Consider the following 262337-nt stretch of genomic DNA (forward strand, 5'->3'; position numbering starts at 1 on the left):
AGAGAAGAAGTGCAAATATGTTGGAAGCTTGCTGGGGACCGAAGAAGATGAGCTCAGGAGAGAGTTACAACGGTATCAACGTATGCCCCAACCAAAATTACCATGTAAGTAATGTTTTTGCAAGCTGTCATAATGTTTTAATTTTTTTCTTTATTTTAATTAGCCTAGGCTAGGCCTACTTTGTTTTTTTTTTACTTATCCTGAAAAACTAAAAGACGTGCAATGTAAGATTAGAAGCTACATCATTCATTGGAAGGATCATGCATCACGGAAGGTCAAATTGATAATATATTGTTTCTGAAATTGTTTGGTCCAAATATGAACTGCAATTGCTCCATTGATATTGTGATGCATTAAGATAAACCTTCAATTTTGTTGTTCTGGTTACACGCATCATTTCAGCTGTGTCACCTCTTCTGTCTTAATATTGTTTTCTTTGATATATGGACATATTTTGACAGAATAAAGCTAGTTTTAACAAACATTTTCAATTTATGTCAAGAAGATTTCACAGAACCTTTGCTCTTTCCTTACAGCAGTCACTTGTGAGGAACTGCATTTCTTGAAATGCTTGACAGGTGCATTGGAATGCCAACAAGCCTTCTTTGGCAACAAGAAACAGGTTAGATTTTTGTAGTATTTTTTTAGAGGCATTTTTTAAAGGAGGATAGGTAGGTAGTTGAGAGATACACAACTTTCTGTACAGTTTCCCTTCAAATCAGCTATAAATATGCATCCTGCAAAGATTTCCCAAAAAACTGCCTCATCAGTAGCAATTTCAACCAGAAATTTCTTTAATCAGCAGAAAGAAACGGTTTGTGTTTGAAAGTCAACGTCCCAGTTTGAAGGAAATTCAAATATAAACCACTGTACAGAGAGTAATGTAAAATGTCATTATTGTTCATCTTTAAACTTAAAGTAGTAGAGGTGTTCGGGAAGTGATGTTGATATACCATGTAAATTGTACCATCTTTGCTTTGTTTCTTTTTTTGCTTTTGTTTTTATATGCTGCAAGGGCTTGAATCAGAACAATTGATAGAACTCTTTGAATAATACTCCCTCATTTTAAGGGAAGAATGACACTCCACAGCCATGCATCCATCATCTTTCCTCTAGGCCTGAGGTTGCTAATAACTATAATAAAAGTTTTTCATACTTTTTCTTACAGACAAGTTTTTCAGACCCAGAATTTTCATTTTTGGATGGCATTGCATTTGCACCATCAGAGACATCGGTTGATGAAGACAGTTTTGTCCAAGAATGCGAGAGTAGTGAAACTTGAGGTATGTCATATATAGTCATCCAATTATGCTGGCATTTTTGCCATTTGAAAAGGATTGTCCAGCCAAAAGTTATATCAAAGAGTACTATAATCTGAACATTCTGGTAAAACTTACATTCAAATCTAATGCTTCGTTCTCGAATATTGACATTTGAAGTTTTCAAATTTTGTACCAAGAATAGGCTTGAAGCATACAGGTGTGATATCATAGCCTAGGTGCACACTCAGGAATAAGTTTTTTGTTTACTTCACAAACAAATTTCTATGCCAAAATTTGAATCATTCATAATGTAAATGCATCACATGTATGAATTGGTATTTAATTCCCATCTCCATTGGGCAAACAATCAGGTTTGCTTCGATTTCAATTTGGTAGGCCCAATTCGACCAGGGTAGGATACATGACTAAGCTTCAGCTGAACTTACTCGTTTTAATATCCAAAGTACATACACAGGAAAAAATATCCTAGCAGTAAACCAAATTCCGTTGTGTCCCAACTCCAAATCCATGTTTCTCGTTCAATCCTGGGCGAAATACTACTGTGACTCTGTGTTATTCCATAGAGTTAGGCCTAGTTAGGCCAGTAACATCCACTACATACACAATCAGAAAAGACATGCAGTCACTAACAAAATATAAAAACGTCCGATCACTATAGTGTATATATATATATATATATATATATATATATATATATATATATATATATAAAATATTATTAGACAAAACCAGAGAACTACGATATGATTCATAATTGACAAATAGGGAGTAATGTTTTAGAAAATACTATTTCCTAAAACACTACTTATTTGTCAGTTATGAGTCATATCTTATTTCTCTGGTTTTCTCTAATAATATTTTTCTTTGGAGTAAAGGTGAATTTTCTCTATAATAAATATCTATGGCCTATATATATGTTTGTTTCTGTTCTTTTCAGATTTCTGTCATGGAATTGCCCCACGCCTTGATGCCTACAACAGTAGAATACCGGCTGTGAACAGCATGATTCATACTGTAGGGTCTGCAAGCAGCATGGGGTCACGTTTGTCAAGTGGTGTAGCGGGCGCATTTTCAGTGCAGACGGTACAATGCACCGAGAAATGTTTGCCATGTATGTACAAACTTTACAAAAAGTGTCAACTCTGATAATTGAGAAATACTGTAGCTTATAAACATAATATCTGACATATACTGCATGTGGGGCTTGGGGAAATGTATGATCCCTATTGTTTTGGGTCATATGAATATTTACAAAATATGCCTTAATCTTGATATGCCAATATCTTTGCAAGTGTAAATGTAGAGTTTAATTAATACGAACTTTGTTTGTATGTGAGTTATGTGAAGTAGATATTCCCTATTTGCCCTGGGAGAAGTTCACAGAAATTGATGAGTTGCATGTGCTGTAAAAATCTTGAAAAGCTAGTGTTTGGCTTATAGGTACCTGCTAGAAAGTTTTCTACTCTGTTCTTAATTTGCTATTCGGCTCCACAAATTACCAAGCCTATAGGAATAGAAGTCAGCAATGGACCAAGTTAGTAATTTGTTTTATGTTTTACACCAAATTTAATGCTTTTAGAATGTTCACATATTTTTGATGAAGCTTAACTATATTAATGTTGCTCATGTTTTCTTTTTGCCTTAATTTTATGACAAATATATATTCTATATATGTGCCTTATAGCATACAGAGTGGCCATTCTGTGATGCAACATTCTGTAAGCTTCCAATCCATTCTTTAATTGGATAAACATTGCCAAATTTTATGACTTGATCAGTGTTTTGAGTATCCAGATCTTATCTTTCAACATGATTCATTCATTACTACCTTTACAACAGTATACTTGTATACTATACTATAATACTATAACACTACACATCTATAGTGAGGAAAATGTAGTCACAATTAAGGGTGCCTCATGGGCATATGTAACGTTTTGATATACCATTTTTATTACACTTGTATAATTGCATTTAAGGTGCTTTCTTTCTTAGCTCATCTGCATTATATTTTTTATCAGCTGTATACCAGTTCATAATTATATCTACCGTTCATTATCTACATGTGACCAACTCCTTATTTTTCAGTTTTGCATATACTTTTTTTTAGCTTGCCGGGATAACTCTACTTTGCCTTTCTCACTACACTTGGTAGTATATGTTTTCAACATAAATAAAACTTTGATTTTCCATGTTCGGTGCTTTCAGTCCAGATTTTGCATTTCATAATTTGTTTCTTAAGAAGTCTAAATCTTCACATTTCTTGTAAGTAGTCTATTCTTAACCAGTATTTTATTTAATGTTACCTTATTTCTATAGCATTGCCTCATTTGCAAATACTTTCATGCATGTATTTTCATGGAATACATGCATGTATATTTCCTTTGCATTAGTGCATGCAATGGATTTAAAAACATGCTCCAAGCATGAATTGTTTCAAATCCGACGCAAAAAACATGCTTTAAGCATGTACATGTATGAAACATTTCAAATACATGCTTCACGCATGCCATAGTGCATGTGAGGGCATTTTCATACGTGTATTGTTTCAAACCCCGCGCAAAAAACATGCTTTAAGCATGTACATGTATAAAACATTGAGTAATACCTGCTTTAAGCATGTATTTGCTGGAGCATGTAATGTACCTCATTTACATGCATGTAATTTTTTCAAATACATGCTTCACGCATGCCATAGTGCATGTAAGGAGGGCATTTTCATACATGTATTGTTTCAATCCCCGCGCAAAAAACATGCTCAAGAAATACGCATGCATGTAAAGGGTACTAGAAATTTGTGTAAGGGTCCTCATTTCACACTACAACTTCCAGTCGAATCTGCAACCCTCATGTCTTGAGTTCAATCTCCACAAAATATGGTCATAGTGGTCAATGTAATCGTAGTAATGAGTGTGCATTGTAGTAGGCGGACACTAATTTCTAGGGAACACTTGCCCCTCCACTCAGAAACTAGTTTTTAACTAAGAACTGGGCTATAATCAGGACCATCCTTGTCTGCAAAATATAGCTTGCCCATAGTTGTTCCCTGAATTGTCCGCTGCTAGTAGCCTAGTACTATATTGTGTACAGCATATGCTGCAAGCAGGTCACGTGCTCCAAACCTAGATATAGACTACCTAGATGACACTATAGTGCTTCTTGTCCATTTATTACATAGTTAAAAATCATTGCAGGTTGTTATGAAACTTTATCAACAGTTTTTCCTTAAAAATTGAGTTTCTTCCATTTTGTCCGGAAGAAACTGGAAGAAACCTATTTCTTCCGAGTGGAATAAACCGCGGTTTATTCCGCGGTTTTTTCCACCCCCGGAAGAAACCTGCGAACCCTGTTCTACCCTGTATCCCCCATAACTGAAGATTTTACCTATATTTGCAAAGGAATTCAAAGACATGTTAACAGTTTCTCATGTGGGATATTTTGTCCCCCACATTTGGCCGACGCCCCAGATGGAAATGCGCCCTAGATCTATGCTAGGGGTCAGCCCAGAGCATGTTTCGTTTTACTGATAAAATCATTGTCTTAATGTGCATTATTTTTGCCTACTAAAGTAAATGGGGATATTCAGCTGCGTACCACTTTTTAGCTATATAATATTTTAATAAGTCAAGTCTTCACACTGCAAAGGGAAGTACAGAAACCCTGACTAATACTAAAAGGATAATTTGAAACACGTTTTTTATGTATTAGTTTGAACATAACAGTAGGTGGTATTTTGAGTGTGTTATAACATGGAAAATATTGGATATTCAGTTTGCTATGTTTTGAAGAATTTGTTTGATGAAGGTTCGAGCCGGCAAGTTCAAATGGCGAAACGGTTTCAGTCCAGGAAACTGGGCATGTATGTAGCATTTAACCCAACTGGGAGTTGGCAGTGTGCTATGGGCCACAGTAATTTTACTGCAAAAGTTTGAATAAAAGTTCAGATAATGACTTGGGAACTACGTTTGCAATTTAACCCACACTGTGAGTTCTGGTTGAAATAAGTTGTTTGTTGAAAGTGCACAGAACACAGTTGTAACACTATTTGTCTGAAGTACTGTTGAAAATGTGGTCATGTGACAAAGGTCAAGTCAGGATCTTGGTCATTCGTCTGGCTTAAGAAGCAATTGAACAACCTGAAGTTGCACAATAGATTGTCAGGTACCCAGATGTCAAACTGTACGTACTGTACAGTAGGCCCATTATTTATTGTACAGTAGGCCCATTAGTTACTGTACAGTAGACCCATTAGTTACTGTACAGTAGACCCATTAGTTACTGTACAGTAGGCCCATTAGTTACTGTGTCAACTCTGTTGTACTTCTCCCATCTACCTACCGCAGTCTGCTGGAATTGGTAACATGTACGTTCTAGTGCGATTTTAGCTGTCGACCCAACTTTCTGAGCTTGGGTCTATTTCCACTTAATATAATCTACTGTACAAGTTACAGCCGAAACAGCCATTTATACGACCTACTGTATGACTGCAGAGCAAATTTTAATGGTCATTCTGGAGTCTACCAAACTTCTGTTCAGACTGTAATTAACATCGGCTTTTTGAGGTAATCTGAAGCACAATTATAGTTATGTGGAACTTACAATATTTACATCAAATTCAGAAGATATCCCCAAATAGCTCAAATAATATTTTGGTTTTTCTGCAAAAGCTGACCAGTGTTCTATGCACTACACAGCTTACCAACAGTGGACATATGTACTGGTCAAAGTTTTTACCAACTTTTGTTTTCTGGGAACCTTATGTGCTGTTCACACTGTCACCACACACTAAGACCTGGTCAAGAAAACCAGAAAAAAAATCCTTTACTTACAAGTTTTTGTACTAGCGTTGTGCATGATACCAATAGTCAAGTGAATCCCGATATCCTGATCCCGATATTGACTAGTTCCGATCACAGTGCAATGTGTATACACTACCGAGAGTGGAAATACAACCAGTTATTTCATTCGTTTCGGTATCATTTCCTGGAATCCTGGACATAATAAAAATATCTACGTGTTACTACTTGAAATAGAGAAAAGAAAAACATGTTTATTTCTGACCAGTGTCTGTGTTCGTAGTTTGAATAACATACTGATCAATTTACGTACCAGTTGGCCTAGACCTATAAAATTGACCTATGAAGTTTCCCATACATCTCACATGTATTTCAACTCATTTGGATATAATAATTATAACAATTAAATCAATTTTGAAGTAAAACCGCAGGAGTGTATACAGCTTAAATCCATCTTCGCCCGGGACTATGTTATTATAGCCTGGGGTCCAGTACTGGTACACACAGTGCAGTACCGTACTTGAGAATTGATACTGTAATGGAATGGATTTGTTTACTATTGCGGGGGGGGGGGGGGGGTTCCACGATGTCATTTATAGAACTTATCTTGTTCCTTCCATTAGTACGCTGATGACACTGAATTGTCTCATTGTGGCTTGCCTAGGAAATTTTAGTGTACTAAGTTGTCTATTAAAAAATGTATAGGTGATATCTTGTGTTGGATGAATAGTAATAAGCTCATGCTTTTAACGCTGACTTACAGTAGCCAGAGGTATTGACTGTTGGCACTGCCTCTCTCGTAAAACAAGTGGACTGTGATACTATCAATATTCTGAATTCTAATATCTCATTTCAGAAATCTGTTAAGTATCTTGGTGTGAGGATCGATCAGACATTATCTATGTCTGATCACATCAGTGATGTATGTCGCTCCTCCTCTTTGGTTTCGATGATAAACGTAACCAATGCATTCATGATGGCGTATGTGTATGTGTGCATCCGTGTGTGGGAGACGACCAACTTGTAAACATGATATCTCAAGAAGAGAAGGTCAGACTATTATATTTATTGTGTAGAAGTACCACATTAAAGCAGCATTTTGCGTTGGGTCGCTTTTTTCCACCTTTTTAACATGTGCATCGATTTTTTTACATGTATCAATCATAAAACAGCAAACTAAGATACCATCCAAGTTTCACCCTGTCAAGAGCGTTAATTAGCGAGTAATTAACGATTTATATCGATAACGAGTAAAAGTATCCTCGACAAAGTTTTCATATCTCCAAATCCACTAGTTTGAATTCCACCAATCAGTGAATAGTATGTTTATTCATGAGCATTTTGCGTTTGGTCGCCGTTTTCTACTTTTTTGACATGTCCATCAAGTTTTTTACATACATCAAATCACAAAATAGCAAATTAAGATATTAGCCAAGTTTTTCCCTGCCAAAAACGTTAATTAGCGAGTATTCCACATACAAAATTAAATCGCATTCAGTTCCCAAACCCACTAGTTTGAATTCAACCAATCAGAGATGCAGGTTTAGTTATGAGCCGTTGCTAAAAATAGATTCAAGACTTTGCGTTGGTACAACTCCCTGGTACAACTGCCATATAGACTGTACACAAATCAAGCGTGGTGTTATATTACGTATCTGTCAATGACGTTCGTAGTGTTTAAATATTCATATTATGGGCGAGGTTTATTGGGTTCCCAACGGAAAATATCTTGGAGAACAACACAGTTGAAAGTTGCAATTTTTGGTTCCTTGCTTTTTGCAAAGCAAGGAACCTATGTATGGAACGCCGAAAGGGAAATGTATTATGCTTTTTACTTCTATGCTGTCTGTTATCATGTTGTTGTATCTTTTGATGTTGTTGTCTCATTTAATGCTGTTGTCTCCTGCAATGTTTTTGTCTCCTTTGGTGTTGTTGTCTCCTTTGATGCTGTTGTCTCCTTTGATGTTGTTGTCTACTTTGATGCCGGCGGCGCTGTTCACTTTTATGACGTCAAAATACGTATACAAATTCAAAGAATTTAGTGCTTCAGAACTAGCCAAAATGTCCGAGAGAGACCGACTAGCCCATCTTGTAGGGCTAGTTCTGCAGCACTAAATGCTTTGAATTTGTATACGTATTTTGACGTCATAAAAGTGAACAGCGCCGCCGGCATCAAAGGAGACAACAACATCAAAGGAGACAACAGCATCAAAGTAGATAACAACGTTGAAGGAGACAACAGCATTAAAGGAGTCAACAACACCAAAGGAGACAACAACATTGCAGGAGACAACAGCATTAAATGAGACAACAACATCGAAGGAGACAACAACATGATAACAGACAGCATAGAAGTAAACAACATAATACATTGCCCTTTCGGCGTTCAATACCTATGCGTTCAACTTGGCGTGTGTGTGTATGTGTGTGTGTGAGCGTGTGTGCGTGTGTGTGTGTGTGTGTGTGTCTGTGTGTGTGTGCATCTGTGACGCTTGCTTGGGTACGCTCTATCTCAATAAGGGAAAGTTGGATTGAGGCCAAACTTGGACTATAGATCCGCCATATGGAGAAGGTGTGCCCTATTGTTTTTGGTGCCCACAAAGGTCACCAAAGGTCAGTTATGGTCAAAAAACCGAAAATATTAAAACTGCAATAACTCCCAGTGCCAATGTGTGACAAGATTGATATTTTGGGACAAGTTGTGAACTGGTTAGGGGAGCATTTTCAAACTTAACGGTCATGTGATCCGAGGTCACCAAAGGTCAATTAATGATAAAAAACTAGTATTTTTGTGATAACTTGAAAACAAAATGTCCGTTAGGGTTGGGAGTTGCTTCAATGTTATCCTTTTGTTGACCCGCATCTGGGTGACCCTTGACCTCAATTTGACCTCTGGTGACCTTTACATGTTTTTGGGGATTTTTACAGTTTTGATGCTATTTTCAGATGTCAAAGGTACCTTCTGATCATAAATGTCATCAGGTTGACCCCGTGTGACCTTTATATGCGAAGTTATATGGGGTCAAAGTTTTTCGGTCGGAGTTAGGATGGTTGTACAGACTTTTCGTTTTGTTTTTTGGAATCAGGAGATTAAACTATACCTGAGACCAAGGTCAAAAGGTCAAAGGTCACATTAGAAAAAATGTGCTTATTTTGGGAGGAAACGAGCAAAAAAGAAAATGTTTGGTTTTGATGCTAGATTTGGATCTCAAAGGTACCTTCCGATCAAACATGTCAATTGGTTGACACCCGTGTGACCTTCGTGTGCGAAGTTATACGAGGTCAAAGTTAATTTTCAGACATTTAATGCAATAACTCCCAGTTCCAAGGTGTGACATGGTTGATATTTTTGGACAAGTTGCAAATGGTATAGGGGAATATTTTCAAACCTAACGGTCATGTGATACGAGGTCACCAAAGGTCAATTAATGTTAAAAAACTAGTATTTTGGGGATAGCAAATGGGCAAAGAAAAAAATGTTTGAATTTGTATAGTTTGATGCTCTAATTTAGGTCTCATCAATTAAAAATGTCAATAAGTTGACCCAAGGTGACCTTTGTATGTTAAGTTATATGAGGTCAAAGTTAATTTTCAGACATTTAGTGTAATAACTCCCAGTACCAAGGTGTTACACAGTTGATATTTTGAGACAAGTTGCAAATGGTATAGGGGAATATTTTCAAACTTAACGGTCATGTGATCCGAGGTCACCAAAGGTCAATTAATGATAAAAAACTAGTATTTTTGCGATAACTTGAAAACAAATTGTCCGTTAGGGTTGGGAGTTGCTTCAATGTAATCCAATTGTCAACCCGCATCTGGGTGACCCTTGACCTCAATTTGACCTCTGGTGACCTTTTCGTGTTTTGTGGATTTTTACAGTTTCGATGCTATTTTCAGATGTTAAAGGTACCTTTTGATCATAAATGTCAATGGGTTGACCCCCGTGTGACCTTCGTGTGCGAAGTTATATGAGGTCAAAGTTAATTTTCAGACATTTAATGCAATAACTCCCAGTTCCAGGGTGTGACAAGCTTGATATTTTTGGAGTAGTTGCAGATGGTATAGAGGAATATTTTTAAACTTAACGGTCATGTGATACAAGGTCACCAAAGGTCAATTTATGATAAAAAAACTAGTATTTTTGCGATAACTTGGGAACAAATTGTCCGTTAGGGTTGGGAGTTGCTTCAATGTAATCCATTTGTCAACTCGCATCTGGGTGACCCTTGACCTCAATTTGACCTCTGTGACCTTTTCGTGTTTTGTGGAATTTTACAGTTTCGATGCTATTTTCAGATGTTAAAGGTACCTTCTGATCATAAATGTCAATGGGTTGACCCCCGTGTGACCTTCGTGTGTGAAGTTATATGAGGTCAAAGTTAATTTTCAGACATTTAGTGCAATAACTCCCAGTTCCAAGGTGTGACAAGCTTGATATTTTTGGAGTAGTTGCAAATGGTATAGGGGAATATTTTCCAACGTAACGGTCAGGTGATACGAGGTCACCAAAGGTCAATTAATGATAAAAATAATAGTATTTTTGTGATAACTTGAGAACAAATTGTCTGTTAGGGTTGGGAGTTGCTTCAATGTAATCCATTTGTCGACCCGCATCTGGGTGACCCCTGACCTCAATTTGACCTCTGGTGACCTTTTCGTGTTTTGTGGAATTTTACAGTTTCGATGCTATTTTCAGATGTTAAAGGTACCTTTTGATCATAAATGTCAATGGGTTGACCCCCGTGTGACCTTCGTGTGCGAAGTTATATGAGGTCAAAGTTAATTTTCAGACATTTAATGCAATAACTCCCAGTTCCAGGGTGTGACAAGCTTGATATTTTTGGAGTAGTTGCAGATGGTATAGAGGAATATTTTTAAACTTAACGGTCATGTGATACAAGGTCACCAAAGGTCAATTTATGATAAAAAACTAGTATTTTTGCGATAACTTGGGAACAAATTGTCCGTTAGGGTTGGGAGTTGCTTCAATGTAATCCATTTGTCAACTCGCATCTGGGTGACCCTTGACCTCAATTTGACCTCTGTGACCTTTTCGTGTTTTGTGGAATTTTACAGTTTCGATGCTATTTTCAGATGTTAAAGGTACCTTCTGATCATAAATGTCAATGGGTTGACCCCCGTGTGACCTTCGTGTGTGAAGTTATATGAGGTCAAAGTTAATTTTCAGACATTTAGTGCAATAACTCCCAGTTCCAAGGTGTGACAAGCTTGATATTTTTGGAGTAGTTGCAAATGGTATAGGGGAATATTTTCCAACGTAACGGTCAGGTGATACGAGGTCACCAAAGGTCAATTAATGATAAAAAAAATAGTATTTTTGTGATAACTTGAGAACAAATTGTCTGTTAGGGTTGGGAGTTGCTTCAATGTAATCCATTTGTCGACCCGCATCTGGGTGACCCCTGACCTCAATTTGACCTCTGGTGACCTTTTCGTGTTTTGTGGAATTTTACAGTTTCGATGCTATTTTCAGATGTTAAAGGTACCTTCTGATCATAAATGTCAATGGGTTGACCCCCGTGTGACCTTCGTGTGCGAAGTTATATGAGGTCAAAGTCTATTTTCAGACATTTAATGCAATAACTCCCAGTGCCAAGGTGTTACAAGGTTGATTTTTTTGGACAAGTTGCAAATGGTGTAGGGGAATATTTTCAAACTTAACGGTCATGTGATACGAGGTCACCAAAGGTCAAATAATGTTAAAAAACTAGTATTTTGGGGATAGCAAATGGGCAAAGAAAAAAATGTTTGAATTTGTATAGTTTGATGCTCTAATTTAGGTCTCATCAATTAAAAATGTCAATAAGTTGACCCAAGGTGACCTTTGTATGTTAAGTTATATGAGGTCAAAGTTAATTTTCAGACATTTAGTGTAATAACTCCCAGTACCAAGGTGTTACACAGTTGATATTTTGAGACAAGTTGCAAATGGTATAGGGGAATATTTGCAAACTTAATGGTCATGTGATCCAACGTCACCAAAGGTCAGCTAATGTTAAAAAAGTAGTATTTTGGGGGGGGAGAAAATGGGCAAAGAAAAAATGTTTGAATTTTTACAGTCATGCTCTATTTAGGTCTCACCGATCAAAAATGTCAATTGGTTGACCTCCGGGTGACCTTTGTGTGTGAAGTTATGTATACAAGTTCAAAGTTAATTTTTTGACATTGAATGCAATTAAATCTCAATGCCAAGGTGTGAAATGGTTGATATTTTGGGACAAGTTGTGAATGGGGTGTTGGAACATTTTAAAACTTAAAGGTCATGTCATCTGAGGTCACCAATGTTATCATATCTGTTGACACGCTTGTAGGTCTCTTATATTTCTTACATTTTCGACGCCATATTTAGATCTCAAAAGTGTCTTTTGATCAAAAATCTGATCACATTTTGTGATCACAAAAGTGTTGTCTATAGTGTTGGTTACTTTATGGGAACATGTAGGACCACAATTACTTGGACTATTTGAGCCCAATCTTGCTTGATAATATTATGTGTATTGTCATATACCCCAAGCAAGGAACCACAGTGCCCTTGGGCTCTTGTTTTATTTAAATGTCATAAAGTCATTTAATTGCTTTTGGCCGGACAGTTTTGTATGGTAGCAACCTTATTTTCTGAAAATACTAGATACGGTCAAGTTGATCACGAACCTCGTAGAATTTTCAAACCAGTCCAGACATGTTTGGTTTCACCAAATCCTTCATACCATGCAACAAAAGTATATTTTTTGAATATTTATGTGGTAATACTTGAATTTTTCATTTTGTTCAAACATGTGTTTAAAGCATCATGTAACGTAGTTAAATACACATTCGCCCAAAATGCAATGATTAGGGGTAGACCCAGTATATTTTATGGGTTCCGGTGTGTCTACATTCCGACAATTGTTTTTGACTCTGAAGTTCTTTTGACCAATATTTTTGACCAATATGTTTTCGGACCAAATTTTTTTAAGACCCATATGTTTTTTAGACCAAAATATTTTGATGACACACATTGTTTTTACTCTAAAATTTTTGTTGACCAATTTTTTTCGGACAAGCACTATTTGGGTCATAAAAAACTTTGGACCCTTTTATTTTTTGTTTCGTAAAACAATTTTGCGCGTCCATAAAAAATGAGTCCTCCCAAACAAATCAGGTCAGGAAAATTGTGGGTCCAAAAAAGTTGATTCCACAAAAAAAAAAATTGGGTCCAAATAAAATTGAGTCCCCCCAAAAAAAATTAGGCCGGAAAAAGTCCCCCCCAAAAAATTGGGTCCGAAAAAAATTGATTCCCCCCTAATAAATAGTTAGTGAGACAAAATTTGGGTCTAACAAAATTGATTCCACAAAGAAAATTTGGGTCCAAAAAAATTGAGTCCCCCCAAAAAATAACTTAAGCCAGACAAAATTTTGGTAAAAAAAAAATGAGTCCCCCCAAAAATTGGGTCCGAAAAAATTGAATCCCCCCAAAAAATTAGTCAGACAGAATTTGGGTCTAACAAAATTGAGCCCCCCCCCCCAGAAAAAAATTGGGTTCAAAAAATTAGAGTCCAAAAAATTGTCGGAAATTAAAGAGACGTCGGAAAATAGAGACGTCGGAACATAGGGTATGTCACCCTTGTTAATACATTGAGAAATTACTAGTCAAAAATATTTTCTGAAGAAAAACCGTACGATAGATTTCACAAATATTGATGCTTAGATAAGTGCTTCCTCACAATCAACGAGCCGCCCCGAAATTCACTCCGCTTACCTAAAACTTCTATATATATAACACGTGGAAAAAGACAAGTTTTTACACACATAATTCCCATTGACATTGTTTAAAGAACATAAGTAGGTCGACGACATTCGAACTTGGCAACTTGCTCAAGTTCATTGCACCGTGGGAACGACACAACAAATTGTACATGATTGTACATTTTCCCGCCATCTGGACGCCCGAGTGTAACTTTTGATGTAATATGCAAATTATTAATGGTACTGTGCGGTTAAAACTTAACCTATTGCGACACATACAAATTTTGGGAAGTTGTTGTAGATGTTACTTTTGTATCAAATGTAAAGTACTGAATGGTACTATAATTTATAAAAGACGCTTTTCCTCAGGTGGTAGGGAAAAGGGGTGTTTCGGTGAACTCGATCTCTTCGTATAGTATTTGGATACTTAAAATGACCATGTACTGTACATGCAGTTTCAATTCTATTTATTAAGCTGTACTTCGCATTTTTATCCTTTGTGGATCTTTATTGGAATAAATACGAAATGTATTTTTTGACGCCAGTATTTAACGGTAAGCATTTTAAAATTGTCGACTGAGCTTCAAAATCCATTTTCTAAAAAAGTCGGTTTTCATGAAGGTTTTATAAAATATAGAGCTAGGGTAGGAAAATATTAATTAACCACATTAAAGAAAGTTTTTCTATTATCCAAATAAAATACATGTTTCTCGTACTGAGATCTGGAAAAAAAACAGGCTGACGTTTTTCTTCTTTTCATGCGCTAATACTAGTTTGGAATATGTGGCAACCTTAACAAAATAATTTTTAAGGGTAGTTAGATTTCTTGAATCCGAATAGAGACTCGGGAATCAGGAAGGGGGAGGCCCCTTGCGCGGACGATAAACATGTTTTGTTTTTAACCGGCCCTGCTTCAAAGTTGTTGGGTGGATTTTTTTTCCTTTTCATTCTGTTGGAACCAACGATAAATTATATAAAAACTTAACATAAGAAAGGCTTAGTAGTACTTTATTATTCTTCAAAATGTTGCCAACTATTCAAAGTAACGTGGAACATAAAATCTACAACTAACACTAGTAACAGAAAAGTCGCTATCCGTACGTAACGTTACTGTTGTTAAATAAAAAGTTAAACATGTAAAGTTGTGAGCTGACTTCAAAAAGTTTTCAAGGCGGAACTCCTGTAAAGATCGATTTTTGCACAGTAGAGTAGGAACTTCCTGATACACGATATTACGACTTAACGAAATAGCGTGAATAATAAAAATCCAAAGCCCAAACGAAGTTACGAATCGTGACGCACTCCGCTTGAAATCACGATCTCACGATATAACATGTTATCGTGAATGTAGCAGTCATGTTTGCTATCGTGAAGGCTTGGTATCACGATAAAGCGTGTGATCGTGGTATATCGTTGTAGCGTGTACAAAAAATTTACAGTGGTCAGGTTTCACGATAGAAAACCATAGAAAAAGATAAGGGCATCACGATACACGATGCCACGGCCGATTTAATCTAGGCGGTACTGTACATGTACAGTGTGTACTATATGTGTGTACATTGTTCATAAGAGTGTTATTTTACACCAAGCACTAAATAAATACACATTGTCTGGACATTCATGTACAGTACACACTGTACAGTACATGTACAGTATGTACTGGTCGTTCAATTCAATACTGTGCATATTTCAATGTCATATTAATATTTGCAAATAGTGTCTGCTTCTGCTATAATTCACTAAATTAAAAGACTTTTAATAATTTAAAAGGAATGTTTAACCAGTAAATACGTACAGTTTATAATGTATGATAGTGGACAGTGTGTATTCATTTCCAAGTGCTTGGTGTAAAATAACACTGTACTGTTCATATTTTTCACCTTTAAATGAATTGATTCACAATGGCTTTACACGGCGATAACAATCACTCAAAAACTCCTTTCAAAGAACTCCTTATGTCTTGTTTGTTTCTCACAGTCTTGTCAAATCTAGGTCAGCAAGTTATGTAAAGCTTTATACATTTTTATATTTTTTTATCTTTTGTTAGGACTTATTTTCACAGCACTAACTTATTGTAAATTCTTTGTATTATTCTGCCAATAAAAGCTTTTTAGGTATTATATAAGTCCTTTTTCTATAAAAGGAGACGTAATTTTCACATTGATTCAGTTTTTAGAGAGTTTGCCCAGAATAGTGAGACGTAGCCTTGTGCAGTACATCATTTCCATTAAAATAAACTGGTATCTGAAACGTTTTTATAATTTACAAATGTAGTTTGTTTTTTTAAAATTGATTAGAAACTTGATTATTGTTTCTTTCAAGATAAATTGGTGCTAGAAATATTGCTTTTAGTCAATAACCAAGGCTTGGACATTATAAAACAGACTCTATGTGACTCAAGTTACCATTCCAAGCCCATCGTTGAGAGAAATCAAATTCTTGGCTCTTGGAGTCCTGTATGTCACACTGCAATAAAACCACCACCTCTCCTACTCGTACATTGCCAGCTGTGCTGATATCCTATATTAATAATCATCCTATCTTTTAGTCAGCTTTACTTGTTTAGTAGCCAACTTCCTGTAATATCACCAAAAGTATCAAGCATCAAGAAAATATTAAATCCTAGCAAGATGCTGAATGGTACAACGCCATGAGTAACATTGTTTATAAATTCTTTATACAGGATATAATCAAAGCCTTACAAAGAAGGTCCTCTTTATCATATCAGATTAAATATTAATGATTATGCAAAATGTGATATCATACTGCAATAATTAGCGTCATTACTTATTACTTATATCCCGTGTTTGAATGAAATTAGAAAGATAAGAATTTTCTAACTTTATTCTTAACCAATAAACTTGTACATTTTACAACTCAGTCTCGGAAAATCATATATTTATTTACAAATATATTGAAGAATTACGTGACACACAGACACAAATATCAAAATAAATGACATTTATCAATTCTATAACCTCCTTTGCCTGTTACGCACGCCAATTGCGACTGCCTTGTACTTCTTTACGTCATCCTTAATTACACACACCCATGCCTCCAGTAAATTATAAGCAGCTTAACTTCCCTGACATTATTCACACAGTCTAACCATTCTTCTCGACTTTCTTTGATACTTTGTTATTTTCATCATCCTGGATTTGATATACTAAAATTGATGATAAACATAGTGTACATGTAGGTGGAAAAAAACAAAAAACAATTCCGGGCGAAGTAATCAGCAGAAAGTCCTGTGTGCAGAGAATAACTGAAACCGACAATGGTCTGGACCAACCACATGTTGCTTGATTGTTTGAAGTCGCAGAACTTGATAAAATAGAAGCTAGTTCTGGATTGTCATTGGCAGCAAATTGATGATCAACAGCTCCTACCTACTAAAAGTGTCGACCTACTGTACACTGCTACTTTACATAGAGTTTTAACTCCCCCCCCCCCCATCGGAACGTAGGCTGTTCCAAAATTATCGTGTGTAAATGTAACAAAAATGCTAAGCATATTACTCAGTTTGTAAAGTAGTTCTTTTATACAGGGTTCTTTAATTTTAATGCAAGTGAGTACAGTATGAATTACTTCAGTAGGCAGTGTGTACATGTGTGTGACACATTGTAAAAATAATAGGGAATATATTTGCAGATGTCACATTTTAAAAGCGGCTGCCCCGAGATGATGTTTCTTTATCATCTTCTAACTCAATCATTCTCATCACATAAAAATGAAGTAATGATTTAAATCTTTTCTTCTTCTATACAGAACATGGCACAGAGCAAGGTTAAATGGTGTATCGCCACTGTTCTTTTTCAATTTGTGAAATCAAGTAAGTACAGTACTGTACCTTTGTTTCAAAACATCCGGTATGGATGACATGAGCCCAGACGTCATTTCTAGAAGTATGTTCATGCTGAGATCTACTTTTTATGTCCAAGTTATTGAGGTTTAGTTATAAAAAGTCCAGAATTTTCTCTTAAGTTACTGTAGGGGTACTGTAAGACCTAGGGTGCATCGGTATAATTATACCAGTTATACCCAGTATTTCATTCATACCCACACCGGCCCTATTGAAATCTGTCATAAACAAGTATACCGAAAGTACTAGGTATATCCGAAGCAAACCTTATAAAACCACTGGTAAAAGTAATACCCCAAATGTTATAATATACAGACTCAGATTTTACATGCAAACTCAAAGAAATTCATGCTGCTACTGTTCCCATATCAACTCCCCCATACAGTAGTCCCCAACTGTAAACATTCTTGCTGCACAATTTTAGCCCTTGTATTACGCATGCTGCTTGTGCTGTACCGGACAAAAGGTCAAAGAAGGGACTTACTGATACTCTGATAGTGATATGATTCACCCTCCCACCTTCATCTTCATAAATGGTTTAAGCCTAATCGGACAATCACAAGAAGGATGGGTTACCAGGGGTCGAAATTTACGGTATTCCGCTATCCCGAGATAGTGAAATCATGGACGGAATACCAAGTTGCTTGGGTTCACTATTCCGTATGGATAATGCTAAAAGTGATAGCTAACAACAAACTTTGACAAATCCATCTAAATTTACTTGCCTGTCACTAGTCAGGCAACAATTTTAATTTTATTTGTTTCCCGGGCGTTAAAACTTGCCCAGAAATACAAAAGAAACTCACTTTACACGTGAGTTGCAGTTACGTACAGTACATACTGTACATGTTCCGTAGCCAACTGCACTTGCACAGTATAGCAAGCCTTACATTTTCCTCCGATTTATTGCACCTTACACGTTCCGTATACCATCGCGTATGTAGGGAAAATTATCACCTCGTGGGTAACAAGTAGTACAGTGTTGAAAATCCTTGTTCAATTTTCCGCGAACACACTAAAAACAACTGCCTATTTCCCGATTTGGTTATATTTTTTGGGCAAGTCGTTTCAGCCCCCAAATCAAATATGGCTCCTACGCCTATGCTTGTGGGTGTCCAGGGCCAAGGCCCCCGGAAAATATTGGTAATTTTGCGTGTCTGGCGATGAAAAATTAGCAATAAAATAATAACAAATTTTGGAATTTAAATTGTCACGAAACTGATGAAAATTTTAAAATGACAAGTTGGAGACTGTAGCAATATTATGTGATGAAAAGAGATTTAAATTGTCTTACAATCTTTAAAAAGTTCAACTTACAAAACTTCCGATATTATATTATATATGATATTATGAAACAAACAACGTTCGGCAAAGCCCCGTTTCTAGACTGCCATATTATAACAATGAATATACGTAAATCAGTTTACAACTGCAGTGTTTACCCCTACTTAAATACTACATTAGGCTACACATGTGCTGCGAATTTTCCCAAGTACCTTGCCAAACAACTGTGAGCTCATCCCCTGTCTAACACCTGTTTGTTTACATTTTTTGGCACGTTTTCCAAGAAACGATACATGGGGTTCAACTGTTTTGGCTCCATTTTAGAATTAATTAGGTCAGTCAGTAAAGGATCGGTAAAGTAATGCGAAATATTATCTAATAGGCGTTCAAGAAAAGTAGGTAAAATATCCCCGTAACATTTAGATAAGTAAAACACACCTCAAGCCAACCGACTCCTCCGCATGAACAAAACAATATATTCCCCATGATACACGAGGCACAGTCCATACTATACAAGCATCTGCACGATATCAAGGCCCCTATAGTTACCATCTTTATGAAAGTAACCCTTGTAATGACATGTATTAGGCGACTTGGCATGATTCACTAAATGCTTAATATTGTTTACATGTTCTTGTAGAAATCGTCAACTTCGCAAAATACAATAAGTTGTGTTTTGTAGTTACATGTGATCCGTAACTGACGAGGTGGTTAGGCTATTTGCTATACACTTAACTATGGTAGGATATTATTTTTGCGTATTTTTGGAAATTCTAGAAAATACTTTTTCTCCCGCTTAACACCAGATGTGGTCTTATGGTTTATTCATAAATGGGTGTACTAGAGCCTTGTTTACATGACATTAGTTGCATTTAGCACGATATGCCAGATTCGCATGAATTTTTCGAAAGTGTTTTGCTCGATCTTTTCGTAAAATTTGAAAGGTGTACCGACTTACTTTTTGTAGACAATTGGTATTTTCTCTACTGATTTTCGTTTTTTTCCCTCTATACAGTGAAGTGAATACTTTGTGCATTGAGTATATAAACTTAACGCGAATGCAAGAAAACGATGCGGGGACTTCCAGCAGACAAATGTATTCTTTGCGGGATTACTGAGTCAGTTGAAGGGAATCCCGCACATTAGAGGGAACGTTGAACTGAAGTCAAATTCATACGAAAGAAAACGTTTACTAACTAACATAAAAAAAATGTGGAATGGCTATATTGTTCAAAACATTTCCTGCGAGGCTGATTTATTACAGCAACCTTCCCGCACTGGGCCGTAGATGTCCGTGTGACCCGTATACCCTGAAGTGTGTGAAACTAGCTTTGACATTGCCCTTGTGAGTGGGTTTTACAACCTGCGTCCTGGGTTACATGCTCTCTTGCCTCAGTACACAAAACACTAATGATTATCAATAACCCAACAGAAGACTCAACATATAATTTTGATATGTTTTTTTTTTCTTTTTATTGATTCAAAGGAATAGTGGAAAATGAGATGGAATAGTGTACTGTATATTCAAATCCACTATTCCGCTGGAATAGTGGTAAATATTCTAAATTTCGACCCGTGGTTACATTTACACACGGGGGAGGGGGGGAGGGGGAGGGGGGTAGGTACAGAATACAGCACAGCACCTGCTGGAGGTTTGGAACATGTGCTTCGGTACACGGCGAAAAGCGATTAGATGGCATGTGTGCGTACATTAATAACAATACATGCATATTTGTCTAACAAGGAATCTGCAGTTTCCATGTAGTTCTAATTGATGGGATAATCTGGTCTCTATCTTACTGTACTTTCACAATGCTAAGAAGCTTATTGTGGTTTTAAGATGTCACTCTCTTTACATTTGAGAATACCATTTCAAAAATAGAATCCCAAAGTTCTTTATTACAAGACAAGTTAAATTCATTCCCCAGTCACGTTGAATAATTATACCCACACTCTGCTACGGCTAATTGCTTTATTAAAACTTCAGCATACTGTAGTTCTACTGTACTCGCAAGTACAGTTTCCTGCAGTTAACTCACAAGTACAGTACCTTTTCACGCCCGTAGTTTGTCAACCTGTGCTCTAACAAGTTTAATATTTTGGGAAGAAACCATATCTGCGCAATACGTATATTATACCTGTTTTGGGTTTTGATGATAATACTGTAGTTACCTTTGCATTCAAGATGGCGTATGCGTGTGGGTGCAAGTGTGGGTGCAAGTGTGTGTGCGTGGGTGCTTGTGCATTTGGGATGCCCAGCTTGTAAACACTATCTGAAGGAGGGATGGTTGGACCAATTTCATATATGGTGTGTAGAAGTACCACATTGAGTACAGGAAGGCTGTTGTTTTTCGTGAAAGTATGGTAAGGTCATTTGGGGTTACCAGGGGTCAAATTGTGAAAACCTGCATCTCAAGTCCGAGGTAAGCTTGGGCAGATCTCATATTTAATAGATATGTGAATCACATACAAGAAAGTATAGTCAGACTGTCTTTGGTGGAGGTCAAAGGTCATGTGGGGTCATCAGAGGTAAAATTGTGAAAACCTTGTAAATGAGATATTTCAAGGTGTATAACATTGAGTAAAAGAAGCCTCTTGAATTTTGGAGATGTCAAAGATCATTTGGGGACAACAGGGGGGTTTATGATGAATGTAGGGTATGTGTTAATATTCAGCAAGTGGCAGCTGCCCCGAAACAGCCTTGTACTGTAGCCTAAGTGCTCTTCCAAACCTAAACAGCTTGTCATAAGTTTGAATGAAATGAAAAAATAATGATATTAAAAAAGTACTGTACTTGGAGTGTTGCCACTGCATCCCCATTCAACTTCCAACTAATTGCATCAATTAGGTGGTGTCATGTGATCCATAGATATCAATATTATAATTGAAACTGGAGAGATCGATTAGTAGGAAACTGATCACTCAGCTCAGTACAGTAGCAACATACGCAATGAACCGCAGTTTAGTTAGTCTTCGGACCAGTTCTGTGGGCCCCAGTTGATAGCTGCGAGTGTGCCATCAAGAGCTCAAACACAATAATAAAATCAAGAAGGAACACAATGTTTCAATCAGAAACTTTGCAAAGAGCAGTTACAGTTAGTGTTAAGTTAAATTTACATCTGCAACATTGTAGTACTGTAAGCTACTGTACCATTACATGTACAGTATATACAGGGTATCCGGGTACCTGGCTACCCACCTGACGCTATACTACCTAGTTCCTAATTTATTACCCGAATCCTACACAAAGTGTGATATTTTTTTTTGGGCAAACCGATGGTTAGGCCAGATTTTCCCATTGACATAGTGTGGTGTTAGGCTACCATGTGGTCGAAAATAACAGCACTAATACAAGTATTCCATGGATATCTTATAACTGCGCCACAATTTCAGCGAATAAACAGATGGTTTTATAAGCTAGATTTCCTCATTGGCTTAGTGTGGTGTATGGCTACCATGTGTAAGAAATTGAAAAAATTCTCACAATTATTTTATTTTTCATTTGTTGATTTCATAGTTCAAGGAAAGACTGGCAAGGAAATTTATGATACTGTATGTTACTAATGCATGACGGGATAGTTAAAAAGTAATAATGGCAATTGTCTTTTTACTAAATGTTTATTCCAAATGCGATCAAATTGCGGGAATCACGCAATCCCGCTGCTAATGCGAACCCTGGGCCTGCACATACAGTAGATAGTATATACTTAGTAAAAACTGTTTAAGAGCTACTGTAAATTGGGTATTTATATGGTCTAATCCAATAGAGGTGGAGAGCAAACATAAGCAGCGGCAACAGTTCGATGTTAGTACTTGATATTAATTAAATATGAAAGTTATTACTGTAACAAGTTAATGAAAGAAACAAAAGCAAATAGAAATTATATATTGCGGAAAGTTTCAAATCAGCCAATTTTGAAGCAATGCAACTGAAATTTTCAGAATATGCGTGTTCCGAGCATACTATAATTGCAGAATTTTTAAAGAGGTCGAACTACACAACATACTCCAAAATGTGGTGATTTGATAGGGAATGGCCTATACTGTATGCTGACTAATACTTCTATTCTTCACTCCTTCTAGCTGAGTTTTGTGATCATAAGGACTTATACCTGAGACTGGGATCCAGGGGTCTGGTATCATGTGACTTTGGAACATTTCGAGTCGTTGGATGGCTTATAGGAGAGGATGTAGATGACAGAAGTCCTACTATTTTTGTGGAGGATTCTCAACCTAAAGGACCAGGTTATGAGAATGGAGAATATGACATGTTTCAAAATGGTTCCCTAATAATCAACAAAGTCACACTCCAACATGAACAACTGTTTACTGCTAGGATTGTAAGAGATACAGATGTGGAGCACTACACAATTGAAGTGAAAGTGTATGGTAAGAAAGAGTTTCAAATGGATTAATTTTGTTTTTAAGTTCCTCTTTGGTAACGTCTCAAGCGACACTTTCAGAAACTAAGTCTATCACTGATATATGCTTCAGCCAGAAAATCTATAGCCGTGAGCCTGCTCAGTATTTGTGTTATCAATTTCCAGAATGCTGTAGATACTATCCCCAGGGCTTTACTCAATCCACAGCTTTGTACACACAAAGGTGAACACAAAAACATGCAAACCTTTAACTGCAAAACTGATTGAAATTGCTGAACTTTGCCATATAGATTACAAAAAAAATATGTACAGTGAATTGCTGCATTACTTAGCATTAGAAAGCATACCCAATGATCATATGAGATATTCTGCATTTCTGATGATTGTGATGTACAGTAAACCATTTTGACTTTGCACTGTCACTGAGGGAAATATTGCTGCCCTAAAATGTCACAAGCATGGATTACTGCCAAACATTAGATAAGTGATCAAAGAAAGCATTTCATGAATGTGAGCAAAGGTTTTTGAAGAACCTAGCTGTTCTTTCACAATGTGAACCTTTAACTGTTTTATCTATATGATAATATTCCATTTTATTTGATATATACCTCTAGTCCTTCCTGTTCCTGTCTATCCTGTGGTCAATGGACTAACCAACCAGCAGCATGTTGTGATTAATGATTACAGCGGTGGTCTGTTGAACTGTACCATGGACAGAGTCAGACCTAACATCGAACTTGAACTAGTTTTTCTGGACCATGTCCCACAAGATGTTTCTTTGATCAGTATCCATTCCAGTGTAAATAACACAGATGGGACATACAATGTTTCCCTGGTAACTCATCTTACAGTTGGCAGCAATTTAATTGGAAGGCTTACACTACAATGCAGGGTTGCTGGTCAGATGGCAAACTATTTCCCATCAGTGACTCTTATTGATGTTCTTGTTTTAAGTAGTAAGTTGAATTGTTTTAAAGCTAAAATAAACGTTAAACATTGCATTTGATTAATCAGCTCTGTTTTACATAGCTTTGTCTTCATATGTAAACTATTTACACCCCATCTGCGACAAAACTCATATAAGTAGTTATTTGTGATGCAGATGCCAAATATAAGCTACACCAGTGGTGCAGTACTGATATTTAAGGATTAAAAAATGTAACTCATATTCTGTAAGTACATTAGCATGATAGATTGTGGATTACGACTCTTGAAAATCTCAAACTTTAAAGATTTTTCTTTCAAACTAGGCAAAATACCCTCCTGAAATTGTTTGCACACACAGGATAGTACTAGATTGCTTTAAAAAAATATTATTGGTTATTTTCAACCTCACACATTTTGACTTTTTAGCTGTCAAAGAAGACCTCTTTTGCACATCAGATCGACTTTACAGCCCCATATTAAACTTATCATGGAAAAAGCAATAACCCTAAAATTCACTATATAGCTACAGTAGAAGTCGAAAGATTCACAGCTACAGTATCACATGGTTACAGTATGTCGGCAACAAAAACCCTCCATTGTCCTGAAACACAGCATGAATTAGCAACTTTGGAGAACTTTGCATACAAACTTAGCTTCAAAGCAAATACAGGAAGTCATTGTAAACTTGTCTTTGTATGATCTGGGTAATACATAATGCGAAGCAATACTTTAGGAGCAATTAATCACCAAAATATGTCAAATCTATTGCTTGGTCTGGTATATATGTACCTTTAATGATGGCTGTAGAATTTCTCCTGCAGTCACTGCCATGACCACAACTCCCAACTGTAAACGGAAATGAAAACAGTGATTGATAGGCACCCACTGATCAGCACTATTTGGTTTCGATGATAATCACAACCTTTGCATTCATGATGGTATATGTATGGGTGTGTGTGTGCGTTTTGTGACGCCCAGCTTGTAAACACGATATCTCAAGAAGGGAAGATCAGACCAATTTAATATAAGTGTGTAGAAGTACCACATTGAGTACAAAAAGTCTTGTTTTTGGTGGAGGTCTAAGGTCATTTGGGGTCACCAGGGGTCAAACTGTGAAAACCTTGTAAACAGGATATCTCACAAAGGGAATCATGGGCAGACCTCATATTAAGTGTGTAGAAGTACCACATTTTGTAAAGAAGCCTATTGTTTTTGGTGGAGGTCAAAGGTCATTTGGGTTCACCAGGGGTCCAATTGTGAAAACCTTGTAATCACGATATCTCAATACTGGAAGCTCGGGCCGACTTCTTATTTAGTGTGTAGAAGTACCACATTACGTTAAAGAAGCCTATTTTTTTTTGGGTGGAGGTCATTTGGGGTCATCAGAGGTCAAATTGTGAAACCCTTGTAAACATATACACCCTCACCATACATTCTTCAGATTCATGTAGAAAACTGCTCATGTTATATCATTGAAACCACAATGCATTTTTGCTTTCTGGTTTAGAATTCCATACATTCCTTGATTAGAATTAATACTTCCTGATGGCAGGTAAATGGCAGGTAAATGAACAATGGGCATCCCAAGTGATAAAAAAAATTGACATTTCTCCATGAATAGAGACGAACTCTCACAGGTAATTTGTTCTTGACTAAGGCAAACTGACGTTGACAATCCATTGAGCTTCATGTCTAAACTCTACAGGCATGATATGTGTACAATCATGTACATGTATGTATTGATGTACCCTTGTGTGCATGTGTTCTGTATTACATTACTTGACTACTGTAAGCCATTGTCGTTAATTGTAAAATGTTACTATATAAAAAAAAAAAATCACATGTTTACTTCATGAAATTGTTGCCAAAATTGCTCAATAATGCAGCCATTCACTTGATTCATTGAATACTTAACCAAGTTTTGAATGTTCTTTCTTGTAGATGGACTTTGGAAAAGTTATCCTACAATTAATGGATTGACCAATCAGCAACATGTTGTCCTAGATATCAACAGAGAGGACAAACTGACTTGCTCTTGGAATGGAGTACCAAAATCTGGGTATCTGAAATGGGACATCATCAACCCCTCATCTGATCAGATCATCATGACTGATCATCACACTCACACAAGAGATAATGGTGATGGGACATATGACCTCTCACTTCACTCCACGCTGAGTGTCCACAATCCATCAGTTCTCCGTGTTACTCTCCATTGCAAGGTAGCAGCTCCAACAGATCACTGGTACCCAGAGATCACCACAGCAGAGCTGCTTCTCCCTGCAAACTGTAAGCCTCATGGAAATTATATCAAAGTAGACATAATCTGTTACTTAGAGTTAAACACAAAATAGCAGTATTTTCCATATGATATCTGTGTTCTACAGCCAATAGATTTAGGTTATATACAGTTTGATTTATCCTGTATTACCAATTATATATATGATGATATCAATGTAATGTAATCTCTGAGTCAATATTTCATCGTAAACCCAAGTGAAACATTTCACCCAAGGAATGTGTCCTCTGGTAGTAGGTGAAAATCTCTTCTGTTATAAGGAATATGTCACTTGTGCAGAGATAGGGGAAGATCATATAAGAAAAAAAAAGAAAAAAATCATCAATTTACAGATATATACACTGTACATAGTTAAAGGAAATCCATTTTTAATGGAAACACTGTCGCATGTGAAATGGTTGCACTGCGGCAGTGGTCCTCCTCTCTGCTCAGACATTTCTGGACACCTGATAAGTCTGACAGGACATCATTGTGAAAAGTCTGGCATCAATATAGAAAATGGTTAATGAGAATGGGCAGTGTCTCCTTTTGCTAGCTTTCTGAACCATAATATTTTCATATGTTACTGTATTTTAGTTCAGATACATGCAGAGGCAATGTACTTTAATTATTTAATATTTTTTTACATTGGACGGTATATTACAAAAATAGTGGCTTTGTGGCAGTCTTGCAGATCTATGTACCATCCCCTTTTGGTTGATTTAGTGTGAAGTATCAATAAGATTTAAGAGACATTACAAGACATTGTATTTGATAAGTTATTGAAGATAAATAAAATGGAATAATTTAACGACAGATAAACAGTATACTTGCATTTGCAGTTCTACTGTCATGTACTGGCTGTAATCACTTTTCACTTTCTTCAAGAATTGTTTTTATTGTCTTGTCCATGTAGTTGACTGCCTTCCAGCTTTCCCAGTGATAAATGGATTGACTTGTCACCAACATGTAGTGTTGGATGTACAGAGAACAGATGTACTGACTTGTTCCATGCATAGAGTCTCACAAGAAGTTTCCCTTCAATGGTTTATCATCACTCCTGACTCATCAGAAGATGTATCGCTGGATCATCAACTTTCCAGGAGCGATAACGAGGATGGAACTGTTAACATCACTCTCAACTCAACTGTTACAGTTACCAGTCTTTCAATTAACCGTGTGACTCTTCAATGTAAAGTATCCGGTCTTCCAGCTGACTCCCCTCAAGTGTCTTCAAGTCAAGTAGAACTTCTATTTCCTACAATCAGTAAGCAATATCTACTATTACTATATGTTTTTTTCTCATTCATCTGATATTGTAGTCAGGCTACATTTGATAGGCAGACATAATCTATTCAGCATTAATGGTGTGTATATATGCATGTATGTGATATCCTTGGCATGTAAACCATAAGGGACACAATGAGTACATGATGTATTTAGTGCCCACTCAATATGTGCATTCCTTGTTAAGGATTCAAGGTCCGTATTGGTTAACATAGGACTGAAAGGTTACACAAGGTTTCCAGGAGACAAATGTAAATAAGAAAAAAATCTTGTTTTGTAAAGACATTCTAAGTTAAGGTTGGGAAGTTTATATTTAATATGTGATCTGTCTTAGTCATTAACAGACCTTTTGTCTTTGTTGAGTAGAAAGGTCATCTGAGGTCTCTGGACACAATAAATTGAAAAGTTAAATTTAATCAACTTCATACTGGATCTGTGGGTCCAATTTTTAAGACAAATATGGTATTGATTGTTGTAGAGGTCATACAGTTAGTCATTTGAGTTCACCAGAAGTCTGAAAACCCTGTAAACATTTTTATTTCAAGTAAATCTTGAGTTTCATAGTTAATTTGGGTATCCACATTATTAGGTAAATAAATCCAAATTTTTTGTAACGATGAAGGTCATCTGAGGTCACCACACTGGTTATCTGAGGTCACCGTTGGTCGAAGTATGAAAACCTTGTAACCAGGACCACTTGAGTGCGAGAAACTTGCTGATCATGCGGATACAGCAATGACCGAAACTTGAAATCTTGTCAGTCATGTTGCATTAAATTCTCAATTTGGCAAGGCTTTAATCCTTGTTTTTGATTCCTTGTCGAAGGCAAAAGGAATCTACAGTACCGTTCACATTAAATCGGCCGTGGCATCGTGTAACGTGATGCCCTTATCTTTTTCTATCGCTTTCTATCGTGAAACCTGACTACTGTAAATTTTTTGTACACGCTACCACGATATAACGATATACCACGATCACACGCTATATCGTGATACCAAGCCTTCACGATAGCAAACATGACTGCTACATTCACGCTAACACGTTATATCGTGAGATCGTGATTTCAAGCTGAGCGCATCACAATTCGTAACTTCGTTTGGGCTTTGGGTTTTTATTATTCACGATATTTCGTTAAGTCGTAATATCGTGTATCATGAAGTTCCTACTCTACTGTGCGAAAATCGATCTTTACAGGAGTTCCGCCTTGAAAACTTTTTGATGTCAGTTCACAACTTTACACGTTTAACTTTTTATTTAACAACAGTAACATTACGTACGGATAGCGACTTTTCTGTTACTAGTAGTGTTAGTTGAAGATTTTATGTTCCACGTTACTTTGAATAGTTGGCAACATTTTGAAGAATAATAAAGTACTACTAAGCCTTTCTTGTGTTAAGTTTTTATATAATTTATCGTTGGTTCGAACAGAATGAAAAGGGAAAAAAATTCCACCCAACAACTTTGAAGCAGTGCCGGTTAAAAACAAAACATCTTCATCGTCCGCGCAAGGGGCCTCCCTTTTCCTGATTCCTGAGTCTCTATTCAGATTCAAGAAATCTAACTAACCTTAAAAATTATTTTGTTAAGGTTGCCACATATTCCAAACTAGTATTAGCGCATGAAAAGAAGAAAAACGTCAGCCTGTTTTTTTTTCAGATCTCAGTACGAGAAACATGTATTTTATTTGGATAATAGAAAAACTTTCTTTAATGTGGTTAATTAATATTTTCCTACCCTAGCTATATTTGATAAAACCTTCATTAAAACCGACTTTTTAGAAAATGGATTTTGAAGCTCAGTCAACAATTTAAAAAATGCTTACCTTTAAATACTGGCGTCAAAAAATACATTTCGTATTTATTCCAATAAAGATCCACAATGGATAAAAATGCGAAGAACAGCTTACTAAATAGAATTGAAACTGCATGTACAGTACATGGTCATTTTAAGTATCCAAATACTATACAAAGAGATCGAGTTCACCGAAATACCCCTTTTCCCTACCACCTGAGGAAAAGCGTCTTTTATTTATTATAGTACCATACAGTACTTTACATTTGATACAAAAGTAACATCTACAACAACTTCCCAAAATTTGTATGTGTCACAATAGGTTAAGTTTTAACCGCACAGTACCATTAATAATTTGCATATTACATCAAAAGTTACACTCGGGCGTCCAGATGGCGGGAAAATGTACAATCATGTACAATTTGTTGTGTCGTTCCCACGGTGCAATGAACTTGGGCAAGTTGCCAAGTTCGAATGTCGTTGACCTACTTATGTTCCGTAAACAATGTCAATGGGAATTATGTGTGTAAAAACTTGTGTTTTTCCACGTGTTATATATATATAGAAGTTTTACGTAAGCGGAGTGAATTTCGGGGCGGCTCGTTGATTGTGAGGAAGCACTTATCTAAGCATCAATATTTGTGAAATATATTGTACGGTTTTGCTTCACAAAATATTTTTGACTAGTAATTTCTCAATGTATTAAGAAGGGTGACATACCCTATGTTCCGACGTCTCTATGTTCCGACGTCTCTTTAAGTTCCGACAATTTTTTGAACCCAATTTTTTTGTTAGACCCAAATTCTGTCTGACTAATTTTTTGGGGGATTCAATTTTTTCGGACCCAATTTTTTTGGGGACTCATTTTTTTTTTACCCAAATTTTGTCTGGCTTAAGTTATTTTTTTTGGGGGGGACTCAATTTTTTTGGACCCAAATTTTCTTTGTGGAATCAATTTTGTTAGACCCAAATTTTGTCTCACTAACTATTTATTAGGGGGGGGACTCAATTTTTTCGGACCCGATTTTTTGGGGGGACTCTTTCTTTTTGGACCCAAATTTTTTCCGGCCTATTTTTTTGGGGGGGGGACTCAATTTTATTTGGACCCAATTTTTTTTTGTGGAATCAACTTTTTGGACCCACAATTTTTCTGACCTGATTTGTTTGGGGGGACTAATTTTTTTCGGACGCGCCAATTTTTATTTACGAAACAAAAAATAAAAGGGCCCAAAGTTTTTTATGACCTAAATAGTGCTTGTCCGAAAAAAAATTGGTCATAAAAAATTTTAGAGTAAAAACAATTTGTGTCATCAAAATATTTTGGTCCAAAAAATTATGGGTCTTAAAAAAAATTGGTCCGAAAACATATTGGTCAAAAATATTGGTCAAAAGAACTTCAGAGTCAAAAACAATTGTTGGAACGTAGACACGCCGGAACCCATAAAATATACTGGGACTACCCCTAATCATTGCATTTTGGGCGAATGTGTATTTAACTACGTTACATGATGCTTAAACACATGTTTGAACAAAATGAAAAATTCAAGTATTACCACATAAATATTCAAAAAATATACTTTTGTTGCATGGTATGAAGGATTTGGTGAAACCAAACATGTCTGGACTGGTTTGAAAATTCTACGAGGTTCGTGATCAACTTGACCGTCTAGTATTTTCAGAAAGTAAGGTTGCTACCATACAAAACTGTCCGGCCAAAAGCAATTAAATGACTTTATGACATTTAAATAAAAAAAAAGCTTCTAACAGAAGTTATGACCAATTTTGTATAATTTTTAATGTGCGCGTCAATACGGGTTGCCATCAGGATCATATCGATTGCTGATGCTATGCAAAAGAAACTGCTTATTTGAGCATATCATATGGTGCGGGAAAACATTCTTCAAGCAAACAATTTTCTCGAAAATCTTGCAAAATTCGATCGTGAAAACAATGTTCAAACATACTAAAGTATGCCACCCTATGCATCCCGGACGGTGAAAAAGCTACTGTAGGCCTATATTCAGCGTTACAATGCATATTAACCCTATCGTAACATTTGGGACGATTTGCTAGTACAATTAAAGCCTAGGCTGATATTCTTGCATACAAGAAGTTCAGAACGAATGTTTTGTTCGAACTGAAAATATTTTGCGACCGCTATTTTTTTTTAAAGAAGGGGTTTGTATGAAGGAGTTTGGATGAGTAGGCCTACAGTGTGTTCAATAGGCCTATCGTACTAGTTTTGCGATTATGAAACTTGTATGTCGATTGACACTTAATTTTGGTGACACACCGAACTTTTTGATCAGAATTTGCAATAAATCTATCGCACATTGCGTTGAATTGATGATTTCATCTACTGCGGGAAGAAGCCTACCCCAATTCTTTCAAATCACGATGAAACGATCGATCGTTCTGCAACGTGATTCATGCTATAACGATAACATTACGATAGTATACAGTGCCAGTGAAATGATGCACACACTATCACGATATTACGACCACGATGCGACGCACGATATCACGTTAGGTACTTGCTATAGGCGTAATGGAAACGATATCACGATAGACTCCTCGAGTCTCCTCATATTTTGTCACGATACACGATGCCACGGCCGATTTAATGTGGGCGGTACTGTATGTGATGGTGATGGCATATATTTGTTTGTGTGTGTGTGACTCCAAAATATAAATTTGTATGAATTCCATGTTAGGTATGTTGATCCACCTTAGTACAAAACTCCTATCCTTCTCTGTGAAGGTCCATGGTTATGTGAGATTGATAGAGGTCAAATCTGAAACCTATTAAGAAGCATCAGTTCATTAGCAAAGGTTTGGTGAGTCTCAGTGAGTATAAAAATACTACTTTTTTGGTAACAGTCAATTGGTTATATGAGGTCAACAGAGGTGAAGCAAGATAAAAAAGTACAGGTTTAATGAACTTCACACTTGGTATGTGGATCCACCTTAGTCAGGAAAAGAACCAGATTGTTTTCTGACGAGGTGAAAAACCATGTGAACAGGTGTCAAAGGTTGAAATCCTTGTAAACATGTGATAACTTTAAACTTGTATCAAATATCTTTCATAAATTATAAATATAGGGTCTGATTAAAGGTAAAACCATTTAATAGAAACATTTGCATTGGGGCACACTCCAATTTATATTTAGGCATGCTACCTTGCTAGACATGCAGTTCTTATAACTTATTACACAAACGTTTTTGAGCATATCATTTTCTTATATATGTAAATACCTTGTTTGGCAGAGAATGCTTTCTCTTTCCTTGGAAGTAGTACGCACCAATATTACTTAAGCATGAAGAAATGCTTTTACTATTAATATGCATTCTTATTTGTTTTAACTTGTAGTTATCTGCCATCACTTTGAGCCACCCTTTATCAGTATATGTCATGTTTCTCTCTGCAGGTGAAAATTGCATATCGTGGGTCTGGCTGATTGGTGAGTTAATTGCTAAATAGCATGGAACTGGTTGTGGTGGTGGGAATGCTTGATTTGGAAGTCAATATAGCATTAAAGCAGAGATTCCAAAGAAACAGTAAGATTGTTATCAGTGACTGCATGCTACACAAGGACATTTTTGAAGTGGGGGTGAGCATGTAATGAGTGGGCGTGTGGATTTATAAACTATACGTCTACAATGCATTTAAAAATGTAAAATGCTAAAGTTCACATGATCACATGGTCATGTTTATGGAAATTGAAACCTACAAAATATTGAAACTCAGCGAAGGATCTTCAAAAATTGCTTCAGAGAGGTACCTCACAGTTGTTTAACAACCAAGATGACGTTATAGCTGTGTATTACTTGATGTTGCAGTTGCTTGGAAAGTAGGCCAAATCCCACTTACCTCACATTGGCCAAACGGTTTTGAATACACATGTATAGTTGCACTAGTGTGATTATTTAATTGTTGCTAGGAACCACTTTTAATTCCTACGTTCAAGAATTAACCAAAAAATTACAGAAGGAGGGTTTTAGCAGACTATTCCATAAGGTCTGTTCCTCACGATCATAAATTAACTTAAGTGAAACCCTGATGACCATACCTTAGAGAAGTATGTTTTTCTTTTCTAGAAGTGTTACATGTATATATATTATTAGTGTTGTTTCCTCGCACTACTTGCTCTACTTGCTGGACATATGAGCTTCTTGAGAGATAAAGGAGTGACCCAAGGATTTACACACAGGAAGTTAGCTATCCTCAACTCCTTGATAAAAGTGAATCTGTGTTAGAATGATACTATATAAGCCGTATGCTGTGAAGGTATTGTACAGTTCAGCAGTATGTCATTATACTGTACAAGGTGGGTGGAGGGAAGGGAAAAGCTGACTATGTATTTCAATGTTCACTCCACTACAATATGAAACATTCATAACTACAGTACATTGAATGTTCATGATTGTTTCATGTTATTACTTACCCTTTTGTTTTGCATTTTACCTGTTCAGGTATCTGGATCTTCGTCATCATCATCCTCATCATGGTCAAGTGGATTAAACTAAGAAGAAACAGGTTTGAATCTTAACCATTTTTTGTCATCCCTTGTGTATGGATTCAAGTTCGTGTTTGAAACTGAAGATCATGACACTCACCCACTAAAATGCAAAATGTACAGACTTGAAGCTATTGTTTGCATTCTTGTACATGCAATACACCTCTTGTGTGACCAAGTTCAACATTGGTTTCTGTGCATTATGCTCTTGGCAAAATGTCCTCTAAAGCACACAGGAGACAAACAACACAATTGCTGACATAGAGCTAATTCATGAGAAGGATGAAAGGTCGCTGAAAGTTAAAACAGTTGAAAAATTACACAGAGCCATCCCTTAAAACCTCCTAATTGATGAAAATGTTCTAACTTCTTGAATGCATATCAGTGATATGTAATTTGCTATATGCCATAGATGTGGGATGAAACAGTATACTATGGGGAAATTGGGTACTAATTTTAGTAGATCTATAAGATAGCAAAACGTATGGACCAATGAATGTGTGTCTCAGGGATCATAGGAAGATGCGATTTCCAACTGTGTCTAAACTTAAACATAATAACATGCTAAGTACAAGTTTAGAGTAACATATTGATTTGAATATTAGTACAACGATGTGGCAATGCTAAGTGTACCCTGGATAGCTTTAATTATAAATACTCTTGCTTCATTGTCGTTGTTAATGTGACAATGTTGATCCTTATTTTCTTCTTGGTTGCTTACCTGATGAATCTATGCAATTGTGATGATGTAGTGCGTACAAGTGTGTTCATGACATTGGCTTGTAAACACAATAACTCAATATTTCAAGTTGACTTCACTTCATTCTTGGTATGTGGATCCATCTTATGGAGTACAAGAATCCTATTCAATTCTGTGAAGGTCAAAGGTCATTTAAGGGAAAACGAGGTCAAAAGTCTGAAAATTTTGTAAATAAGATTACTCAAAAAGTGCATCTTTGTTGAATTTCTATGTTGGTATACAGATCCGGCTTGGCGAGTACAAGAACCCTATCCAATTGATTTAGGTCAAAGGTCATTTGCCATCAACATTTAAATCAAAGTCTGAAATCTTATATGTAAACACAACAACAAGAAGCACATATTCCTAGAATGTCTTATGCGTAGTATGTAGATCTGCCTTGGTGAGTGCATGAATCCTCTTGAAATTGGTAGGGGTCAAAGGTCACATGAGATCATCAGGTGTAAACCATCTAAACATAACTCAAAACTGAAAGCAACAAATAATCTGTGAGTTCTCTGATGCTATGATTTCTGTTGGTGTACATAGTTAAGTATTGAAGGGGCTCTGTAAGTCTTCAGAACATAGTCATCTAGTTAATGAAATCTGCTTCTGAGTTATCTGCTTTAAATCCGCTCAAGTGTTATATGTCATATGTTTTCACCCTCTGAGCTCAAGGGATCAACAGGTTATCTCAAATGGTGCAATGATTGGCTCAAGGGATCTATAAATTATTTTAAAATTTGCTACATTCTCAGTGGTTTAAACTAGATGACTTTAGTAGTATGATGTGAAAATATTGCAGTGTACAATCAATGTCTTGAACTCTCATTCATTAATAACATTAATAACTATTAAAGCTTTTTATAGCTCAAAATAGTTAAAATAAAATGTCTATGTCTATGTGTGTATTTTTGCATAACAAGACTATTCTTTCTAGATATTAGAACATTTTGGAATACAAATTTTATTGTAAAAATCCTTACCAGAGAATTAAATGGTTAAAACCCACAAAGGAGAGCTGCAACAAAGAGCTGGACATTTCTGAAATTTTGAGGTTCTTACTGACTTTTTGGATGAATTTAACTTACTCTAGTTATGTGAAGTTTTATATCACAAGGTATTACCAAGCCAACTGGCTTTCTGGTTGATAAAAACATTTGTATGATCTAACAAAGACTAATTCTTGTGCCCTGTTAGCATCCATGAATCATATATTGAGATTTGTAAGTTTACAAATAGATGGATTTGGAAGCTGCATTTGCAAGAACTGTTTTAGATGGCGGCTGATAAAAATATTCCTGATCTACATTTTTTTCAAGGTGAACACATTAAAACCTAGATGAAATTACTACTTAGTATGCAGATCCACCTTATGGAGTTCAAGGAGGCCAGTATTTTCTGTGGAGGAAAGGTCATTTGAGGCCAACAGAGGTCAAAGTCTGACAATCTTGCTTTGCTTTGCATTAACTTAATACTTTGTATGGAGATCTACCATACTGAGAACAAGAATTACATCGCTTTCTGCTTCGTTCAAAGGTCATTTGAGTTCAACAATCAGGAAGACTTGTAAATTCTGTAACCCAAGAGTAAAGGTTGCATGAACTTAATACTTTGTATGTGGATGTACCATGTTGAACACTTGATCTGTTTTCTACTCTTTGGAAGTTAAAGGTCATTTGAGGCCAACAGAAGTTAGTAAAATGTAAACAGGATAACTTACAGGAAAGGGAGATGAACTTCATACTTGGTATGTAGATCCACCTAATTCAGTATGAAAATTGTCTGTGCACAGTTCACATTAAATGTTCTCATACACTGTAGAATGAGGCAAGGAATTACTAAGCATTTTGTTTCTGGTTTTCATTATATTAGGTACAAACTCAGAAGAAGGAATTAGGCTGTATAGTTAGGAGGACTGAAGAAACACTATGAAGAATGAAGTTACTTGGAGAGGTTTTCTATTTATACATTAACACATTAAACATGACTATTAGTATTTGGCTTCAATGTTGAGAATTTCAAGGAATTAGGAAAGTAAAGGTAAAGAAGGTGTCCTGTGCTTAAGATTCCTTTAAAGCTCGAGAGGTCTCTAGGGAATACTTTGACAGCGAATTTCTGTTGTGCATGGATGGTGTTGTAGTAATGTAGATAAACCATTCCAAGACATGAAAATCCACCACTTCATCTAACCTCTTTAAAAGAATGTATTTTGCTGTTAAATTTTCAGTTCTTTGTTATCGACAAGGTTAATATTAGTGCTATTGAAAAGAGACGCCCCCAAGGGGAGACGTGGAAGGGGTCCTAGCGGAAAGAAATACAACAGCACAATGTAGTACTGTCCAGTTTCATCAGTTTATTCACTCCACAAGTCAGAACAGGTTAAGAACAGCCTATGCAAACAAATAAGCATATCAATGACATAAAACATATTAACAAGAATACACCGTGAGGAAAATTGTTCTGTTATGGAAACTGGAGAATTAGAACACGAAGGATAATTATTAACGTATAGCAATCTGATCACTGAATTGTTACTGTTTACAACAAATGTAAATTTTCCTTCTATACACTGGAACAAAACAAAAATGGCAAGTTGTATACAGCTACTAAATAACAGGACACTTAGAGATGAAAACTCCTAGAGTACCAGCATAGCAGTTACATAATCATTTAAGAAAAATAAGAAAAAGAACAATTTAGTCAAATTACAAGAACAAACTGTCCCATTAACTTTCCTCTTTAAACTCTCTTACAACTCTCAGCTCACCAGCCCAGTATTAACTAAAGGTGATAGCCAGCATCCTTCAAGCCCTTGCAACATGGAGGCTGTGTCTATATTTTTCTACAGGGGTTTTACCAGACAACATGATAGTTTCAAAACTCATACCTGTATTTATGTTTGAAGAGAAGAATGTGTTCACTAACTATAGACCAGTTTTCTTGTTACCGCAGCTCTCCAAAATACAGAAAGTTACTTGCAAAAAGCTGGATAACTTTCTTGTCAAGCACCATCTCCTTCTGAGGGTCAGTATGGTTTCAGGCTTGACCATTGGCTATTACTTACAGAAGCTTGCCCACTACTGTATGTTGTTCACAATAGGATAGCTAGGTATTTGCCCAACAGAAAGCAGTATGTCCAAAACAGTGATTTAAAGTCAGAGTTTCTTTAATAATGTAGTACACTATAAGATGTTTCAATCTATTTATTTATCCTGTATATAAACGACATGCATAGTATCTTCGAATTATTAGATTTTGTACTTTTAGGTGTTGATACTTATATGATTGCTCCCATGATGACTTTGAGGTACTATCTGAAATTATAAGTTATGAATAGTTAAAGCTTCATGTATTGTTCGCTGTTAACAAGAACTCTCGCAAAACAAGTTACATGATATTTTCTGCTTTTCCATGCACTAGAGTTATAATAAGATAACAATATTGAGCTATACATGTATATCACTTGTAAATGTACACACTAGTCTCTGTTATTTTAATTCTGGTTAGGTTTCTGATTGGAATGAGTGAATTAATGGTAGATGAATGGGTTTTAGTTATGTCAATAATGCAAAGTTGTTGCTGAAAAGTAATGTCAATAATGAAAAGAAAATGGTATATTTGATTAAATATTGTACAGCAATTTTTACTGTTATAATATTTTATTGTTACAGTTATTGTAAGAATATGATGTAAAATGATGTGATAATAAAAGTGTAAATACAAGTGTAAATAAATACAAGTGTAAATATATACAATGTAAATAAAAGTTTCAGTACGAAATACAACTTTTCCTTTGTCTCTGTGTGTGTACATTCTGTTTTTACATTGAAATCATCATATATTATGAGGTTTACACTATCACCACATATATTACAGTAATTTTGCAACTTCAAAAGCTACATCAAATAAGAAACAAAGCATTGACAAATTATGACACGATGTCGTATGCAAGCGACAAGTGCAAATTCTCTAATGAGGGAATTTGATTGAGGCTCATAAAGAGTCCTCAAGAGTAGAGACAGTGCCAAAAAAAAGTGAAGACCTGTTACGTTAACTTTAACAACCATTATATGAGGTCCCTGGGGAAATTATTTACAAATCTGAATAACTAAAAAAATCCAGTCACTTTTGGCAATAGGAACCCAGGCCTGGTTGGAAAGGTATTGAAATGAGGTGTCCAAAAATGTCTTTGTTTTTCAGAATTGAACTAATTATGTATGCAAATGAGGTCTTTCTATAGAAACTGTATTTTGCTTTCCTATTTGAAATTATTTTTATAAAATCTTTTGGACTTTTGATGGTTTGATTAGTTCAAGACATGTTATTTAATAACTAAAACATAAGTTGACGTTTGAATGTGAGGGATATGACTGACTTTTTGACGTTTTGTTAAATTTTCATTTGCAAATAAATTATAATATTTAGGTTAGTTTTTTAGTATTTAGGTTAGTATTTAGTTAGGTTTTATATCAAAGTCATGTTCTCGATGCTGGTCAATGGCTCTTCTGGAGTGATAAGTAGAGGTTGTTATGCCTAACTATATATCATCTTTGACATCTCAGTTGTAGCTATAACTGGAACAAGCTTAGTGTCTCATAAAAGGCTAATTAGTATGTGCATAATTTAAAGCTTGTATAAACAATACACAAAATAATGATAAACAAAGTGCTTTTGAATTATTAAACTATTTATTAAAACCATCCCCCTCCCCTCAATGATATATGCTGCCAGGTTGTCACCCTCCCTAATACCCCTACCCCCTCCAACATGAATCCCTTCCTATAGCAACATCTATCTATGTAAAAGCATAAGCTTATGGAAAATAGATGTATAATCATTAGTCTCAATCAAGGTTACGACAGTAACGTAGGACACTATTGAACCAAATTCACCCCCCCCCCCCCCTTGTACTCTGCATTATACCATGTACTGCACAGTATTATCACTAGTCCCTCCGTCAAGGTTGTGACAGTCTCTTGTGGGTGATGGTTGATCTTCACCAGTGATGCCAACATCTGCTACGGGGGGGGGGGGGGGGTGGTGGAGGTAGGGCAGGTCTTACCGTTGTTCTACAGGGATATTCTGTAACCATGAAAAAATACCCCAAAAAAGGTAAGCTATAACACAACACATGTTTACTACAAATGGGGGGAAATGAGTTTGTTGAGGTATGGGCATCCTTTTTTATACAATTTCCATTTTGCTCATGAATCTATGCCATGTATATAAATTAGGAAGAGTATACAAGACCTATGGGGGTGAAGACCCTGCAGACTGCAGCACTAGTTCTTATTTTTATGCATTGGGTGGACTGAAACACCAATTGCTCTTTCCCTTCAGTTGCAACGTTTCGTTTATTCCAGTATAAATTGCATAAAATACAGTTCATAAATAGGAAAATGGTGAGTATAATCAGGCGCGTATCCAGGATTTTCTAACCCGGGGGGCGCGAATTACTATCTAAGCGGAGCGCCACCATCGGTTGGCGCGGAGCGTACAAGAAAATTTCTGGTTTTGATATACCACCCAGATCACCGGAAATGGTACTTCTCGGCCTTGAAAATGACCAACCAGATGTACACTTTTGGCCTGAGAACCAAGTATTTCCCAATAGTTTTTTTTTTTTCATCCATAACCTTTTTGCAGATTGTTACCAGTCACAAATCATGTTCGACCTCATCGCATGACCTGTGGATCATTGCTTTTGTAGGTGATTCTACATCGCAGCCCACAATATCCGTCTGCCTCCCCACTTTTCAAGGTTTTAAGCCCAGTATTTGTTCAGAATTTGAAAATTCACATTCTCGTGAATAAACTCACTTCAAAACATACCCGTAATGGCGCACAAAATTTCATCTATGGACAACCAATATAGAAAAACCTCCATCAACCCCTAACAGACCGGTCAAAATTGCACAGCTCCCAACTATTGAGAAGGCAAATGCTGGTCCATGCCACGAATCGCCGTCCTGGGGGAGGGGTGTAAGGGGAGGGGGTGTCCCCCTCCCCCTTTTGATATTTTTTTTGAATCCTGGTGATGCCTACATGTAAAATGGTGGAACTTAGAAAGGCTTTTGTCACCCAAAATTTTCTGAGAAATATGCATATTTTTGTGTGTAACAGCAATAAATTGAATTGTAGGTGATAAATCATTCTTTCCCGTGGCATGAAAATGTTCGCTGCTCGCCCCAATCAAAAGAAATATAGGCTAATTTGTGGTTCAAATGATGCTGTAAATGAGGTTTTATACTCTATTATGCTAATTGCTAAAGAAATGATTGTTGCAAAGTCCAAATTTAATGCAATTTTTTTCTATGTATACTTGACAATTACAATGTGGGTTTTTCGGAAGCTTACGCGGATCAGCGGGTTTGGGTGTTAGAATGCGGGTCCAACCCGCGAATTGCAGGTCAGTTGGGAGCTCTGAAATTGCATGAGTAGAGGGAAGTGTGATGAAGAATGATGGTCGGAAATTTTCGAAAATTCAGACACAGTTAATTTATTGGTGTAGAAATATTAAAACTTCTTATAACGGCTATTATAAAACTTGGTTGAAGGAAATGAAAAAATAGCAGATATTTCCGAAAGCGAACACTACACACATAGGCGTAGGAGACGGGGGGTGCAGTCCCTAATTCGCCATGACTAATGTAAAAGATAGTTTTGACATATTTGGACCTCCATGCTTTTTCTCTATCTACGTAAGACATTTGGTTGTTTACATTAGCATCCAGCGGTATACTGCGCAACTTTGACGGACCGTACGGTGTACGATGGCATGCGATGTAGGCCTAATAACCGATGCTTGCTTATGTGATGTTGATATTAACATGTTGAACGCGCGCGGAGCGCGCGAAAAATTTGGGTCTTTTTCGGGCAAATCGGACAGTTTTGAGGCTGTTCATCCTGGAACGCCATTTTCATGCTCACTGATATGATGTGATATCTGCTGTTTGCTTTACAAATTCGAACAGGCGCGCAGCGAGGAATTTGCCAAGGAAGAGGCGATGCCTGTAGGCAAAGTATCTACGCGTTGCGCCACCATAAGTTGGCGCGAAGCGTACAAGAAAAGTTTGGCAGAAAATCCCTACCAGAACGCTGGAAATGGCACTACCCAGGACCATTTTTTGGCGCGAAGCGTCCAAGCAAATTTTGGCCGAAAATGCCTCCCAGATCGCTGGAAATGACACTTCCCAGGCCTTGTAAGTTGCATCTGAGCACTTTCAATTTTGAAATTACTAGCAATATCATTACAAAAATATGCTGAAGGGGGGGGCGGTCGCCCCCTTCCCGAAATGCGTCATGTTCCCCGACGACACGGTGGAGTTCGAGACCAGCCACAGTTGGTTTCATAGCACAATTCTACAATTGTTTATGGCGTATATACACACACACGCGTTATGGTAGACCATATATAATATATATATATAGATCATGAGTGAGAGAGTAAAAATGGAAACGTCAAAAATGGAGTTGCCGGTGTAAGGGGTAGGGTGAGGCATACGCCCCTTCCGAAATCCTTGATCCGTCACTAGCTACCCTGTGTATATAATAGGGATCAGCGCTGTAATGATGTCACTGTTCCTCTTTCTCTTCCCGGTGTCTTGGCGTTTTCCTTTTCTCACTCTTTTTTCCTTTTTCTCTCCTTCTTTTTCTTTTCCCTTCCTTCCTCTCCTTCTCCTCTTTTTTCCCCTCTTTTTTTCTTTTCTCTTCTCTTTTTTTCTGTCTTTTTTTCTTACCCGGGGGGCGCGCGCCCCAACGCCCCCCCCCCTGGATACGCACCTGATAATAAATAAAATGTTATGAGCATTCATAAAATGTATAAAAGTTAGGAATCAGTAACCCTATTAGGGAATACAATTTGTGGAAACTATATAAGTTACATCAAATCAAGCTATTTAAAGTGTCATGTTGAATAAAAATAGATGCTCTGAATACAAACGAGTTTCTGAATACTTGCACTCTATATTTTGGTGTCAATGCACGATTCCAGAGATTATAGCTAGTGTGTCGACGCGGTAATTTCAGTTCTGCATAAAGCGGGTGATTTTCTTCTCTTTGAATATTCCTACTTAGTCCGATCAATTCACGCCTAGCTCCACCATTGACCTGGTCAACCATACTCTCATGATCCAACCTGAAAATCTTAGCACAATACTTCAAGAATGCTCTGATTCTTTGTTTATCACAGGCAAGTAGAAAATGATACCAAACAGGCACAGCATATATTATATGGGGCAGAATCGATGTTACAAATACTTTATGCCTCACGTCTAATTCGAAGAACGGAACGAGATATTTCAATGTGGATACAATGTAGTAGACTCGTCGTAGTATATTTGAAATATGATGGGTGAATGTTAGTTTGTTATCTATACGCACACCAAGATACATGGTATGAGACACACGTTCAACTTCAGAGTCCTCAATTACAAGTTTTTCGGATTTAGTTTGGATGAGACCTACATGCTTGATGTTAATATTTTCAAATACCATTTCTTTGGATTTGTTGGATTGAGGATAATATTCTTCTGTTGACATATATCAGTAATGTTGGAAATGAATGACTTATACAGACTATTATCTCTTTCGTGTGAGAGTTTCGAAATTTTACAAGAAATAGCAGTGTCGTCAGCGTACTTAATGACAGAACAATTGGAATTTGACTGTATTTCATTAGTAAACATTGTAAAGAGCACGCCGAGAGGGGACCACCTTGCGGAACACCAATTTTGATATTGGAGGTATCAGAGAGACCTTTGTCAATCTTGACTTGTCTGGACCACCCTTTTAGGAAGTTTGCAAGCCAGTGGGTTAGCCATGGTTCGATACCAAAATTCATTAGATCATTTATAAATGATTTGGTAAAACGGTGTTAAAAGCACTTGAAAAATCAAGGAATAAAACTTTGGCAACAGTAGTGTCTTTACAATTCAAACCTGAAACAATGTCATGGACAAGGGTTAAAATAGCGTCTGTACATGATACCCACTTCCTGTGGGCAAACTGGCAAATTGTCCCCGTACAGGCTATAAGAGCTTCAGTGACATATGATAATAAAGTTTTTGGCATGCAATTGAAACCAATGCTAGCAAGATCGATTGGCCTGTAGTCATTGACAGCAGTAGGTCTAGGTTTCTTGGGATTGGGTGCAGTTATTGCATGCTTCCAGGAATAGGCGATCATACTCTGGCGAATGCTTTCATTGAACATTTCAGTGAAGATACCAGCCAGTTCAACAGGGCCCCAACCCAATCAACTTGAAAATCCTAACATTTTCAAGTTTATTTATCTTATCAGTTATTCACTAAACTACTTGACCTACATGTAATACAATGGTTCGCGCCCTCTCGGATGATTTATCTATCTTTGAGAGAGCTACCGGGGTGGAGTTGAATCCGAACAAGACAAAGGGGCTTCGCCTTGGTAGCTGGAGATACAGAGACTCACCAATAAGTGCATCGTGGTCGGATCAGATTATCAAAATGAATGGAATATGGTTTGGCTACGATGAACCTTGTGATGTCATCTGGAACGAGAAGGCTGAGGTATTTGAGAGCAGGCTCGAAACCTTTGGCACCCGCTGGCTTTCGATCTTGTTATCAATCGTTTTGTTTCGCCCATCTTGTGGTACCCGGGCGCGGTGTACCCAATTCCGCGTCGCGGACTTGTTACGGTTGGAGCGAGCGATAATTGCATTCATTTGGTCAGGTGGTACAGATCTTTTCAAGAGGCGGTAATGTACCAAAAACTGGAGAAGGGGGGAGGGGGGTTAAGGATGGTTCATCCGTGAAGTAAATTGACCTTTTCGTTATTTAAGCAATTGTTTGTAGCGGTAACTGACCCAGGGTTGCCTTGTTCATATTTTGTACGTTTTTTTTTTTTTTTTTTTGGCCGGTTGCACTTGTGTCGATGGGTCCCGGCGCTGGTTAGCAACAGAGAACCGCATACTGGTACTCCAAGCAAAGTGGTGCGTGTCATTTTCTCCGCTCTAATTGAGTTGCCCCCTGTTGACCTGTCATGGCCGGCCCTCGTTCACAGTTCCTTGCGGGATATGGCCTTGAATGCAATTTGTGTACAGGGACGTCATTCTGCCGAAGTATGGCGTTCGTTGCGTTGAAGGCTGAATGGTTGCAGGCTCCGCGTTCTTGCATGGAGAATTGCACACGGTGCCTCGTTGACCAATTTGAAAAGGTATCATTGGCGATTGGGTGATGGACTGTGCCCAGGGACCGGCTGTGGCAGCTTTTGGCTAAGATCATGTGTAGTATCTGTTCCCTTTCGAGGGAATGGTGATGCACACCGGACTATGATCACACAGTCACAGTCCCGATGCAAGGGGACTGGGGTTGGAAGCGGATCAGTTTTTCGGTAGTTTTGTTTTCGTGCCCAGGCTCTTTCCTGGGTGACTTTTTTTTTAAATGTTGTACTGCCCATGTTTTTGAGCATTGTTCCATTGCTTGCGGCAGTGGTTTCAGACCTGGACCGACCGTTTAACGGGAGACCGTTCATGGTCGGTAGGACAGGGCTTTGTTTGATATGAGGTAAATCCTCCAGTTTTTTATGTTGCTGTGTTCACCGTGTTATTTGTGTTTGTTCTATTTTGAAAAACTTATTTGGCGGAATAGATGTAAAATAGTTTTTAGGGGGGAAATTTGCCAGTTGGCAGGCAGACCTGGAGGTGGTGAAGTGTGACATTCGCCTTCAGGTTGAAGGCGATTTTCGCCGTTTATGTAGGGCTGCCTTTTTTGGACGCTGGTGTGCTGGGGAGGGGTTTTTCGTTTCGTTGCGTGCTGTTAGTCTTTTTGTGTATTTTTTTCAATGTTTGAGTGGGGGGTTGGGGTTTGTCTCTGCAGGTCGGAGGGCGAACTTACTTGGGGGGGGGGGGGTCGCTTGACTTAAGGTTTTGTTGTTAGAGTGGGCTGGTTTGGTAGTGCCGTTTTGCACCCTTACTAACATTTATGAGGTAAACTGTCTACGAATATAATTGTCCTTCACTTTTCAGGAGTTCGTTAATTTGTACTCCTAAAAATATCATGTTTCTTAACAATTTCTGTGAATATCCGTCAATGCACACCCTCCTTTCTAGAAAGTCTACACAGAAAACAGAGAGAATGCGATTTTAGTACCACCCTATCCCACCTTACCATTCCTTTCCATCCACCCACCTTGCCACTACAACCTGTACTATTCCTCACTAAGCTTGCCCAAGCCCGTAGTACTATCACGTCAACCCACCTAACCTTTCCCCTTCATCCGCGCCACACCGTCATTCCTTCCACCCCCCCCCCCCCGTTTTACTATTTTATCCATCCACCCCTGCCTATCTATCTACTCCTTAAATAAACTAAGGGAAAAGTTGCGGATGATAGACTAATGGTGTACATATACATGAATGTACACACCGTAGTAACGAATGTGTGACAAATCAACACATTTTACTAGACAATGACATCACCATGACGAAATATCTTTACAGTGAGGTTCAAACCTGATGTGGAGCTTTTTGATCAGAAAGCTGTTTGGAATGATTCCCATATAAACTTCATTGTGTTTCCTTTTATAAATGTTAACTTTTCAGTAAATATGTAGTTTCTTTGGATACGAAACCAGGAATTCAAATTACTATAATCTTTAATGTGCGTTTTCTAAAATCTCCCCTTTTCACATATTATGCTTCTTGTTTTGCAATTAGTAAAGATTAACGGTTGAGTATTTTCAAGAATTTGACTACTAGATTTTCAAAATGACGCTTTCAATACTATTGTACATAGCTTCCAACTACCAAAACACAACATTCAATGTTTTACTTCATCACTTGAGAAACAAATATTAAGAGTCAAGTCAATGAATCATTCAGACAAAAACACAATGCCCCGATATAATTTGTTCAGTGTATTTTCATCGTGACAACTAAACGTACTTAAAAATAACACACGCGGATAATTGTGCTTATCGTAATGTCAATACAATTGCCAAGTAGGCAATGTTATTTTAACTTTATCTTCCTGTTTGCGATTACTATTGCTTTGTGAGTATAACCCGTCGTAGTTTTCACTTTCCATCTAGAACATCAGTTGCTTTTATTCTCAGATTTTTAGTACTGCCAGTTAAGCAATATGATTTTAATTTTCTCTTCTCTGTTTACCATTGTAATTGCTCTGTGAGTAACACATCGTAGTTTTCACTCTCCATCTAGAACATCAGTTGCTGTCATTCTCAGATATCAATACAACTCTCAGGTATGCAATATGATTTTCATTTTCTCTTCTCTGTTTGTCATTGTAATTGATATATAATTAACGCATTGCAGTTTTCATTTTCAATCAAGAACATCAGTTGCTTTCATTCTGAGATTTTCTCAATAACACTTTTATATTGCGCAATAGAACAGTCAGTAACATTTCGACAACGAAGGGAATCATAACTCTCCGTCTAGAAACATTGTAACAAACCATCAGAATACGGACACTTTCGTGGACGTAATAATCGAATCTTTAAGTATTCCTATCAGCCAATTGATTACTGGCAGACTATCTTCGTGGCTTACTGAGGAATGGACAAACATTACTCATATCACTGATATTAAACAAGGAAATGTTGCGTGTCGTGAAAAAGAGACGACACCTATCATAGTACAAAGATGGTTGTCTTTTCATTTCAGTGGTGGACATTTTTCTTCATTTGGGATGTTCATCACGTCATTGCGGATATAAATCTGGGAAAAACAATAACTACTAATATTCACGACGACCTGATTCTGAACTGTTCTACTGGAGAGGAGGTGGCGACTAGTTCACTAACATGGTTTCACAATGACGACACTCTATACGTGAAATCATATCCATTCGATCCAGGAAATAGTGAATTAATACCAACGAATTATTCATTACATATCAGAAACGTCTCTTTGTCGAACGAAGGGAACTATTCATGTGTGGACAGTATTTACCACCTAGTTGTGCAGTATCAGGTAGAAGTAAATGGTGAGTTTATGTTAGATGCATTCAGATTAGAAAATTATCTACAGCAACTCACTTGGTTGGCACTCTCTTTGGTCATCAATTACTCAATCAATTACTAATAATTATTACTATAATTTAATTTAATGTAAGAATAACAATCAATGTACTGTTGAAACATCAATTTAATCTATAATGTTATTTTGTATGTTAGAATTACGCATTTGTAATAGTTATACTCCTTCAACGTACGTAGACTAAGTTAAGGTTCATTCTAGATTATTCTACTAATTATTTGTCTATGCCTGTACAAAATAAAATATTTTGGACCTACCTATCATGTGATTTTAACATGAGAATACTATTCTCTCGTAACTAGCTGTTTCTTAATTTAAAGGCAATTATGGCCAACTCGTTTTTCACGTAAGCACAAGAACCGAGTTAATCCATGCAAAAATCTCGCGGGACAATAGAGGCATCGTTTTTCGCCAGAGCACCCGAGACGTTTATCTTAAAGCTTTTGGCTAATAAGCACCTGTGCATTGTCTGCTAATAAAATAGCCAAATAAATTGTCCAAATAAATAAATACAACGAAAATATTACTATTTATAACGGAAACATTAGACGCATAGAAAAGAACTAATGAACAAAACAGACACAGGTGTTTTGGCAATATATATATATATATATATATATATATATTTATATATATATATATATATATATATATATATATATATATATTTATATATATATATTTATATATATATATATATATATATATATATATATATATATATATATATATATATATATATATATATATATATATATATATATATATATATATACATATATCATTTTACCAATGCATATAAAGTCCTCCTATCGTTAAATGTATGGTTCGCCTTCAGATAACACACATTGTATCTTTATTGCCTACTTAGTCCCTCCAAGACTGTTTTATATTCAAGTTGGAAATGATAATTTATCTGGTGGAGATTATTTCCGTATCGAGACGAATGAGACGTTGAACGTGTCCTGCTCCATGTCATTGGCGTTAAGCCTGCCACTGATCTACATTGGTTGGTCAATAATCAAAGAATTCAGCCAAGCTACGTCGAAGATGTTTTCGAGGAAGTAGCCAATAATAAAATCTCTAACATCAACTCTACGCTTCGTTTCCATCCTGCAACCACAAATGGAACTTTATCATGTGTTCGATGTTCAGCTGTTTCCACTAATCGAGAGCACATAAGGGTTCGCTTCTTTGACTACAGTAAGCCTTTGTTGTTAACGATGCAGAAATCTTAATGGTAACCAAGACATGTCGTTAAAATATTCTCTTTTTTGGGGAGGGGGGGAGGGCAAAAATTAAAAGACTAAGCAATATCGACGGCTTTAATATTATTTTCAATATTCTGTAATTGCTGTGATTTTGACATGACAGTGACTACACATATTATCTTTTATCTTAGCATCAGTTAATTTGTACAACAAAATCTGACGCATGCACGCATAGTTTCACAGAGAGTAGTGAGATCAACATTAGCCTTAAAATTTTCGTAGTTGCTTCCATTTTTTGGTTATATAGCATTACTTTCTTATTCATTTCAATCGAAGGCGTGTATTAAAATAAACTTACAACTTGCGATGTAAGAACTGGCTTTTTACAGAAGTATATAAGGTAAGTGGGAAAAACAATACTGAGAACACTTCTGTTGATAGGGGTAAAAAAAATATTTGTTTAGTTTATAGTTTCGTCCGTATGTTTTATCCAATTTTATTGCACAGGTTGAAGTATAGATATAATTACAGTTTAAACATTGCAACAGACTACGGTAGTTAAAACATTGTGTTCTAAAGCGTCATTTTCATTTCTGTTGAAAGATTTCACACTAAAAGTTATGCCGCTAATCCTTTGTTACTTCATTCCATTGATATTCTAGTGACCATGTTTGCCTACTTACATACAATCCTACGTAGCTGAATATGTTATGTAACATATTTGTTAAATATCTTTACTGAGGTAAGGATCGCATTTTCTGTAGGACTTTTCCGTAAAACAAAATCTTATTTTAGATTTGACGTATTTTACCCGTTTTGTGATCAGTGCCTCCAAGATTATTTCAACTGATGGTTGATGGTATGAACGTCACCGATGGTGAACATTACTTTGTTGAAGAAGGCCAGATGTCAAATATCTCCTGCTATATCCTGGAATCAAGACCGTTGAATAATATTCACTGGAGGATTGAAAACAGAAAATTACCCACCGAGTGTAAAGTTCGACATGAAGAATGACTCTGCTAACAACATAGTTTACGATACACAGTCGACACTTCAATTGCATCCAACATCCGTTAATGGAACCATAACATGTATTCGAATCGTAGAGGGTATTTTAATTCAAGAAAACAATGGGATCCATCTTCATACTTTTGGTAAGCTTAAACCACTTATCCATTCGTTCGTTAACATTTGACGAAACTAATGAGAGGAATTTAATTCATATAACAACAACAAAAATGCCAAGACAAATGTCAGACTCTTTTTCTTTCTTTGCTATAATATAATTTAAATAATGCAATCTTAACAATCAGGCAAAAACAATTAAACGGTAAAGTTATTATAAATTTAAGAGACAATGTTAACTGCAAGACTGTTTATACGCTTTTACGTTTTGGTATCACTATAGGCCAGATACCAACTATAGGCTCACTGTACACATAACAGTATATACTTTATATACTTTACCATCAGCTGTCTTGTTATCAAGTATCCTAAGCAATAATAGAGAGAACATTTCAAACCAGTTACACTTAATAACATTAGTGCAAAATACTGAGTTTGTATGTGTATAATACTAATTCCAGTCAGTTTTTGTTTCCTTTTCAGTAAAAGATAAAACACAATTCTCATCTGTAGAAGTCTCAATTGTAGAAAGAACATTACTGATTGCAATCATTAGCACCATTTGTTTCATTTTCGCGTCAACTCTCGCGTGTGTACTTAAAAGGGGTAAGTTCATTACAACATCGGGTAAAAAACATAAAAAACAATTATATTTACAAAAGCTTAATCGAATATTTTACGTTCGTAGAGATATACAAGAAGGACGTAACTACTGTTACATCTACTGATAAACATTGTTCTTAATATTTTATCAAAAAGCTCTTTGTTCGAACGTGTTAATAAAGCTGCATAACATCTGCATTTTCATCGTAACGGCCATATTACCGAAGTTGAGCTATTATAAGCGTTTATTTGCTATAATCGATGATCAATGCAGGTATAATTTTCTATTTACAGCGTTCTTGAGGAGAAGAACTTTTGCAGTATCGTGAGTCTTTTTTACCATCTCATCATGTTTCAAACAGATTAATTTCAGATTTTGTTATGATACTTTCATCGACTAACTTCGATACTATCAATTACCTCCGATATCATTGCCAACCCTATTGAATAGAAGGAGTACATAGGAGCGATTTTAATGATGTGTCTTTTAAATATTGGATGTAGCTAGTTTAGCAATATTTAATTATAACAATTAATGTTATTAAATTTTGTAGAATGATGTAACTTTATTATTTTAGTACCTGCAATATATCCACAACTCGAAGAAACAGCTTAGGAAAATGACATACTGCTTTAAAAGAGGCGCATTTGTCTACAATTAACTAGAAATTCAATGATGGCGTTTTGTCATAGTAATAATCTCTTTTAGGTTTTCCCCTTTATGGTGGCTATTACTGTTGTGAGTGACAAACTGTTAAGATAATTTTTATCAATTTTAGCCACTGTAATGCTGAAAGTAAAAGAGATATTTGTACAGAGGTTAAACCAATTAACCACCCGAGTTTAAAAACGTATAACTATTAAGATGTGATACTTTCTTTTGTACTCACGACAATCGTCTTTACTTCTATTTACACAGATCAATGCGTGATGATGGCACGTCTCGTGGAAATGACATGGCTCTGAATTCACTAGGTGATCTAAGTTAATAGTTTTCTTGCAATCTTGATCATAGATATAAGAATTTCAATATGCCACTAACACGATTATATTCACAAGTATGTTGTCCAACAGCAAACGGACAAGATACCAAACGGACAGTACCAAATTAGGAAAATAAAGGAAATTATTTAGTTAAATTTATTTAACGTCAGGCACTAGAAATATGTTGTAACTGGTCTCATTTTATATTTTCTTCTAGCAAGAGATGACGATCATGAAGATCAAATTTGCGGGTAACATTTTCATTCTTCTCTGATGTTCTTTAACAACGTTTTATTATAAAACAAAATTAAGACAGTAATCTTTGCTAGCAAACATGTGTACACAGAGACACACAGTTAGTTAACATGTTATATATTTCTTACTTCTACAGTACTGCGGGTGCCTTACAAAGTGTCCCTCCTGGCTACTCAACCTACATTGTTGCAGATGATGAGGACGGTAAGAAAGCATTTACTGATTGTAAAGAAAAGTAACATTTTGAGGCGACTTTAAGCTACATGCATTTTGTGAGCTATTGTTATAGTTTCCTGCAATTCTGCGTAACCATTCATTGTTGAATGCCTCGAATCAAGGGGACTAGAGAGTACTAAATTAGTAAGAGTAGGTCTTTATGTGATAGTTCAGATTCCACTCTAATCGGGAATAAATCTTTCTTTCCTTCACAAGTTTCGTCCAGTTTCATTTTGTGGTTGTGTGTTTTTGTTTGGTTTAACCAATGTAGCAAAGAGTGTTATTAGTCCATGTATATATTATTATTTCATTCATTCGAAATCAATTAAACGTTTTAAGGGATCTATATTTTCCTTCAGGTCAGATGAGATAATATTTGTTCTTCTTCTTTTTACTATGACGTTCTTAATAATATTTCTATAGTATATCAACATTACTACATAACACTATATAAAGCCTACCACCGTAGATATAAATATAGTAGGTTTATATGTGATTTTATTCTTATTTGATTTATGTTTGCCAGAGGAGCTAAAGACAGTCGAAACCACACTCAGGTATAAATATTTTTTGTTTCTCATCATGACCCAAATTCGTAAAACTAATGCCTAATTTTTACAAATGCTCATGACGGTAACAAGCATGACCAAAATAAATACAAAGTTTCATGAGTATCACGGTTACTCTAATCATTTGAATTCCCTTAATCGATCAAGAGATGTATTAAGAAAAGCTCACCTATCGATGTTAGTCATTATTGTTAGGATAGACTCGATCATTTTCAAAAATTTAGAAGGGAAAAAAGAGAAACTGAAATAATTGAAGGAAAAATACACTCGACTTTAAGTTCTTTCGTTTAGCTGTTAAATCAAATAAGCGTCCTATGAAATGTTGTTGAAAAAACACAGTGGAAGAAAGCTAAACTCTAAGGCTGTAGTTAGTACTGTCAATAAAATGTTTTTATTGAATATTCGACAATAGCTTCGTGTGGGTTCGATTTAAATTGTACTTACAACTTAATCCGAATATGGATGATTTTTAAAGCTATGATTACTGACTTTACAATGATTTTAAAACAACACCACAGTTAATTATTTCTAGGGCATTTGAACAGGAGTATATATTAAACTTTAATTCAATCAATTTAGTCGCAGACTTCCAGAAATACCAAACCAAGATGGAGACGATGGCGAATACGGTCAGTGGTTATAAATACGATGTATTCTTTAAGTTTTACTTTTGGTCAAGTTTCCAATTTAATAATTTTATATGTTTTCCAGGAACCCTTTCCACTTTCGTTATGCTTTTTTTAAATCACAAATCCACAGTTCTCTCAACCGAAAGCAGAAACTCGGCTATCATCGTCATAATGAACATGTGCGGTATGAATATTTATGATAAACAAGTAACCTAAAGCCTAATAATTTCTTAAGGAGTCAGAGTATGTTTGATTTTTTATTATAATGTACAATGTGATGTAATATATTGCTTTCTTGCCTTAAACAAAATCATCATACAATATATCGTTAATGTAACTATGATTTTGCCAGATTGTAATTGAAAAACTATAGTTGGGCAATATAAAGTTATTACCATGTAACGGCATAGAGTACTTAGTAATCAATCGTAAGTAGCTTTATGATGTAATCAGTAATTCAAAGTGTCTGTGTTTTGTATGAAGGAATTATAATGAATACTATCCCACATCCCAAAGCTTAGTACTATCCCTTTGGGATCACCATAACCATAGTCAATATATTTTGGGTTAAGCATAGGATATGCAGCTTTGGTTCGCTAGTTGTTATATGTCTCGTTGTGCTGCCCTATTATGGTCGGTGTTTGAAATATTGATCGACACTTTCTCATTGCGATAGCATATTACTCGGAGACTAAGCCAATGGAATCAGGAAGGAGTGTTTATCAACTCCACGACGTCTGCGTTCTTATGAGCCTTAAGGTTGGGGAATTATACAAACGTTGGACAGGAATACTTAACTACGATAATAATCGAAGTAAATCCGTAGTTATCACTACAGCGTCAGGTGAAGCATATATACTTAACTATTGTGAATTAATTATTATTTACTAAGATCTACACTATATTCTTAATAACTACATTTTGTTGTCAAATCATGTGCTGCATTTCTTCGCATTCTGTAAATCATATTATATTTCAATCCTTAAGTATATTTCAATAACGGGTTGGATTACTCGGATTAGTAGTTCATTAAAGCAATGGTTACGTTCATCCTAGAAGAATTGTTCACAACTTCCATGATTTGTACACAGAAATCGACACGTCTAGTGCTCTCCATTGGAACTACCATGTACGACGCCTTCTAGAGCTCCCAGAAAATGCCGAGAACATTGTCAGGACGGAGGGTATATACATGGATGGAGGTATGGACGCTTTCAACGCTAATCCAGATGACGAATTAGTGAATTAATTATTTTAATCAGCCGTTATGTATGTTTACGTCTATGATAAAATTCACCGTGACAGACCAAGTACATATAACTTAGTCCAACAGTTAAATGAGGGCAGATACAGTACCTCTCTCTTGCAAGCTTTTTGTCAATTTAACGCTATTTTTGAAAATAACGCTATTTTTTACATTAAGTTACAGTAACTAGAGACAGGCAGACGAAGTCTAGAAAGGAATGTGGCTGATAGAAAAGAATGTTTCAAAAATTAGTGTGTAATTATAGAGTAAGAAAATACTTCAATAACTATTTAGTCTTGGAAAGCATGCATCGAACAAAAGTGGACATGGTGAAAACATGGTAAACACACACACACATAATAATATTCTTCCAATATATTTTCTTATACCGACAAATAACATGAACAAATATCCCTCTTAATTGCACAGAACAAGTAAAATCACTATAATTAATCACAATCTATAGAAACATGACCAACTCAGCACATGTATGTATAAAGAACATTCTCGTGTCTTAAGAAAACTATTCCTATCGGAAAATTTATTTAAAAATCAAATTCGCTTTCATAGGCGTCATGGAATACCTTAACATAGAAACCCTCCAAAAAATAAATAAAGAAATCAATATTTGTAAATATTATCAACATTAAATCCTTTTTATACCATGATCGTGTTGCCTTGTGAATTTATGGGTCAATAATTTATCATGCGGTACTTAGGTCAAATTTACTTGCTGCAAGAACACATGGTATGCCGAACCTTGCAAGATTTTATGGAAGACGGATGCCCAGGAATGAGTTGGACAGAATTGATGGCAAAGAACTCTGTCATGGATATCCTGAAAGGAATGGATTTAATTCATTCATACGGGGTAAAGTTACGTGCTACTTTTTTTTACGTTGTATTTCATATTTATCGACGAATGCAATGATCTTCATAACACATCTCCTGTTTAAAGTTGTCTATTTGTTTTGTTGGCGTAGAAGGAAATTCCTATCATGGCGTATATTCCTGCCCTATACTAATAAGGCACACGTCCAACCCGAACATATATGCCAGACAGACGGGTCCAAACATATTAGATACATCTTCTGATCAAGCTTCTGCTCCGCCTGGCCTAGCTAACTTGATCCGCCCTTTGTATTAGCGATTTTGCCGATTTCTGATCTCCCATCAGATATGACCCCGCGGGGTCATGCAATTCCATTGGAGTTCCCTGTACCGTACTGTAATGTATACAAAGTTTGCATACAAGAATAATACTAGCAGCGCGTCTGTACAGTATAAGCCTAGCTTACTCAGTACTAGTATCGCGAAAGGTTTTTTTACTCGACAGTTCTTAAAGTTCAATACAAAATGATGATACTGTGTTAGTTTCACAGTAATTTCTCATTCTTTCAATAATAAAGGAGGACTTTCAGCAAAGTATAAATATTCATCAAAGAGAGTGATAGTTCACTCACAAGTCGTTATTAACAAATTCCTGTTGTGATACTCCAAGGAACTTGAGTATGAAACGCCGAGATTATGCTGTTTGCTCTTGGAACTGACCTTACAAACACTGGATATATATATTTACTTAATTCCCGATATCGAATATTTGAATCCGGGCAGATTCCGGCAGAAACTGTCTGCTACCGCGAATAGAGAATATCAGAGATAAATATCCTACTGGCGTAGGAAGGTATTTTTGTCAAGGAGGGGGGGGGGGGGGAGGCTAATGCATGATGAATTGTGATCGCTGACCTGGGGGCGGGGTTTTAAAAATTTCCAAGGGGGAGGGGGCACTAACTCCCCGTTGGAAAATTTTGGAACAATTACAGGCCATCAGATGCTGTTTAGTGCCACAACTTTTTTTCACAATTCCTAATTTACTTTACTAATCTTGCGTGCAGTTGCCAGGCGTGTACGTGCTATACGTGATGTGCATGAACTACGGAGTAGCGGCGATGGTGTATGGTGTACTATGTCAATATGTATGCCTGACCTACCGTACATGAACAAAAAAACGGAGTTCTGTACACACTGTACCGTATAAGCTAGCACAACCTAAGCATGCAGCACGTTGGTCTGGACGAGGTTTGATCCTGACTTATTTTGACGGTATGCCCAAACGCTAGCTAATTTCCAGCGGAGATAGTGATTCCCAATAATCGCAGTACTGAACAGTCTGAACAATGGTGAAAGACTACGTTCTGAATTTCAGGAAAAAAAATCAAAAATGAAAGGGGTTCTTACCCTCGACGACTAGTTTTCAGGTGGGGGGTCGGATTAGCATAACCAACTTGTTAAAAAAAAATCGTGACTGAAAAACAGGAAATTCTTTAGTACCCTTTACCAAGTAATCGTCGATTAAAGTAGCAAGGAAAAATAATCAGTTTCACTTTTACTTAACCGCAGCTAATAATTTGATTAATAAAGCTATCTCCAGTAGCATATATTAGTTTGCATTTACCTGCAATGAAGGTGTACCGACTGTATTTAAATTTCATGTATACTGACTGTATGTACATTCACTACAAAGCATCAGGAGCCTGGGATGCCAGTTAGTTGCTTTTACCTCCATGGTTGTACCAGGTAGCTGCTACCGCGAGGAGGTTCTACAAGGAGAGCCGCCTAGATTGCACAAGCTTCACAATGTATTTACACTTTATTGATTACACACAATAGATCCAAGCATATCGAGCTGGAGATTTGATCTTGTAGTCAGCAGGGAGAAAATCAATAAATTAACTGTGACAATCTGCTACCAGATATGAGGGATATGATATGAGGGGTAGTGATGTCACTGAGCTTGGCTACCTCTTGCCCCAGATTTCATAGCGGCAAAGATTAGCATTATTACAATTATTTGGAATATACCATAATCTTTTCTGTTTGTTAATTGTTTTCAAGAGAAACAACCGATCTAATTACGAACTATTCGTATTTTAGCATCTACATCCAGGGTTGTCAAGACGTAAAATTCTGGTGAGTAGGGCAGGGATCTGCAAATTATACGATTTCTGTCTGTCTGAAGACGTAACAATCATCGTTCGTTTGATTATATCAATGGTAAGGATAAATGTCAGGCGCGTATCCAGGATTTTCTAACCCGGGGGCGCGAATTACTATCTAAGCGGAGCGCCACCATCGGTTGGCGCGGAGCGTACAAGAAAATTTCTGGTTTTGATACCCCCCAGATCACCGGAAATGGCACTTCTCGGGCTTGAAAATGACCAACCAGATGTACACTTTTGCCTGAGAACCGCAGTATTTCCCAAAAGTTTTTTTTTTTCCATCCATAACCTTTTTGAAGATTGTCACCAGTCACACATCATGTTCGACCTCATTGCATGTCCTATGGATCATTGCTTTTGTAGGTGATTCTACGTCACGGCCCACAATATCCGAAAGCCCCACTTTTCAAGGTTTTAAGCCCATTATTTGTTGAGAATTTGAAAATTCACATTTCTCGTGAATAAAATCATTTCAGAACATACCCATATTGTTGCACAAAATTCAATCTATGGACAACCAATATAGAAAAACCTCCTTCAACCCCTAACAGACAGGTCAAAATTGCACGAGTGGAGGAAAGTATGATGAAGAATGTTTGTGAGGAAATTTTCGAAAATTCCGACACAGTTAATTTATTGGTGCACAAATATTAAAACCTGTTATAATGGCTATTATAAAACTGTGTTGAAGGAAATGAAAAATAGCAGATATTTCCGATATCAGGTATATCGAAACCGAACACTACACACATAGGCGTAGGTCCCGTAGGAGGCGGGGCCTGCAGACCCCCCCCCCCCCCGCAACCAAATTTCCCCCATTTTTTCTGGCACCTATACTCTAAAAACTGTTGGGCAAAACTGGTTGAGCAAACAAAGCATTGCCCAATGTGAGTCAATATTAACCAACAACTGAGTAAAAGAAATTACACAACTGATATGGGTAAACTTTGTTGTGCAAAAATTAAGATGTAGTTTATTGTTACTTTCTGTTGGGCAAACAAGCTTGATTTGCCCAATGTTGTGCAAAAACCAGCATTTTTGCGCCATTACTATACTGGTACTCTGCGCGATGTGCATGCATCATGGGTAGATCGTATATAGTGAACGTGTTAAAACTTACACAATGGCTGACGAATTTGTTAGCGCAGTACTCAAGAGGTGGGAAATGCCAGAGTTATGTGCTACATTTGAAGGTGAGCGTAAAGAAAAACAATCCTCTGCTTGGTGTGTGCATCGAACACTGCGATCTCTACATATCAGTGGTATCAAATGATCGTTCGTTCTCTCGGTGCTACATGTAGGCTATACCAGGCATACGTAAAGGCTACTAATACTAATTGTATTTCCAGCATAGTTGTATTACGTTAGGCTAGCTTGTAGTGAAGCGATTGACAGGCGCCACAGGCGTGTAACTAGGCCTAAGTTACTCACATTGTATTAACGTTGCGAACGCCTGTGTAATGCAGATCCTTGTCAACTTACGGTAAGCTATGCGTAAGCACCAGGTCTCTCTAGCCTATATCTTGGCCAGACAAGGTTTCATTGTAGCGCATTTTCGTTGTAAATCATAAATTGTACTCCCTTTTTTTCTTTTAAGTTTTATACGGCAAATGACCACATGAACCCTTATTAGCTTAACGTTAGACCTAGCCTGTCATAACTTAGGCCTAATGTTAGACTTACAAGTACGTTGTTCATGCTAGAAGTAGTACGTACATACAGTAGTATAATAGTGGACCCTTCGAAGTTCGAACACTTTAGCACTAAAATGCTCCAGAATTGTATCTGTTCACACTTCTTTTAAAATGATACTATCGATGGCAGAAGAAACATTCTCGTTAGAAAAAAAGTCGCTTCATAGGTTTCGTCAAATTGATACTATTGTATTGTGCCATGGTGAAATTATGCATTCGTAAGGGGTGTCCGAACTTCGAGGGTTTTTCAAACTTCAAAGTAGCCTAAGTTAGGCCTGGCATTTAATGAGTTCTAGGCTATAATAATATTAGTATAGCATAGAACATCAGCGCTAGTAATGTTATAGGCCTATAATGCTGTTTGCATATTTTTCTCTTTCTTACAGGTAGAACAGCACTTCGAATTATTACAAAAACCAACTGCCAACAAATTATACAACAGAGTGGGATATTTGACAATGGACATTTTGTGCTATACAGGCGATCATCCCAAACTGGCCGAACTTTTTGCATTTAGAGAAGACGTTGGATGCACTGACTGATGGTAAGCCAAATTTATTGTATAGTCATGGCCTGTGAATTCATAGCTAGCTTCATTCAGAGCTAATGCCATGACAATATAGTTTCTCTTTCCAGTATGTCTGTAAAAGATGGGTCAATATTTGGATTAACCTTCAAAATATGTTTTTGGTGGTTTGTTACTTTTAAAAATCTATCAAAATCAACTGATCTGAAAGGACCAAATCAGCTGGTTAATGTCAAATGGTGGCTTCTGAACCTTTCTGCAAACTGTCTCCAAACATTGCACTCAATATGATTAATTGGCTACTATTTTATTTGTAGTCGCGTTCGGGTTTGTGTGTGGTTGAAGTGAGACCAAGCCCTGTTATAATATTAACTCAATGACAGTCACTTGGACATGTATCAGTGTTGTTTGTAGGTTCCACATAGGGTTTGAATAATTCCTGTTGATTTCTCAACAAGTGAAATGTTTTTTTGTCAGCAGGAGTAATGACTGAAAACCTCATTATTAGCCTTGTTTACTCATTAATGCTCAATTGAATATAATATTTGGATTAATTCTACTGTCGATAAGCACAAACTTGAAAATGGCCAATGAGATGGATTCCTTATGTGTATACTTTTCTAATGCTGAGGAAAAGAAATTAGCTTGTTGTGTTGTGTACTTTTCTCAAGATGTTTTATGAGCAGGAAGATTAAACATGTTAAAACGTCTAGAAGTTGATTTTTCCAAAAATCTTTGGACAATTGTATTCAGATTTTAGTACGACTGTGTCAATGAAAGGTTAGCACATACTATGGGCTTTTTCATTTTTTTCCTTCAAAATCTTATAAAATTTGGCTTGAAATTAGTGTGTAGGGTAGGTAATTAAGTCTTCTAATACAAATGTGTAGGTCCCCTATGAGTACACATGCCACATTAACTTTCATGTTGCTGTTATTAATGTGTATGAGCATAAAGTTGTGGAGCACATTTAGGGCGGTGTAGATCCCTTGAATTTTATCGTCAGTCCTTGAAGTTTTATATGGTCAGACTATAGTGTGCCTTATTAATGTTTTTGTCGTTTATACCTGCAAGCATTCTCATTTCTTGCCTTAATATCTTTTACAGATGAAAAGAAGAACTTAGCTTTCTTTCTGTTGCCATTGCTTTTTCGAGGACGGGCAAAGGAAAGCGGATCTACTACGGTGACTAGTTGCCTTCAAGCATTCATAGACGATCAGCCAGTAAGCAAAATCATTAATTATATATATATATATATTTTTTGGTATTATTTTGGTGGTGCACCTTTTGGTCCATACCAGCTCAGCTGAAAGTTCGTTTAACCTCATAAACTTGGTGTGTTGTTGTTTATCGTGAGCAGAAGAATGCTACTTATTGTGCTAGTGGTCAAAGGTCATTTGAGGTTAACAAGGGCCAAACACTTAAAACCTTGTAAATTAGATGAATCTCATATGTGATGCATATAGGTTTGCCAACACGAGTCCATGAATCCCATGGATTATAGTAGAGGTCAGAGGTCATTAGAAGCCACCAGGGCAATTTTTTCTAATTACACTAGTGATGAAATGGGGGAAGGTTCAATAAATTTCATCGTCGGTATGTAAACCCTGGTCATAATAATGAAGTGATCCGGTACTTGATAGTGCAAGGGAAAGGTCATTTGACATTAATGGGGTGGGCGTTACACTTTGAAAACCTTGTCAAGATGACTATGTTGACTTTCCTGACCTGTTTTTTTTAATTAATTATTCTGGTCCACAGTATCATAGCATTGTGCAGAAGTCTTAAAACTCTGTCTATCCACCTGTTTTTGTTACATTTTATTTGCAACTCAAGGAGTTTATTTTCTTTAATTTGCAGTCGGTGACAAGTGTTAGAGGACTACTGCAAGACAATATCGAAGGATGAGCGACCACAGCCATTCATTCTGTGCTCAGGAGAGAGCAAAGGTTCCCCTCAGCATTTTTTTTGTGATAATTGAGAGACATCCATTAATCAGTCCTCACTCCTACCGGCAGTAGACTATTTGTTTTAAAGTCATTATGTGTTGGACATCAACTTCCAAACTCAATGTAAGGGGGTTTGGGAGTTTTTCCATGCTGAGGTATATGAACTTGGTTTTATCAAAAGTCGTTCACTGAGTGCCTTTGGAGCCTTCGTAGCAAACAGAAGTGTTTAAGGGTTAAAATGTCTTGCAACAAACTTTTCAAATGGTTTCTCGGTATTAACCTGACATGTTTACATTTTAAGGTTGCTTTAGTTTCATATTTATTTACATATTAAAGGGAAATAGTAACTGTTTGAATTGTCAAACTGTACCTACAAAAAATCTGTATTTTTTTTTTTGGGGGGGGGGGGGGGTAGATTTGTTATTGTATACAGTTGTGAAAGGTTGAGGCAGGGTTGGTATATCAAACAAACATTTAATTTTGTGTGTTTAACAGATCAGGTGCCAGCAGTGTCCCTATGATCACTTATAATTTTGATCTTGAAGCTGCTTTTATTTCTAGTATGTAGAATCAATGTGAGATGTGTAACCATTTGGCTTTTGTTTGAAACGATGTTTAAATTTTACAGTTCATCAATCATCTAAGCACAATCAAAATGTTAGCAATATATGCCTTGGCTCCTTGTTAAAGCAATTGCAGATACAATGGTGTATCAATATTTTTCGGTTTGTGTGTCCTTGTTTAAAACATAAAATGGTTAGCTTCAATTGACTATATGTTGGAAATTATCAGTGATATTATATTCACTTATTTAGACCAGAGTTGCTTGAAAGAGACCAACATTAAGCTGTAATTGATTGTGTGTTGCACCTGTACCTTGTGTAGTTGAGTCAACATGCAGGAGGTCTTCTGTGGTCAACACATTTCAAGAACTGAATATAGTAAACAATGGCAAAATATGGATAGCTAATATTTTCAGCTTTAATATTGTTGATATGTGTTTATCCCCATTGTGAGTTTATGTAATTATTGCTTTGGATGGAAGTCACAGATCATTTAACTAGGTAAATAGAAGTCAAGCACTGAATGCTGTGAGAATTCATACTGGAGGAACAATCTGAAGTCGGTCCAAAATGAAGAAGATGTCATCAATGTAGCGCCACCAGATAAGGGGACGGCAGGGAGCCGTACTGAGCATGCGTTCTTCAAGGCTAGACATAAACAGACATGCAAAGGAAGGAGCCATCCTGGTTCCCATGGCAGTCCCGTGTCTTTGAAGGTAATGCTTGTCCATGAACGTGAAGTTGTTTTTGGTGAGAACCTGTTGCATGAGAGCTTTGATGTCAGAGATGGGTGGACAAGGGTGGACCTTCTTAGACATGGCTGCACACGTGGCTGCGATACCTTCAGCATGAGGGATGTTAGTGTACAGAGAAGTGACGTCGAAAGTACCGATGATGGCTGTACTGGGGATTTGGTTTTTGATATCTTCAAGTTTCCTGAGGAAATCTGGAGTGTCATGGATATAAGAATTAATCTGAGGAACAAGAGGTTTGATGAAGTGGTCCACAAACAAGGATATCTTCTCTGTGGGGGACCCATTGCCCGAAATGATAGGCCTACCAGGGTTACCAGGCTTGTGAATTTTGGGCAGGAGATAAAACCTGGCTGCCTTACAGTCTGTGGGAGAAAGGAAAGAAACAGCCTTCTTAGAGATCTGGTTCCGCTGGTACATATCAGTGATGGTCTGTTTTATCTGCTGGGAGAAAATATCTGTGGGATCAGAATCAAGAAGAGTGTAAATATCACTGTTGGAGAGATGACGCATGGCTTCCTTGATGTAATCCTGTTGATCCTGGATGACAACTGCAGAACCTTTGTCGGCTGGCTTGATGATAATGTCACTGCGAGACATCAGTGAGGAGAGTGCTGTACGCTCATCTCTTGATCTCACATTGATGACATCTTCTTCATTTGGACCAGTGATGAGGATAGCCTGCTCACCTTCATCAATCACGTCAATTCTTTCCACAGCACCATCAAATTCACCTCTGATTACTCTCACCAACAGGTTAACTTTCTCGATGTGACTGTTCGCAAGGAACACGGTTCTCTCTCTACAGATTTATACACCAAGCCCACAGACACACACCAGTATCTCCATTATTCAAGCTGCCATGCCCGTCACTGCAAGTCTGGAAATGCCTACAGTTAAGCACTTCGTCTTCGTCGCATTTGCTCTAACAATTCCTCTTTCATTCGCCATACAGATGCTTTGGAAAAACACCTTATTGCCAGGGGCCATAGTGCCAGAAGGGTGCGTGAAGCCATTCAGAGAGTCCGCTCCCTTTCCAGACCATCTACTTTGGCAGTGAAGGACAAAAGGGACGAGATTGCGACAACAAGCTGCCCCTGGTTGTTACTTTCCACCCAAATCTTCCTCCCCTTCAGAAAATCACCTCTAACAACCACAACATTCTCCTCACTTCAGATAGACTCCAACGAGCCGTCCCTGAAAAACCCATCATCGCCTACAGACGACCACGCAACCTACGAGACCTTCTTGTACGTGCTGCTGTTCCACCTCTAACTTCTAACCCCACACCCATTCAGCATGGTACCTTCAAATGTGATCGTACTTCGAGATGCATCGTCTGCAGCCACCACATTGTTGAATCCAATTCCATCACCAGCCACAGCATGCAACTCACACACAAGACTAAGGGTCACATCACTTGCACTACCACCAATGTCATTAATCTGATCTCTTGTAGAGTTTGCGGCATCCAGTATGTTGGCGAAACCAAAACCACCCTCAAGAAGCGATTCTATGGTCACAGATCCACAGTCAACACCATGAAGACTGAGACCCCAGTTGGAGAACATTTTAACCTTCCCAACCATACCATTAACGACATGTCCCTACAGGGGATTGAATCCTTAGGTAGCCGTCCTGACCTAGTACGAATCAGCAGAGAGAGGCTCTGGATGCAACGCCTTCGTACCATTCAACCTCATGGGCTGAACATTCAGGAAGGACATGACTAACTTTCCTCTGTCCCCCACTCCTTCTCCCCTTTCTCCCCCCCCCCCCTTTCAATCTTCTTCTCACAGCTCTCTTCCCCTCCTTTTTTCTCCACACCTTTCTGTCTTTGTCCCTCTCCAGTTTATTCCTTACCCTGTGCCTTTAATCCTCTCTTTGTCCCTCCACAGTTTATCTCATTCCTCTCCTCTTCTCCTGTTTCTTTCTACTTATAATGCCCTTTCATCCATCTCATTGTGTTCACCGTGCTCATTAACCTGTCTGTATTCTGTGCGTGTTTTTGTCCCCTCTGTTACTGTAACTTGTCATTTAGCCTCTGAAGAAGATCCTGCTAGGATCGAAACGTCAGGCCAACTTACTTTTACACATTTCACCTTTTAAGTTAGCATATTTACAAGGTTTTAAGTGTTTGGCCCTTGTTAACCTCAAATGACCTTTGACCACTAGCACAATAAGTAGCATTTTTCTGCTCACTATAAACAACAACACACCAAGTTTATAAGGTTAAACAAACTATCAGCTGAGCTGGTATGAACCAAAAGGTGTACCACCAAAAGAATTTTACTTAAAATATAATTAATGATTTTGCTACTTGCTGATCGTCTATGAATGCTTGAAGGCAACTAGTCACCGTAGTTGACCCGCTTTTCTTTGCCCGTCCTCGAAAAAGCAATGGCAACAGAAAGAAAGCTAAGTTCTTCTTTTCATCTGTAAAGAGATTAAGGCAAGAAATGAGAATGCTTGCAGGTATAAACGACAAAAAATTAATAAGGCACAATATAGTCTGACCATATAAAACTTCAAAGACTGACGATAAAATTCAAGGGATACATCGCCCTAAATTTGCTCCACAACTTAAGGCTCATACACATTAATAACAGCAACATGAAAGTTAATGTGACATGTGTACTCATAGGGGACCTACACATTTGTATTAGAAGACTTAATTACCTACCCTACACACTAATTTCAAGGCAAATTTTGTAAGATTTTGAAGGGAAAAAATGAAAAAGCCCATAGTGCTAACCTTTCATTGACACAGTTGTACTGAAATCTGAATACAATTGTCCAAAGATTTTTGAAAGAATTATTCAAACCCTATGTGGAACCTACAGACAACACTGATACATGTCCAAGTGACTGTCATTAAGTTAATATTATAACAGGGCTGGGTCTCACTTCAACCACACACAAACCCGAAAGCGGCTACAAAAAAAAAATAGTAGCCAATTAATCATATTGAGTGTAATGATTGGAGAAAGTTTGCAGAAAGGTTCAGAAGCCACTATTGACATTAACCTGATTTGGTCCATTCAGATCAGTTGATTTTGATAGATTTTTAAAAATTAACAATCCACCAAAAACATATTTTGATGGTATATCCAAATATTGACCCATCTTTACAGATATACTGGAAAGAGAAACTCTATTGTCATGGCATAAGCTCTGAATGAAGCTAGCAATGAATTCACAGGCCACGACTACATTAAATTAGGCTTACCATCAGTCAGTGCATCCAACGTCTTCTCTAAATGCAAAAAGTTCGGCCAGTTTAGGATGATCGCCTGTATAGCACAAGATGTCCATCGTCAAATATCCCACTATGTTGTATAATTTGTTGGCAGTTAATTGGTATTTGTAATAATTCGAAGTGCTGTTCTACCTGTAGGAAAGAGAAAAATATGCAAACAGCATTATAGGCCTATAACATTACGAGCACTGATGTTCTATGCTATACCAATATTATTATAGCCTAGAACTCATTAAATGCCAGGCCTAACTTAGGCTACTTCGAAGTTCGAAAAACCCTCGAAGTTCGGACATCCCTTACGAATGCATAATTTCACCATGGCACAAATACAATAGTATCAATTTGACGAAACCTATGAAGCGACTTTTTTTCTAACGAGAATGTTTCTTCTGCCATCGATAGTATCATTTTAAAAGAAGTGTGTACAAATACAATTCTGGAGCATTTTAGTGCTAAAGTGTTCGGACTTCGAAGGGTCCATTATGATACTACTGTATGTACGTACTACTACTAGCATTAACAACGTACTGTACGTGTCTAACATTAGGCCTAAGTTGTGACATGCTAGGTCTAACGTTATGCTAATAAGGGTTAATGTGGTCATTTAATGTGGTCAAACCTTAAAGAAAACAACGGAGTACGATTTATGATTTACAACGCAAATGTGCTAAAATGAAACCTTGTCTAGCCAAGATATAGGCTAGAGAGACCTGTTGCATACGCATAGCTTACCGTAAGTTGACGAGGATCTGCATCACACAGGCGTTCGCAACGTTAATACAATGTGAGTAATATAGACCTAGTACACACTTGCGGGCGCGCCTGTCAATCGCTTCACTACAAGCTAGCCTAACGTAATACAACTATGCTGGAAATACAATTAGTATTACTATCAGAAGACTTTACGTATGCCTGGTATAGCCTACATGTAGCACCGAGAGAACGAACGATCATTCGATACCACTATATGTAGAGATCGCAGTGTTCGATGCACACACCAAGCAGAGGATTGTTTTTCTTTACGCTCACATTCAAATGTAGCACATAACTATGGCATTTCCCACCTCTTGAGTATAGTGCTAACAAATTCGTCAGCCATTGTGTACTTTCACTATATACGATCTACTCATGATGCATGCACATCGCGCAGAATACCAGTACAGTAATGGCGCGAAAATGCTGGTTTTTGCACAACATTGGGCAAATCAAGCTTATTTGCCCAACAGAAAGTAACAATAAACTACATCTTAATTTTTGCACAACAAAGTTTACCCATATCAGTTGTGTAATTTCTTTTACTCAATTGTTGGTTAATATTGACTCATATTGGGCAATGCTTTGTTTGCTCAACCAGTTTTGCCCAACAGTTTTTAGAGTGTACTGAAAGAAAAATAAAAAAGCAATGAATAGCTTAAAAATGATCTCCTTGGTAATTAAAATAAAGTTCTAAGCTTGGCCGATATTACTACTGTAAAAGAGAGTTTTGACATAAATGGATCTGTATGGTTTTTCTCCATCTACATAAGACATTTGGTTGTTTACATTAGCATCCGGCGGTATACTGTGCAACTTTCACCGACCGTACGGTAAACGATGGCAAGCGATGTAATGACCGATGCTCGCTTACATGGGCGTCAACAGGTGGGGGACGGGGGGGACATGTCCCCCCCACTTTCAAAAGTGGAGGGGATATCATATCATTTGTCCCCCCCACTTTTCAGAGCAGTTATTAAAAAAATCACATGCATATGCGCGATTTTCTATCACAATTGCTGAGCTGATTCAAGTAGAATCTAGCTTAAGAATCATTATCAATAAATTGCACTGGAAATTAGAACAGTGCTTGGCCCTTTATCCCCCTTCCTCCGATATTCACCCTCCCCGTTTCGTCCGAGACCTCTGATAAAAGTTTGTGCGATGTTTGAACGATGTTTTAGAGTGTTTTGTGGAAGCACCCCTTCTCGCCAGAAATGGAATTCCCCTTGCCCTACACTGTGAATCAGAGAAAACGACGCATTTCAACTTGAAAACAAGTCGAAGACCCCACCAGGAAGGTAATATCATATATTTTAGGCCCTACAGACAGTATTCTGCCTGTATGCAGGGTATTATATGATACCAAACTACCGAAAATATTTCGTTTGAGATGGACGCTGTGTAATTCGTTTCCCTTGGTGTCAGAACGGCATCTTTCTACCAGTACTTTCTGTCGGAATTTAGTTTTGTGAGACAAAATTTCTCCTCACAGATCTGGTTCTGATGTAACTAAAAACGACTCAGGAAGGCCGTCTCCTGCGATCTAGGGGGTCTTATGTACCCAAAATTTTCTGGTACGCTACGCGCCAACCAATGGTGGCGCTCCGCTTAGATAGTATAGTGTCCCCCCCCCCCCCCACTTTCTGAAACCTGCTGACGCCCATGCTCGCTTACATGATATTGGCATCGATATGTTAAACGCGCGCTTAGCGAGCGAAAAATTTTGGCTTTTTTTCGGGCAAGTCATTACAGCCCCCAAATCCAATTGGGCTCCTACACCTTTGACTACACACATAGACAGTTTTTGGGGCTGTTCATCCTGGAACATGCATTTCAATTCTCACTGATATGATGTTATATCTGCTCTTTGCTTTACAAATTCGAAAAAGCGTGTAGCGAGTAATTGCCAAGGGAGGGGCGAAGCCTGTAGGCAATCTATCTAAGCGAAGCTCCACCATGAGTTGGCGCGAATTTTTGGCCGAAAATGCCTCCCAGATCGCTGGAAATGACACTTCCCAGGCCTTGTAAGTTGCATCTAAGCATTGTCTATTTTGAAATTACTAGCGATGTCATAAAGAAAATTTGCTCGGGAGGGGGGGGGGGGGCGGTCGCCCCTTCCCGAAATGCGTCATGTTACCCGACGACTCGGTTGGTTCCATATAGCACAATTGTACAATTGTTTAAGGCGTCCATACACACACACGCGTTATGATAGACCATATATAGTATTTATATAGATACATTAGTGAGAGGAAAAATGGAATCGTCAAAAATGGAGTTATCGGTGTAAGGGGTAGGGTAAGGTAATTTAAGGTTATATGGGAAAATAACTTCATCAGAATACGTAATGTACTTTCAATGTAACTAAAATGGGAACTTCGAGTTATATCATTGTGTATGAAGCATTTTAGTGTTCAGCGTCAGTTAAAAATATGCATTGAAAGGTGCATCTGCTTGATATTTCGAATTTTCTTGATGGTTACAACTTTATATTCCCAACAATGTTGCTGCCATTTATATATTTTGCAGGCTCCATACCCTTTCAGGGTAGAGGATGGGGGAAGAACAATGCAAGCTACGAAGCACATGATTGTCCACAAAATATTGCCGAAATATTAAGGTAAGCATCCTCGTGTATGCAGTTTCCTTTCTTTTGTTTTTGGAAAGTATTGTATAAATATTTTCTTTGCCTTGACCTAGACAGCTACCCCCTACTTTGAATGAAATGCTATACGGAAGTTATTAGAACCGCACTATGACAACATGATATATTGCATGAAAAGCATAATATGTTTAGAAAAATCAGATTGAAAAACAGCAGTAAGTTATATATAAGGTCAGGATATGGAAATACTTCATGAACCTATGATGTCAACATGAGGTAGACAATTAATGCCTTATCTATATATACTAAATCTAACTAGGATCACTTTTAGATTGCTTGTCAACAATCCATTAAACAGAAATATTTCCAATATCCTATCCTACAACTGTTACAAACTTAGAATATATTTCCTGTTTTGGCTCGCTTGACTTGTCAGAGTGGATTGTTTTTCAGAATGGATGGTTGGGTAGTGCCTTTTGGCCGTGACGTTTTGGATACCGCATGGCGGGTCACTTAAAAAGCACTCATTGTGCATGGGAGGCCTCATAAAGTGGGATGGGCAAAATGGGTTGAGGATATGTGCAGGCGTATAACTACCTTCGAGAAAATGTAAGGCGAGTTAAGGAAACATTATCTTTAATAATTATTTCCAATAGTTAGTCATACATTAACGTCAGTTGATAAAGTGCCAAAAATCATCTGTAAAGTTGAATTGCAGAATACTTATCCACTCACACGTGATATTAAATCACGGTGAAAATACAAAAGAAGAAGAAGTATAGATTCATTTTAAAGGTATAGTACATTAAAGCATAAGAAGAAGTGTCCATAGTAATAAGGCAGCAAATAATTAACACATAATTATGCTCATGAACAGTACAAATTAAATATAAAATACACACAATAACAAGAGTATATGAGTGAAGCTAGTGAACAACTTCAACTTACAAAGCGTTGAAGGGTAAACAAACACGACCTTGACTTCAGCATTACCCAGCGGCATACTGGGTCACGCTATAGTTTACACAGGCTTTCTTGGAAATGTTTAGAAATATGTAAGGAACCAATAGGAAAGGTGAACGTTATAACATTGCAAGTTGATCGGTGACGTACGTCGAACAAACGCAAATACATGCAATATGCAGATACCCACATAAAAGTCTGGCCACAAGTAAATCACTTTTATAATTCAGTGACACATTAAAACCTAATAAGCCTATCGGTTCACGGTGGTATGTTTATGCTTACATAGCCTTAATAAACTTAAGCAAAGCAATGTCATTTACATATGAAGAAAACATATCAGGAGAACACGTGAGCCTAGACTAACGGCCAACCGAAAAGTGATAAGCGTAAGCTCAGTTGTCGGCAAATATTCTAATTTACAAGGTTTGCATGCGTGCCACGCCTTACTCCCATTTGAACGAGTTCAGTTTTTGAGCCTCTATGGATCTCGGATCACTTAGTATGCAAATTGTGTAACACAAAGGAATGAAATGACATGTCAGTATCATTGGCTAGTGGATAGCATAGTCTCTGTATTATATAGTGGATCAACTACTTCCAAGAACATAGTAAGTAAATAACTGTAAATATTATGTTACGGTGACCTTCATGTATGCATTCCTCCTGATTGGTAGAATAATTTATCGCTCCGGACAACAATATTTGATACACATTTAATCCTGGAATTGACCCTCGGACAGTAGGTTCGCTGGAACACCATTGGTACGGTGAGGTGGGTGTTCACTGGCCCTAGGCCTATTGATTATCTCCTTCCGGGTATTTGATAGTTTATATATAAAACGGGTTCTCTGCAGATCCTTGGTCGGAATAATGGAGAATCTCAGATTTGCTGAAACTAAACCAGAGCAAAAAGCATCGGCAAATCTGTTGTGGATGAAATTATGGTAAACCTCCCAGTGACACTGGATGACACGTTCGTCTAGAAACAGCGCTCCTCGGTGGTTAATATCTTGAACGAACAAGGGAACTGTCTCGTCTGTTATTTAAATACCTCCTCTTTTAATATCGCACAGTTCATGGTCTGGGAACACGCGGGAAACAAATGAACAGGACTGGGACAGGTACACGCAGACACGTCACCACGTGGTGGTTGTGCAGCACAATAAACATAATTATCCGTCCGTTCATGCTATATTTGGCATTAAATTGTACGGTATGTTCGTAACGTTCTCGCCAGGTCAATTACCTAGGCTGCAGGATGTATTCAATTGGTAGCATGTGGGCACATGCTGCCTGGTGATGCAAAAATAAGTACATTGTACCTTTATAGGTATTAAATCTGATAAATGTAAGTCTTATGTCTATACATCTCATTTCTACGATCCCGTTATCGTGAGAGAATCAAGGTTTAAACTATCGTTCTGTCAACTATCGGTCGAACAACGACCATTTCTTGACCATGTTCGACGAAGCAAGTGTCATATCTAGCCTACCTAATAAATGTTCGTGCGAACTGGTCTCGAATACAGACAGTTAGGATGTTAGGAAATTGATCTATTTAGCATTGGCTATTGAGCCAGATATGAGACAATATTCCTCAGTTGTCAACACAGTGCACTGTTGCGGCAAGTTTAGTTGTCTAGTGCACCCTATTTACGTCATTCTTATGTTCATATCAGTGAACTAAGTCTATACCTTGTTTTTTCGCTCACAAATCGCCTGCGACGCTTCAGTGTATGTTAAAGTCACAATGTGTATTTGCCAAATTTTAACTTCGACTTTTCCAGCTTTCTGCTCTCAAAGCTCAGTGAAAATAACACCGTTATATGCAATTTTCATATTAATAATCATGATTGTTATTATTGAGTTACCTGTCGTTAAACATTTTGAGCATTCTACAAACTTCATGCAAAAATTGCAAGCCCCGTCTAATACATTATGTGCCAACCAAATCTCTCTGTTTTGTTTACGACCGGTAGGCTTGTGTGCGGCTCATTCTCTTGAATAGTATATATATGTATTTCGGTCCCTTATCCGCATTGTAGTTTGCGAAATTGTAATTTGCGAAATTGTAGTTTGCGAAATTATGTCATTTTCTTGCATTGCAAAGAATAAACAGTGTTTTCAGACGTTTCCTCCGTGAAATTTGGTAAAAAGGTGGACGATACGAGTATAACAGGATACATTTGTGTAAATGAACATGCTGATATGGGCGTTCGCAGTGATTTTACGGTAAATCGTTCGCGCCAGAAGGGCAACAGAAAATCAATTTTCGATTGCGACAGCTTTTTTCCAATAAACCCACTTGGTCAGAGTGCATTTAGAATAGGAAATATTGAATCTGCCTCGGAGGTTTGTTTACCCAAATTCATCAACAAACACAATTGAGTCAATCGTTTTGGTTTTGGTAGAGACGTTGGAAAGTTCATTTCCTTATAATCATCAGAGTGAGGAATTTTCAAAGTTGCGTTGGGGATTCAAAACGGAAGGGACAGAATTAAAGCCGAGTGCAGTTAGGATAGTTCCCACGAAGACATTTATATTGGTGCTTAGTCGAAGTTTAGACGTTCTTATCACAAGATAATCGCAATTTCCATTTGTGTCAAAATCTTTACATTTGATAGCGCCATTTGGACGTTCAACTCTGGGTTTTCCAAATCTAACAATTTTCCTCGGTGTTCGTATATATTACAAATATCGATAGTGCTGCCTTCTTTAAGTACGTTTCTTATGGGGATAGAATCTTTGAAGTGTGGCACAATCACCAGCATCTCCAAAGTCCCCAAACATCCCGATTTTCAAATAAGAGGGTGTGCTGCTCTGTGTTTGGTGAATTCAGCCGACTTAAATGTAGATGTTTAAAGACATCTTTATGTTTAAAGTTATCTATATAATTAGGTCTGCACGCAAGGATGTGCCAATGAACACTACCAACATTTTCAACGGATTAAAAAAAGAAGGGAGCGTACACCACCACCCCGGGATCAGTAACTGGATTTTGTTTAAACTATAGAGGTCCGCAGGGTATGTTGCGTTGCAAAGTTCACCAAAAAAATGCCGTCCATACATGCCTTGATAGAGCAAGTTCGGTTGATTGCTGTAGTGATTTTTTTCCAGAGGATGCTGCAATCTCATTCATATTAAACGAGGTTTAAATGTTACTTTGGACTTTTTAAGTGAATTTTGCCATAACTCCCAAATATCAAGGCAATCGCTGTCAAGTAATTATTACTCTTCAACTAGATATGTTAAAGCTGTATACAGTATGACTACACAGGTTATATCAGGATGAATGTTCAGTTCATCAAGATAAAGTAAAACCGAACTCATCAGGAATTCAACGATTTATCAAACATTTATATATATTAGGGATTCTTTTCCGTTTACTAATTCTAGACTTCTTTTTCTCTTAGATATGTAGTTTTACTATACGATGTTGGTCAACGGACATTTCCAATAGGACCTTCAATCTCTCAACTGAGAGCGGCTTTGAAAACTTAAGGTAACGAAAGGCTTTTGCTACAGGTAAAAGTAAATCGGTCCCAACTTAGTTTCCGTGTAATACTTGGCTTCTAAGGCTTCAATGTTACGCATCCATTATAGTCAGGAAAGAGAATCGAACGATTTCACCGATTCCTACCTTAGCATGTATAATCCTATCCCAATATAAGCTACTCAACACCATACAACACCAGTACACTCATCACCAGTAAGGTTAGGTTCCTGTTCAATCATAATCCTGAAATTAATCTTGAGTTATACACATGCAATAATCTTGGGGTTCTTGCTGACCTTTTTCTTCCCTAAACAACAACAATGGACCTTTATGTGGAAAAGTAGGCGACTTATAACCTCTTATCCATAAAACCGCATTGTTGTTGCTACATTCTAGAGACCAAGACTAGCAGAATGCAGTGGAACTTTATTCGCTAAATTTGAAATGATACAACCGTGTGTGTGTTTCGTAACATTGAAACATCATATTAATCTACTTTTAGTTTAGCATTTCGTTTTCAATTGTGACCTGAACTATTTGCCACAGGCACAAAAGTAAAAAACCAAACTGTACAAAAAAGAAAACGTACCTTTCTATAATTTAAAAAAAAGCTTGCAAGAATTACGGTATGTTTTCCCAGTATGATATTTTCTCTATTCCATTCTTTTTATCTTCCTAAATATATTCTATATATTATAAACATATTCTTAATCTACTATTTAGATCGTGTTTTGAACAGTGAAATCTTCCGAGATTTTTACTCCCATTACGCATTAGTGGTCATTTTTTGAACTGACTGCGTCATAATCAACTTTTTCCTTCACCTTCTTGAAGCACTCTTTAAATATCCTTTAAAGTTATCAAGCTTTTGGTTAGGCTGAAATAATTCGTACAAATGCCGGTTTCGCGATGCTTTCTGTTGCTATATTGCTGGCATTGTTGCTCCGTTAGGAGATGTGGCTTTATGCTGCCCGCCTATTTAACGGTGCTTATGTAGTATTGTATCTCCCATCCTGTTATTTGTAGACCTTTTTAACTCTGATGTGCCGTTAAAACCCTTTGTGGCCTTGTCTTTGCATGTTGTTGAACTATTACAGGCGTAAGCCTTAGACTCCGTGTCAGGCTGCGGGTTCCCGCGCATGAGGTTAGCCATTGCTCTTTCTGGTGGCTTTTTAAGCCTTCCGCGACCATTGACCATTGTCTGTTCGGGTTAAGGCCGTAGCGGTACCTCTTGTTGGTTCTTCGTTACTATCTTCAGTTTTCCCCTAGGCGTATCGGTCCCCTCTGTATCTGTTTTCTAGTTCGAGTGGCTACTGCTACCAGTTACGGTAGTACGCTAGTAGTGTGAAATATCCTTCATTGACCAGATAAAATATCTGGCAGGAATGTCTCGTATACATGTACCACATGTTCCATCTTCCGTCCGGGCCGGAATTGGGATAAACATGTGCAATGTTCAACATAAAGGTCGTACTCCAGACGCGATCCTTGTTCCGCATGTGTTATATTAGACCAGAAAAAAATGAAAGGCGATCAAGTCGTGGCTTTCGGCTAGACGAACGAAACTGCAGAAGCAGCCTGCTCAGTAACATTCTACCCTTGCGCCGACTGAAGTCCCGGAGACAGTGGAGAGGTCTATCTGACAAATACGGTAGCATCTAGCTAGGACTAGGGAAAAGGAAAGGCTATGAAACCTATTTGAGGTACTGCCTTGTGTTGGATTGGCTTCGCTACCATCCAGAAAAATGGTTGTTTATGGTCTGCGACTTTCCAGGGAGCATGAAAGGCGACCAGTACATAGTGGCAGAAGTAGAAGCAAGTGCAGGTCTCCAAGAGCTTGATCTCCATACATCGGCAACTTTACGAGCAGCAGATGGCCATCATCCGTCTCTAGAGAGCTAGCTACCGAAATGGTTTATATGAACGCGGTCGATCTCAGAGTTGCAATTTGAAGATAAACCTTTCCGTCTTTCAAGACAACAAGAAGGAGGAACTTTACGATAAAAGGCACTTCCCTCAATCCAGTGCCTATGGCAAAGGTCATTAGTATCTTCAAAAGAGCCTAGCATTTGACTCACCTTCGGCTCCTGAGGCAACGCAACGTATCACTCGTTGCGGATAACAAACGAATATTCGAAAGTTACAACTCTATACATCCCATTTCGACGGACTGCAAGCTATTCAAAATAAAATATAGTGGACTGCCGTCATTGCCAAGGAAGTTTGGTTACTCAAGGTGAACGATTACGGGGCCTTTAACGGCCAATGTGCGACAGCTGTAAAGGTGTACCCACTTACTAGATCAATTTCTCGAATCAGGAGCCGCAGGAACTCAAACTACAAAGTATTCCTCAATTTGATATCAAATTCACACACGGCACTTAAGACTTCAAGAAAAAGAATCAAAAGGTGCCTCAAGTTGAACTACGAGGGAGTAGAATACCATTCTATAGCACTCTCTCCGGTCTTCACACCTCGTCTAAAATTGCCTCAATTGATCAAACTTTTGCACCACATGTGCTTCCATTCATGCTCTTTAACATCACAACCACAAAAAAAGGTCGTCCCCGGACAAGTTTTTTGTTTCAGTTATGCGTTCTGTTGGTTTAAAGGTCCCTGGAGAAGTTGACGCGCATCAGCTTAAAACTCTCCGGGTATGAATGTTTGCGTCCGAGGCGTCCAGGTGTTGGAGGGATTTGAGGGACTGAAGGTCACACAGTATGACAGTTCGGTGTGGGTGACAGTCCTCCATCTCCCCCTGGACATGTCTGAACAGGTTTGTGTGCGGACACTGGGGCGTTTTGGGAAAGTGACCGGCTACGAGGAGCCAGTGGAGGCTTTGAACCCCCTTTCGTGTCCCACCACGTCCCTGAACGAAGTTGCCGCTCCGGCCGAGACTGTCAGCCTACCCACTGAGACGGAGCTGGACAAAACGGCGGAGATAAAACTAGCGGATCAGCATGCGGAGCAGGATGCCGTTTGTACTGATTCACCTGTAGCTGCGCCCGCTATCGGTGATACTAGTCGGGCCCCGAGTCAACTAGCCCAAGAGACAGATTCGGCCTAGATTCGGACTCTCCAATGGAGGACTGCACTACAGCCTTAGTAGCTAAGAAGTCCTCCGATTGGTTTAATGAGACAAATCAGGCCACTGATCTCATGGACGCGAGCGGCCCTTCCACCTTGCCCGCAGTCGCTTCCGCTATACCGGACACGATGGTCGCTAGTGGACCTCTTTTTCCTGACAGGGAGGTCAACTCGATCAATGTTGACGAGTGCTTTTTACGTGACCCGCCATGCGGGATCCAAAACGTATGTTGACGAGTAGCTAAGAACTCTGCTCTCTCGTAGGAAAAGGGGAACACTGCTAGGGGCCTGAAAACATCGCAGATAATGACACCAGACACCTTATCCCTCGTCACCCTTAATGTGAATAGGATGAGGGGTACCCCCAAAAGGTGGCAGATTTTACAGTTCTGCAAGATTCTCCAAGTGGATGTGGTCCTTTTGCAAGAGACCCACATATCTTGTAAGAGTGATGTTCATCTTTGGTCCTTGGAGTCGGGGTGGAGGGGGGGGGGGGGGGTCCTTATGCCTCCTTTGGATCAGGGGCATCTTGCGGGACTGTAATTTTTGTGTCCCAAAAATGTGTGTGGGAAAAGTGGAGAAAGACCATGAAGGTCGGGTGGTGTGCATACACTTAAGGCTCACGCGGGGTGAGTTTGTAGTGTGCAATTTTTATGCCCACAACCGGCCAGAATGTAGGAAAGATTTTTTCACGGTCTTGCCATCCTTTGAACCGGGCAGGGCAAATTGTATCCTTGGGGGGGGGGGGGGTTCAACTGTGTCCCTCACTCTACTTTAGATAGACGTTCGAGGAAAGAGTCCCCCAATTGTACCACCGGCATGACTGAGATAGGCTTGTTTGTCAAGCACCGAGATCTTGTGGATGTTTCCTCAGGTGGTTGCTTGTACCATAGACCAGATGGATCAGTTTCATCCAGACTCGACAGGTTTTATGCCCCGCGCAAGTTTCCTCGATCTCGGTGTTCGATTATTCCATGTCCTTTTCCTTTGTCTGATCATGACGCAGTTGTTTTGCGCTTGCAGCTGCCGGAGTCCTTTCATGTGGAAATGGGACTTTGGCGGATGAACACGGAAATTGTCAAAGAGCAAAATTTCAAGGAGCAATTTGTCGAGAAGTACAGAGGATGGCAATCCCTCAAGCCTGCTTTTACCAATACGTTAGTCTCGTGGGACGAGGTCAAGTCCCTCATCAAGCAGTTCGCAATCAGGTATTGTGTTGAGAGAGCTCACCAACGGAGATTCAAGTTCCATTCCCTGTGCAATAGAGCAAGGGATGGTTCTTCATCGTCTGATCTGCATGCACTTGGGGTGTTTCTCGATGAGAAATGCACGGAGCCCGGGTGCGTGTCAGAATCCAGTTTGTTGAAGCGGACGAGAAGCCCACTATTCGTTTTTACCGGGACGACACCAATTCTGTGGTTGACCGCAGAATAAGGGCAGTGCGTCATCCTGGTGGGGTCGTCGTGGAGAGCCCGCAGGCAGTCCTAGGAGTATTTGGGTCGTTCTTTTCGAACCTGTACTCCAGGGCTGCTGTTAGCGAGGATCTCCAGGAAGACTTGTTGTCTGGTATAGACAAGGCCCCCCTTCAGAGTAAAAACGATAGCTTGTTTTCGAATATCTCCGTTGGTGAGCTCTGGACAGCGGTAGCAGCGATGAAGAAGGGAAAGTCCCCCGGTCCCGATGGCCTCCCTGCTGAGTTCTATAGGACCTTCTGGTAGGTTCTCGGTGGGGATTTGAGAGACGTGTTCGCTACCGCTTTCCAGTTGAATTACATGAGCCAAACACAGCGGGTTGGCAATATTGTTCTCCTCCCAAAGTCGGGAGACCCTTTGGACCCCAAAAAATAGGCGTCCAATAACGCTGTTAAATTTAGACTACAAAATCCTGGCCAAAGCATTATGAAATCGCTTAGCAGATGTGATGCCGGATATTGTAGGTCCTCTTCAGACTTATGCTGTGCGAGGCAAATGTATTCAACATAACCTTTGGTTGATGAGAGACTTGATCGAGTTTGTTAAAGTTCGTGATTAGCCATGTGCACTGGTCTCTTTGTACCAGGAGAAGGCCTTTCACGTGGTAGATCACGCCTTTCTGTTCAGAACCTTAGAGTCCTTCGGATTGAACCCAGTGTTTATTCGTTGGGTCTCGTTACTTTATAAGGACGTCACGAGCATTGTCACTGTTAACGGATTAACTTCTGGTCCCTTCCCGGTTCGAATGGGAGTCCGTCAGGGTTGTCCCCTCTCCCCGTTGTTGTATGTTCTCTTCAGCGAAACGCTCAATACCTCGCTGGACAGATGCTTGGGTTTTCGACCCTTCAATGTACCGGGTGGGGCTTGAGTTAAGTGTGTGCAGTATGCCGATGACGTCACTTGTATTGTGTCGGACCTCGTCTCCTTCAAGCCTTTATCGAAGGTTTTGGCCACCTTCCAAGAGGCTAATGGTGCCAGACTAAACAAGTTCTAGACCAAAGGGCTGCGTTTAGGAGGTTGGTGCGGCCAGTCCCTCCCGTTCGATGCTACTTGGTCAGATGTCCTGATCAAGGTAAATGGCATCTGGCTAGGTTATGGTGCCCCGGAGGCCACCACTTGGGCCGAGAAGGCTGATCAGGTGGAGGCAAGGCTCGACACATTCAGTCAGAGGTGGCTCTCCCTCCCTGGGAAGGTTACAGTTGTTAATAGTTTTATTGTTCCTCTCCTTTGGTACCCTGGTACGGTGATCGCTGCACCGGATCATGTCTTGATGCGATTGGAGATTTGTATTTCATTTGGGGAAAGCGCAAACCAAACCTTGTCAAAAAGACCGTTCTGTATAAGTCCCCCTTGAGCGGTTGGCTTGGTTTGGTTCACCTACCATCTAAACTGCGCTTTCACTTTTTGAAAGGTGTTTTCGTTGCGTTTGAGAATCCTTCGTTTCCATCTGCCTTTTTTGTTAGGTTCTGGGGGGGGGGTTCTTTTTCGCCACCACTGGCCCGGATCCTTTTCCAATAACCGGCCAAAGGCGACACGCCCTTCTGGGGTGTATACTCAGATTGGTGACTCACTTCGTAGAATCAAAGAGGAGGATGGGCCAGATGTTCTGCTGAACGTAGTCCCCTCTGTGTTATACCCACCATTGTTTCGTTCAATGCTCGCGCCTGTGTGCCCGTCGGCTTGCCAAACCGCCATCTCTTCAGATGTGTGGCGGTCTGTGTGTTGCAAGTCACTAGATAGCCGTCTCCGGGACTTTGCGTGGAGGATTGCACATCACTCATCACCTCATCACTAACCATTTTCGCCTAGTCAGGTGGCGATTAGCTGTTAGGACTTGTCCCCGTGTGGGCTTTAAAGCCATCGAGACTATGCAACACCTTTTGCTGGAGTGTCCCTTTGTCCGGTTGGTGTGGGAATGGTTTCACGCCTTAGTCATTGGTGTTATTGGTTGCACACAGTAGGCCATTAGTAGTGATTTTGTTTTGTATTGTTTGATGCCCCCTGTGTGCCCATCCTGGGTTAGGGATCTGCTGTTGTTGTTCGCCGCTATCATTAGGAGACACATCTGGAACAGCACATGCAGCCTAGTTTTCGATGGGGACGTCTGGAGGGCCGAGGCTGTCGTCCGCCTCGTGCAAAGTGACATTAGGTTGCGCATGGAGGCGGACCATGCACGGCACCGACACTGCCTTTCGTATACGCTGGCGCAAGCCTGTCGTCTACTATCGGGACGGCGTTCCCAGGATGAAATTTGGAGTGAGTTAGTTGTTAGGTGTCGGGGGTTTGTGTGGTCGTTACATAATATGGGTTGGTGGGGGTTTTTCTGTTTGTGGTTTGGAGTTGGCTTTTGGGGGCTGGTTTGTAGTGATTTATTGTTTTGGTTCTGTTGGCCTTGGCCTGTTGTCCGTGTCCTTTTCACGTCACGTTAAACGCTACGTTATATACATATGTGGGTTAGTGAGAGATTTTTGTTTGTGGGTTTCGGTAGTTGTTATACAGACTGGGATTGTTTTTTGGGGTTCTGTTGACCTTTGGTCCGTGTCCGTTCTCTTTGCACGTACAAGGCACTCGTGGCCGAACCATATTCCATTAATTTTGATATTCTGATCCGACCACGATGCACCGAATGGTAAGTCTCTGTATCTCCAGCTACCAAGGTGAAGGCACTTTGTCTTTTCCGCATTCAACTTCCCCCGGTTGCTCTCTCAAAGATAGATAAATCCTGCGAGAGGGCACGAAAGGAGCCCAGACTCGAAACAACACATGTGACGTCATCTGCATATTGAACGCATTTCACTTTGGCACCCACTGGCACAACGAATGGAACAAGTCTCGAGTCCCTTTCCAAAAGACGAGAGAGGGACTCGCTAACATAACATAAAGTAGTGGAGACAGAGGGCACCCCTGGCGCACCCCCCCCCCCCTCTACGTTAAAAACCTCTGAACAAAACCCATTAACAATCACAGAACTGAAACTTTCCTGATACATAACAGGAATCCATTTACGAAAATTTAGGGTGCAACACGTCTCCAGTACATTCATTAAAAAACCGCGATCCACAATGACAAAGGCCTTCGGATGGTCAAAAGAGACCAATGCACATGGCAAATCACGCTCAATAACAAAGTCGGTCAAGTCGCGCATCAACCACAAGTTCTGCTGGATGCAATGACCCTTCACTGCACAAGTCTGAATATCACACAAAAGATGCGTCATAGCCAGCGCAAGGCGGTTGCACAAAGACTTAGCCAGCAACTTGTAGTCCACATTTAACAAAGTGATCGGACGCTTGTTATGAGGATCCAAGGGGTCCCCAGACTTGGTCAGCAAAGTGATCATGCCCAGACGTCTTCGAAGACGGCTCTGATGTCGGGTCCTATTATTGCCCAGAAGGTTCGGTAGAACACCCTCGGAGGCCCGTCCGAACCCAGTTCAACAGTGGTTATTCCGCCCCCCCCCCCCAAAAAAAAATATATCATTGACCTCGTGGGGAACAGTTTTTGAGATTCCCCTCAATAAATCGAACATTTCCACGCGTAAACAAACTCGAATAAAAATCTTTATATACGCGGACAATGCCGTGAATAATAATCTTTGTACACGCGGAAATGGCTGTGAGGGTCGCTAACCACGATCCCATCAGTAGCGCGCACAGATGTGACGCGTAACGGACTGGTAAAACCTCAGTGAAGGGCGGTCCTCAGCTTCCACCGCTTCGACACGGGCCTTGACGCGGGCATCGTGGTACTTTTCATCGAAATAAGTCTGCAAAGCGATGACAGCCGAGGGGTTGCCAAACTTCGAGAATTTTTCTCTCCGACGCCGTGCGCGGGTCACGCAATACTGAATTGCGTAGCGTTTGATGCGCAACTTGATATCATCCCACCATCGGGATGTAGAGGCAAAAGCCGGCTTCAATGTTTGCCATCCCTTTGTACCTGGTTTTGAAACCTTCGCGGAAGTATCTGACAGTTAAGCTTCCATAGGCCCCGCCCGATCGGGAAAATGGAAGGCAAAACAAATCTTGCTAAAACGGTGTCATGGACAGAGAGCGGACAGCTCAGTGTCACGCTACCCGGAAATTTAAAACTAACGGGCCCATACACTCGATCTATCCTGGAGGCATCTTCCCTGTTTGGCTTCACCCACGTGTACCCCGTACTACACGGGTGCATATGCCTTCAGACATCGGCTAAAAGGTGTGCCGAGGTGAGTTTGTCCAGTTCTGAGATCCCAGCGTCAGGAATAGCAGACACAGAAGCCCCGAGTCTTTCAAGACCCGAGTCTGGGACACAGTTAAAGACTCCGACCATGACACATGGTGCACTACCATGAACAAAGGAAGGCAGCGTGTTAAAAAATATCGTCTAGCAGAAGACCGATTGGGAGCATACACAGTACAAAGGGAGATATTACCCTGTGTATACTTGAATAATGCAAACCAATCGGCCCTCGTGGTCCGTCTCCACCTTAGTGGCACAACCCGCCTGACGAAGTGACAGAAGGATGGCAGTGCCACAGGATGTAGAGGAACCAAACGAAGCATGCAGCCCACCCCCCCCCCCCACTCATAAGCCCACAGATGGACATCTTCTTCCAAAATATGCGTTTCTTGCAGGCAAACGCAGTCGTCCTCCATTGACTTACAATATTGGAAAATGCGACTGCGCTTGCGATGATGCCTCATGCCATTCACGTTGAAAGTGGCGACTGAAAATGTATGGGCCATGAGAGGGCAATGAGGCAAAACTACGCCGACGACGATTCTGTAAGCTGCAAGCGCGCTCTAGACGACATATCGTCGTCCGAGTCGTCACTTGAGGCCGACCTTTTTAGAGAGGGTTCCTTCATCTCGTCGTTGCAGCTCGTCCCAGTGGCACGTTTCGGTTCGATGATCACCGAGTCTCCGGAGTTGCCGTCAGACAGAGCCTCCGGATCTGGCGATACCGGCGGCGGACTGGGGACGGAATTGGACGAGTTGATGGGGGAAGCTGGTGGAGACCCCGTGTCCGCTTCGCGGTGTGGTGGAGGCGGTGTGGGCACGGGGTTGGGGTCTGCAACGACGGGGGAGGGTGAACCAGGTGCGGAAGGTGAATCCTCACCTGGTTCCTCCTCCTTGCGTGAAGCTTCCTTCGAGGCAGAAGGTGCGTCAGAACTTGGCGCCTTTGCTTGACCCCCACTTTTTGACATAAAGACATAAGAGGAGGGACAAGCGCGAAAGACATGTCCCTCTTTCCCACAGAGTGAGCACACACCTTCGCTTGGGCAAGCAGAGGTATCATGCCCAAGACGATGGCAGCGCCCACACTTTTTGTTTGGGCAGCCCTTGGCTTCGTGCCCGGTCTCCCCACACCTGAAGCAGGTACGGGTCTGACCGGGGTAACGCACGTGAGCTTTATGCCCGGCAATAAAAAGGAAGGAGGGAATGTCCTGCTTCAGGTCGATCCGAACCTGTCGGTACCTGCTCAATACACCAGGGGCCTGTGCGTAGGAGCACATTTTGGTAGCCTTGACAGCCCCAAACCGACTTAAAACAGTTGCGACAAGTTCCTGACGCACCTCTAGTCCTACGTGGATGACAGTTACCCATACGGAACGTTCGTATGGAGTAACTGTCAAACCATCGACACAACTCAGCAACGTGACACCCTTCTGCCGAGTCACGTCACTGGTAAAACGTAGATCGTACGTATTACGACCCTGGAGAGTTTGCAAAGCATCAACCTCTCCAGGCACAACAACACCCTTACTTTTTAAAATACTAAAACTTACACCGGTGGAAGCACTTGTTCACCGGTGAAGGTCAACTTAAAAATTTTCGAATGACGGCGCGATGTCATGATACCGAAGGTGGCTAGGCCACAGAGGAGTAACAAAAAAACAAACTAAAGACCGGTTGGCTAAACTACAAACGATATACAAACTGACGCACACACAAACACAAGCTACCAAACCCGCCTGGCGGGAAGTATAGTACAGAACAGTACAGTACAGTGATAATAACAGCTGTAATAGATTTAGAGCGAGAGCGAACACGTCTGCACTCCACGAAAGCCAACTACCAACTAAGTTGTACCAAACTGAGTAAGTGGGAGTCATGTCAAGTTTCCCGCGAGACGGGCTAAGTAGCACCTTACTCAGTTAGTTGGAGTTGTCTAAAGTTTCCCGAAAGACATGCTCAGTAGCACCAAACTCAGTGTGCTTTTTACGTGCTAAGAAAACGGACACGGACCAAAGGTTAACAGAAACAAGAACAATCCCAGTCTGTAAAACAACAACTGAAACCCATCAATCTCTTACTAACGCAGCTTTTAACGTGACGCGAAAAGGACACGGACCCAAAGGCCAACAGAAGCAAAACAAATACAACACTACACACCGGCCCCAAAAAGCCAACCCCAAACCACAAACAGGAAAAATTAAAACGACCAATATTATATAACGACCACACAACCCCCACACCTACCAACTAACTCACTCCAAATTTCATCCGGGGAACGCCGTCCTGATAGTAGACGACAGGCTTGCACCAGCGTCTACGAAAGGCAGTGTCGGGAAGCCGTGCATGGTCCGCCTCCATGCGCAACCTGATGTCACTTTGCACGAGGGGGACAACATCCTCTGCCCTCCAGACGTCCCCATCGAAAACTAGGCGGCATCTGCTGTTCCAGATGTGTCTCCTGATGACAGGGGAAAACAACAACAGCATATCCCTAACCCAGGTTGGGCACACAGGAAGCAACAAACCATACAAAACAAAATCACTACTAATGGCCCACTGTGTGCAACCAATAACACCAAAAACGAAGGCGTGAAACCAATCCCACACCAACCGGACAAAGGGACACTCCAGCAAAAGGTGTTGCATAGTCTCGATGGCTTTACAGCCAACACGGGACATATCCCATCACCTAATCGCCACCTGACTAGGCGAAAATGGTTAGTGGTGAGGACCCCATGTGCAATCCTCCACGCCAAGTCCCGGAGACGGCTATCTAGTGACTTACAATACACGGACCGCCACACATCTGGGGAGATGGCGGTCCGGCAAGCCGACGGGCACAGTGGCGCGAGCATTGAACGAAACAATGGTGGGTATAACACAGAGGGGGCCACGTTCAGCAGAACATGTGGCCCACCCTCTTCTTTCATTCTACGAAGAGAGTCACCAATCTGAGTATAGGCCCCAGAAGGGCGTGTCGCCTTTGGCCGGTTATTGGAAAAGGATCCTGGCCAGCGGTGGCGAAAAAGTAACCCACCCCAGTACCTAACAAAAAAAGCAAAAGGAAACGAAGAATTTTCAAAAGCAACAAAAACACCTTTCAAGAGGAGAAAGCACAGTTTAGATGGTAGGTGGACCAAACCGAGCCCACCGCTCAAGGGGGTCTTACACAGAACGGTCGTTTTGACAAGGTTTGGTTTGCGCTTTCCCCAAATGAAATAAAAAATGATCCTCTCCAGTCGCACCAAGGCATGATCCGGTGCGGCGATCACCGTACCAGGATACCAAAGGAGGTTAACAATAAACCTATTAACAACTGTAACCTTCCCAGGGAGGGAGAGCCACCTGTGACTGAATGTGTCGAGCCTTGCCTCCACCTGATCAGCCTTCTCGGCCCAAGTGGTGGCAACGGGAGGGATTGGCCGCGCCAACCTCCTAAACGCAGTCCTTTGGTCTTGGACTTGTTCAGTCTGGCACCAGTAGCCTCTTGGAAGGTGGTCAAAACCTTCAATAAAGGCTTGAAGGAGGCGCGGTCCGACACAATACAAGTGACGTCATCGGCATACTGCACGCATTTAACTCTAGCCCCACCCGGTACGTTGAAAGGTCGAAATCCCAAGCATCTGTCCAGCGAGGTACTGAGCGTTTCGCTGAAGAGAACATACAACAACTGGTAGTCCTTTCGTCGGTTTTTGAATGTTTGATTGGGGGGGGGGTTGGGCGTTTTGTCTCTGCAGGTCGGCGGGCGTATGTTTTTTTGGTTCGCTAGACCTGAGTTTCATTTGTCAGAATGGGATGGTTCGGTAGTGCCGTTTGGCCGTGACGTTTTGTATCCCGCATGGCGGGTCACGTAAAAAGCACAACTGGTAGTTGGTTTTCGTGGAGTGCGGACGTGTTTTTTCGCTCTCGCTCTACATCTGATAACACCCAATTTTTCACTTAACTGTACTGTGCTATACTTCCCGCCAGGTGGGTGTGTGCGTATATTGTATATAGTTATCGTATATCGTTTTAAGTTTAAACCTGTCCTTAGTTTATTTTTGTTACTCCTCTGTGGTCTAGCCACCTTCGGTATCATGGCATCGCGCCGTGATTCCAAAATTGTTAAGTTGAGCTTCACCGGTGAACAAGCGGTTCCACCGGTGCAAGTTTTTAGTATTTTAAAGGGTAAGGGTGTTGTTGTGCCTGGAGAGGTTGATGCTTTACAAGCTCTCCAGGGTCGTAATACGTATGATCTACGTTTTACCAGTGACGTGACCCGACAGAAGGGTGTCACGTTGCTGAGTGGGGTTGAAGGTTTGACAAGTTACCCCATACGAACGTTCCGTATGGGTAACTGTCATCCACGTAGGACTAGAGGTGCGTCAGGAACTTGTCGCAACTGTTTTAGGTCGGTTTGGGGCTGTCAAGGCCATTAAAATGTGCTCCTACGCACAGGCCCCTGGGGTGTTGAACGGGCACCGACAGGTTCGGATCAACCTCAAGCAGGACATTCCCTCCTTCCTTTTTATTGCCGGGCATAAAGCTCACGTGCGTTACCCCGGTCAGCCCCGTACCTGCTTCAGGTGTGGGGAGACCGGGCACGAAGCCAAGGGCTGCCCAAATAAAAAGTGTGGGCGCTGCCTTCGTCTTGGGCATGATACCGCTGCTTGCCCAAGCGAAGTTGTGTGCTCACTCTGTGGGAAGGAGGGACATGTCTTTCGCGCTTGTCCCTCCTCTTATGTCTTTATGACAAAGAGTGGGGGTCAAGCAAAGGCGCCAAGTTCTGGCGCACCTACTGCCTCGGAGGAAGCTCCACGCAAGGAGGGGGAGCCGGGTGAGGGTTCACCTTCCGCACCTGGTTCACCCTCCCCCGTAGTTGCAGACCCCAACCCCGTGTCCGCACCGAGAAAGTCTCCACCAGCTTCCCCCATCAACCCCGTTCCCGCACCGTCTCCACCACACAGCGAAGCGGACACGGGGTCTCCACCATTTTCCCCCATTAACCCGTCCAGTTCCATCCCCAGTCCGCCGCCGGTATCGCCAGATCCGGAGACTCTGTCTGACGACGACTCGGTCGTCGGGTCTCCGGAGGCTATGTCTGACAGCGACTCCGGAGGCTCGGTGATCGTCGAGCCGAAACGTGCCACTGGGACGAGCTGGTACGACGAGATGGGGGAACCCTCTCTGAAAAGGTCGGCCTCAAGTGACGACTCCGACGACGATATGTCGTCTAGAGCGCGCTTGAAGCTTACAGAATCGTCGTCGGCGTAGTTTTGCCCCATTGCCCTCTCATGGCCCATACATTTTCAGTTGCCACTTTCAACGTCAATGGCATGAGGGATCATCGCAAGCGCAGTCGCATTTTCCAATATTGTATTTCAATGAAGGTCGACTGCGTTTGCCTGCAAGAAACGCATATTTTGGAAGAAGATGTCCCTCTATGGGCTTATGAGTGGGGTGGTGTGCTGCATGCTTCGTTTGGTTCGTCTTCATCCTGTGGCACTGTCATCCTCCTGTCACCTCGTCAGGCGGGTTGTGCCACTAGGGTGGAGACGGATCACGAGGGCCGATTGGTTTGCATTCTTTTCAAGTATCCACAGGGTAACATCTCCCTTTGCAATGTGTATGCTCCCAATCGGCCTTCTGCTAGACGAGAATTTTTTAACACACTGCCTTCCTTTGTTCCTGGTAGTGCTCCATGTGTCATGGTCGGAGACTTTAACTGTGTCCCAGACTCGGTCTTGACAGACTCGGGGCTCCTGTGTCTGCTAGTCCCGACGCTGGGATCGCAGAATTGGACAGATTCACTTCGGCACACTTTTTAGCCGATGTCTGGAGGCATATGCACCCGTGTAGTACGGTGTATACGTGGGTGAGGCCTAACGGAGAAGATGCCTCCAGGATAGATCGAGTGTATGCGCCCGTAAGTTTTAAATTTTCGGGTTGCGAGACGCTCAGCTGTCCGCTCTCTGACCATGACACTGTAGTAGCACGTTTTGTTTTGCCTTCCATTTTCCCGATCGGGCGGGGCCTATGGAAGCTTAACTGTCGGATTCTTGGCGAGGCAGAGTTCCGCCAGGGTTTCGAGACCAGGTACAAAGGATGGCAAACATTGAAGCCGGCCTTTGCTTCTACATCCCAGTGGTGGGATGATGTCAAGTTGCGCATCAAACGCTACGCAATTCAGTATTGCGTGACCCGCGCACGGCGTCGAAGAGAAAAATTCTCGAAGCTGTGCGCGGAGGTGAAGTTTGGAGAACCTTTGGCTGTCATCACTTTGCAAACTTAGCTCGACGAAAATTACCACGGTGCCCGCATTGAGGTTTACCAGTCCGTTAGCTCATAAACGGGTTGCAGACGCGTCCCATCTGTGCGCGCTACTGATGGGACCATGGTAGTGACGCTCATGACATTGTCCCCTTACATAAAGATTATTATTCGAGTTTGTTTACGCGTGGCAATGTCGACTTGTCGGCACAGGCCGATGTTTTGAGCACTGTCAGCCAAATCGTGACAGAAATGACTCCTTACGTGGAGAACGTCAACTCCTACTCCCTATAATAACTTGACTCTGCGCTTAGAGTATGAAAAGTTTTCAAACAATCGACAATATTCCTCATATGTGCTTACAGAGTACTGTTGCGGCAAGTTAAGTTGTCTTTTGCCCCCTATTTACGTCATTCTCATGTTCATATCAGTGAACTGAGTTTATACTTTTTTTTCGCTCACAAATCGCCTGCGACGCTACATTGTACGTTAAAGTCGCAATGTGTATCTGCAAAATTTCAACTTCGACTTTTCCAGCATTTCGCTCATAAAGCTCAGTGTAAATAACACCGTTCTATGCAATTTTCATATTAATATTCATGATTTTTATTGAATTACCTGTCGTTAAACATTTTGAGCAGAATAAAATGAAACGAGTCCTTAGATTATACACACTCCATGCAAAATTTCGCCTAATACATCATGCGCCAACCAAATCTCTCTGTTTTGTTAACAACCAGTAGGCCTGTGTGCGGCCCGTTCTCTTGAATAATATATATATATATATATATATATATATATATATATATATATATATATATATATATATATATATATATATATATATATATATATATATATATATATATATATATGTTTATTTCGGTCTTAACGATGTAGTTTGCGAAATTATGTCATTTTCTTCCATTGCAAGGAAAAAATAGGTGTTTTCAGACGTATCCTTTGTGAAATTGGGTATAAAGGTGGACGATACGAGTATATACAGGATACATTTGTGTAATGAACATGCTGATGTGGGCGTTCGCAGTGATTTTACGGTAAATCGTTCGCGCCAGAAGGGCAACAGAAAATCAATTTTAGATTGCGACAGCTTTTCTCCAATAAACCCACTTTGTCAGAGTGCATTTAGAATAGGCAATATTGAATCTGCCTCGGAGGTTTGTTTACCCAAATTCATCAACAAACAAAATTGAGTCAATCGTTTTGGTTTTGGTAGAGATGTTGGAAAGTTCATTTCCTTATTACCATCAGAGTGAGGCATTTTCAAAGTTGCGTGGGGGATTCAAAACGGAAGGGACAGAATTGAAGCCGAATGCACTTAGGATTGTTCCCACAAAGACATTTATACTTGCCTGGACGGTTGCACGATACACGTTTTTGAAAATATTTTAAAATCTATTGGTGCTGAGTCGAAGTTTAGACGTTCTTTTCGCAAGCTAATCGCAATTTCCATTCTAGATTATGTAAAAATCTTTACATTTGATAGCGCCATTTGGACATTCAACTCTGGGTTTACCAAATCTAACAATATTCCTCGTTGTTCGTATATATTAAAAATATCAATAGTGCTGCCTTCTTTAAGTACGTTTCTTATGGGGATAGAATCTTTGAAGTGTGGCACAATCACCAGCATCTCCAAAGTCCCCAAACATCCCGATTTTCAAATAAGAGGGTGTGCTGCTCTGTGTTTGCTGAATTCATTCGACTAAAAGGTAGATGTTAAAAGACATCTTTATGTTCAAAGTTATCTATATAATTAGGTCTGCACGCAAGGACGTTCCAATGAACACTACCAACATTTTCAACGGATTAAAAAAGGAGGGAGCGTACACCAACACCCCGGGATCCGTGACTGGATTTTGTTTAAACTATAGATGTTCGCAGGGTATGTTGCAAAGTTCACCAAAAGAATGCCGTCCATACATGCCTTGATAGAGCAAGTTCGGTTGATTGCTGTTGTGATTTTTTCCAGAGGATGCTGCAATCTCATTTATATTAAACGAGGTTTAAATGTTACTTTGGACTTTTTAATTGAATTTTGCCATAAGGCAATTGCTGTCAAGTAATTATTATTCTTCAACTAGATATGTTAAAGCTGTATACAGTATGACTACACAGGTTATATTAGGATGAATTTTCAGTTCATCAAGATAAAGTAAAACCGAACTCATCAGGAATTCAACGATTTATCAAACAGTTATATGTATTAGGGATTCTTTTCCGTTTACTAATTCTAGACTTCTTTTTCTCTTAGAAATGAAGTTTTACTATACGATGTTGGTCAACGGACATTTCCAATAGGACCTTCAATCTCTCAACTGAGAGCGGCTTTGAAAACTTAAGGTAACGAAAGGGTATTGCTACAGGTAAAAGTAAATCGGTCCAAACTTAGTTTCCGTGTAATACTTGGCTTCTAAGGCTTCAATGTTACGCATCCATTATAGTCAGGAAAGAAAATCGAACGATTTCACCGATTCCTACCTTAGCATGTATAAAACTATCCCAATATAAGCTACTCAACACCATACAACACCAGTACACTCATCACCAGTAAGGTTAGGTTCCTGTTCAATCATAATCCTGAAATTAATCTTGAGTTACACACATGCAATAATCTTGGGGTTCTTGCTGACCTTTTTCTTCCCTAAACAACAACAATGGACCTTTATGTGGAAAAGTAGGCGATTTATAACCTCTTATCCATAAAACCGCATTGTTGTTGCTACATTCTAGAGACCAAGACTAGCACAATGCAGTAGAAATGTATTCGCTAAATTTGAAATGATACAACCGTGTGTGTGTGTTTCGTAACATTGAAACATCATATTAATATACTTTTAGTTTAGTATTTCGTTTTCAATTGTGACCTGAACTATTTGCCACAGGCACAAAAGTAAAAAACCAAACTGTACAAAAAAGAAAACGTACCTTTCTATAATTTAAAAAAAATACCTGCAAGAATTACGGTTTGTTTTCCCAGTATGATATTTTCTCTATTCCATTCTTTTTATCTTCCTAAATATATTCTATATATTATAAACATATTCTTAATCTACTATTTAGATCGTGTTTTGAACAGTGAACTTTCTTCCGAGATTTTTACTCCCATTACGCATTAGTGGTCATTTTTTGAACTGACTGCGTCATAATCAACTTTTTCCTTCACCTTCTTGAAGCACTCTTTAAATATCCTTTAAAGTTTCAAGCTTTTGGTTTCGTTGTTTCTACACGTGCTGTCATTCAGGCTGAAATAATTCGTACAAATGACGGTTTCGCGATGCTTTCTGTTGCTATATTTCTGGCATTGTTGCTCCGTTAGGAGATGTGGCTTTATGCCTATATAGCGGTGCTTATGTAGTATTGTATCTCCCATCCTGTTATTTGTAGACCTTTTTAACTCTGATGTGCCGTTAAAACCCTTTGTGGCCTTGTCTTTGCATGTTGTTGAACTATTATAGGCGTAAGCCTTAGACTCCGTGTCAGGCTGCGGGTTCCCGCGCATGAGGTTAGCCATTGCTCTTTCTGGTGGCTTTTTAAGCCTTCCGCGACCATTGACCATTGTCTGTTCGGGTTAAGGCCGTAGCGGTACCTCTTGTTGGTTCTTCGTTACTACCTTCAGTTTTCCCCTAGGCGTATCGGTCCCCTCTGTATCTGTTTTCTAGTTCGAGTGGCTACTGCTACCAGTTACGGTAGTACGCTAGTAGTGTGAAATATCCTTCATTGACCAGATAAAATGTTTGGCAGGAATGTCTCGTATACATGTACCACATGTTCCATCTTCCGTCCGGGCTGGAATTGGGATAAACATGTGCAATGTTCAACATACAGGTCGTACTCCAGACGCGATCCTTGTTCCGCATGTGTTACCTTCGACCAGAAAAAAGAAAAAAAGTCGTGGCTATCGGCTAGACGAACGAAACTGCAGAAGCAACCTGCTCAGTAACATTCTACCCTTGCGCCGACTGAAGTCCCGGAGACAGTGGAGAGGTCTATCTGACAAATACGGTAGCATCTAGCTAGGACAAAGAAAAAGGAAAGGCTATGAAACCTATTTGAGGTACTGCATTGTGTTGGATTGGCTTCGCTACCATCCAGAAAAATGGTTGTTTATGGTCTGCGATTTTCCAGGGAGCATGAAAGGCGACCAGTACATAGTGGCAGAAGTAGAAGCAAGTGCCGGTCTCCAAGAGCTTGATCTCCATACATCGGCAACTTTACGAAGAGCAGCAGATGGCCATCGTCCGTCTCTAGAGAGCTAGCTACCGAAATGGTTTATATGAACGCGGTCGATCTCAGAGTTGCAATTTGAGGATAAACCTTTCCGTCTTTCAGGACAACAAAAAGGAGGAACTCTACGATGAAAGGCACTTCCCTCAATCCAGTGCCTATGGCAAAGGTCATTGGTATCTTCAAAAGAGCCTAGCATTTGACTCACCTTCGGCTCCTGAGGCAGCGCAACGTATCACTCGGCTGCGCATCACAAACGTTACAACTCTATGCATCCCATTTCGACGGACTGCAGCCTATTCAAAATAAAATATAGTGGACTGCCGTCATTGCCAAGGGAGTTTGATTACTCAAGGTTAACTATTACGGGGCCTTTAACGGCCAATGTGCGACAGCTGTAAAGGTGTACCCACTTACTAGATCAATTTCTGGAATTAGGAGCCGCAGGAACTCAAACTACAAAGTATTCCTCAATTCGATATCAAATTCAAACACGGGACCTAAGACTTCAAGAAAACGAATCAAAGGTTGCTCAAGTCGAACTATGAGGGAGTAGAATACCACTCTATAGCACTCTCTCCAGTCTTCACACCTCGTCTAAAATTGCCTCAATTGATCAAATGTTTGCACCACATGTGCTTCCATTTATGCTCTTTAACATCACAACCACAGAAAGGTCGTCCCCGGACATGTTTTTTTCAGTTATGCGTTCTGTTGGTTTAAAGGTCCCTGGAGAAGTTGACGCGCATCAGCTTAAAACTATCCGGGGTATGAATGTTTTTGTTTTACGTTTCACCTCTGGAATCCGCTATTTCCGCTATACTGGACACGATGGTCGCTAATGGACCTCCTGTTCCTACAGGGAGGTCAACTCGATCAATGTTGACGAGTGCTTTTTACGTGACCCGCCATGCGGGATTCCAAAACGTCTGTTGACGAGTAGCTAAGAACTCTGCTCGCTCGTAGGAAAAGGGGAACACTGCTAGGGGCCTGAAAACATAGCAGATAATGACACCAGACAACTTATCCCTCGTCACCCTTAATGTGAATAAGATGAGGGGTACCGCAAAAGGTGGCGGATTTTACAGTTCTGCTAGTTGCTCCAAGTTGATGTGGTCCTTTGCAAGAGACCTTCATATCTTGTGAGAGTGATGTTCATCTTTGGTCCTTGGAGTGGGGGGGGGGGGCCTTTATGCCTCCTTTGGATCAGGGGCATCTTGCGGGACTGTAATTTTGGTGTCCCCAAAATTTACATGTAGGAAAGATTTCTTCACGGTCTTGCCATCCTTTGTACCGGGCAGGGCAAATTGTATCCTGGGGGGGGGGGGGACTTCAGCGGTACCCCCAAACATGGCGGATTTACAGTTCTGCAAGTTGCTCCAAGTTGATGTGGTCCTTTGCAAGAGACCCACATATCTTGTGAGAGTGATGTTCATCATTGGTCCTTGGAGTAGGGGGGGGGAGGTCTTTATGCCTCCTTTGGATCAGGGGCATCTTGAGGGGACTGTAATTTTGGTGTCGTCAAAATTTGTGTGGGAAAAGTGGAGAAAGACAATGAAGGTCGGGTGGTGTGCATACACTTAAGGCTCACGCGGAGTGAGTTGGTAGTGTGCAATGTGTATGCTCCCAACCGGCCAGCATGTAGGAAAGATTTCTTCACGGTCTTGCTATCCTTTGTACCGGGCAGGGCAAATTATATCCTGGGGGGGAGGACTTCAACTGTACCCCAAAAGGTGGCGGATTTTACAGTTCTGCAAGTTGCTCCAAGTTGATGTGGTCCTTTGCAAGAGACCCACATATCTTGTGAGAGTGATGTTCATCTTTAGTCCTTGGAGTTGGGGGGGGGGGGGGGGAGGTCTTTATACCTCCTTTGGTTGCGGGACTGTAATTTTGGTGTCCCCAAAATTTGTGTGGGAAAAGTGGAGAAAGACCATGAAGGTCAGGTGGTGTGCATACACTTAAGGCTCACGCGGGGTGAATTGGTAGTGTGCAATGTGTATGCCCCCAACCGGCCAGCATGTATGTATGTATGTATATTAGATCCTCCTGCAAGCAGGAACTCGCGATGTAGGAAAGATTTCTTCACGGTCTTGCCATCCTTTGTACCGGGCAGGGCAAATTGTATCCGGGGGGACTTCAACTGTGTCCCTCACTCTGCTTAAGATAGACGTTCGAGGAAAGAGTCCCCCAATTGTACCACCGACATGATTGTGCTAGTCTTATTTGTCAAGCACCGAGTTCTTGTGGATGTTTGGAGGTCCCAAAATGCCCAGGTGGTTGCTTGTACGTGGCATAGTCCAAATGGATCAGTTTCATCTAGACTCGACAGGTTTTATACCCCGTGCATGTTTCCTCAATCTTGGTGTTCGATTATTCCGTGTTCTTCGTCTGATCATGACGCAGTTGTTTTGCGCTTGCAGCTGCCGGAGCCCTTTTTCATGTGGAGAAGGGACTTTGGCGGCTGAACACGGATATTGTCAAAGAGCAAAAGTTCAAGGAGCAATTTGTCGAGAAGTACAGAGGATGGCAGTCCGAATACGTTAGTCTGGTGGGACGAGGCAAGTCCCTCATCAAGCAGTTTGCAATCGGGTATTGTGTTGAGAGAGCTCACCAATGGAGACAAAAGTTTCATTTCCTGTGCAATAGAGCAAGGGATGTTTCTTCATCGTCTGATCTGCATGCACTTGGGGTGTTTCTCGATGAGAAACTGCACGGAGCCCGGGTGCGAGCCAGAATCCAGTTTGTTGAGGCGGACGAGAAGCCCACTATTCGTTTTTACTGGGACGACACCAAGTCTGTGGTCGACCGCAGAATTAGGGCAGTGCGTCATTCTAGAGGGGTCGTCGTATGGAGCCCTCAGGCAGTCCTAGGGGTATTTAGGTCGTTCTTTTCGAACCTGTACTCCAGGGCTGCTGTTAGCAAGGATCTCCAGGAAGACTTGTTGTCTGGTATAGATAAGAAACACCCCCCCCCCCTGCGGTAGCAGCGATGAAGAAGGGAAGGTCCCCCGGTCCCGATTACCTCCCTGCAGAATTCTATAAGACCTTCTGGGGGGTTCTCGGTGGGGACTTGAGAGTGTTTGCTACCGCTTTCCAGTTGAATTACATGAGCCAATCACAGCGGCTTGGAAATATTGTTCTCCTCCCAAAGTCGGGAGACCTTTTGGACCCTAAAAATAGGCGTCCTATAACGCTGTTAAATGTGGACTACAAAATCCTGGCCAAGGCATTAGGAAATCACTTAGCAGATGTGATGCCGATTATTGTGCTTTTAACGTGACCCGCCATGCGGGATCCAAACGTCACGACCAAACGGCACTACTGAATCATCCCATTCTGATAAACGAAACTCAAGTCAAGTGAGCCAAAAAAGTAAATATGCCCACCGACCTGCAGAGACAAACCCCAACCACCCACTGAAACATTAAAAAAAAAAGAAAAAAAAAGGACGACCAGCACGCAGCGAAATGAGACCCCCCTCCCCAGCACACCATCTTCGAAAAAAATCAGCCCCAGATAGACGGCGAAAATCGCCTTGAACATGTAGGCGAATGTCACACTTCACCGCCTCCAGGACTGCCTGCCAACTGGCAAATTTCCCCCTAAAAACAACATCACATCTATTCCTCCAAACAAGTTTTTTTCACAACAGAACAAACACAAATAATACGCTGCAACACATTAACAAAACAAACTGGAGAATCTACCCCATATAAAACAAAACCCTGTCCTACCCACCAGGAACGATCTCCCGTTAAACGGTATGTCCAGGTCTGAAACCACTCCCACAAGCTGAAAACAAAGGAACAATGCCAAAAAACATGGACAGTACTCTCTAAGCTGTCACAGCCGGTCCTCGGGCACAGTCCATCACCCAATCGCCAATGATACCTTTTCAGATTGGTCACCAAGGCACCGTGTGCAATTCTCCATGCAAGATCAGGGAGCCTGCAACCATTCAGCCTTGAATGCACCGAACGCCATACTTCGGCAGGATGACGTCCCTGTACAAAAATTGCATTCAAGGCCCTATCCCACATGGAACTGTGAACGAGGGCCGGTGTGACAGCACAGAGTGTCCCCCTGTACAAAGTGTCCGCGGAGACACTCTGTACCAGCACATTTAGTCCGGTCGGACATTATCTGCTGAAACTTGTGCTCCCACCTCACAGCAAATATAGTCCCGCCTGACGAAATGTCCTGGTACAGAATGTCCGCAAATACTTCATAGCATATTTTGTCCCGCATAAAATTTAGGCTTTTCGACATTTAAAATGCAATTGAGTTCATTATATCAATAATTAGAGCAGCCGCAATCATCAGAGTTAAATGTTACAGGAAATAAATGAGACTGTGCGTTGCTGCAAAACAAAAAATAGAACGGGGAAAAAAAACAAGTCTTCCATCTGTAAAAGATGTTAATCATGCTTTTGTTGTGATTGCTGCTATTTTATCCTCCGTATATGTTGCATGTTGTATTCGGTCACTACATTGCGTTCATAGTCATCTTTACAGAGGGAGAGATAGTATAAACCTAATTTCCTCCCCAACGGAGGGCGGGTACTGGATAGGGAATGCAACAGCTACAACAAAAAATGATAATTGCAGTGGTAAAATATTACGAACTTAAAGGAGTCCAAACTTCATAGTTGTCGTATTTACCTAACACACAGTGGGTAAGATTTGGCAATTATGGTAACTGTACTTCATAGGTCTACGAGAGTTACCTAGCCAATATGAAATTTCATCCGTGCGTAAAGCTCATTATAGGACGGGAACCGAGGGTGTTTTCAAGTTACATCCTAAACGAAATCGGCAACGCTGTATACAACACTCAGGCCCATACCATGGAAAAAAATTACCTCAAATTTACCGCGGTAACATACCACACTTTTACCACGGTAAAACCGCGGTTAATCTGTTGTACATTACCGCGGTGTTTTGGCCCTATGGACGCGGTTAACCGCAGTAAATTATCACAAATTTACTATGGTTTTACCTCGCTTTTACCCCAATTTTATCGCAATCAACCACGGTGTTACCATACTTTTACCGCGCTTTTACTACACTTTTACCACGCTTTTACCCTAAATTTACCACAGTTTAACCGTTCTTTTACCCCAATTTTACCGTATATTTACCACGCCTTTTCCTTAGTTTTACCTCAATTTACCATACCTTTACCTCGCTTTTACTACAGTTTACCGTTCTTTGACCCCAATTTTACCATGGTTTTACCGTAGATTTACCACGCTTTTACCTTAGTTTTACCTCAGTTAACCATGATTTTACACTAATTGTAGCACAGTTTTACCTCACATTGAGCATGATTTTGTCCTAATTTCAATCAGCATGTACACCATAAATTTCTATGAATTACACCCATCAGTGTACTGTATCATAATTTGGCTATATGCCTTTACCCTTATTGTAATGGTTGTATGCCTGTACGTCCACAGTTGTAGCATGCAACAGTTTTCAATTCATCAAATCCATGGAGGTTTCACACATAAGAAAGCTTTGTTGAATTTCAATTACCCTAACTGGTATGATTCCTGACTCTCTTCTTTTGAATTAATTGGTAGTCCAGATTGGACTCCTATTGTCCTCAAAGACCTGGTTTAAAAAAGAGAGTACTCTGATGATTGAGATGAACTTTACAAGTATTTGGTCAAATCAAATAAAAGGAGTTTATCCCTGTTCGACCTCGCAAGAGGTCCTACGGGGGATAATATTTAAATTTTGTAGAATAGACACTTGTTTGGGTTTTTTTTTTTGGGGGGGGGGGGTTGGCTAGGGAAAGTTGTCTATTATTCAAACAGGGAGATGCTGAGAAGTGACGTATTGTTCAATTAACATTGTAAAGAACCCATAAATAAACAGGAGGTCGGAACTGAAGAGCCAATTAGGTAGGGGTTACTAAAGGGGGAGGAATTTCTAAGTAAATGGGATTTAAAGACAGAGCGGTTTCTATTGTTTGGGTCGGAAGTGGTTGCTTCTTAGTTGGAGTTATTGAATTGTACTAAGTGTATAAGTACACCTGGAATTTGGGGGCTAGACCCACTTAGGAAATGGACTTTCTAAAGTGGTGAGGCTTTAAGTAAGAAGTTGTGAAACCTTTGAAACTTAGCCTCAGGAGGGCTAAGGCAACAAGTGAAGAGACTGTCACCAATTACTTTCAGGAGCTCAACCAAATCATGAATAAGTATAATCTGAAAGAAAAACCACACTTAATTTTTAATGTAGATGTAAGTGGCTTTCAGGTGGAACATATTCCCCATCGAGTGGTGGCACCGAGAGGTATGAAAGGCTAATTCCATCGTTACTGACCGTGGTGCCATGACCACTGTCTTAGCTGCTGGGAGTGACATTGGGCAGCCTATTCCTCCCTTTTTTCTTTTCTTTTTTCAAAGGGAAACGGATGAATGACGTGCTAAAGAATGATGCTGTTCATGGAAGTGGTTTTAGCATCTCAGGTTGGAGTAATGGCCAAATTTTTAAGAACTATCCCTTGAGACTCATTTGTCCAAGTTTTTACCGAATCGAGCTTCCGACGAACATGTGCCCCTCTTATATGATGGACACTCGTTGCATTTCCATGGAGGTAATTAATTACGCCCAATCCAAGAACATCATCCTTTTCGTACTCCCCCTCACATAGTCATAAAGGAGTCCAAGGGCCCATCAAACACATCAGCCAATAGTGCTCATTCAAGGGAATCCCCAAGACCAGGACAAAGTGACAAAGTCACCTTTGGGGGAAACATGCAGAAAACCATCTCAACCCCAAAATGACTCCGATTCCAGTCAGGAATGTAGCAATGATGTATGCTGTGTTTGTAAGAGGTTCTCTCTTCCAACTTTGAGAGATTTCCTAAGAAGTTAAGTCTGTAAACTGGGGACAATTTGAACACTGCACTCATTGGACACATTTAGAGTTTTGTGTCCCTGATACAAAGGAGAGCATTGAGAATGGAGGACCTTCTTATGCCCCCATTGTCTCCAGGAAGAATAAAAAGACATTATTTATTTTTTATAGTTTTTATATTTTCAAGAAAGACTGTTATACTCCTGTTAGATGAAAGTTCATCTACCTCTCCTGACCTCTCAGCTCTGTGACCTGACTTGTCTGATTGGAAGTGAGAGGCTCAGAGCTACTGTGTGCGTGCAGCGTTACCAGCGTTAGCGTTTTCACACCAGATTTAGCAGTTTTAGACTTTTCTGGTGTACTAGCGTACGTTTTTTTTTCAAATCTAGCGTTTGCTGCCCGAAATTGGATGGTTCACAAAACAATTGCTCGTATCCGAAACATTCGAGGTGAAATTACCGCTTGGCTACACAATGAACCCATTTATATGTTACTTTTACACAATGTTATCGCGGTCGATATATTGATTATGTGGAAAACGGAGCTGGTCAACGGACTGAGACGAGAATCGTTTTTTGCAGTTAAATTGCGTCTGAATTAGTTGTAATTTTGTTGATTCTACAGTTTGTCATGTATTCAGAATACTTGTAATTAATGACTATTCTGACATACCGCCCTCCATTTTAATGGTATAAATCTGTTGAATAAACGAGTTGATCACAAGATGGCTACCTGACTACATCAAACATATACAATACAGATGTTTTGTTATGATTCTGAGCCAAGATGACTTGAAATTTGTTAAAATAATCCTAAAACTGTCTATCATATGAAAAAGTGCAACTTGTGATGGAAGGAAATAGGCTACATTACATATGCAGGCACGAATCCAGGGGGTGTTGGGGGCGCGCGCCTCCCGGGTAAGAAAAAGGGGAGAGAAAAAAAGAGGGGGGAAAAGAGGAGGAAGGAAGGGAAAAGAAAAAGAGAAAGAGGAGAAAAGGAGAAATGAAGGTAGCAGAAGAAAAACGCCAAGACACCGGGAAGAGAAAAAGGAACAGTGACATAATCACAGCGCTGATCCCTATTATATACGCAGGGTAGCCAGTGACGGATCAAGGATTTCGGAAGGGCGTGCGCCTCGACATACCCCTTACACCGACAACTCCATTTTTGACGTTTCCATTTTTCCTCTCTCACTAATATATATATATATATATATATATATATATATATATATATATATATATATATATATATATATATATATATATATATATATATATATATATCATGACGCGTGTGTGTGTATGGACGCCTTAAACAATTGTACAATTGTGCTTGGCTGGTTTCGAACTCGACCAAGTCGTCGGGGAACATGACGCATTTCGGTATTAGACCAAGATCTATACAGTGGCGTAGCTACGGGGGGGGCCTGGGGGCCGAGCCCCCCCCCCCATGAAATCGGCCGGGCCCCCCACTGGCCCCCCACTGGGACTGGGGTAAAAAAACTGTTGTAAAAAAAAAACACTCATCAGTGCGATTCACTAATATTTTTTGTTCAATAATTTGGGAAATAAGATTTACACAATTTTTTGTACGGGTAGCTTTGCCCGACTCTGTATTGAAAAGGTGAACATTTTACTTGTTTTTTTATAGTTATTTAGCCCTTTGCTTCCAATCCCATAGTAAGATTGTGAGGGTCTACACTCCAATGAAAGTTAAATGTTGATTTAGTCATTTTGAGGGCCCCAATCCCTCCCATTAGTCCTTGTCTTGTCTTCTTGTCTTGTCTAGTACTATGCAAACACCAACTAGTGGTTATCACTGCATAGGGGATATAATATAGACAAGTACCAATTTAACAACTATTTTGTTTATCGTGAGCTTCGCTGTTTTGGCCATGGACTAAGGACATGCAGAGCAGCACATTACTTTGTAAAATACATCAAGTGAACAGGGTCTTTCTTAGTTTTCCATTTTTTGTTTATGTCTTGGACATTTCTAGGTCATCCTGCTAGCATACTGTGTATGTGATACGTAGCATGTAAACATGTGATACTTAGCATGAACGTGTAACATGCTCAGTGGTGGTGTGTTAATTTCAGTCACAAAATTGTCCTTAACATTAACAATGAGGAATGTTGTTGCCTGACATTTGGCAAGATCATCAGTTTACCGATTGTCATTTGTGTGGCTGTCTGGGAATGATTGAATATAGTTTGTCAGGCAAAGCATGAAGGTTCAGTGGAAATAGTTTATCTTTTGTTTTCACATGTGAAGATTCATGTAATAGCAAAACTAATAACAGAATAGAGGGAGCAGAGCATTTTGGAGAGGAACCAGAAACAAGTAGGTCGTTTTTGCGGTCTAAAACCTCCACCTTATCTGTGACAAAAACAACAGTATCTTGAACTTATTGTTTTGTGTATAATTGGAGTGTAGACAATGCCATCATTTTTGGCAGAAATAAGTGTATTGTTGGAAATATCTTGATTATATACTGATAATATGTAACTGAATTAAGGTTGCAAATACATTGCTAGTGTTTCATGTTGATGTTTTATTTGATTAGGGGGGTGGCTCATCAGTGCTACAATTTGGCATACTCAGTTCTTTTTGTCTTCATCTGTCTGTGAAAATATGTTTATATGTATACATAATAAATTTGAGGTTGCAAGTGCATGGATATTGTTTTGTGTATAATTATGAGGAACTACTAACTACTATAGCATTGTTCTATTTTTGTTTATTAGTAGAAAAGCAGAATTGAAAATTGTCAGTAGCAGCCAGAGGTCTGGGGTTTAAATCTCAGGCTGGTCATAGCAAAGACTTGGTATGAATTGTCGTCAATATGTGCGTGATGCTCCGCATGGCCAATGGGTATGGAAAAAAAACAGCGCCCCACAAGTGGGAAATAGTTTTGGCACTGCTAATCAAATCTGACAGTTGAAAATTGTTAGATTAACATACAATGGTTATGAGCTCAAGTTCAATGTTTCATCAGTCTATTAACAATACTACAATATCCATATTGGAGAATTATGACCCTTCTTGTTTGTCAGATTCAAACTCCATATACAGCATGTTGGTTCCTTCTCTAGGCAGGAATAATTGAATCCGCTTGCTAGGTAGGAGGTAGTCCGAGTAATCAGAGAGTTCGGATGGGCACAACTACACAAGCTACAGGCAGCACTGGCCCCCGTAGTCTGGACATCAACAACAGTCCGGCTAGGGCTGAGGTGTCGGGATCATAATCACCTGCAGCCAGGCGTTATCTGTAGCATATGCCCCCAACTTTCTTTTTTCCCATAAAAACAGGTGAATTTCAATCCATGGGAGTGATCATTGAGCACATTCCGGTATAAGAGTGAATTTCCACTCCATTGGAGTAAATCTTAACTCCTAATAGAGTTATATTCACTCATATTAGGAGTGAGGGTTAACTCCAATAGAGTTAAATTTCACTCTTAATTTGAAGTGCGCCAAGTGATCACTCCAATGGAATGAAATCCACTCATTTGTTTTTAGAGTGTTGCTAGATATATGAAGAAGAAATTTACATACCAATACATGTTATCGGTCATCGATTGGCACAAAAACCCAGATTCTGATGACAGCTGCGTCAAGAAACCCAATAAATGGCCTAATTAGCACTGAGCCACCAATGTGGACCATTACCGAAACATCGATGAGTGTTAGTCTTCCATCCCCTTCCTCTAATGTTATTTAAGTCCACATGTGGGCATATCCTGCAAACCTACCTGTAGCCCACAGGGGTTTGAGTTGGGAGAAAGGCCTTGACCCCTTGAAACGACAAATGATGCCAACTTCCCTCAAGTTAAAAGTCTGGCTGAGTTGGCAAGGCCAGTCAGCATGAAAGAGATAAAAAAAAATTTGCATTTCTGTCACCAAAGTTGCACATCTTTATGGTTGCTATTTTGCCTCACAGGTGCCATCTCCTGCGATCTGGGGGGTGCTGAAATCTCAAATTTTCTCTGTACGCTCCGCGCCAACCAAGGTGGCGCTCCGCTTAGTAACCTCCGTCCCCACAAGAAAGAACAGCCCCCCCATGGCCCCCACTCTAAAAATCCTAGCTACGCCACTGGATCTATATGCGAACTGCACTAGACATATGTCCTTCGATGCAACACTGCCATCCAGAGATAAAATGTTATACACCCCGACTTAAATGCTAATTGTTACCCAAAACCTTGTACCGTAACTTATACAATGAATCTAAAAATTAAATTCCGCATGCGATTTGAAAATTGAGCGCATTTCCTTTGAATATCATGTATTGGATCCAAGGGGGTACCATTGCCGGGGGCGGGGGTGGACGCACCCATCATTTCTTGAGATTGTTCCCATCTGCATGAAAACGTGCGCCCCACAACCCTACGCCCACCCCTCTAATCGCTTCCCGATGAGTTACGAATCTTATTTAATTACCTTCGCCCGTAGTACCCAGACTTTGACAAAATCCGGCAACACACCACTTCATCTATAACAAGTGATCGGGTTGAGTTTTAGTGACGTCTAGGGCCCTTTTTTGGCATACGGACGGCAATGAGGGGGTCAACGTCATTCCTGATACGGGGCCATGGACGGTATTTATCAAAATCCAGTATTTTGGTCCGGCATAAATATGTTCAGTTTATGCATTTTGACTGTAATTATCCAGTCTTAGTACTATACTGATATTACGACTATCGAGAGAATAGGGCCCTCTTTGGGCATACGGACGGCAATGAGGGGGTCAAATGTTATCAATTGTAGTATGTTTGGTTTCCTCATAAATATGTTACGGTTATGCAATTTGGCTGTATAATCGGACGCCAGTCTTAGATACATATTAACGTTACCATTTTTACCACGTTTTCATGATAAACCGTTAAAACTTGTTATTAAAAATGATCACTTGACCATCTATCATATGAATCAGTGCTACGAATTATTTAAAACAGTACACAAGTAAACACAGATATCTAGCGTTTTCAGGGGTTTTATTTTTGCAAATCTAGCGTTTATTTTTCACATGTCGCTGGTCACCCTGGCAAAAAAGTTTTCTCATTGACTTTGTACACGCTACAACTCCCAAATTTCCACCTTGAATTTGTACACAGAATATCCTGCTAACAGAATATGCTGCTAACTTCAGGTGGGTAGACTTTGACCACTGTACATACTGTACTTACATTACAGGGGTGAGGTTAGTTCCAAGGTGTTTCGACAACAGAGAATTTGACCTGTGACGTACTTCCGTTTACAAGAGCCCTCTCTAGTATTCCTACGGCAATGGCGCGAAATGGAAAGTGTAAATTACGTACAAGTTGTTGATGACGGCTACTCAGGCTGAAGATTAACCTGAAGATGACGGCAACTGTGCAGCATGGGTTTGAAGCCTGGACGTAAAGATTAGACCTAAATGTATTCTCTTGACTTGAACTTTGAACGTTTGAGAAAATTATATGAGCCAGGCTTTCTTGCAGGTTGTTGTAGTTGACGCAGCTTAGGCCCAAGACGTAGCCTAAGGTACTGTAGGTATAACCGTCACTAGCCTAATGATTGGTGAAATACTCTGTTGAACAGCTATGTTTAAACGAAATTGGGGGTCGATGGGGGCAGGCATAAATTTTGATAAGGATTATATTTCTAGTGGAGGTGCTTATATGTTTTGAAAGGAAGGAAAGTCAGTTCTAACAATATCAGGAGGCATGCTAAGGTACACCTACTACTAGTTAGTAGTATAGGGCCTAGGCCTAGTCAGTATTGCGAAGTTCGGCATACAGCGAGGTTCGGACACCCTAAGAAATACACGATTTCACAATGAAAATCTACAGGAAGAGTCAAATTTCACCAAAAAGTACGAAGCTACAGTTATTTTCTCTCCAAAATGACCCGCGTGCAAGAAATTACTTACATATTTGTCAATAAAATGACGAAGATCTATGAAGTCTGTTATAATTACTAAAAAAGCAACTGCGCCACCAATTTTATCACCAGCGCCACACTGTGGGTTTCTTGTCCGAACTTCGCAATACTCTAGCAAAGAAATACTGAAGCGATTTGGGAATCTAGTTGAATGGGGAGCTAGCGGTGAGTCATGCCACGCAAACGACAATGATGAAGAGTAGTACTGCACTTGGTTTATCCAATTTATTCAAACAAAACAAACAGACAAACAAAACAGCCTCTGCAATGAGAAGAGAAAATTAAAACTTAACAGTTGTCCAGGTAAGTCATGTATACATTTAACCCAACAACTTACCATTGGTGTGAAACTCCTCAATTGAATGAAAATAATAAAACAACAGATAACTGGTAAAACAATCTTGCAATGAACAAGTGACTAGCAACCCTGCAATAGCTCATCTCTAATGATAATAACAAGATAATAATTGAGTAAGACTTGAATGAATTGAAAAAGAATTGGAAATGAATTGAAGAAAAGAATGGAGTTATCGGTTCATCCATTTAAACCCGAAAAGTGAAAAAGTGAATCTCTTGCGTCGTACAATAACATCATCCATAAAAATGATAACAGCAGAATATGATAATATTTACCGAAGTACCAATCTAGCACATAACTAAATATGAAATTTAATTAACACCTTCTGTAACATGACGAAGAATACAATCAATGGCATGGCGTATATATATCTTTTCGCTCCTGGCGAGATAAAATCAGAAAATAATAGTAAACAAAATAGCTAAAAATGTAACCTCAGGTCCTCGCGTGAACAATTATGACCACAAAGAAATACCCTGCAAAATATCATGCATCACTTACCAGCCCAGTCATCTAACAACAATGATCAGTAAACCTCACATATCACCGGACCACGACTCAGCTCAAAAGAACCTAAACCAGAAAATTAATATATAATCATATAAAAACATGGACTCAGTCAGTACTACCCCTTTTACCACGTGACTTAGAATTATTCTCATAATGTCACTGAGAAGCTACTAAAATATGGAATTGACAGGTAAATAAGGTAATTAAACAAATATCAATAAACAAATATCAAATAAAAACAGTTTGAAATGCAATCTTCCTTTAACACTTGAAACTAAACCCTCCCAAGTATAACACTGACTTAAATAGCCCTACTAACTTACTGTTACTGTACATAACAATATGTATGAATGCTCCACCACATGGTAGAACTCTTTGAGAGAAACTCAATAATATCCCCAAATCTCTCTTACAATAATAGTTCTTACAACATATGCCATTAAGTAAATTTTAACTAATAATCAATATGAAATAACTCACCAAGATACACTGAAACAGGCTCTTTTTCTTCACATGAATGGTTGAATTTCCTCTCACAAAACAATCAATACCATGTCTCTCTAACAAAGGATAAGTGGAGGAATGAAGCACATGGCTCTGAGAGTAAAAGTAGTTCAGTAGCCAACCTCCTCACAAAGTGAAAGGATACCAGCTTAAAATTATTACACAAGCAACTAACATGTTGGTTAACTTATACACATGAACATGTCATCTTAGTTTAACAACATACAACAGAAATAAAGACTCCATTGGGAATAACCTTTCCACAATCACTAAAACTATAAGCCCTATTTCTTTGTAGAGAGTATGTGGTTAGGTACTATGGAGCAGAGAACAATGAAGACCTGTGTAACATGATGGGTAGCAACAGGGAGATGAAACAACTCCTTGGCAGCAGTGCTCTCCTAATGAATATGCAAAGGGTATCAGTGAAGGGCAGAGAACTTCCTGTACCTGTGCAGAGTGCTGAAACCTTGGAATGCCAAAAGGGCAAAATTCCACTTTATCACAATACCAGTTCCACAATCACGAAGAATCTTCTTGGAAAACAACGTGAAAACAGTTTGCAGGAAAGAAAGTTTGGCCGTGTATCGTACTATAACAAAATTCTCCCACCTTATGAAGTATATTTTCAAATGATTTATACCAGAAGATTTAGTTTTGGGATGTTTTAAGTCTTAAGTGTCCGAACTTCGAAGTCACCATGCTACTACTACTAGTTGCAAAGTTACAGGGATAAGCTGAAGAACTTAGAAGTATTTGTAAAATTTTTGCTGAATTTAATGTTCTTCTTGAGGATCTGCGAGGTCCGCAAGACCGAAGGTCCGCCAGACCGAAATTTAAAAAGGTTTGCCACAATGAAGATCTTCGAGACCGAGGTCAACGAGACCGAAACTATTACTAGGCCCCGCGAGACCTAAACTGCTAGGCCTATAATAGCACTTGGTAAGACAAATATTACTACCGGTAATATTACCCTGATAAAGCTCGTAATGAAAAAGAATTTACAGCCATCTCTTTTCATAATGGATACCAGTGAGTTGCGCAAGGGGGCTGGGGCGACTTGCATTGATACTACAGTAGGTTAGGCCTCCACCAGTGGCGTAACCAGAGGCGGTTGCAGGGGGCGAAAGCCCCCGCTCTCAAATGTCAAACCCCCCTGCTGTGTGTTTGTGCTACAAAATGTACAAATTTTAGGAAGTAAATTAGACGTTTGGTTTATTATGAGGAAATTGTGTCAACTGTTACGGGCTAGAGGTTAAAAGTCCACCCCTAATTAATCCTGATTTCATAGTAAAATGGGATAATAATGACAGTATACGCTATAACAAGGGAAACATGTTGCGGTTTTCGGTTCTACTTCTGTAAGGAGTTAAAATTCTTTAGACTGCTTGAATTTCAAATAATACTTGTAATGAGACAATGTAAAAAAGTGTTTTAAATTGGTTTAAATCGGCCGTTTTCCCTTACCTCTTCAGATTTTAAGGGGGGTCGGGGACGTCCACCAGTGAAGAATTTAAGGGGCATGCTCCATAGACCATCGGTCTCGCGGACCATTGGTGGGTTAGCTCGCACGGTTTTGTGAAAACTTACAACTGGTTTTTCTCTAGCAAAAAAACCAATCTGGCTCAAAGACCTGGTTTTTTTTCCATTCCCGAGTTGCATTGAAAACATCAAAATCTCTGATGGAGTTGTCGCAATACCTTACAATTGTCTAAGAATTTCTTTAAACTAAGGAAGGGTTTGCTCGGTTGGTTGATTGCTGTTTAACCAGCTAATGATCATAAATAGAATTTGTTGGTTAACACAAACATTTTTTGGCCCAGATGGAGAATCTTCCTAAAACGTAAATGTTATTGTAATACCCCCGCCCAAGACACTACAATCAATTGCACTACCCCCATGTTCACGCTATTAAGATGTTATATTTTTGGAGATTAGGGCCGAGCGTAAACCCCATTATGACCAATTTGAGATCGTAAAAAAAAATGCTTTACAATAAGATTGGTCCAATATATTCAGTAGTGGCTGACAAAGTGTTCAAAGGTACTAAATTGCACGAGGCTCTAGCCATGTTCGCGGGTGGTGTCTTGGCGGTAAAATAAATTTCTTTTAAAGGAGTGAAGAGAATTTACCGTCTACACTTTCAGAGGTCATTGTCTTAAGCTCAAAAAGTCACAAAGTAGGATTAATATTCTGCATAACTTTTTTTCTAATACGGTTGTGAATGAGTGGAACAGTTTGCCTGAGAAAGTTGTACTTGCAAGAAGTGTGAATGGGTTAAGAATGCTTTGGACAAGAACTTTAAGCATTGTAATCAGGTCTGAGTGTTTGTGTCTTCAGATTTTTCTCTCCTATAGGGTCCTTGATGGGGAATTGAGTGTCCCTCCTGATCCTTATTTTTCTACCAACCTAAACTAATAATAACAATAAATACGTTCAGATAGGCACTACGTTAGGTCTACAGAAGTCTGGTAGAAGCTAATTTCAGTATTCAAGGTGCCAGTGAACTGTCATTCTAAGTAACTTATTTCTTCTTGGTAATTTGTTTGGCCATAATAAAAGTCTGTTCAGGTGATGCAGAATTTATTCAGCAGGTGGTTCAAGTCCACCAACAGATAACATTAAGCCACTCAGTTTCCAAGAAGAATTTGACTATTTGTGCATGTAATGATGTGACTTAATTGCTATAGAAAAAAAGGCTAATCCCATGATAGAAATTTTGTTTGGCAATTTGGCGAATCAATCAATGAATATTCTGAAATTTCTTACAGGGGAGTTTTGTATGTGAATATTGTTACGAAGTCCAGATATCATGGTTTGGGAAACAAACACAATAAAGTAGGTTAGATAGGTTTTGTTTTAAAAGAATCTAATGCGTGTCTCTTGGTAACAAATATATATAACTTAGCATAAATACATTACATACCTTAATACTTAGAGTTAACTTAGCGCGCACGCAAGGTACCGCTGGGCTCTCCGTCGGGGTGTCAAATCCCAGGGTAGTCTGTAACCGTAGTGCGGGTGTGTCTGGAAGCTTCCGGAAGGCGCTTTTCGTATAAATAACAGCTCCGGTATAGAGAACAGGACCAGGTAAGGGAAATAATAAGTTCAGAAGAATGGCATCCAAAAGAGAGTTAAGAGTAAGTCACACACAGCGTGGTTGGCATGGTGAAGAAAGGCCGGAACGGAAAAGGTAGGTTTTCTAAGGGCTATGCAGACATAGTTGTGATACATGGCGTGACGTACAGGTTGGTGCCACTGGGCGAAGAGAGCGAGCCACTCCTTGAAAACTAATATATATGGCATTCGGTGAGGTTACTCGACCGTAGCTTAGAACTGCACTGATTGTGCTTTACGTTTACAAATTAGCATAATAATACACCATTTAAAAATTGCATAACATCAATTAGCGTAGTTAACCTTTAAAGTACCATGCTACATCATAACAATATGATATAATTTTTTTTGTTCATCTTCTTGGGTCACCATACACTTGGAAGTGCAATTCCAGTACAAAAAGGTCTCTTAATTTACAGTTAGCTTGATACAACAATGTAACAAAATTTGTGTAAGATTCTTCAACAACACATAAGACAGTGCCCGCCTTTTTAAACAAGAAAACTGGAAGCTGATGTTGTTGAAGCTCAGCTCACTACCAGCTGCTTTTGACTGGCAAGAAAACCTTGGCAGAGTGTGTACAGTAGGTCTAAAGAAAATTGCAGCAGCTCAGTCCAGCAAACTTGGAAGGATCAAAAACATTGCCCGCTTCAGGAAGGACAAAGAGTGTAGGAACTTCTAACAAACAGATAAAACTTCTTTATTTTATATTTCTTTGTTACACATACAATGCAAGAATCATAATATACTTTACAATGTGAAGTTTTGATCTGGTACACAAGAGGTACAAACAAACCCACTGGCAGGAATCTGGGGGTGGAGGCAGGTGCACTCTATAAGGTCTTGTCCCACAGCTTCCCAGACCTTGAGCAATTTTCAAATACACAACTAGAAATACAAATTTCCCAAAGGGGATGGGTGGGGGGGGGGGGGGAGGGAAGCCCTTGTTCCCTCTCCCAGGTTTGCCTCAAAAACCATTACTTGGAAATAAGCTCACTAAAGCTTCACCATATTATGTATAGGGGCCTAATAAAACCACAACTTTCTCTAATGGACAGAGGTACCTCCCTTATTTTATTCTCACTGGTACCCACTTCAGACCAAACATCATCAGGCATGAGACTTCCGCGGAAACGCGGATTTCAGATTTTTTTTTTTTCATTTTCGCGTATTTTCTCGTAATTCGCGTTTTTTATTTTTATTTATTTATTTTTTTTTCTTTTTTTTTTTTGCCGAACATGCTGGACTGTGAAGGGAAGGAACACCGAATTTGACCAGTGGTGGAATCAAGTAGCACAAAGCAAGCAAAAAAGCCTTTTTTTGGTTCAAAAAAGCTAATGGATAAATTATACAAGCAGAAATTCCACACTTTTTTGGCGAGTTACGTGATGTGATAGATTCCATCTAGAGTCCACCATTTTGCATTTAAGCCCTCCTTACCTGACAAAAAAATTCTAAAGGGGAGGGGGACACCCCCTCCTCTTAAACCCCTCCCCCAGGACGGCGATCGATGAATTTCAGATTTTTTTTCCCCGGCTCAGTCTCATCCCTGCATCATGCTTTCACTTGTAGAACTGCATAAAATCTAATTGTGAAGGAAGAAGAGGCTCTGTATATATAGCCCAGATGAGCAAGCATCAGACCACATATTCAAGAAACTGATCTAGGCTGGTACAGTAGAAGTGTTGTATAGGATCAAATCACATTGTCACATTTGTAGAAAAAATTGTACTTTATGCTATATTCATCCTGAAGTTAGGAACAAGATTGATGAATATGTGGCACAAGTAATTATATCAGTACCCTTGATAAGAAGGTCACTTGAGCATTTTGTCTATAATGGGCTTTGTCCTGACTCCAAGCCTCTGAAAAATGACATGTGCTATTTTCCCACAAACAGAACAATAAGAAACTACATACATCTGGCACTATGTAAAGGCAGGTTTTCACAATTTGACCAACTCAATCTAGAAGAAAACGTGAAAGCATGGCAAAGTGAAGACAACCAAGATTGTTTTTATCTTCGCAAGTGCTCAGACAAGCCAAAACAAACAGCTATCTCAGATGTGCGGATCCATAGAAAGCCCAAAACACAAGGCTTTGTCCAAGAAACAGATGATAGGGATGACATGGATGATGACAGCTATGAGCTTATGACACCAGAGAAAGCACTGCTTTCCTGTTCATCCATCAGACCAGCCAGCAACAACTGCTATTAAAGCATTATGGAGACATGGTACATGTTGATGCCACCTACAAGACCACAAAATATGCTCTGCCCCTGTTCTTGGTAGTTGTGAAGACCAATGTTGGCTATAGTCCTGTGGCTGAATTCATCACAGAGGATAAAACGACTGTTGCGATAACAGAGGCCCTTGACATCATCAAGAGATGGAACCCTGAATGGAACCCCAAGTTCTCCTATGCTTGACTATCCGAACAAGAACACCAAGCACTGCATGCAGTGTTCCCTGGTACACAGAAGTTTTTATGTGCCTTTGACAGGGAACAGGCATGGCTGCACTGGAGCAAGGAAAGTAAGTTAGCTCAACCCTACACAAAGTTATTAGTACTTTCTTTTTAAAAGTTTTTAGCAAAGCCACACAGCAAGAGGTTCCTAGTTTGATTCCTGGTCAATGCACCTGTGTTATGTCCTTATGCAAAGCACTAATTATCACTTTGCCGACAAAGTTGGTGAAGAGGGGACATAACATCGTTACTGTTCATCTGTTTATTTGTCTGTTGGTCCATTTGTCTCTCTGTATGTTCATACGTTAGCCATCCCTCTGTATGTATATCTGTCAGATCAACCTCCACAAAGCGTCTGGAAAAGAAGTAAAGAAAACAATAGTGTCATTGAATAGAGTGGAAATATAATAGACTTTAATAACATTTTATTCTTATTTGGTAAATATGTAAGCGCTATTTGGTGTCTATGGGGAAAAAAGTTGAGCATGTTTCTTTTAGAAACTTATGTCAGACTAAAGTAAAGACTGGGTGTGTCAAAGTGCAATAGAGTGAGTAAAGGTTGGACTGACTAAATGGTTAGAAGTATATTTGGTAGATCAGTGGATGGCAAAAGGTGGGTGAGGTTAGTAGGTGAATGACTGGAGGTATGTGAATGGTGTGTTAGATGAATTGGGTAAGGTAGATTAATGGGCACGTTGAGGAATAAAGAATGGAAGATGAATGGAGCATGGGAAGTGAATATAAGATGACTTGTAATTGCAATCTGAGGGTTTAATTGAGGTTAGTGTCAAGGTGTTTCGACAACGCAGCTAGTTGAGGCTAGTTTCAGGGTGTTTCGACAACAAAGAGATTAGTGTCAAGGTGTTTCGACAACGCAGCTAGTTGAGGCTAGTTTCAGAGTGTTTCGACAACAAAACTTGGTATTGAATTCTGAGGGTTTCACTGAGATTGGTGTCAAGGTGTTTCGACAACGCAGTTAGTTGAGACTACTGTAGTTTCAAGGTGTTTCGGAAAAAAAACTTGGTATTGCATTCTGAGGGTTTCACTGAGATTAGTGTCAAGGTGTTTCGACAACGCAGCTAGTTTTAGGGTGTTCCGACAACAAAGAGATTAGTGTCAAGGTGTTTCGACAACGCAGCTCGTTTCAGGGTGTTTCGACAACGCAGCTAGTTGGTCAAGGTGTTTCGACAACGCAGCTAGTTGAGACTAGGTGTCAAGGTGTTTCGACAACGCAGCTCGTTTCAGGGTGTTTCGACAACGCAGCTACTGTAGTTGGTCAAGGTGTTTCGACAACGCAGCTAGTTGAGACTAGGTTCAAGGTGTTTCGACAACAGAGATTAGTGTCAAGGTGTTTCGACAACGCAGCTAGTTGAGGCTAGTTTGAAGGTGTTTTGACAACAAAACTTGGTATTGCATTCTGAGGGTTTCACTTACCAGGACACAGTGATTCAAACACTTGGAATTCCATGCAGGGTGTTTCGACACCACATCACAGACACAGTGATTCAGACACCTGGTACAGCGCACTGAGTGTTTCGTGTACCATCTTTACCTAGGGCCTAGATCTGAGGGTTTCGCTTACCTTAGTGATGCAAACAGTTAGTACCGCACACTGAATGTTTCGTTTTCCATCATTTGTTGACTTGATTTTATGCATTTCGTTTTAAAAATGCTCTAAAAGTAACTAGCATCTTCATCTCTATCCCCAACACATCCCAAAACTCCACAATACGATCAGCGAATCTGAAACGGAAGTGACGTTAGAGGTCGACTAGCTGTGTTGTCGAAACACCTTGGAACTAACCTCAGCTACATACAGTTACACCGACTTGACTTACAAATAAGACTTTGACCCTACAGTACGCATTTGTGGACTTTCGCGTAATGAACGCTACTGTAGCTATGGACTAAGACGTTAGATATTTCTCAACTGTGCGTTTTTTGGGAACAACAGAATAAATATTTTCAGGTTATTTCATTTTTGAGATACTTTACATCTGAAAATCGTATACATGTGAGTGTTTTGGGGTTTTCCTTAAACAGATATCCTTCATCAAATCCTTAAGTTAAAGGGCGACCGACCATTAACGATACCACCATGCTACAGGCTATAGTAGTAGTACTACTAGTACTATAGTAGTAGGCCTATATTACTAGTAATTCTATATGGGGGGGGGGGGGGGGGCTTATTCGCAGGGCAGCGCTGCGAATGGCCGGACACAAGTATCTTATTCGCAGGGCTGCCCTGCGAACAGCCAGACTAATACACCTTATTCACAGGGCAACCTTAGACTGGGTTAACAGGCTACTGTAAGTAACTTTTGGGGGTGTTACTAAAAGGAATGACAATTGCGTTACACATAACGAATGACAATATGTTGTACACACTAAAAACTTGCGTTGACTAAAACGAATGATAGTATAATGACAGCACAGACATTTGCTTCAATCGGATGTCACATTCAGACTTCGTGGGTATCTAGATCTAGTAAAGTACGGACGAGATACAAACGCACCTTATAGTAAGCGAAATTGGAAGTCTGATTTTAAAAAGTAAATTTGTTAGACACTAACAATACTATAAATCTTGAAATGGCTTCAGTTATCTTTCTATATAAATCTACAGAGGTTAAAAGCACAGCACTCAAGCGCATTCTCACACAAAAACTTTCCCTGTGGTTTCTATCCGTAAATTACACCAAAACCCTGCAACCACGTAACATGCGATTTTCCTCAAATCATTTTTGCGCAGAATACCAATAACCGCATTTACTCCACTCTGTTAATCATATTCTATCTCTTCTCAACACTGTCCTTCGTTGTCATTCTCTGTCATTCGCAAATGACAATTAAACCTGTACAAAGTCAATTGTCATTCGGTCATTCGCTGTCATTCGTTTTAGTTTGTCCCACTTTTGGGGCTATTCGAGTTTGCTTTTTGGGCACCAGCTGGCTTTTCGAGAGTTGGGAGCAGGGAGCCCCTATATTTTGGGGAATTTATTTGCCTTTGGGAGTCCTATCTTAATGCTGCTAGGATTGGTTTTAGGAGCCTAGGGCCTTAAGATTGAACCAGTCTAGCATTAATACCGCCAACATAAAAAAATTTCATCCCTCATTTTCACCTTTGTTTTACTGTAGGTGTGGGGTGGAGGGGGGGGGGAGTGTCACACCCTTGACCATATTGGCTTTCAGGCAATGTCGGCTTTTGGGAATCCCAAGATAAGCTCCCTTAAAATAAGCTTTTAAAATTGAACTGCTGGGGTTCCAAAACTTAGCTTATGAAGTGGCTAAGACTATTTGGGCCCAAAAGTTTGGCTTTTTCAAGGCCCCTAAACTGACTGGTATCAGTAGCAAAACAGGCCTTTCAAGCCCCTCAAATATTGCTCAAGTAGAACCTTTATTTGACGTTATGGGGCCATAAACATTGGCATAATTGAGGACCCCAAAATTGACTTTTCAGAAGCCCTTTTGCATCTCATAAATCTGGGACCCTTTACATTTGATATTTGATGTCCCTGAAATTGGCTTTTGCCTTGAGCATACACATTTTGAAATTGATATCAGAATGGGAACCCCAGAAATTCCCTAATGAGCCAGTTTCCTGGGGCAAGGGTGGATGGGGAAAACCACCCTTGCCTCCTTTAGCTATGCCGTTCCTTGGAAGCTTGAAAAATTATGCATTAACTGGCCGTCTAACACTGTTTTTTATACTTAACGGTTAGTTTTAGCATAAATAAGCTAAATTTATGAGAAATTAAAATTGGGTCTGATGGTCTGCTGAGAAAATGATGGAATATGGTCATCCTTCAAACTATGACTTTTCTGGGTTTAATAGCTGCACTGGAAATAAAAAAAACTTGAAGGATCCATCCACCCAAACCCCTGTATACAGTAGTGTCAACCATGCATACTTCCAAAGGCAGTGGCTAACGGTCGTTGGTCAGTTCATTAAGCCTACAGTAGCCTAACAGTATCGCTTACGACATGTATTTTAGGCTCAGAGGCTACCTACATTAGAACTTACAGACTTAGGGCCTAGGCTCGTAGGGCTGAATCGTACAGCAAATTTAATGTGCAAATGCAATTAAGTTCTTCTTATGTCAGTCGGTTCAAAAACATTGTTTTTCTAATAATTCATGACATTTAAAATGTATAGTGAGAACTTCTCCATGAAAAAACCAGCTAAAACGGTGAATCTGATTCTGAAAGCCTGAAACTGAAAGACATTCAACTTCGCGTTTGCGCGTCGTTAAGGTGCAGAGGTCAAATGAATGACGTCACATAAAAAATGGTGTCATCGAAAGCCAATAATAAACCTATTTTCAAAATCGTCACAGCCCTGCGAATAAGGTGTCTGTGTACGTTATTGGCCGGGCTGCCCTGCGAATAATCACTTTGTTAAGTATAGACTAGTGTAACCAAAGTTGGGCCTTACTGTTATGATGTGCAGGGGGGCCAAAAGTTGGTGGTACTGTTCCCGGACAACTCCCCCTGGACGATTTCCCCCCGACGTTTACCCCCCAGACAATTCCCAATCGAGACAATTGTCCCTCGGACAATCCCCCTCTTCGGAAATTTCCACTGTAGACCCCTCCCCCAGGATGGCGGTCATTACATTTCATCACATTTTGAACCCAATTTATTTCTGGAATATGCTGGGTCAGTTAGTTATGGCAATAATTTCTTATTCATATTCCAGGAAAACCAATTTTTTGTTGGGGAGGGAGTGGGTTGATGGGTCAAAATACGGAGTTAAGAAGATCATATTCCAAAGGGTGTTTAAATCTCAAAGCGATTTATTTTAAACAGTCACAGGGACAAAAATTCACACACCGTAGTTCAAATCTTAAATCATTGAACAAAGTTTATTCAATATCAGTTCTAAACAGTAATTCTGGACAATCTGAACAAGCCTGTGACTAAACCAACAATCATTGTATATATTATATGACATAAAAGTAAAACTGTAAAACTTTCCATAGACATTATCATTCTTAAATTACCCTAATGTAATTTGTGACATCAATGGATTATAGAAAAACAACTTACATAAAATTTTGGGCTTTAAGCCTACAAAACAGATCTGCATGTCCTGACAAATTAATTAGAATAAACCAGTTCTTCTAAGCAAATAGAATAAAGCCTAATTTATACCGAAAACACTGCACAACGCAAATCACATGGAACAATGTTACCCATGCACGACAATACGTACAGCACTGATGCGCAGTGTGAAACACAGCATCACACACATTAAAAGCAATCAAAGACCATTAACAGAATGAACTGCAGAGTTTCTGAAGAGAGGTTATTAAACAAACCACCTGTGCTGAAGAAACAAAGTCTAAACATTCAAGAGTTCTGCTGCCTCTATTGGTCTTTATTATGACTTTCTTCCAAATATCATCGCCATTCATTGGTGATATGGATATTTTGGCTTCCAGATTAATGTACGAAGCAAACATGTCTGGGAGGTAAATGCTCCTAAAAAGGTCAATGCTCGTTCCCTTATGCACATATTATATGACATCACGGTCACGCCAATACTTGTGTCCAAATGCTTCAAAACATGCCTTTTCTTTCATTTTGACGTTGGGTCTGGAAAATAACCATTTCATCCTTAATTAAAAGTCTTGAATTTCAATATATCAACACTGAGGGAACCCTGACGAATTGATACAGTAATCCAACACAATCGTAGAATAGACAGGGTGTTTCTGGTGGATTTCTCAACCAAGGCTTCCTATACAATGAAACTCACTTCTGATCCTTTGGACTGCACATGATGGTAGCACAACCCTGACGTGTCTTACTAGGAACCCCCAATACCATTGAACCTGTTGACCGTAGGCTATGTATCTGTACTCCCTGGAAAAAAAAATTATGAAAAAAATGTATTAATGTTGGCCCATGATGTCCACAATAACAAGCAGGGATACAATGTACAGTTATGGTTACAGTACATTTGTTGTGAATTTACACCTTCCATGTTTCATGAAACATTCTTTGTTTCAGACAATTGATTTGCAAAACTCCAGGCCAAAGTACTAGCCTAGTGATAATGAGTGTATGCCTACCTACTGTAGCATGGCTGCATAATGCAACTTACATCCCCGAGCCAAACTCCCAGTATGCAACCAACCCTACTAGTACTAGTACTACTATAGTAGTACTAAGCACCATATTGTACATGTATGAATATAGCCAACACACTGTACATATGGGTTGTACAGTAAGCATAGAAATTGGTTGTAAGTCACCGTAACACAACGCACAATACGGTTTAGGGAGTTCCGCAAATTTTCCAGGGAGAAGTTTTCTGGGGGTATTGTCTGGGGTATTGTCCGGGGGTAATTGTCCAGTTGTCCGGTCACTGGTGGTATACTGTAGGCTAAGCCCTAGGAAATAAAAGTATTAAACATTACTGTCACAATGTAGTTCTCAGTGGGAACAATTATAGTTATGTGGAACTTACAAAATTTACATCAAATTCAGAAAATATCATCAAATAGTTCAATTAATATTTTGGTTTTTCTGCAAAAGCGGACCAGTGCTCTATTCACCAAACTACACGTCTTACCAACAGTGGACATATGTAATGGTCAAAGTTTTTGCCAACATTTTAACGTTTCAACTTTGCCAAGGGTTGCCAAGGTCTTCTGGAAACCTTATATGCTGTTCACACTGTCACCAAACAGTGACAGTAAGACAGTAAGACCTGGTCAAGCAAACCAGAAAATAATCCTTTGCTTACAAGTTTTTGTACTAGGTTTGTGCAGGATCCCAATAGTCAAGTGAATCCCGGTATTGACTAGTTCTGACCACAGTGCAATGTGTAAACACTACCCGGAGTGGGAATACAACCGTTTATTTCATTCGTTTCGATATCATTTCCTGGAATCCCGGGCGTAATAAAAATTTCTACTTGTAATACTATTCAAAATAAAGAAAAGAAAAACATGGTTATTTCTGACCAGTGTCTGTGTTCGTAGTTTAAATAATATACTGATCAATTTACGTACTGGCCTAGACCTATGACTTAATGAAGTTTCCCATACATCTTACCACATGTATTTCACCTCACTTGGATGAAATAATTATAACAATTAAATTAATTTTGAGGCAGAACCGCAGGGATATCCAGCTTAAATCCATCTTCACCTGGGGCTATATTATAATAGCCTATGGTACAGTACTGGTATACACAGTGCAGTACCGTACTTGAGAATTGATGCTGTAATGGAATGGATTCATTTACTATTTCGGGAGGTTCCATGATGTCATTTATAGAACTTATCTTGGCTCCGGCACAATTGTTCTTTCCCATAAGTACGCTGATGACACCGAATTGTCTCAATGTGGCTTGCCTAGGGACTTTGAGTGTTCTAAGTTGTCTATTCAAGAATGTATAGGTGATATCTTGTGTTGGATCAAATAGTAATAAGCTCATGCTTATCCCTGATTTAGCCAGAGGTATTGACTGTTGGCACTGCCTCTTGCGTACAACAAGTGGGCTGTGATACTATCAATATTCTGGATTCTAATATCTCATTTCAGAAATCTGTTAAGTATCTTGGTGTGAGGATCGATCAGACATTATCTATGTCTGATCACATCAGTGATGTATGTCGCTCCTCCTCTTTGGTTTCGATGATAATCGTAACCAATGCATTCATGATGGCGTATGTGTGGGTGTGCGTGCGTGCGTGTGTGAGAGACGACCAGCTTGTAAACACGATATCTAAAGAAGAGAAGGTCAGACTACTTTTATATTTATTGTGTAGAAGTACCACATTAAGTACAAGAAGCCTATTGTTTTTGTAAACACGATATCTCAAGAAGGGAAAGTCAGACCAATTTCATATTTCATGTGTAGAAGTACCACATTGATTACAGGAAGCCTATTGTTTTTAGTGGAAGTCAAAGGTCATTTGGGGTCACCAGGGGTCAAATTATTAAAACCTTGTAAACATGATCTATATCAAATTGGGAGGCATGGGCAGACTACATATTTAATGTGTAGAAGTACCACATTGAGTACAAAAAGTCTATTGTTTATGGTGGAGGTCAAAGGTCATTTGGGGTCACCAGGGGTCAAATTGTGAAAACCTTGTAGCAGGATATCTCAAGGGAATCATGGGCAGACCTCATATTTGTACATCATCGAAACCAAAATGTATTTTTGCATTCTGGTTTTTAATTGTGTTGACAAGAAATAAGGCATACATTATTTGGCATATTTTGAACAGAAATAATCTGGGAAATTTTCACTTATTGAGATACATCCACAAAGTACAAAATACCAATAAAGACAAAGAGACACCACTTATTTTATACATAATTCTTATCTTCATTGAATGAGCAAAATTTATTTCAATTGCTCTTCAGTCTCACAATGTACATGTATATCAATTATTTGAGCAACACTCATGTGTGGGAGTTGAGTACATCCATTTTTGTACAAAAAAAACTTTCATCATTATTTTTCAAAGAAAAAAATTGAGCAAAATAAAAAATACTATCTTTTTATTTCAAATGCATGTGTTGTTCAAATTAATAAGGAAGACTTGTTATGACATTGAATGAGCAAAATTTATTTCAATTGCTCTTCATTCTCACAATGTACATATCAATTATTTGAGCAACACTCACTTGTGGGAGTTGAGTACATCCATTTTTGTACAAAAAAAACTTTCATCATTATTTTTCAAAGAAAAAAATTGAGCAAAATAAAAATACTATCTTTTTTATTTCAAATGCATGTGTTGTTCAAATTAATAAAGAAGACTTGTAATTATTTAGAACACACAGCAGTACAGTGTACTTCAAACTGACTATGCTGGTTTGGACCATTAAACTGTGAAATCTGCCTTAAAAGCTCCTCCCATTCTGCATAGGACTTCAGCAAGGCTAGGGAGCTCATTTCAAAGGGTGTGCGAAAAGTGTACAGGGGTCATGGTGCAGTTGTGGCGCCACCTGGCGCCAACTACATTTGGCTTTGTTCCCCAATGAACAAATCCTTAATGGTATTCAACACTGGCACCAGGCGTAACAATGATTTCATTCTAATCCTTGTCAAGTAAATTGACCCGAAATACTGATATTCAAAGCACTGATCATATCCCTTCCCAACAAATTAAAGATGACAATAATAAAAAAACAATAAAAAAAATAGAAATATTGCCATCCTTTGAAACAAAAGAATCAGAGCTACTGTCACATTGTCTATAGATAACTCACCGAAGCTTTAAAACATCCCAACAATTAGATTGGATGTTTAGTGTAAGAAGTTAAATGCATACCCGATGGGACTTCCTCGATTGCTTCCATTAAGAAAACTTGTTAAACGTATGACAAGAAAAAATAGAACAACATGATCCCATATCCACATTGAGCTTAAGCGGGACATCGTTAACTGTCACGGTGTATGTAATAGGCTTTGTTTTAACTCCTGCTGAATTTGTTGCTAAAACTTGTATATCTTCTGGCACTTTTAGTGCATTGACACCAGCTTGATACCCCCTAATTTCATGGATTCCCGTGTGTACAGTACATCCTGACCCCGGCCCACGGCAGCACATTGGCCTATTATCGAGCATTTGCGATTCTTTTTATCCTTTGCCTTACACTATTCAAATTTGCTACCTGGTGATCCCTTTGAACTGCGTCTGTAATATCTTCTCCCTCTATTCTGTACGTTGCTGTTGTAGGGTTTCCGGTTGGTGGAAGATGTGGGGCCCCTCTGATTTGAGAGTTGGCCCCTCCAATTTGCGTGAGGTGTGGGGATTTCCTCTGTCTGATTCACCTGCTCATTTGTAATGTTTGAATTAGAACTCCCTTTGCTGATAAATTGTAATTGTCAATGGATTCCCAAGGGTATTGCCCCCCTTCGACGGGACCGGTATCTTTCAGCAACCACATTTATTGAAGACCTGTTCTTCTAAAAAAGGAAGGGTGTGGTCATAAACAGGTTTCAGAATCCTTTGAGCTTAACTCAAGCAATGAATTATATACCCACTGGCCTTCCACACCCAGGCAATGCAGTAGCAACGCTTTCTTATGTTCAGAGGAAAACATTTCTCCTCTTACAGCAAGTAAGAAGTCTTCAAATGTAATTTTCCTTTGCTTCCATGGAATATTGGGTTCACTAGGCTCTTGTAAACATGTAAGAGGTAAAATTTGCGTCATCCTCGTTGCCAAAGTGTGATGACACGCATTGAGGTAGAAGCGAACTGAACAGTTTAATGTGCAATCTTAAACTGACTTTATTTGTTTATACAAGCTCGCTATATGCTTGTTCAACATAACAAACACAATAGATGTATCCATACCTTAGATTCCTTGGTTTGTTAATTTGCATGCATTAAATGAGTATTAGGATATATCACACCATGTACAGTATAGAAGAGATATTGTACCAACTGAGTCATTTAAGCATACATGTGAGTATGAATTTCTTCAGTATACAGTGTAAACATGTGTGTGGTGCTTGTAAAAACAATATTAGGGAAATTTGTTTGCAGATGTTGCAATTTAAAAGTGGCTGCCCTAAGATGATGTATTTTAATCATCTTCTTTCGCAGTCATTCTCATCATATAGATATGAAGTAAGGATTTAAATGTTTTTTTCTTCATTTACACAGAACATGGCAGAAAACAAGTTTAAATTTTGGATCGCCACATTTATTGGCCTTTTACTACAATCGGTCAATACAAGTAAGTACATACCTGTTTTCATAGCATCCAGTATGAGTTATGAATGACATGAGCCCAGTCTTCATTTGTATGTTCATGCTGAGAGTTGCTTTTTATGTCCAAGTTATGGAGGTTTAGTCCAGAATTTTCTCCTTACTATTAGGGTAAAACCAGTAATGTCATTTAAAGTGGTTACATTTGGCATAAGAAACTTTACCTCAAAACTTTGAAAGTCCCAGGGACGCAAAGCCCCGAAAAGTTTGCATCCAGTAGAAATAAGCTTCCATCCCGATCGAACACCAATTGCGTTTATTGTATAACCTACTTTTACTAGTGTAGTTGTAAACATGTGATTGAATCACTGCCTATACTGTACTTCATGAATGTTCTACACAATATAAAGGGGCATAGTGCCTTAGCTTCGCTGTTTTGACAGGAGCGTCTTATTTTGCCCGCCCTGCCCTTTCAATCAATTTTTACCCCCCTCCCTTTCATCCACCCTTGTATTTCCCTACTAGTCAACTCTGTAGTAGCTCCATGCATTGGCCTTGCAGCAGTGTGCATATCTCTCGCTAAATTCCACAGTTCACTACTGCATGTACATGCACCTGTTCGAACCTCAGAGTTTGAACTACACATGTGCAAATCATCAAAACCTGATCCAACATTTACCCTGGGCTCTTGATCTTTGCAGTGTTTGAAAACAACCATCTCCAAGAAAATGACAGTAGGCCTATGTGAATAGCTTTTTACGCAATGTTGAATAAAAAACGACAAACTTCAATTGCTACTTATGATGATGCACGAAGTACAGCAGTTTTCATACGAAGGTTGCATTTTACTGTCCATGTGGTCAATGGGAACGCAAAGAAGTTTACAACAGAAAGTACTGTGTTGTGAATGCTCATTTTACATTAGCATCTCTCAATGCGGAGAGAAGAAACATCCTTTTCAGGATCAGAGACAAAATTCATAGATTGTCTCAACTCATAACATTTTCTGATCAAAACAGACAAGATTTCTGCATTCGTAACTATGCTGTGGCAGTGCACATCACATTAATGGTTTATATTGGACTCCAAAGATTTAGCCTGTTAATTCAAAAGGGAAAAATATTAAGAAACAAGTGTTGTACCCTGCGTAAGGAAAACTCAAGCTTTTTTAGTCCATGAATATGCATATAAAATAATGGTGGTAGAGGTTATACTAGTTTGACTTCACTGATGTTGACACATGTCCACAGCTTGTGAATTAAACATTGTCCACAAATAGTTCTGTATGAAGACCATGGTTAAATTACCTGGGGCCACTATTTGATTATTTGTTTTGTTACAGTCAAGTGGATGCAACCTTTTCTTTGTTTCCTTGTCACTTGCTATGTAATATTTAGTGCAATTACTGTTCTAACCAGTTGAATTCAACAAAACCAAACGTTTGTGTACTGTACAGTGTTATATCACAGGTTCTTAAAGAAAACGTGGCAAGGAACCACTGAGCAAGTTGGCTAAGATACGAGAGTTTATTTTTTAAGTTAGTGTTTTTTCTGATTCTTTGAATGTTAGTATTCAAAATGCTTACCAGTACTACTATTCTCCACTTCTTCTAGCTGAGTTTTGTGATCAGAAGGAATTATACCTGAGACTGGGATCCAGGGGTCTGGTGTCATGTGACTTTGGAACATTTCGAGTCATTGGATGGCTTATAGGAGAGGATGTAGATGACAGAAGTCCTACTATTTTTGTGGAGAATTCTCGAATACAAGGACCAGGCTATGAGAATGGACAATATGACATGTTTCAAAATGGTTCCCTAATAATCAACGAAGTCTCACTCCAACATGAACAAATGTTGACTGCTAGGATTGTAAAAGGTTTAGATGTGGAGCACTACACAATTGAAGTGAAAGTGTATGGTAAGAATGATTTTCAAATGGATTAATTTTGTTTTATGTTTTTAGTATTGACTCAAGTGACTCTACAGAAACTAAGTCTATCACTGTTGGTTACTTAAGCCAGAAAATCTATAGCCTTGAGTCTGCTCAGTGTTTGTGTTATCAATTTCCAGAATACTGTAGTTAGTATCCCTGGTGCTTTACTCAATCCACAACTTTATACACACAAAGGTGAACACAAAAATATGCAATCCTTTAAATGCAAAACTGATGGAAAATGTTGAACTTTGCCCTATACTACAGTATACAAAAAAAAAAAAAAAATATGTACAGTGAATTGTTGCATTACTTAGCATTAGAAAGCATACCTAATGACCAGTGTCATATGAGATATTTTGCATTTCTGATGATTGTGATGTACAGTAAACCTAATTTGTAATTTTGACTTTGCACTTTCACTGCTCAGGGAAATATTGCTGCCCTAAAATGTCACAAGCATGGATTACTGCCAAACATAAGATTTAAGTGATCAAAGAAAGCATTTCATAAATGTGAGCAAAGGTTTTTGAAGAACCAAGCTGTTCTTTCACAACGTGAACCTTTAACATTTGATTATTCTTTCCATTTTATTTGATATAATTCTAGTCCTTCCGGTTCCTGTCTATCCGGTGGTCAATGGACTAACCAGCCAACAGCTTGTTGTGATTGATGATTACAGTGGTGGTCTGTTGAACTGTGCCATGGACAGAGTCAGACCTAACATCGAACTTGAACTAGTTTTTCTGGACCATGACCCACAAGATGTCTCTTTGAACAGTATCCATTCCAGTGTAAATAACACAGATGGGACATACAATGTTTCCCTGGTATCTAATCTTACAGTTGGTAGCAATTTAACTGGAAGGCTTACACTACAATGCAGGGTTGCTGGTCAGATGGCAAACTATTTCCCATCAGTGACTCTTATTGAAGTTCTTCTTTTAAGTAGTAAGTTGAATTATTTTAAAGCTAAAATAAATGTTAAACATTGCATTTGATTAACTATTTACACCCCATCTGGGACAAAACTTATATAAGTAGTTACTTGTAATGCAGATGCAAAACATTTAAGCTACACCAGTGGTGCAATATGTATATACTGATATTTAAGGATTGAAAAATATAACTCATTTGCTCAACATTAGTTTGATAGTTTGTGGAATATACTACTTGTGTAAGCACACTGTGATTGAAAGTTCACATGCACATGTATGTATTGATGGACTTACATGTTAGCATCTTTTAATTATAAGCATATAAACTAGAAATAGCAATTGTATTGACAATGACCTTGAAACATGCACAGTATTAAACAGGAATGACCTTGAAGTACAATAAAAGGGCTCAAAAGCATGTAGAAAACAGGCAATACCAGGACAGTGTAAATCTCAAACTTAAAGGATTTTTCATTCAAACTTAGGCAAAATACCTTCCTAAAAGAACAAAGTCTTCAGCTTTGAGTACAGCATTTCTGTATGTTGCACTGTGGGAGAAATCGCCCACTTTGCTATGCACGTTTTAGTCATTGTTGATGTTGCAATCCAGCAGTCCCCCTCGCAATTTTGCAAGGTTGGCAAAAAAGTGTCTCCATAGTTTTCAGTTCAGGAAACCCAAAAAGACTTAGGGCTCTTGAAGTGCAACTGAAAAGTTCCCACAGACTTGAAGGAGTTAAAGGATTTTGACGTATGGGACAATTAAATCTTGTAGAGTTAGCTAGTTCATTCAATTATTTGAATTTTTCGCATTTGGGAATTTATTGACCCATCCTTTGGAAACTTTTGACAATTGCCTAAAGTTTGTTTATTCATTAACTATGTTAATATAGACCATTTCCAATGCTGAATGTCCCTTACATCACATTCTTAACATGGTTTCTTAGGTCCTTACAAGGATTTTATTGATATATTTTAAAGATATTTCATAAAGTTCTAATTTCCATTAAAGGTTATCAAAACAAATGCAATTTGTTTGAAGTGATGATATCGTACTAATTACATATAATTAATGGAAACAAAAATTGACATATGGGTCACAGCAGGACGTATGGGGCATAATGTGTGTTAGCAACAATATTCCTGTGCACATCATCCTTCTGTAACTTTCAGGCAATTCTGAGAGGGTCGACGTGGCATCAACCCAAAAATCTGTTGATTTGGCATCAATTGACCCAAATACTGTAGTTGCACGCATAATTGTTTCATATATATTCCCTGAATAGTTAGCCCATACATTGGGTTTTATGGTGGTAGGGTGAAGGGAACAGTTTGGTGAGCAGTTCTTCACAATAAAGCTGACAAGCTCTGGGCTAGTGTGTATAGACATTTGCAAAAGTGTGTAGCGATGTCTATGATAAATAAGAGTCATGTCAGTACCAGCCACACTGATTATAGAGCTGTCAGTGAACAACATAACATCATTGGAAACCACTGCATGGCACAAAACTCATAAGATACATATTGTTTGGGGTTCCTTGTTGGGAGCAAGTGTACAGTATGCAGCCAGGTTTGCACGCCTACTGTATGTGTGCACGCCTGAGTGTGCACAGATTATAGATATTTGTCATACTTGCTGTGATAGATGTATTGTAGTAAGAAAGTGTGCCCTATCGATTTTGGCACTAATCTTATGAATATTAATGAGGCTAAAGGGTCAAATGTAAATATCTTTGCATTGCAATAACTCTGCAACATTAAGTGGGATAGTAGCCAAATGTGGCATTCAGTTGTTGGTTAATAGCTGGTACCAGTAATGTTACTAGAACAAAAAAAGTTTGCATCCGTGGGACATAAGTCCCCAAAAATGTTTTTGTTCCTTAAAAAAAAACTTACATCCTGATTGAACACCACATTGGGTTTACTGTATGACCTACGTTTAGTGTAGTTGTAAAGATGCGATCGTAATATATAGGGCAGATGAACTTCAAGCAAAAATAGAAAGGAGATTATTGAATCATTATGAATTCTTGTTGCACGTTTGATCTTGTAGCCAATTTCCCAGAGGTAAATGGATCAAATGGTGAGCGACGTGTAGTCCGTTATGTAGAAGGAGAGGTTAACCTGACGTGTGCCATGGATAAAGCTTTACCAAATGTTTCTCTGGAATGGGTCATTGTAACTCCAGCTTCATCAAATCAGATGTTACAGGAGCAAACCAGTACTCCACCAAGGGATCAGGTGGATGGGACAGTTACCATCAATCGTAACTTATGGTTAAGGTTCCCCCCTGATGCCATTTATGCTCGTCTGGAGTGTAGGCTATTGATTGGTACAGAAATTGTGCGGGCCACAACTGTTGAACTTATCAATAAAGGTAAGCTCCTGTCAGTACCGTGCCAAAACGAAAATACTCATTTAAGAACAAATTTGTCTACCAAACCCACATCTCTAGCTCAACAGAACTGGAGAAAGTTTGTTTGTTTTGTTTTTTTTTGGGGGGGGGGGAAGAGGGAGAATGCTCATACCTGTCTTTAATATGATTAAAGTTAACATCAGCTTAAAGGTAAACATTAACATGGTTAAGTAATCTACTTTAATAGAAAAGTCCACTTTATCCATGGCACACGTCAGGTAGCTCAATGTAGCTATATATTCTATATGGAAAATCTGAATGGTTTTAATTGGAAGAGTGACTGTAACCATCTTTGAAGCTCTTCAATCTATTATGAATTCATGTTTGTGGGCATTGTACAATCTGGTGCACATGTTAACTTTGTGGCCATTTAGACTTGATGCTACTGCAATATTGTAATTAGTATACACTGGTAAACATAGTAAGTGTATACATCATAATAAAATGTAGGTTATGAGTGAGTTTTGTGTCATGCAGTGGTTTCCAGTGATGTTAAGTGGTTCACTGACATTTGTGTAATCAGTGTGGCTGGTAGCCTGGTACTGACATGACTCTTATCAAGCATATACATCAGTACACACTTTCCCAAATGTGTCTGCCACTCACTGAATTATACACACTAGCACACAGCTCATTGTGAAGAACTGCTCGCCACACTGTTCCCTTTACCCTACCACCATACAACCGAATGTACAGTATGACCTATTCAGGGATTATCAGTCATGTGTGTGACTATTTAACTTCTAGACAGTCATGGAAGAGTTAAAATTGGTTAGGACAGTATCATCACCTGAAAGATTTAGAAGGATAATGTGCACTGTAGGAATTTGGTTGGTAACACACAATATATGTCTCATACGTCACGCTGTGTCCCATATATGTCACGCTATATACAGGTGCGTATCCAGGGGGGGGCGTTGGGGGCGCACGCCCCCCGGGTAAGAAAAAGAGGAGAGAAAAAAAGAGAAGAAAAAAGGGAAAAGGAGGGGGAAAAAAGAAAAGGAGCAAATTTTCTTTATGACATCGCTAGTAATTTCAAAATAGACAATGCTTAGGTGCAACTTACAAGGCCTGGGAAGTGTCATTTCCAGCGATCTGGGCGGCATTTTCGGCCAAAATTTTTCTTGTACGCTTCGCGCCAACTCATGGTGGCGCTTCGCTTAGATAGTTTGCATACAGGCTTCGCCCCTCCCTTGGCAGTTACTCGCTACACGCCTGTTCGAATTTGTAAAGCAAAGAGCAGATATAACATCATATCAGTGAGCATTGAAATGCCTGTTCCACAATGAACAGCCTCAACAACTGTCTATGTGTGTAGTCGAAGGCGTAGCCCAATTGGATTTGGGGCTGTAACGACTTGCCCAAAAAAAATGCCAACATTTTTCAAGCGCGAAGCGCGCGTTCAACATATCGATGCCAATATCATATAAGCAAGCATAGGTCATTACATTGCATGGCATCGTGTACCGCACGGTCCGTGAAAGTAGCACAGTATACCGCCGGATGCTAATGTAAACAACCAAATGTCTTATGTAGATGGAGAAAAAACATACAGATCCATTTATGTCAAACTCTCTTTTACAGTAGTAATGTCGGCCAATCTTAGAACTTTATTTTAATTACCAAGGAGATTTTTAAGCTGTTCATTGCTATTTATTTTTCTCTCAGTAGGTGCCAGTAGGTGGGCGGGGGGTGGGGGCTGCAGCCCCGCCTCCTACGGGACCTACGCCTATGTGTGTAGTGTTCGGTTTCGATATACCTGATATCGGAAATATCTGCTATTTTTCATTTCCTTCAACCAAGTTTTATAATAGCCATAATAAGAGGTTTTAATATTTGTACACCAATAAATTAACTGTGTCGGAATTTTTGAAGATTTCCTGACCAACATTCTTCATCATACTTTCCTCTACTCGTGCAATTTGTACCTGTCTATTAGGGGTTGAAGGAGGTTTTTCCCTATTGGTTGTCCATAGATTGAATTTTGTGCAACATTATGGCTATGTTTTGAAGTGATTTTTATTCACGAGAAATGTGAATTTTCAAATTCTCAACAAATAATGGGCTTAAAACCTTGAAAAGTGGGGCTTTCGGATATTGTGGGCCGTGACGTAGAATCGCCTACAAAAGCAATGATCCATAGGACATGCAATCAGGTCGAACATGATGTGTGACTGGTGACAATCTTCAAAAAGGTTATGGATGTAAAAAAATTGAGAAATACTTGGTTCTCAGGCAAAAGTGTACATTTGGTTGGTCATTTTCAAGCCCGGGAAGTGTCATTTCCGGTGATCTGGGGGGTATCAAAACCAGAAATTTTCTTGTACGCTTCGCGCCAACCGATGGTGACGCTCCGCTTAGATAGTAATTCGCGCCCCCCGGGTTAGAAAATCCTGGATACGCGCCTGATATATCACACTATATGTCCTGTATATGTCACGATATATGTCATGCTACTCCCATATATGTCAATTGTTTTAAATTATATCATTAGTATGAATTAAATTTCACAACAAATTGTATTTGTTTTGATAACCTTTAATGGAAATTAGAACTTTACGAAATATCATTAAAATTGATCACTTACTTTTTTTTTAAAGACCTAAGGAACTTGTGATACAGTTATGTGACATTCAGCATTGGAAATGGTCTAATTAACATAGCTAATCAAATAAAGAAACTTTAAACAATAGTCAAAAGCTTGCAACGGATTGGTTAATAAATTCCCAAATCAGAAAAATAGAAATAGTTGAATGAACTATATAGTTAAATGTCATCAAAATCTAAATGTCCCATACTGTAGTCACACTCCTATGCAAATCATGCACAAGTCATTCATTGACTACACATATATTCCATGAGATATCGTTAGGAAATCAAAACCTTCAGACCTTTAACTTTACAGTGTTACCAATAAGCCCCATTGTCAAATCCTGTGGATCAAATGAAGCCTCTGAGCTAATGAGGAGAAAGGTCTATTACATCTGGAATTTGAACAACATTTGGTCATCCTTTAATAGTGACCAAAAAGATTGACATTTTTTCATGAATTTAGAGTTAAACTTTCACATGTAATTTGTTCTTGACAGAAGCAACTGGCATTGACAATTGATCAAATTTTCATGTCTAAACTCTACAGGTATAATATGTGTACAATCATGTTGTGATGTACTGTACCCTTATGTGTATGTGCATGTGTTCTGCATTACAGATCTGTAGCCATTGTTGTTTTACTTTCCCCTTATCGACAACAAAATATACTAGAATTAATATAAGAAGCAACTCGCATTGACAATTGATCGAATTTTCATGTCTAAACTCTACAGGTATAATATGTGTACAATCATATACTTGTGGTGATGTAACCTTACAGCATGTGCATGTGTTCTGCATAACACTGCTGTAGCCATTGTTGTTTGATTTTCCCCTTATCAGAACAATTTAATCCGTTAATGCTCCCTCTACAAGTTTCTCACAAAAGCATAAATTATGCTTTCCTCTAATTTCATGCATATGCATGAAATTACTGTTTTTGAGAATGCACACATAGCCAGTTCACACATTCTATGCCAATAGCTAAAAGCATCTACAGTGTGTACTCACCACCATTTCATTCATAACATTGGCTGACATAGCACATGAAATTGCCCATGTAAGATCAGTATACTAATTTGCTACTGGTGCTCCTGGTCTTGCTCAAAGCATCATGCAATGTTGTGTGTTTATAGGCCTACTTGCATCTAGCCATTCTTCTGACAGCGACTGTCGTAAAAGCCCGAAATCGCCAAACTTCTTGGGTTCACAAACGAAAATTAAATTAAATCCAAACTGGACGTTTTGACTCCGCATTGGTGTGACAATAAGCCTAAAGAATAATAATGAATAATATGTATGCTGGCCCTTTATGTACATACTATACACAATAACCCTACTTCAAAAGAACTATGTAAATTTTAAAGACTAAACTATTTGGCCTTTTATATCAGGCTTCAATTTGAAGCTGTTATTAGTGTGATCATGAGCCTGATAGAAACCATTTTAGCAAAGAGTGTCAAGACATAAAATTATCATAATGATTTGATCTTTGATATGGTTGCTACTGTGCTATATGAACTGAAGAGTATTTTTAACAGAGCCCATTCAAGGTTTTGTTCCTGTTTAATGTGTCATTCACCAACATTTTGATTTCTTGAACCCTATTGCTACTCATTAAGAAGCCAAAGATGTTCAATAACAGAGCTCAAAATATGAATACATAGTATATTTCCTCTCTTGTTTAAAAGAATTACTTCAAATTTATGAATGTTTTGGTCAAGTTTGTATTGAGATTATCAATAATATCAGAAATTGTAGCATAATTTACTAGAACAATCTGGAAAATTTACATTAAGAATCATGTGCAGGAAATCACATACTTCATGAAATTCTTGCCACAATTGCTCAATAATGCAGTCATTGATTCATTGAATGTTTAAACCAAGGTTTGAATGTTTTATCTTGTAGGTGGACAAAGCTATCCTACAGTAAATGGATTGACCAATCAGCAACATGTTGTCCTAGATATCAACAGAGAGGACAAACTGACTTGCTCGTGGCATGGAGTATCAAAATATGGGTATCTGAAATGGGACATCATCAACCCCTCATCTGATGGAATCATCATGACTGATCATCACACTCACACAAGAGACAATGGTGATGGGACATATGACCTTTCACTTCACTCCACGCTGAGTGTCCCCAATCCATCAGTTCTGCGTGTTACTCTCCATTGCAAGGTAGCAGCTCCAGCTGATCAATGGTACCCAGAGATCACCACAGCAGAGCTGCTTCTTCCAGCAAATTGTAAGCTTTATGAAAACTTATATAGATGTAGACATAATCTGCTACTTAGAGTTGAACACAAAATAGCTGCAGTATTTTCCATATTATATCTGTGTTCTGCGGGCAATAGATTTAGGTTATGTACAGTTTGATTATTACCAATAATATGAAGATATCAAGGTAGTGCTATCTCCAAGTCAATATTTCATTGTAAACCCAAGGGAAACATGTTCACCCAAGGGATATGTGTCCTCTGGTGAGGGTAAATCTCTTCTGTTATAAGGAATCTGCTACTTGTGCAGAGATAGGGGAAGATCATATAAGAAAAAAAAAGAATTAATTTACAGATCTATACACTCTAGACAGTAAAAGGAAATCCATTTTTAATGGAAACACTGTTGCATGCGAAATGGTTGCATTTGCACTGCGGCAGTAGACCTTCTCTCAGACATTCTGGGCACCTGATAAGTCTGACAGGACATCACTGTTTCCATGGTGAAAAGTCTGGTCCAATATAGAAAATTGTTAATGTCATGGGCAGTGTTTCCTTTTGCTAGCTTTCTGAACCCTGATATTTTCATATGATTGTATTTTAGTTCACATTCATGCAGAGCAATGTAGTTTAATTATTTAATAGTGTTCGGCATTAGCCGTTTACTACCAAAGTATTGGCTTGGTGGTGGTCTTGCAGATGTTCGGTTGATCTAGTGGGAAGTATCAGTAAGATAGGATATAGGATATATTACAAGATATTGAATTTGATAAGAATTGGATATGTAATCACTTTTCATTTTCTTGTCCATGAATGCCCTCCAGCCTTCCCAGTGATAAATGGATTGACTAGTCAGCAACATGTAGTGTTGGATGTACAGAGAACAGATGTACTGACTTGTTCCATGCATAGAGTCTCTCAAGAAGTTTCTCTTCAATGGTTGATCATCACTCCTGACTCAGAAGAAGATATATCGCTGGATAATCAACTTTCCAGGAGCAATAACGAGGATGGAACTGTGAACATCACTCTAAACTCAACTGTTACAGTTACTAGTCTTTCAATTAACCGTGTGACTCTTCAATGCAAAGTATCCGGTCTTCCAGCTGACTCCCCTCAAGTGTCTTCAACTCAAGTAGAACTTCTATTACCTTCAAATTGTAAGCAATATCTACTACTAGTTTATGTTTTTTTTTCTCTCATGCATCTGATATTGTAGGGCAGGCTTGATAGGCAAACGGAATCTATTCACCATTAATGGTGTGTATATGCATGTATGTGATATCCTTGGCATGTAAACGGTAAGGGACACAAGGAGTACATGTTGGATTAATTGCCCTCTCAGTATTTGCATTCCTTTTTAAGGATTCAAGGTCCTTATTGGTTATCACAGGACTGAAAGGTCACGCAAGGTTTCCAGGAGACAAAATGTAAAAAAAAACAAAAGTTTGTTAATGTTATAACTTTCTAAGTTAAGGTTGGGGAGGTCTGGGATCTGTCTTAGTCATTAAATCAGACCTATCTGAGGTCTCTAGGTCGCTCAATAAATTAAAATGTAAAATTTAGATAAACTTCATACTGGATCTGTGGGTCCAATTTTAATGATAAATATAGTATTGATTGTTATATAGAGGTCATACGGTAATGTAAGTGAAACCAAAGAGTAAGGGTTCTTGTTAGTTTCTCACTGACCTTCGGTCTTCGGAAATCCTAATGGTCAGGAAGTGCGAAGACTTCTGAGCATTATCTTGAAGTCACAAAGAAAAACATAAAGTGTCCTGGATGCACCCACACTCACACCAGTGGCATCAGCTTGACCTGATCATCACTAGAAGAAGTCGCATTGGAGATGTGCGTACAACCCGCAGCTACCATAGCGCTGACTGTGATACCGACCACGCTCTAGTCATCAGCAAAGTTGTACTGCAGCCCAAAAGGATACATCATGCCAAACCAAGAGGTCTCCCAAAGATCAACACTGCCTGTACTGCGGATACTGCAAAAACTCACAAATTCAAAGCATCCATGAAGAACTTTGGCCCTGCTCTTCCTGATGAAACTGCAGAATCAAGATGGTGTCGACTTAGCTCCTTCATCTACCAGTCAGCCATTGATGCTTTTGGGAGGAAGAAAAGACAAAACACCGACTGGTATGATGCCAACTTGAAAGTTATCGAACCTGCAACAACAGCCAAGAGACATGCTCTTATAAGATGGAAGCAATATCCAAGTGCCAAGACCTTGAGTGCCCTTAGGAAATCTAGGGCTGAGAGTCAGAGGATTGCCTGGAAATGTGCTAATGATTATTGGACTCAGCTGAGCACCTCCATCGAACAGGCCTCCACTAGTGGCGACATCAGGGCCATGTACGAAGGAATCAGGCAGGCAACTGGGCCAGCTGTAAATAAGTCAGCACCCCTGAAGACAAAATCAGGTGAGATCATCACTGACCCAAACAAGCAGATGGACAGATGGGTGGAGCATTACCTTGAGTTATACTCAACAGAGAACATGGTCTCCAAAGATGCCATCAACTGCATCCCTGTCCTACCAGTACTAGAGAACCTAGACGAGGAGCCTACAATGATTGAGCTTGAAAAAGGTATTGATGTACTATCCAGCAGCAAAGCTCCAGGAAATGATGCCATTCACCTGAGGTCATCAAAGAAGGAAAAGCTGGAAAAGCTAGACTTCTACCCCATCTCTATGAGCTTATCTGGCTCTGCTGGAGAGAAGGACAGGTACCACAAAGCATGCGTGATGCCAAGATAGTGACCCTCTTCAAGAACAAGGGTGACAGGAGTGATTGCAACAATTATCATGGAATATCCCTCCTCAGTATTGTTGGCAAGGTGTTCGCACATGTAGTCCTAGCTAGACTTCAGGTGCTAGCTGACAGGGTGTATCCAGAAGCCCAGTGTGGCTTCAGATCAGGAAGGTCCAATATCGACATGATTTTCTATGTGAGACAGCTCCAAGGAAAGTGCAGGAAACAGCAACAACCACTATTCCTAGCTTTCGTTGACCTTACCAAGGCTTTTGATCTTGTTAGCCGCAGTGGACTTTTCAAGCTACTGCAGAGGATAGGATGTCCTTCGACACTCCTCAGCATCATCATGTCCTTCCATACAAACATGAAGAGCAAGGTCATCTTCAATGGCAGCACATCCAAACCCTTTGAGACCAAAAGTGGAGTTAAGCAGGGCTGCGTGCTTGCACCAACCCTGTTCGGAATATTCTTCTCTCTGCTTCTGTCGTATGCCTTCCAGACCTCTACTGATGGCTCTATATTCGCACCAGGCGTGATGGCAAACTGTTAAACCTAGCCCGTCTGGGAGCCAAGACCAAGATCACTCGTGTTCTGATAAGGGAGTTGCTGTTTGCTGATGATGCAGCTTTTACCAGCCTCACCGAAGAGGGACTCCAGCATCTTATGGACTGCTTCTCCCAGGCATGCAGAGAACTTGGCTTAACCATCAGCATAAAGAAAACAGAGATCATGGTACAGAATACTTCATCTATTCCAGCAATCAGGATCCTTGACGCCACACTTGTGGTAGTGGACAACTTCATATATCTGGGCTCCCTGATGTCAAGCAACTTATCCCTGGATGGTGAGATCAACAGGCGCATTGGAAAATCAGCCACAGTGATGTCTAAACTCAACACCAGAGTCTGGACGACAAGAACCTGACGCTGCACACCAAACTCAATGTCTACCAGGCATGTGTTCTCAGTATGCTTCTCTATGGTAGTGAGACTTGGACAACATATACCAGGCAAGAACACCGACTAAATGCTTTCCATCTCAGATGCCTCCGCAAGATCATGGGCCACACATGGGAGGACAAGGTCACCAACAGCGATTTTCTGTGCAAGGCTACAGTAGGTCAACATCAATCTATGCAATGCTCAGTGAACGTTGGCTACGCTGGCTTGGACACGTCTCCCGAATGGACAAAGGACGCATCCCCAAGGACCTACTGCATGGTTAGTTGGAGTGTTGCACAAGATCCACAGGTCACCCACACCTCAGATTCAAGGACTCGTGCAAAATGGATCTCCTGTCAGCCCACATTCACATCAACACCAGGGAAGACTTAGTAGTAGATCACCCCTCCTTGAGATATGAAGTGAATAGATAGAGCAGAGCAAGACAGAAGAGAGCAACAAGACCTCAAGCGCCAAAGATGGAAGGAATCTAGCTCTAGCTCAAAAGAAGATACCATCCATGTCTGCACTGACTGTGCTAAGGACTGCCACTCAAGGATAGGCCTGTACAGCCACCGCAGACGCTGCTCGAAAGTAACAGAACACAATCCATCGTCTGCACAGACAGAGGGAGGCCAAAGAATGACTGTGGAGTATCAATAAAATGATATTGCAAGATAATTTTTTTGATAAGTAATATAAGATAAGTAACATGGAATTATTAAACTACCTATATAAACAGTATACTCGCATTTGCAGTTCTACTTTCATGTACTGGCTGTGATCAGTTTTCACTTTCTTTAAGAATTGTTTTTATTGTCTTGTCCATTTAGGTGACTGCCCTCCAGCCTTCCCAGTGATAAATGGATTGACTAGTCAGCAACATGTAGTGTTGGATGTACAGAGAACAGATGTACTGACTTGTTCCATGCATAGAGTGTCACAAGAAGTTTCTCTTCAATGGTTGATCATCACTCCTGACTCAGAAGAAGATATATCGCTGGATAATCAACTTTCCAGGAGCAATAACGAGGATGGAACTGTGAACATCACTCTAAACTCAACTGTTACAGTTACTAGTCTTTCAATTAACCGTGTTACTCTTCAATGTAAAGTATCCAGTCTTCCAGCTGACTCCCCTCAAGTGTCTTCAACTCAAGTAGAACTTCTATTACCTCCACACTGTAAGCAATATCTACTACAAGTTTATGTTTTTTTTTCTCTCATTCATCTGATATTGTAGGCAAACGGAATCGATTCAGCATTAATGGTTTTTATGCATGTACTGTATGTTATATCCTTGGCATGTTAACCATAAGGGACACAAGGAGTACATGCCTCTTGAGCTTCATAATTAATTTGGGTATCCACATTATTAGGTAAATAAATCCAAATGTTTTGTAACTATGAAGGTCATCTGAGGTCACCATGCATTACTGGTTATCTGAGGTCACTGTTGGTCGAAGTATGAAAACCTTGTAACCAGGACCACTTGAGTGCGAGAAATTTACTGATCATGCGGATTCAGCAATGACCGAAACTTGAAATCTTGTCAGTCATGTTGCATTCAATTTTTAATTTGGCAAGGCTTTAATTCTTGTTGTTTGATTCCTTGTGGAAGGCAAACGGAATCTATGTGATGGTGATGGCATATATTTGTTTGTGTGTGATGCCTTGGCATGTAAACACTGTAACTCCAAAATATAAATTTGTATGAATTCCATATTAGGTATGTTGATCCACCTTAGTACAAATTAAAATCCTTCTTTGTGAAGGTCCATGGTTATGTGAGATTGTCAGAGGTCAAATCTGAAACCTATTAAAAAGCATCAGTTCATTAGCAAAGGTTCGGTGAGGGTCATACTCACTATGAGAATCCATCTCAGTGAGTATAAGAACACTACTTTTTTGGTAAAGGTCATTGGTTATTTGAGGTCAACAGAGGTGAAACAAGATAAATAAAAAGTGCAGGTTGAATGAACTTCACACTTGGTATGTGGATCCACCTTAGTCAGGAAAAGAACCAGATTGTTTTCTGAAGAAGTCAAAAACCATGTGAGGTCAATAGGTGTCAAAGGCTGAAATCCTTGTAAACACGTGATAGCTATAAACTAGTATCAAACATCTTTAATAAATCATAAATATATGGTCTTATTAGGTAAAACCATTTAATATAAACATTTGCATTGGGGCAAACTCCAATTTATATTTAAGCACGCTACCTTGCTAGACATGCAGTTCTTATAACTTATTACACAAACGATTTTGAGCATATAATTTTCAAATATATGTAAATACCTTGTTTGGCAGAGAATGCTTCTCTTTCCTTGGAAGTAGTACACACCAATATTACTTAAGCATGAAGAAATGCTTTTACTATTAATATGCATTCTTATTTGTTTAAACTTGTAGTTGTCTGCCATCACTTTGAGCCATCCTTTATCAGTATATGTCATGTTGCTCTCTGCAGGTAAAGATGACCACTCCCAGTCAAATGGCACATCGCTCGTCTTGCTGTTTGGTGAGTAAATTGCAAAATAGCATGGAACTGGTTGTGGTGGTGGGAATGCTTGATTTGGAAGTCAATATAGCATTAAAGCAGAGATTCCAAAGAAACAGTAAGATTGTTATCAGTGACTGCATGTTACACATGGACATTTTTGAAGCGGGTGTGAAAATGTAATGTGTGGGCGTGTGGATGTATAAACTATACGTCTACAATCCATTAATTAATGTAAATGCCAAAGGCCACATGATCACAGGTCAAAGATGGTTAAATTTTGCAAACTATTCCTTGACCATATGGCAGATGGACTCAAATTTGGTGGGTAAATGCCTGGGGATGGATTGTAGCATCTGGGTTACTGATGATGTCAGAAGGTCAACTTTTGGTCATAGATCATAGAACCCCCAAAACTGTATTTTGACCTTTGCACATATGGCAAGATAACAATATGGCTCAATTTAAATTAGGTTACAACATTTGATACATCTTCAGCTCATCAATTAATGTAAAAGCTAAAGGTTACTTATACAAAGGTCAACCATGGTTAAATTTGTACGCAACAGGCTACAGGGGATGCTGGATCAGCTTACCAACCCAAATGTCCCCATGAGCGGGGGAGAGACCGGAGAACAGGGAGTGATATGGGAAGGTGAGGATGGCTCTAAGCGGAGAGTGAAGGGAGAGAGAGAAAGAAGTGGAAGGAGGTAGAGAGAGAGAATGCCTCCTGCATTCCCGGCGCTGTCCGGTTTAAGCATGATAAAAGGGAAAGGAAAAGGCAAGGATACCCGTACAGAAGGCATAATTGCCCAAGGAAAGAACCAGCGCAGCCGGTCTTGAGAAGGACACTCTGAGAGCATCCATCCTGGATCTCAAGGCCAACCAGCTCCTAAGGGAAAGCAGGATGGAGGGACTGGAGTGCGGACCTGCTAGAGCCCAACCCCATCGGGAACCCAGGATACCACGGCTGCGACCGGTGGGTAGCAGAGACAGACCATCCCACAGCGGAGATTTTGGAGTGTGATTCGGGATGCAGACGGTCCTGGCAGGGTTTGGGAACCCAGATCTGAGAGGCTCGGACAGAAGTGCGGCACCCTGCAGATCGAATACCCACGGACTTCCCATATGGAATCGTAGCTGTCATACTACCTCTACTCCGAAATGGCATGTGAGCGGCAAGTTTAGACTTACATTATGCCTACTTACACGTCCCAATCCACGAACAACAACCAATGGTACCTGGTCTTCCGATTAGTGTTTGACCGATTATATGATAATTGGTTATTACCGATTAGTTCATTTGACAATCGGACCTATGCCGATTACCGATTGTTCCATCGTTTTTGTGGAACTGGCCTAATATATGATTAAGTATTATGCGTGATTACCTTCCCCTAGGCAAATATAAGCAAAGATGTAAATGGACGACTAAACGTTTCACACTAAAGCAAATAAAGAACACTGTAATACATACTACATGGGGCCCTGCCTGTTCATAACGATGAGTCGCAATATTGCAATCCCACCACAGCACAGTAAATGTCAGACCTGTACAGACTACAGAAGCGGCAATATAGCAACCATTGGCTCTAAAATGCAAAAAACATAACTATGGCCAGCTTTTACAACTAGTATTATGACCATTATCAGTAATGCAACTCCAATAAATGAAGTGAAAAGTACACCGAACGAAAATAAAATATACGTAATTTTGTAATATCATATCGAAATATATTATCCGATATGAAAAGTAAAACAATCCCTGACATTCGCTTCAAGTTTTCACTAGTTACCATCTGCTAGGGAACACCGATTTAACATTGTTTCAAACGATTATACACAGTAAGCCAATGGCACTTCTCTGTTGACTTCACTACATATGAGAGAAATAACACACTAAAGTCCAATTGACTTTGTTGTGCGTGTCGCTGGAAATCAGACTTTCTTCTGTCGGTTGAGGGTCCTGAGGGAGTTCAGTTACTGAACGGGGTTATTTTAGCACGTATGGTACATGCAGTCAGGGGGGGGGAAATGCTTTGTGTTTTTTTGCAAATATATGTGTAAGTGCGTTTGCCTAATCACAAAATACTGTAATGCAGTAGAATTACTAAGGACTGTTGCCAAACATTATTAGGGATTTTCAAGAGTATTTCGCGCCTTGATTTCATCATTTTATCGCATTTATAAAATTTGGGGCGCATTCATAAACTGAACAGCTTCAAGGCTTAACCGTTCCCTAGCCAGACTAGCCTAATGTATGTATAACTAACATTGAGCAAAACCTCATGTTATTGTTTTCACTTTCCATTTTTCACGTAAGTTGCAACGGCCGAAGTGGTTAAAGGGTATATTGTTTTGGTTTTATATTTAGTCAAGAAAAATCTTTCTTATCAATCGTTAAACATGGATAACAGTAGGTTTTGTTAGAATTTAAAATTAAAGTTACGTCTTCCCCCTAAGCTTATTGTATGATGTTCACTGCCAAAACTGGATAGTATATCGAAGAGCATTATTGCAATCTCGCGTGAGGGACTTGCAATTCTGTTACCTTCCCCGGCTTTTAATAGCGTTGAATCGAATGATCTACTTTCTTTTCTGGTTGTGGTAAATCAAAAGCGCCAAAAAACTCAATCCTTTATGTGGAACGCTATAATCGGTTTGGCATAATCGGTAGCGCAATGGATTTTGCCGATGCCGATAATCTAACCGATTTTGGGTCAAACACTACTTCCGATACAAGGGAAGAGACTTCCAGTTCAGAGCCCTGCCATTTGGCCTTTCAACAGCCCTGGGAGTTTACACAAGAGTAACAGGAGCTGTAGTCTCTTCCTAGGAAAAAGAGGAGTCTGCCTCTTCGTCTACCTCGAGGATTGACTAAAAGTCCGGGATTCAGAGGCGGAAGCAACACTCAACGTCCTCAATACCATCCAAATCCTCCAACACTTGGGTTGGGTTATCAACTGCAGAAAACCATTACCCATCCCCACACAGTCCGTGTAATTCCTGGGGGTGGAACTGAACTTGCAAGAGGGGATCACCTATCCCACGGGAGAATGAGTCCTGGTGATCTCGACAGCCTTACACCTGCTCCTATCACAACAGGTGTCACCAACTCGACTCTGGCTACAAACCCTAAGCCAGATGGCCAGTCTGGTCAACGTGGTGCAGCTGTGCACATCCCACATGCACCCACCCCAACTGCATCTCCTCAAATCAACCAACCCAAAGGTTTTGGACAAGGAAGCCCCAGTCCCCCTGTCAGGAGAAATCACCTCTCACCTCCTCAAGTGGTCGGACACGTCCATCTCTGTTTTCAATTTTCACTCCACTATAATATGAAAAGATTCAAAATTTACAGCACATTGAATGTTCATGATTGTTTCATGTTATTACTTATCCTTTTGTTTTGCTTTATCCTTGTCAGTTATTTTTGTCATCCTTCTCCTCATCGTTGTCATCGTCTTACTCACCTACCTCCTCATCTCCTTCAAAATCTACCGCAAAGTACCAAGCAATTAACAGGTTTGAAATTAACAACTTTTTTAATCTCTTGTGTATTGATTTAAGTATATGTTTGAAACAGAAAATCAAGACACTCATCCACTAAATTGCAAAATGTACAGACTAGAAGCTAGTGTTTGTATTATTGTACACGTAATGGGCCTCTTGTGTGACCAATTTCAACCTTTTTTCCTGTGCATTATGCTCTTGGCAAAATGGCATAATGGCAAAAGCACACATGAAACAAACAAGTTTTGACATAGAGTTAATACATGAGAAGAATGAAAGGTCGCTGAAAGTTAAAAGTATTGAAAAGTTACACAGAGCCATCCCTTAAAACCTCCTAATCAATAAAAGTTGTCTAACTTTGTGAATGCATACCAGTGACATGTAATTTGCCATAAATGTGGGATCAAACAGTATACTATGAGGGAATTGGGAACTAATTTTAGTTGATATCAGATAGCAAAACGTGTGGACCTATGAATGTGTATCTCAGGGATCATAGGAAGATTAGATATCCAACTGTGTCTATACTTAGAAACATGCAGTACAAGTTTAGAGTAACATACAGATTTGAATATTAGTACAATGGTATGGTTTAGTGTACCCTGAATAGTTTAATTATACTCTTGCTTCATTGTCGTTGTTAATGTGACAATGTTGATCAAGTTATTTTCTTCTTGGTTGCTTACCGGATGAATCTATGCAATGGTGATGGTGTAGTGTGTGCAAGTGTGTGTTCATGACATTGACTTGTAAACACGATAACTCAATATTTCAAGATGACTTCACTTCATACTTGGTATGTGGATCCATCTTTTGAGGTACAAGAATTCTATTCATTTCTGTGAAGGTCAAAGGTCATTTGAGGTCAAATGAGGTCAAAAGTCTGAAAACTTTGTAAATACGATAACTCAAAAAATACATCTTTGATGAACTTCATAGTTGGTATGCAGATCGGCTTTGCAAGTACAAGAACCCTATGCAATTGGTGGAGGTCAAAGGTCATTTGCCATCAACATTTAAATCAAAGTTTGAAATCTTATATGTAAACACATCAACAAGAAGCACATATTCCTTGAATGTCATATGCATAGTGTGTAGATCTGCCTTGGTGAGTGCATGAATCCTCGTGAAATTGGTAGGGGTCAAAGGTCACATGAGATCATCAGGTGTAAACCATGTAAGCATAACTGAAAACTGAAAGCAACAAATAATCTGTGAGTTCTCTGATGCTATGATTTCTGTTGGTGTACATAGTTAAGTATTGAAAGGGCTCTATAGGTCTTCAGACATAGTCATCCAGTTAATGAAATCTGCTTCTGAGTTAGCTGCTTTAAATCCACTCAAGTGTCCCTTATGTTTTCACCCTCTGAGCTTTAAGGGATCAACAGGTTATCTCAAATGGTGCAATGATTGGCTCAAGGGATCTATAAATTATTCTAAAATTTGCTACATTCTCAGTGGTTTATACTAGATGACTGGTAACTTGTGAAAATATTGCAGTGTACAATCAATGTCATGAACTCTCATTCATTAATAACATTAATAACTATTAAAGCTTTTATAGCTCAAAATAGTTAAAATAAAATGTCTATGTCTATGTGTGTATTTTTGCAAACCAAGACTATTCTTCCTAGATATTAGAACATTTTGGAATACAAATGTTATTGTAAAATCCTGAAACCTTCAAAGGAGAGCTGCAACAAAGAGCTGGACATTTCTGAAATTTTGAGGTTCTTACTGACTTTTTGGATGAATTTAACTTACTCTAGTTATGTGAAGTTTTATATCACAAGGTATTACCAAGCCAACTGGCTTTCTGGTTGATAAAAAAATTTGTATGATCTAACAAAGACTAATTCTTGTGCCCTGTTAGCATCCATGAATCATATATTGAGATTTGTAAGTTTACAAATAGATGGATTTGGAAGCTGCATTTGCAAGAACTGTTTTAGATGGCGGCTGATAAAAATATTCCTGATCTACATTCTCAGCCTGTTCAAACATTTTCAAGCTTAACATTTTTTACAAGGTGAACACATTAAAACCTAGATGAAATTACTACTTAGTATGCAGATCCACCTTATGGAGCTCAAGGAGGCTAGTATTTTCTGTGGAGGAAAGGTCATTTGAGGTTAACAGAGGTCAAATTCTGACAATCTTGTTATGGTGATAACTCAACAAAGAAATGTTGCATTAAATTAATACTTTGTATGGAGAGCTACAGTACTGAAAACAAGAATCACATCTCTTCTGCTTTGTTCAAAGGCCATTTGAGTTCAACAATCAGGAAGACTTTTAAATTCTGTAACCCAAGAGTAAAGCGTATTAGTGTTATTGAAAAGAGACGCGCCCAAGGGGAGACGTGGAAGAATACACCGTGTGGAAAATTGTTCTGTAATGGAAACTGGAGAACACGAAGGATAATTATTAACGTATAGCAATCTGATCACTGAATTGTTACTGTTTACAACAAATGTAAATTTTCCTTCGATACACTGGAACAAAAAATATGGCAAGTTGTATACAGCTACTAAATAACAGGACACTGAAAACGTAGAGATGAAAACTCCTAGAGTTCCAACATAGCAGTTACATAATCATTAAAGAAAACTAAGAAAAAGAACAATTAAGTCAAATTACAAGAACAAACTATCCCATTAACTTTCCTCTTTAAACTCTCTTACAATTCTCAGCTCACCAGCCCAGTATTAACTTGAAGGCATCCTTCAAGCCCTTGCAACATGGAGGCTGTGTCCAGACGATGATGTATGCAGACGATACCCAACTGTACCTTGTGCTTAATCCTGCTGAGGCTCGAGAGGATCAACTTCAGCGACTTGAAGACTGTATTCGCAGCGTGAAAGCGTGGACCACTGCCAACAAGTTAATGCTGAACGACACCAAGATATATATATTAACTGTGACTCCATAATTTTAACATAATGTTAATGGGATAATACAACAACTATTCATTTGGAATAGAGTGTATATTGTGCATTTCTAGAATGAAGCATCATTATGAATTAACAGCTTGTTTGGTATATTTCTATAACCCCCCTCCCCCCCAAAAAAAAGAATTAAAAACAAAAATAATAATCTATCACATTTTATTTTCACTGGAGTATGTATAAAAGAGGAGCCGGCCATAGCATCAAAACTTTTATAAGACTATAAAAATTGTATAAGGTTATGTTTTATTTATAAGGATATAAGATGAATAACTATAAGGTTATAAGAAGTATGTTTGGCTTTCTTTTGAGCCTGTGATGTTTGACATCAAATATACAAAGAATTAAAAGAAAATACTAAAATGGAGAGGAACTGGGGTGGCTATTAGGGGAGGAGGAGGCCACCCATCACTTTCAATTAAAAACTTGTAATCGACTTGATCTGTACATTATTTTTTCCAAGTCATAAATCCATGAAATCTTCATGTCAGAAAATTGAGATGGAAAAACGTGGGTTGTTTTGATACTTGGAAGTGGACACAGTTTTGATGGTAATCACCACTACAGTCTACAGTAACATACAGTAGGTCGATAGGCCTACAGTAGCTTTCTCAAGGCGGGCATCAAGAATATGGTCGAGTTGTTCGCCTCTTCTTTGGCCGTTGTCATTGACGTCAAACTATATGACCAAAAGGTCCAACAGAGACTGAGCCAAGATGAAGGATACCACATAAAAAACAAGTTCTTAAATTTTGTATTACATTACTCCACCTTGCAACGCCGTTCTCTCGACAAACAGGCAATGAGCGCTTAAGGCAACACTCGCAGGATGAAGTGTAACCTGCAGAGACTATTCGTGGCAAAGTAGCGTGAATGCAAGTTCTCTTTTTGTTGTACCATGAATCCATGATTGATATTGATAATTGTAGAGACAGAGCAAAGATACAGTATGAAATTAGGAATCAAAATTAGAACTTCCAGTATTGAGATACTGCGTCATTGATGCTCTTGTTTATTTAGGTTTTGTAAAGCGCCTAGAGGCCTTTTGGTATTTGGCGCTATATTAAGAACTTATTTATTATTATTATTGTTTTTGGTGCCAGTGAAGGTCACCAAAGGTCAGTTAGAGGCCAAAATCCAAATTTTATTAAAAAGCAATAACTCCCATTGACATGGTCCGACATGGTTGTTAACTTGGGAGTAGTTGTGAATGGTGTAGGGGATCGTTTCAAAACATAACGGTAATATAATCCAAGGTCAGCAAAGTTCAATTAGTTGTCAAAAACTAGTATTTTTGCAATAACTTGAGAACAAAATGTCCGTCAAAGGTTGGGAGTTATGCTATTGTAATCCAGTAGTCGACCCACATCTAGGTGACCTTTGACCGCAGGTAGTGTCCCACATGGTTGATATTTTGGGAACAGTTGTAAATGGTGAAAGGGATCAAACATTACGGTCATGTGATCCAAGGTCAACAAAGGTCAATTAGGGGTCACACTATTGTAATCCAATAGTCGACTCGAATCTGGGTGACCTTTGATCTCAGGTCACCAGAAGGTGACCTATATTAGTTTCTTTGGTTATTTGAATTTTTGTAGCTATATTCGGATCCCATTCGGATCAATATTGTCCATTGGTTGACCCCTGTGCGAAGTTCCTGTACGAAGTTATCAGAGGTCAAGAATCACAACAAGAAATAGCACAACACTTATTGACAATATATTTGTCAGACTCCCAAATAAGCTACTTGACAACAATCTGCTTTCTGGTAACTTATATACACTCTTAAGTGATCATCTTCCTAGTTTTTGTAAAGTTGTGGGCCTAAAAATCAAATAAGACCTTTTATTCATTTTAGCAATCGAGATAATTTCAACAGTTTAATCCAATTAATGGAATATTTAGATATGTCATCTGTCTATAATAATACTGACGTTAATGTTATTTATAATAACCTCATTGATATTGTTCAGTCTCAACAATACAAACTTTCATGGAGTGAGATGTCTAGGTAAAAATTCCATGACAAGCCATGGATTGCACCTGGCATCAAGCAATCCATTTCAACCAAGAATATGCTCTACCGTAAATACCTTAGGAAGCTCACTGTTTTTCTTAAGGCTAAACTTTCTTTTGATATCGCATCATCAGGTCAGCTCAATTCACGTATCATAAAAGTATATTAAACCAGTGACAAACCTCTTCTAGGCATACATGGTCTATTATAAACACCCTTATTAAAGGTAAAAAGAAGACCCAATCTTCACCTGTTACTTCTATCTTCTACGAAGGCCTTCAATACTCAGATAATCATGACGTTGCCAATGCCTTCAATAAATATATACTTTTCCTCTGTTGGTGGCACACTCCGCCCAAGTCTGTCTTCCTCCATTAATCCTTTAGAGTACTTGAGAAACTTGGTTCCCTGAAGTCTCCAAGCTTATCAATGCACTAAAGCCTAACAAAGTTCCAGTTTGGATGAAATTAACTCTCAATTAAGTTTGCTACAAGTACCTGCTCTTGTTCATATATTTAACAGTGTTTTTGCAAACTAGAACCTACCCAGATGCGTTAAAGGTTGCCAAAATCATTCCTTTACTGAAGAAGGGCGATTCTAAACAAACTACTGGAGAGTGTTATTGAAAAGAGACTTAGGCAATTTCTTACCAATAATTATATTTTTTATGATTTCCAGTTTGGTTTTAGGGATTATCTTTCAACAACTCATGCTTTCCTAGAAACTGTTAATACTATTCGTTCTCAATAACGTGTTATGTTTATATCTTGACCTTAAGAAAGCCGTTGACACCTTCGAGCACTCTATTCTTTGATGTCACTATGCGGTGCATGGAACGGCACTTGATCTCATGGCTAGCTATTTACAAAACAGAAGGCAATGCATTTATGTTAATAAAACATTCTCTAATTTACATTAACATTAATACCGGTGTCTCCAGGGATCCGTCCTTGGACCCATGCTCTTTCTAATTTATATCAATGATATTCACACAGCGGTGCCCAACATCTCTCCTCATCTCTTTGCAGATGACACTATTGTTTTCCTGTTGGTAACGATTGTAAACAATTAATCGATAAGGCCACTCAGACTCTTAGACAGCTTAATACTTGGTTTGATTGCAAAAAGCTTATCCTCCACTTAGGGAAAGCTAATTACACCATTTTTCATGCAAAAGATACAAGTCACTCCTGTCATGACAATTTTAATGGTGTTACAATCTGCAAATCGTTAATTAAAAAGTATTTAGGATTAATTATTAATGATAAACTTTCGTGGGTGAACCACATTACCTATTTCCGTAAATCCCTGGTAAAGTATACTGAAATCTACTTTTCTTTTATTTACTCTTAGCTAAGATATGCCATCGAAATTTAAGGCACTGCCAAATCGTCATATTTCAGACCACTTCAAACCCTACAAAATTAAGCTACTAATGAACAAGCCTAGACATTATCCGACTAACCTCTTATACAGAGAAAATAATTTGCTTATGATAAAGGATTAGGGTTAGGTTCAGCCGGGGTAGGGTTAACAATACATTACATTACAATACATTACATTACTTTATAATCATTGCAATAACAAGTTACCAAATGTATTTGTGCTGTTGTGAGCCATTCTAATGTTTGTAATTACTCCATCATAACTCCTTATAGGAATTTATTTATCTTTTTTTTTATCATAACAATCAGCGCGGCAAATTGCTTCTCAACAACTTTCGTTACAATCTATGCATGGCAGTCTCTGTCTCAATCTGCTATAAGTCTCTAAAGTCATTTCAATGTAAAGGCAAGGATCTTCTCAACAAGTACATGGAAGCATGTTGACTTTAAGCTCTGATAACAATATTTAGCTATACATGTATATATCTCTTGTATATGTACACACTAGTCTCTGTTATTTTAATTCTGGATAGGTTTTTGATTGAAATGAGTGAATTAATGGTAGATGAACAGGTATTAGTAATGTCAATAATGCAAAATTGTTGCCGAAAAGTAATGTCGATAATGTAAAAAAAATGTATATTTGAAAAAATAATGTACAGCAATTTTTACTGTTATAATATTTTATAGTTGTAGTTATGGTTGTAAGAATATCATGTAAAATGATGTGATAATAAAAGTGTAAATACAAGTGTAAGTAAATACAAGTGCAAATATATACAAGTGTAAATAAAAGTTTAAGTACGAAATACAACTTTTCATTTGTCTCTGTGTGTGTACATTCTGTTTTTACATTGAAATCATCGTATATTATGAGCTTTACACTATCACCACATATATTACAGTAATTTTGCAACTTCAAAAGATACATCAACAAACAAACAAAGCATTGACAAATTATGACACGATGACGTATGCAAGCGACAAGTGCAAATTCACTATTGGGGGAATTTGATTGAGGCTCATATAGAGTCCTCAAGAGTAGAGACTGCACCAAAAAAGTGAAGACCTGTTATGTTAACTTAACCATTATATGAGGTCCCTGGAGAAATTACTTACAAATCTGAATAACTAAAAAAATCCAGTCACTTTTGGCAATAGGAACCCAGGTATTGTTGGAAAGGTATTGAAATGAGGTTTCCAAAAATGTCAGAATTGAACTAATTATGTATTCAAATGAGGTCATTCTATAGAGACTGTACTTTGCTTTCCCATTTGAAATAATTTTGATGAAATCTTTTGGACTTTTGATGGTTTGATTAGTTCAAGACATGTTATTTAATAACTAAAACATAAGTTGACGTTTGAATGTGAGGGATATGACTGATTTTTTGACGTTTTGTTATATTTTCATTCGCGAATAAATTATAATATTTTACAGGCTACCAAAGTTAGGTTTTATATCAAAGTCATGGTCTCGATGCTGGTCAAGGGCTCTTATGGAGTGATAAGTAGAGGCTGTTATGCCTACACATCATCTTTGACATCTCAGTTGTTGCTATAACTGGAACAAGTGTCTCATAAAAGGCTAATTAGTATGCGCATAATTTAAAAATTGTATAAACAATACACAAAATAATGATAAACAAATTGCTTTTGAATTATTTAAACCACCCCCCTCCCCTCAATGATATATGCTGCCAGGTTGTCACCCTCCCTAATACCCCTACCCCCTCCAACATGAATCCCTTCCCATAGCAACATCTATGTAATGTAAAAGCATATGCTTATTGTAAATAGATGTATAATCACTAATTCCAATCAAGTGGGACAATGTTCAACCAAATTTACCCCCTCTAGTACTCTGCATTATACCCCTACACTGCGCAGTATTATCACTAGTCCATCCATCAAGGTTGTGACAGTCTCTTGGGGGTGATGGTTGTTCTTCACCAGTGATGCCAACATCTGCTACTGGGGGTGGTGGAGGTAGGGAAGGTCTTACTGTTGTTCTACAGGGGACAAACTAAAACGAATGACAGCGAATGACCGAATGACAATTGACTTTGTACAGGGTTAGATACCATTTGCGAATGACAGCGAATGACAACGAATGACAACGAAGCAGGGGCGTAGCGAGCGGGGGGTGTGGGGGTGTCACACCCCCCCCCCCCAATAATTTGGTCGCTGTCGGCAAATTTTGGGTCTGTCGGCAAAAGGAGAAAAGGTGAAGAGAGCGGAATGGGAAGAAAGAAGGAAAGCTGAATAGAGAAAAGGAGAACGGGAGCTTCTTCCGTGCCAAATTTGACTTAAAATATGCACCAGATTGCATCTAACGACGTTTCAAAACTAAAAATTTTCCAAAGGGGAGGGGTACATCCCCTCCCCTTAGACCCCTCCCCCATTTCAGTCACCACTTCCAGATCCGTCGGCAAATCAAATTTGACTTAAAATATGCACCAGATTGCATCTAAGGACGTTTCAAAACTAAAAATTTTCCAAAGGGGAGGGGTAGACCCCCTACCCTTAGACCCCTCCCTCATTTCAGTCACCACTTCCAGATCCGTCGGCAAATCAAATTTGACCTAAAATATGCACCAGATTGCATCTAAGGACGTTTCAAAACTAAAAATTTTCCAAAGGGGAGGGGTACATCCCCTCCCCTTAGACCCCTCGCCCATTTCAGTCACCAATTCCAGATCCGTCGGCAAATCAAATTTGACTTAAAGTATACACCAGATTGCTTCTAAGGACGTTTCAAACTAAAAAAATTTCCAAAGGGGAGGGGTAGACCCCCTCCCCTTAGACCCCTCCACCATTTCAGTCACCACTTCCAGATCCGTCGGCAAATCAAATTTGACTTAAAATATGCACCAGATTGCATCTAACGACGTTTCAAAACTAAAAATTTTCCAAAGGGGAGGGGTAGACCCCCTACCCTTAGACCCCTCCCTCATTTCAGTCACCACTTCCAGATCCGTCGGCAAATCAAATTTGACCTAAAATATGCACCAGATTGCATCTAAGGACGTTTCAAAACTAAAAATGTTCCAAAGGGGAGGGGTAGACCCCCTCCCCTTAGACCCCTCCCCCATTTCAGTCACCAATTCCAGATCCGTCGGCAAATCAAATTTGACTTAAAGTATACACCAGATTGCTTCTAAGGACGTTTCAAACTAAAAAAATTTCCAAAGGGGAGGGGTAGACCCCCTCCCCTTAGACCCCTCCACCATTTCAGTCACCACTTCCAGATCCGTCGGCAAATCAAATTCTCCACACCCCCAACAAAAACCCCTTCTCTACGCCCCTGCAACGAAGGACAGTGTTGAGTGGAGATAGAATGATTAACGGAGTGGAGTAAATGCGGTTATTGGTTTTCTGCGCAAAAATGATTTGAGGAAAATCGCATGTTACGTGGTTGCAGGGTTTTGGTGTAATTTACGGACAGAAACCCCAGGGAAAGATTTTGTGTGAGAATGCGCTTGAGTGCTGTGCTTTTTACCTCTGCAGATTTATATAGAAAGATAACTGAAGCCGTTTCAAGATGATAGTATTGTTAGTTTCTAACAATTAATATCGGAAAAATGACGATAAATTTACTTTTTAAAATCAAACTTACAATTTCGCTTACTATAAGGTGCGTTTTTATCTTGTCCGTACTTTACTACATCTAGATACCCAAGAAGTCTGAACTGTGATACCCGGTTGAAGCAAATGTCTGTGCTGTCATTCGTTTTAGTCAACGCAATTTTTTAGTGTGTACAACATATTGTCATTCGTTATGTGTAACGCAATTGTCATTCGTTTTAGTAATACCCTTCTACAGTGATATTCTGTAACCATGAAAAAATACAAAAAAAAAGGTAAGCTATAACACAACACATGTTTACTACACAAGGGGGGAAATGAGTTGGTGGAGGTATGGGCATCCTTTTTTATATAATTTCCATTTTTCTCATGAATGTATGTCTTGTATCTAACTTAATAAGAGTACACAAGGGGGTGAAGATCCTGTAGACTGCAGCACTAGTTTTTATCTTTATGCATTGGGTGGACTGATCACCAATTGCTCTTTTCCCTGCAGTTGCAACAGGGCCCCTGTGGTATTGTTACGAGAAAATACAGCCTCTGGCAACCAACTGAAAACGTGTGTGAAAGCGTCATCTTTGAGTGATCATTTACTGTTAAGATACACGACAAAATGGCGACGAGGATGGGATATCTAAGTAGCCTGTGAAGATTGTTGGATCTTATAGTCACTTCTAAGCAGCCAGGAGCCGAAAAAATATGTGTGATGGTGAAGATTTTTCGAGATAACTTTTGTGAGTGCTAATTGTCAATGTGTTGTACCTGTGCAGTGCCGTTTTGCATTGGCTAGGCCAATATACGTAATACGGTAGGTAATACCCTTGACTGTGAATAGTGTGAGAAACGTTACCAGACGCGTATCCAGGGGGGGGGGGGGTCGTTGGGGGTGAGCGCCCCCCGGGTAAGGAAAAGAGGAGAGAAAAAATGAGAAGAAAAACGGGAAAAAGAGGGGGAAAAAGAAAAGGAGGAGAGGAAGGAAGGGAAAAGAAAAGAAAAGAAAAGAAGAAAGAGAGAAAAAGGAGAAAAAAGAGGGAGTAGAAGATAAACGCCAAGACCTCGGGAAGAGAAAGAGGAACAGTCATAATTACAGCGCTGATCCCTATTATATACACAGGGTAGCCAGTGACAGATCGAGGATTACGGAGGGGACGTGCGCCTCACCCTACCCCTTACACCGACAACTCCATTTTTGACGTTCCGTTTTGTCCAACTTACAAGGCCTGGGAAGTGTCATTTCCAGCGATCTGGGAGGCATTTTCGGACACAATTTTCATGTACGCTTCGCGCCAACTCATGGTGGCGCTACGTTTAGATAGTTTGCCAACATGCTTCGCCCCTCCCTTGGCAAATTACTCGCTACACGCCTGTTCGAATTTGTAAAGCAAAGAGCAGGTATCACATCATATCAGTGAGCATGAAAATGCATGTTCCAGGATGAACAGCCTCAAAACTGTCTATGTGTGTAGTCAAAGGCGTTGGAGCCCAATTGGATTTGGGGGCTGTAACGACTTGCCCGAAAAATATAACCAAAATTTTTCAAGCGCGAAGCGCGCGTTCAACACGTTGATGTCACTATCATATAAGCAAGCGTCGGTCATTACATCGCATGGCATCGTGTACATTACGGTCCGTGAAAGTTGCGCAGTATACCGCCGGATGCTAATGTAAACAACGAAATGTCTTATGTAGATGGAGAAAAAGCATACATGTAGGTCCAATTATGTCAAACCTCTCTTTTACAGTAGTAATGGCGAATTAGTCGGCCAATCTTAGAACTTTATTTTAATTACCAAGGAGAAAAATTTTCAACTATTCATTTCCTTAAGCTACATCATTGCTATTAATTTTTCTTTCAGTAGGTGCCCGAAAAATTCTCAGCATATTGCCCGAATTTTCAGGTGGAAAAATTTGTTTGGGGGGGGGGGCTGCAGCCCCCGCCTCCTACGCCTGTCTGTGTAGTGTTCGGTTTCGAAATATCTGGTATTTTTATTTCCTTCAACCAAGTTTTATAATAGCCGTTATAAGAGGTTATAATATTTCTACACCAATAAATTAACTGTGTCGGAATTTTCGAAAATTTCCTCACCAACATTCTTCATCATACTTCCCTCTACCTATGCAATTTTGACCTGTCTGTTAGGGGTTGAAGGAAGTTTTTCTATATTGGTTGTCCATAGATTGAATTTCGTGCAACATTATGGATATGTTTTGAAGTGATTTTATTCACGAGAAATGGGAATTTTAAAATTCTGAACAAATAATGGGCTTAAAACCTTGAAAAGTGGGACTTTCGGACATTGTGGGCCGTGACGTAGAATCACCTACAAAAGCAATGATCCACAGGATATGCAATGAGGTCGAGCATGATGTGTGACTGGTGACAATCTTCAAAAAGGTTATGGATGAAGAAAAAAAACTATTGGGAAAATGCTTGGTTCTTAGGCAAAAGTGTACATCTGGTTCGTCATTTTCAAGCCCGGGAAGTGCCATTTCCGGTGATCTGGGGGGTATCAAAACCAGAAATAAAACCGATGGTAGCGCTCCGCTTAGATAGTAATTCGCGCCCCCCGGGTTAGAAAATCCTGGATCACGTCCACCCACCTAACCTTTCCCCTTCATCCGCGCCACACCGTCATTCCTTACACCCCCCCCCCCCCGTTTTACTATTTCATACATCCACCCCTGCCTATCTATCTACATCTTAAATAAACTAAGGGAAAAGTTGCGGATGATAGACTAATGGTGCACATATGCATGAGACGAATGTACACGCCGTAGTAACGAATGTGTGACAAATCAACACATTTTACTAGTCAATGACATCACCATGACGAAATATCTTTGCAGTGAGGTTCAAACCTGATGTGGAGCTTTTTGATCAGAAAGCTGTTTGAATGATTCTCATATAAACTTCAATGTGTTTCCTTTTATAAATGTTAACTTTTCAGTAAATATGTAGTTTCTTTGGATACGAAACCATGAATTCAAATTACTATAATCTTTAATGTGCGTTTTCTCAAATCTCCCCTTTCACATATTATGCTTCTTGTTTTGCAATTAGTAAAGATTAACGGTTGAGTATTTTCAAGAATTTGACTACTAGATTTTCAAAATGACACTTTCAATACTATTGTACATAGCTTCCAACTACCAAAACACAGCATTCAATGTTTTACTTCATTACTTGAGAAACAAAAATTAAGAGTCAAGTCAATGAATCATTCAGACAAAAACACAATGCCCCGATATAACTTGTTCAGTGTATTTTCATCATGACAACTAAACGTACTTAAAACTAACACACGCGGATAATTGTGCTTATCGTAATGTCAATACAATTGCCAAGTAGGCAATGTTATTTTAACTGTATCTTCCTGTTTGCGATTACTATTTCTTTGTGAGTAACCCGTCGTAGTTTTCACTTTCCATCTAGAACATTAGTTGCTTTTATTCTCAGATTTTTAGTACTGCCAGTTAAGCAATATAATTTTAATTTTCTCTTCTCTGTTTACCATTGTAATTGCTCTGTGAGTAACACATCGTAGTTTTCACTCTCCATCTACAACATCACTCTCCATCTAGAACATCAGTTGCTGTCATTCTCAGATGTCGATACAACTGCAATATGATTTTCATTTTCTCTTCTTTGTTTGTCATTGTAATTGGTCTATAATTAACGCATTGTAGTTTTCATTTTCAATCAAGAACATCAGATGCTTTCATTCTGAGATTTTCTCAATAACACTTTTATATTGCGCAATAGAACAGTCAGTAACATTTCGATAACGAAGGGAATCATAACTCTCCGTCTAGAAACGTTGTAACAAACCATCAGAATACGGACACTTTCGTGGAGGTAATAATCGAATCTTTAAGTATTCCTATCAGCAAATTGATTACTGGCAGACTATCTTCGTGGCTTACAGAGGAATGGACAAACATTACTCATATCACTGATATTAAACAAGGAAATGTTGCCTGTCGTGACAAAGATACGACAGCTATCATAGTACAAAGATGGTTGTCTTTTCATTTCAGTGGTGGACATTTTTCTTCATTTGGGATGTTCATCACGTCATTGCGGATATAAATCTGGGAAAAACAATAACTACTAATATTCACGATGACCTGATTCTGAACTGTTCTACTGGAGAGGAGGTGGCGAATAGTTCACTAACATGGTTTCACAATGACGACAGTCTATACGTGAAATCATATCCAATCGATCCAGGAAATAGTGAATTAATACCAACGAATTATTCATTACATATCAGAAACGTCTCTTTGTCGAACGAAGGGAACTATTCATGTGTGGACAGTATTTACCACCTAGTTGTGCAGTATCAGGTAGAAGTAAATGGTGAGTTTATGTTAGATTTATTCAGATTAGAAAATTATCTACAGCAATTCACTTGGTTGGCACTTTCATCGATCATCAATAACTCAATCAATTACTAATAATTATTACTATTTAATTTAACAATAACAATCAATCTACTGTTAAAATATCAATTTTAACTATGATGTTATTTTGTATGTTAGATATTACGCATTTGTAATATGTTATACTCCTTCAACGTACGTAGACTAAGTTAAGGTTCAATCTAGATTATTCTACTAATTATTTGTCTATACCTATATCTATACCTATATATAGATATAGATATATATAGACATATAGATATATAGACATATAGATATATATGTTTATATTTATATTTATATATATATATGTTTATATTTATATATAGATATCATTTTACCAATGCATATAAAGTCCTCCTATCGTTAAATATACGGTTCGCCTTCAGATAACAAACATGTATGTTTATTTCTTGTTTAGTACCTCCAAGACTGTTTTACATTCAAGTTGGAAGTTATACTTTATCCGATGGAGATTATTTCCGTATCGAGACGAATGAGACGTTGAACGTGTCCTGCCATGTCATTGGCGTTAAGCCTGCCACTGATCTACAGTGGTTAGTCAATAATGAAAGAATTCAGCCAAGTTACGTCGAAGATGTTTTCGAGGAAGTAGCCAATAATAAAATCTCTAACATCCACTCTACGCTTCGTTTCCATCCTCCAACTACAAATGGAACTTTATCATGTGTTCGATGTTCAGGTGTTTCCACTAATCAAGAGCACATAAAGGTTCGCTTCTATGACTACGGTAAGCCTTTGTTGTTAACGATGCAGAAATCTTAATGGTAACCAAGACATGTCGTTAAAATATTCTCTTTTTTGGGGCGGGGGGAGGGCAAAAATTAAAAGACTAAGAAATATCGACGGCTTTAATATTATTTTCAATATTCTGTAATTGCTGTGATTTTGATATGACACATCTTATTTTTTTTTATCTTAGCATCAGTTTATTTGTACAACAAAATCTGACGCATGCACGCATATTTTCACAGAGATTACTGAGATAAACATTAGCCTTAAAAATTTCGTAGTTGCTTTCATTTTTTGGTTATATAGCACTACTTCCTTATTCATTTCTATCGGAGGCGTGTGTTAAAATAAAATTACAACTTGCGATGTAAGATCAACTGACTTTTATACAGTAATAAATAAGGTAAGTGGAAAAACATAATAATACCGAACACACTTCTTTTTTTAGTTTATAGTTTCGTCCGTATGTGATATCCAATTTTATTGCACAGGTTGAAGTATAGATATAATTACAGTTTAAACATTGCAACAGACTACGGTAGTTAAAACATTGTGCTCTAAAGCGTCATTTTCATTTCTGTTGAAAGATTTCACACTAAAAGTTATGCCGCTAATCCTTTGTTACTTCATTCCATTGATATTCTAGTGACCATGTTTGCCTACTTACATACAATCCTACGTAGCTGAATATGTTATGTTACATATTTGTTAAATATCTTTACTGAGGTAAGGATCGCATTTTCTGTAGGACTTTTCCATAAAACAAAATCTTATTTTAAATGTGACGTATTTTACCCGTTTTGTGATCAGTGCCTCCAAGATTATTTCAACTGATGGTTGATGGTATGAACGTCACCGATGGTGAACATTACTTTGTTGAAGAAGGCCAGATGTCAAATATCTCCTGCTATGTCATGGAATCAAGACCGTTGAATAATATTCATTGGAGGATTGAAAACATAGAAAATTACCCACCAAGTGTAAAGTTCGACATGAAGAATGACTCTGCTAACAATATAGTTTTCGATACACAGTCAACACTTCATTTGCATCCAGCATCCGTTAATGGAACCATAACATGTGTTCGAATCGTAGAGGATATTTTAATTCAAGAAAACATTGGGATCCATCTTCATATTTTTGGTAAGCTTAAACCACTTATCCATTTTGTTGGTTAACATTTGACGAAACTAATGAGGGGAATTCAATTCATATAACAACAACAAAAAATACCAAGACAAATATCCGACTCTTTTTCTTTCTTTGCTATAATATAATTGAAATAATGCAATCTTAACAATCAGGCAAAAAAAAATAAACAGTAAAGTTATTATAAATTTAAGAGACAATGTTAACTGCAAGACTGTTTATACGCTTTTATTTTTTGGTATCACTATAGGCCAGATACCAACTAGGCTCACTGTAAACATAATAGTATATACTTTATATACTTTACCCTCAGCTGCCTTGTTATCAAGTATCCTAAGCAATAATAGAGAGAACATTTCAAACCAGTTACACTTAATTACATTAGTGCCAAGTACTGAGTTTTGTATATTTATAATACTAATTCCAGTCAGTTTTTGTTTCCTTTTCAGCAAAAGATAAAACACAATTCTCATCTGTAGAAGTCTCAATTGTAGAAAGAACATTACAGATTGCAATCATTAGCACCATTTGTTTCATTTTCGCGTCAACTCTCGCGTGTGTACTAAAAAGGGGTAAGTTCATTACAACATTGGGTAAAACACATAGATAACAATTATATTTACAAAAGCTAAATCGAATATTTTAAGTTCGTAGAGATTTATAAGAAGGACGTAACTACCGTTATATCTACTGATATTTATATTTTATCAAAGAGCTTTGTGTATATTACCGAATTTGAGCTATTATAAGGGTTTATTTATTATAATCGATGATCAATGCAGTTATAATATGTAAGATAATATTGTTACACAGCCAAAATTTTCCATTTACAGCGCTTTTGAGGAGAAGAACGTTGACAGTATCGTGAGTGTTTTTTACCATCACATCATATTTCACCATGATAATCCTTCAGGGTATCTTGCCTACTAATTTCAAATTTTGTTATGATACTATCATCGACTAACTCTGTTGCTGTCGATTACCTCCGATATTATTGCCTACCATATTGAATAGAAGGAGTACATAGGAGCGATGTTAATGATGTGTCTTTTAAATATTGGATGTAGGATAGTTTAGCAATATTTAATTATAACAATTAATGTTATTAACTTTTGCAGAATGATGTAACTTAGTTATTTTAGTACCTGCAATATATCCACAACTCGAAGAAACAGCTTAGGAAAATGACGTGCTGCTTTTAAAAGAGGCAAATTTATCTACAATTAACTATAAATTCAATGATGTCATGTTGTCATAGTTATAATCTCTTTTAGGTTTTTCCCCTTTATGGTCTACTTCTGTTATGAGTGACACACCGTTAAGATAATTTGTATCAATTTCAGAACTGTAATGCTGAAAGTAAAAGTAATATTTGTACCAAAAAAAAAACAATTAACCACCCTAGTTTAAAATTGTATAACAATTAGGATGTGATACTTTCTTTTGTACTCGCGACAATCGTCTTTACTTCTATTTACACAGATCAATGCGTGATGATGACACGTCTCGTGGAAATGACATGACTCTGAATTCACTAGGTGATCTAAGTTAATAGCTCTCTTGCAATCTTGATCATAGATATAAGAATTTGTAATATGCCACTAACACGATTATATTCACAAGTACGTTGTCCAGCAGCAAACGGAAGAGATACCAAACAGACAGTACCAAATTAGGAAAATAAAGGAAATTATTTAGTTAAATTTATTGACGTCAGGCACTAGAAATATGTTGTAACTGGTCTCATGTTATATTTTCTTCTAGCAAGAGATGGCGATCATGAAGATCAAATTTGCGGGTAACATTTTCATTCTTCTCTGATGTTCTTTGACAACGTTTTATTATAAAATAAAATTAAGACAATAACGTTTGCTAGCAAACATGTGAACACAGAGACACACAGTTAGTTAACATGTTATATATTTCTTACTTCTATAGTACTGTGGGTGCCTTACAAAGTGTCCCTCCTGGCTACTCAACCTACATTGTTGCAGATGATGAGGACGGTAAGAAAACATTTACTGATTGTAAAGAAAAGTAACATTTTGAGGAGACTTTAAGCTACATGCATATTGTGAGCTATTGTTATAGTTTCCTGCAATTCTGCGTAACCATTGATTGTTGAATGCCTCGAATCAAGCGGACTAGAGAGTACTAAATTAGTTAGAGTAGGTCTTTATGTGATAGTTCAGATTCCATTCTAATCGGGCATAAATCTTTCTTTCCTTCACAAGTTTCGTCCAGTTTCATTTTGTGGTTGTGTGTTTTTGTTTGGTTTAACAAATGTAGCAAAGAGTGTGATAAGTCCATGTATCTATTATTATTTCAATCATTCGAAATCAATGCAACATGTTAAGGGATTTATATTTTCCTTCAGGTCAGATGAGATAATATTTGTTCTTCTTCTTTTTACTATGACGTTCTTAATAATATTTCTTTAGTATATCAACATTACTACATAACACTATCTAAAGCCTACCATCGTAGGAATAAATATAGTAGGTATATATGAGATTTTCTTCTTATTTTATTTATGTTTGCCAGAGGAGCTTAAGACAGTCGAAACCACACTCAGGTAAAAATATTTTTTGTTTCTCATCATGACCCAAATTCAGGAAACTAATGCCTAAGTTTTACAAATGCTCATGAGGGTAACAAGCATGACCAAAATAAATACAAAGTTTCATGAGTATCACTATTACTCTAATCATTTGAATTCCCTTAAGCCGATCAAAAGATGTATTAAGAAAAGCTCACCTATAGATCTTAGTCATTATTGTTAGGATAGACTCGATCATTTTCAAAAATTTAGAAGGGGAAAAAGAGAAACTGAAATAATTGAAAGAAAAATACACTCGACTTTAAGTTCTTTCGTTTAGCTGTTAAATCAAATAAGCGTCCTATGCAATGTTGTTGAAAAAAACAGTGGAAGAAAGTTCAACCCTACGGCTGTAGTTAGTACTGTCAAAAAATGTTTTTTTATTGAATATTCGACATTAGCTTCGTGTCGGTTCGATTTAAATTGTACTTACAACTTAATCCGAATATGGATGATTTTTAAAGCTATGATTACTGACTTTAAAATGATTTTCAAAACAACACCACAGTTAATAATTTCTAGGGCATTTGAAAAGGAGTATACATTAAACTTTAATTCAATCAATCCAGTCGCAGACTTCCAGAAATACCAAATCAAGAGGGAGACGATGGCGAATACGGTCAGTGGTTATAAATACGATGTATTCTTTAAGTTTACTTTTGGTCAATTTTCCAATTTAATAATTCTTTATGTTTTCCAGGAACGAACCCTTTCCACTTTTTTTAAATCACAAATCCAAACTTCTCTCAACCGAAAGCAGAAACTCGGCTATCATCGTCATAATGAACATGTGCGGTATGAATATTTATGATAAACAAGTGACCTAAAGCCTAATAATTTCTTAAGGAGTCATCAGGGTATGCTTGATTTTTATTATAATGTACAATGTGATGTAATATATTTGCTTTCTTGGCTTAAACAAAATTATCATACAATATATCGTTAATGTAACTATGATTTTGCCAGATTGTAATTGAAAAACTTAGGTTGGGCAATATAAAGTTATTACCATGTAACGGCATAGAGTACGTAGTAATCAATCATAAGTAGCTTATGATGTAATCAGTAATTCAAAGAGTCTATGTTGTGTATGAAGGAATTATAATGAATACTATCCCACATCCCAAAGCTTAGTACTATCCCTTTGGGATCATTATAACCATAGTCAATATATTTGGGGTTAAGCATAGGATATGCAGCTTTGGTTCGCTAGTTGTTATATGTCTCGTTGTGCCGCCCTGTTACGGTCGGTATTTGAAATATTGATCGACACTTTCTCATTGCGATAGCATATTACTCGGAGACCAAACCAATGGAATCAGGAAGGAGTGTTTATCAACTCCACGACGTCTGCGTTCTTATGAGCCTTAAGGTTGGGGAATTATACAAACGTTGGACAGGAATACTTAACTACGACAATAATCGAAGTAAATCCGTAGTTATCACTACAGCATCAGGTGAAGCATATAAACTTAACTATTGTGAATTCATTATTATTTACTAAGATCTACACTTTATTCTTTATAACTACATTTTGTTGTCAAATCATGCGTTTAATTTCTTCGCATTCAGTATATCATATTATATTTCAATCCTTAAGGGCGCTTGTATATTTTAATAAAGGGTCGGATTGCTCGGATTAGTAGTTCATTAAAGCAATGGTTACGTTCATCCTAGTAGAATTTTTCACACCTTCCATGATTTGTACACAGAAATCGACACCTCCTCTAGTGCTCTCCATTGGAACTACCATGTACGACGCCTTCTAGAGCTCCCTGAAAATGCCGAGAATATTGTCAGGACGGAGGGTATATACATGGATGGAGGTATGGACGCTTTCAACGCTAATCCAGATGACGAATTAATGAATTAATTATTTTAATCAGCCGTTATGTATGTTTACGTCTATTATAAAATTCACCGTGACAGACCAAGTACATATAACTTAGTCCAACAGTTAAATGAGGGCAGATAGAGTACCTCTCTCTTGCAAGCTTTTTGTCAATTTAACGCTATTTTTGAAAATAACGCTATTTTTTACATTAAGTTACAGTAACTGGAGACAGGGAGACGAAGTCTAGAAAGGAATGTAGCTGATAGAAAAGAATGCTTCAAAAATTAGTGTGTAATTATAGAGTTACAAAATACTTCAATAACTATTTAGTCTTGGAAAACATGCATCGAACAAGAGTTTACATGGTGAAAACATGTTAAACACACACACACACATAATAATAATATTCTTCCAATATATTTTCTTATACCGACAAATAACATGAACAAATAGCCCTCTTAATTGCACAGAACAAGTAAAATCACTATAATTAATCACAATCTATAGAAACATGACCAACTCAGCACATGTATGTATAAAAAACATTCTCGTGTCTTAAGAAAACTATTCTTATCGGAAAATTTATTTAAAAATCAACTACGCTTTCATAGGCGTCATGGAATACCTTAACATAGAAACCCTCCAAAAAAATAAATAAAGAAATCAATATTTGTAAATATTATCAACAATAAATCCTTTTTATACCATGATCGTGTTGCCTTGTGAATTTATGGGTCAATAATTTATCGTGCGGTACTTAGGTCAAATTTACTTGCTGCAAGAGCACATGGTATGCCGAACCTTGCAAGATTTCATGGAAGACGGATGCCCAGGTATGAGTTGGACAGAATTGATGGCAAAGAACTCTGTCATGGATTTCCTGAAAGGAATGGATTTAATTCATTCATACGGGGTAAAGTTACGTGCTACTTTTATTTGTACGTTGTATTTCATATTTATAGACGAATGCTATGATCTTCATAACACATCTCCTGTTTAAAGTTGTCAATTTGTTTTGTTGGCGTAGAAGGAAACTAATAAGGCACACGTCCAACCCGACCATATATGCAAGACAGTCGGGTCCAAACATATTAGATACACCGTCTGATCAAGTTTCTGCCCCGCCTGGCCTAGCTAACTTGATCCGCCCTTTGTATTAGCGATTCTGCCGATTTCTGATCTCCCATCAGATATGACCCCGCGGGGTCATGCAATTCCATTGGAGTTCCCTGTACCGTATTGTAATGTATACAAAGTTTGCATACAAGAATAATACTAGCAGCGCGTCTGTACAGTATAAGCCTAGCTTACTCAGTACTAGTATCGCGAAAGGTTTTTTTTTACTCGACAGTTCTTAAAGTTCAATACAAAGTGATGATACTTTGTTAGTTTCACAGTAATTTTTCATTCTTTCAATAATAAAGGAGGACTTTCAGCAAAGCATAAATATTCATCAAAGAGAGTGATAGGTCACTCACAAGTCGTTATTAACAAATTACAAAGCAGTTTACAACGCCGAGATTATGCTGTTTGCTCTTGGAACTGAACTTACAAACACTAGATATATTTATTTATTTAATTCCCGATATCGAATATTTGAATCCGGGCAGATTCCGGCAGAAACTGTATACTACCGCGAATAGAGAATATCAGAGAAAAATATCATACTGTCGGACTCACTGGCGTAGGAAGGTATTTTTTGTCAAGGGGGGGGGGGGGGGCTAATGAATGATGAATTGTGATCGCTGACCTGGGGGGCGGGGTTCTAAAAATTTCCAAGGGGAGGGGGCCCTAACTCCCCGTTGGAAAATTTTGGAACAATTAGAGGCCATCAGATGCTGTTTAGTGCCACAAATGTTTTTCACATTTCCTGATTTACTTTACTAACCTTGCTTGCAGTTGCCAGGCGTGTACGTGCCATACGTGATATGCATGAACTACGGAGTAGCGGCGATGGTTTATGTACTATGTCAGTATGTATGCCTGACCTACCGTACATGAACAAAACAAACGGAGTTCTGTACACACTGTAGTGTATAAGCTAGCACAACCTAAACATGCAGCACATTGGTCTGGACGAGGTTTGATCCTGACTTATTTTGACGGTATGCTCAAACGCTAGCGAATTTCCGGCGGAGATAGTGATTCCCAATAATCGCAGTACTAAACAGTCTGAACAATGGTGAAAGACTACGTTCTGAATTTCAGGGAAAAAAAATCAAAACTGAAAGGGGTTTTTACCCTCGACGACTGGGGGGCGGAAGCATACTTCCGCCGCCATGTTTTCAGGTGGGGGTCGGATTAGCATAACCAACTTGTTAAAAACATTCGTGACTGAAAAACAGGAAATTCTTTAATACCCTTTACCAAATTATCGTCGATAAAAGTAGCAAGGAAAAATTATCAGTTTCACTTTTACTTAACCGCAGCTAGTAATTTTATTAATAAAGCTATCTCCAAAAGCAATTATTAGTTTGCATTTACCTGCAATGAAGGTGTACCGACTGTATTTAAATTTCATGTCAAAGCATCAGGAGCCTGAGATGCCAGTTAGTTGTACCAAGGAGGTTCTACAAGGAGAGCCGCCTAGATTGCACAAGCTCCACAATGTATTTACACTTCATTGATTCCACACAATAGATCCAAGCATATCGAGCTGGAGATTTGATCTTGTGGTCAGCAGGGAGAAAATCAGGTAATTAACTGTGACAGTCTGCTACAAGATATGAGGGATATGATATGAGGGGTAGTGATGTCACTGAGCTTGGCTACCTCTTGCCCCAGATTTCATAGCGGCAAAAATTAGCATTATTACAATTATTTACTATATGCCATAATCTTTTCTGTTTGTTTATTGTTTTCAAGAGAAACAACCGATTTAATTATTAACTATTCTTATTTTAGCTTCTACATCCAGGGTTGTCGAGACGTAAAATTCTGGTGACTAGGGCAGGGATCTGCAAATTATACGATTTCTGTCTGTCTGAAGACGTAACAATCATCGTTCGTTTAATTAAATCAAAGGTAAGGATAAATGTGAATTAACCTCACAAAGGCTCACAATGCCATCAGCGTACATGGATGCGTAAAGTATCCCTCTTAAACTTGAAATGTTTAAGTAACTGCAAGAGTTTATATTGATTGTTTAGCTACCTTCTGAGGGGAAATATAAAATATTGCTAATTTACTACACTTTCGTCCAGAAGCCTTTTTATTTTGTTTCGCTCCCCCCCCCCCTCCGCCCCCCCCCCCCCAAAAAGAATAACAAGAAGATTTGCTGTCTCATCGTGACTGGCCTGTGCAAATCAGAGCACTACCTTTCTATATCATTAACAAAAGAATGAATATTAATTTCGATCCTTTCTTATTTTCGGTGTGGATATGAAACAGTCAAATTACAACGAAAATCAACTTCCTCCGGAATCGATACAACGGAACGAATACTCAAAAGAAAGTGATGCTTGGTCATGTGCAGTTTGTGTTTGGGAAATAATGACAAATGGTAAATTTATAGCGGTGTACTGATGCATGTGGGTGGAAAATAATTGAACCTTTACAGGTATACAAATTCCCCTTTTCTTTGATTTGATTTTAACTCCACATCCACCTCCTCTTCCTTTCAGTCGTTATTATTACGGCAATCATTACGAGTATGTATTGCGATTATTATACGAATAATCTCCGAAAGTTTGAATACGACTGTTATAGTCCCATTCTCACGTATATGCCCCACCCCCCTTGAAGTGAAATAAGTTACGTTTGTAAAGCTGTCTGGTGGTTCTTCCTTTATGGATCAGGAGTTCTATGCTTGGTGTTAAATTTAAGGTTATATGGGGAAATAACTTCATCAGAATACGTTATGTACTTTCAATGTAACTAAAAATGGGAACTTCGAATTCGTTTAATATCATTGTGTAGGAAGCATTTTAGTGTTCAGCGTCAGTTAAAAATATGCATTGAAAGGTGCATCTGCTTGATATTTCGAATTTTCTTGATGGTTACAACTTTATATTCCCAACAATGTTGCTGCCATTTATATATTTTGCAGGCTCCATACCCTGTCAGGGTAGCGGATGGGGGAAGACCAATGCAAGCTACGAAGCACATGATTGTCCACAAAATATTGCCGAAATATTAAGGTGAGCATCCTCGTGTATGCAGTTTCCATCTTCTTTTTTTGGAAGGTATTGTAAAAATATTTTCTTTGCCTTGACCTAGACAGCTACCACCTACTTCGAATGAAATGCTATACGATAGTTATTAGAACCGCACTATGACAACATGATATATTGCATGAAAAGCATGATATGTTTAGAAAAATCAGATTGTAAAACAGCAGTAAGTTACAAGCTCAGACTATGGAAATACTTCATGAACCTATGATGTTAACATGAGGTAGACAATTCATGCCTTAACTAGATATACTAAATTTAACTAGGATCACTTTTAGATTGCTTGTCAACAATCCATTAAACAGAAATATTTCCAATATCCTATCCTACAACTGTTACAAACTTAGAATATATTTACTTTTTTGGCTCGTTCGACTTAAGTTTTGTTTGTCAGAATGGGACGGTTTGGTAGTGCCTTTTGGCCGTGACGTTTTGGATCCCGCATGGTAGGTCTCGTAAAAAGCACTCATTGTGCATGGGAGGCCTCATAAACTGTGGTGGGGCAAAATGGGTTGAGGATATGTGAAGGTGTATAACTACCTTCGAGAAAATTTTAGGCGAGATAAGAAAAGGTTATCTTTAAAACTTATTTCCAATAGTCAGTCATACATTAACGTCAGTTGATAAAGTGCCAAAAATCATCTGTAAAGTTGAAATGCAGAATACTTATCCACTCACACGTGATATAAAACCACGGTTAAAATACAAAAGAAAAAGAAGTATAGATTCATTTTAAAGGTATATTACATTAACGGATAAGACGATGTGTCCAGAGAGATAAGGCAGCCAAAAAGTAACACGTAATTCTGCTCATGAAACAGTAAAAATAAATTTAAAATACGCACAATAACAAGAGTATATGAGTGAAGCTAATGAACAATTTCAACTTACAAAGCGAAGTTGAAGGGTAAACAAACACGACCTTGCCTTCAGCATTACCAGCGGCATACTGGGTCACTCTATGGGTTAAACAGGCTTTCTTGGAAATGTTTAGAAATTTGTAAGGAGGAACCAATAGGAAAGGTGAACGTTATAACATTGCAAATTGATCGGTGACATACGTTGAACAAACGCAAATAGGCCTACATGCAATATGCAGATATCCACATAAAACTTGTATAATTCAGTGACACGTTAAAACCTAATAAGCCTATCAGTTCACGGTGGTATGCTTCTACTTACATAGCCTTAATAAACTTAAACAAAGCAATGTCATTTACATATGAAGAGAACATATCAGGAGAACACGTGAGTCTAGACTAGCGGCCAATCGAAAAGTGATAAGCGTTGAAGCTCAGGTGTCGGCAAATATTGTAATGTACAAGGTTTGCATGCGTGCCTCGCCTGACTTCAATTTGAACGAGTTCAGTTTTGAGCCTCTATGAATCTCGGATCACTTAGTATGCAAATTGTGTAACACAAAGGAATGAAATGACATGTCAGTATCATTGGCTAGTGGATAGCATATATTCTTTGTATAGTGAATCAACTATTTACAAGAACATAGTACGTAAACAACTGTAAATATTATGTTACTCGGTGACCTTCATGGATTCATTCCTCACGATTGCTAGAATAATTTATCGGTCCAGACAACAATATTTGATACATATTTAATCCTGGAATTGACCCTCGGAAAGTAGGTTCGCTGGAACACTATTGGTACGGTGTGGTGGGTGTTCACTGGCCCTATTGATTATCTTCCGGATATTTGGTATATTACATAAAAAAAAGGGTTCTCTGCAGATCCTTGGTCGGAATAATGGAGAATCTCAGATTTGCTGAAACTAAACCAGAGCATAAAGAATCGGCAAATCTCTTGTGGATGGAATTATGGTAAACCTCCCAGTGACACTGGATGACACGTTCGTCTAGAGACAGCGCTCCTCTGTGGTTAATATCGTGAACGAAAAGGGAGCTGTCTCGTCTGTTATTTAAATACGCTCCTATTTTAATATCGCACAGTTCATGGTCTGGGAACACGCGGGATTGAACAAATGAACAGGACTGGGACAGGTACACGCAGACACGTCACCACGTGGTGGTTGTGCAGCACAATAAACATAATTATCCGTCCGTTCATGCTATATTTGGCATTAAATTGTAAGGTATGTTCGTAACGTTCTCGCCAGGTCAATTACCTAGGCTGCAGGATGTATTAAATTGGTAGCATGTGAGCAGTTGCTGCCTGGTGATGCAAAAAATAAGTGCATTGTACCTTTATAGGTTTTAAATCTGATATATGTAAGTCTTAGGTCTATACATGTCATTTCTCCGATCTCGTTATCGTGAGAGAATCAAAGTTAGGTTTCAACTATCGTTTTGTCAACTATCGGTCGAACAACGACCATTTCTTGACCACGTTCGACAAAGCAAGTGTCATATCTACCTAATAAATATTTGTGCGAACTGGTCTCGAATACCGACAGTTAGGATGTTAGGAAATTGATCTATTTAGCATTGGCTATTGAGCCAGATATGAATATTCTTCTTTTGGTCTTACCGATGTAGCTTGCGAAATTTTGTCATTTTCTTCCATTGGGAGGAATAAACAGGTGTTTTCAGACGTTTCCTCCGTGAAATTGGGTAAAAAAGGTATATAAAGGAGACTTTAAACAACAATCAGTCAATCGTTTGGTTTTGGTAGAGACGTTGGCAAGTTCATTTCCTTATTACCATCAGAGTGAGGCATTTTCAAAGTTGCGTGGGGGATTCAAAACGGAAGGGACAGAATTATAGCCGAATGAGCTTAGGATTGTTCCCACAGAGACATTTATATTGGTGTTTAGTCGAAGTTTAGACGTTCTTATCACAAGATAACGCAATTTCCATTCTAGTTTGTGTCAAAATCTTTACATTTGATAGCGCCATTAGGACGTTCAACTCGGGGTTTTCCAAATCTGAAACTCCAAATCAAACAATTTTCCTCGGTTTTCGTATATATTAAAATGTCAAAATAAGATAAAACTGTTAGCAAACTGCTTATCAACAAGAGAGCCTGTGTAGAAGAGAGCCATTTTTTTAGTGAAGAAGAAGGATCGAAACGTCAGGCCAACATACATATTAAAAAGTCGATATTGCTAAATACGTTTCTTATGGGGATAGAATCTTTGAAGTGTGGCACAATCACCAGCATCTCAAAAGTCCTCACACATCCCGATTTTCAAATCAGTTGGGTGTGTTGCTCTGTGTTTGCTGAATTCAGCCGACTTAAATGTAGATGTTTAACAACATCTTTATGTTTAAAGCTCTGTATATAATTAGGTCTGCACGCAAGGTTCTGCCAATGAATACTACCAACATTTTGTACGGATTACAAAAAGGAGGGAGAGTAAACCACCACCCCGGGATCCGTGACTGGATTTTGTTTAAACTATAGAGGTTCGCAGGGTATGTTGCGTTGCAAAGTTCACCAAAAGAATACCGTCCATACATGATGCCTTGATGTAGCAAGTTCGGTTAATTGCTTTAGTGATTTTTTTCCAGAGAATGATGCAAACTCATAAGTGAAATTTGCCATACCTCCCAAATATAAAGGTAGTCGCTGTCAAGTAATTATTTACTCTTCAACTAGATATGTTAAAGCTGTATACAATATGATCTAGCAGGTAATGTCAGGATGAATGTTCAATTCATCAAGATAAAGTAAAACCGAACTCATCAGGAACTCAACGATTTATTAAATTTTTACAGAAAGTTTAATGTAAGTCAAACATTTATATCTATGAGGTATTCTTTTCCGTTTACTAATTCTTCTTTCCTTCTTTTTCCCTTAGAAATGAAGTTTTACTACGATGTTGGTCAACGGACGTTTCCAATAGACCTTCAATCTCTCAACTGAGAGCGGCTTTGAAAACTTAAGGTAACGAAAGGCTATTGCTAGAGGTAAACGTTTATCGGCCCAAACTTATTTTCCGTGTAATACTTGGCTTCTAAGAAAAATTGTCTGCACCCATCGTAGTCAGGGAAAGATAATCGAGAGATTTCACTGTTTCCTACCTTAGCATGAACAATCCTATCTCCATAGAAGCTACTTAACACCCTACCACACCAGTACAGTCATCACCAGCAAGGTTAGGTTCCTGTTCAATAATTATCCTGAAATTAATCTTGAATTACAGACAGGCAATAATCTTGGGGTTCTTGTTGACTTTTTTCTTCTCTAAACAACAGCAATGGACCTTTATGTGGAAAAGCAGGCGACTTATAACCTCTTATCCATAAAACTGCATAATACAGTGGAACTTTACTCGCTAAGTTTGAAACGATACAACCGTGTGTGTTTCGTAACATTGAAATATCCTAATCTACTTTTAGTTTAGTATTTAGTTTTCAATTGTGACCTGAACTATTTGCCACCAGGCACAATCGTTTTTTTTTTCTTTTTTTCTTCTTTTCGACACATTTGTCTTACATTAATACGGACTATAAGTAAAAAAAAAAACTAACCTTTACGAAAAAGAAACGTACTTTCTATAATTAAAAAAAAAACTTTCAAGAATTACGGTATGTTTTCCCAGTATAATATTTTGTCTATTCCAATATTTTTATCTGCCTCAGTATATTCTATATATTATATACGTATTCTTTATCAACTATTCAGAACGTGTTTTGAACAGTGAACTTTCTTCCGAGATTTTCACTCCCATTACGCATTAGCGGTCATTTTGTGACCTGACTGCGTCATAATCAACTTTTTCCTTCACCTTCTTGAAGCACTCTTTAATTATCCTTCTAAGTTTTCAAGCTATTGGTTTCGTTGTTTTCTACACGTGCTGTCATTCAGGCTGACATAATTCGTACAGGTATCGGTTTCGCGATGCCTTCTGATGCTATATTGCTGACATTGTTGCTCCGTTAGGAGATGTGGCTTTAAGCCGCCCGCTTATTTAGCGGTGCTTGGGTAGACTTGTAACTCCCATCCTGTTATTTATAGATCGTTTTAACTCTGATATGCCGTTAACACCCTTTGTGGCCTTGTCTTTGCATCATGTTGAACTATTATTGCTTTTTACGTGACCCGCCCTGCGGGATCGAAAACGTCGCGGCCAAACGGAACTACTCCACCATCCCATTCTAACAAACAAAATCAAGTCAACGAGCCAAAAAAGTAAATATGCCCACCGTGAACTGTGAACGAGGGCCGGCCGTGACAGGTCACAGGGGGCAACTCAATAAGAGCGGAGCAACTGACACGCACCACCCTGCTTGGTGTACTACTATTCGGTTCTCTGTTGCTAAACTGCGCCGGGACCCATCGACGCAAGTACAACCCGCCCCAAAAACGTACAAAATATGAACAAGGCATCCCTGGGTAAGTTACCGCTACAAACAATTGCTTAAATAACAAAAAGATAAACTTACTTCCAGATGAACCACCCATAACCCCTTTCTCCACTTTTCGGTACATTACCGCCCTCTTGACAAGCTCTGTGCCACCCGACCAAATGAATGCAAATATCGCTCTCTCCAACAGCACCAGGACGCAACGCGGAATTGGGTACACCGAGCCCGGAAACCGCATAATGAGCGAAACAAATCGATTTATAACGGTGACCCAAGATCGAAAGCCAGCGGGTGTCAAAGGTTTTGAACCTGCTCTCAAATACCTCAGCCCTCTCTTTCCAGGTGACATCACAAGGTGCATCATAGCCGAACCATATGTTGAATTATTATTGGCTTAAGGCTTAGACTCCGTGTTAGCCATTGCTCTTTCTGTTGGCATTTAAGCCTTCTGTGACCATTGACGTCTGTTCGGGTTAAGGCCGTATGGGTACCTCTCGTGGGTTCTTCGTTACTACCTTCAGTTTCCTCCTATGCGTATCGGTCCCCTCTGTATCTATCTTCTAGTTCGAGCGGCTACTGCTGCCATGCAGTTACGGTAGTAAGAAGTTGTTCGTGTCGTAGCACATTTTAATACTATTCGTAACTGTTCAATTTGCTTCATTGACTAGATCAAATGTCTGACAGGAATGTCTCGTATACATGTACCACATGTTCTCTCTGCCATCCGGGCCTGAATTGGGATAAACATGTGCTATGTTCAACATACAGGTCGTTTTCCAGACGCGATCCTTGTTCCGCATGTGTTACCTTCGACCAGAAAAAACAACAACAAACAAACAAATGTAAGGAGATCAAGTCGGCTATCGGCTAGACGAAAGAAACTGCAGAAGCAACTTACTCAGTAACATTCTACCCTTGCGACTACTGAAGTCCCGGAGACAGTGGAGAGGTCTAACTGAAAACACGGTAGCTTCTTGCTAGGACAAACGAAAAGGAAAGGCCATGAAACCTAGTAATGGTACTGTCTGGTGTTGGATTGGCTTCGCTACCATCCAGAAAAATGGTTGTTTATGGTCCGCGACTTTCCCGGGAGCATCAAAGGCGACCAGTACATAGTGGCAGAAGTAGAAAGAAGTACACGTCTCCGAGAGCTTGAGGTCCATCTCCATACATCGGCAACGTTGCGAACAGCAGCAGATGGCCATCGTCCGTCCCTAGAGAGCTAGCTAGCGAAATGATTTATATGAACGCGCTCGATCCCAGAGTTGCAATTTGAATACTAAACCTTTCAGTCTTTCAGGACAACAAGAAGGAGGAACTCGACGATAAAAGGCACTTCCCGAAATCCAGTGCTTATGGCAAAGGTCAATGGTATATTCAAAAGAGCCTAGCATTTGACTCACCTTTGGCTCCTGAGGGCTGAGGCAACGCACCACTCGGCTGCGGATCAGAAACGAGTATTCGAAAGTTACAACTCTATGCATTCCATTTCGACGGATTGAAGGCTATTCAAAATAAAATATAGTGGACTGCCTTCACTGTCAAGGAAGTTTGGTTACTCAAGGTCCACGATTAACGGGGCTTCTAACGGCCAATGTGCGACAGCTGTAAAGGTGTACCCACTCACTAGATCAACTTCTCGAAACAGGAGCCGCAGAGATCTCAAACTACAAAGTATTCCTCAAATTGATATCAAGTTCACACACGGGACCTAACACTTCAAGAAAACAAACCAAAAGGTTCCTCAAGTAGAATTATGAGGGAGTAGAATTATGAGGGAGTAGAATACCAATCAAGAAGCACCAGGTCCGTCCAAGTCTGCCAGGTGACGAGGAATATATTTCACCAGTTTCAGCATAATGAAAAAGGTCACCAGAGTCTATCACAATGCGGGGACCGACAACCAAATCGCAGATGCCCTGCCCAAGTGGTACCTGTCGCCATTTACTTGTGCGACACGGTTAAACCTGATTGGCTCTCTGCACATCGATCTCATCTCTATGCATCAGCCGACAATGCCAAAATTCCGATATTTGGGCTCGAGAACGTATTGACCACAAGCTTTTAAATGCCTGATCCACGGAGTCCTGCTGAAACCCAAGTCCGCCAGATGTAGACTTCTTCTGATAGCCCTAAACTGACACCGGGAGACCCTGCTGAGTCCAGGTTACGATATTCCACGATATGTCACGGATTCGCCGTAACCGTTTCACATACAAATTGAAAAGTCTTCACAGCATCCGATCGATCTGACTGAGTGGCCCTCATCAAGGCTTCCTAGAACGAAGAGTTTTGAGGGGACTGCCGATATGGCGCCAGCGTTCTATAACTGCCAGACTTTAAAATTTCTACGAGTGGTGCTCGGCTCGTCAGATTATTCAGCGTTCAGCGTCTGTAAATCCTCTGACAGATTTTGTCATGCACCTATCCCATCATCAATCACGCTGTATCGCTGCGCGATCTCTGCCGTTTACAAAGTTTCGACGATTATACCACAATGGGGTCAAACAAAGTCATCTTCGCAATCCTATATGGCATGGCCAACTGTCATTCGTAACCTTTCTCACAAGACGCTGCAATGAGGAGACCACATACGATGGGATCGCATGATGTTCGTTTAATGCGCCGGTTTGCCTAAGAACCAGGCCTCAGATTTTGTGCCAGTGGACAACTAATTTTTTATGCATTAAAGGAGACAAACTGTGATGGCCGTTCTAAGCCCTCTCGTGATAGCTCGAGAGGGCAAAGCCTTTACCGCATCATCCTCCCGGACACCTCATACTCATCAGTGTCCAAGAACATTACCTCAAAGTGTCTGTTACAGTTGTTTCTCCCCCATGCCTCATATTTCGAGCACACGATCTCAGAGGTCAAGTCTCTTCTAAAGTACTGGCCGCATTCGTTCCACTGGAAGACATATTGAAGGCGGCCTCGCACGGTGTTGAGAGTTCCTTAGGGTAGCTACCGCCCGTTGTACCGCTCACCACCGTAGAAGTGCTACTCCGACGGAAAGTCGGAAACAGGTAAGAGAGGAGCAAAGTAAATTGAACAAAACCTTCTGGTTTGGGGATTTACAAGCCACGAAACTTACCATTCTCTCACACGCCCCACCTCCATGAGGAGATACGAAATACAGCTTAGAGTGGAATATATGATCACGACTGTAACTTTGAACTGCGTATTCTAAGGTGAGTGGTTCGTTCGCATGTATGAATTATTTGAGAGATCTGCAACTGTCATCTCATGTCGAACCATTGTTAGATATCGTTTCACCTTACGTTCTTACCCATCTCTCCGTGTTCAGCTGGTGAGGATCTCGCTCGACCGCCAGGATTCAACTGTTTGTTTTTTCTCCACTTTAATCCACCCACTCTTCCGTACTCATAATTTGTGTTGTCCTTTTTAGGTAGATCCTGAAGGAGGAGTAAGTAGGCGATGTCACAGAAGTGACAATTTTCAATATACAGTATGTATATATGAGAGGGCAAATGTTAATTCGGAGACAGGTCACGATGGTGGCGTTGAGTCGAGTCCCGTTCAGATTGATAGTGTGCGGTCGGCCGATCGATAATTTCCTAATAGAAACTCTTGTATTAACACCAGACAGAGCACTTAGTCGCAGTAGCTTTAACCAGTCATCGTTAGGACTTTTATTATTCAGTTCTTAGAACAATCCATAGGTATGAGCATATCAGTGTGTGGTCACAAGACCTCTTTAATGTTAGGTCATCTCAATAGATTTAAAGTACAATACGATGAGCAAAATTCCACAGTGTTGATTATCGCAAGTTTGTTTACACTTAAAAGTAATTGATTAAATCAATTTGAATATTTTCTTACTAATATTATTAAACGTAAAACTCCCTACCACTCATTTGATATTGAAGCGTAAAATGTAAATTTTCGAGGGCATTATGTATGTTGCTTCTTTATTAACAAATGTGATTTTTTTTTTAATTATTACTCACAGCTAATGGACTACCATGAGCCACTCTGAGTTATACTGATCCCACCGAGGATGTCAATTGATTTCATTGTGGAATTACAGATTTGTGGCATCGGATGGCTAAACTATTCAGTTATTGCTGCACACCACGCACACTGCAAATCCCATATCACAGCAACATATTCATATCATACCGGAGATGCCAATACCCTTTCATGCTGAAGTATATGAGAGGACTTACTGATGAACACCGAGGACTTTACAACCATTATACATCCCATTCACACAATGTCTTCCACCTATCTCATTTTACCTAGAGGATGTGCTGATTTGGATTGGGTTGTTCAACTAGGCTCAACGCAGGAAGACAAAGTCAACGATGTTGCTATAGCTCATCATCAGGAATAATAGAGGCCTAGGCTGCACATGCTAATCACAATTGCTTGGACCAATAATCACATTTATTAATAGCCATCATGGGCTATAGGAAATACATCTATCTTCTAACAATATGCACTCATGCACTACCTTTGACAATACTGAGGCAGATTTTTTTTATAAGAATAAAAGGTGGTCCGTAGAGGCATTCTGCATTTCACAAATATCCAAACTGGCTAAACATTGAAAGTTCAAAGCATGGAATATCCACTGGAAATATTATGTCAATAGAAGATCATTGGAGAGTGCATTAACAATATTGAATAGCCTACATGGTATGCTGTGTGAATATCCATGAAAGTGACACTGCAACATGTTACTTAGAAATAACAGACTGTCTCTAATCCCTCCCAAATTATGTGTTTCTAGGGGTTTGTTCATACTAATGGAAGATAATATCCTTTATTATTATTATTAATATGGTTCCTTATATAGCGCAAATACTATAACATATGCATATTCAAATGCGCTTTACATGATGAAGAATAAAACAAAAATAAGTAGAAATAAAAAAACAAAATCAAGTTAAATTAAGTTAATAAAAGTAGTGGATAAAAGAATATAATAATTACATGATAAACAGTAAAACAAATATATAACAAGAAAACAATTAACGAAATAATAATACATAAAATGAATTCAGATATTATAAGCTTTGCAGTATAAATGAGTCTTAAGTTTGGATTTAAACAGGGTAAAACTTTCAATTTTTCTTAAAACCTCAGGGAGTGAATTCCATAAAACTGGCGAAGCATAGCTAAAAGATCTCGGTCCAAATTTTGCAGTTCTTATGTTAGGAACAGTTAAAAGCAGACGGGACGAGGAACGCAACGGTCTAGAGGGAGTGTAAAGAGAAATTAAATCACAAAGGTACTGCGGTGCAATATTGTAAATACATTTAAAAGTGAGTAATAAAATCTTTTAAGATATTCTTTCTCTAACTGGAAGCCAATGCAAGTTATATAGGACGGGTTTTATATGAAAAAAAATATAACCGATCGCCAGGAATGGTCATGAGAGCCAATAAAGAAAACATTTATTCTGTTAAGTGTATACACATCTCTGAGGTTTCTTAAAACACTTCCTTTCACACTTATGCTTTACATATAACTTAACCAATTATATGTGTATATTATTATAGAGAAACAAAATAAATGCAATGAAATCATTTGACGACACATTGTTCAAAGCTTGAGAAATTTATGAGAACATTTATACCAGCCCTATATGTCTTGCGTTTTTTATTCCTTGACCTAGTTATACGAGGTCTGTACGGTCGTGAAGGCGCATGTGTTTGCTAATGTGACACTGTTTGTAAATATGATTACTAAAAGATACATTATTACTTGACTACCAAACGACGTCATCGGTGATGTTCCAGTTGTGTAAATCAAAAAATTTGAGATCCAATTCTTATGACCTTGTAAAATGATAAATTGAAAGAGTCACGCTACGATGAACTTAACTCTACTAAATGCCCTCTTACAAGTTGGCAAGGAATTGCTAAGCCAAGGAATCGCTCAGCCTTTTGGTTGTCTGGTTTATATTTTTCGTTATACCACGGTCACTATACATCGTCTGCAGTATACTTGAAGTAGGTACTTGATTTTGTGTCATACATGGCCAAACATTTTGCAATCAATAATGCAAAAGGAACTTTGTCTAGAATAATACGTTAAACGAGGAAAGTGGAGAGTGCAAACTATTGCTAAGCTGAAAAGAAAATTGGTAATCTGCGAACTGCATTATAAATAGTGATTGTGGTGTGAGGTCGTTGAAACCGAACCCAATCTCCATGCATTGCCGGTTGGTATTCCCCAAGAGAAGACGTAACATGGTCTTTCTGAGGCATACTCAGGCCATAATTGGGTCTACAATTTTCAGGGAGATCAAAACTGTTGCAAAAGATAGATCAGTAGACATTCACGTTCATGGATGTATGGATGAATGAATAGATCTGTCACAGATATGTACATTGTACAAAGATGGGTAGCCTCTGTTACGATTGTCATGTCAAAATTTAATCCACATTTCCCCCCTCCCACCGTTCCTTCATCCACCTCTCAGACTTTTACAAATTGACTTTACAAATTAAGCACATTCCAACATTCACTATTATTAGTTGAAAACATTTTGCTACGAGAGCCGAAAGTTTTCGTCAATTGTAAAAGAAAACCTCTTTACTCAGTCGCAAACAATGTTAGTCAGTGCTCCTGGGAGGTCTAAAAACTGATGTGCTTCATACATGTTGTGCAGTCCAAATGTGCAGTACTGAATTTTTAGAAGTCATCCATAAGCATGACTGGTGTACTGCATGTCTAAGTTGCTATATGATCTATAGAAGGTGTTTACAGCACAGTAACTCAGTTCGGTGACCCTTTGGCGGGAAACTTGACATAGCTTTGCCTTCCCACCTCTGAAACCTTCATCACTCCCACAGTCCCACTAACTGCGTTTGGGAAAAAAATGTTCCCGTCTGGCGAGAAACTTGTCACAACTCCCACTAACTCAGTTCGGTATTACTTAGCCCCTCTAGCGGGAAATATTTCCTCAGTTTTGCTTAATTGGTAGCATACGCCCATGAAAAGCCCCATTGACATATACACAGTCTAGCTAAACGCTACCCATCACTGGATAGCTGACAAGTTGGCCTTTCATGGCACCGTGCAGCTGTTTTGCTACGAGTTACGTCACTTGTAAACAAACAAACCTCTCAGTTTGCTCAGTCGCAAACAATGTTAGTACGCTGCTCCTGAGAGGTCTAAAATTGCCTCAATTGACCACATTTTTGCACCACATGTGCTTCCATTCATGCTCTTGAACATGACAACCACAACCATAACCTTGGCGGGAAACATGTTCCCGTCTTGCGGGAAATTTGACAGGACTCCCACTAACTGAGTTTGGTACTGCTTAGCCCGTGTGGCGGGAACCATTTTCCCGTCTTGCGGGAAACTTGACACTACTCCCACTAACTCAGTTTGGTACTACTTATCTGGCGGGAAAGACCTTCCCCTCTTGTTGGAAATTTGACACAACTTTGCCTTCCCACCTCTGAAACCTTCATCACTCCCAGCATCCAGCAAGCTTTAGAATTTAGCTGTGGCCCCGAGTTGAAATAGAAAAATCTACTTGTTACTTTGGCACCATTTTCAAAAGGCATTTTTGCAGATTTCGGGGCCAAAAAAGCTCAGAAAAAAAGTGTGCTGTGCCCAGATCTGAAAAGAGGGCGCTGTTCAAACCGTTCCAAAATCGTTGAAGTCGATCATTTTGACTAGCTTCTCAGTGTAAATCATACACAGTGTAAATCATCCAGCTATAATTTAGGGTCTAAAACGGCAATTTTCTCATTTTTGCTTAAGGTAGCATACGCCCATTAAAAGCCCCATTGACATACACAGTCTAGCTAAACGCTACCATCACTGGATAGCTGACAAGTTGGCCTTTCATGGCACCGTACAGCTTTTTTGCTACGAGTTACGTCACTTGTAAACAAACAAACCTCTTTACTCAGTCGCAAGCAATGTTAGTACGCTGCTCCTGGGAGGTCTAAAATTGCCTCAATTGACTAAATTTTTGCACCACATGTGTGTCCATTCATGCTCTTTAACATCACAACCACAAAAAAAAGCACACCCTTATTGATACAAAAGCAAAAAAAAAAATGTTCTCCAGCTCCTAATTGGCACTTTTCCTGAAAAAAGAACACTTGGGGCGGATTCATGTAGACGCTTATAGGAGTATATGCCACCTTAAGAAACAGCTGGAACCTCTTTTTATGACAGTTTGAGTTGTCTTGAAAACCAGAAAATACATAACTTTGCTGTATCTCTTATTATTGTGCCTCATACAAGTTGCGCATTCAGTCCAAATGCACAGTACAGTACTGAATTAAATACATGTACCATAACCAGCCGGCTGGCCGCGTAGTGGCGGAGCTAGGGGTATTGGTCGGGGGGGGGGGTGAGAATGGTCTGTAGTGTAGTGGTCTGTAGTGTCGGTCTGTATAGTGTCGAAAGCGCCCCATCTAAGCGGAGCGCCACCACCGGTTGACGCGGAGCATACCGATTTTTTTTGAGTAAAGATACTCCCTAGATCGCCGGAAATGACCCTTTCCGGGCCGCGTATTTTTTTTTCCCAGGACGAACGTGGGCATCGGCCAATCAAATCCCTGGATTCCAAACATGTGACGCTTTTTCAAAAAACATGTTGTGAATCTTTTTTCCTAGTTTTGACCCCAGATTATGAACGACAATCCTTCATTTTCAGAGAAACTCGATCCCTAACCCACTTTCTACACCCTACCCCTGATTTCAAACGAATTTGTAAATTCCAGAAAAACCTGAAACCCACGTTCGTCCTAGGAAAAAAAATTACGCTTCCGGGCCTTGCTAATTTGCAGATAAACGAAGAATAAAAAGATGTCATCGGAAGTGTATATGGGTGTTCCGCCGTTAGAGCAGTTTGTCATAAACTTACACCAACAAAATGTGACAAATGTCGATAGATAGATGAGAGCGCAATAAAAAAGTCAATAATCGCGAATAAGTAAAAAGTGGTAAAAAGCTGAAAAGGGCGCCAGCAGTCCATTTGAGTCCGTCAGGGGGCATCCGCTCCCCCCCCCCCCTGACTGTATGGACGCTCCGCCACTGTGGCCGCCTATCCTATTAACAAATCAAGAGTCCGAATCAACGTTCCAGTTCAAAACGTGTAAGCATAGCAACTACTGTGCCACCGATGTAATGTTTTCCAAGCGATATCAGGGAAATATCAGTTTTGTTTCGCTGGCTCCTATTATTTTCCGTACTGTGTTATTGTTGACCAAGACATACCACACACAATTTACTATCGTTGCCTGAGTTGACGTACCTGTGAACAGTGTCGTTCTAAATGTATTTCATTTTATTGCAGCAGGTACGGTATGCCTAGTATCATATTCATATAAAATGCAACTGTTGGAGTTCCAGCTTACGTACTTACAGTACATGCCCAGAAATCTCATCGGAAAGAACTAGTATCACTTCTTTGTAAATTTTCGTCGGGCAATACTGATCTTCGTGGATATTTGCAGCATTTCCAATACCAAATTAAATTCTGTTAAAACATCAGTAAGAACCTAGGTGAAGTCTGAGGTGAGTTAGCTTTGAATTTCATAGCCGACTTCGGTTTCGATATGACTGAACAATTACCGTGCGCGGAGTCATTAAGTGTACAGTGTATGTATTAACGTTAGGCTGCAAACCTGCTGTAAAGGCATAGTCCTGGTGACAGGTCCAAAAGCAAAATAGTGGATCTATCGTTTCTTCATTTTCTAACCAAAACGATGCTGTTAGACAAGGAATTAGTCAAGAAAATCAAATAACTATACATTTAGACTTAACCTTTGGTCATTGAATTATGATAGGTTCGGATAAGTTACTTGACTGAAAGTAAAATTGGCCTAACTTAGCAGACCCTTGACTATAATACCCTTTTTCTGGAGTCTTATACTGCCACTATCACGAAAGTTGGTTGGTAGCTGCAGATGAAGTGCAGATAAAGCTGAATACGGAGTAACTAGGCTAGTAATATAGAAACAGTGGCCTAACTTTAGAATCCGTACCATATGAATGGGAAAGCTTACTTCGAATCGGCAGAATAAGGTTAGGGGTTAGGAAGTTGGGTTAGGGTTAGGGGTTAGGAAGTAGGGAATAGGGTTAGGGGTTAGGAAGTCGAATGGTACGGATTCTAAATTAGTACCCAAACAGGGCCTCTGCGGAGATTTATTCAACAGTACTGTAGCAACTACAGTAGCATGGATGCCCAGTCAGCTCATTATTAAGTTCAATCAAATATCAAAAGTCAAACATAAGGCTAACCTCTAGTGATTTTCAAATCTTCAATCGTTTAGTACTGTAGGCAATTATGTATTTTTTTCACCGCCTCAACCCTGGTGCCTTCAAACCCCATGACCTAGGCCTACTGTTAAAGGAATAATGAAGGCAGGGATCAATTTATATTATTCAGTAACCTAAAAACTCTTTAATATTTCATTTTTAAGTTAACCGCTTCCTGTATGACTGAATATGCTCGCTTTGAAAATTGTCTTCTAAGGCCTCACCACAAAACATAGTAAGCCGCCAAGTTTGAAAGCAGGAAATGTTACGGTAGACTACAGTAGCTACAGAATATGCTGGCTTAGACATCACATAATGCATACTACTGTATTCAACTCCCTTACATAGCGTCTGTTAAAATGTTATTGGCTATGAATTAGCTTGATGTGGGAAATCAATGGGAAGTAAAGTAGTGCCTAGAGAAAAATGCAAGTAAAAAAAACACTGCACTTTAACTGATTTTATTGAGCCCTTGACGACATGGAACATGCCCCTCAAAGGCCTAGTACTTGCTCGCAACTTTTATGAACCCCTGTTGTAAGTTACCATTAACAGTTACCCAATGCAGTTGTATTCATATGATTAATGAATATATAGTTGAATGAAGTTTTCCTTTTCCCCAACCACTAGAGGCAAGTCGGCCCAACCCGGCCAGTGCCCCTTTCCCACTGCAGTATGTAAATAACTTTTTATGCAATGTACTGTACAGTAGGTTAAGAAACTCAAGCTTCAATGGCTACTTTTGACGAGGTAAGAATGTTGCTCCAGAAAAAAACAAAAAACTGAAGCATGTGGCAAAAGTTTGTAACAAAGAAATTACTGTACACATGTATTTAAGCAAATCTCAATGTAAAGACAACTAACATACAGTACTGTAAGATGATGTTAGCCTCCTACAAGATTCATAAACTGTCTCAACTCCTAATACTTTGTGATGAAAAAAATGCTGAATATATTAGTGATATTCTTAGAAACAATTCAACTACAACTTCCTAGGATATTTGAGTGTGCACATGTGATAGCCTGCCTATAGCACAAACTTCATTATCTCTACACAGGGCACAGTAATGTTACTCAATTAGTTGTTAAACAACATACTTTGTTTTCATTCAGCACTACAGATGCAATGTTTCCATACGACGGATATGGGAAATTTTAGCCAATCAAATGAAGGGAAAATTTGGAAAATCTCTATTGACCATTTTAAGTGTGAAAATCTCTGTAATGAAAATGTTTTAAACTCTGTACCTTGCAGTTGATTGTTATGAGTTGTATTTTTTTAAGCAATGTCGATCTCTGTAGGATTGGGAGACATTTTGGTTCTTTTGAGAATAAGTTATGGTTTTTTCTTTTGTTTTAAAAAGAAAGAAAAGAAGTTCATTCAAAATTGTGTTTTGTTGTGCTTTGCATATCTACTGTTGGCATAATACAGTACTGTAATCAGACATAAGCAATTTGAAGGTGTTTGCGTCCCTGGCTTAAACATGGGTTCCCTGACGCAGAATCCTGCCTTCGTTGGCAAAAAAGGCTGCACTGGTCATTACCAGATAACTGTACTTCAGTAAGTACAGTGTACGCAAACATGTATGTACAGTAGGTCCACTACTGTGCTGTTAATATTAGACAACCATGTACTGTACACACAGTATCGATATGAGCAGTTCGCTTAGACTACTACTGTAGTATAACCAGCTTTAATGGCATCAATGTTTTAACTTTTATAACAATTCAAGTCTTGAATCACAGATTTTGTTGACCAGTCCAAACAAAGTGAATATTGTTTTATTCTTGATTTTGCCGGCCTTGCATGTTGTACTGGTTGTGATGTGTTTTTAACTGCAAGGTGTTGTGTCATCCATTTGAGCAGCTATTAGTCGGGTGGAAAAAAATGGAATTTTAGAAATTTATGGAACTGAGATGTAAAGTCTGTCACATGGAAGAGTGAAACTACTGTAAAGTGTCATGGTCAACCCTGACTGCAGTCAGATATTTCTAGACTCCACTTTTTCCTGCACATGCAAACTTGAAAACTGGTCAACAGGTACCAATTATTACTGTACACCCTCTCGGATTAACATTGTACATGTATTGAGATTTCTAAGCTTCAAAAGCTGCATAATTTGTAACTGTAATTGTGTTAGTAAATATTTTGATTTGAATAATTGAAATGATTGCATACATGAGACCTTCCCCTTGGGAAGATACTTACATGTGTAAAGTGAGGAGGATTGGGAGGAAGTGAGTCAGAAAGATGGACATGTTTACAGACTGTACTACTGTAATAAGTATAGAGCTCTACTGTACATATACACTAGACTTACTGTACAGAACTTTGCAGTTCCCTCAAAGAACGTTGATCACAACCATTTCATGTTATTCATTCCGAATTCAGGGCCTACAGTACGCGGTTGTAAAAACATTGGCATATGTTTGGCCTTGTTTGGCTTCCTAAAGTTCATCTTTTAGAGACCACCCTTGATTGCCAAAGAATAGCAAACTAACAGAATTCCTACACAGTGCACAGGGTCCGTACAGCAATAGATGTTTGCAATCTCCAACACTGCTACTGTAGAACCATCCTACAATTTAGGTCAAGATCACTATTTTGTTGTCACATTTGTTCGATGATATTTTTGCTCAAATCCAATTTTCGGCCTCCCAAAATCCCACTCGGACAGATCCTCTTTACTCCGCTACAGTAAACTACTGTACTTTAGGATATGATATCAGAAAGAAGTGCCCTTTACGCTTTGACGAACCTAGACAAAGCTTAGACTTGGCCTTCCAGAATTGAATTTCTTTTGACACAGGAAACCGTGAGTCACTCACGCAGACCTCAAGACATTCAACTGTGAAAAGGAGGCTCAGATACAGTACTTCACTCCAGAAAATTAGATGCTAGGGAATTGTTGAAATCCACTAGCAATTACTATCAGTTTTCTTGCCTGGAGGGTGAAATATGGAAGAGAAGTATTGGGGAGATATTTGAAAGAGTGGTGTGTGTGATGTAACCACGGGGTAATGTCAAAATATGAATATATTACAGGCATTTTTGTTTTTGTCTTTTTTTGTTCATTTTGTCCAGGAATATTCCAGTACCTCAATTCTGATTATTGACTGAAATTATGAGACTGAAATTAATGTAATTGATGAGATCCCTTTCATCAGGAGTACGTTAAAGAATGAATAATTAATGAAGTTACACTTAGGGTTCTCATCATGCTACTGCCCAGACAACATGCAGTGTGTACAGCAGTACTTTACCAGTAATAAATTGAGAGGATATATTTTGTAGAATTTGAGCCTTGGTATGTAATAATCCAAGGAAAAAAAACAATTAAAATCAGTTTTGTTTATAGATTGTTATATTTTGAGGGTGTCCAGATATTCATGTTTAATATGCTAAATAGCTCTGGAATGCTCCTACATTTAAGGCTAATAGCTCAGATGACACTGTCAGCGCCTCATTGTAGGTCTAAATATACACGTAAACTTGTTAATTCAAATATATACTTTGACAATATTATCAACTCAGGTCTTTTGAGACCATAAAAAGTCTTGCGTTACCATAATAAATTCAGTTTCCTTCTGTTTTTGAGCAAATGACCTACAGTAATGGCCCATGCACTCCTTGTTAAAAAAAAAAACAATAAATATGTTGACTGGAATGGTCATCAGTTTTGACCTTCCAAATATGCTATCCAACCAAAGAATTTAATGGTCACATCTTGCTACAAACATATCAACAAAGATTTCACTGTCATCCTCTAAGCATTATTCCTCATCCAGACATTGAATTGATCTAACATTCCTCTTGGCCTGGGAATATATTTGGAGAACTCCTGCACCCTTTACTGTGCACAGGAACCCATTATTGTACAGTAGTAGTGCTCACCTTTTGATCACACAATTTATGTGCAAAAATTTGGCACAAATACCGATGACCTTTCAACTTAATGTTTTGAAAGGAAATATGGCTGTGTATAGATCTACAATTGAAATGCCAAGTTACATACAGCATATTATTGTGGGAATTCAGTATATATTTCAGTATGGAATAGTAGCTAAAAATGTGATAAAAAAACACTAAAAAAACAGCAAAACTGCTGAGTTGAAGCTGGCAAGTGAAGTACAGTACATGTAAAACATGCTAAATACATAATGATGTCAGTTAGGCTAGTCAGCTCAATCAATTTCCATGTGAGAAAGGGTAAATGTGGAACAAAAGACTAAGAGCAAAGAGGATCCATCATTGTCTCCCCCCACCCCATCTCCCACCTACCTGCCTCTAGGAAAATAATAAAAGTTAAAATTTATACCTCAGATACCTAACAAATACTGTGTACATGTACAGTATAGTGTAGAGAATCTTTCTCTCAATAAAGTACAGTATTAATTTTATGTACAATTTAGCTAGAACTGACAAAAGTTGTGCGGCCTGATACACTGTACAGGGTATACACAGTATAAACTGTAGTACAGATCCATTGGCTAGTTATGTACAATGAACCCGGTAGTTTTAACCTATAATCCATTTGAATTTTATTCTATGATATCCGGCTTATCTTCCTTCCATAATTAGGAAGTTTAGTCGGAGATATGAGGTTTGATGACATACAGTAGTGTCAATCTGAACAAAACTCCTCTTCAATTTAGAGCTTTATTGACTACTGTATCAGTTCAGTTCAGTTTGCCCTACGTACAGTAGACGTGTAGCCCTGGTATACGGGCCGTAGACATTTCTCTCAAAAGCTGCCTTACTGTACAAGTTGCTGCTACCAATGGTACAGTACAGACTGTACATGTACAACATACTGTATAGGCTATAGCATGGATTTAGTTTAGTCCCATGACACAGTGGTACCGTATGTAGACCGCATTCATCACACTCACAGGACCTGTATATCACCCAAGGTTTGTAATCTGATTTTGCTCACTACATAATTTAACCGTTTCAATAGCTGATTTTATTACTAATAATAGTAAATACTATTAATTCTCAAAGACTTCCTGTTTCTCAATCGGACATCATTGATTTTATGCTTCCATTACTGTACTCATTGATTAGACAATATCTCGTCGTCATTGTCGTTCAATCGGTGGTTGCCAGAAGGTAAAGGCCTGTACATTCACACAGTAGTACAGCAGTACATTGTACCTGCAGCATAGACATACACTGTCCATGTACATGTACAGTACAGTAGGTAGATCTCAACAAATGCTTTTAGTCTCTCAGCTGTTTCTCTCACAGTGAGAAGAAATTCATGTACATTTCACTGATACAGAGATAGGCCTCAACATATATACTATGGTGTACTGTACATATGCACTTGTGTTATGTACAACAAACAGTAAGTGATAATTGCCTGTGGAATGCCCACAATGACAAATCTCTGGTTCTGTGTCTGGTGGGAGCTGGTCGCTTCATTCTGTATCACGTGTGCCATTTCACACATGTTAATATCGACTATCTGCCAATCTACAGAACTCATTTCTGTTTGGAATGGAGGGTTCTGCTTTATGATATATATCTGAACGTTGCTAATACAAAAGCAAAATATCTAGATTTATAAATATATATCAAAATAATGGCATGTACAGTAGTTCTCTGCTGTATTCATTAATTCAAAGAGGTGAGCTGCGGTCTAATAATAACAGCAAAATCTTGAGAAGGCGTTTTCAGGCAAAATGTCAGAAATTGTGAACTGATACAGTACTTGTTAACTTAATTCTTTGTATTATTAATAATAATAATAATAATAAATGAGACTTATATAGCGCCAAATCAGTAAACAAAAGTTACTGCTCAAAGCGCTTTACAAAGAAAGTAAATTAATTTACAAAAGAACAAGTGAAAAAATGGGTCTTAAGTAGACTTTTGAAAGTAGAAAGTTTATAGCATGTTCGAATGTTTGCTGAGTCTGCATGTCCTGTCTGTACGCACACACACACACATGAATTGTCACCAAATGTACATATGTGGGGTAAAAAATTAGTGATCATGTTTGAGAGAGGTTTCCATTTTCAGCAGATTGCACAAAGTTTATAGATGTAATGGTACATGTATGTAACAGCCTAATTTTTTTTCATCATCTCCATTTTTTATGAAAATTTTTAATTTTAACTATTTAAGTATATACTTACAAAATAAGATTTTGCAGTTGATCAAAGTCAAGACAAGCTGATGTGTACATTTGTTTTAATTTTAACAAAGATTTAATAGTGAGTCAGTCACTTTAATATGTAATAAAGTACAGTACAGGTGAATTGTACTTGTCAATAGATGATGGAGGAGGGCTGGTTTACATAAAGAATACTTTACAGTATCAGTTCATATGATCCTATGAATGTCATGCTATTATCAAAGGACTTTGATCTAGGCCTACTTTGATCATGTATAGTTATAAATAGTACTGTACCTAACCAGCAAATTTATAGAAACATTTAGCTTAATAAATACTGTGGTTGTACATACTGTATATCTTAGGACAATATGCTATGATATACCATATCTTAATTAACCAAGTTTCAAGTTTAGAAAGTACTCTTAATTAGAGCATGGGTTGTCTTTGTTCACTGTACCCTGAACAAAGTTGCCCACAGGAATCATAATTAATAGTATTTTTTTTTTATGACCTTCAAAACTGCTATACAAGGTGTACAGTATTACCCCATAGGTTCTGTACACACAGTACAGTAGGCCTACTTATACAGTACTGTATGTGTACTGTACGAACCATGTACTGTTTTAAGTTTTTAACCCACTGAGATAAAAAAAAAGTAAAGTTTCTCTGTCTTTGGTTGTAGTGATGATTAATTGAATCCACCGTAGATTTGTCCAGAGTAAACAGCCCTTCTCCGGACGGACGGGAGACATTTGTTTCTTCTCGTTAACCAGGAATGTTTTTGTGATCCTCATATATTTCCAGCCCTGATTTGATCATTCCTTGGGTAATTAAAAGAGTTCTTAAACTGTCCGTCTTACCAGCCTGCAAATATTATCAGGAGAGTGATTCTATTATCAGCCCTTCACTTTTATGTAATTTGTGTTTTCGTTGTCGTCTAGTCAGTGGGAGACAAACAAGAGAATGCGAGGATGAGTCAGAGATAATTTAAGGAATGGCAATAAAATATTGGTATGAGACTATATCCATCCATGATTGGAAGGGTAAGTTTTGCAAGTTGCAGGTTTTGCAGCGAATTCTTCCGCAATGTAATGGTTGCTGATCTACATACAGTAGACCGTTGAAGGAAAGATTTATTTAAGGGGCTAACTACTGTACTACTGGGACCTGTTAATTTAAGGGCAACAATAATCACCAAAGGAATAATAAATTCATCAGTCTTTTAAATGCTAGTTGCCTCGCAGGAGAAAATGTAAAGCTTTTATTACAACCGGTGCTGTGGCTGAGTGGATAAAGGAGGTGGCATTTGAAGCAATGATGCTTAGCAATCGGGAGGTTTGGGGTTCAATTCCTGGCTGGGTCATAGTTCCCCATCTGAAATGACTTTCTAAATTGAAAAGATTCCAAATTTGAGGTAAAATGTTGAATTGGAAGCCACTCGATGTGTAAGTTGTAATCCATAAGCCCTTGCGGGTTTCTCCCACATTTGTGGTGGCTCAAGCATCGTAAAAATAACTGCTGATTATACATATTTAAATGTTTTTACACAAAATTTTGTAAGTTTTAAGGTAGAAGGTAAAGTTAACTGTACATGTTTAAGTTTCTGGATTTGATTAAATGGTGGTTTTGTAATTTTAGACTTGTAATTTTAAAGGAAATATATGTAGGCCTACATTACTGTAAGTACATTAGCTGTAACCTGGAACATTAATCTGCCATGTTAGTGATTTGTACAATATAGAAGCAAGAATGACAAACAGTTATCACTCAACCTAAAGGCTTTTACTAGGAAACTTTTAGCAAGATGAGATTTTATTGACTGTTTTTTACCTGCCTAATGAGGATTGCTTAAGTTGTTTTGCAGATGGATCAATGTAACCAAAACACTAACAGATTAGTTTGACAATTGTAGTCATTCCAACATCCCACCCCACCCTCCCCCTGCCCCCCCCAAAAAAAATGAAAAATTGCTGAAAATATATATGCTGGGTAGTTTCTTGAATTTACTGCACATACTATATCAGTGTGGTCTTATGAGCAGAGAATAGCAAAGTCTATAACATTTGCTGATTATATGCACCTGCTGCAGTGGGTGGGGGAGGGGTGGGGGTTGATTATGTTACTGTAGGTCCTGTGAAATCTTGCCAACTTTTTGTTTTGTTTTTGATTTATTTTTTTGTAAGATTGTTACCTTCCCCATTATAATGTTTCATGTTTTTATGTAGAGCTGAATGCTTAAAGTTATACCATTGTAATGTATTCAGAATAGGTGTTTGGTAGGATTGCTGGCCTAATGTGACCAAGTGTACAGCTCTAGGGCAGCTCTATTCTTGTTTAATATACTGTCTCTGGCACAGTAGATATTCTTGACTTCTTGAGTACTTACAGTACCTACTTAACAAATTACATTAAATATTATCTCCACAGCTCAAATTTCATTTTTGAATGCATGGACACAGTTTGATCTTGTGATAATGCCCATAAAAATTGACTGGTGGTACAGGTATGGATTTTCATTGCAGTCAATTTGGGTTGGATTTCATAAATTCCCAGAAGTTGTCATACTGTATTGTACTGTAGTAAATTAGTACAGTTAGTTATATACAGGTGTCCCCGTCCTTGTTCAGGAAAATGATATGTGCTGAAGCAATCTTGAGGAATTTATAAACTATTTTTGAGGAAGAGAGATCTAATGTAGGTATGGAAAGGTCTGGCCTTTCGTGGCCGGTCGGTACAGTTTATTCCACTGGCAAGAGAGGGATGTTTTATATATATTTGTGTAGAATCTAAAAAGTCGTTGTTTTGTCGTTTTCAAATTAAATTACTGTATGAGCACCACATTTTTGACATCCCTAACCTATTTTAATTTAGTGTTTAAATCATGATTTAAATTATTATTTAATCCCTAATCTATGCCGACCATTAACCATTGTTAAGACCGGCAAAGAGTGGACTAATGATCCAGAAATTTTACGGAGCTCTCTGCAATTGGTGTCACCGATTTTTATTCTACTGTACAGTAGCCTTGAAGTTATCTGGTACAGTTGGCAAAATTGTATAATCATAATAATCATTTATTAATAATAATAATATTATAATAGTAATAATAATCATAATAATACTTTAATAATAATACTATTAATAATAATAATATAATAATACTGATCATAATAATACTGATAATAAAAATATTAATAATAATAATAATATAATAATAATAATAATACTGATAATAATAATAATAATAATAATACTGATAATAATAATACTATTAGTAATAATATTATAATAATAATTAAAATAATAATAACAATCATGATAATAATAATCATAATCACAATCATAATCACAATCATAATAATAATAATAATAATAAATTGTATTCCAGGATAGTAACCTGTCCTCAAATGCTCTCTGTCCTCAAAAAGTCCTCATGGGTTTGCCTAAGTTGTTCCATCCCTCAGGGCATTTTGGAAATCTAGTATAGAAATAGAGAACATGTACAAAATGATGTACTCAAACTCTCCAGGCTTGTAGTACTAATACTTGTGTGCATCTCATATCGATGACTACTGTACCAAGCCCGCATTGTCATTTGGTACGTAATTGTACTCAATGCCATTGTAATCTACTGCACTATCAATATAAGTGAAATCAGTCTGCAACAATTTCAAGTTCATTCAATACAGTATATTTTAACGTGTGATATGGAGCTAATTATGCAAAAGAATCATGTTCAGTCCTGAGACCTTGAATTGTAATTTGTCAGCGATTGATCAAGAAAAGTACAAACCAATTATGATATCCTGTGGATTAATTCCAAATTCTTGTTTTGGGAGATAACTTGAATAATTGATATGGTGATGGAGTAGAACTTTTCAAATTTAATTTTGATTTTGTGTCTCTATTCTTTTTCATTAATTACATATATAGTTCAAATTGACTAACAGAGGATGTAGATAGTACTATGAGTAATAATTCAGAGGGAATATATACAGTGGTGTCTATTATTATCAACATTCTTTAAACTGGAGACAAGCTGATGAATTTGTTTTAATTTCTGTTTTAATTTCTGTTTTAATTTTTGTTTTAATTTTTGTTTTAATTTCAGAGCTTTGATATTTGACCTTTTTGAAGAAACAAACTCCTTTATTTGAACAGTTTAAGATAAATCTTCCTACATACTGTACATGTGTAAGCAATCCTTCATGGGACACTGTACAACATGTACAATACATACTGTATAAGTGTGTACAGTCAAACCACAACTTTACTGTACACTTGACTGATGAACATGAAAAAAAGCACACTTTTGTTGTACAGTATAGTGTGGGAAAACTATTATCTGTAAACACACAGACCAATTGATGGAAGTTATGCTGTGGTCCTGGAAGTAATATTTTGACATGAGTGACTGGACATACAAACAGAACAGTTGTGGTGTGTAAGGTTATACAATGTGAAACATATCTGAAGAGACGTCCAACAAATGGAAACATTTCGAAGGGTCATCTGTATACAGTTGTACAGAAGTACCTGTATACATACTGCACTGTACATGTACAGGAAATATCGAAGAAAATTCAGAGTTCCAGTTTTGTGAAACTGCAACCTTCACCTGGCTCTATGTTTTATGTTATTACAGTACAGTAGATAATACTGTCTATGATTCCTGTACATGTGCAGATTTTGTGTATCAGCCATCAAGGCTCTGGCACAGTTTATCTCTATTAGATAATATATGATTCCTGTACATGTGCAGATTTTGTGTTTAAAACAGCCATCATGGCTCTATTTTTTATGATATTAGATATTATATGATTTCCTGTAAATTAGCAGATTTTGTGTACTGTAAGCCATCGGGCTCTGCAGTTCATCTAAATAGATAATATATGATTCCTGTACATGTGCAGATTTTTTGTAACAGCCATCAGGGCTCCGCAGTTCATCTAAATAGATAATATATATTCCTGTACAGTACAAACATGTGCAGATTTTGAGTAACAACCATCAGGGCTCTATTTTTATGATATTAGATACTATATGATTTCCTGTACATGTGCAGATTTTGTGTAACAGCCATCAGGGCTCCGCAGTTCATCTAAATAGATAATATATATTCCTGTACAGTACAAACATGTGCAGATTTTGAGTAACAACCATCAGGGCTCTATTTTTATGATATTAGATACTATATGATTTCCTGTACATGTGCAGATTTTGTGTAACAGCCATCAGGGCTCCGCAGTTCATCTAAATAGATAATATATATTCCTGTACAGTACAAACATGTGCAGATTTTGAGTAACAACCATCAGGGCTCTATTTTTATGATATTAGATACTATATGATTTCCTGTACATGTGCAGATTTTGTGTAACAGCCATCAGGGCTCTGCAGTTCAGATATATTTCCTGTATACATACATGCACAGAAACAGTCATACATAGTTCTATCTTTGCAACACTTATGCATTTAACTATGGAAATTATTCCCTGAAATTTCCAATAATTCTTCTTTAACTTTGTTTAGTTTGTTATATCCCAAGATTCCATGTCAAAATGTTACTGCTCTGATTTTAATGGAGTTTTAATTAACTTAGGTCATATAAGTAGCATAATTGGCAGTTTCAACGATTCACATGGCTCCAGCTTCTGTACAATAAATATATAGTTACATAATTTATAGGTACGTTTGCAGTTGTAAAGCTACATGAATTGTTTCCTAAATATTAAACATATATTGCTATCATAACACATGTACTGTATGTGGCAAAAATGTGCAAAGTATTTTCGAGCTAACCATTGCATGAAATATTGTTACATGAATGTACATTGTACATTTTAAGGTATGTAGTCTGTAAGTACATTTAACAGGCACTAGAGGTGCGCTTACATTATTTATATACAGTATACAGTACATATCGCAGATAAATACATGTCACAGAGTGAACTTAACAATGAAAACTTTATACAAGATGATTCAAGGTCATGTGCATCTTTACATGTAGCATTGTAAATCAATATAAACAGCACTGCATGCAATACTGCGTTTGTTTTGCTATCTGACCGAGGACTTGAACAAAAGAATTTCAGGTCCTCGGTTGTGATTTCTAAAGAATCACCACGTCCCCTGAAGAATTCTATTGTGTGGGGTATTGTTAGGGTTAGGGTACGTGGATTTGAACAATGGAAAATACAATGGGGTCCTCGGTCTGAAAGAAACACAAACATGTGTGTACATGTGTGTGTTACATTGTGTGTGTGTTACGTTGAGCAGCTAGCTGTCAGATGGATTGGACATTTAATCCTAATTGGAGAGTTTATCACAGCATGCAGTATACATGTCTGTGACAAGCCTACAGCACGCACTCTCTGTACAACTGATCCCTAACCGACTCGGCTCAACCGTCGATACGTGGAAAATCTATATTCGTGAAGACTAAGTTTAGTCTCAATTAGGCTGACAGCAGCACATGCACTGACCTACTGATCAGAGCACGCAACGAATGTTAGCTCCGTTAAGGACCAGAGTTCGTTTAAATTACATGACCAATTATGAACCCCTGATTGGTTATATTTTGTTAAAACTGCATACATCAGTTTCAGTAGTGAACCCCCCCTATCCCTATCCCTCTCCCACATAGAGTTTAACTTAGATCTGCAACACCAGGGCTATACAGACTTCGTCATTGTAAAATCCTTGATCTGCCTCTGGTCCTTCCATGAAGGCCCATGTGCTCACCTATATCAGGTTAATTTAGACCTGCTTCCCCCGCCTTTGAAATCCTGTGCCGGCCAGTGGCCACTGTTAGGCTAATAAAATACAGTTGGCAGCCTTATGAACACAATCACATGTAGGCCTATAGTACTCAAACAATAATGATCTGTGTGTATCACAGACAATAGCTATATCTGTACGTTTATCTCAGACAATAATTATCTGTGTACATTTATAGATCTGTTTGCTGCGACAGGGTTGTTCTGTACAACTTATTTGAATGGCACCAATAATGTGACTGACAACTGCAAAATGTGAAATCAATATTAATAACTGTTTAAAAAAACAACACCTTACTGTACAGTACATGCTATTGACTGTACTGTAGATTGGTAGAGATGAAAAATACAATACCTTTGGCGAGCTATAATTACCGATCGTGAGTAGGGTGCTTGCAGATGTTGGCTAATGAGTGACCATCTCTGAAATTCTAGCATATTTGGAATTGTGCTACTGTATAGCATATTGAAGACCATTACGACAGTACTTTTTTTAAATGTCTATGTAATAGATGATGTTTTAGTAGTCTCTGCTGTGTTGTACGGATCTAACCGTAATAGTCATTCCATGTAGTTATCCCTTTCGGGCTTTAGAATTTAAGTTTTAGTCATTTTTTGAAGAAAGTACCAGTGCATAAAAACAAAAACCCTGTACCATAAAAACCCCTAAGAGGCTAAAATCAAATTTATACTCAAATTTTCCTTGAAGAATAGAACAAAAGCAAAGCTACTGTAAGTTTGAACATTTGGCACAAAAATACAACTATCGTTTTTACATATTCTGCTGGCAAATATAGTTCTTAACATCCACTGGCATTTAACCTGTAACAGTTGACATAGCCTGGATTTCGATGCCTAGATATATTGCAGTATCATTCTGTGTAGTAGTATACAGTGCACTACTTCTGTTTAGAGGCTTAATAGTTTCCTTCTAATTTTGGCACAGTTTACAATTTTATCCACTGTGTGCTTGAAAGATCTTTTAAAGAGCCCTGCATGAATTATTTACGATTCAAGCCTCAAGACATTTAGTATACATATTTCTTTCTTCTACTCTCTTACAGATGACGTCACCGTTGCTCCGGTAGTTCACCCATCCTATCTGAGCTGCCTCATTGGTCATTTATCTTTTCATCATGGAGAAATTTGTTTTTGAATGTTCTGTTCCACTGGAAGGGAAGTTAAAATCGTTGTACACATACTAACGCAAACTGCTTCTACGGAATCGTCCTTCCCCTGGAATTTATGCCGATGACTCAGACAGAGGATTGAAAAGGAATTTTTTGTCTTTTTTTTCCCCTTCTTCTTCTTCTTCATCATGATAATGGAAAATTGATTTTGTACCTTGAGGGCAATGATTAATACAGACACTTGTAAAATGGCGAGATGTACCAGTTAGTGAGGGAGTTTGGCATTGGAAGCTCGTTCGACAATTCAATATGTAACGACATAAAACGCCGATATTTTTCAATTCGTCGTCAAGTCCAAAAGTTGGGTGAAAAGTAGCGTGTGTGGTGTATAGAGTGAGCCCCCCCCCTCTACGGGTGAAGGCAAAGATGGAAACCACATTTAACGGCCAAGAGAATGAGATGAACATTCTCTGCGAGGACTGCGGCCAAGTCCACGAACCGGGTGGCAATCACGTCTACGACTACACAGAGGCGGTGGACGAGGAACTCACTTGCAATGTCTGCCTTCAGCCATTGGTCACACCAATGGATACAAACTGTGGACACACTTTCTGTGCCATCTGCATACAGAGTGTGGTCAAATCTCTAAAAATGTGCCCAGTGGACAGAAAAGCCCAGACCCTTGAAGATTTGAGGCAGTCTAACTTAATCATTAGAAGGTAAGGAGGGTCTAGCAGCTTTTTTTTCACCTTTTAAGAGCTGGGTAAGTAGTAAAGATTTTACCGGCTACAGTAGGTTTACAGGGCTCTCTGGGTTTACAGGAAGAAATGCCTTGTGTACAGTATACAGTAGGTATTACAGAATATTTGCCAATCATACAGTACACAGATCATACCTGTACAGTCTGACTAAACTGGATACATTTTTGAATGTCAAACTTGTTACGAAGCAGACTTTTCAGAGACGACAGAACCGATCATGGTTAACCAGTGACTTTTGGCCATCCGTGCACTTCATCCAATGTTCTGAAAAATGCCCCTTCGCCTATCAGAAAAATTTGATCCCAAGGATGGCACAATATACTGATGCCTTTTTGCTTGACATTGTATGTGTATGTATTTTAGATCCTCCTGCAAGCAGGAACTCGCAGAACTTGATGCCCTCAAGTGAGCTGTCCCCTTTTATTTCAAGGCATAGACTTTTTTAATATGTTTGAAGGTATTAAATTAGATCTACACTTAAATAGCAACCTATATATTTACAAGGAACCCTGAGCTAGTTAAAGTACTTACTCAATGGAACATTTCAATTGCCCAGGTTCCAATTCTACCATTCCAACGCGACCAGCATCCGTTTTTTCAGACTTGAATTTCTCCATGATCCGAATATACATGTGCACATGAACATGTCATTTTCTGTATTAAACAATAAATAGCAATGCTTTGGACAGTTTACGTGTTTATTTCGTCTACAAATCTCTGTATTTGAAACATTTGTGTTTAGTACAAAATACAAAATATGGAAGGTCAGTCAGTCAGTCCAGTTTTAATCCTGACTTGAAGTTAGTATCGGACATGCTTAAGTACCATTCATTACTAGTTTTATTATTACAGTAACTAATGTAAATTTATATTAGTTCTACAGTATATAGTATATTACATGTGTTCAGTAATTAGTAGACTGGGCGGCATCGTAAGGAAATTGGGAAGAAGATGACTTTAAGCTTTAACGTAATTAAAACAAAGTGCCTGTCTGGTTAGAAACTGATTATAGTCTCGCTTGGGCTACTTGAGTTTTTAATTACATTCAATGACTGAAGGTTCTATCTGTGTGCATTTGAAAAGTCCAGAGTGTTAATTTATAAGTTCTGTAGTTATTAGATATCAACAGTATTCAGTAAGTTGCTACCGAAAGTAAAACAAGCTAAAATTGTAGGAAGTTGTCAAACTAGTAAATTTTTGTGTATATACATATTTCTGAGCAGTTCTCGATAATTATTTCCAGATAAGGAGGAAAACTTGCATTATTTATGATTTTAAAGACCGACAATAAAGATAGTTTGGGGAACAAAGTACGTACACTGCTCTGATAGTGGTACTCTTCAAGCAGGTCAAGAAGACTGGTTTGGTTAATTCCTGATCCAATGAAAAGGTCACCTCATTAAACAAAACAGACGATATTTCAGAACGATAAACACTTTGCAGCATGTAGAGTGGGTGGGCGGGGCCTTAGATACAGTATGAACAGTATAGAATAGAGGGCGCAGGTACTGTAGTAGGTTAAAGGTAAGAAGTAGAGTGCATTTAAATAGACCAGAGACTGGTACAGTAGTAGGTATAGAATCATTGCTGGTAAGTCCTCAGACCATTCAAGGTTTTGGACACTGCTCTGATAGATAGCGGTACCGCGGAAGCAGAATGTGTCACTTTATTGATGATGGTCGACTGTTAGCGGCCATGACAGCATACTGTATTTGACATAGAATAATGGTTTTATAGTTAAATTTAGATCGCGCTGCTTGTTAAGGGGTAAAACGAAAGACCTTTCAATAATGTGTCGATGGTGTAAACAGTACTTACTGTACTTACAGTAAATACAGTGGTTAGTGTGTCATACTTACTGCACAGTAGAATGTAATTAAACCCATGTTATGAATGCTGAATGCAAATTTACAGTAGGTATGACTCATATCTTTACAATGGAGAATTCACAGGTCTATGCAGTACTAGCAAATATACACTTACCATTTATATGTGATTTATTAAGACTTGGAAGCACCTAATGTACTGTAACAGTTAACCGCAAATACATCTGTACAAAAAGTTCATTGAGCACAATTTCTATAATACATGTGTATGTACTGTAAGTATTGATACTGTACTGTTTGTATTGTATTTATGATCACCGGTTACTTAATTCACAAGTACTGACGTACAGTAGTTCTGTACAGTGTTACTTGTACATACTTGAATTTATATGCCTGATTTTCTACAGTAAAAAAGGAGGGAGTACAAGTACAGAGTCCCCATCCCTCCCCTTCAAATTGCCTCGAAATAATTTCACTTTGTATCCTTCCAAATTTTAAGGCTTTTCATCAAATATTAAATGATTTTCTTCCCAGAATGCTAGATAAGTTGATGGTAGTCTGTCCGAATAAAAGTTTCTGCAACACCTCCATGGCCAGATGCGACTTGGAGTCTCACCTCTCAAACAGATGTGTCGGCAATGCCGCAAAATGTCCAAACCAACACTTGGGATGTCTCTGGCACGGACCGCAGGAGATGCTCGAGAACCATGTATGGGAATGCCCCATGAGGGGGCGTCCTGGTAAGTGCTTTCAGTAGTCACCCACCTTTCAATTAATGTTAAAGGGGTTTCAAAGCAAAACCCACTCATCATCTGTGTCTGTTGTCGAAATAATTCTGGAAACTCTGTATGTGTGTAGTTACAAAACACGCCTGAGTGTACATGGCAAGAGTTTAATTGATTCTCTTATTTATGAATTATTGATATTACTGATAGTTTTGTAATAATAATAATAATAAATGAGACTTATATAGCGCCAAATCAGTAAACAAAAGTTACTGCTCAAAGCGCTTTACAAAGAAAGTAAATTAATTTACAAAAGAACAAGTGAAAAAATGGATCTTAAGTAGACTTTTGAAAGTAGAAAGTTTATAGCATGTTCGAATGTGATCTGGTAACTTGTTCCAGAGATAAGACCCAGAGTATTGGAAGCTTCTGTAACCATAGTTCTTCAATCGTGGTTTTGGAACAGTGCCAATATTAATGTTTAATAACCGAAACTCTATTTTAGTTAGAGACACAGTACAGTCATGTACAGTACCATCAACTCTTTAACTACTTTTAGCACAAATATCTGAACACTTGAATACCTGACGCTCTACAGTATATACCCATGTCCGCATGTTTGATAGTGCCTTTATATTATGTTTTTTTTGCTTTATGGCAACATGACATCAGCTTGAACATGTTTTAGTAACTGTGAAGAGACACACTGTAACTGCCTGTTGGGTTGTGTAGATTTTATAGGACAATGTTATACATGTACTGCACACTGCTGTATACAGTATATAAACTCTATGATGGCAGCATACTGTAGATGTTACTGTCACAATTAATCATAGAAAATTCCTTTTTGATGATATCTTCATTGGCAAAGAGTGTCTCCATAAAATGTAACATTAGTATCTGACATTTTGTTTTAAGTTATTGTTTGCGAACAAAGTCCCTTTTTTTCCCCCCTTCTGTAAATCATAGTTAATGGCAGAAAAGCTTGGGAGGTCTTTGAAGCCCAGGGCTTGGTGAAGAGAATAAACTAAGAAAGTATATAACAGGTTCTTCAGTGCTTAAATATTCACAGTAGTTCAAGTAATGTGATATTTTAATACAGTGAAGCTTTCAATGTTTTACTTGTATTAAACAGCAGGTACCTCAAGTCTAAATTATTGAAATATACATATGAAATTGCACCACAGTAAGGCATCTACCCAAGCGGGGATTAATGCTGTTTGTAAAAGTACTTGTTCTTTAAATATCCTGGTTTTAAAATGATTGCGACACGAACTGGACATTAATGTATCATTTCTTAATTGCCATTCGATCTACCGTATCTACTTTGTAAGAAAATTACAAACGGATACGAGATGTATAATTTAACTTTGATCTACACATCCATGCGTGAAAGAAAAATTATAGACTTTGAAGAATTTATGGTATCTGCAACTTCTTCAACATCTTATTGAACCTTTGAGGCAGAAAACTGCTTTTATGTGCATTATCGTAGTTTAACCATCCCTTCTTCTTTCTGGATTGTAACTCCGCCAACAAGATTCTGACAGGAAGTGCACGCTAGATTAAACAGTAATTAGAAAGCTATTTCTGGTACAGTATATAAACCTTAATAAAGTTACCCGATCAGAACTGTTCAAAGTCTTTAATACGGTTGAAGCAGAGTTCTTGGTCGGCACTGTTTGGTCATGTGATGAACATGTGTGCTAATATACTGTACGTGTACAAACTTTAGACTCTATTACCAACGATGCTGTACTGTAAGAGTAGTGTGTTGTAGCTTCCATGCACATCGCCTCGTTAATTTGTAACTGTAATGATTACTGACATATCGTAGCCCGGCTGAAGTCCAAGGTGTCTAGGATGTCCTTGGTTCAAGCTCTGTCATTTCCGAAAGAAGATGGATCTTTTTTTCGCTCTTCCAGGAGAATTTGAATTTAATGTACTGTATATTAATTACCATACTGAATGAACATCCTGGACTTTCCTGGTATTCCATAAATTATATTAAAACATACTTTACAGCTATTAGGGCTAGATTGAAACCATAACTGTTGAAGATCGATGACTCGGTTGTACAATGGATGTATACTTTACGGGTATGTGTTTGTAGTAGTCAACTTCAGGAACTAATAACCTTGTTAGCACACATACCAGTGCTGTGGCCGAGTGGATAAAGGAGATGGCATATGAAGCAATGAGGCTTAGCAATCGGGAGGTTCCAGGTTTGATACCCGGCCAGGTCATAGTAAGGTGGGTTTATCAGCTACGGTTTTCCCATCTGAAATGACTTTCTAAATTGAAAAAAATAAAAAATTTGAGTGAAAATGTTGAATCAGAAGCCACCCGACGTGTAAGTTGTACTCCATATAAGCCCTTGCAGGTTTCTCCCACATTTGTGGTCGCTTAAGCATCATCATTACATGTCTAGAGTGAACTGGTAATTTGTTAACACTGCACCCTCTACGACCTGACCCCTCCGGTCAATGCCCTCCCTCCTCACTCAACCACCCAAAAGCGTTTAGAAAGTTCATATTAGCCTCGGAATGGTTACAGTACGTTACTCGTGTGCATTATGTATAATACAGTTATTTACTGTACATTGTAGCATATGGCTGTGTACAAATTATATGATACACATTGTACAGTATACATTTATCTGTTGATTATTAAACAATTGAAATTGACTGCAAATTCTATCTTTATCTAAATATACAGAACAGTACCAGCATCATTTATGATGAAAATGCAGGTTGGATTTAAAGTAATTAATTAAAACAAAATACATTTCAAGTATATACTGCTTGGAATATTTCAAACTGAGTACTCTGAACTTGACAGTCAATTTACTGTACAGTTTATTCTGCTGGTATTTTCCCCAAACTGCTTTCAGGAATCCACATGTAGTTAAGTGTTTTAACTTATTACCAGGTAGTATTAAGTACTACTGTACAGTATATACAGTACATGTATGTGTAATTGGATACTTTTTAAAGTCAGTATGTCAGTAAAAATACAGTAATTGTACAGTATCAAGTGTGTCTGTACTGTACATATGCTGCTTTCATACAGTGTACTAACTTGAGGACCATGATAATACTGGCTGTCTACTTCACACCAATCAATGGTAAAGTACACTTACTGTGTACATGTATATAGTAAATAGCCGATACAGTGGATTCATAGTTAAGGTATTTATAGCATCTAAAATCATTGAATTCATTAGGACCAAGAAGATGTATGTCTGTAAGTTCCCAAAATCAAACTTGTGGTGGAATTGGTGAGTGTACAATGTAGTAAAGTTTAACTTACTGTAAATGAGCTGCCCAGTACCATTTCATTTCTTTCAATAATCCAAATTAAGTATTTTTATCCTTTTTTTTTTCCCTTCTTGTGCAGTTAAACAGGGAAATTTTAGGAGCCTTTTGGAATTGTTCTTTAGTCCTGGTGACTCTCTCAGATAATGGGAACTGAATGAAAGAAACTGTCAGAATATTGCACTCTGGCCACATTAAAACACTACTTAAGAAATAAAGCATGTATTTTGTTCCTGACAAGGAATGCCAAAGCCCCATAAAAGCTTGCTTGCATGCATTGCTTTCTTATTACAAGAGACAAGTTCTAATGATTTCTTGATATAATAACATGTCCTCCCTCACCCTCTCCCTTGATCTATGGATCCAACATGTAACTTAAAATTTGTAAGTGCCAGAAGTTTGGGAAGTCTACTTACAGTAGTACTGGGTATTCCTTAAATCACAAATTAGGAATCGAGGGTCCCAAAATCCATTTTTTTTTTTCCAGATGACACCTAATCTGATCCTGCTAATAAGAAAGAAAGAATCCATCAGAAAAAAATTAATATATAATTCATTTTTTACATAATGTTGAATTGCTATGCTTAGCCTTTAAGTTTACAGTGGGGGATGGTTTTTTTTCTTGGGGGGGGGGGGAGGTTGGGATGCCATGCTTAGTCAGTTTAGATATTAATATATATTTAATATCATCTTTCATATTTCAAGTGCATAGAGTTCATTAATGCTGGATTCGGGGGTTTATATCAGACCTTTTGTCCGTCCGATAAATTTCTCACCGAATCATTCCTCATTCCCACAGTTGGACCCAAGGCTCCCCTCAAAGATGGCTGCCTCACGACAGTCGAAATTGAAAAAGAGCCGGGAGAAGAATTAGGAATGGCCTTCGTCGGAGGAAATGAAACACCTCTGGTAAGATCTTGTAAGATGAGTGCAAATTGGACACGGTAGCCGAGCATGTTAATATATTAAAACGTGAAGCGTATAGTTCTGTACCAGTGCAGTGTGGTGAATAGACAACTGTGCGAAATGGCTGCATATTATATATTTCTAACTACTGTATGGAGTCATTTCTAAGAGAAAATTTGTTGAAGTTATTAGAGTACAGCATGTACATAAGAAATGACAAAAACTGAATATTACTTCAATAAAATATTCATGAAAAGCTGCTTAAAAGGATTGTCTGGTGGCCCAAAGAAGTTAGCTTAAAAAATAGTAAATAATTTTCCAAACATGTTGTCAAAGTATGAGAACGCTAATGTTGCGTTTGACAGAGAAACGATTTTTTAATCGTTGTCGATAGACATTTCAAATATGATTTGAACAGTACAATACGTGACGTCAGCTCTGCCATAGCAGATTGCGTCATAACCCACCCTCCGCACAGTACCTATACGGTAATCACAACAAAAACAGCGTTTGTATACAGATAAATTTCTTCCTTAATTTCCGGTGAAATTTCTTTAAAATTAGATATGTTTTCAAAAACTCCTTAAGCCGCCATGTACTTGATCGGTGGTTCCGTGGTCTTTGTGTAACACAAGGTAAATTTTAACAGCAGACTCTGAGTTGTTCAGGCTATACATCGCGCTATCCAGCTCCAACGCGAAAAATGTTCGCATGTAGGCTATACTCAAACGTTGACAATCGGACAGTTCTGCGAAGCCTAAGCTTCTCATTGCTACATTCTGCTCTGACAACGATTCGATCAATTTCTTCAATAATTTCCGGTGAAATTTCTTATAAATTAGATATGATTTAAAAAACTCCTTAAGCCGCCATACATGTAGTAGATCGGTGGTTTCGTGGTCTTTGTGAAACACAAGATAAGTTTTAACAGCAGGCTCTTCGTTGTTTACACATCGCGGTATCCAGCTCCAGCGCGAAGAATGTTCGCGTGTATAGGCTACTGTAACGTTTACAATCGGACAGTTCTGCGATGACATCGATTCCGCCAAGTTTCATCTTTCGGTTTAACGAATACTTTACAAGTTTCCTTTTACTGTTAATTTGATCCGTGAATTGTATTTCAGCGATTTCGAAGAACAGTTAATGAACTGTGGTTTGAGTGTGAGTGTACTATGTGTAACGCTATACAAGTACACCAACTGAGCATCGTAGTATATACGTTCCCGAGTATGTACGTTATATATATGAGGCAATCCAATGTGCTTACACGTGAGTTTATTTGCTGCGGAATTGGGAGTGCTAACTTCAAGTCGCCTGTTTTGCCTATCTGCAAGCACTACGTCAATCACCATATTGAAGCGTTCGAACAAACGGTACTTTTGGTGAGAAACTGGTGAATTTGAAAACCAGATTTCTACAAGAAGAAAACGTCGAATGGGGACAATTTTTACATGGTTAGAAAGAGAAAAATAATAACTACAAAGACAATGTATCAAAATCTTCCACCAGACAATTCCTTTAAGCAGGAAAATTGTTCTGGGCATGGTAGCTGAGCATGTTAGGAAGTATGGAGTATATTAGGTAGTATGGTGAATATACAGTCTGTGATTGCTGCATATTATGTGTTCTTACTATGGAGTCATTCTATGAGTAATTTGATGATATTTATGGAGGAAAAGAAGGCACAGAAGAGAATGACTGTCTAAACGAAATGTTGAGCTTCAACCAAATATTTACTAAAACCTGTTCAAGTAGGAAAATGATCCTGCCCAGAAAATTTGCAATGATGGTGATGTAATGTTGCATCTCCCACAAATCAGTAAAACTTATGCTTTCCCCTTTCCCCTCCCCCCTGTTGACCTCTCTCTAGGGTCACTGCCCTCTTACTTACCAATCTACAGTACCCTTGGGAGGACATGAGAGGTAAAATAGTGTTGACTCTAGAGTAAATTTAGTCCTAAACATGGCATTTTTAAATCATTTTCAATAGTGCTTTCTCCAGAGGCCATTCCTGGCCTTCCAGACAATGAGATTGGTTAAAGTGGAGAAATAAAAGTCTCAAGAGTGGGCAAAGTGTTTTCGTTGAAGCTGGCAGTAAAGTGCATTTTCAAGTTTTTTCGAAAATGGCCGACGGTTATTTGAGGTCAAAGGATATTCCGGATAGCAGCAGAGCATCCTCTTGCATCTTTATCCTAAGCTGCCAATTGCTACTTAATTAGCAATTGTTTAGCAATTAGGTTGGTAATTAAGTAAACCGAAGAATCTATGGCAAACTTCTCAACAAGCAGATTTTTCCTTGTCCAACAAAATCAGTCATTTTGAACTCTGCACCCCGAGGACCATTATGAACCCCCCCCCCCCATCATTTAACTTATTCTCTCTTTCTTTCTTTTAAATGATGTTCATGGGCCTTGTGTCTACCTACAGCTTTGATCTGTTCATGATGGTTTCTTTTTTGTTTTTTGCCAATTATTCTACAGATAGGGATCGTTGTACAGGAAATCTTTCCAGAGGGAGCTGTACATAGAGACAAGAGGCTGAAGCCGGGGGACCTTATCGTTCAGGTGAGCAGGTTACCCCCTGTTTTTTTGCTTTCTTATTCTTCTTCTTTGCGGCATTATACATTCGATCGGTAGGACAGAATAATTTAACCAAATGCAGCACAGAAACTAATGTATTGCGAATTGAGTTATTGAAAGCTACTTGCAATTAGGAACACATGAAGTTCAACTGTAGTCCTAAACTTAGGAACTTCATTACAGTCATAATCTTAAAAACTTCTGTTATTTGGTATTGTGTTTTCTTAATCTTGTTTTGTACCCATAATCCCTCAGAAATAAATTTTGCGAAATGTTCTTTCTCTCTGCAAGGTTAACGATGTTGATGTGAAAGACATTCCCCATCTCAACGCCAGGGAGGCACTCCTGGATCCGTCCTCGCCCCTCAGGCTGACCATATTCAGAGAGAGGGCGGAAGGGAAGAACGCAAACTCCCCAGGGATGATCCACGTCACGCTGACAAAGGTCCAAGGCGTGCCGTTGGGGATCAAGATTGCGGCCAAGAGGTAGGTTTGAAAATTGATAAATATCTAAGTCAATATTTTGAGGAGTTTTGTCAACAGTCCATTTTTCTCTCCTCAGCAGTGGGTGGTGGGGGAGGGGGTTGATGGCTGGGTTATGAATTTGCGTTTAACATGGACCCACAAAATCTACTTTTTGGTTGGTTAGTAATGTAACAGCTCCATGTTTGGCTGTGACATCTGTGAAGTTGTTTGTTATTGTTTGTGAAAAGAACCAACATTTGGGGAAAAGAAAATGTTTGTTATGACAATGTAGGCAACTCATCATCACTGCAAGAGATTGTTTAGAAGATGAAGGATTTTCAATTCATTTTCTTTGAGGGCCAGAGAGAAACAACGATTGTAGCAAAGGACCAGGGCTTTCAATAAATCAGTACAACTTATCCATAAGGGATTAACTTAAGGGAAGACAACCCATTGCACGTTGTACTCACGAATTCATATCATGCATCACCAGCTGTTTGAATAGTCACAACTATGGTTGCTCGACACTCTGGTTTATCAAAGGTGTCACAATGTCCTTAACATAAATCACTAAAATGTCTCACAAGGTTGTGACCTTGGACTAAACAACTAAAAATGTGCTCCAAAGAATCGATACGTACAGGAAACGAACTTTCAAATAGGAAACAGTTCTAAGGTTTGTATGTATGATGTACAATATTTCTTGCTACATCCCAAACAGAAAGGCTAAACTGTGAATAGATTTGAACATGGAAGGAGAAGCAAACGATTCAGCCGTCATTGTTCAACAAAGCAACGCTATGAGTGAGATTAGTAATTTATATAAAACCTACAAATGTTGTTACTTCAAATAAAGATTATGATTGATCACATTTAGGGCGGGAATGGACTCAACTCGAACGGACTCAATCCGAATGGACTCAACTCGAATGGACTCAATTCGACCAAACTCAGATTGACTAGACTCAAATTGACTGCATGCAACTCGAACGGACTCAACTCAAAATCAGACTCAACTCTAACAGACTCGACCAGACTCAGATGAACTGCACGCAACTTGAACGGAATGGTGAAATTTACATCCGTACCATGTTGTGCAATGCTTTTAACCTCATATAAAACATCATATATATTAAAGAGTAAGGATGCCCTTTGAACAATCAGTAGTTGTTAAGATTACAATCAGGTTTGTCAAGTCATTGTACCTGAAATTAAACAGACTATGCAAAGTCCATGGTTAATGGGATTTGTTGTGTGGATTATATGTGATAGATGTGCTATTATGAATGCTACATACCATGTAAACTAATAAATATAGTTACAGTTAAGTCATGGTACCAAGAAACATGGCCCTCTGTTACTGTTGGACAGGTACAGTACATGATGCCATGCAGTAAATTACTTCATGGAGCTAGTTATAACCTTATTGTCTCGTCAGTTGACGATGTTTTCAAAGGCATTCTGTGACCAATCATTGGCATTTGAAATTTTTCTTATCGTGACCTTTCTTTTAAAACAAATGGAATTTTATTTTCATACTTCTCAAGCCTTAATAAATAACTACTTTCATGAGTTACAGTCAAATCTAAAATTTCACAGATTTTCTATAATGCCTTCTCAAATAATCTTCGTTCACCCTGAAGTTTAATAGAGATGATGACCAATCTTTTTCCTTTCCTTTTATTTTTCAGGGACGAGCAAGGAATATTTGTCGTGGATGTGGTAAGTGCTTGTTTGAAAACCTATTAGAGCCTTGGTCGAAAGAAGTTAACAAAGTTACAGTATTGGCCAACAGCCATCTTCCTCTTCTGCCTGTATAAATATAAAGTCAAATCCGATTTAAGATCAAACATTTCTATCACCTGTTGAATTCAAGAAGATTTCTGCTGGGACTAGAGTTTCTGAGTCCGTACCTGTCCGTTTATTTGCAGGCAAATAGTTGTAACCTGGACTGTTGAGCTCACCCTCGTAAATTTGTACAATTTGTGCTCTGGGCATTCTTGAAGATTATTTATAGAGACTTGTGCAACATGAAGTAAATTCATACTCCATCCTAACAGCCCTGTACACATAGAAAGGCAGGGAATGATATATCCAGTACCGCATAGAGACTTGTGCAACATGAAGTAAATTCATACTCCATCGTAACAGCCCTGTACCCATAGAAAGGCAGGGAATGATATATCCAGTACCGCATAGAGACTTGTGCAACATGAAGTAAATTCATACTCCATCGTAACAGCCATGTACCCATAGAAAGGCAGGGAATGATATATCCAGTACCGCATAGAAAAATACTATGAAAAATGAGCAACTTACTACATAAAATGAAAAGATGTATATGATAGCAATTTTGAATCGCAGACCCACCTAATCAGTCTCAGTATCGTATATGGGAAACAAAATTGTAAACTTCAAAGCTGCTATGCAAAATGTGAAAAATAAATTAATCCCCCTGCTGTGACTTTTTGAAATCCATGTTTTTGACAAAATGAATAATAAAAATGCCCATTATTTCAAGAGCATTCATATTTGCTCGTTAACTTTAAAACACAATATTGCAATTCTCTTACATAAAGAGTACATAAAAATAACTAATAATAAAAATAACTAAAAAATAAAAAAAAAATAAAAAAATAAATAATAAAAAAAAAAAAATAAAAAAAAAATAAAAATATAAAAATAAAAATAAAAATATAAAAATATAAAAAAATCAAAATAAAAAATAAAAATAAAAAAATAAAAATAAAAAAAAATAAAAATATAAAAATAAAAATAAAAATATAAAAATATAAAAAAATAAAAATAAAAAATAAAAATAAAAAAATAAAAATAAAAAAAAAATAAAATAAAAAAAATAAAATAAATAAATAATAAAATAAATAAATAATAAAAATAACTAAAAAAATAAATAAAAATTTCGCACCATTTATATAGTATACTGAAACCCTTGTCAATGACCTTAGAGAGTAAAACTGGCTTTCACCAATTGATAATAAACAAAATCTGCCAAAGAAGAAAAAAAAAATAATGGAAATGAGATGTTTATAATTAATGGAAATATGCCTTAAGTTTATCCCAACTGCATAAAATCATTCAGTAATGCAAGTTTGTGACGTCAGTAACTCTCAGATTCATCTGGTTCAAAATCCTCATGAATTTTTCTTGTTTTTTTCATATCATTTGTATCATTTCTGCAATGGTAATCTGGGAGGTTTATATCTATCTGTCTGTCTGTCTGTCTTCTCTCTTTCCTCTCTCTGTTCTATCATGTCGCCTGGATTTCTTACCAAAAATTGTGAATTTTTTCGCAAGCCGAAATTATGTTTATTTTGTTGCGACTAAAGTTGACCTGTAGGTACCTTATAGGAAGAGAGACTTGTGATAAGTCATAGCTGTACCAGCGATAGTATTTCTACTCCTGATCTAATTTAGAATTTGATAGATTTTTGATGTAATTATACCAACTTTTTCTCCTTAATATTTTATTTTATTATTACTATTTCCCCTTTTCTTGCAATACATTTGTATGTATGTCTTTGTAAGCTTTAATGACTACAAACTAGTGTTTGCACGGGTTATCCGGGTACCCGGGTACCCGCCCGACGCAATCCTACCCGGTTCCTAATTTATTATCCGAATCCTACACAAAGTGTGATTTAAAAAAAATAAAAATTTGCAAACCTACGGTTAGGCAGATTTCCCATTGACTTAGTGTGGTGTTAGGCTACCATGTGGTTGAAGATAACAGCAATAACGAAAGTATTCCATGGATATCTTATAACTACGTCACAATTTCAGCTAATAAACAAATGGCTATGCTAGATTACCCCATTGACTTAGTGTGGTGTTAGGCAACCATGTGGTCGAACGTAGCAGCAATAATGAATGTGTTCCATGGATATCTTATAACTGCATCACAATTTCAGCGAATAAACAGATGGTTAGGCTTAGCTAGATTTCTCATGCATTGACTTAGTGTGGTGTTAGGCTACCATGTGGAAGAAATAATTATTTATTCATTCGTTTATTTCATAGAAGGAAAGGCTGACAAGGAATTTTACGACATGTTTATGGATTATAGACGGGATAACTAAAAAATAATAATCGCAAGTGGATTTTTACTAATCGTGTATTCCAAATGCGATCAAATTGCGCGAATCGCGTAATCTCGCGGCTAATGCGAACCTTGGGCCTGCATAATAGAGAGTAGTAGTAACAACTGAGCTAAAGGGATATTTTATGGTCTGATCCAATAGACGTGGAGAGCAAGCATAAGCAACGGCGGCAGTGCGATGTTAACAACATTACTACTAATTAGTAGCATGGAGGTAAAACAGAGTAATGTTAATTATATTAAGTAATTAACAAGTTTATGACAGAAAAAAAGCAAATAGAAATTATTGAGGAAGGTTTTATACCTTACCATACACATACGTTTTTGAACATGAAAACATTGTCAGTAGATAATATAATTCATTTATTATAGCATCCAATATGTAATTTCTTGAAAATCGTGATACACGAGGGTAAACAATTTTTTCCGGGTACCCGGATACCCGACGGGTAACGGCTCTCGGGTACCCGGTTCCCGATTTTTGGACCCGTGTAAACACTACTACAAACCAGTGAGAAGCACTTGAGGCTAAGATAAAACAAAACTTAGAAAATGAGAAGGAAATTTTGCCACTAGGGTGTACTACTCCATCACGAAAGTACTTTTGGAGGTTGTAGGGCTGTAAAAATACAAAACATATATATATCATTTAAGACAGCATCTTTTTTGCTGATTTAATTGATGAGTCTCAGCTGTGTTTTGGTTTTATTACAGAAAGTGTCGTTTCTCAGAATATTTAAAACATCAACATAGGAAAACAGATGATAGCAGTGCATAGGATTTGGAAGGTCTCTTCACAAGGAATAGAATCGGTCAGGAAGAAATTGACAAAACACAATAACGATTGTAGTATACCCCCCTCCCTTTCCCTCCCCAGCCCACACCTCACCTCACCTCACCTTAATACATTTAATATACATCACTGCATGTACTGTATCTTCTTTTAAAGCACTGTACATATGGGAAATTAGGGAAAAAAAAAAATATGGGAATTAGCAATTTCATTTAGTTTTTGAACACATTAACATAATAATATTTCCAAACATTGTATACTAGGATCATACATGATTACAACATACTTGTAGTTGTGGAAGGAATTGTTTTAGTAAGATCACTGTTAGGAAATCACTCTCCCAGCTGGCTGTATGAACCTCCAGGGTATGGTGCGCCCAACCCACCCCCCCACTCCCCCACTACAGATTACCCCAGTTGATAGCTTGAGCATGTTCACACCATCACTGTCCTGCTATTCGTCACGTTGCAATAGAACAGATCCTTCACATGAAGTACATTTATGTGTCATGTGGTACATTATGTGACATATATAAATTGGAGAACACAGCGTCCTTTTTTTCTTTTTTTTTTGTCTGGAACCTTCAGTTAGGCATTATACAACTGCAAAGAGGGATTAACCTTGCAATGAATAAAGTTACTGCCAGCTAAAATTACTTTTATATATTGTCCTTATAGTTAACATGGCCTTGAAACATCCTTTCAGTCCTAATAAACTTTTATTAAGAGTCTAAATAGTATTGAGTTCTAAGGGATAATTGCTGGTGTATTTGGTTTTTCTTTCTTCGCTCCAAAGGCTCTAGTTGTCTTTCTTTAACTCCAATGATGAAACACACAGTGAAACATTTGTGAAGGAGTTTAGGTGTATTGCAAAGAACTCATTTATATCAAATAAGCTTAAAATGTGATGCTTTTGAGTTTCGTCACGTTTGCAGTGTAATTTCTAGTTGCTGGAATAATGTGCAGACAAACGTGACAGCTTTTGTTAAATATTAGATTAGTGTCACAACAGCTTCCATAGAATTATTTACTCTGCAAACTAACAGAGAGAAAGAAACTTCTCAAAAAGACTGCGTGAGTTAATGCAAATGCTTAAAGGTGAATGGGCCTGACGTTTCGATCCGAGAAGGATCTTCTTCAGAGGCTGAATGGCCTGACGGTTCGATCCGAGCAGGATCTTCTTCAGAGGCCGAATGGCCTGAAGGTTCGATCCTAGCAGGATCTTCTTCAGAGGCTGAAGAAGATTCACATCATTTTCATTCTATCACACTGCACAGTTTAACCTCACACATGAAGGCTTAATGTGTTCAACAACTGTTTGCAGACTTTTAAAAGCTTTGTATACATTCTGTGATAATTAGCAAACATTGGTAACAACTGGCTGTGTAAACCTGTAGTACTGTATTCATTACAGAATAAGTTGTTTCACAGAATTATTGAGAGAGAGATCTCTGAGTCTTTGTCATCTTGTTTGTTTTACCAGTTGACTTGTCAATGAGTCAACACTTAGCAGCAAGGTGAGGTAGGATCTGAAAACATTCATGGAATGTTAGATGACACACTATTATCTTCACTTGAAGTGCAACAGGTTATGTCACCTGTTGTCATTATTCTTGTATCATTGGTTGACTGCTACAGTATAGTATGTAACATGTGCTTGTTGTTCTTAATTCACAGGCTAGAATGCCCAGTATTTAGTTTAAAATGTATTTAAGTTTATAATGTTTTACAACCAGTCAAACACTTAAAAGGTGTTTCAGGATAAAGAAAATAAAAAAACATTCACGAAATGTTAGATGATACATTATTATCTTCACTTGTAAAGTGAGATGTTTTGTTACTTTGTTGTGATTACTGTTGGTTGAAATGTTGACTGCTACAGTTTGTAACATGTGTTTGTTGTTTCATAACTCACCTGCCAGAATGCCCAGTATTTAGTTTATAATGTGGTCATATAAGGCTTCGTTTGTTCTTGAGCAAGTACTCATTTGTGTAAATTCTGCATCATTTTAATCAATATATGTACAGATCAAAGAGAGTTAGTTTGTAAAATGAAGTGTATTTTTAGGCAAAATTTGAATATTATCTGTGGCTACTGGAGGGCTTTTCTTGAAACGATGTCTTTTTTTCTCTTACATGTAGTGACAAGTAATCGCTTGGAATGACAAAACGGTTAAAACGAGACAAATGTGAAAACTTCTTTTTAACATTTTCTGACAGTTTAAAAAAGTCCCTTTTGCTTGCTGTGTAAACTTCACATTTAATATGGTCATGCCACAGTACCTACATAAAGTGTGTGTCATCTAGTTTGCTGTATTAAAACCTGCAGTATTGATTTTATGATGAGTCAACATATTAAACAGGTGATAATATAAAGGGTTCCAAAGCATCATGGGAATGGTAGATGTTAAAATTAACTTCACTGTATAAAGTGTGATGACAAGTTTAAAGAATTTCTTTCACTAAATATTTTGTTGTTCCAACTGGACAATACTGTAACTATATATTAAGCCATCAATTGTCTTTGTTGCATCTTGGAGCACTCTTGATTAGAATTTTGTGACAATCCTTTAAATATGCTCGTAAATATCCATAATGACCATAGCAGAGCAGAGATGATATCACCCAATATTTCTACCATCAAGCAATGCCTTTTTTTTTTCTTGAATTTCATATTTTTTTTTATTCTTCTTTTCACTTTAGAACTAGTACCTTTAAGTAGCTCTCTAAATTAATATTTTCAAATGAGGTTAAGTATATGCAATGCCACTTTTCAGAAATTTCCATCTCTGATTTTTTTTTTTTTTTTTGACTGGGCAAATTTCTGAGGAAGTTCAAATTACACTTACAAGTGATTCACTCATGAAATAAAAAGCAAGAAAGAAAAAAAGATACATAAGAAGAAATATTTTGAAGTGAAATCAGGCTGTTAAAATAATGTTGGATGGAGACAAAAGTTTTCCCTTTGGCGGCAATAATTTAAGTCTACGGCATATAAGCTTTCAGCTTTATATGACATTGTATGCACAGAAATAATGCAGAAAATTCCCTTGATAATGTAAGCTATGAATCAGCTCTGCAATCAAGCTCAATCAGGGAATAATTGATCTGGTATCTCGTCACAAAACACTATGATAGATAGACTGTTAAATTGCTTTACAAGTCAAGAGATGCATGGCAGTTTGTAAACAGGTCCGACCGCAGTGTTTCATAAGATCGACTGTTCAGAACAGTAATAAAAAGCAGCACTAATGTTGAATATTAAGTAATACAATATACTCCGTTTGCTGCTTAAAAGAGTTCTCTGAAGGCAGTGCGAACCCTAGTGAAAAATATTCCAGACTAAATTTGTTGTGAAGTTTTTAAAGTTTGTATATGTGATTTGAGAACAGAATTTCAGTGAGACTAAACCAAATGGAAGCAGAATTTAAACTTACACTATGTTTGGTTTAATCCTTAATTCTTAAATTCCTTAATAGAATGTGTAAAAATTAAGTAAAAAACTTTCTTCTTGTCTGAGCAAGGTGGTGATGATGATGATGGTGGTGATGGGGATGGTGGTGGTGGTGATGGTGGTGGTGATGATCATGATGAGGAGGAGGATGGTGGTGATGATGATGATGATGATGATGATGATGATGATGATGATGATGATGATGATGATGATGATGATGATGATGATGATGATGATGATGATGATGATGATGATGATGATGATGATGATGATGATGATGATGATGATGATGATGATGATGATGATGATGATGATGATGATGATGATGATGATGATGATGATGATGATGATGATGATGATGATGATGATGATGATGATGATGGTGATGATGGTGATGGTGATGGTGATGGTGATGGTGATGGTGATGGTGATGGTGATGGTGATGGTGATGGTGATGGTGATGGTGGTGATGATGATGATGGTGATGGTGGTGATGATGATGATGGTGGTGATGATAATGTGAGGAGGAGGATGGTGGTGAGGAATGGGATGAGAAGGATGTCTTAGAATCTTGTCTGAGGAGAATGTGAGTTGTGGTTGATGTGAAGACATGTGCTTTAGTACTGTTTAATAATTGTTATCCCAAAGATGATGATGATGCAACCTCTTCTTGTACTTAAACGGCATCATTTTCTTCCTCAGTTGGATGACAGTATAGCTCACCGGGATGGAAGATTGAAACGAGAGGACAGGGTACTGGAGATAAATGGTCATAATGTAGAGCAGTCTCTACCAGACAGAGCTGCTCAGATATTCAAGGTAAATAAAAAAGAGGAATAGATTGCTTTAGATTCTTTGTAGTCTTCCATCAAACCAACAAGTTTTTGGATTCAGTTGAAACAAACCCAAACAAGCAAACCGTTTAATTGCTAAGATTACTGTGTCAAGCATGTTATCCACTATTGATTCACGTCTCACATTTTTTTTTAAATCAATCCGTCCATGGAGTTATAAAAAAATGTAAAATCTTCCTTTGAAACTCACAGATGTTTCTGACTTAATGTTGTTTGGCAATCAAATATTGGTGATTTATGTTCATGAGGTTTCTGCAATGATAATCCTGCAATAATTTGATTACCTGTCTATGCACAACTTCCACACTCTTGTTATGTTCTGTTTAGCTTATTATCACTTTCTTGATATGAATATTCATCAATATGTTCTTGCAAGAGAATGTTTGTCAAACTTTTGTCATTGGGATGGGAAGAGACTAATCTTGTGATCGTCAGTTTTAATTTCATTGAGAGACTTTACATCATTGCTAACAATTACCATTGCGATGAATATTCATTTAATGATTTGTCTCAATGTATTTTCTCTCGCAGCGAGCTGGATCCAGAATAGACATGGTTGTGTCCAGACCGGGTGGCTTATCCTCTCTAGATTTCTATCCCAGTTCTCTACAGAATGAACTCCCCACAGAACCCTTCCAACTACTGAGGCCAGCGCTTGTCCCCCGACCCAGAATGGAAAAGACAGTCTCTATTCGAAAGGTAATTAAATTAACGCCACTCCTCACTTCCCTGTCTGCCCACAACAACTGTATTCCCGCAGTACTGTTTCCAGAGCGCTCTCCGTAAACCTCTGTTTCATCTACCGCCCTCCTTTTCCACCCTGCCTCCAAAAGTGTTTGGAACACCTAATTGAGAGTGGAATTTCTGTCTCAAAAAGGCCCATCGTTTTTAACTCATCAAAACTTCTTCAAGGACTTGCTTTGCTGTCGTCGTGAAAAAAACTCTACCCCAAAATTATTGGCTGATTATGCATTCCTTTTAGAGTGTTTTTGAAGACCTTAATATTTCCTTGGGTTTCCAGCTTGTTGCACCACTCAAAGACTCATCCCAGCCATTCATGACTAATACCAGTCATTCCTGTGTCTATTGTATCTTCGGAAATATGAAGATATTAATATCCTTTGAAAAGATGAAACAGTCTGTGTTTGACTCTGTTTGTAATTTTAAATAGTATTTGGTAGAAATTTTGGTATCTTTGGTAAATAATCTTTGCAACTCAATATTTTCTGTAATTTAACGATGATGTAACTCTACCGGGTACCAAATATTACCTAATTAGATTTTGCTGGTGAAGACACTATCTTATAATTCTTAAAATGACATCTCACAAAGTGCGAGAGAGAAGCCTGGCCTTTTATTTTTTCTTTGGAGTTATGAAATGAACGTGCAATAATGAATTCACATGCATTGGTTTGTTATGATATCAAGACTTGAATCTTACTTTACAAGGAATTCTCATTCCTTGATGAAATAACTTATCTATCAAACCCAAACCTATTCCTGATATTGTGTGACGTACAACCTGATCTTAAAGAGCCGGCCTGATGTGGTCATCATATCTTCCTATATATGTGGTAATCTTATTGTACATGTCAGTACATGCTTAAAAACAGTCACAGAAATCGTCAGAGAGATGTCTTTTCCAGAAAACCCTCCTAATTGTCATCTCTGAAATGATTTCATTGCAAATAATCTTGTTATAGAATATCGGACATGTTGTTGCAAAAAAAGTAACTAAAGAATATTGCTTGCGAAGATGTTTTCTTATAATTCTCCCAAAAAATTAACATCTCAAAAACTGAGAGAGAGAAAGAGGCCTGGCACAAAAGTGTCTTGAAGTATACATGACTGGTACAGTTTGTCATATACTGGTAATCTAATGGACGTAATACCATTGTTAAATGTCAGGAATTGTTGAGAGTGACTTGGAATAAGTAAGGACAATTCACAAACTTCCTTGGCCCTCTGTTAGATTACAGTGAGTGCATTAATATCATTTTGCAGGACTTCAAGAAAATATATATATTTTCGTCTTTTTTGGTTCTTCAAAATTTGATCCTAATATTCTTTATATATATTTAGAGTTAAACTTTTGCAGCAATTTTTGAGTTAATTTCAAATGAATTTGGTGTCCGCCTCACAAAGTGTTGATATGGTTCTGGGACTTTTGATGAATGCCCCTCACCCCTCCATCCCTCCCCCTTACCCCCCCCCCCCTCTGCTTCAAGAACATGGCGGAGAAAGTAGGGATTGCTTGGGCCCTTCAATAACTCAGTGTAATGGGTTCACTTGATTGTTTTAAGCCCAAACGAGTTTTTTTTCTCTTTGTCATTCTGTTGTTGTACACTTGTTCCCTCTGATTGTCTCCTTCCAGGGTCTTCGACAGAATCTTGGCATCAGCATCAGTGGAGGCAGAGGACAACGGGGTGATGTTCCCATCTTCGTAGCCAGCATTCAGCCGGATGGGTGCGTCGGGAGAGATGGGCAACTTCGTGTAAGTAATGTGTGACTTACAGAGACTTTACATAGGGCCTGATGTTTCGATCTTACAAGGACATCTTCAATAATAAAAATGATAATAATCAGCAGTTATTGTTACAACGCTTAAGCGAACACAAATGTGGGAGGAACCCTCAAGGGCTTGTGGATTACAACTTACATGTCAGGTGGCTTCCAATTCAACATTTTAACTCAAATTTGGAATCTTTGCTATTTAGAAAGTCATTTCAGATGGGAACACTGTAGGTTGCTCATAAATGAAAAGCCCATCTTACTATGACCAGGCCGGGTATCTGACTTGGAACCTCCAGATTGCTAAGCCTCATTGCTTCAAATGCCACCGCCTTTATCCACTCGGCCACAGCACCGCCTCTTTCAGAGGCTAACTGAAACAAAAACAAACTAAGAGCACATTAAAGAAACACAGATGGAGAGACAGTTACATTGAATAAATGAGCAATGAATAGAGTAAAATGGATAGAGTCAATAGAGTCAATGGATAGAGTAAATAAATAGAGTAAATGGATAGAGTAATCAACAATTGATGACAGAGAACTTTGGAAATGAAGTGTATTTTTAGGCAAAAATTTTGAATATCATTTGTGGCCACTGGAATGCTATCTCTGGTGGTGACGACAGTCCTTCCGGTCATATCATTTTTGGTTCCTTGCAGATAAGCAAAGGAACTTTTGTAGTCATGTCGGCATATGTGAGTGTGTACATGTGTGACACTTTTTTGTATGCACGATAACTCAACAAGTGAATAATTGATCAATGCCATACTTTGTGGATGGGAGGTCAATAATGAGTTGATGAACGCTAGTGATTCGGTGCTCATATCATGAATATTAATGAGGTCACAGGGTCAAATGTCAAAATCTTCAAATTGCAATAACTTGGCAACCACAGGTTGGAGTTTCTTCAAACTTGGTATTGTGATATTGGTACACCACCTTTACATGCTGATGGGTCTTGCAATTGATATCCATATTTTTGAGGAGGCGTGGCTGAGCATGAGAATAGTAACAAGTTTGTATGCATAATAATTAGACAAAAGAATAATTGATCAATGTCATTCTTGGTGGGTGGTCCAGTATGATTAGATGAACCCTATTGATGTTGGTGCTCATTCATGAATATTAATGAGGTCACAGGGTCAAATGTCAAACTCTTCAAATTGCCATAACTAGACAATCATAAGTCACAGTTTCAGCAAACGTGAGTGTGTTATTGGTAGGTAGCCTACACATGGTGATGTGTGTTGCAATTGATAACATGTGTATTTATGAGGTGTTGCTTTGCATTACTTAGATTACAAGTTTGTATGATTAATAACTTCACAAGGCAATTATTGATCATTACCATGTTTAGTGAATAGGTGAACCTAATTTGTTTGTGGTGCTCATATCATGACCAATGATGAGTTTTCCGAGTGAGGTATTATATATCAAATTGCAGTTACTCATGTGAAAATCATATGTTTTTAACTTCAAAATTGGATCAGTGATATTTGTAGATAACAGACACATACTGATGTGTGCTACAAATGGTTCATGCATATTTAAGAAGGGCCCTGGCTAGCATTATTTTGGTAACAACAGTTTGTTCACATAACTTAAGGTAATGCTTCATCATTACATACTTGGAGTGTTCCCTCTTTATTAAATCAATGAACAAGGAACTATGAAATGTTTTCATTTTTCTTGTCTCGATAGGTTGGAGATATCATTCTAAGTGTCAGCGGAACAGATTTGACAGATCTGAGGCACACAGATGCTGTCAAGGTGTTGAAGGCTAGTGCCAGCGCCAAATCTATCAGTTTTCGTATTATCGAAGCCGATGAAAACGAAGGCGTAACCGGCGCAAGATACGCTCCTTCTTGGTTGACGTGGTTGGCCCTGCCTCCGTAAGTCGCTTGTTTTGAAGTAATTTTGTGAAATTTATTACAATTTCTACGTTTCAAAGCATGACTGAGGTAAGGCACAAGATTAATTTTTGAGTTATCTTGTAGCCCACCAGAACACACTTATTAACAGTGCAGCTTGTATTTCCATAACACTTTTTCACATTTCAGCTCTTGTCTTCATATATATACCCAGGCATTCAGGGAGTTTCAATCAGACTATTATTTTCAATTAACAGTAGTACTGGATTATCTGGTTATATGATATTTGCATTGAAAATGTGCTGCTTAAAAAAAAAAAAAAATTAAAATTAAACAAATAATAAAATAAAATGTGCTTCTTGAAGTGAAACGTCTGTAAACATTTCTCCCTGAGGTCCAATACAACATGGCTTGCTAAATGTGTGTAAGTGTGGTTGTTCTCTTGTGGGGGACTCTATCAAAAGTATAGTATTTACCAGGGTGGGGGGGTGGTAGGTCAGTACAGATGACATTTCAAATGAAGACTTTTATTTTTTTATTTTTTATAATTATTTTGTTTTTCTTTTGCGACAAGATTTAACCATGGCGTTGATTAAACGGTTTCCCTTGTCAAACTTTCCTTTTCTCTCTAGAAATATACAAAAGACGAAAAAGTTATCGTTGGACAAAGGGAGATTAAAAAGCCTGGGATTCAGTATTGTTGGGGGTAAAGACAGCACCCACGGACCACAACCCATCTTTGTGAAGACATTGGTACCAAATGGAGTGGCAGCTAAAAGTGGAAAACTCAAGTAAAAATCATTCTTCTCTTCATGCTTCTGTGTTTAGCCTTATTGCCTCTCTGAAATTTGGGGTTCAGTTTAAAAAGGTACATTTTGCAATAACAAAGTGAACTGCGGGACACGAGCTCATGATGTGTGCACTTTATTCGTTCATGAAGGATTTACTGTTCTTCTCTTCTAGTTTAAAAGCCCCTTGGTGAGTTGACTTAGATACCTTTTTTCATTCTATGGGGGAGGGGGGGGGGGGGAAGCAGGGAAGAAAGTATAATAGGTCCCATAATCCCATAGGTCATTAACCGGAATAATTATGTTTTTCATTTCAAATCGTGATTGAAGTAAAAGTAAAACATTTTTCCTTTTTTTCTTTTCTTCAATTTTAATTATATTTTGTAAAAAAAGTAGTTTGTTATATTACCATGAGAAGTGTCCAGGCTATGAGAAGTTCATTGAAATATAAAAATTCTCCCTACTGGCCTGGGAGCCACAATCAAGCTATCTTCTTTAAATATCAATTCCCAATGCAAAAGTGTACTAGAAAAAAACTAATTCCATGGAAGGTTCCATTCAACAACACTAAGAATGTTGCTATCCCTATACCTCTATAATAATAATTATAGAACATCATTTTTATATAGCGCCAAACAAACTATGAAATAATTCTCAAGCTGCTTCTCTATGAGAATCTTGTTTTGAAAGCCAATCAGTTGCAGGTCAGGCTCTTCAGTGGCATCCCCATCGTAGGATGAAAGGCTCTGGGTTTTTGTATTGGACTGTACAGTCAACGTAGTAGTAAGATTGTGACTCTAGGTTAGTAGGGAGAATTTTATAATGCTGGTACCCCTCACCTGTATACAGTGCTCTCTCTCTATCATGCTTGCAAGCAAACCTGTCGCATGATTACAACAGCACAGATACAACAGCGAGTGGAATTTTCCGTAAGTAGCAGCACAGGTACAAAAGCGAGTGGAATTTTCCATAAGTAACGGCACGGGTACAAAAGGGAGTGGAATTTTCCATAAGTGACAGCAAGGGTACAAGAGCGAGTGGAATTTTCGGTAAGTAACAGCACAGGTACAAGAGCGAGTGGGAACTTCCGTAAGTAACAGCACGGGTACAAGAGCAAGTGGAATTTTCCACAAGTAAAAACACAGATACAAGAGCGCGTGGAATTTGCTGTAAGTAACAGCACAGGTACAAGAGGGAGTGGAATTTGCTGTTAGTAACAGCACAGGTACAAGAGCGAGTGGAATTTTAAGTATGAGAATAAGTGCTAGTAGTACCTTAACTCTTTCATGAGCATCCATTTCTTTCTTCTCTCATCTCAGGTGTGGAGATCAGGTCATGGAGGTCAACGGACAGTCCCTCCGTAGTTCCACTCACAGCGCAGCAGTTTCGGTGCTGAAACAGGTCAGTCAAACAGCAGAACTACTGATCATCAGCTGGCCGGGAACTGTTGTCTGACCTCGAAGGTGTTACTGCAAATAAAAGAGAGATAAAAACTACAATTTGATGAGTAAGCATGTAAAGTGCCTTGTACTTCTTCCAGGAATCTAGATTACAACGTCAAGCAGTCGATGCAATCGTTGTCTGTAGCGACGGACAAGGTTTGGAAAGGTCCAGTCTTCGTCCTCCCACATACTTGAGATATCTACAACATCATCAAAGGCAGTGGTTACCTTGACAACAACTTTCTCTGTGGATCATTGCTGGTTATGTTCTACCGGCAAATGATGCCTGGGATCAAATATTAGAAGGGATGAAATATGGAAGACCTAGAAATAAGAAGAAGGGATGAAATAAGGAAGACCTAGAAATAAGAAGAAGGGATGAAATAAGGAAGACCTAGAAATAAGGAAGAAGGGATCAAACAATGAAGAAGAAATATTTCTTGTGGAGAACGGGCCAAAAGAGTTTTTAGTCGTCTTGTGATGTTAATCATGATGAACTGTTGTCGTTTGGAAAGAAGAATCAGAGTGGATGATAACTTACACACTCTCCAATTGGTTTATTAGTCTTCCCAGAGCATGTGCAGATTGATATCAGCACAGTATTTAACATACAGTGTATTTTGGATGTTTTGGTGTGTGTGAACAATTTTTTATATTTTTTTTTGTAGAAATACAAAAGTTGATATATTTCAGTATTCATTCTGTTGATGATAAATTTTTTTGACAGAACAACAACCTCAGAATGGTAAAATATGAAGGTATTCAGTCTAAGTCAGTTTTTTTTTTGGCCACATCTTTTGAAAAACTGTTTGATTAGTATGATTAATGTTGTTTTCTTGTGTTATCTGGAAATAAAAGCTATACCTCACCAAACCTAAGTATGCAACTGGATCTCCCCAACTGCAGTGTATTCAGTAGGTAGTGCAGGAGGGATGCCATAATTTAAGTAATGCAATCAGCCGAATTATGAACCAAAGCTTTAAAGCTGCTTTCGCTTTGTCTGTGTTACGTGTTGATGTTGTCGTAAACATGCTAGCATTGGTAGATCTTTCAGTTTTGTCAAACTGGCAGTGTATGCTTCCGTGGTAAATAGGTGTAATAGCCTACTTCTTTTATCCTAAAACACAATTCATAACATAAAACTCGGTACTGCCATGATTGTTCAACTTGTTCACAGCTGTTGGTTACTCAAACCCTTGTCAGTCTGAATGGACCTCATAGCAGTATTTTATTGTCTCACATTCTTAAGGTAAACATTCATTGAGCTGGTTTCGTTCGTGAGAGTCTAACCCTTCCACATTTTTTGGTGGTCAGTGGAAGAAAGATCGTAAACAAACGGGGTGCCACAAATGTGAGCAAACTCGACAGAGGGCGCTATCACATCCATACTATCGAATTATGCAAAACTTGGCATTCGAGCTGTTTCTGTATCATCGACATGGAATTACCCCGCAGTGGCGTAGCGGTGCCATGAGTTGATCGATAGAAAGTATACAGTAGTTAGATCTGAAGAACGGGTCTATTTAAAAATATGTATCGATCCCAAACTGTCATTTTAAAATGTGTGTTTTCTAAAACAATGTTTTTTGGTTCAGGCAATACTGCCCAAGTGAAAACCTCGAGTAAATAATCCTGCTTGTCTGCAAACATTTTTGAGCACTTGCACGCGATGGTGTAACTTTGGTTTAAGAGATCTGTAAACACCTCACGCATTAGGACCGCTACAACAGCGCCCTCTGTTAAAATACTTGGCAGGCTCATTATTTCTCACCTGTAACGGGAAGTCGGCCATCATAGACATCTCTGTCATTTAATTATGTGATTTGTTATGGTTGCGTTTTGCTTACTGTTTTAAAGATTGGATCATTTACTGGAAGGAAGGTACTTCTAATGGACGTGTGTTTTCTATCTCCTCATGTAACTTTTAGAAAGTTTTTAAGCAAAGCAACCCAGCTTTGTAACTTGTTCTTTTCTTATTCCTTATTGTCATGTTCTTCAGCTAAAGCTACTCAAAACCCTCTTTGTTATTTGCTCGATTTGATAGTCTCTGCTATGACCCAATAAAAATGAACTGCACTGCCATAATTGTTAAAAGGTTACTAGATTTAACTCTTGGTTATTTCTGTTAAAGTAAAATCAAAATGATGACCATTGCTTAATTTTTTTTTTTTTTTTTTTTTTTTTTTTAATATTTCAATTTTTGAGAAAGCATAACATGTTTGCTACTAAGAAGTGTATCAGATCACAAACACATGTTAACAATGGTGCTGAAAGTTGAGAGAAGACCTATTTGGCAGCGAGTGGAAGTGTATTCTTTGACTAGAAAAATTCAGAAGAGAAATGAAAACATATTTTGATTCAAATAAGGTTGGTATAAATTAAGCTGATATGATAGCTTTCTTGTGACATTTAGTTTTTGTTCTATCGTTATTTTAGGTGTTTTTTTCTTCTTATTTTTGAAGACACTTCTGCGTAGAAGACACTCGACAATAGTTCCCCAACCAAAGAAGTTTTCTTTTTATTACAGCTTTTTTTTAACCCCATTTATTCGTATCTTGTTAGAAGTTAGAAACGAGAATGAATTGTCATTTTCTTTGAAACAGGTTTAGTGCAACTTTAAATTCATAAATATTATAGTGTTTGTTATGTAAATAGCATTGTGATAAAATTCAATTTATGAAATAGTGGATATTTGTGTGTATATTTAAAAACATTTACATTTATGTAAAAGTGATGTAACAGTGTATGGACTCCTTTCTTCTAGATCTACAATTTTTATTCTTAAGTTCACGGATAGCTTCTTTCCTTTATACTTGTTTGATATAAATTGATAGGACATATTTGTTGTAGCTCTTGAATATTCAGCAATAAAGAACCATGGTACAGGAAGTACGTTGACTTTTCATAAAACAATATTTTACTCGATTAAAAAACAGAAAGTTGTTTCTTTAAAGTACTACAGACACCTAGCCAAATTTGCCACATATTCAGTACATTTGTTGTGTGTGATAATCGCATTAAAAATCTGTTGAAATATGTCGATAAGCTTTTTTATCGTTTCCAAGATATACACATTTGAAAGTTTGGTAAATTCTGGGGAAACTCATTAAACATGTGCAAACTATGACATGGGGTGTTGTGCTCATCCAAATTTCTTATTTTAGGCATTAAAAAGTTAACCCGTAATTACAAGCCCACATATATCATTTGAATAATGTGATGTTCCTCTTTTCAAAGAAGACAATCAAATTTTCAAAATATCACACTGAGGTCAGTGACCTTGAAAGGAAGGTTGTGAAAACAAAAGGATAAAATAACAGAAATTTAGGCAGTCATTCCCATTTACATCATCAATACTCATAATACTCGTTCACTTTTTCTTTTCTAAATATTTTTATGATTTTATGACATATAAAAAAATAATACAATGAATTAGAAACTGGAAACAGCTTGATTTGGTTTCAGGAATGAAGTTTTCCAAGCAACATTAAAAAACAGGAAAATATGTGAAATCACTCAAACCAGGAAGTATTGTCTCCACTAAGTCATAGGGACGTTAAAATGCCTTTGCAAAGTGGCCAAATTGTCTACACAAATGACTGATTCATGGAGAGTATTTAAACACAGAACCTAAAATATTGGACACCACACAATATTTTAGATTTGTGAAACCTTGAAGTAAGACGTGTGCACCATTTACACACCAATATCTTTCAACTTTCATCACAACCTTTTTTGTTCTAATGTCTTTGGATTTGAAAATAACCCTGCAAACACACACACACTCACAAATTGTCTATCTAGATCTGTGGTAACTTGGCACAATTGTGTAAAAATTGGGGGGAAAAACACTCGCAGTTACGAATAATTCTTGGTTTCCAATGTCGTATGCTCCATTAGAGGTAGTCCATGTCAACATATATGTCTTTAGTAACATGCCATTTTATTAAGTCTTTTAATTGTGATGTTAGAAAATATGATAGAAGTTGGTTTGATCCGCTTCTCAGCTTGCCGTGGTAACAGAGTAATAGTCGACATGTCTCAATAAAGTGTGCTAACAAGTTAAAAAATTACAAAATATGAAAAAAATGAAGAAAGTCTGACCAAATCCTTTAGCCTTAAAACAATTTTGCCTTCACATAGTACTCCCTTCAAAGGTGATATTCTTGTTCGTGAAAAAAAAAGGAAACTTTCTTTTTGAGAGCTTGTCTGCAACTATAACTTTGTGCTTGCTTTGTATGGAGATGAACAAGTTTGTCAAAAAGTGTTTCTTTACTTCTTTTCCATATTTTCATTGATTTTGCATTCATAGGGCATTGTTCAATAGTAGAGACATACAATCTAGATTAGAATATCGGAAAATATACAATTTCCAATTTATGCAAAATTTCATGCACAGTAAGATTTTTAAATGACTGATATTTTCTATTTAAGCTTCTGATTTAGTTGTGCACATCAATTAACTCATTTAACTACAGTAAACAAGATTGGTAAACAAACTTGTGGTCACCGAGCTAAGTTGTCTTTTCTTTTTTATTGTGAAATTTATCATTTTTGGGGTATCAAATAAGCTGTTGCCTTAACAACCGAATATTATAACTTATTCCAAGCTATCAGCTCAGTATTCTCAAGTCTTTTGATACGGGTAATACTCACTTGGTGTAAACCTCTGATATCTAAATCGGGGATCCACTGACTTTTTTGCAGATTGTGAACTGTCTAGAATCCTTGTAATAGTACTACATTGTCCTGATAGTTTACAGAGAGGTAGTGCGCTATCTTTGCCTGTCAGTGAAAAAGATGGTATGGGTTGTGATTGTCCTGGAAGTTTAGAGAGAGACAGTCTGCAAACTATACATGCCTGTCAGCGATGAAGATGTTATGGGTTGTGATTGTCCTGAAAGTTGAGAGAGAGTCAGTCTGCAAACTATATATGCCTGTCAGCGAAGAAGATGGTATGGGTTGTGATTGTCCTGAAAGTTTAGAGAGAGACAATCTGCAAACTATCTTCGCCTGTCAGCGATGAAGAGGGTATGGGTTGTGATTGTCCTGAAAGTTGAGAGAGAGTCAGTCTGCAAACTATATATGCCTGTCAGCGAAGAAGATGGTATGGGTTGTGATTGTCCTGGAAGTTTAGAGAGAGTCAGTCTGCAAACTATACATGCCTGTCAGCGATGAAGATGTTATGGGTTGTGATTGTCCTGAAAGTTGAGAGAGAGGCAGTCTGCAAACTATATATGCCTGTCAGTGAAGAAGATGGTATGTGTTTTGGCAATATAATGCCGATGGTTTGTCCTATGACCATTTTACTTGGCTCGGACAGTTTCACCTGGGTCAATAATTTGAAATATTCAAAACTTTTGAATGGGTATGATAGGATGCTTCAAAGGATACGTCACCCAAGGTAGAACCTTGAGCATGAAAAACTCCAATGGTAATTCTGACATAAATTAATGGGATTACCAGATAAGATATACTCGGAAAATAGAGGGCAGCCTAAATCTGGTGGGTAAATCTTAACTACTGCTGGATTGGATGGGTGGATGGGATAGCATATGTGGGTAGAGTTAAAAGAGTTTATGGGAAGGAGGAACAGGGTAGGATTGGCTACATGACCCAGAGATTAGGTTGGTGGGGGCGGGGGGAAGGGGGTTGGGGGGTTAAGGTTGGTGGCGTCCAATATTCTACCATTTTTCTGTTTGTGTGTGTGCAAGTCTCTGTGTGTTTGTCTGTGGAGTGTCTTTTGTTTCTGTTGTTTTCTCTGTGCACAGATGTTCTCATTTAATTTGTACATTGTTCTTTATACAGAGCAGTGGTTGTATTCTGATTTCTGATACACCAATTATTTCATTCATGTTGGTCTGAGTACTACAATGTAAATAAATGTGCAATCAATTTTGATGAAAACTAACTGAAGTATTCTTTTATTTATCTTTTTATTTTTTTTATTTTTTTTATTTATGTGATCTTTTTAATGTATTTATGTTTTCTTTTTAATTAATTAATAATTTGTTTATTTATTATCTGTGGGTTATGATGCTGTGCAGAAAGGAGCACAGCAACATTTATTGTAGCCATCCTTGCCCCCCCCCCCCCAACAAATACATTCGTGGGAGCTCAGCCCCCTTCCCCACCCCCAGCAGCAGACATAAGATAACCAAACGTATATACAGAACAAAATATACAGTGTGTGCGTTACAACAGTATAAAGTTATTCAACATCGTTCAAAAGTTGCAAAATATTGCACCATTTCGCTTTTAAGAACTGTGCACTTTACCCAACCCTTCTCAAAGTGGAGGGGCCACCAATTCCTTTAGAAGCCTCTTCCTGGACGACATAGCATCTAAACCCCCCCCCCCCGCCCAACTCATCCCCCATCTCTGCCCTACCCTGTGTAGAAGAAGTAGTGGTAGTCAGGGCCGTCTTAACGCATGGGCCCACTGGGCCCTGGCCCAGGGCCCCGCGATGTCAGGGGCCCCCGCAATCACAGTAACCCCGTGTCTTAATCTGGGAGGAAAACTTATTGAATAGGCCATTATGCCTGATTGAATTCGATACTTGACAACTTGTGACGAGAGTTGGTGAAACACTTGAGAGTTTGACATTAAATATTCAAATCTGAGTTGGCAACCCTGGAATATACAATGCCCCGAAGGCTTACACAGAGAAACTGTTACTCCGTAACTATAAGAAAGAGGAAATTGCCTCAGCCACGAAAGGCATAAAATTTGAAAACCGTGGGCAATACCTCACTACCAAACCTAAACAAAAGTAACCACCACTTGTGTTCAAGCTCACCTTTACACCCCATATCAAAACCACGCATTTGAAAAAAAACACTTTAGAAACATTGGCACTTAATCTCGCAACACGCAACAATTATCCAAACTGTTTCCAAAAGAACCGATTCTAGCCTACAATAGGGCCCAAAATCTCAAAGATTTACTTGTTAACTCAAGGTTTCGTACTAACGAAGAATCAGCTGACTCTCAAGGTTCACACGAAGCTCTTTTAGATGCTCTTATAGCTGCACCATGAGTCCATAAAAACTTGTGCACAGAAAATAGATGCATTTTGAGAATGAGACGCCCAGGCCGAATATAAAATATTCAAAGGCTACTACTGATGAAGCTCCTCCTATGAAGTTTGAAAGCAGAAACCGGTCTAGTTGGTCATAAGAACCTACGCTAGTCTCTCCTACTATTAACAGTACACTCAATTCACCTAATAGGTGCAATTATGTATCACCATGAGGAGCATGCTATAAGTTCATTTTCCTCGGGCCCTCCCTTAAAAATACTTCATGTTCTTGGCGACTACGTTGCGTTAAATAGTGTAAAACCGCCTGCACCTCCCTCTCAGTTGAAAGACTCAACACAAGGGTGTTACAAATGGTAAGTCCAGTATTGTTAGGGAAGGGATGGAGGGCAACTCGAAGATTTCTCTTCTATAATGTATTTCATATTTTAGATATATCACGTATGTTATTCAGCTAAAGTTTTATGCTTTATGCGCGACATAGGGAGGGGTGGTAAATGCAGGCATGTCTATGCTTGAGCGATTGTCAAGGATGTCAATTTTTCACGCAACTTTTTGCGAACTCACTTGATTGATGGGCCCCGCTCCATTGCCGGGCCCAGGGCCCGGTGATCACTTAAGACGGCCCTGGTGGTAGTGCAAGTGTGTGCAGTAGTAGTTCATCTGAGATCTGAAACCTTAGTATGTCACATTCGTGAATGAAGAGCAAAGAGTTCTGTTTTCCCCGTACATGTAAATCACACAAATTACTATCGGTTTGTGTGTATTTTTCACAATCATTATTGTTCCCAAGCCTGTCACGACTGTCTATATATGAAGTGAATTTTGGCTTGTTATTACTGCAATGTTCTCAAATGCTGGCTGAGTTGAAGGAGCACAACGGGTTGTATTGTGATGGAAGGAGTTTTGGAAAGGCAAATACACAGGTCCAGGTATAAGGTGGGGGTTGGGGCGTTCAACTCCTCCCCATTTTCAACCCCAGCAACAACAAAAACTCAACTTAGAATTATTAGTACAACTTTACATTTAGAACCTTACGTATAGCCTAAATATGCCTCAGAATTCAGGGTTTACATCTAAAATTTCCACTTATTTCGGAGGGGGGGTCCCCTAACCCCTCTCTTAGTTGGATATAGGCTTCAACGATTATAAAAAAACTGACTGGGATCAATAGCTCCACTGGATTGCTGTGAAAACTTCCAAATGCAAGCCTGAGAGAATATATTTCTTATGGGAAATACAGATATCTAAAGCTAAGGATATCTCTACTTCACATAATATATTTCTGGCTTAAGTAAAAAAAATATATAAAAAAATCATGGAATTGTGAGCCACATACTTCTCAATGTATGTGTATGCGAAATGGAAGAGAAAAGAATCTTTAACATGTTAATATAAAAAATTTAAAAAAAGTTGATAACACGAGTCAGGTTGTTGCTGCACGATCTGTACGGTCTGAAAGTATACATACGTACTGCAGTAGGTCACGCAAAGGCATTGAAGACTCGCCCCAAACCGCGTGCCGCGCTCGGAAAAAGTAAACATTCCGTTGCTTGCAAATGACGTTTTCTTCTTGTCGCTACAAAATGCAGACAGTAATGAAACGTGATACCTTGTTATCTTTTATCTAGACCTGAGATGTCCTTGCGCCTGTGTTGTGGGTATTGACCGTAGCTGTATGTATTGACTGAACACTTTGTCTAATTACCGAAGTTAGCAAGCAGTGTGTGTATTTTCTGGGATGGATGATGGTGTCTAACACTTCTGTTACACCTCATTCGAAACTAGGTCAGATTACCGGTATGAGACGTTTCTTTGTGCGCGAGTGTTCACACCACTGATCTGTACACTAACACTTCAGTTAGTGTACAGATCATGTGGTTCACACCCTTTGACGTTTTTTTCTGTTGTTGACGGTCTTAATCTTAATCACATGTCATCTTGATGTCTCGGCTTCCGTCGTTTCAAAACTACGAGAGCCTCCAAAAGACATAGCATGTGAAACTATTGTTACATGAAAATATATCGATCAACGTAAAGAAAGACGTTAATACATAGTTATGAGAGTTATAAATAAATACCGAAGTAAAAACCATCGAGGACTTTTGACTAGCTCGATTACATGGTTGTTCTTTCGTAAAACTTTTCATTTGCATTATTCTGTTATATCTGAAAGTGGTACATGTGATGCCTTGTTGGCTCTTCCGTACAAATTTAATCAGTACAATTCGTAAGTATGTAAGATCATGAGATACTTTATGATTTGAGTGTTCTGTTTACAACTTGATAGCATGCACGAGACATAAGATCTAGCCTACACTGAAACAGCAGCAGAGTGTCAGGATGACTAGACGTATTCTTTCAACCGGTCCTACAAATACATAACAATCAAACTAACAACTCAATAGTACTGTCAATAGGCAATTCCTGGCGAGGTGCTCTCTATTTTGCTAGCGTAAGCAGTGGAAGGATGAAGTCCCAAATAGGTACAGGTAGGCCCAAATATATGTAGGTCAAGGCTAAACCTGCATGTAACTTTCTTAGGTGCAGTTGACCATAGTGTAGGCCTTAGTATACATCCACTGACTTTGGATGCTGTTTGCTATGCTCTGAGCCTCTAAGCTTAGACAGGTTTGGTCCCACAGAGCAGTGGTAATATTTTGAGGTAATTTTTTTGTTACTTATAGGGAGTAAGATTTCCAAATGCCAAAAATATGTGCAAAACTGGGGGGGGGGAGGGTTTTAAAAGCTTAAAAAAAGTTGATCAGCATACACCTGAAATGAATTCAAACTCATGAAATATGTAACTGCTTGACTAAAAATTTTAGGTTGCCTGCTGTATCCGGTTGCTAGTAATATTTGAAGGTGCGTCAATTATGAAGTTCGGTCAATTATGAAGCCTTTACTAAACTGCTACTAAGTACTAGGTGGTACAGTAACTAAGTTATACATGTAAGTATATTAGCCTAGCTCTACATACAAGTTACAGCATCCATTCCCATTGTTATACAACATGGGATGTAGACGCTAGGGCCATGTCATAATGCTGAAGTTACCCAATAACAGATCACCCATAATTGTATCATTGAATTGGTACGAATGTTAAGTGTAAACCAGTCACGCCGGATGGTGTACAAAATTAACCTCAATTGCAGAATATCCTGCAACTATTGAATCTCATACTGTCACAGAGTATGACCGAGAGTCCCATAGTAAAGGCTAGCCTATACTAGTAAACAATGTATTGTCATGCTCAACAAGCGATTCATGTGTGAGATAGTTGTGGACTATTCTACAATTGCTCCAAAAATTAGGTCTAGGCAGAAGGCTAGTGTACTGTATATCAAACAGTAGCCTAGGTCCTCGGCTAAGCCTAGAAGTACAGTAGAACTTGTTTAATACTTGTAATATAAGTACAGTACTAGTACGTATTAGAAGACTTTACTAATAATTACTGTAACTACATCAAAGACCTAGCCTACTGTAGGTTACATAAATATTGATTCAAAGCGTTGTTAGAGTTATTTTCAGGTTTCAAATAATGAACGTCCAAATTGGACTGATTTCTTAGCAGGTCTAACGTATAGGCCCCTTTGTTCATGATCAACTTGTGTTTCCTTAGTGAACCAAACGACTAATTATAACCCTTTGCAGTGCTGTGCTGGTACGGAAACATTTCAAGACCTCCTGTGCAGTAGAACCTGAAATCACAAGATTCTGCTTGTGTACATAGAGATAACAAAGTATTGTATTATCATGTGTGCACTCAAACTTTATTACCGTACCTTTAAAGGCCTTGTTTACAACACATTTCAATCATGGTGCGAAGATGTATTTGACTTGTTTCTGTAATATATCATGTAATATTTGAATCATTGTTTTGATGACAAAAAGTTATGAGTTGAGACAATTTATAAATTTAGTACTAGGTCTTGTAGGGAGACGTTCTTATGTCGTCATTTAAGTAATTTAAGGGCCTCAACCAAATCAGTTAAAGTGCGGTATTTGTCTTCTTGCATTTTCTTTCTAGGCATTGTTTTACTTTACATTGATTTCCGAAATCACAGCGTATAAAGGGCCTCTAACATTTTCACAGACGCTATTTAAGGAAGTTACAGTAGTATGCATTGCATGATGTCTAGGCTAGCATATTTATATGGTAACTACTGTAGTCCACAGCAGTCCTGCTTCAGAATTTGACAGTTATTTTGTTTTTTTATTTTTCTTACAGACCTATCATTATAGGCTTCTGTTGTGCACGAATCAATGTGTTGTCAGGGGTCATTATAGGTAAGTATTATGCGTTCCTGTGCAGGTATTTTATAGTGCATGTTTTCATGGAGAACTGCAGGGATACAAAGTTTTTATGAGCCTGATGCAAACATTTTCATGACATTGCGTCCAGCTTTTAATATCCTAGTAATAACACTGCTCAGTATGTCTGTCTCCAGGGTTTAACTTATCCATGCGCATAGTCTTCAAGCTTCAAATCTACAAATCCTTGTCAAGTTTACGTGTTTTCTGTTCCTTTTACAGACATATCGTGAATTTAACTCGGATCCAACAAGATACAGTACAGTACATAACCTTTTGAAGCTCAGAGAGTACAGTTATTCAAACTTCTATCCAGGGAAGTAAGATGTCTGATACGATTAACGAAACCACCCCACTCATCAAGGATGACCGTGACAATATCCCAAAGTCCAGGGGTGCTGTCCTCGCTTCTCGTAGATGGATCACCGTAGAGCCAATCATCATGGCAGTTGCGTTAGGGTATGGTATCCTAATGGTAGTCCAATCACAATATGTTCACCATTATTTTACCAACATATATGGCGGAAACGTTTCCTACTCCCAGTGCTTGCCAAATATTTCGGACTCGCAGCTTCGGGTGAACGAAGAGATCCAGGCGGAGACCACGCTATGGAGTATTTATATGACAGTGTGTGTCTCGATAGGGAGCATCCCTGTGGGGTTCGTGTTGGGATCGTACAGCGACCAAATCGGACGTAAAATACCTCTGGGCATTTCCGTCTCGGGGATGTTTCTCTGCTCCTTGTCCAGTTTCCTCACCATCCTGTTTGAGCTTCCGCTCTGGTTCCTGCTGCTAGGGACGGGTATCCTAGGTCTGAGCGGTGGGTTCATGCTGATGGTATCGGTGTGCATGTCCTACGCGGCGGACGTCACCGACGAGAACAACCGCATGATTCACATCATCGTCCTGGATGTGCTGCTCTTCCTCATGGTCGGTGTTCCTCAGCTCGGAATCGGATTTCTCATAAAAAATGTTGGATATGCGGTACCGTTCTTGATCGTCATGACGGTGTCGCTGTTAGTGCTCGCGTACATCATTATACCAGGATTATTGCTGGAGACCGTGGAGAGGAACGTAGTGGGCGGGGTGAGGTCCCCCGTAAAGAAGACCTTCAGTGATGCCATGGGTATACTGAAGGTGAAAGAGAACAGACGGCACATCAAGATAATCCTCTACATGGTTGTCGCGTTTGCTATGACCGGTTTTGGGTCAGGTAGCTTCGCAGTAACTGTGCTGTATGGGATGGGGGCGCCATTGTGTCTGTCACCAGAAGATATTGGATTATTTCTCTTTGGTTCGCTCATGTCTGCTGGAGTTGGTAAGTATTACTAGAGTCTGTCTTTGTTTGTTTTTTTTTTTTTTAAACTTTGATTCACTAATTTGTGGTGACAAGCAAGCTTGAACGCACAGTTACGTTTTGCCAACTAACTGTTGAATCAGAAATGTGGATGTTTTATGTGAAACTTTGCTGAAGCATGGATTTGTACATTGAATCTGGACAGTAGGACAACTGTACAGTACAGTATGTCCAAGCTCATGACAGGCTTCACTGTACCATACTTTTCCAGAAAATTTCTGAATGTGTGAACCTCAAAAAAAAATGACCCACAAGGAGCTGCATAAACCCTAAATTGCATGTTGAATATCCCATCAAATAAACCACTTCATGTAGTCCAGACAGGTTTGTAATATGTTAACAACAATCTAGAACGTGTTCTTTTCGTTTTGGATATCATCTTTCAAATATATGTACAAGTGGCTTCCAGTTGAACTGAGTTCATATCAATGTCATACATCTCATTTGTCTTCTTTTTGCTTCAATGTCAGGTTCTATGATAGGGGGCGCTATACTTCCATTCTGCCTCAGCACCTTTGGTATGATGTATGTCTCCTACCTAAGTAACCAAGCAGCTTTCGTCGCAACAGCCCTCGCAAAGACTGAATGGTATTTGCTTCTTGGTAAGTTGTATGTTTTGGTTAATTTTACGATTAGCCTCAACTGGGGGTTGGTAGAGGGGAGGGGGTTGGCTGAAGGCAAATGGAGGGGTATGAAGGTTTAGTTGAAGAAAGGACTAATGGTAAGTGGTCACTTCAAGTTGGAATCAATGATTTTTAAAAAGACTATGCTTGGAGGGTGAAAACCTTGGGAAGGTTTTAGTAGCATGCTAGTACCATGAGTTGATCACTTAGAAGTAACTTATGTAAAAACATTTGTAATAATTAAAATTTAGTTCATTTGAGGGCAATATCTGGATTCTTTGAGCGGGGAATAATTTATGCATCTTACCTTGACAGAGATGAAGCCGAAACACTAGAACCAGATCTGTTGATTGTTTGGTTTAACTTGGAACAATATATCCCAAGGATTAGAAAGCAAACAGAAGCTCAATTTGAAACCCTCTCCATACAGTATATATGATGATTGTGGATGAATACCAGGTTGTATTGAAAGCATTTCATTTTTTTGTGATGAGTGTTCAGAGAATCACAAGGCAGGATTGTAATTGTCACACCCATTCCTGCTCCCCATCTTAGGACAAGAGTTTACCACTGCATCTGACCACCACAAGTTTGGTTATTGCATTAAAAACTAGTACTGTACATTTAAAGCCAAAATTTCATTTGGCCTTATTTTTATTCATTTTTAATTTTTGCTTGTTTTTTTTTTATTGATGGTTTTAGTGTAATACTTCCATGGTCTGGCCAACCGTGGTGATACATGTGTATGTTAGTAAGAGATCGCCTACACATGTAACTGTTTCTGAAATTCATAAATCCCTCACTAAGAAACCTCAGAATAATCCCCTCCTCCTCAATAAGCCACCGACTGTCTGGTACTTACCCCATGTCCTTTACTCCAGGGGTTTTTCACTTACTTTCTTACGAGAATTCTTGCATTATACTAATGTCTCAGATTCCATTATATACTTCTGTTGTGAGAGACAAGTTTTCTCAATGAATTCTGTGTTATTTCAGTCTTTTGTAATATATTTTTTTATTACTGGTTTCAGGAGCATGCCTTGGTGCTTTTAGGTTGCTAGCTCTTCCCATTGTCAGGACTGACCTTTCCAAGATGGTGAAACCTGATGAACAAGGTAAGGAGAGAAAATCGTTACTTGAGGTCCATGATGATCACATTATCAAAGTCATCTCTGCTCTTTTTCTTGACCAAAGAAGGGTAAATTGATAACTGGACCAGTGGTAGCAATGAACAAGGGTAAAAGATCAGCCATCAGGACTTCTGGTCAAAGGTCATCTGAGGTCAAACTTGACTTCTAGGGGACACTTAATTTGATATCTACTGCTCTCCCTGGGATTTGAACCCATGAATGTTGTATTTATAAATAATTGTTTGTCCATTTAATATCTGCACATTTTCAAGTCTTGAAACTGTGTCACAGTATAGTATTGCTGGTAACTTGTTGGCAGAGTTTGTTCATCAGGGGTTCATTAGCAATTGTCTTTCCACGAATTACTTGTATAGTTATGTTGTCTACCGTCATGGCAGAGTTTGTCTTACTGGTGTCTTCTATAATTTCAACAATGTCCTTTCCTCAGCCAATTGTTGTCTTTTATTTGTCTTCTTCTACAGGTACGCTGTTCTCCATCATCGGTATTGTCAATAATTTGGCAGACTTTGTCTTACTGGTGTCTTCTATAATTTCAACATTGTCTTTTCCTCAGCCAGTTCTTGTCTTTTATTTGTCTTCTTCTACAGGTACGCTGTTCTCCATCATCGGTATTGTCAATAATTTGGCAGAGTTTGTCTTACTGGTGTCTTCTATAATTTCAACATTGTCTTTTCCTCAGCCAGTTCTTGTCTTTTATTTGTCTTCTTCTACAGGTACGCTGTTCTCCATCATCGGTATTGTCAATAATTTGGCAGACTTTGTCTTACTGGTGTCTTCTATAATTTCAACATTGTCTTTTCCTCAGCCAGTTCTTGTCTTTTATTTGTCTTCTTCTACAGGTACGCTGTTCTCCATCATCGGTATTGTCAATAATTTGGCAGACTTTGTCTTACTGGTGTCTTCTATAATTTCAACATTGTCTTTTCCTCAGCCAGTTCTTGTCTTTTATTTGTCTTCTTCTACAGGTACGCTGTTCTCCATCATCGGTATTGTCAATAATTTGGCAGACTTTGTCTTACTGGTGTCTTCTATAATTTCAACATTGTCTTTTCCTCAGCCAGTTCTTGTCTTTTATTTGTCTTCTTCTACAGGTACGCTGTTCTCCATCATCGGTATTGTCAATAATTTGGCAGAGTTTGTCTTACTGGTGTCTTCCATAATTTCAACATTGTCCTTTCCTCAGCCAATTGTTGTCTTTTATTTGTCTTCTTCTACAGGTACGCTGTTCTCCATCATCGGTATTGTCAATAATTTGGCAGAGTTGGTCTTCCCCGTGTCCTTACAAGTCATTTACGCAGCATCGTTGTCTTTCAATAGTCAGTTTGTCTTCTACCTTTCTGCTGGCCTTATATTGATTCCATGGGTCATCACAGTGTAAGTATTCATCACTTTACAGACAGAATGGCAGAAAAAGTCATATACTGCCAACCCCCACCCCACCCAGACCCCTGTCCCATTAATTACAATCTGCCTCAACTTGTGGATAATCATGTATAGTTTGGCAGTGTGTGTGTGTGTGCTTAGGGCTGCGACTAATCAAGCCTTTGAAATTGCAAAGTCACGTCGGATTCAGTCGGTAAACGAAACACTAAGCATTTTCCTAACCGGCAGTCAGTTGTGTGTGACAGTTTACGACCAGAGTGGCCTGGTCTTTTACAAATTTAGATAAATAATCGAGGGAGAGTAATTTTCCATGCGGGCCTAAACGAGGAGCAGACCTTACCAGGTCAGTGGTGCAGTGTTTGCGGTGCTACGTCATTATCTGGTGATAACTGACTCCCACTGATGTAACAAGAAAGAACGGGAAAGACTGACCAAACTATTACACCACAAATGATGGAATCAGCCATATTGTGTGCAAACAAAACAAATCAATTCAGTACATTTGTGGAACACAAACTTTCCCTGTTAGGTGTAACATAAATTTTTAGTTGTAAGGGGCAGTTCAAACATTTGTCATCAACAGACCTCTTCGATGCTTGTGTGTAATATTTCACTGCTTGGTAAGAGCTGTGACAAACTTACAAACAACTAAAAAATGCAGCTTTTAAGTTTCACTGTTTTTTTTTTTTAACTTTCAAAAAAGTTGTTTATTTTTTGCATGTCTTTTCATTTATATGGCATGAGTTTTGCTAAGTCATTTGGTGTTGAATATGCATCATTTTTGTGTCTCTCTCGTCATTGCATGTTGTTTCTTTGTGTTTGGTATTAAGGTTAAGACAACGTACCTATACCTTAGTTCTCTTTCACTTGTTTATTTTTGAGGCATTATGAAATACTGTGTGACCTCCTGCATTCATGACTTACCCAGGTCAAGATGGGGCTGGGGAGGGGGGGGGGGAGGAGGGGAACAGAGACCTAGCTACATACACCACAATATTGCAAGTCAGTTTCAAATGCTTACTTTCAAGTAATATTCCTTGGTCGTGGTGGTTTATTCAGTTTTAATCTGTTCGAAATGATATTCTGACATGAACAGCAAGTCAGTAGAGGCTGTTATGAGGTTGTACCATATTAATTGCAGTCAGTATATATGATTATAATAGAGAAAATGCTGAGAGAAGAGGAATGCAAGTAACACTTGCCAAGAAAGATTTGCCCATGTGTAATGATAAATTGAACATGCCATAACAGGAAGAGGAATGGTGATAAGCAAGGGGGGGGGGGGGGGGGTGGTGGGATGGTGGAGGAGGTAAAAGGAAAGTAGAAGAGGAAAAGAATGAATGAAAAGAGAGCTGTCTATGCATGATTTCTTGACACCTGTGGTCACAAAAACCTTTGCAAATATTTCTCACACGTCTTATTTTCTCACCTCTTCTGTTTGGACACTTCATGGTTTCCATGGTAACTAATGCAATCTTTCTCTGTAGAATTCTTCACCTTATGAACTGTTCTGCACCAAGCACTTCCCACCAGGGATTACAAGCGTCTCAAGACAAGCTTCATTTAGCGTCAGAACCTTCCCAGGCTTAGCCGTCCTATTTCGACATGATTTTGAGTTTTTGTTTCTTTTCTCTGTAAGTTTTTTTACTTTTCACATTGGTTCAATTTAATCGCAAGCTTTTTGGCATATTCTGTCTTTTCTTTTATTTTTCTTTGCCATCGCATTATTTCACCTCATCATTTGACAACTTAAACTGCTCTTTCAGATCATCAAAACTTCTGATTGTTATATTCCCCAATATACAGTACTTACAGTACATTGGATGGTCATTTGTTTTGTCAAAATTTGAAGCCTTTGACAAATGCAGGATCGAATGATAATTAATGCACAAAGTTCTGCGACTTAGCTGATTGCAGTTATTATCGTTCCTCATTCTTTGATTTTCTTAAAAATTTCATTGGTTGTTACTGTAATTGATGAACATTGCAAATATCTCAGTCTCATTGTTAATAAATATGTTGCATTTTCAACATGTCAATATAAGTTAAAGCCAATATAGCATTCTAGGAATTTTCAACCAGATTTTACTTTTGATGAAATTTAAATCCGCGAATTGAGTGACTAGACATTTTGTTGTTGTTTTTGTCTAGAACTACAGTGACTTCTGGGTCACAAGCACTGCACTCTACCAGCCAAGCTATCCAGCCGTTTGTTTATGGCAATCCTTTATATAGGTGTCATAACACAATTAATAGCTCCCATTGACTCACTTTTCAGAACTGCTAGAGAAGAGACAAGAAGTTTTCACCTGACATGTCCTACCCACCATACAGTATGATAGCTGATGGCTTGGGCTACCACAGCACATTGAAGTTTAAAATAGCCACCATGACCGTGTAGAGTTTGAGCCAGAAGGGCTCAAACTTTATCATAGTGCTTCCGAACCCATCTGCCAGCTGTCTCTGCAGAATCTGCATGTTTCACCCAGGATTCTCTAAAAAACCTTAAAATCACCTTCAATCCTCCAGATATTTAGACCATCAGTAGTCTATTTCATCCTTTTCGACATCCAAGCATCAAAAAGAATGACGATGACTCAAAAAAATACCAAAATACACCACTTACAGTACGTCACTTTAGGACTATTTTCCTGCCAATGGTTAACCTTCCAGGTGGATGTAGTCTCACCTTATTGTGGTACAGTACCTATATAGGTGGCCCCAGGAACTGAAATACTTTGGATACCATTTAACCTGGAATCACACATATTGTTTCAATATTTTCTTTTTTGTCTTATAAAACTGAAAAGAAGAAGTAACTACAAAAGCTTGTTCTATGTACCCCCCAAATTTCGGCTTATATATCTTACCAAAAAAAAATATGCCACTGGTTGTGTGTATTTGAACAACACCTCATATACATATTGTCATTTGTGTAAAATTTTGGAGCAAAGTTATTCATTAATTTGAATGGTGGTTTCCAGTTCTATACGAGATCAATTATGCTCTGTCAGGTAACACTAAGTGTGATAATTTTTCGTCTTCACGTACACTGCAATTTACTGTTTGGCATCGCATCATTACTATGTGATAATGCCTCATCTTCAGACAGCATCGTTTATATAGTCTTGCAGAACTTAATACAGTAGTTTACTTCACTGTATACAGTATGTGTACTCTTCACCTCAGAAAACGTTGCCAAAGTCAATGTTTCGTCTCAAAAATTGAGCATTAAAAGGATTTTCTGTTGACAAAAGTTGTATAAATTTAATATGTTGAAGAGAATAATATTACATACTTCCAGTTGAAAACCCATATCAACATCTTCCCTCTAACTCGAAATATCGTTGATTGCATATAATCTATATCGACCGGCTTAACCTTCAACTACTTCAGACAGAAAGTTGGATCAAATTTAGATGTCACCGTTTATGTATGAGAGACGGGTTGACAAGAAAGATACCAAGGTCTCGACTGGATAATTCGCATCTGTATTGCATCCTTGAAAATCTCTTTGGTACCTCTTAAAGTTATGCTGTATTGGCCCCTAATATGCTAGATATTCAAATATGGTCACCTTCGGTCAAAATTCTTAAACTATTTTATTACAACCTTTGAGGAAATTTTCCTCACTGGGACATTCAGTCAGCTTGTGTGTTCCTTAAATATGTCTGAGAACAATTTGGAGAGTAAAGACCTTCAGGAAAGTACTTTTTGAAAACTCCTAGCAATTATAGCGTGTTATAATTTGGGGCCTATACTGACTATCTTTAATCGTCACACATACTACGCTGATAATACAAGGTTTCACTATTTCATGTGTACAGGCTGCCACACCCTGGCATATACGGAACAAAATAAATAGTTGAGGCAATGCTAAAAGTCGGTCATACCACTGAACCTACGCAGATCAAGAATGTGAATGAACCTTTGAACTGCTCTTTATACCAAGCAACCGAATGATGATGCAACAGAAGGCATTACCTTACCTGTATATGACCTGACCTACTGAATATAGATGAAGCACTCTTCTAAATAGGGCAAGAAGAGACTATGTATACATTCTCTTACATTTAGATAATAGCCAATTGTTGTGAATGTTGACTGAGGAGTCAAATTTTCTTGAATTGTCTCTTATGTGATGTTCATTTGTGCATGTACAGTTAGAATATTGAAACAGGGATTTCTTGGAGGCTTATGATCCTACATTAAATATCTGAAGCACCATTATGAATAAAGAGTGACCTACTTGAAGAGAAAAATGCATCTCCATTCCCCTCGAAAGGGAACAGATACTACACATGATATTAGCCAAAAGGCTCAGAAGCCCATCGATTGTCTCATTTCATCCCTTCTCAGAGGACCAAGCGGTATTGCTTAGAGAAAGACTAGTTTGCACCATATATAAGACATCCCAGACCCTTCCCATCCCCAGGCGCGTAGCCAGGAATTTTGGCTGAAAATGCCTCCCAGATCACTGGAAATGGCACTTCCCAGGCCTTGTAAGTTGCATCGTAGCATTTTCTCTTTTGAAAATACTAGCGATATCATAAAAACATTAAAAATTTTTTTTTGTAAATATGCTCAAGGGGGGGCGGCTGCCCCCTTCGCCCCCCCCCTTGGCTACGCGCCTGCCCATCCCACTTGTTTCTCCTACCCAATACACATATACCATGACTTGTTATATCTTTAAATACTGTACACCATAGGGTTTATCTCAGTGAATAGTTGTCGTTTCCCCCCTCCCATTCCCCCCCTCCCATTCCCACCTCACACTTCCCAAACTCTCAGCCGATGTAACTGCAAGAAGTCACATCAATATTTGTTCTCTCTCTCTTTCATACAGGTTCTTACATTCCGCCTGCAGGCATCAAGAGCCTCTTACACTGATAGTCAGTGATGGAGACATCCAATAATATAGATTTTTCTATAAAAAAAAAAAACAAGTTGTTAACAGAAGGTAAAGGAAGTACATGCTAAGTTTTATTTCATAATACTAGTAGTAAACTTTAGAGGTGAGGATGACAGAGAGGTTTATAGGAATGAATACGAACATCCTATCACCATGGTGACCTATCCACCAAGTTTCTCTTGGTTGGGAAAGGGGTTAAAACTTCAAACATCTCTAGAAACGACTCCATCGATGGCGGGGAAAAACTAAACATGAGATTCAGCGGGCCGCACGCCGGAACAATTATGACGAGAATGGACGTGACATTGTCTCAGGATGTTGTCACAGATTTATGAATATGTAGCATAGCGATATTGTCCCTGGCCGCAAATGCCAAACACCGATGATGCAGTTGGCTTACTGTGCAGATAATGGACGATTAAAATATGGATGCCTGCCGATATTTATATGTACGTAGGTGGTAACATCAGGATTGATAAAGTGTGCAGGAGAGATAGTTTGCATACTAAATGTTGAGGTGTATCCAAGGTCCAATTGGGATATGACACAGGATTTTAAGTGTCGAGATGGTTGAAGGTTTGATGCAAAATACAACTAGTTTGAGATGAATAAAAAGAAAATCTGATGCTACTGGAAATAGTATGCCAAGGTGGAGTATTTTAAGGGTTAAGATTGTTGAATGCATTGTTAGGTTATTATGCATATAGTAGTGTTGAGGTCGAGTGAACATTGCAGTTGGGACATGACACAGATGCTAATGTTGAGATGAGTAGAAAATCTGGCCGGATATAATGTGTGTGCTAATATTGGGCAAAGCTTTTATAAAGTTTTTTTCAATGTCAAACAGATTGTAATGTTGAGATTTTTACTAAGTGTTGTATGGATATGATGCAATTTTTTTATTCAATTTTTTATTCAGAAATTTCAGAAACAAGTTCCATTTGAAAAGTCTTTCTTCATCAACTGCATACTTTTTGAGAGCAAAGTTTAATTCATAAAATAATGGACCAAATTTTAAAATGACATAAATTATTCATTTATTTAAATGCGATGTTGTTAATTTTTGCACAATTTTTATTTTCTTATATAATTTGCTTTTGTAAGAGGCTATCCATAAGAGAGCTGTTTACAGGCTAAGGCTGTAAAATGAATTTTAAGGTACCACCAGAAAAGTACCAATGATGAATGTGTATATGAATGTAAGAGACTGAATGTAAACGAATGTAAATATGAATGTAAGAGACTGACTTTGGTCAGCTTGCAGCTTTGATAAGCCAATGAGGCTTCTTCGCGAGTTCCAGCTTGCAGGAGGATCTAATATACATATATACATGATTATGATATTTAGTATCAGAAAGTAAAAAACAGTTATTGATTTTTGCACAAATATATTTATTTTAACTTAAGTTTGGAAACCGAGCCATGATTGTGATTGTCTTTCACTGCAAAAGGACTTTTGTATGAAGAATTATTTACCACGTCAACTACTGCAGTACAAACAGTTTAGCTAACTGAGACTTAACAGTGGTTTCAACACACAGAAGTGAAAACAGTGTAAAAAAAGTGAACGATAACATGTTAGGCTAAATTGTACGCAAATGTAACCGATGAGTACATTCATGCGCAGTGCTTGATATTTTGTCTTCCTGTTAATACACCGGGTTTAGCTTGTACCTATTTCCAATGGTCTTTTAACACACGGTAGTATTTTACAGAGTTATAGCAACTCCTTACTGGTACTTTCTAGTCTGACATAAATTAACCTTACTCCTACACGGTGTCATGAAGTTGCACTCATTGTACTCTGGACGTTTATTTGGAAATTTATATATACTAGTACAAGGTACCACTAATCATGTTATCAAGCCTTTTACTGGTAGTCTAGAATGAGGTCAAATGTGATTTTCCAACATGCACGTTGAAATCATGTCTTCTATGCTAATGTGCCTATGATCACATTGATTTTTTTTTAAATATTTTTTTCAATATATATATATTTTCCTTTTTCGGTTCTTCATGTTTTAAACAATCCAATTTTGTGAGAAAAACCCATCCTTATGAAACAGATTATGTTTATCAAACTTTGTCAGCGTTGGAAAGTCACTAGCAGTACAGATGGATGGATGACCATGGCTGGCTACTTTTGTATACTAGTTTTTTTAAATTATATTTTCCCACAATTCTGTTGCACATACAAAACTACATCATATTTTGCAAGCTGTGTTCATGTCTCAAACTACAGTATTGTATTCATGTTTATGAAGCACTCATGATATAATAATCTCAATTACAAGTTTTCAAATATCTTTAAACTATAGCAGTCTTTATCAAGTTTCATCTATTTGATATCTCTCTTCTACGCTCTTTTATAAATTTATTTCTTGTGCTCCCTTTGAGGCAATTGTAGCCAATATTCTATTTCTATAGGATTTCTGGGAAATTAGTATTTTAATCTTATTTTAAATCAATTTCTTTCAAATTCATACCATCCAATGAGTTTATCCGATATGCCATTGTTTTTAACTAGAGTTAGTGTATGCTTTCACGTCCAAAGAGTTTTACGAAAATCAATTCTGAAAGTTTTCATGGAAGTTCGAACAATATTTAGTAGCATTGTGATGGGATATAATTCTCTGTTTTCTCTTTTATATAATGAGATCTTTATCTTGTACATTAATTCATGCTTAAAGCGTAAACAAAACATTTGACTTAACCAAAATCTTGCAATTTAGTGCTTGTTTTGGTCTGTCGCCTTTCAACTCAAGAGTAACAAAATTTTATTGTAGAAAAAACATAAAATTGTGATGCCAGTTTGAAATAATTCATGTATATAATATGTGCACTGCATTAATTTTTAATAGGCTGATGCTCTCTGAAAAGTCTACTTTATATATACAGCTATTCTAAACTTTCTTTGCATATTATTTATCTCAATACTTATCACATACAGTATTTGTAATGCCTCATGGCAACTTTTGTTTTAAGGGGGTTCTTTTGCCAGACATCTCAAATAATGTCTTGAAGTTTCTTAGATTGTTTACAAATGTTATTTATATGAGCGGCAGCAGGTATGAGGCAAGTTTGCGTTATGATTGGGTCTCCGGGGCACAATATCTGAAGCTGTGCCTAAATGTCAATGACACCAGGCGTGTAGCCAGGAATTTGCCAAGGGAGGGGCGAAACTGTAGATTCGGCATTGCAAACTATCTTTTTTTTTATTTGGGCTGAAAATGCCTCCCAGATCGCTGGAAATGGCACTTCCCAGGCCTTGTAAGTTGCATCTTAGCATTTTCTCTTTTGAAAATACTAGCAAGATCATAAAAACATTAAAAAAAAGTAACAAAAATATGCTCAATGGGGGGGGGGGCGGCTGCCCCCTTCGCCCCCCCCCCTTGGGTACGCGCCTGAATGACACAGTGTTCTAGTGATTCCACAGTACATGGTTTGTGATGCTAAACTGCTCTTAGCATCGTGTAGAAGAATGTTGATCATCAGTTGTATCGCCACACACAATTAGAGAGATTTCATTGAGAGAGTGAAGATTTAACTTGTGACTGGTTTATCTAATAGCTAACGACAACTTCCAATAGATGGCGCTATATAGGAATATTACGGTGACGGCTTAGATAATAACAGTGAATATACTACATCATCCCACTTAGTATCAGGTACCAAGTTCAGAACTGACCAATAAGTTACTGACACAATTAACTGCACAATGATGTAACAGCCCTGCTAGTAACTGAACAATTCCTGACGTTTTACTTATTTTATTTTAAATTCCTAACTTGCCAGTATAGTCTTGATATGATGGTCAAGACAGTTTTGAAATCAGAGCCAGAAGTTAACGAATTGTTCTCAATTAAAAATGGAGAACTGCTGGAAAAGTGGCATAGTACACCATTTAATACTGTTGTGATATCAAGGAAAGTTCAAAGTTCTTCTGTGGGTAGAGGGGAAGTCCTCTTTACACAAACTTAATTTTGTTGCTCTCAACTTTTAAGGTAGTTAAGGCATTTTTCTTGCCAGTTTTGTTGTGGAGTGATTTCATGTTATTTCTTATAGCATATGTAAGTGATGCTGCTTGCCTGGAATATTTGTTTAACAAACATGCTTAGAGTAACTTTCATGTTGAGATTTTTCCATCGTTATATCTGTGTAGGCTGTCTTATCTGATCCACATTGAAGCATGGCAGTGGTATTGGTATTCTGCAGCATTGCTGCACTAGTTCCAGACCTCAGAAATGCAGAGAGAGAAAAAAATTGGTGAACAACTCATTTACACATTTTTAATAAAGGTTTAAAGCTTTCTGTAATCTAGTGTTAGTGTAAGTAATAAACTACCATTGTCCCCACCAAATCTATTTAATTTTGTTTCAATGTAAATCAAATTATTTTTGAAGGTGTCCAACTTTAATCCTCAAAATTACAAAAAAAATGCCACAGAATCACTTTTTCTGTTTCAGATCAAGTTTAAAGCTAACTTGCAGCATGTAAATAAACTAGAATAAGAAGTGCTTCATGTAAATGTTATAATGTAAAAGAAATTCTAGAAAACTTTATATTTCAATTAAGTATCAATCGTAATGCATTTACATCAGCTATTCAGTTGGTATGATCAAAATGTTTAATATTTATTACTAAAATCAAATGGCAGGCAATTGTTGCTTGATATTGAAAAGAAATCCTGGACTGCCTTCAGGTTTCAAACACAAGTTTGTATTTGAAACCTGAAGACAGCCCAGAATTTCTCTTAAAAAAAATTACAGCCGCATCTTTTACTTGCCATTGATCAAATGTTTAATTGCATTTAATACTGAACTCAGTTAATTGTAATTTCGGTTGAAATGTTCAAATTTCCTTTCCCATATAGTGACATGCAAATATCGATGAATTTACATTTGTCCAGTTTGTTTCAAGATAGCTTATATACTACTGAAGTACTTGATGTGCTCTTTAAAGGTCTGGTGTATATAGACCCCAACTATAGCACGCAATCATGAAAAGTTTGAGATTACATAATCGACCTGCCTTGGTCTTAATATGACCTCTTTTCACCAATTAGTCTGCAATGCCTGCCACATATTTTTTTGCTTGTATGAGGGTCTTTGGGTGAACTTAGCATTTCCTTTACCATTATATTAGGTAACATTTGCTACTATTCAACCAGAATCCTGCACATTTTGTTCAAGTCAATGTACACTTACCTTTAACTTAAGCTGGTTTCTTCAATATCTTATTTCTCTAAGGACCTCTGCACTGTTCCCCATTTATGTTTTGTTTTTCATGCTATGTAGAAGTATTCATAGCATCTTTCCTTTATCATATACCTTTCTTATCCTTACTTTTGCTGTTTTTCACCTTTGTTTCTTATCATGTTCAACTGTACAGTACTTCAAGTAATACTTTTCTCTTTACAAGGCAAAGGCTGATATTGGTTGCACTCTCAATTAGTCAAGAGGGACGCTGAAGAAACAGGCTTATGGTTGAGGCTTGAAATGAAGCTCATTTAGGCGCTAAATTAAAGCTGGCTAGTGTCTGGTGGGTGCAGGGGGGGGGTGGAGATTAAGAGTCACCAAAAGGTTAAAAGTACAAATTCTGAAGAGGACAGGTCCTGGAAAACGGTAATATGGAATTCACAAAGCGTTTCCTGCCTTTAAACTTGTGATGCTGTCCAAAATTTTACTCTGTGGCAAAACTCTTATGAAATATATATTGTGAGTATATAATATTACTAAATCCGGATATATAATTGAAAATGTCAAAGTTCTAACATCTTTAGAATGGACATTTGGTTCTCTATGTATGTTTTCTCCATTTCTTTAATCCCTTTCGCAATTGTCGCTTGATTCCACTCTTTAATTTATCATCAGTGTTATTCATGTATTTTCCTCACTGAGCTGAGCTGACATCTGCAATGTCAAAGGTCGAGGGTGCATAATATAACATACGCTATAGATGCATGGCTATTGCGCATACCCTGATCCCCCCCACCCCCACCCTTTTAATGTTTTAAATGTACAGTGCAACAAAGTCTGTGAATAATGTTTACAGAAACCACTTCCAGAGAGTTTTCTAATCATGTCTTTTGAAAATGTAGAAATTTTAGATGGAATTTTTTTTTACTAAATACTGGTGAGATAAAGGAAATATATATATCTGCTAAAAATTAATAATAAATAAATAAATGGTAAACATTTAATAATCAAATGATCTTGTTTCATTTTCAATTTGTTAAGGTATGTTCTCATGACCGAACAAGTTTGGGATGTGATTGGAGTGATTATGTGGGGGGGGGGGGGGGAGGGTGTAACCAAGCTTCCACGGTTGCTCAAATGGGAGAAATCAACAGCATCATTTTTTTTTTAGTTGTCACTATATACAGTATACACATAGAACCTTAAAATCCAGCTAACAGGCAACTATATGAGAGCAAGTGCCATTAACCTACAGAGATAGTATAGTACTATTGTACAAAGGAACAAAAGCAAACAAAAATTGTACATAACCAATTTCTAAGTTTTGAAACTGTCATTCTCAGATTGTGTGAATAAGTTAATTTAACAGTTAATATGTATTTTTGGGAATAAATGCTTACTTTTCTCATTAGTCCTGAAAAGTTTCCAATATTTAAGTACAAAAGAGTAGGGGAGGAAATATCCTGTCACCTGTATTGGTAGTAGGGGAGGAAATATCCTGTCACCTGTATTGGTAGTAGGGGAGGAAATATCCTGTCACTTGTATTGGTAGTAGGGGAGGAAATATCCTGTCACCTGTATTGGTAGTAGGGGAGGAAATATCCTGTCACCTGTATTGGTAGTAGGGGAGGAAATATCCTGTCACCTGTATTGGTAGTAGGGGAGGAAATATCCTGTCACCTGTATTGGTAGTAGGGGAGGAAATATCCTGTCACCTGTATTGTTCCTTAAGGTTGATTCTATCCAATAAGGTTAGAAACTGTTTATACTGTCAGTAGGAGTGCTTTGGGGCATGATACTGAAGAACAGTGCAGAGTGGTAAATACTGTGGCATTAGAAAATGGTCCTAACAGGCTGCAAGGACGTAGTAACTTTTTCATTTAAAAGTGCATAACCAACATATATGGCAAAGAATAGGGAGTTGGGATTTACAGTATGGTGATTAAAAAATATTAACTTCGTCAACAACAAAAAAAAACATTGGATTCAGAATGTGTGATTTCATAGTAAACTTTTTATTTTAAACCATATTTTTCTTTACCAATTCAAAATGAAAGAAATCCCCTTTTACGACAAGGATTAGGTCAAACCAGACACCAAAGCAAAAATTGCAACGACAAAAAGACGACGACATTCAAATACAGGATTTCTAGATTCAAACATGAAGAGCATTTGCAATGCAAGTGTTGAGTGACTTGACATAAAGGGTACAAATTGACTAAGCCACTATTTCTGTAAATAATGTTAAAAGATTTGGAATTATTATTGCCATAGGCAACTCATCATGTATAGACCCTACCTGATGCACGGACCATAGGAATCTTGATGCTAAAATATTTTAAGGCCAGACGGTTTTATCTTTGGAAGTCTGATCTCAGAGTTGTAACGAGTTACTTCATTTCAAAGTGGAGTCAAGTTTAACCCTACTCGAGTGTAGTCGTGGACTCCGGTCACTGTGTTACCTTCATTTCACTGGTAGTCATGATTCGTGACAGCATTGGTGAATATAATTATATTTCTAAATTATACAGAATAATTTCAAGTTAATAGTTTCACCCCAGACTACACTTTAAAGAAACTTATCCACTTTTTCAATGGTAACCATGACAGCATGGTGACAAATGACATATTGGGCATGAAGAGGACCTTTTAACTTTGCATATAAACCAAAGAAAAGAACAAAAAAAACAGCACACAACAACAACAAAAGGAAAGAAAAAGAAAACGAGAGGAGAGAATAGTCTGCCAAGCTTTGAACAGACTCAAACTAAGACAATGGAAAATATGGGATAACATGACCTTGGCAAAAGCTTAGAGGATGCACAAATCCAAATTAAAGTGCCTTAATATCCTTTATTAATTTGTTGGTGTTTTGGCCAACACATCCAAGTTAATAAATTGTTTGAAATGAATTAAACAAATTTGTGCACTGTAAAATGTACAGGTCTAAGCAGTGATGGTTGAAAAATTTGAAACCTGTTAAACAAGGAGATATGTCATACTTTGAACAAACAAGCAGTAGTTACAGGAAAATAGCCCCTTTAGAAATATTCCAACACATCCTCCTGGGAAGGCCTACTCCAGAAACCAAATAAATTCCATATGGGGGTGAAGTTTGCTTCCACCTGATTACCGGGGTCCCTTTGGCACCACCATCTTACCTCTCTCCCGAAACCAAGTGGACTGCTAAGTGTCACAAGGCCATTCATTGACATGACCGACCCGACTAACCTTTCACCCAAAGGGATTTTGGGTTACCTTTATTCCAAAAGCGATAACTTTGCCCAAGAATGGAATGATCAGTCATTTATGCACCTGTTTTTTTATGATATAGAAGAGGTTATGAAAATGGTAGAACAATTAACAGTAACACATGACATACTGTACCCTTGAAAGTCCCCCTCCTCCCCCCCCCTCTCCCAAAAATAGAGAAAAAAGTAACATTTACACCCCTATCTTTTGAATAATAATTCTGGTGAGCCACATCTCCCACATCCCCTCCTCCTCCATGTCCCTGTGACCATTTTAACATGGAAGAAAAATAGGCTAGATTTTTACTTGAACGTCTACAAATTGTGGAAAACGCACAGTGTTTTCACAACTTTTTGTTTTAAATATATTATTTTTTAGAACAATGTTCAGATCCAGCATGTGGAATTGCAAATTTGACAAGTACAGTATGTCACTTCCTGTGTACATTATGTATCTCAATTCGATAGTAAAATTCCCACACTTTATGTCTTTGTGCACAGTCACCGAGCAAACAAGTTCAAAACGAGCACCTTATATCTACATGCGTACAGTTAATCAGTGGGCCACACAAGCATGAACTTCCCCAAATCCTTATGTTACAAGAGTGTATATTTAGCCACAGAAACAAACAATATCTAGCACGGTTTAGACTTCTAAATTAAATATATGATCCAACTATAGTTATTTATGATTAATTAATCATTCATGAAAATCAAATCAAATAGTGGGTACATTATCAGGGTCCTTTTCAAGGCATATATTACTATTACTGGTTATTGGCATCCTGAATATTTTTATTCTTTCTTTTTAAGAAAAAAATTGTACATCCATATTTCCATAACTTTCCGTACGAAAAACGTGTACCAGGTTGGCAGCTCTGCTCAGTACGAGGACATACCTTACCTTGCACTGATTTCTAAAATATATTTAAAGGGTGTGAAGACTCTCGCAAAAAGAAACGTCTAATGCCGGTAATTTGACCTAGTTTCGAATGAGGTGTAACAGAAATGTTAAACACCACCATCGACCCCAGAAAATACACACGCAGCTTGCTACCGTAGGTAATTAGACACTAGTGTACAGTCAGTACATACAGCACAGTATACAAAGGATACAGCGATGCTGCGATGGACATCTAAGGTCCAGCTAAAGATAACAAGGTATCAATTTTCATTACTGTCTGCATTTTGTAGCAACACTTGCAAGCAAAACAAAGTTAACTTTTTCAGATGGCCGCACGCGGTTTGGGGCGAGTCTTCAATGCCTTTAATAGATGGTGGAGTACCAATATGAGTAAAAATCCACATATCTGAATATATGTGTTTGGTTTGTATTCTGACAGAACTAGAACAAAAGAATTCCAGGTCCTCAGGTGTGATTTCCAAAGAATCGTCACGTCCTAGCAAGAATTATATTGTGAGGTGTATTATGTGGGTTTGAACAATGGAAAAAACAATGGGTCCTCAGTCAATGTAAAACACACCGGTGTGTGAACAGGCAAGTATGCTAGAATACTAGTACACTTTACTTCAAGTCCGGTGTGTAGCTCTCGCAGAAAAAAATTTATCAAAACCAAATCACCAAAATGAATAAAGAAGAGGAAACTACCAAGAAAAGGGACAGGAATAGCTATTAATGCTTGTAGAGCTCTCCAAAAACATACCTTGAATTCATGATACTGCTTCAGGGTAAATAGGTATGAACTTGGTCAACATATGGGATTAAACTGATGCAAATGAAGATTACTTTGAGATAATGTAACATACGTAACTGTTGAAGGAAACCCCTAAGTGAATACCACAGTCCTGATAATTTGTTAGTTAATTTTCTTGGAGAATTGATCCTTCAGAACCGATACCTCCTCATTCCAATCTTGTCGCCCATCAGTATGATGTTGCTAAGAGATAAATTTATACAAATTTATACACACCACTGTATGCTGGGCAATTTCTAAAAACACACATGTACCTGAAATAGACTTTTGTATTCCCTGGCACGTTGGTGTCCTTGAGTTTTTGACACATAGATGTTAGATTAATATCAAATCACACACTTTAAATTGCTTATAGGTTAAATCTTCCCAGTCAATTGTGTAGCAAAAAAAAACATATATACTGTTATTATCAATATTTAGCTGGAAATACAATCAGGATTAAACAATGCAGGCTGATCCAATTGTAACAAAAACCCTTGGAAGTTCCTTGTAGACCTGTCCTTCTTCCAGAACATCACAATTCTTTGAAAACATTCTTCAACGGCATCAACTTCATTATCACATCGTTGCAGCTTGATCGCTGAATACCATCTTGAGGTGAACAGAGTAGATGCCTGGAACCTGAACCTGCCATTTGATCTGAAAAAGGAAAAAAAACATAATATTGTTTTTTTGGTCCATGTACTGTACTCTGCATCCTATATATGTACAGTATGTATAGTTGCTTTAATGAGTGGATAGATGGTTCCAGACCAGGCCGGCTAAGGTATAGTGGGTTTTTCATGCCTGCAGGTGAAATACGCAGTTTTACCGTCAGCAACGCTGAGGTCCAAATGGTAAATGCATCCAAATGAGATGACATGTACAGTAAAGTGGATAGCCACCCAGGCTGGTAAAATGTTAAGTTATAATAAAAGCAGTTTTTGCACACAGGGCCCACGTAGTCTCTTATATAAGTGACACTTATTGAGAGCCGTCACAACTGCTACATAAAATCTGAACACTAAGTTATTCGCTGTGCAGCACATGTTGCTGCTAGAATGTTATGAAATACAGTAACAGTAACTGTCATGTATTAACCAGTCTTTAAGCTTTGACTCAATTCATCAAACAGCAAAGCAAACGAATTGTGATATTGCGCCGAACTTGCTCTACATGTACTCAGTAGGCAACTTTACATGCTGGCACTTTACATGGTCACCATACATAAATCAGCAAACTAAGGAAGGGACAGAAGGGGAGTGTTACTTGCATATTAAAAACAAGGTGGAATTTTGAGACCCCTGATATGTAAAATGGTGGCAAGCACATGTTATAAATTGGCTTAATAATGTATTATTTTACACTAACTTTGTAACACTTCTTAACAGACTCAGCTACTGTACATAGATGCTGGATTTTTATTAGTATGTGTTAGGTGACAGTTTTACGACATCAAGTACGGGTCAAACCTGCCAGTTACAGGTCACTTTGGAGCTCAATGGTGGCAGTGTCTTTGCAATTTTCATGTTAGCTGTTGCCACAGCCTGCCACCACGAAAAGCATTGCTAGCCTAGTACAGTACAAACAGCATGCCATAAGAAATGTAGAACTAGCACTGACAGGCAACCAAACAGAAGTGCACTAACATATCGACTGGACTGAACACGATTGGGTAAGCACTGCCTAGGTGAACTAAACGAGTCGGTTAAACTTACAGAGTGGTGCATAGCCTACGTTGGTTCGAAAATATGGTGACTTATATCGAACGTACTATTATAATATAACTTAGCCTACGTTAGGGTGGGTTGGTACATTGCGTTGTAAGATTCTGTTGTGATACAACATTACAACAGTTAGAACTCCCTAGTCTACGTACCAGTTATCGGGCAAGTTCAGAAATAATCATTATTCTTTCTCAGTTAATCTTTGCTACTTTGCTTTTTAAGTTTTTCTTTTTGTTTCTGTTCAGCGTTGGTTATTTGATCCTCAACTTTGCGGCCTTCTTTGGTTGACTTTTTGTCCTCGAACATATGTTCTTTTTCGTGCAATTCCTTTTTTGATCTTCCTTTACCACTGGCCCCGCCTTTAACTGGTGCATCGTCGTAATTATACTCTTCATATCTGTCCGCCGAATCTGCCATTATGAAAATTTGAAAATATTAAGAATCCTTAGCAGAATGGTGGTAAGAATTGCAGTAAAAATTCAGAATCTGTTCACCACAGCTCAGTCAGCATTAATGTTGGTGAGTATATATATCCACGTTGCAAGTTATGCAAGAACAAGTTCTGTGCCACACATGTCCTTCAGGAATAGCGACAACTGTATATCTGGACTGCGTACTATGTGTAAGGAAGCGTACCAACCAAAGATGGTCATGTGACATGTTCTGCGGTATTTCTAACGTATCGTTGAGTGACCGGACTAGTGAACCTGGCAGGCAGAGTGGGTTACTGAACACACGAAACCAACGTACACGTTTAGTAGAGCAGCATATGGGACCACTTCTTTGTCCAATGTACAAGACAAATATGCGTTTGCATGGTATTTCATGCAAAATATTAGTATCTAATCAAACTAGACCGTGCATGTTATTCGTACAGAAAAAGGACTACTTTTTAGTAAAGAAAAAATCTCAATAACGGTATATGATTTCATTTTGTAAACATCAGTTTCGCATATGAAATAACATTTAAGCCTGACATCTTCTAAATGAATGGCCATTATTACTTCAGTGTGTTCATGTCAGGCCACAAAAGTTGGGACTTCGACTGAAATAGTGATCGGGTGTGGGGAGGGGGGAGGGTCGTTCCAAAAGTGATAGTTATTATGCAAACGAAAAGTGCATATACCCCCATTAGGCCTATATTAAGTCGGGACGGATCATATGTCATGGAATATTATAATATTACAAGCTAGCAATTTCCGTGTAGTAAATTCGGCGGTAATTGAGAATTGAAGTTTGGTATATTTTGTCCGTCCGAATACATATTTTTGCGGTAAAGGGATGTTCGACCGCATACTATCTACCGGGGGACAACATATACTGTGACAACTGAATTGAAACAGGCTCTGTGAAAGAGACTTGTGTTGCTAAGGAACAGCGAATCATATCGTATATTGATAACAGTACGTGAGTTCCATCTGTTGTTCGACAAAAAAACATCACTTTGCGGTAAAATATGAAACACATATACCACTTAGCTAAGTTTCAACTGCCAACTGGGCGGTCACAGCTATGCCATCATAACGTAACTCAGTGGAATCATTCTAGAAGAACAAGAGTTCAGTGCAAAAGTATAGAGCACGTCAAGTTGACACTCAGTAGTTTTATGGTTCTCTGCCTGCTCCGTATTTACATCAGTGGTCTAGCTTTCGGCTTCAAATGTCTATGTACAGCTGTTGCAAAGACACTATATGTGACTAATTTTAGCATGCTGTATTCTGCTAGAGAGTGAACGCTGTCAATTTGAAGGTATTAATTAGCACTGCCTTCAACCATAGAATTGTTACCCCCCCCCCCATCATTGATCTTTTCTGATCGTTCTCATATGCACTTTTTCTGAATGTCCCCAGCCTTCCAATTATTTCAGACTTCGTCAAAATTCTTGGAAGATAACCAGTTGAAACTTTTACGAAATTTGCATCAGTTACCCGCATTTGACTCTCTAGCACATTGTGGGGCGGACCTGTTACGGTGCACCGGTAACAAAGGACGATTGTTGCATAGTTCTGAATCACTGACTTATATAGGTGCAGATCCACGCCGAGGTGTATGTACCACCCTCCCAGTTTCAACCTAACACATCGGTATAAAAGTTGTTATAAACATGACATAGCATTTGAAATTATAATCGAATCAGCATCAGGTGCGTTAAATTATGTAGAAATTACTTGTTCTCAATGATAAAGCACCGTTCCTGTGCGAATCAACCACTTTGGTCTCGTGATAAACAGCACATGATTTTTTTTACAACACTGTGATCATGTGAGCCTATGCCTTTCCAGACACCCATTGTTAAGTCGTAACACCAAATACGTGACCAAGTAGGCCTATTATTTTTGTTTTTTGACAGAATTTTACATAAAGGTCCAAACCGGATCATGTGTACAATAGTATGGTACCATATGCCATTGGCGGCGATCATGGGAGGGGACGGGGGGGGGGGACATGTCCCCCAATATTTTAGGTGGAGGGATAGTATCTAATATCCCCCCAATATTTGGTGGCATAGTTTTTGTGTGTGGCTATACATTGAAAATAATGAGTGAGATTATGTATCCAAATCATATTTGGCGGTGGCTAAAACTTCATCCAACACATGCTGCATGAGGTAAATGACTCTTCGTGGTCGTTTCTGTGACCGTATAGCATGTTGTCTTATCATAATATCTGTACATCTCTTGAGTATGAGTGTAAGTAGGTACAAATATTATCCACATCGATATGGGTTCACTGGGTTTCCATTTGGCCTGTTTCCTACAAGATTTCTAACCGCAGGCGCGTAGCCAGGGGGGGGGGCGAATGGGGAGACCGCCCCCACTCGAGCATATTTTTTGTTGATGTCGAAGTTTTATAGCAGCCGTTATAAGACTTTTAATATTTATACACCAATAAATTAACTGTCTGAATTTTCGAAAATTCCCTGACCAACATTCTTCATCATACTTCCCTCTACTCGTGCAATTTTGACCGGTCTGTGAGGGGTTGGAGGGGTTTTTTCTATATTGGTTGTCCATAGATGAATTTTGTGCAACATTATGGGTATGTTTTGAAGTGAATTTATTATTCAAATTCTGAACAAATAATGGGCTTAAAACCTTGAAAAGTGGGGCTGACGGGTATTGTAGGCCGTTACGTAGTATTAGCTACAAAAGCAATGATCCACATGAGATGCAATGAGGTCGAACATGATGTGTGACTGGTGACAATCTTGAAAAAGGTTATGAAAAAAACTATTGGGAAAAACTTGGTTCTCAGGCAAAAGTGTACATCTGGTTGGTCATTTTCAAGCCCGAGAAGTGCCATTTCCGGTGTTCTGGGGGCTATCAAAACCAGAAATTTCCTTGTACGCTGCGCGCCAACCAATGGTGGCGCTCCGCTTTGATAGTAATTCGCGTCCCCCGGGTTAGAAAATCCGGGATACGCTGCTGTATATATATATATATATATATATATATATATATATATATATATATATATATATATATATATATACATATAAACATTGACGTACAAAACTCGTCAAACCAGTTCCAAAAGGGTACCATTGGTTACTGAATTCCACCCTGGTCTCCCACCACTGACTAATATTATTCAGAAGAATTTTCACCTACTTCAAGGCACCGAACGCCTGAAATCAGTTTTCCCAGAATTACCTGGCATCGCCTTTGAAAGACCCAACAACCTACGGGATATCTTAGTTCGGGCAGCCTTTCGGGATGACACCCCATTAGGGGAAAGCAAATTAACAGAAACTACAAAACCAAACCAAACGCACGTTCCAAATTCGGCACAAAATTAACTGCCTATTCAAAAATGTCATTTACCTCATCTACTGCAATATTTGTAACTTACAATACATTGGAGAGTCAAAAAACACTCTTAGAATGAGAATGACACAACATAGATCGGCGATCAAAACAAAAAAGATCTACCAACCTGTTGCAAATCACTTCAATCTCCAAAATCATTCAATTGAGAATTTGCGTGTTATTGCCATTGACCAGAACGATTCTTGGACAGATAAATCTAGGAAAGCGAAAGAAAAGTTCTGGGAACTAAACCTAAAGACCACGGCACCATTCGGTTTAAACATCAGAAACGATTTGCCGTCCCAGATAAACCAAAACAATGCCTTTACAATTACGACGGAATCAATCGGATTAAAATAATCCGACGCGGATTAAAATAATCCGAATTTCTAAAACTTCTGCTCAATTCAGCAGAAATCAGTAAGTCGCTTTGCCTTTACAACCATGCCGACATCTTCTCTATCAAATAGTTTCAATTCCTGCTACTCCTTGTCACTTTCGGTGATCATGCACTGAAGAAGAGCTAGTTTTGCTCGAAAGCTCTGCAAAAACCAAACATTGGCTGTTTTACTGCCAATCACTTACCTAATTTAATTATTGTATCTCACTCGAGATCCAGCCTTTCTCTAAATGCAGCATAGTTGTTAAACAGTTTTTCCGTTATTACTATATATATATATATATATATATATATATATATATATATATATATATATATATATATATATATATATATATATATATATATATATATATATATATATATATATATATATATATATGTTGATACTAGTTGAGACTAGTGGAACATTAGTAGTTGTAACTCGGAGTTTCACGCGTTATAGCGATCGTCAGACAACCAGTTGTCTGACGATCAACATATATTCCGCTCTGTCCACTGGACATAGAGCACTCTGCGCCAAGAAAGACGCCAACCAACCAACTCTCTCTCTCTCTCTCTCTCTCTCTCTCTCTCTATATATATATATATTTTTTTAAACACGAACCACGCGAACAATTTCTGGGATGAAAGTTGCTACGCGCCTGCATCCGAACAAAATGTCCCCACCCCCAAATATTTGGAACAAATCGCCGCCCCTGCCATATGTTACCATTCTTTTATTCATTTAG

General features: G+C 38.4%; 6 protein-coding genes and 3 long non-coding RNA genes across 15 annotated transcripts in view; 7 read left to right on the plus strand and 2 right to left on the minus strand.

Annotated features, from left to right (window-relative positions):
- Positions 1-3562, plus strand: part of LOC139983364 (uncharacterized) — a 4210-nt gene extending 648 nt beyond the window's left edge. Inside the window, exons 1-3 of the long non-coding RNA XR_011798632.1 lie at positions 1-622; positions 1169-1283; positions 2221-3562. The exon at positions 1-622 is cut by the window's left edge and continues 648 nt beyond it. This is a non-coding gene — a long non-coding RNA (uncharacterized lncRNA). The remainder of the gene's footprint in view (positions 623-1168; positions 1284-2220) is intronic.
- A 14034-nt stretch (positions 3563-17596) lies between these two features.
- On the plus strand, positions 17597-38669 carry LOC139983333 (uncharacterized). Of its 2 annotated transcripts, none has more exons than XM_071996845.1 (8): positions 17597-17660; positions 23058-23363; positions 23971-24312; positions 26225-26572; positions 27478-27828; positions 33068-33100; positions 34113-34176; positions 36771-38669. In XM_071996845.1, the coding sequence occupies exons 1-8, from the start codon at positions 17600-17602 to the stop codon at positions 36793-36795; spliced, it is 1530 nt and encodes a 509-aa protein (XP_071852946.1). In that variant the 5' UTR covers positions 17597-17599; the 3' UTR covers positions 36796-38669. The 2 variants fall into 2 exon arrangements, with proteins under 2 accessions (XP_071852946.1, XP_071852948.1); XM_071996847.1 differs by lacking the exon at positions 36771-38669 and adding an exon at positions 36218-36236.
- A 7628-nt stretch (positions 38670-46297) lies between these two features.
- Positions 46298-157522, plus strand: LOC139983335 (uncharacterized). 4 transcript variants are annotated; one of them, XR_011798609.1, is made up of 17 exons: positions 46305-47884; positions 48809-49140; positions 49975-50305; positions 50760-50882; positions 51174-51204; positions 51799-51854; positions 52081-52114; positions 52255-52322; positions 52861-52891; positions 53483-53532; positions 53663-53716; positions 54209-54376; positions 54624-54734; positions 55498-55649; positions 59858-60015; positions 61105-61220; positions 61858-62305. XR_011798609.1 is itself a non-coding variant. In XM_071996849.1 (16 exons), exons 3-16 carry the CDS (start codon positions 50155-50157, stop codon positions 91735-91737), a joined length of 1206 nt encoding a protein of 401 aa, XP_071852950.1. In that variant the 5' UTR covers positions 46298-47884; positions 48809-49140; positions 49975-50154; the 3' UTR covers positions 91738-92648. The 4 variants fall into 4 exon arrangements, 3 of the variants coding, with proteins under 3 accessions (XP_071852950.1, XP_071852952.1, XP_071852951.1); XM_071996849.1 differs by lacking the exons at positions 59858-60015; positions 61105-61220; positions 61858-62305 and adding exons at positions 74261-74349; positions 91650-92648 and having other exon boundaries at positions 46298-47884; XM_071996851.1 differs by lacking the exons at positions 59858-60015; positions 61105-61220; positions 61858-62305 and adding an exon at positions 157412-157522 and having other exon boundaries at positions 46298-47884.
- On the minus strand, positions 64328-67725 carry LOC139983367 (uncharacterized). The gene is made up of 2 exons (XR_011798634.1): positions 66491-67725; positions 64328-65697 (listed from the first exon to the last, which is right to left on the minus strand). It is a non-coding gene; the product is annotated as an uncharacterized lncRNA (long non-coding RNA).
- LOC139983405 (uncharacterized) lies at positions 106631-107345 on the minus strand. Its single transcript, XR_011798658.1, has 2 exons — positions 107280-107345; positions 106631-106682 (listed from the first exon to the last, which is right to left on the minus strand). It is a non-coding gene; the product is annotated as an uncharacterized lncRNA (long non-coding RNA).
- Positions 115282-146948, plus strand: LOC139983327 (uncharacterized). The gene is made up of 11 exons (XM_071996828.1): positions 115282-115392; positions 124022-124094; positions 125680-125985; positions 126610-126951; positions 128989-129312; positions 133855-134196; positions 134992-135327; positions 138712-139062; positions 140349-140399; positions 143806-143903; positions 146585-146948. Exons 2-10 carry the CDS (start codon positions 124025-124027, stop codon positions 143898-143900), a joined length of 2217 nt encoding a protein of 738 aa, XP_071852929.1. The 5' UTR covers positions 115282-115392; positions 124022-124024; the 3' UTR covers positions 143901-143903; positions 146585-146948.
- Positions 157523-157607: 85 nt separating the features above from the next.
- On the plus strand, positions 157608-179601 carry LOC139983326 (uncharacterized). 2 transcript variants are annotated; one of them, XM_071996827.1, is made up of 18 exons: positions 157612-158189; positions 158673-159002; positions 159815-160147; positions 160603-160725; positions 160987-161017; positions 161636-161691; positions 161918-161951; positions 162092-162159; positions 162698-162728; positions 163322-163371; positions 164042-164209; positions 164465-164578; positions 165348-165499; positions 167491-167610; positions 167977-168088; positions 168635-168725; positions 172535-172620; positions 178015-179601. In XM_071996827.1, the coding sequence occupies exons 1-17, from the start codon at positions 157847-157849 to the stop codon at positions 172617-172619; spliced, it is 2241 nt and encodes a 746-aa protein (XP_071852928.1). In that variant the 5' UTR covers positions 157612-157846; the 3' UTR covers position 172620; positions 178015-179601. The 2 variants fall into 2 exon arrangements, 1 of the variants encoding a protein (XP_071852928.1); XR_011798608.1 differs by lacking the exon at positions 167977-168088 and having other exon boundaries at positions 157608-158189.
- Positions 179602-183330: 3729 nt separating this feature from the next.
- LOC139983330 (ligand of Numb protein X 2-like) lies at positions 183331-224760 on the plus strand. The gene is made up of 13 exons (XM_071996839.1): positions 183331-183560; positions 198273-199057; positions 201460-201665; positions 205767-205876; positions 208354-208437; positions 208744-208937; positions 210608-210638; positions 217982-218098; positions 218665-218832; positions 220508-220627; positions 222348-222538; positions 223150-223308; positions 224625-224760. Exons 2-13 carry the CDS (start codon positions 198765-198767, stop codon positions 224758-224760), a joined length of 1809 nt encoding a protein of 602 aa, XP_071852940.1. The 5' UTR covers positions 183331-183560; positions 198273-198764.
- A 9284-nt stretch (positions 224761-234044) lies between these two features.
- LOC139982178 (lysosomal proton-coupled steroid conjugate and bile acid symporter SLC46A3-like) lies at positions 234045-245539 on the plus strand. 2 transcript variants are annotated; one of them, XM_071994763.1, is made up of 8 exons: positions 234045-234272; positions 236018-236076; positions 236323-237419; positions 237929-238060; positions 239113-239196; positions 240450-240606; positions 242103-242249; positions 245462-245539. In XM_071994763.1, exons 3-7 carry the CDS (start codon positions 236426-236428, stop codon positions 242203-242205), a joined length of 1470 nt encoding a protein of 489 aa, XP_071850864.1. In that variant the 5' UTR covers positions 234045-234272; positions 236018-236076; positions 236323-236425; the 3' UTR covers positions 242206-242249; positions 245462-245539. The 2 variants fall into 2 exon arrangements, with proteins under 2 accessions (XP_071850864.1, XP_071850865.1); XM_071994764.1 differs by lacking the exon at positions 242103-242249.
- Positions 245540-262337: the final 16798 nt, after the last annotated feature.

Source organism: Apostichopus japonicus, chromosome 16 (genome assembly GCF_037975245.1).
Source record: "Apostichopus japonicus isolate 1M-3 chromosome 16, ASM3797524v1, whole genome shotgun sequence".
Classification (NCBI taxonomy): Eukaryota; Metazoa; Echinodermata; class Holothuroidea; order Aspidochirotida; family Stichopodidae; genus Apostichopus; species Apostichopus japonicus.

What these genes read in the sequence shown, in the direction of transcription:
- LOC139983326 (XM_071996827.1), top strand. Translation starts at nt 157,847, where the DNA reads ATGGTTGTCTTTTCATTTCAGTGGTGGACATTTTTCTTCATTTGGGAT. An exon ending in GATCCATCTTCATATTTTTG is followed by an intron (nt 160,148 to 160,602) that starts GTAAGCTTAAAC and finishes TTTCCTTTTCAG; the next exon opens with CAAAAGATAAAACACAATTC. An exon ending in AGAAGAACGTTGACAGTATC is followed by an intron (nt 161,018 to 161,635) that starts GTGAGTGTTTTT and finishes CTATTTACACAG; the next exon opens with ATCAATGCGTGATGATGACA.
- LOC139983333 (XM_071996845.1), top strand. Translation starts at nt 17,600, where the DNA reads ATGGCACAGAGCAAGGTTAAATGGTGTATCGCCACTGTTCTTTTTCAA. An exon ending in ACTTCTATTTCCTACAATCA is followed by an intron (nt 27,829 to 33,067) that starts GTAAGCAATATC and finishes TTCTCTCTGCAG; the next exon opens with GTGAAAATTGCATATCGTGG. An exon ending in ATTAAACTAAGAAGAAACAG is followed by an intron (nt 34,177 to 36,770) that starts GTTTGAATCTTA and finishes TCATTATATTAG; the next exon opens with GTACAAACTCAGAAGAAGGA.
- LOC139983335 (XM_071996849.1), top strand. Translation starts at nt 50,155, where the DNA reads ATGAAGAATGACTCTGCTAACAACATAGTTTACGATACACAGTCGACA. An exon ending in CGCGTGTGTACTTAAAAGGG is followed by an intron (nt 50,883 to 51,173) that starts GTAAGTTCATTA and finishes TTCTATTTACAG; the next exon opens with CGTTCTTGAGGAGAAGAACT. An exon ending in GGGTATATACATGGATGGAG is followed by an intron (nt 54,735 to 55,497) that starts GTATGGACGCTT and finishes TGCGGTACTTAG; the next exon opens with GTCAAATTTACTTGCTGCAA.
- LOC139982178 (XM_071994763.1), top strand. Translation starts at nt 236,426, where the DNA reads ATGTCTGATACGATTAACGAAACCACCCCACTCATCAAGGATGACCGT. An exon ending in GCTCATGTCTGCTGGAGTTG is followed by an intron (nt 237,420 to 237,928) that starts GTAAGTATTACT and finishes CTTCAATGTCAG; the next exon opens with GTTCTATGATAGGGGGCGCT. An exon ending in ATTCCATGGGTCATCACAGT is followed by an intron (nt 240,607 to 242,102) that starts GTAAGTATTCAT and finishes CTTTCTCTGTAG; the next exon opens with AATTCTTCACCTTATGAACT.
- LOC139983330 (XM_071996839.1), top strand. Translation starts at nt 198,765, where the DNA reads ATGGAAACCACATTTAACGGCCAAGAGAATGAGATGAACATTCTCTGC. An exon ending in GGAGAGATGGGCAACTTCGT is followed by an intron (nt 220,628 to 222,347) that starts GTAAGTAATGTG and finishes TTGTCTCGATAG; the next exon opens with GTTGGAGATATCATTCTAAG. An exon ending in GCTAAAAGTGGAAAACTCAA is followed by an intron (nt 223,309 to 224,624) that starts GTAAAAATCATT and finishes CTCTCATCTCAG; the next exon opens with GTGTGGAGATCAGGTCATGG.
- LOC139983327 (XM_071996828.1), top strand. Translation starts at nt 124,025, where the DNA reads ATGGCAGAAAACAAGTTTAAATTTTGGATCGCCACATTTATTGGCCTT. An exon ending in ACTACAATCGGTCAATACAA is followed by an intron (nt 124,095 to 125,679) that starts GTAAGTACATAC and finishes CACTTCTTCTAG; the next exon opens with CTGAGTTTTGTGATCAGAAG. An exon ending in ACTTCTATTACCTTCAAATT is followed by an intron (nt 135,328 to 138,711) that starts GTAAGCAATATC and finishes TTGTCCATTTAG; the next exon opens with GTGACTGCCCTCCAGCCTTC.